The sequence below is a fragment of the Prinia subflava genome, chromosome 2, assembly GCF_021018805.1.
Source record: "Prinia subflava isolate CZ2003 ecotype Zambia chromosome 2, Cam_Psub_1.2, whole genome shotgun sequence".
Classification (NCBI taxonomy): domain Eukaryota; kingdom Metazoa; phylum Chordata; class Aves; order Passeriformes; family Cisticolidae; genus Prinia; species Prinia subflava.
In genome coordinates, this window is record NC_086248.1 from 2,718,106 (window position 1) to 2,927,235 (window position 209,130).

General features: G+C 48.9%; 1 protein-coding gene and 3 long non-coding RNA genes across 4 annotated transcripts in view; 1 reads left to right on the forward strand and 3 right to left on the reverse strand.

The window, feature by feature from the left end:
* Positions 1-1,045: 1,045 nt before the first annotated feature.
* On the reverse strand, positions 1,046-175,121 carry XKR6 (XK related 6). The gene is made up of 3 exons (XM_063423170.1): positions 174,300-175,121; positions 23,656-23,852; positions 1,046-4,788 (listed from the first exon to the last, which is right to left on the reverse strand). The coding sequence occupies exons 1-3, from the start codon at positions 175,019-175,021 to the stop codon at positions 3,824-3,826; spliced, it is 1,884 nt and encodes a 627-aa protein (XP_063279240.1). The 5' UTR covers positions 175,022-175,121; the 3' UTR covers positions 1,046-3,823.
* LOC134564367 (uncharacterized) lies at positions 55,731-57,561 on the forward strand. Its single transcript, XR_010083538.1, has 3 exons — positions 55,731-56,025; positions 56,329-56,457; positions 56,667-57,561. It is a non-coding gene; the product is annotated as an uncharacterized LOC134564367 (long non-coding RNA).
* Positions 175,122-199,253: 24,132 nt separating the features above from the next.
* On the reverse strand, positions 199,254-202,384 carry LOC134547652 (uncharacterized). Its single transcript, XR_010079533.1, has 3 exons — positions 200,675-202,384; positions 199,810-199,860; positions 199,254-199,617 (listed from the first exon to the last, which is right to left on the reverse strand). It is a non-coding gene; the product is annotated as an uncharacterized LOC134547652 (long non-coding RNA).
* Positions 202,385-207,312: 4,928 nt separating this feature from the next.
* Positions 207,313-209,130, reverse strand: part of LOC134564372 (uncharacterized) — a 3,626-nt gene continuing 1,808 nt past the window's right edge. The window contains exons 1-2 of the long non-coding RNA XR_010083540.1: positions 209,123-209,130; positions 207,313-207,582 (exon numbers count right to left, since the gene is read on the reverse strand). The exon at positions 209,123-209,130 is cut by the window's right edge and continues 1,808 nt beyond it. This is a non-coding gene — a long non-coding RNA (uncharacterized LOC134564372). The remainder of the gene's footprint in view (positions 207,583-209,122) is intronic.

Sequence of the window (209,130 nt, forward strand, 5' to 3'; positions counted from 1 at the left end):
AAACAGGAGGAGAGGATGAGACTCTTAGCACTGGGATTAGTACCAATAGAGAGCTGGGGTAGTTTTCCACCCTGAGCTTTTTGGCTTGGCAAAAGGCGCTGTTTGGCAACAAGATCACAGGTAATCCCAAAAGGAAATGGCCACCACCCCAAACTGTCCACCAGGAACACGTTGGGAGCAGTGGCAGAGCACGTGCTTTACGTTAAGGCTGTAATGAAGTCCTGGAAAAATAAATAGTTCTTCAGGGATGACACAGGCTCTCCCTGGAAATCCTTTGCTAAATAAAGATGCTGATGGATATCATCCAAAGAAAGGAGAAGCGGAGGCAGAAAGTTTATGCATGTAATGAAACAGTCTTAACTCGCAGTGGAGGCACCTGCCTTTGTTCTTATCCACACTACGAGCGGCAAAGGAGGAGGACTTTGGAACAGGGATGTGTCAAGCCCTTGGTTAAGCTGGTTTGGTTGTGAGAAGTTAGCACTGCATTGAGAAGTAAGGACACTTCCAGAGTGTTTTGCCCCTCCGCTCCTGGCACGGGGCGGAGGTGGCGGCTGTTGGTGTGGTGGGTGTGGAGTAAGATCCCGTTCCTGAGGGAAGGCAGGCTGGAGTTGCTCATGAGAGGCAACGCTGGAGGGTCTCCTCCTCCTGGCACTGGTGACTGTGCCTTGGCTCGTTGTCACTGTCCTGGTGGGAATGGTCAGGCTGTTCTGTGGGGTCAGTGATCAGCACCACGTTTCCAGATCTCAAGGTTGATGAGTTTGGGGAGCAGGACCTTCTTACGGTGGTTTTGAAAAGGAGAATGCCACCTCCTGGAAAAACGGTCCCCGAGGAACAGCAGGGCTGTTTGCATCCATCCCTTTCTCATGCTTTTGCCATGGGAATGCAGATGTGAGGAGGAGAGCTCTTCATGCAACGACCAAGGGGAGCCTTTGCACGGGGAATTAGATCAAGGTAAGTCTACACTAACATTAAAGGCAAGTCAAAAGAAAGTTCTGGAAGAAAAAATGCAGGCCTGTAGCTGGAGGATTAGCACCTCTGTGATTTTAGGACTCAGCAGGCAGGGACAGCGAGTTCACTTCACAAATTACCTACTTTTATGGAGACAGCACACTGATCAGGGGAGAAACAGGGTCAGATGTTAGTAGGACACTTGAGAAGGGACTGGCTGTGGGGCACAGACAATGGAGAAGGGAAATGAAAGCTTTTCACAAATATTTATCAGTTCATGTGTATGTATATACATATATATACATATATATGTATTTATGTGCACAGCAAACAAGGGACTGGGGAGTTAGATAGGGGATGACAAGACCAAATCCCTCCCTTTGCATGAAAATGTGACCATCACATTGGTTGTAATCAGAGCCCAGAAACATCTGCCTGAAATGGAGTTTGACTGGGAATTACAGTACCAGTGACAATTTGGCTTTGTATAAACTTTGCCGTGTGTCTATAGTTTGGCCTGAAGGAGTCCTGCCCTCCTTGAAAGGGACAGACACCAGTTAAAAGTTTCCTTTACAAAACAAAATGAAACAACTGAAGAAACCCCAACGTTTTCTCAGAACACTGCAAAGTATCACTGATTGAAAAAAATGTTTCTCTTCAGGTATATTCAGGCGAAGAAAGCATTCAGCTTCTTTAAACTGTTATATAAAATTGGTACTAGTTTCTTTAAATATTATAATAATTAAAAAACCCAACTGATTCCTGAAATTAAAAAAAAATCATAATCATAATTAAAAAATATCCCCCCATGCTGATCTTCTCTTCAGAATAGGTCAGCATGGGAGTTTTGCACCCTAGACAGTTACAGTATTTCTGGAATAAAAAATTGCAATTACACACAGAAAATACTACAGCATTCACTTAAAAATATCTCATTTTGTTGTTGTTGTTTTTTTTCCCCTCCCAAGTAGAGGGACGGTGGGATTGAAAAGATGCCCTGAAACGGGAATATTCCTTTAAAGGAGCAATACTCTCGAAACGGAAAAAAAAAAAAAGGTGTCGGATAGAAGCGAACCCGGTGATTTAACCCAAAAAAGAAAAAATAATAAAAAAACCACCAACCCGAGAGATTCCAGCACAGAAACAGAATCCGAGAGAGATGAGAATGTTCAGACACCGAGCGGGTTATTTGGAAATGTCAAGACAACCCCACAGCCCTCGGCGGGGCCGTCCGGGCTTTGCCAGCATCGGAGGTGGCAGCATCTCCTGGCGGTGGAAGGCTAAGCCAAACCACGGCGCTCTCGCACGCTCTTGGATTTCCTCTGGTTGTTGTTCCTCGCCATGTACTTACAGTAGAGGGTGACACGAGACAGTTTTTTTTTTATCAGCAGTTCCCCACACGTAACCGAGTCGAAGAATTTTTCTCAGCTAAATCACAACAACAACATCAACGAAAAATACAAAGCACCAAATCATCTCGAGACGTGAGTCAGTTTTACAGGTTATTACCGTTTGAAGAAGTTTTGTTGGTTGTTTTGTTGTTGTTTGTTTTTTGTGTTTTTGTGTTTGTTTTTTTTTTAATCCCGACTTTTCATGTTTTGTTTTCCTTAAAAACAAAACAGAAACAAAACAAAAAATCAAAACCCAAAAATCCCCAAAATGGAACGAAGGATGCTTTACAATCACTTTAAGGCTCGCACTGAATGAGACATGACAGGTCTTACACGAGATTACAAATAATACATGTATGCCTTTCACAGCCTTAAAATGATACAGTAGGTCAAATTATTTTGCCAGTCACTGATCAAGTATTGTGCCTTTAAATTGACTCGCTTTTTGCTACCATGCTGAGTTTTATTATTACTGAAATAATTATTAGATATGTGGAAATGTACTTTCGGATCACGTTTTTGGTTTCTAATTTTGATAATTTCTCGTTTTCCAGAAATCAAGGTGGCAGGCCTTGTTCTGGGCTCAGACTGTTGGTATTTGCTCCACTGGAGACAGTGGGGCTATAGCACGAGCAGTTGTTGGGAGCAAGATCAGATCCTGTATTTTCACACTGATCTGGTGCAATCCCACCTTTGTACAGGGTCCATTTCCACGAGGAAAACGGTTCCAGGGTGGGCTCATCTTTATAACACAACTCGGTCAAGGCTTGGCCCAATGGTGTTATAAACTCCTTGCCAAATTATCTTACAGACCTGATTTTGTCTTTCAGCTGTTGGAAAAATCAAACTCGATTGGGGTTGTCTTGGCTTTGCTTTCTTATCTTTGCTTTCTTATCTTTAGACATTTGGAGGGTTTTTTCTGCTAAATCCAATAAGAGCAACTGGATTAATTTTTTTCATACATTTCTCTCTTTTTGTCGTTGTTAATTTTTTTTTTTTTAATTTTAAGGTTGGCATTTCAGTTGGATGGTTGGTTTTTATTTGTTTTTTTTTTTTTTTCCTGGCATATAATCATCAAAGAGTTTTGCATGAGAAAGGTGACAGTACTTAATGAAACTCAGCACCTAAGGGCATAAGGCAGTTGTAGGTTTGTTTGTTTGTTTTTTTTTTTATTTTTCAATCAGCACCAATCCCATAAATAATGTTCTACACTTGGTGTACGGTATAAAACTGATGTGGAGATGCCTCCTTCTCCACCTGTGAATCCTAGGTGTGGAAGTTGAAATACTGTTTCTTGTGTGTAAAAAACAAAAGAAAAGTTTTTCTTTTTGTTTTTACTTACAAAACATAGAGAATATCTTTTTTTTTTTTATACATACAGCAACCAGAAAGAAAGCTTATCTGAAGGTTTGTGTTTGTTTCATGATCTGTGTTTACCGTAAACAAAAATAAGGTCCCCTCTTTTACTTTTGCTTTAAGGAGCTTTAAAGTGAAGATTCATATTGTAGCAACTCATATAAGAGAGGTCCATCTCTATACCTAATACCTACAGCTGTGGGGGTGACATATTGGAGGATGTTGATAGTTCTTCTTAACCTCCTGTCTACAAAATGAGCATCCCAGGCAGGATATCTTTTTCTTGGGATGTCAATCTTAATGAGAGGCCCCTCGGGGGGGTAGGGTCGCCCAGATGGAGTAGATGGTACCATTGCTCTCACCTGGAAAACGGGCAAGCAAGTGTCAGCTGTGAGTTCCTCCTGTTGCTCCGTGACCGCTCTGGTGGGCGTAGCCTGGGCCCCCCGGTACCCAGGGGTCTGAGGCGCCATGGGCTCAACATCGGGGGGCAGAGGAATGCCCCAGAGCAGCTCGGCGCAACAGGAGCTGGCAAAGATCTTAGCTCTCGGCCCCATGGGATGCAGCAGACCATAATATAACAGCATCAAAGCTATCCCAGCAGCAAAGCTAAGAAAGACACAACACAGTGCTGGCACGGCATAGGAGTCAGTGGTGTCGGGATCTCTGTAAAAATACCAAAGGAGCGTCAAGGCAGCGTTCTCCGTCAGGACCACCGTGTAATACGCAAACATTCGATATCGAGTCCGCCCTTCCTTGACATTAAACCAGCAGAAAATGTACACAATCCCTACCACCATGTTGAAGAGGATCTCCTCCCACTTAGACATGCAGAAATCTGTCCCACCATGGATGATCCAGAAAGCCATGGCACACCAATGGACCACTACAAAGATCCCAAAGTAGAGCTGGAAGATGGAAGCAAAGAGAGCAAAAGAAATAACTCGGGATGAGATGGTGAAGAGGCGCCAGAAGAGATGGATGAGGGCCCCTCTGTAGCTCATACTCTTCTTGTCGTCCCTAGAGTCCCGAAGAAGCTTGTGATAGGAGGCTAGCACCCAAGCCAGGGACATCAGGGAGGCCACAGAGGACACACCTGCCGGAAGACACACAGATCCACTGAGTTAGACAGGAGCTTTGGTGGAAAACATCATCTGCTCACTAAATTATTGCATCTGGGGCAGGCTCGGGAGCCTGAAGGTTCAACTCACGTCAGGTTGTCCTTACAGTCTGGAGGAGAGAAATACAGAGATATCAGTGTGGGAATTGGAAATGGTGCCAATATTCAGGAGTTCTCTGACTCCTTGTCCTTATCTTTCTGGATTGGCCACCCCACCCCAGCTGTTCCAGTAGGGAACAGCCTCTGTGCTCATCCTGACTGGATCCACATTTGAGAGTTTGAAATCCAGATCCCATCTAAATGCTGAAGCCCAAGGGTGACAGTGACTTTCTTGGAGAGCAGAATCTCTCTTGGAATGACCATGGCAAGAGCAAGATCCTTGTATTCCCTGCAACCGCATGGATTCTTTTTTATCCTAAAATACTTTCATTTAAGCAACATTCCCATTGATTCTGCCTTAGGCAGGAATCCCCATTTGCATTTGGCTTTTGGAAAAACAAGGTTTTTGTCCCATGCATACAAACATAAATCCAAGGAGCATCAAGACTCATCAATACCCCAAAAGAGTCCCAAAACAAAGGACCTGATCTCTCCAGCAAATCCCCTGCCTTGTTTCCAGGGTGGACCCAAGACCTGTACTGGAGGTAGCTCTTCCCCAGCCTTGTCTCCTGGCTGGAGCACAAATCCAAGTCACAGACACATCAGGGATGGCACAGCCTGCACTGGGGCCACCTTCAGCTCCCAACACAGCTCCCCCTGCACCCTGACATGGGGCAGAACACCTCAAGATATTCCAAAGGGACCTGGTCTTATTCTCCACCCCAACCAACACTTAAACAACTTATTTCCTCCAGAAGATAAAATAGTGGCCCCACCACCCTTGAGAGGCTTTTAAAAATATAATTCTATTGAGTATCACAAGGGTAGATTGAACGACTCATTGAGCAAAGCATCACCATAAAAATTAAGTGAGAGATTCCTGAAAAGAAAGAGCTGCTGGCATCTTATTGCTTTGCCACCACTCACTGGACAACTGTTCTGCAGGTGAAGAAACAGATGATGGACCAAAATCCGTATTTGGGAAGCTCAGTAATTCGGTGGCTATGGTTGGATTGGGCCTTAGCCAAAGATTAATCTAGGAATATCAAATAAAAGTCCAAAGAAAGACTGCTAATGATTTCAAGCAAAACAATGAGAAATGCCCCTCCATCTCTGATGTGTAACTGGGTGATAGGTCCAGATCTTATTTGGCTTTTACTTCTTTAAGAAAATCCAAGGAACATCTTGCTGCAGCTGCTTGGAGTTAAAAGGTAAAATGCCTGAAAAACCTAAATTTCTTCTTCTCTTGTTCTCTTTTCTCTCTGCCCAGAGGGGCCTGGCTTCCGTGGGAATGCAAATAAGGTCCACTGACTCCTCAGTCCTCACTCTATAGAATTTATCTTGGTTTTGAGGAGCCCACCCACAGTGTGGCAGGGCTAGATTTCCCTCCTTCCAACCTATCCGTGTCTGGAGGAGAGATGATGGAGAAGAAGGCCAGGAGGGATGGCAGACTCCAACTCTGCCCTCATTGGAATTCTCACAGCCTGAAATGTCCACCAAAACCACACCTTTTCATCAGCTCTCGAGTTTCCCTCTGAACCCCTTGTCTTTGGGCTCAGATGTGCATTAGAATTTCAGACTGAATTTTAAAGAACGACCAACAGCAAAGCAGTGAGAGCAGTGGCCTTATCCAAGAGGGAAGTTTTAAGCCACCAGCTTTAAGAAAATCACGATTTCCCCCAAGTTCTAAGTCCTCACTAAGAAACATGTGCACATAGGGCTTGGGGATTCCAACCACAGACTCACAGAATGGTTGGAGTTGGAAGGAAGCCCTGGAAATCATCCAACCACTCTGCCAAGGCAGGATCACCTGGAGCAGGTGGCACAGGAACACATCCAGGTGGGTTTGGAATGTCTCCAGAGAGGGAACTCCATGTTCCCCCTGGGCAGCTGTTCCAGGGCTCTGCCACCCTCAGTGCAAAGAAGTTCTTTCTCATGCAGAGCTGGAACTTCTTGTGGTTTATTTTATGGCCACTGCTCCTCATCCTGTCACTGGACACCTCTGCAAGGAGTCTGACACCATCCTCTGACACCCCTTGGGGGTATTTATATGGATTATTGAGATCCCCTCTCAGTCTTCTCCAGACTGAACAGGCCCAGCTCCCTCAGCCTCTCCCCATAAGGGATGGAAACTTCTAAATATGAGCAGCCTCATACTCAAGCAGATGTAGATTAGATTAATTTTTAACCTACTAGATGAGTTACATTTTTGGTAGACTTTATTAACAGTTTTGGAAGGATGAGTCATGCCACAAAGTTTTGTTATAAGTACTGTTTGTTGCACTATCTCTTGGTTATTCAGTTTAAAAACTTTCCATGATTAGCAGGGAAAAAAACATGTCATTTATTGCCTTATTTGAGTTCTGTTTTACTAGAAACTTGTACAGCATTAGCTGTACCTGTACAGGGAAACTCAAGCAGCACCAGCCCACAGGAGACAGATGTGTCACCCTGGATTAAAAATGTTTCTGTTGGGCTCATTTATTCCAGAAAAGAGAGGGGAATAAAGTGCACCCGAAACAATCCCCCAGTTTGCACATAAAGGCTTTACCTAATGTTTTCAGGGCAGAACCCTCCACTAATCACAGCCTTTGCAGTAAATTGCACAGAGCTGGCTCAGAGCGTTGAGTCACTCGCACGGCACCCGGGCTGCTGACAGTCATCTGAACGTCTCCTCCAGCCAGCAGAGAGAGGCAGACACCCCCAGAAAGTGATTCAGCCTGTCCTGACACCCGTGTGTGGGACAGGGAGGGGTTGACTCATGCTCCCAAGGTGTTTGACTCCATCCCTTGCCAGGGGACGTGCGAGCACCAGCAGTCAGGCGGGATGAGTCCCCCCTGTACAGAACAGCTCATTGTCTCTTCATCTGCACCAAGATCTGAGGGAGGCAATGAAGGATCTCTGGGCACTTTGACGTGTTTTTGCTGTTGTTTAAAAGTTCACAAGTCTTGTGTTGAATGTGAATTTTGGTGATGAGCAGGATCCGGACCTGGGTGTAAGGAGGGAGATCTGTAGGTGGATATCAGCAGGAGCCGTGGAGTAATGTAAAGACTTTTACATCACTCTTACTTCTTGCTGTGTTGCCACAGAAATTATTCCCTGACTCTCTCATAATGACACAGCACTTTTGTCATCTTGACCACAAGTTTCCTATTCCCAACTTTCCCTGTGACTTCTAGCCCGTGACATCTTCAAACAATTTACAACTGTCACAGACTGTGGGATGAACTGTCCCTGTTTTTCCTCCCACCTTCTCCAGACCTTATTTCTGAGCAACTGTAGAGAACTCTTCAATTATAACTAAAACAAAAAGTCCTGAAAAGTTGGATCACATGAGCAGCAATTTTTAATTTTGATTCTGACTCCTGCACGTGGTAAGTGATGAACCTTTGTGGAGCACGAGTAGGTTTCAACTCCTTTCCAAGGGTTTGTTTATCAAAGGGATGAGGTTGGGTAAACACTGAAGTCACTTCAAAAAATGCCCACTCCCACTCTTCCCACTCTGTTCTCAGTCTTGGGAGTGGAACATCCCAACTGCACACAAACAAATCTCTGTAGGCACTCTTGAGCCAGGAGCAAATCAGCTCCTATGGAACAAATCAGCTCCTATGGGGCTGGAAGCTTTGTGGCTGCAGCTCTATAGCCCACCTTCCCACAATGAGTGGGATAGATTGGGATTCTCTTCAAATCTTCTGCCCTAGGAAGCCACGAGTGATGCACAGGCCGAAGTCAGCACCACCAAGGAGTCAAGTCTCCGTGTCTTGAATGACACAGCACAAGAAATAATCCCCCAGATTCCTTTGGTAATGAACTCTGAAGCCCTTGCAGTGAGACATCTGCTCACCTACATTCAGCACAGGGAGGTAGAGCTCTACAATGTCCCATCTGACAGATGAAGCACCAAGATTTGAAGGATTTACCCAAGATCTCATATAAAATCCAAGCTAAAGCAGGGAATGGTTCTCCACATCACAGTGTGCTTGACAAGACATTTCAGACAGGATTCAGCTCCTGGTGTAGAGACTCACCCCAGGGTGTCTGTGGTTAAATGATGTCTCTTTGCTCAAAGGAGGATCAAAGCTTAGTGCAGCCATCACAGGTGGGAACCCAGCAACATTTGAGACACTTTAGGATATTCCAGACCCCCACGTGGAGCTGGCAGATGAGAGAAACTTGCATAGAGAGGACAAGAACATTTCTGAACTGAGATCTGGAGTGAAGGAAAGCACTCAGAGCATTTCAAATGACACCACCTGAGACTCAAAACAATTCTGCCTTTCTCAGGGGAGCTGATGGTCCCTCTTCAATGATAAACACGTGTGGCACAGAGGCTGTGCAACAGGAAATGGCACAGAGAGGTGAAAAAGCAGGGGGAAATAAGGCAGGTGTGTAAAAGTTAAATTTCTCAGAATGTCAGACTAAGGAATAGATTCTCTGAGAAAGGGAAACAAGAGCTGTTGCTTTGGATCATGAAAACATGAGTGGACTTAAATACAATCCAGACGCTGATCTGATACCAGAGAAGAGAAGCCCAAACAACTCTGAGTTCAAGGGAAACTGCTGAAGCTCACAGGAACACCCTGAATTTCATCGTGGTTTGGTTTTCCTCCTCTGGTTCCTACCCATGGTCCAGAAAAAGACAAGGTCATCTCAGATTTGTAAAAAGGCTCTTTGGAAAGAAACCCATCCACATGAAAGAATCAAAGCAATGACTTTAAATTGCCATTGCTGCTTTTAAAGCCTAGGAACAAAAACAGTGCAGGGAAAGCCATCCCTGTCTGTCTGGCCTATTCCTGCTATGCAGTGATGCAGGGGTTTACAACAACTCTAATAGGAAAAATCACACACACAAAGGAATACTTGAAATGAACAATGTACCCATTTTGGCCTGACTCAGTGTTGTCCAGCTGAGGAGAGAGGATTTTCACTAGGGGCAGGTACAGTTTTCATCACAAATCCAGCTGCAGGTTGTTGGTTCCCCATAATTTGGATGCAGCTGCTGTAGCTGTAGTTCCCTGAGCATTTCCTGTGGTGCCTGTCCCTTTAACGTTGAAAGCGATGCCTAAACAGTGCTCTGTTTCTTTTTTGACATTAATTCTCCTTAAGACTCTACTAAAACAAAATGGGAAGATACCAACATTTCTCCCGGGTGAGCGGGATGGCAAATATTGAGCGTGACACGAAACCTTCCCTCAGCCCCTGTGCAGAGGCAGCTCTTGCTTAATGCCAAGTGCCACATTTCAGCTCATCCCCATCCCTCACTGGCTGCTCAGGCCCCTGTGCTGTGAACCCTGTTATCCTGTTTTCCTCTTTGGGTGGCATGTTCCTCCCTGAAGCTCTGTAGGAGACGAGGAACAGGCTTTCATTTTGATGCACACAGAGTGAAAATGCATTTATACACAAAAGAGATCAAGCCAGATCCTGCTTTCGTAACAACAGGGCCTGAAAGTCACCCTCCCTTATTTTTTAATCTGATTTAGTTTGTTTGTGTCAGAGTAAAAGGGGTGAGAATCAGACCCCAGGTCTGATTTTGATCATTTCCTGATGGATTTTGATGCTTGATTTTTCTTTATTCTTCCTTATCAGAGGAGGGAATGATTTGTGCCTTTTCTCCTTTATTTTCCCTCTTTATTTGTCTCTCTGAACATGGAAAATTATGGGGCATTGCCAGTATATAAATAGTAAAGGGCTGCACAGACCATTTTGCCATTCATTTTCCTCACTGGGTTTCAAGACACTTAAACAGTTTCTCCAGTGTGCCACCAGTCCAGTATGGCAGATGAGAACTATTCCATTTATTGTGAACATGATGCAAAAGTCTGACCCAGGAATGGCCTCCCCACATTTATGTGACACCTCTGTGCTCTACTAAGAGCTGGAATTACCAGGGATGAAAATCCAGATCGTGACCCTGGGGAGAGACATCACACCAGTGTCCTGTTCTTTGCTCTTTTCTAAAGGACAATATTTTGGTTTCATCAGGCAATGGGTGAACTTCACATCCTCAGAACCCTCGTTAGGGAGATCCTCTGGGACCTTCTCTGAGGGGTATCACGTCCCCATTCTCCTGGATCCAGCTCACCTGGACACAGCATCACCATTCTATCGGAAATAGGAAACTGCTGATGACTGGGAAAGGCAGGAAACAAAGGTAACTCCCTTCAGGGACAGATTTCCAAATGTGTCTGGATAACAAGGAAGTCTTCCACCACCAAACCCCACTGGAATCCCACACAAGGCTTGTGTAGAGTTTCTGTACAGGATAGTCCATATCTAGGCTGGCACGAGGAGAGCTCTTCCACATTAGACCAGAGGAACATCCCAAACATTCCCAAACCTTTCACTGTGAGAAAATCCATGCCAACAGAACTCCACAAAAGCTCGCTGGCATGGAGAGCTGCCCTCCCGCCCCTCGACAGTTAAAGGCTGGCTCATGTCCTGAAATGCTGCTTCCTAAACCCTTTTCCTTTTGCTAAATTAAGATGTCCTTGGTGACCCCAGGAAAGCTGACTCCCCCCTCAGTTCCTCCCCCAGCCCAGGCCTCAGCGCTGCCTTGAGGAAGCGTCCACGGGGTCACCAGGGATGGCGTTTCCAAGGGCTCTGCTTTCCTCCTCTTTCATCCTGCTGCCTTTCAGCTGTCCCCAGTGCCCCCTTCTCCCTGCTGCAGGAGGAGGTGCCTGGCCACACTCATCTGATCTGTGCTCTCATTATCTCGGCTGCCTCTGTCGTGTCTCCTCCTATTCTTGTCCTCCGTGAACTCGGGCACTCCAAACCAGCTCCAGCCCTGCAGCCATCGAGCCTTGTATCTCCTTCTGGATGCAAGCCAGAGACTGATCCTGCTGTGGGAGGCACGAGCACCCCGGGCCAGGCAGAGATGGGGTAATCCACCCTCTGTTTGGGATTGTCCTCGAATAACCTCGGTGAAGTGTCAGTCCCCTGTTCAAAATGTTGGCCAGGGCCTGCCACATCAGGACTGGCAAAGCTTCCCCACTGTTCTAAACCCCTCTGTAGGAAGATGCCCTGTCAATCACGTGCCTCAGTGTTTATTTCACCCCAGGAATGCTGTCTGAGGCCTGGGATGAGTTGTCTGGAAATGCCTCTGTCTCTCTATTTACCTTTCCTGGAGAATCGTGGAATGGTTTGAGAGGGAAGGGTCCTTAAAATTCATCTCGTTCCAATGTCCTGCCATGGGTAGAGACATCTCCCACTCTCCCAGGTTGCTCAGATCCCATCCAACCCAGCCCTGAACACTTCCAGGGATGGGGTTCAAAGTGAAATAACCAAAGAAGAACATGGCGAGATGAACAGTAGGTAGCAGTGGTGTGGCATCCACCAAATCCTCACAAGAGCTCAGAGGGGAGCACTGAGTCTCAGCAAGGTGAAGAGGGGAGAAAGGAGGATTGCTGAAACCTGTTCCTGGCTCCAAGAGGAGCAGAAGAGCCCACAGTGGCTCCTGCAGAGTGGGAGCTGACAGACCCAACAGGATGTGGGCATATTAAAGTGAATATGCCCACATCACAATGAATTTATACCACGGAAAGCCAAGAGGTAAAACAAGTCCCCAACACCCCCTCTGATGTGAGAAGGGTGCCACGGTCAGTCAGAGGACATCTTAGAACAGACAGACAGAGTTACCAGCATCCTCAAGTGGTTCGACAAAGACAGCATCCCTCTGTTACATCACTGAGAAGAAGGCTGGTCTCAACAGGCCTGTGTGTGCACAGCCCTCATCAGCACAAAATCCACTTTTTGATTTCCATGACAGCCTTGCCCCTTTCCCAGCATGCTGACTGCAGGTATCTCAGGTTTTACCTATTTCTGTAGGGAAAGAAGCTGCTGACACCTGTTCCAAAGCCAGAATATTTCTGGCAGCACTTAGGGGAAATCTCAGTCCCTGTATAAGCAGAGGTCCACAAACAAGCCTCAACTCACTTGGCTAACTGGGATCTTTGATCCTGTGTGGTGAATTGTCTCCACAGACTGGCTCATAAAAACCACCCGAGAGGAGAAGAACACATGGGAAAAGAACCTGGCGGTGATATCTGAACCCCAAATGAGAAACAGGATTATTTGTTGACCCTGATCCCAGCTGGCAGAATCTGCCATCCCCATCCTGTTAAAATCCCTCAGGAGCTGTATCCAATCTGCCCAATGGGAATGGTTCCTGGACTACTTGAATTTGTTTTCTCATGCTTGGGAAAGCTTTGGGAAAGGGCTGGCAGGCAAAACTCTACCAAAGACCAATTTAACACAATCACCAGAGTGCCAGTGCTTGGGCTCCAACATTGTTTGTGTTACAGGTACATAAAAAAATCTGATCACAGTCCTCTGTTTATCACAACCACGGTCGTATAATCCCTTTCATCATGTTAAAAATAATGTGGAAGACCTTTGGCTCAACTCTTCAGTGCCTGGAGATGAAGCTTCTCATATTATCAGATTTTCCAGGCTGGGCAGAGTAAATTAGTCCAGGTGGCTGCTGCGTCTGGACAGCTCTGGGGAGCCCAGGCATGGCAGGTAGAGCTTAGGTACAGTGAAATCCAGATGTGGGGACAACTTTCTGCCAGAAAAATGTTATTTTAGCAGGATAGGGTAATGCTTCCAGGAACTTGGTGTCAGCCATGCTCCCAAAATTACACCAGAGGAAAATGTCAGTGTGAGTTCATTGCTAGAACTGGAGACAAATTCTGCCTTCTGCAGAGCAGCTTCTTCTGAAACAACTCCACCAGGCCACCAGAGCCTCTGGTGGGACTCTAATGATAGAGTTCAAGGAAATGACAACACATAAACTCACTTTTCATGAGGAACAAGGCATGACAGATGTCTAAGAATTCCATTCAGGAATTTGGAGTGAGTTTGGTGATTTGACTCAGTCCTAAAGAAGCTGCAGGCAATCAGGGAACAGAAAGACACACACAATCTTACTTTTGGAGTTCCTGTTGGTGTTGCATAAATGATATAAAAGTATTTATAACACAACACTACTTAGTTGAAATGGCTCTTCCGTTTTGGAGCTTCTCTTAAATGTTAAGAAAATGGAATGGAAAGAATTCACTGCTTTCCTTTCAGCAAAAGCACTTTTTTTTTTTTCCCTCTCACTGAAAGAACCCCCACTTCAGCAGATGCTGAAGGATGTTCCTGCAGAACAGTTCTTTCCTTTGTGATTTTTGGAACCAGAATTCTTATTAATCCTACTGATGGTGTTTTCAGTGTCAGTGTGGGGCTGCAGGGATGGTGCTTCCAACTAGAAGAGTTGCTGTTACCACTTAAATTTGGGTTCATGTGGACCAGTAAACACAGGGCAGCAGCCAGGGCTCAAGTGCCAAAATCTCTCTAGGATCTTCCCACCATGCCCAAGTTCACCTTTTCCCAGTGCATCCTGCAGAGATCATGAATCCCACAACTCCCAGACTCTCAGGTGGGCAGGGATGGCACTGGAGCTGATAGAACCAACAGCCGTGTGCCTCTCTGTCTTCTCATGACCCACAGACATGAAGGAGAGATGGTTTGCTCTGAGCTTGGTCTAAATCCCTCCAGGCACCCATCACCTGGGTTAATTCTGCATTAGAAATGTGCTGGGAAAGCAGCAGCCAGGATTTCCCGGACACAGATTAGCTTGTTTGGAAATAGAGCATGAGAACTGCTCTTGGTGTCTATTTTTGTCAAAAGCTGCATGGATTGCCACTCTTTTCAGGCCGAGGTGCCCTCTGCACAGTCATCACTGTAATTATAAAGACTTTTGAGTTAAATCCCCGTTAATCTGAAGCCTTTAAGTGCTGTCTCAGAATGACACTGGAAAAGAACCCCACCTGAGCCCCTAGAAGTGAACAGCCACAGATGAGAGGATGGGAAGCTCCTCAAGAGACCCCAAGAGGTTTCACTGGAAATGCTCCACCAGGGTGTTCTGACAACACCTCCAGCAAGGACAGGATTTACCTCTGTGCAAGCAGAGCAAAATCCCTTTTTGTCGGCAGTGTTAGAGGGCAGGGGAGTCACACAAACCTGGCTCAACCTGACAGGAACACAACCATCTCTAGAAACTTCCATTGCTAATTCCTGCTGAGAACTTAGTTTTTGTCCCTTTGTTAATTAAAATAGTCTTTCTAGAACAACAGGCACAAAAATCCCACCTCAAACATGGTTACTTCAACTGGTAAGAATAAAATGGCAAAATTCAAGAGGGGTTATTCTTGGAGGAAAAGTCATATTTCACATTCAACAGCCGGCTCTTTGTGAAGGGCACTTTCGTTACAACTTCTAGTGGCCAATTCTTTGCTAAGATTTTTGAGAGTATCAAATCCAGCAGAGCTGCTTCCAGTTTGAATCCTGAAAATATCAGAAGGAGCCTCCTATGCTGAGATTGTTCAGACCTAATGATATTTCAGCTCTACTGTTAGGAACCCTTAGAAGAGAAACACACCTTAAGGAGCTCCTGGAATGCACTGAAATGTTGAGAAAGAACCCCAAACCCTTTTGCTAAGGAAAACAACACGTGGTTCCATTTAGCATAAAATCTTTTCCCACCCATTTCTATCTTCTAAGTAGCGATGGCTGGCATGAAACAACAGGACTCCACAAACATGTACAATATATGTGCATTTTAACACTGCAATCTGACATCTGTTACAGCACCTCTATCCTGTCACTTTGTTTTCTTTCTGTTTTAATTTGGAAGAGGACTGAAGCCATTGGGAAAGATGTAAACCTGCCTACCACAAATTGAAAGGATGTTGTAATCCTGCAAGTGGGGGCTAAAATTCTCTGACAAAGAGGGGAGCAGGACCTCAGTGCTGGAAAGGAAAGCCCAAGGAGTTCCACCGTCTGCTTTGAAGAGCAACCACGAGAATCCCTTTTTCCTTAGCACAGATCTGGGGCAGCTTTGGACCCTATGCCCAGAAATCAGCAACTAACCCAAGCCTAATTCTGCTGGCTGCTGTGTTATGTCCCAGCCTCCAAAACAGGGTGGCTCAGAGTGCTTGGTGGGAATTGTTCTTGCCATCACCTGAGCCAAGCATGGGAATTGTTTGGGTTGGTGCTGCCTGCCAGGAGCTAAAAACGTGCCAAGGACTGTGCTGATAAGTGAAGCAGAGGATGAACAAGATCTGGTGGCTGTGCTCATGTTCTGATGTGTTCTGGTTTATCAGCAGGGATGAAACCCAGCAGATTTGTACTCAGACTGGGAAAGCAGCATCTGCCAGGGCTTTGTGAGGGAACTTCCTGCTAAAAACACAGCTCCCACCGTGGGCTGCTCCTTGGAGATGAGACAATGTCAAGGCAACGCTTCAAAGGGTCTGTGACAGCACTAAACAGGGATCCTGCTAACCTCCCCTGGTAGATGGCTTGATCTGGACACAGAAAGCCTGCAGGAAATCAGGGAAATAACTTCATCCCAGTCCTGGGAATGCTTTTGACCTCATGAGAAAGAGGAAGGGACCCGGTTCGGATCACACTCACTGGCCAAAGAAAGAGATCTCCATCCAGAGACGTGTCAGCAGTGCACACTTTGTAACCTTATGGTTAATAAAATGTTTGATGTTGTGTAGTGGGCCTTTGGTGGAAATGCCTCAGCATAATCCCAGTGGAGGGGGCTGGTCCCCGGAAAAGAAGGAGCGTCTCAACATTCCTGGAGAGTACACAGGGCTGGCATCAATGAGGCGAGTCTGGCAGAGTGCTCCTGCGAGGGGGAGTGACAAAGTGACAAAAACGGATGTGGTGCAGCTGGTGCTGTCTCGCAGTGGGGTAGCTGAAGGCACCAGGGACACTGATTTCCAAGGATAACAGCAGGAAACTCTGTCTTCCTTCCCACGCTTTGTACACTCTGCAAAGACCTACGTGATAGGTAGCAGGTCAGAACTCGGTGTCCACACATTAAGTTGTGCCCATCCTGGCTTATCTCCTGGGTCTTTTTGCCTTTTGCAAGTATTTTTGGGACCTTGGTGTACATCAGACAGGGGCTCCTGTGCCTAGTGGCTGTCCCCCCTCAGTGACCCTCTGTGTGAAGACAGGGATGTTCTGAGGGCACTGAGAGCATGAGGTTGGTCAAATGCCACTTAGGACAAAAGCCATTTCAGGAGATTTCTACTCACTCAGTAATTTTGCTGTGTGCCCAAACTGTCAGAACTGTCACCCCAAGCTAATCATTAAAAAACAATTAATGGTTTCTGAAGTGAGAGAATTCTTTCCTTCAGAGTCCATCGATTCTGAGTTGCATCAACCTGAACTGCTCCACCTCCATCAGGGGCAGAAGCACAGGGTGGTCCCTGCCCAGCAGGACATCTTTTCCATGGTTTTTTGCACACCCCAGAGCCTATGTGCTCCCTGTTAATCCGTGCTCTCCTAGCTGCCTGACAATAATCCTGCACTAGAGCAACCTGAAGCTAAAAAGAATTGAATTCCCACGTGTTTCACTAACCAACAGCACCTTTTCCTATGCTCTAATCCCAAACTTCCCATGAGAGGTGTATGTCCAAAAAGTCTGCAGCATGGAATTACCAAAAAAAAGTCTGAATTTCCTGCCTGGGATCTGCTTGACAAGAACCCAAACCTCTCTCCACGTCTCAGTTTCCTGGCTGGCCCCCAGCTCCCGGGAGCAGCATGAGCTAATGCTGTTGTAGTGCTCTGATGATGTAACCCCTTCCCAGCGATTACCACAGTCTGACAAAGCCTAAAATTGGCAGCCCTGGCCCCCTGCCAGCGCTGTCCCGTGAATGGTGACTCATCTTTCCTGGCTGTGCCGTGTCCTGTGTGTGACGCTGACACGTGGTACCGAACAGACGGGGCTCTGATCAGCGCTCCAAAAATAAGAGCCAGGGACATGGCAAGGTGGTGGACAGGGAAGCTGCAGGTGGGGATGGGCGAAGGGGTGACGTCTCTCTTTGGGCTGGCTCCAATTGGAAAAAGGGAAAATAAAAAAAGATGTCCCTGGCTCTGAGGACTCCTGGATCCCACGGCGCCGGGACAATACGGCTGATGATGGGACAAGCTGTCCCACGCCAGCGTGCCTCAGGCTTGGCCTGCTCTCAGCATGCCAGAGCAAGGCGTCCTCGATGCCACTGCCAACTGTGGAGATGGCTTTTTGACGCTGCTGGGAGCTGGCCGGGGACCAGCAGCTCCTTTCCAGCAGGGCACCAAATTGCTCCCTGTCATCCGGCTTTGGTGGGGAGGCAGGAACAGAGCCATATGCCCCAGTCTGGCAGAGCACTGGAGTCATATGAGTGGCCTCCCAGGAGAGCTGCTTGTGAGTTCAGAGCTATCTGGGCCTCCTCGGGCTGCTGGTGAATGTTTAAAAGGGAAACTGTGGTGGAGTCAGGACAAATTTTCAGGGTGGATCATCCCAGATCCTCCCTGTCCAGCGAGCACACGAGTGGTGGGGTCCCTTTCCCACATGGCAACAAGCAGCTGCTTTTCTGCCTTTTCTGTCCCAGGAAACCAGGCCTGGGTGATGGATGTCTCCCACTTCTTTTAATCCCCAAGGAATGACATGAGAAAAAAAGGAAAAAACAGAATATCTGCCTCTGAGCAAAGTTTTAGCACCTCTTTTTCCTCATGATCTGTCTCAGAACCTGAGCCAAAGCCCGGAGTGTGGCTCTGGTAGATCTTGTTCCCAGCCCATCTCCTGTTACTGAGGAGTTTATAAGGCAATGACATCTTTAGTAATACAGTGAAATTCTCTTGGTGGATCTTAGGAAAAACGCACCAGTCAGGAAGAGGATTTCTGCTTTGCAGGAATAGGACTTTCCCACACAGAATCTGCAGATGTCGCATTGAATTTTGCACTGATCCCCGTGGGATCTGGTGCCTGTGTAGAATGAACCCTGGTTTTTTAATGAGGTTTTGAGACTCTGCATAAATGGGGACAATTTTGTGTTGTGAGGTCATAGGGATTGGGTTTGAGGGTTTTGATTCCTGTTTGAACATTGTTGGACACACCTGTTTGGCCCAGACCAACATGAAGGGTCTTGCACTAACTTTTAGTGCTCCTTTAAGTAGAGAGAAGGATGAAATTTCAAATTTTTCCACTTTTACTGAAGACCTGGGGATTTTAGTGTCCTCAGTAATGTTCAGGCCAGTGTTGATGTCACTCAAAATCACATTTTTGAACACCTGCAAGCTGAAGGTCCCTTTCTAACTCAGCTGACCAACTGAGTCTTCTAAACAAAGTGACAGAGAAAATCATCTTTAGTTTGCCCCTGCAAAAAGAGATCAGAAATTATAATAAATGCTCCCCAGACACGGTACAGACAAGGGAGAACATGATAAAAAAATAGGGCTTTGCTTTGGGAGGGACAAGATGATTTGCAAACTCCACCAGGATAACTCTGCAGCCAGCACACCTCCGTAACTGAGATGTCTGAAATCCATTTAATGGACTCTGGTTTAAAAAAGTGACCCCCCCAAACCCTGTAAGTTAATGTTGTTTTTCCTTAAATACGTGAGCATCTTCAGCCTACTTTTGAGGGCTGTGAAGGGTGCAGACACCTCCCAAAATCCCAGAGATTCCAGCAGAACTTTGCAAAAAGAAGGCTTATGCTGCAAATCTTTTTCAGATTGACTGTAGGGTTATCAAGGAGGTGGACACAGCATCTGTGGAGAGATGTGGCCTTTTTTTGGAGGGAGAGACCCTGTGCTGAAAACTGCAGCCTCATGCAGGCAGAAATCTTTGTGTAAAGAACTCACGACATGAGTGGAAGGACATTGGGGCTTCTCCTAAATCTCATTAAGCTTTAAAGAAGCCACGTGAAATTAAAAAAAAAGTGGAAGCAAACCTCTTTAAGAGGAGATTTATGCCAGAAAAACTGGAATCCCTCTCACCTCTCTGCCTGCCTAGAGGTTGGGTGTGTGCTTTAAGCTGGTTTGAGCTGCTCCTTCCCACTTGGCGCAGAGGAAGCGGCACCTCTGTGGGGTGAAGGGGGTTAAGGATGGTTTGTTCTGCAAGGAGTGAGGTGGATTATCTGCTGGGAGTGGTTATGGAATGAGGATCTGGGTTGCTGAGCTTCTTCTGTTGTTAATGTTAAGTTTTCCCCTGAAAATACATGATTTAAATCAGGGGAAGTCCTCTGGCCATTGTTGCCTGGGAGTCTGAGAGATGGACACCCTTTTATGCTCTCCTAAGCCTCAGACACAGTGACTGAAGGACAATGCTGCAGCATCCTGTCCCCACCTTCAGCCTGACCCTAAGGATAGGTCTAAATGCATCAGATTCCCTGCAGAAAGGTGCTGCTGGAGGTTGAGCATCTCTTCCCACCTCCTTCAGCTGTTTTGGACATGAGCTGTTCTGTCACCATGAGACTTCCTAGTTTTCTGAGCATTCATATTGAAGCAGAAGTTCTCACTTTCTCACGCTCTGCTCATGTAAACAGGAGATTGCTTTATGTAAATCCTGCCATTGTTTTGCCTTCTTCTCCAAGAGAAGAGAAAGTTAATGTCAGCCCTTCTGGCCAGTGTCAGTGGGGGTTAGGGATTTCACGTATCCATGGTCACCTTTCTGAAAGTAAGATGTATAATATATAATATAAGATGTATATATAATGTATAATATATAATATAAGATGTAATAAACAAGGGCCAAGACCTTTCTGCCCTGCTGTCTTTCTCTCATTTATCCAAGTGTCTGTGTGGTCTTTTCAGCGTGGCAAACAGTGACACTCTTCCATGTGTTGGATCCATCCTTTTTCCCTCAGCTTCTCCTGACTCTGTTTTGAGCCCACCCAGCTGTGGTTGTAGCAGGTGAATCCTTCACAGAGGGCTTGCCTACCAACACCAGCTCCTTCCTCAGGGATATTCAGGAGCTGATGTTGTTCCATTTGCTCCACCAGGCAAAGAATTCCAGCTCAGGCTCTCAACATTCACCTTTCACTGCCCACCTGATGGAGTACACGGAGCTCTCCCCTCTTTTCTCTCAGTGCTCCTTTCTGTTGTTCCTCAGACAAGGGCAGCTAAGCTGGGATCTGCTCTGCCTTGTGCTGGGGATATGATGAAGGAATCAATCCTGACCTTCATGAGATCCCAGGGATCCTGTCCCAAGCTTTACTGAGGATGGGTCTTTGACCTCAAATTCCAGCTCCAGCACTTCTGCTGCTGGACATTCTCACTTTTGAGTGAAACTGCTCCGTTCTTTGAGTGCTGAAGGAACAACAGACACAGGACCCACCCAACCCTCTCACACAGGTTCCTCTCATGGGCAAATAGTTCTTGCAAGGCATGATGAGGTTTTTCTTTCTTCCCCCCACCCAATAGATTGAAACACAGGAAACTAAGCATTATCCTGATTGTATTCCTTTCTACTCATCCTTCCAAGACCAGCCCTTTCTACCACCATGCTGCATGGCAGAAATGCTTTGGAGGAGATGCTCTGGGTCTGAGTAAAGATCTCCAGTGTGTTCACTCTTCTTTCCTCAACAGCTCTCTTAACACAGGAATTAGGAGGCAAAAGCAAAACCTCCTGATAGCCATCCCAATAACTCCCTTTCTAAAGCTCCTTAAATAGAAGTTGACCTATTTGGGGAAAAGTGGAGCCTGGGCTTGGCATTACAATCTAAAGAGCAGGGAGGGCTGGGGCTTGGAGGAGGGATGTATGCCACAGGAAACAGTGAACTGGCCTTATCTGGCACTAAATGAATCCATAAAAGTCTGTGGGGGATGTATGGAAGCAGCTGGAGTCTGGACACATCAGCAGGGGCTGTACCTGGTCTTTTCAGCCCTTCCCTGGGCTTTTTCCAGCGTGCATCCCTCGGGGATGCAGATGATGCTGTCCCTGTTTAAGGCAGGAGTGGCCCCTTCCTGTGAGGAGCCATGCTCCCCCAGACCCGATGAGCCAGGAGAGATTTGATTTGATTTTTAAACACACTGCCTTCCTAGCAGTATCCATCCCCCTTTGCTTTCCGCCTGCTTTAAGGGAAAAATCTTTGATGCTCCTTTTCCTCTCAGCACTTAATTTGCTTTTGTATAATTATGCACCGGCCGGGAGGAGGAGGAGGAGGAAGAGGAAGAAGAGAAAAGCATTGAACGGGCACGGAGGAGCTCTAGGAAAGCCGAGGAGCGCCGAGCAAGCTCCGGTGCTCTCATTCATCAGCGCCCGCATCCCTGGCACAGGCGGGGAGGGATGCAGGGAGACGATGCACTGGGGACCCGGCGAGCTCGGCTGCTGGAGCGTGGCGAGCAAAGAGCCCTCCAGGGCTCGGGGAGGCAGGCGGGGACGTGCGCTGCCTTGGAAGAGAGCGCAGCCGGCTCGGCGCGCTGGAGGAGCGGAGGAACCGCAAAGCCGAGGAAGGGAGGGGAGGGGGAGGCTGGAAAAATGATGCAGCTCCTTCAGTGGATTAGGCAGCCGTGCCTGGAAGTGGCAAAGTGGAGGAGCCACGGATTTGAAAGCCTGGAGGGATTATTCTCCCGCGTTGTCTGACTCGCAGCACAACAGAGGCCAACAAACTTCACCCGGCGCTCGCTGCGGCCAGCCCAACAATCTGCACAGCGCCCTGGCAAACCTCCCGGGCTGTGATTTCTGCATTTTCAGTCGGGTTAATAACGTTAGGAGCAGCAGGAAAAGGGGGCTGGCAAATGTGAGCCGTTCTAGCAGCAGTTGTAGAAAGGCATATTCATCATGTCAGCACTTTGGAGGCCTGGAGAGCTCGTGATGAGAGGTTTCGAGAAAAGACTGCATAAATAGGAGGAGGGAGGCCTCTATAAACAACTGTGATGGACATGCTGGAAATACAGAGCAAAGGCAGAGTGGTCGGCCTTCCTTGATGCTGTAGACAGTGGTGACCTTGGCAAAACCAGCAGAATTTAACCCCAAAGCAAATTCCAATCTCAGTTCCCACCCCGGCTCCAAGAACTCCTCGGAAATGACACGCCCCAACCAGGCTGAGTGTCACCCGTGGTGCATCAATTGAGCAGGGAGCATTGAGCCTGTGTTTGTCCTGGGAGAGGATGATTGTCCCTCAGGCTGGTCACCCTCAGGCTGCCAGCATGGCCATGGGCTGGGAGAGCTGCTCATGCCAGGGCTGGGACAGAGCCATGTCCCTCTCAGCTGGGACAGATGCCCCATGCTCAGCACATCACAGCAGTGGTGGGCACAAGAATTGGCAAAATATTCCCTGTGGTGGCTTCCAAGCCTCGTCTCATCTGTCTGCCCTTGCAGTGAAACCTCCACTACATCCCTGCCCCTACACAGTCCCCTCCACTGCCTTCCCCTTCTCTGTTCCTGGGCTTGGTGAGAACCATGGTACCAATGACAAGACCTTAATTCCTGGACACTTATCAGAAAAGGACCTACAGCATTTAGCTGTTAAAACCCCCCCTTTTTTTACACTTAACACCATCAGAGCATTGCACAGGCATTGAACCATTTGTCCTCACAACACAAACTCAAATCTGGCCAGTTTCATCACCCCACTTATGTCAGGAGGGAAACTGAGGCAGGGAATGGTCATGTTTGTCCAGTGTCAAGCGACAAACGAGCGGTGCCACAGCAGCAGAGCCTGCCTGCCTACTCCTGACAACACCATCCTTCCTTTATCCCGGACTGGGCATGGAAGAGCTGGATCCCATCTTTTCCTTGACACTGACTTTTCTTTTCCCCCTCAGAGGAACGAGCAGAAATTTTACCCAGCCAACGCAGCAGAGATTTGTCCCAAAGCGGCAGCCCCCAGCCAGGGGTGGGGGGAAGTGAGCAACACATCCATCATCTGCTGAGCACTGGGATCAGAGGGGAGAGGCTGGAAAGGTGGGGAGGAGGGGGCCACTTACATGGTAATGTTTCTGCACGGTTCTTTTGGATCATTATGCAGAGCTGTAGCACCAGTTGAGGGGCGCTCTCCAGGAAGGTCTCCAGGAGGCGCAGCATGTTTACGTCTGCATATTCGTACATCATAGCCCAGTAGAAGCGCCGCTGGTGTTCCTTCCGCCTCTGGCTCTGGATCCCCAGGTACATGGTTCGGATATACCTGCAGGAAACGGGAGGGAAAAGCTGGCTGTGAGACGCTGGAGGGCAGCAAAACCTGTTGGTGGGGGGAAATGGGGGTTCTGGGGGGACATCAGGGTGTGCAGGGTTCTTCCGCTCCCTGCTGTCAGATCTGAGGGGGACTTGTGAATCTGACTCATCATTAGTGCTGGAAAAGACCTCCAAGATCATCAAGCCCAGCCTTAAACTGGAAGCCACTCTGAGAACAAATCCATATAATTAAAATGCGTTTGGTGTTGCAAGGGTGGAAAAACTTTAACTGGCACCACCCAAAAGTGAAGCCTGGGAGCAGGAAATGCTTTTGAAGCACAAAAACCCCGTTCTCTCACCTAATTTTCATCACAAGAAGAGAACCCACATGAAAAATACTGATCCTAACACTGAAGTGGTTTGACAGACCATCTAAACCCCTTCAGCACTCTGGTAAGGAGCTTCTCTCACAGACCCCTCTGCTCAGAGAAGTGTTTGGACCAAGCTCTCAAGCTCATTGTGGGATTCTTGAAGTTCTCCAGGAACTGGAATTGCTAATCCTTGTGTGTTTCTTCCAGCTTGGAATATTCTGTGATTCTGTGATTTGACCCCATTTCATCATAAATAGACACCACCTTCCCATGCAGCACGTGTGTGACCCGCAGATGTGGAAGGCCACAGCTTGTCACTGTCAGCTTTGAGACTTTGGGCAGTGTTGGAGTGGAAGGAGGTGTCTTGTGCATGGACAGGCACAGCTCTGCCACTGCCTCTGTCTCAGGATCGTGGCATTTAAGAAAAGACCCCTAACAGGGTCCTTCCTAATGCCTGTTGATATCACAGAATCCCAGAATGGGCTGGGTTGGAAGGATTCTGAGAACTCATCTTGTTCCAAGCCCCTGCCATGGGCAGGGACACCTTCCACTATCCCAGGTTGCTCCAAGACCCATCCAACCGAGCCTTGGACACTTTTAGGGACTGACAATCTGATATTGGCTCTTCTTGCTTCTCATCCTGAGCGGTGGCTGTAACCTCGCTTGGGATGGGAACAGTTTCACCTAATGCCGACCCCAAAGCTGCTCATCCGAGCCACTCAATGGTTGGAAATGTCCCCTCCCGGGACTGTTCATGTGTCCCAGCTCTGCTGCCAGCTCGGCAGTGGGCGAGGCGCCTTCTGGAGGCTCTGAGAGCAGCTCACAGCACAGGCTGGGGCTCGGCCAAAACGATTAGATCATCCCCTGCCACTCGGGCGAGACCGCACAGCCGGCGAGGGCAGGAGGGGAGGACGCCAGCCTGGACAGCCTCTGGATGTCCCAGTCACACCCAGGGATGCGGGGCTGGGAGAGCAGCAGCTCTGCCAGCCCTGCCCTTCATCCAGCGCCTTGTCCTTCCCGCCCGCCCGCAGCTGGCAGGCGAAAAATCCCGAAAGAGGACTGCAAGGACACCCGAAAAGTGACGCAGGGAAGCCACCAGGTGGGGCTCGACACTCGAGAAAATGCCACGCCGGTCACATACGACACTGGTGACACTGGTGTGACACCCACAGCGGGATGGGAATGGCCGTGGAGCACCTGCTCTCCCAAAATTCCCAAATCCAGCTGCACCTGGCGTTTCCACGGAACAGCCCAACCCCAGGAGCTGCAGCACCGCACAGGCATCCTGCCTTCCCTTCACCCAGGAATTAAATAAACGCAGTTTGGCTGGAAAGGCGATGTCTGGGAGGGTGTTGTGGCTCGAGGAGGAGGCAGAGAAAAGGAGAATGCAGTGGTTTTTGCGATGTCAGTGACACAGAGCCAGCAAAAGCCAAGTGGTGGTGCCCACAAGGTGCTGCCCGTGGGCAAAGGCACCATCACCCCTGCCAGATTCCACCAAACCTGTGCTGTAGTCCTGGATGGTCTTCCTCCTCCCAAAAGCTCCCATTCCTGCTGGTATACAAAACCTAAACTCCTCCTCAGAAGGTTAAACTCATTTCTCATCACCTCAAAAGAATTCATTGTTTTTCACCCTGCAGCAGTCTTTCACCTGTTTGCACATAGTTGCCGTGTAAACCCTTCATTTCTCCAGATTAAAAAATCACAGTTCCATAGAATCATAGAATTATTTAGGTTTGAAGATACCTCTAAGATCCTCGAGTGCAACCATGCCCCCAGCACTGCCAAGGCCACCGCTGCCCCATGTCCCCAAGTGCCACATCCACATGGCTTTTAAGTCCCTCCAGAGATGAGGACTCTACCACCTCCCTGACCAGCTGCTTGCAGTGCCTGATAACCCTTTCCCTGAAGGAATTCTTCCTGATGTCCAACCTGAACCTTCCCTGGTGTGACTTGAGGCTGTTCCCTCTCATTCTGTCCCTGTTCCCTGGGAGCAGAGCCCGACCCTCCCCAGCTGGCCCCTCCTGTCAAGAGGGCAAGAAGGTCAAACCTCCTTTTCTCCAAAAAATTTTCTTTTAGTGCAGAACTTTTAGAACTTCTCACAGTTCACATTTCCTACACCTCTGCTCTTTCCCACTGCTGGTCTCAACAGCTGTCTCCAGTTTTGGGTTATTTTTAAGACCATCTTTACTTTTCCCAGCCCTCCAGGTTGGCTGAACCAAGCTGCAACAATGACATTGGGCCCCTTGAAAGGATTAAGAGGAGTTATCAGAAGGTAGAAAATGTCCTGCAATGATTTCTCCTGGATCTCTGGGGTTAGGGTGAATCTAGGGATTCACCACCATCCACAGTTTGAGCATAAAATTTTCTTACTGGCCACAGAAAGGGGACATGACACCAATCCATGGGGACAGAATGCATGAGAAAATATTCAAATACACGGGACTGACACAGTGTCCTGATCCTTTCTCCATCAGGGCAATGGCACAAACACCAAGTTCTCCCTGACTGCTGAGCCCACGGCCTTTGACAAAGGTCACCTGCGTTGTGCAGGTGAAAATGAGTCAGAGAGCAGCAAAAAGATCCTCTCAAAGCTTTTTGGCACCAACCCCCAGATCTTTTAGAGCTGTCCCTGCCTCTAAACACCACATGAGTGGAGCACAGCCCTACCTGCTGATGCTCCTCCATCCAGGGTGGACACAATTCCTTCACAGCAAAAATCCCAGCCCTGCCCAATCTGGTGGGAATCTAAAAAGCAGAAGATCCCAGAAGGTGCAAAAAGGCTCCAGAAAGTAGACAAAAAGCTGAAGAAAGGCTGGGAACCTCAATACATTCTCATGGGAAGCAAAGAATTTAGCAACTAAGTGAATACATTTATATCTATCATAAGGAACAACAACAAGGACTAATTGCTGGTTCAGGATGCAAAAGGTCTTAGATATGTGCTTTGCAAAGATAGAAAAAGTTTCAGTCCTAATTAATGAATTATTATGTATTGTTTTTTAGGTTTACAAAAGTCTTTCTGTTAATATTAAACCCACATGGGCCTTTCTCTGATTTGCTAGAATAATACTCTAAACTTCTTGTAAACTATTAGTTGAGAAAATATCTAGAAAAAAGCTTTACATCAGCTGTGCTTTTGTCTCTGATATAGCTTTGCACAGATTTTGTTGTTTTCCTGTGTCTCTTGGTTATTGCTTGTATGATACAGACAAATAATAAATCCTAAGTCTGCAACTAGACAGAGTCCCATCCTGCTTGTGATACTCCGACTGATCCAGCATGATCTGACCCCAAAGGACAAATCTGTCCCTACCCTATGGGAGTGTGACCTCAGGAACCCTTGGCAAATGTTGAGCAAAGCAGCTCCAAGGACCATTTGCAGCTGAAAGTAAATTAACTTCCTTTTTTTTTTTTAATCTCTTCAGTCCATGAAAAAATATGGTGTTCTGTCTTCAGCATCCCTCAGACCCAAATCTGGCAAAGAGAGGAAAGGAATGACTAAGGTCCCATTCCTTCTTGATGCCAGTGGATTGTGAGAACAACTGGGAAAAGTAATATTTCTACCTTGTGGGCTTTCAGCAAGTAATAAATACCTACTTAATTGTGGTGGTGGGCCCCCTGACATCACTTAATTAATCAACATAAAACTTCACCCAGCTCCAACACTGATAATTCTTAACCCTATTTCCAAATAGCAATGTACAGAACTGGTGTAAACAGTTTATTCCAGTTCATCTGTTTCCTTGTGGTATTTTATTTACTTCTTTGAGGGTCTTGCAAACCTTTCCTAACACTGGTAAAGTGTAGACAACTTAAGAAGAATGAAGAAAACAAACCCCAATGTCATTTCACCTAAAATTTGTTGTTCCCGGTCAATCTGGTGGCAAACAGGCTTCTATAATTAGACTTTTAAATCCATATTCAGGCCTGATCTTCAGTCTTTAGCAACACGATGCCTCCTCTTATGTGAGTGAAAACCATTCACTGCTCTGTGCTTTTGAAAATCAGGCTAATTTATTTATTTAAGAGCTTAATTTTGGATACAGGATCCTGACTTTGGGCCTTTTTTTTTTTTTTTTTTTTGAATGCTGGCTATTTTTATATACGAGTGTGTGTATTTGTGTGTATTTTTAGTTCTAAGCCACATCACGTCTTCGAGAGACAGAGCTAATTTGGGGTTGGGAGGGGGATTGGGGTGATTTTTTTTTTTTTTTTCTTTTTTTTCTTTTTTAGTGCACAAAGGATTGGCTGTCCCCTCCCTCCTGGCAGGGCTCCCAGAATTCCTGTTGGTATAATTACCCTCACGCTTATTTACTACGTGTGTCACAGCAACACACGAACTGCTCGGGTCAAAGTCACTGCTGTCCCAAAGCGCCTTTTCGAGGAGCCAAATCCACCAAATGTGGTCAAATAACCCTTGGGGAGAGCTGCAGGAGCCTGCCAGGAGGAAGAAGGGGAGGTGTCCCTGCTGTAAAAACACAGCCCACCCTGAGCTCTGTGGAAAAAGCTGCCCCACGTGGATGGCGGGGATGGATTCTGGAGGCTGAGGCTCTGGTTTTGTGTCATGAAATGAAGCAGCCCTTGGCCAGCTGGCAAGGCTCAGCTCCGCGTGGCTGCGTCCCTCTCGTTGGCCCTGGCCAAAATTTCCAGGGATTGTGGTGACAATTTCACAGGGTGAGCTATTGTTGGGTCGTGCCTGGGCCTTGGCACAGCTGGATTTACAGAGGGGGCTCCCGGTGTCACCAGGAAATGCAGGGGGATGTGGATGTGTGAAGGGGTCATGGGAGCCCAGAAAAGCACCTCAGGACAGGCCCTGGGCTGTGCTTTGGGGGCAGAAGGATACTGGTGGCCTGTCCCACACAGCCACAGGGTGACCAAGGGTGGGAATCTCAGGCTCTGACAGTCTGATCACCTCTCCTGAGGCCAACAGGCCGAGACACACTCATCTCTCAACTCTCTCATCCTCCAAAACCAGGGAACTTCTTCCTTATCCATATCCAGCACAGGGAATGATTCCTTGTAGATTACTGAAACCTGCACAGGTTGTGATGGCCTGGGGGACTACGACTATGCCTGGACCATTCTAACGATTATACTCAGATTTTGGCTTGGAATCAGAATATCCTGAGTTGGGAGGGACCCACAAGGATCATTGAGCCCAACCCCTGGCCCTGTACAGGGCGTGGTGAAGTTGCAGTGCCCGTGAACAGGTCTTGAAATTACCTGGTTTGTGAGCACAGGTATATGGAAAATGGATTTTGCTCGTGCTCAGCCTTCTGTTAGGGTGGAATGCTGGAGAGACAGCTCTGATGCTGTGGTAGCCAAAACATTGGGGTGTTACCAACACCTTCCCAGCTCCAAATGCAAAGCACAGCAGTGTGGGGGCTGTTGTGGGGAAAACAAACTCCGTCTCAGCCAGACCCAACCACAGAATCACAGAATCTCTGAGGCTGGAAACCATCTCTAAGATCAAGTCCAACCAGCAACCCAGCACCACCACGTTCAACACTAAACCATGTCCACAAATGCCACATCCATGATTCTGGAACACTTCCAGGGATGGTGCTTCCACAAGGTGATGGTGATGCCACAATGTGGCACAGCCTGAGGCCGTTCCCTCTCATCCTGTCCCTGTTCCCTGGGAGCAGAGCCCGACCCTCCCGGCTGTCCCCTCCTGTCAGGGAGTTTTGCAGAGCCACAAGGTCCCTCCTGAGCCTCCTTTTCTCCAGGCTGAGCCCCTTTCCCAGCTCCCTCAGTCCCTTCCCCAGCTCTTTTCCTTTCCCTGGACACGCTCCAACCCCTCAATGTTTTGTCTTGTCATGAGGGGTCCAGAGCTGTCTCCAGCACTGGAGGAGCCCCAGCAGTGCCAGCACAGTGGGCATTTACTGTCCTGGCCCTGCTGGCCACACTGTGGCTGGATATTTCATCCAGGAAGCCCTTGACCTTCTTGGCCACCTGTCACTCTGCTGGCTTATGTTGAGAAATGTCCTGGTTGTGACCTGGGTGACACGGCAGCAGCACACACCACGTGGATGGGCACCAACCTTCTCCCTGGTGCTCCCTCCTGGAGGAAGAGGATGGGAATGGGGGGTGTCATCCAGCTGAGGGCTCACCCTCCTGCCACCTCGTCCTCTTGCAAGGGGCCTCGTGCTCTGGAGGGCATTCCCAGGTTAAAATCCCTCTCCTGGGAGGGAAGGAAACGAGGCCATGTGTGACTGCTGGGCTGGAAGGCTCAGAGCAGAGGCTGCCTGAGCATCCCCTCACCACGAGGTTACGTGAGGCCAGATCTCAGCTGGAGCGAGCTGGCATCCACAGGGCTCTGGCAATTTACACCAGCTGCGGCTTTGGCCCGCTTTTTTAATTTTAATGAATTATTTTCATTCTGATATAAAAGGAATGGGGAGCAGGAAAGTGAAACGCTGGCTTTAAAAAAATCAACCCCAAACTTAGAGTTGCCATCACCGTCAACGTGCTCGATATTAACATTTGTTAGTTGTTTTCTTTGTTATAAAGTCACAGGTCAGTGATAAGGATTCACAAATGGAGTATTATTAGTCCTAGTTTGAGTATCAAAATAGGAATTACAGGGTCCCATCCAGGTGCTGATTTTCCACAGCTTTTTCTGGCTGCTCCCACGGCACCAAACTCCTCCAGAACAAGGGGCTGCATCCAAACCATCTTTAGGGAGATGTTCCTGGTCTGGCCTGAGCCTCGAAGGGTGTGCAGGATTTATTTTCACTGCTGCTGATTGTGTTGGGTCAAAACCATGCTGAACTGGGAAAGATCACTTTCCACCTCAAAATCAAGAAAGAAACCCTTATTTCTGATCAAACTCTAATCTGGCCTCCTCACAGGTCATCCCAACCACACACACCTAAATAATCATTTTGATGACCTTCTTCAGGGCCCTGATGTTCAGAACTGGGGTTCTCGGAGCTTTCTGAGAACTTTGGGGGACTTCCTTATATGGTTTATACCTAAAAAATGAATAAAATTCAACTAAAACTGTGTTCATCAAGAGGTTTAGCCCTTCTGCCTTGCAGTTTCTGATCTAAGTCTTATCTACTTGTTTCTATCAGCTCCTATTAAAGAATTAATAATTTGTATTACAAGCTCTCTCTTTTTGCCAAATGTGCAACTGAAATTTATATTTGAAGGAATGATTGTCGCAGACTTCTGCTACACAGGAGAAACTGTTAGAATTTCATATTCCAAGCCAGTCTGAAGCTGTTTTAAAGCACAGATGGCTTTGCTCTACACCAACCTCAAAAGATGCAACTGGTTTATAAAACTTATGTTGGGAAGGATCATATTGTGGAATCACAGAAGAATTTAGGTTGGAAGAAGATTTTAGAGGTCTGGGGATCGAGGCTCACATCCAAGTGGGGATAACTTTGAAGCTAGAGGAGGTTGGTCACGGTCTGGTGTAGCTGAGTTTTGAAAATCTCCAAGGATGGAGATTCCACAGCCCATCTTGGCCAACCTGTTCCAGTCTTTAACTCCAATCCCTGCAGAATCATGGAATAATTCCTCTTGGAAAAGACCTCTTATGTTCAACCATCAGCCCAGCATTATGGGCATGACCAAAGCATGTCCTCAAGTGCCACATCCACAGGTTTTTTGAACATTCCCCAGGATGGTGAAATGATTTTCAGCCCAAGATCACTTCCACTACTTGAAGAAAGTTTACAAATCTGCCCCTCCTTGGAAAAAGTCAGTAGTTGGTGAGGGATAGTAAAATCATGACACTGCAGTAGTTTTAGGATCTAGTTCCAGTAGCTTTGGTATTTGCAGGCTGATTTAACTCATGGCTGATAATCTGGGGCTTTTGATACACAAAACAGGGCTCTGTGCTTGATGATTCCTGACCAATGTCCCCAGCTCCCCTGAAATTATGGCTTTGGTGGCAGTGCCAGGCAAAGGTGACATAAACCCAGACCCCCTCCTCTGGGGCAGCACTCCTGGTCTTGGTTCAAATCCCCTTTTAGTGATGGTTTAAGCGGATTTTTGGGACTGTGAGGGCACAGGCAGGGCTGCAGGTGTGATTTCATCCTGCTGACAGACACTGGGGTCACAACCTCCAGCAGCTGCACAGGGCAGGAAAGTGGGGCAAGGGCATCACTGCAGATAAAACTCCAAAGGCCAAAGGTGCAGGAGCTGCTCGTGTTGCTCCATCTGGGGGATGTTTCTGGGATTTGTCTCTGTGACTGCTCTCCTTCCCCAGCTGCAGAGTAATTTTCTCTGACTCACAGGCTGAAAGATCACCACCAGAAGAAGAGAAACAAATCATAAGGAAGTGCTGGCCCTAAACAGCCCCTTTTTGGCAATGATTTGTCAATCCTTCCCCAGTCTGGCTGTTACTGAACTATCTTTGCTTAGCCAGAGCCTGTCTAGTGTTTCTTTATTTGCAAAAAGGGCCATGAATGTGTTATTGACATATTCACTACAACCCCAATTCTGGAAGCAGCCAGGCAGCCTCTCCTTGCTGCATCCCCATGGCTGAGGGGTTCCCCTGGATATCCAGGTTTCAGAATCCCCATTTCCAGGTCTCTGCTCAGTAAATCAACACAAAATCAGAGCAGAGCTTTGTAGCAGCAGCTACCACTGTTTCGACCCAGGCTCCTAGAAATCGTGGTTGTGCTTTCATTTGTTAATTATTCTGCCAGATGTAGAGCTCTAAAACAGGAAACAAACACCAAGACCTCTCCAGTGCCACGGCATGGATGCCCTTTTTTTTTTTTTATTTCAATGTGGGAACCATCTCCATGCTGCATGAAGGAGGAGGCAGAGCAGCGGGGGCTGCTGGCGAGGGTATCCAAGTGATGGGTGCTGCAGAGACATGTCACAGCATCTATCACACGTGGGATGGTCCTAGCACTGAGCCAAATGCTCTCTTTTACCACGGATTCCCCCTCTAAGTCAGTTATGAATACTCAAACCCCAGTCCCTTCCCTATTTTGCACATGCTTATTTGCTTTAAGGATACTCTGACACTCGGTGCTGTCGCCTCCGGCAAAGCCTTCTGTTTTAAATCAAAGCTGTTAAACAGCTTTACACAGGGACCACGAAGTTGGACTCAGACTGAGTTTTTGCTTCAAGTGTGTTTTTAGTGTCAGGGCTCTCCTCGTGGAAATAAAGCTGGTCCCAGTCCAGTCAGTCCTGCAGGAAGAGCTGAAAGCCTTGAAAGTCAGCAGAGGCCTTCTGATTGACTTGTCTTGGCTCCAAGCAAGGGAAGTTTCAGGGGAATTCCCTGAAATGCCAAAGAAAATCCCAGGCAAATGCCTGAGGACTCCCAAAATGTGAGTGTTCGAGCACATGACTCTCAGAGGCACATGGGACCAGTCACCTCACCCTTTGAACAGGGTGGGTCACGTCACAGTGGTTTAACCCAGAAGGTCTTGAGAAGGGATTTGAGATCTTGAGAAGGGATTTGGCATGGTGTGGGTTCACCAGAGCTGCAGGATATCTCAGGGGGGAGAAGCTGGCATTGCTCTGGGATGCCAGTCAATGATAGGGACACGTCTTCATCTCCTCACGGAGATCCCTTGGTGGAGGACGCAGAGCAGGAGAGGGAAAAGACATGATTTTTGTTATCAGTGAGTCCCTTGGAGATGGAGACACTCGTGGTTTTCTTGTCTAAGGGTTTCTCACTTCCTGAGGGGTTTCACAGTTTAGGGTGGTGGGCCCAGAGAGCTGAACAAACACTGCAGATTGCCTTTTTGAACCCTCAAAAGCCAATGTGGACACCATGATCACAGTAACAAACCCAGGATTTTGTTCCTTCACCAAGAGGGAGACATTTCCATGCCCACATTTTTCCAGCCAGCTTCTGGAAAAGACAAGGGAGTCACCTCTGTGGCTGGGAGATTTGGGAACAGACACAGATTCTAGCAGAGCACTCCCTCAATTTCCAGTATTTACTCTCTCCCCAGCCATCAGGGTGACTGATGCATCAGCAGGACCTGAAATCACCAGACAAGACCTTTCCATGCTGCAAAGCCTCTCCTAACCCCCACGGAGAGCGGCTTTGTAGAGCTGAGGAGGTGGACTCTCCAGGATTTTCAAACAGCATGCCAGAAAAACAGCAGCCAGGAAGGGTTTAGGGAGAAAAGATTCTGCCTAGGAAAAGGGGAGCTGGTTCTCGAGGAGCTGGTGCAGCTGCAAAGAAGCTGCTGCCTGCTGCAGAGCTGCCAGGGTCAGAGCTGCGGCTCGCTGCCAGCTGCAGCGCGCTCTGCCCGCTGTGCACATCCAGAGCAGAGCACCAGAAAATCCTCGGGATGCTGCTCAGCAGCTACCAGGATCGCCTGAGCCCACCCCAGCCTCGCCGGGGACGGTCACAGAGAGCTCAGCAGCTCATCCCTGGCTCCCCTGTGCCGTGGGGGTCGGAGGCATCCCTGGAGCGAAGCTCCCGACGCGGCGGCTTCGCACCGAGCGCTGCGACTGTCGCCTTCGCTTTGCCATCCCTTTGAGGAGAAGGAGCTAAAAATTGGGTGAGCGCCTGCGAAATCCTGGAAGAACAGCCTCAGATCATGGCTATTTTTAGTTCCACAGAAGCTGCGCATACATTAGTGAGGGCCTGCCTTCCTCTCCAGGCTCGGAGAAATCACACGGTGTCCTCCCAGGCTGCCAGGAAAGAGTTTAACCCTTGTTGTCCCACCACAGCCAGCTGCACCTCAGCGTGAATGCTGATGGGGACCAGAACAAGGGGGAGAAAGGTTTTCGTGGGCATTTTGGTTCTTGCAAAGCAAAGGAAGAGTGTCCTTGGCCCATGGACCTTATACATTACATGTGGTGGGAGGAGCAGGGACTGGAAGAAAAGTCCAGCACAGAAATGGCATCTGGCTGTCCCCACCATCAGCTCTGTCTGAGGAACAGCCATGCCACGGGCTGGAAGGGGCAGGGAGCAGCTCAGAGTTTGCAGAACCTGAGAGCTGATCCCTCAGCTTCGGTGTCCTCTCACAACAGCCAGGACAGGACAGATGCCATTTGTGAACTGCCACGTGCTGCCTGCAGCTCACCCACCACAGCATTACAGAATCACAGGGTGATTTGGGTTGGAAGGGAATTTAAGCCTCATCTTGCTCCAACCTCTGCCACTGTCAGGGTCACCTGCCACAATCCCAGGCTGCTCCATGCCCTGTCCAGCCTGGCCTTGGGCGCTTCCAGGGATGGGGAAATGCAGCACCATGAGCTACTTAACCCAAATCTGCAATCTTATAGCCACACAACCTCCTGGAAAACAAAACCTCATCACCACACGGCCCCTCAGGTGCTTGGTGTCGCATCTCCTTCCTCCCACTGGCTGTGTCTCCGCTGCTCCAGACACATCATTCCAGGAAAACCATGGGACATGTAAAGGGAATGAGGCCGGGGTGAGCTCACCAGCCCGCTCCAACACGTGACGCCTTTCAGCGCACAATTAACAAAAAATAATTGCAACGTTTATTCCTACACTTTTTTCTCGGGGGGGTGAGGAGCAAAGCCTGATCCCTGCGCTTCACACCCACGGCGCCTGTCAGCTCCGCTGCCCGTGCACTTTCACATTTTCCAGCTCTTTAATATTTATTACCTCTGCTGCTTTGTATTACTCATCAGCTATTCCTGGCCAGAGGAAATGCACTGGCGGGTTCTGGAGCTTGCACGTTCCCTGCTCTTTGAGGTGGCCACGAGTACAACAGCACCTCTCAAACACTCACTCGCTGCTGGGCCAGCGCAGCCTCCCGTGGCTTTGGAGGGAGGAGACTCAGACAAACCACACCATCCCCTCACCGTGGCTTTCCAAAGGCCACCAGGATGTCTTGGGCCATCAGGAGAGGAGACACAGCCTCTTTGGAAGGTGAAGGAACCCTTCCATGGGTGTATCCTGCTGATCCCTGCAGAAACATCCCTCAGGAAGTTCGCCTGAGCATCCTTCTCTGCTTCACTCGACGTTGTTTTCTAAATCTCCTCCCAGCCCTGTGATTAACCATGGCCCTGCCAGCCCCTTTACCTGCTGGCAGGATTTCTCCCAGCTGCTGGGGGCTCTAAGTAGGGGTATATATAATAAAACTCATCAAGCCAAGCCGTGCAGGAGCCTGTGGGTGTCAGCACTTGCAGTTGTTCCATTTAACTCTGAGTTAAGACCGATTCTAAACAATATTGCAAAGAGGACCAGCTTCTAGTGGTCATGTTCAGAAGAAGAACCAGCCCAGGCATGGCACTCCCCAGTATCACAGCATTTTTATCTTTTCCCTCTTCTCCTACCAATTTAAAAGGAGATTTTCTGCTTGAAGCTTAACAAAAGTGAAGCCACCTGACCACATCCTTGCTCCACCACCCTCGGGGTGCAGCTGAGGCTTCTCGTGCCAGCAGCCAGTTTATCCAAGTGACACAAATGAGGTCACAGGAGCTTTCTACCAGCCAGCAGCATCTGGGAGGCGAGGTATGGAATCCTGCAGCTCAGCCCCAGGGAGGGATGTTCATGCACAGTTAGGTGCAGAAACGGAGGCAGAGAGGTTAAGTGACTCCCCCGGGCAGGTGGTGGTTGGTGGGGTTTAATTTGGGATGGGATGGGATGGGAAATAGAATAGAATAGAATAGAATAGAATAGAATAGAATAGAATAGAATAGAATAGAACAGAACAGAACAGAACAGAACAGAATAGAATAGAATAGAATAGAATAGAATAGAATAGAATAGAATAGAATAGAATAGAATAGAATAGAATAGAATAGAATAGAATAGAATAGAATAGAATAGAATGGGACGGAATGGAATAAAATGGAATGGAATGGAATGGAATGGAATGGAATAGAATAGAATAGAATAGAATAGAATAGAATAGAATAGAATAGAATAGAATAGAATAGAATAGAATAGAATAGAATAGAATAGAATAGAATAGAATAGAATAGAATAGAATAGAATAGAATGGGACGGAATGGAATAGAATGGAATGGAATGGAATGGAATGGAATGGAATGGAATGGAATAGAATAGAATAGAATAGAATAGAATAGAATAGAATAGAATAGAATAGAATAGAATAGAATAGAATAGAATAGAATAGAATAGAATAGAATAGAATAGAATAGAATAGAATAGAATAGAATAGAATAGAATAGAATAGAATAGAATAGAATAGAATAGAATAGAATAGAATAGAATAGAATAGAATAATTTCAGCTGTAAGGAACCTGCAATGACCATCAAGTCCAGCTTCCAGTTGGGGGGGTCCTTTTCTCCCTCTGCCTGCTGGATGGGCTCCTTTTGGAAGTGCTTAATCCAAAGGAAAGAAAGCCTTTCATTTTCACACATGTCCTTTCGACCTCCTGCTGCTCCAAACGCTTCCCCAGCCCATTTGGATTCCTCTCACATGCCTGCTCCAGCCCAGGCAGCTGTCCTGCCCTGCGTGGAGGATGTTTGCATTAACATTGACTGTCGTAGCTGCTTGGACGAGATCTATCCCAGAAGCACCAATAAAGTGCTGAATGCATTGATCCAGACGTGACTCAGGAGCCACCACTGAATAATCTCCCTCGGCACCTCTCCCTGGCTGAGCCTGGGCAGAGTTTTCTGCTCCCCTCAGCAAAGCAGTGGAGAACTCTTCCATCTTGCATTTCTCCAGGGCCAGGCCTGCTTCACTGCCACGTGGGGGTTATTGATTTCTGTAATGAATGGATGGATTTCCCCCCCTGCACTCACACCTCCTCCCTCTCCTGTGGAATAATTCAGCGCCTCTGTCATTTACTGCCCAAATGCCTCTCCGAAGTGCAAACACGCAGCCTTTCCCTGCTGGAATTGTTTGCTGCCTCCAAAGCCCTGACCTTGGTTTCCACTCTTTTCTCCTGACCTCCTCTGCTCCTGCCTCCAGGAGGGATGATTTAAAGCAGTGCAGTGAGGCAAGGATCCCAGGCAAGGAGAATGGGGAAGTTTTCCTCTCCAGAAGGAAGCTGTGTGGCCAGAGTGGTTGGGAAAGCTCAGGCTGTGTGTTGGAGGTTGCAGAATTTTCTGGGAAAGGTGGTGGAGATGCCTTTTGGGATGGGCTTGGAGGAGATTCCCACCCTCCAGAGTTCTGCTCTTAAATAGAAGTAGAATAGATGTTTTGGTTGTTGGGGAGATGAGGGAATTGCAGTTGGGGAGGTTGCAGCTGTGGATTGAAGAAAAACTCCAGTGTCACTAGAGCCAGATGAGAAATTGCCCAGAAAAGTTGTGACTGCCCATCCCTGGAAGTGTTCAGGACCAGGGTGGATGGAGTTTGGAGCAATCTGGGCTAGTAGAGGGTGTCCCTGCCCATGGCAGGGGTTGGCCTGGGTAATCTTTTAGGTCCCTTCCACCCCAAACCGCTCTGGCATTCAATGAGGGTCTCACTCCCAAAACGCCCATTCCCTGCTTTCCCCAGCTCCTCCCTGGATAACCCCCTCCCACCACCCACTTCTCCCCAGCCAGGTCCCTGTAGCTTGCCCGAAGTGCCACAGCCCATCTCCTGCTTTTGGGACCCTTCTCTTCCTGTCACCCAACCTTCAGTGACCTGTCCTGCACCCTGGTGGCTCCTGGCCCTGGCTCAGGGGACAGCTCTGCAGGGGAGGGACGTGCCAGCTCCCTGTACATGTTCCAAGGAGCCTGGCACTGCCTGCCAGCCCTCCTGTCCCCAAAAGTCCTGCCTGGCACCCCACAGGAGTCAGGACCTCAAACATCACGGGATATGGTGTTTGTCACCTCCTACGTTTGCTGAGATTTGGAAAGACCTGCCCACAGACCCAGCTGGAATGAGGTCCAAGAGATGTCCTGCCCATAAACCTGGGATTGCAGAGCATCCACAGGGAGCTGGGATTTGACATAACTTCTGCATTACAAACTCCCAGTCTGGCTCAGGTTGCCCTTTGCCTCCACAGCCAGGGCCTCACCAGTTGAAAATTTGCAGCTGGCTCTGAGCCTGTCAGCCCAGGACACAAGTCCTTCAAATCCTAGTCTAAAACTTCAGGTATTTGAGCCCTAAAACTGCAAGTTTCTGAGCTCCTTTAGCAGGTAAGCCATGGCAGGCAGGCACAGGAAGGCCTGGCCAACACCAGTGACTGTCCCAGACCACCAAAAGATTCATCATTTCATCTTCCATCCTTCCCTGCCTCCAACAGACCATCCACCATGGTGGCCCAGGCCTCAGCACCAACTAGAAACTGTCTGTGTGCTCTCTCCTGCCACTCAGGAGTGTGTCTAGATGAGTTCAGGGACCTTTTGTTTAGGTTCAAACTCCTTCCTGTGGGTTCAAACTTCTTCCTATGGGTTCAAACTTCTTGCGGGTTCAAACCCTTTCTTGTAGGTTAAAACACTTTGCTGTGGGTTTAGATCCCTCCTTGTGTGTCCAAATCCCTTTTTTATTGCTTCAGATCCCTTCCTGTGGGTTCAACCCCCTTCCTGTATGTTCAAATCCCTTTTTGTGGGTTCAAATCTGCTCCCTCTGTGTTCAAATCCCTTCTTGCGATTTCAAATCTGCTTTCTGGAGATTCAAATCCTTTATTGTAGATTAAAGCCCTTTCTTGTGGGTTCAAATCTGGTTTTGTGGGTTCAAAACCCTTCTTGCAGGTTCAAATCTCTCCTTGTGTGTTCAAATCTCTTCCTGAGGGTTCTAATCCCTTCTTGTAGTTTCAAACTCCTTCCTGTAGGTTCAAGTATTTTCTTGTGGGTTCAAATCTTTCCTGTAGGTACAAATCCCTCCTTGTGTGTTCAAATCCCTTTTTATTGGTACAAATCCCCTCCTGTGCGTTCAAATTCCTTTTTGTGGGTTCAGACCCCTTCCTGTAGGCTCAAATCCCTTCTTGTGTGTTCAAATCCCTTCCTGTAGTTTCAAACCCCTTCCTGTGGGTTCAAATCCTTTCTTGTAGATTAAAACTCTTTCTTGTGGGTTCAAATCCCTTTTTGTGGGTTCAATTCCCTTTTTGTGTGTTCAAACCCCTTCTTGTAGGTTCAAATCCCTCCTTGCGTGTTCAAATCCATTTTTATTGGTACAAATCCCTTCCTGTGGGTTCAAATTCCTTCTTTTGGGTTCAAACCCCTTCCTATAGGCTCAAACCCCTTCTTGAGGGTTCAAATCCCTTCCTGTAGTTTCAAACCCCTTCCTGTAGGTTCAAATCCTTTCTTGTGGGTATGAATCCCTTTTTTATGGGTTCAAACCCCTTCTTGTAGGTTCGAGTCCCTCCTTGCATGTTCAAATACCTTTTTATTGGTACAAATCCCTTCCCTGTGGGTTCAAACCCCTCCACATGGGTTCAAACCCTTTCCTGTGAGTTCCAAGCCCTTCTTTGCTCCACTTGAGGGCAGGGTTTGACCTTGGCCGTGTCAAACCTCCCAGACAAACCCATCAACCTCCCCGAGGCGGCCGAGGAGACAAAGCTCTCAGGTTCCCGTGTTGGGGCTGCTGGGCAGGATATCCAACACTGGAACACCTCCTGGGACACGGCAGCGTGTCAGGAAGGCTCCTGCCTGCTGGCTCCAAGGGTGGCCCGGGCAGGATTTTGCCTGGGCTGGATTCCCTGCCGTCGGTAACGCTCCCTCGGCCGCGCGGGGTGGCCGCCTGCCAGCGGGCCGGGTTTCCACCGTGGTCTCATGAGGACACTCTGCTGGAAAGAGGATGCTGTAGGCTTGAGTCATCTCCAGGCTCTGGAGGGAATTAAAGCCTCCACCTCCACCCCCCTGCCTGCGTGTCCTGCCGCTTGAGGTGAGAGCCAAAAGCGGGACACCGAGCCTGCGCGTTTTAAAGCAGCTTCGGGATCGAATCCCTTTCCCCCGTGCTTTCCTTGTGCAGCCTTTCTCCCTGGAGTGTATGGAATATTTTGTGTCATATGTTTCCCCCTCTCTGATACCCCAAGCCCCTGGGGAGGCCCAGTTGGTCACAGCTTTTTTGTGAAGCTCAAGCTCGTGTGACTGGAAATCTTTCTGGAGCCACCGTAGTCGACCCAAATCTCTTCAGACGAGATTTCCATTCTTCAGCTGTTTGAAAATGGGAAATCTGATCCAAACTCATCATCCCCGTTCCCTCTTTTATCAACTGAGAGAAGGAGAGAGATTTCCAGAAAGCCACTCATCCCATCTCCAGATAAGTGTCTGCAACACCTCCCACGGATTTCCTGTCTCCTTCCCTTGACTACAGAAGGGTCCAGACGACCGACTGAGAGCTGATGGCTGATACCAGCTGTCTCCCATCTCCTTGGCATCCCTTCCCTGTCAGATGCCTCTCACCTCCTTGCTGTCATTTTGAGAAGTGATTTTGAGGAATCACTTTGTACTTCCCCCATGGAAAAGACTTGGGGGACATGGAGGCTGTGGTAGTGCCATGCCAACAGGTAGGAAAGGAATTTTCCTGTGGGGAGCAAAGTTCATGCTAAAATGGAGTGCATTCCCATCTGACAGCTGGAATGGGAGCTCCCAGAGCTGGCTGGGATTTTTTTTTTTGTTTCCATCATCTCTTAATTTGGCCTTTTTTTTCCCCCTTGAGGAGCAAATGCACAGCTTTGGGAAGGTGACACATGCCATGAATAGTTCTTGTCTAGAACAGACCTTATCCCATAGTTTTTATGTCCTTCCCTACCCAGAGGACTGGTCCTGCCTTTCAATGGAATCCCTGTGGAGATTAACCCCGTGCATTACCATCAAATCATGGAATCACTGAGCTTGGAAAAGTTCTCAGAGATGATCAGGTCCAGCCGTTGACCCAGCAACAGTCTGCTCCATGTCCCCAAGTGCCACATGCACACATCTTCTAAACCCAGCCAGGGGTGGTGAATCCACCACTGCCCTGGGCAGCTTTGTCAGGGCTGGACAGCCCTTCCAGTGAACAAACTGTTCCAAATATCCAACCTAATCCTTCCATGGCTCAAATTGAAGCCATTTCCCCTTGTCCTGTTCCTGCTCCCTGGGAGCAGAGCCCAATCCCCCTGGCTGTCCCCTCCTGTCAGGAGTTGTGCAGAGCCACAAGGTCCCCCCTGAGCCTCCTTTTCTCCAGGCTGAGCCCCTTTCCAGCTCCCTCAGCCACTCTCATCAGACTTCAGCGCTCCAGACCCTTCCCCAGCTCTGTTTCCATCCTTTGGAAATGCTCCAGCATCTCCTGCTGGCTTCTCCAAGCCAACCCTGAAGAAGCTGGAGACCAGAGGCAAGACTCACAGGCACTTGGCACTGTTTCAGAGGATATCTAACATATCCGTGGACTGCTGGCTGGTGGGCTACAGGGCATGAAAAACACCTCTGCCCTTCTAGACCCACGTCTGAGGGTGCACTGAGCTGCCCAGAGCTTCTTGAATGGTTTGGACAAGGGAATGGAGCTCCTGGGCCTCAGTCCAGGAGGGGAATCTCTACAGCAACAGGCCATGGAACCAGGCAGGACAACACCACCATTCCTCCTCTCCCTCACTCTGTTCATTGCTCCATCCCTGTGTTTCTCACGGGAATCTTGCCCCTGCTGCCCAAACCAGCTGGAAGGATCCCTTGCTGTGAGAGTGACAGCACAGTCTGCATATCCCTGCAAGCCACAGCTACCAGGACCTTCTGTCCTTGCAGCCTCCAGGGCTGCTGGTCCCCCTGTCACCAGCTCAAAGATGTCACTGCTCAGTGCTTAGAGAAGGGGACAGCACCCAAAGGGGGTTTGGGAGCTCCCTTGGTGGGTCTGTAGCAGCAAAGGGCAGAACATGAACAGATTAAATCTCCCTGGACAGCCTTGCTTGTTATGGGAGCAAATGGAGAAGGTTGGGAAGTGTGGAGGGGCAGGATAACAGTCACAGACACTTCCCATAAATCCTTTGCTCTGGTGTTGGAGCAGTTCTATGAGTAAGTGCAACCCCTTCTGTTTTTTCCTTTAGGACCTTTTATCAGGAAACCAAGTCTAATTCATATTATTAATTCCCAACTGGGTTTCAACTCCTGCACCCCATCAACCCCACACTGAAGTTATTCATAAACAGATCCTGTACTCCTCAACCTTCCGATCAATATTTCAGGCAGTCCTTCTTTTAGAAACGGGTAAAATAAACTCATCCCTGGCTGCAGTGCAGGATTGAGAGACACAGGCACAGAACCCAGAAGCCCTGGCTCCCAGGTATCAGTGATATTTATATGATGGCAATGTTAAAAGGCTTCTGCTGAGATCAGAGTTGGATTGCGCCGAGTCCGGGGCGCACACAGAGTAAGAGACAGCTCTTGCCTTAAAGGATTTACAATCTAAACTGACAAGGACAGAACCACAGCAAAGGGAAGGATGTGTTATTAACAGCAGGGGACCGAGGCACTGAGAGATGCAATAAATTGCCTGCAGTCACATGGGCAGCTCGTGGAGGAACCAAAACCTGACCCTTGGTTTCCCTCCGACGCTGCCTTGTCTCAGCCATCAGGGAAGGAGCACTCTGGGAATCTGGGTGAGTTGGGGAATTTGCTGATGGGTCAGCTGAGGTCAGGAACCCTGCCAAAAAAACCCCAGACCCTCACAAAGGCATTCTTGCCCCTGCCCCAGCTTTATTTATGTATGGCTGGGAGGGAGGAGAAAAGCCCCTTCTGACACCAGAACTCCCAGTGTCACCATCGTCCCAACCACTCAGACAGGTCCCCTCCAAACCCCGTTAGAGGGCTCAGGGCTGAGGCTGATAAACCACTCCAGGTACTTTAATGGACTGGCAGGAATCACAGAATCATGGAATCATTTAGGTTGGAAAAGACCTTTAAGGGTGTCAAGTCTAACTGTTAGCCCAGCCCCACCGCCACACTCACCACTAAACCGTGTCCTCAAGTGCCACATCCACACAATTATTGAACTTTTCCAGGGATGGTGACTCTACCACTTCCCTACGCCTGTTCCAATGCTTTACAGCAATTTCTTTCACGAAACTTTCTTAAAATCTAGTCTAGGAAGGGAAACTAAAATCACTTTTCCTTAGAGTGAAAGAGTGGGCTTCAGGGGACACCTGTGTGAAAGAGTGACCCACAGCAAGTTTGCTCTGTTGGGCATAAAACTGGGCTGGGAGTTGATGGTAATTTCTGAGTCTTGTCAGGGCATCTCACAGCACAATGAGATTGTCCCTCCTGTCTGTACACACCTGCCCTGCAACATTCCATGCCCACACACCTGAGAGAAAGCACACGAGGAAAAATAAATTACCTCTGTCCACTTATACAGAGGCTCCTGCTACATTTGTCATGGCCCCAGGCTGTGCCAGGGGAGGTTCAGATTGAACACCAGGAGAAATTTCCTCATGGAAAGGATTGTCAGACACTGGAACTGCCATGGGAGGTTTGGAGTCCCCATCCCTGGAGGTGCTCATGTCTGGCTGTGGCACTCAGTGCACTGGCCTGGGTGACAAGGTGGGGATTTGTCACAGGTTGGACTCGATGGTCTTGGAGGTCTTTTCCTTCCTGAGTAATCCTGTGATTCCATGATTTTTGAGATTTTGTTCTGATGTCATTTCCTGTACCATTACCTAGCCTACCAAATCTCCTTAACTCTTGGGGATGGATTTGAACCGTATCAGTGACACAAAAGGGACTTTTACCATTCAGTGGAACCCTCAGATCTGAAGAGTTTAGGATTAGGTATGGCAGGGTTTGATTTCGGTTGAAAACAATGAGTAAATTTAGGTTCTTGACTCACCACATCCAGAAGGTCCCTCCTGAGCCTCCTTTTCTCCAGGCTGAGCCCCTTTCCCAGCTCCCTCAGTTGCTCCTGGTGCTCCAGCCCCTTCCCCAGCTCTGTTCCCTTCCCTGGACATGTCATGACACTGCTCTCTGTTCTGAAGACGTATCCACCAGGACTCCACTCCTCAGACAAACATTGCACTGATTTAGGAAATCAGGGTAAATTGCCCACAGTTTTTCACAGCAAAACCCATATTTCTGAGATCACCCTGCTTCCATTTGATCATGGATCCATCTTTCTGTGTAAATGCCTGCCTTTCTCCCTTTCCCTGGAATCCAAGCTGGACTAGGAATGGTTTTGATATCAATAAACACTTTACTGCTGTGGGTGCTCTCAACATCTGCGTGCGAACCCTCGGATGCAGCCACGGCAACGGGGAATTCAAACCATCTGTCTGATCTCATCCTTCTCCTTGCAGGAGCAAACATTCCCATGAATTATTCCTGCCAAATCCTGGAGCCCCTGTGTGCTCCTGAGTGCAAACAGGCCCTTTCCTTACACGGTATTTGTGGAGCAGAAGCATCAGGTGAGGAATGAGCAGTTTCAGGGCTTGTGTCATTGACTGGGACAGGAAAAGGAATTGTTTGTAGCATCGAGCTTTGTTCCAGGCTCTGGGACCTCATATAAAGTAATTAACTGAGAATTTCAGGGTCAGTGTCTGGCCCTGAGGCCACTGGGCAGAATCTGGAGTGTTCCATGCTCTGGAACACTCCAAGCCCTCAAAACCGGGTGGGCACACCCAGAGCCTGCAGGGAATGGGATGAGCAGGGTGGGTATGGACAGCAGGGCAGCCCCTCCACAACTCTGCTCTCACCAAACAGGAAGGACAGGATGTAATAACGCCTTGTGTCGATTTATTGTAACCATTTCACATTTCCAGAGTTCCACAGGAAAGCATTTAGGCAGGCTGAGAGAGCTGCTGCCTCTACAAAGCCTCAGTCCTGCACAGGATCCTGTCCCAGGGCACTGAGAGCCTGCACATCCCTGGCCAGTCCCTGGAGAAGGGTAAAGCCTCCAGGATGTGACCCCACAAACCATTACTGAGGCTTTAAGAGGTCCTTGGGTCTAGTTTTCATCAGAATTAGGCTGATTGTTTTGCATTTTGCTTCTGATCCATCCCAGCACAAAAAACCATCGCCTTGGCTCGAGCAGATTTTTGTGTTTGGGCTTTGCAATCTGCCCCCCTCGCTCTCCCCTGGCCTCCCTCGGTGAAAGTTAATTTAGGACAGCAGCCTCTGAGTGAAAAATGGTGTTTTTCGGGAAGCACCAGCTGAGGGCAGCTGTCCATGCAGGAAGGGGTGATCCTTGCTTTTAGGAATATCAAGGACAAGTCCCCAGGAGACAAAGTTGTGCCTGAAATTCCTGCTGTTACCCTGATCCAAGTCAGGGAGCTTCCTGGTGATTGCCACAGCACCATCCTCACTGGAATAAATTCAAGAAAAAACAATAAATAGCCAAGAGTAACACAGCTTTTCTTCATGGATCATGTTGTTCTCAACCAAGAAAACATTCCCTAATAACAGGATTCCACATGATGGTGTCACCAAAGCCTGGCAACGCCACTCAAGAGCCCCTGATCTTAAATAAGGTATTTTCCTTCCCAGCAGTGAAAACTGCAGTGCCTTCACCCACTCCTCTGAATAATGGGAGTGTTTCTGCAAGCTTGCCATGGTAATTTAAAATCAATTTTACTTTGGTTTCCCATTATAACTTTTGCTATAGGAAATTAACACTTTAGTAAATCACCTATCGCCTGCAAAAACAACAGAGTGCAATAAATGGTGATGTCTGTGAGGTTTGGTTGGTTTGCAATGAAAAGAAAATCCCAATGGACTTCATAATGTAATGGTGTGATAATTGAAATACGTATTTTGGTAGAATCAGAGAATAGTTTGGGTTGGAAGGAGCCTTTAAAGGCCATCCAGTGCTACACCTCTGCTGTGGGCAGTGACAGCTTCCACCAGGCTGCTCAGGGCTCTGCCCAGCTTGGCCTTGGACAGCTGCAGGATGGGATGGACCCTTTGGATGCAGCCCTTGGATGCAGCATGGTGAAAGCATCACCCCTGTGTGTGCAGGATGCTCACCAGCCCCATAACCAGTGCTGGGGGGATGAGATATGAAGGTGATAAATAAAGCTCACTCCAGCCTGTGGCCCTGCAAAGCATTTTGGAGAAGATCTGATCCCAGGGCTTGTGCTGTCTCAGTTGGCTTCCCCAACTCATCACAAGGTACAGCAGAGGATCCTGTTCACCCTCCTGTTTTTGGGAAATGATGCTCAAACCCCCCCCACCGGTGATGCTGTTGTGAAATCCAGAGATGTATCTCCCATGGCAAATAAACTGCTCCATTGCTCCTGGAGTTATGGGGCTTATTTTCTGATGGTTTCCTGCCAGTGTTCCCAGCAGTGAGAAGGAATTACAGAGGATACCAGTTAACTCCAGCTCTTCCCATGACTACCACTTCAATAAAAGCCATGCAAAAGATACAATGAAGAAAAAAAACCCCTACGACTGTCTCTGAATTCCCACATTTAAATTATTACAGCCATTCAAAAGCCAGGTGTTTCCAAACCTCCAGATTATCCAGCCCAGCTCTTTAAATGCACAGGACAAGAGAAAAAAAAAGGTGTTAGGCTGGGCCTTCATCTCCTCTCCTGATGATTCCTGCTTTCAGCCCTAGCTGTCAGCAGTCCCCTCCCGGCACCAGCAGAATCAAAGGTGGAACCGGCTCCGACACGAGGAATAACAAAAGCGCCGGCACCGCTGGCGAGTCATTAGGAAGTTCCTGCCTCTCTCCCGTTAATGAGCACAGGGAGAGCTGGGGATGGCTTGTCTCTGTGTTTGAGAGCTGGCTCGGGAACTGGAGCCCGCCATTCTGCTGCTTTCACAGGAAAAACGCTCCCCTCCCAGGCTCCAAAAAATCCTCCTCAAAGCTGGCGCGCACGGGCGGATCCGGAGGATGGACATGGGGATGGATGGGGATGGATGATGGATGGGGATGGATGATGGATGGATCCAGCAGAGCCCGGCTGCAGAAAGCCCCTCTGATCTCGCCTTGTATCTCCCCTCATTTCCTCTGATGCACTTTGGGGTGGATGTGTGAATTTTAAGTGTAAAACAGCTGTGGGATTGACACCAAGGGTGAAGGGCGCAAACAACAAATGGACAAGCCAGGGTGGCTTAACAAGAATCTTCTAAAAGCTCTGGAGATCCTGGGTGGGATAAAAAGGGTGTGGTTTGCCTTTCTCAGCTTGGGACTCCTTATAAAACAAGGGCCAGAAGGTAAAATTGGGACAGAAAGGCTACACCTGCAAATCTGCCTTCCAGCTCTCAGTCTCCCTCTTCTCTGGACATGCCATGGTATGGGAGACACAGCTCATCCCCAATGGACATCCCCAGGCTTTGACTTCAGAAGATGCAGTATGGAGACAGAAGACCATCTTGGTCCCAAAATAACACACTTCCCATGAATCCCAGAATCCCAGGATGGGTCAGGTTGGAAGGGACCACAGAGAGTCGAGTGCTCCAACCTTCCTGCTCCAGCAGGGTCATCCCAGAGCACAAGCCACAGGATTGTGTCCAGACAGTTCTGGAATATCCCCAGTGAGAGGGGCTCCACAGCCTCTCTGGACAATCTGTTCAGGCTCGGTCACTGCACAGAAAGAAGTTCTTCCTCATGTCCAGGTGGAACTTGCTGGGATCAGTCCCTGCCCGTTCCTCTGGTGCCATTGCTGAGCCCCCAGAGCAGAGCCTGGGCCCTGCTCTGAGCCTCCCTGCACACAGGGACACTCAGGGATGAGAGCCCCTCTCAGCTGGGGATCCTCTCAGGGCTGAACAGCCCCAGCTCCCTCAGCCTTTCCAGACCCTCCATCATCCTTGTTGCTGGGCCTGCTCCAGGAGCTCCGTGTCCCTCCTGTCCTGAGGAGCCCAGAGCACCCCAGATGTGCCTCACAGGGCTGAGCAGAGGGGCAGGATCACTCCCTGACCTGCTGGAAATGCTCTTCCTGGAGCAACCCTGGATGCCTTTGGCTTTCTTGGCCCCCAGGGCACTGCTGGCTCCAGTTGTCCACCCAGGTCCTTCCCCACAGAGCTGCTCCAGCAGGTCACCCCCAGCCTGTGCTGGTGCCTGGGGCTGTTCCTCCCCAGGTGCAGGACCCGCGTTTCGCTTTTCTGAATTTCAGACACTTCTCTGCACATTTCTCTTACACATCAAGGTCCCTCTGAAGGGCTGCACAGCCCTTGGGGTGACCAGCCACTCCTCCCAGCTTGGTGTCCTCACCCAGCTTCCTGAGCAGGCACTTGTCCCTTCATCCAAGTCATTAATGAGCAAGCTAAACAATTCTGAGCCCAGTTTTGAACCCTGAGGGACACCACAAGTGACAGGTCTCCAACCAGACCCTGTGCCACTGATTGTGACCCTCTGGGCTCTGTTCAGCCAGCTCATGGAATCACAGAATCATCAAGGCTGGAAAAGACCTTCAAGATCTAAGCCCAACTAGTTAGGTGAAGACAGCCAGGCCCAGCACTAAACCATGTCCCTAAGGACCACATCTGTGGTACAGTTCTCAATCCAGCTCACCCACTCCTCCAGTCCACATTTCCTGAGTTTATCCAACAGATATGATGGGAAACAGTGTCACAAGCCTTGCTGAAGTCCAGGTACACAAAATCCACTGTTCTCCCCTCATCCATCCTAGATGAGGTGGTTGTCTCATCGTAGGAGGCAATTGGGTTGGTCAAACACGATTTCCCCTCAGTGAATCCATGCTGACAACTCCTGATTGCCTTTCCTGACACTGGTGTTTTCCCACTTAAAGCATTTCCTTTTGACAAATGGGCATCTCCCTTCGGGGGACAGCAAACAGAATCACTGGAAAATGCCTCCCTCGTGTTAATGACCATTTTGCAGATGTGCAGGGACGCCCCCACCCCGTGGGTGAGAGCACAGTGATGCACTGAGAGCTCTGCAGAGCCTCCTGGGAGCTGGCAGGGTGTCTCCAGCCTTCCTGGTGCACAGCCAGTCCTGTGGGACTGCTCGTGCCATTCCACACCGCTGCGGAGCTGGACGGACGGGCAGGTGGAGAAGGAAAAGCAGCAACAAATTAAACCTTCCTCACTCCATCCTCTCTCATCCCAAATCAGAGGCTGCCCGTGCCTGGGGTCCCACATCCAAGACAATCACAGCTGACAGTGCCTTCAAGGGATGCTGTCAAAGACTTTTAGGCTCATCATTCTGTGAGGGGAAGATTTCCTGACCGGCTCTGTGGGAAGGAGCCCCTCTGCAGACGTGCTGGCAGTGCCACCTGCAGCCAGTGTGGCTTCACCCCTGGTTCCCATAGCCTGGCACAGCTCCAGGGCGCTGCCACCACCCCTGAAGGTGTGGGTTGGGTCACAGAGGCAGGAGGAGAGGCTGGGCGAGGAGCCAGGGATGAGGAGGCCTGTGTGGAACACTTTTGATGGGTGGATGGTGGCAGTGCTGTGGTGGGATGGGGAGATGCCCTTGGCTTTTCCTCCTGGTCCATGTTTTTGCCATGGTTTGAGGACTGCAGGTCTCCCTGAGATACTGGCAGTGCCTTGGGGTTTCTGGGGAGTTGATGCTCAGGGCTCCAGGCTATTCCTGACTCCAACACCAGATGTCTGAGGTCAGCTGGGAATCCTCTGCAGCCCAGGGAGAGCAAGGGGGAAGTGCAGAGGGTGACTCGTGTCACACAGCCAGCCTCCCACAATGTCATCCTGTGGAGGAATTGATCTCTGGGATGGGGGGAAGGAGGATGAGGTTGGATATTTTCCACTATCCCAGGGTGCTCCAAGCCCTGTCCAACCTGGCCTTGGACACTTCCAGGGATCCAGGGACAGTCACAGCTTCCCTGGGCACCCTGTGCCAGAGCCTCCCCACCCACACAGGAAGGAAAGAATTCTTTCCCAATATCCCATCTATCCCAGCCCTCTGGCAGTGGGAAGCCATTCCCTGTGTCCTGACCCTCCAGGCCCTTGTAAATGGTCTCTCCCCATCTTTCCTGTAGGCTCCTTCAGGAACTGGAAGAGCACAATTAGCTCATCCCAAAACCTTCTCCTGGCTGAACAACCCCAATTCCCTGAGCCTTTCCAGCAGCAGAGCTGCTCCGTCCCTCACATCATCCTGGTACCTTCTCTGGACTCTCTCCAGCAGCTCCAGGCCCTTCCTGTGCTGGGCCCCAGGGCTGGAGGCAGCTCTGCAGGTGGGGTCTCACCTGAGCGGGGCAGAGGGGACAGAATTCCCCCCTCTCCCGCTGCCCACGCTGGGGGATCAGCCCAGGGCAGAGGGAGTTTGGGATGGGACATGTCCAGCTCTCAGACCCCTACCTCAAGGTGAAATAAATTATGAATTAATTTATATTAAATACCTCATTGGCAAATCTCTCCATTGCCAAAGTACCAAGTGGGGTGAACCCCACACTTCTGGTCCAGCAATTCTCCTGTTTAGAAATTGCCTCCATATTCATCCAAATCCTATTTCCCACACCAGACCCTTGCACCACTTCCATCTTTCCCAGGATTTTGCCCGCAAATCTTTTTATCTAATGATACTGGAATTCATTTTTAACCAGTTTTGATTTTTTTTTCTACATTAATGAGCGCCACACAGGACAATGCATTCCAAGGAAAAATGTATAGTGAACAAGCACACCATGTATATAAATTCATACCTTAAACGTAGATATAGGTTCATATGTATGTGCAGGCCTATATGAATCTATGGCTTATTTATTAATTTGTGGTGCATATACTGTATCTAGAGAGGCATATGGCATATATAAATAAAAGAATGAATCTGATTTATGAGCTATATATTTATATAAGTAAACCATGTATGTTTATATATATAATATATATGATCATGTACATGGTTTATTTATTTATTTCAGCATCTATACAAACAATCTCCTGCTGGCAGAGGGGTGAAACCAGGAACTGCTTTGTGATGTAAAGATGGGAATTCAGTTCTGAGGTCACACCGGAGTAAATAAGTGAGTATTTTGATGGTTTCATGTAAAAGACCTTTGGAATCATTTGGAAAAGCCCTTTTTAGAAATTTAGGGAATGTCACTTCTTGGCAAAACTGTTCTTCCTGGTTGTATTTAATTTTTAGACTTCCTATTCAGTGCCGCCATTCGTAGTAGTGACCCATTGCCGTGTGACATTACCACGGCACAATAAATCATAAAATAGCACAAAATAAAATAAAGTAATATAAAATAAAATAAAATGAAATAATAAAGGTTGCTGTGGTTTCAAGCAGATGGAATTGTTGTCATTGGAAAGGCAAAGGGTTTGATCACAGATGATGCAAAAGCAGCTGAAGATAAGGAGGAAAGTTGCTCTATCAGGTTGCTGCTCCACATGGAGGCATCAGGAGACCATGGCCAAGCTCTGGCTGTCCTTTCCCCGTCCCGACATTCCCAGGAGACGTTACAGGAGCTGCACTTCACTCAGATTCTGGCATCTCCCTCCGTGCTCCCGTTCCCCCCGCCTTCCTCTGGTTTCCCTCCCGAGCTGCAGACGGCGGGTCTGGGCAGAGCCTCCCCGGAGCCAGGGCAGCAGAGATCACATCTCTGCTCCTGGACGCTGCCAGGGAGGGATGGAGGAGCCTCTCCTGCCGTGCATGTGGGATGGGATCGGTGCTCAGTGCTCAACCACCCCATCCCGCATCCCATCCCCGCATCCCATCCCCGCATTCCATCCCACATCCCATCCCGCATCCCCTGCTCAGCCACTCCCGTCCCCCGGCCTCTGCTCTGGGAGGAGGTGTAGCTTTAAATTTGACCTGAAAAGAGCATGGAAGTGACTCACTGGATTATAGACAGACCCACACGTGGATCCCGGGCTGAGGGAAAGGAATCCCGTTCACATCAGCTCGTGAGTCCAAGCTCAGACGCGGATTGGACAAACTGTGGTTGAGGAGAAGTTTCCCCTCCTGCCACCTCAGCCCTGGGATTTAGTTCAGATTTTGGTAATCTCAAGACTAACAGGCCGTGGGGGTGGTTTGTTAATGCCTTGGTGTGTGGAGAAGGGGGAAAGCAGCCCGAAATCACCTCCCTGGACCAAGTGGAAACCAGGACAAAAAGGGAATGTTCTCCACAAGGGAGACGTAGCTGTGCCACCCAGGAGAGCTGGGGGATGATGCCAAGGAAGTGGTGAGTATCTCGCTGTGGAGGAAAGGGAAAGAGCCAGGATCCAGCCCTTTGCCTCTCCTAGAAAATCACTAAAGCAAGCAATAGTAATTGGAGAGCTCCTTGTAAGCCGGGCATTTTCTCCCCTGCTAAAAGCTTTGCCTGTAGCGCTGAAGGAGCGGCTTGTGATAAATATATATATATTAAAAATATCTGCTCTGACAAGCGTGAAGCTGGAGAGGCAGAGAGGCAGGGGAGGAGGTAAGGCGGGTAGGAAGCATAAATCAAAATGTTTTGCTGCTCCTAATTAAATCCACCAACCTGTTTGTGACAAAACCCACTGTTGGTCAACGGGAGGAGAGGACGACAAGGAGCTGACGTTGCTCGGTGGCCACGGTGGCCACGAGCCACACACAGGAACAGGGGGGTCTGGGAGCCCTCACTCTGGGATTTGAACTTGAGGAAAACCTCCAGCCATCTGTGCCAGAGGAGGCAGAGCAGTCTCAGCCAGGCAGGCAGGAGAGGGGGGAAAAGCAGTGCAGGGAGGGCTGGGAACCTCTCAGTGCTCCACAGACGGCTGCAATGTGCTGCTGCCAGCCCTGCAGCCACCGCCGCGTCCGCAGCTGGGGATGGGTCAGAAGGAGCAAAATGGGATAAAAGGGAGGGCTGGGGAGGGAAGGGGGTGAACAGGGGATCACTCTGCTGCTGCTGCACTGTCCAGGATGCTGCCTGCAGTGTGCCTGTGGCCCTCACTCATCCCCCAAAGGAGATGCAGAGCAAGAAAATACTCAGAGAAGGATGGTGAAGGGGATCGGGGGTGGTACAGTTTCTGTACATTCAGAGATTGGTTTGGGTTGGAAGGGACCTTTAAGATAATCTCATTCCACCTCCAGCCATGGGCAGGGAGCCCTTCCACTATCCCAGGTTGATCCAAGCCCCATCCAGCTTGGCCTTGGAAACTTCCAGGGATCCAGGGGCAGCCACAGCTTCTCTGGGAAACCTGTGCCAGGGCCTGACCACCCTCACAATCAGGAATTCCTTCCCAATATCCCATTTATCCCTGCCCTCTGGCAGTTTGAAGCCATTCCTCCTTGTCCTGTCCCTGCAACCCTCATCCCCAGTCCCTCTCCTGCTCTCCTGGAGCCCCTTTAGGCTCTGGAAGGGGCTCTGAGCTCTCCCTGGATCCTTCTCTTCTCCAGGTGAACATCCCCAGCTCTCCCAGCCTGGCTCTAGAGCTGCTAGAGGGGGCTCCAGCCCTCAGAGCATCCCCGTGACATCCTCTGGATTCGTTCCAGCAGCTCCACATCCTCCAGGCATGTCACAGAGACCAAGATTCTTCAGTCCAGAAAAGGGAGAGCTGATGTCACGTAAGATAAAGAGCTGTAAAATCCAGAGTGCCCTGCAAAGAGCCAGGAGCTCCCTATGGGATGGTTGGGTGACAGTTCGAACCCAGCTCCTTTCTTTCTGTAAAGCACAGCTAAACTGGGAAACTCCTTCCCGTAGTGCCAGGGATTTAGGAAAAAAGAATAACAGAGAAACTCAACCACCAAGAAACATTCTGTTATTAAATCAACAGCACCACATCCATCTCAGGGGCATCCTGGGATACATCCCTGCATGCTTGCCTTGTTCTTGCACCCTCCTGCTGTTACTCAACCTCCTCCTGCTGGACTTTAAACCTGGCCCAGCATTACTGTTGGTTTTTTCAGTCCCAAACATGGCTCATTTCAAGTTTCTCAGCAAATTCCACCCAAAAATTGAGTCAACATCTGCAGGGCAGCCTGTGCTGAGCCTGATGCTTGTGACTGCAGGAAATTATCCAGTGCCCTGAAATCCTGAGCAGAGATGGCTTTGCCCTGGCTTTCCCTGGGCAATGCCCAAAATCTGCCCCAGCTGAAGCAGTTTTAGCCATTGATTGGGTTTGCCACAGCTTTTCTTCAATTGATGCCAAACCAGCACATTTGGGTTGCAATGCAAGATGTAACCAAAAGTGTGTATTCTATTGCCAGCTGTTGAAACTGTTTGGGGAGGTGTTTTCTTTATCTCTTGTATAACCCATTCCTCATAACTCCAGGGGGAGGGGGTGGGTGTGTTCTGTTGAGGGGCCAGCTGATAAAACCAGGTGGGGCAGTGTTCCTCATCTCTTCCACACCCATCCTCCCTACAGGGGATATCTACTGTTAATTGGCCATTAAGGCTCACTGCATGGCTGATAAAATTCCATCGTCCATTGGGAGATGCTCCACCCAGGGGGAGGAGCCCAGCATTCCTATCTGGATAAAAGCTGAGATTCAGAACAGCAGGGCAGCCTGTTTCCATTGGATTCCCAGGGAAAAGCCAGGCCTACCACCACTGGACCATCAAAGAACTAGAGAACTACACCCTTCTGCAGGATCATTGCTTTTAACAGAACCACATCTGTCAGTCCAGGAGGACTTAACTGGACTGCTACCAACACCCTGACCAACAGGGTATCAGGTTGTATTCTGACTCTGTCAGTATTTTGTTTTGTACTACTGCATTTTTAGTTGAATTTTCCTAAAGAAAAGTAGTAAAGAACTAGAACCTATTAATTTCAAAATTATAATTTGGAGGGGACCAAGAATTAGTCAGAGTGAAACTGTGAGGGATGATTTGTCCCCATCCTACATCCTGCTTGCAAAGGGCATCACAGGCCTGCTGAGTTTTGGGGCCACCTGATGGTGGCCAGGGATGTCAAAGCCACCTGCTGCCATTTCCTCATCAAGGAGTGGTGCAGCTGGGCCAAAATCTTACAAACAACCTACAGCTCTTCCCCCTGTCCTGACCTTGCTCCCTGCCTTGCAGTGCTGGCTTCCAAAAGGATTTGGGAATCTTTATGGGAAGTGAATGCTTTTCTCGTGCTCATTTGAGCTGTGAGTGGAAATCTGCTGAGCTGTTGGGAAGAGAAGGGATAAAGGAGCAAACTCTGGAGAAACACTGAGGCTGCTGCTGCTCTTCAACCCAGCCAAAATAAAAACTGTGAAATTCCCACAGGTTGGTGGAAGTGCTAAACATCGCTGTGAAGTGGGCAAAGTGAGAGTGACAATTAGATACTTAATAATTGACAGTTTAAGGGTTTATTTGTTTCTTCCAGGATGCACAGAGTGTGGGAGGTGGTGTAACAGGTCAGGAATAAGCTTTGGAGTGATTTCCCTTAGCTCCTGGGATGGGGAATTTCACTTGAGAATGCCATCACATCCTGGATTTGGCTTCCAGAGCTATCCAGGTTTGATTTATCCACACAAATAATGGAGGAAAAAATACCCACGGTCCCTGCTGGTGGTTTGTTCCCGTTAGTGCCTTCCCACGCTGTTCGAAGACGTGGAGCTTGTTCCAAGCCGGAATTTGACTGACATCCCTCTCCAAACACTGGAGCTCACTGGGTGATTTTATCTCCTCCACAGAGCAGAGATTGCCTCGCTGAGGGTGAGTAACCAGTGGTGCCCATGGCAGGAGTGACTGTGCTTTCAGAAATCAAAAGTTCACCTGCTGGGCCTGTTCTGACTCGGGAGACAGGAGCCATGGGAACCATTGTTAGCATTTCACAGGAGAGTGGGTTGATATTTTTTAATCAACATTTGCATGCTTAAACTTCGCTTCTATTTTATTTTTATCCCCCTCCTTTCTCCTTGTAGGTTTTCCAGCACACAAAAAGAAAGAAAGGAAGAGAACTTTTTAATTAAACTTTTGAAGGGAACTACAGTACAAAGCTGTTCTTTATATTGCAGGAGATAAATCACTGCAAACATTGGGAAGAGCCCAGACTTTGGTGTGTTGTGCCAGTGAAATCACGTGTCAGGAACAATCTGGGGTCCAAGTTTGGCTCCTGGTTGAAGGGGCCACCAAATGAACTTGTTTGTCACTGCTTATCAGGCTAAAGGACCAAGCCCATGTGATGCAGGACATGTTTTGGTGAGGCTGGATGGGGCCTGAAACAACTTGGCCTGTGTCTTGGGTTATGTAATCAAAAAAAGTGTGTTCTATTTCATCTGTTGAAACCGATTGGGGAGATGTTTTTTTCTTTATCTCTTGTAACTCCAGAGGGGAGGAGGGTGGATGCCTTCTGATAACAGACCAGCTGTTAAAACCAGGTGGGGCAGTGTTTCTGATCTCTTTCATCAACTTTGTCTACCCTCTGGGGGATATCTTCTGTTAATGGGCCATTGAGGCTCACCAGTGACTGACACATTACACCATCCCATTGGGAGATGCTCCACCCAGTGAGGAGGAGCCAACCGTTCCTACCAAGATAAAAACTGAGCTGTAGGAACCCCAAGCAGCCTCTTTTCCACTGGATTCCTGGAGGAAGACAGGACCCATCTCACCATCACTGAACCCTTTTTCTACACGATCATCTCTACTCCACAGAACAACATCTGTCACTCCAGGAGGATTTATTTGGACTGCTTCAAACACCCTGACCAACAGAGTGTCAGGTCATATCTTTGACTCTATCAGGGTTTTCTAGGATGTTTGTTTGTTTGTTGTACTCCTGCACTTGTATTTTTAATATTCCTAGTAAAGAACTGTTATTCCTATTCCCATATTTTAGCCTGAAAGCCCCTAATTTCAAAATTATAATAATTTGGAGGGAGGGGTTTTACACTCTCCATTCCAAGGAGAGCTCCAACTTTCCCTGACAGATCCCTGTCTTTCCAAACCAAGACAGCCTGGTGGAAGGTGTCCCTGCCTGTGGCAGGGGGTGGAACAGGAAGAGATTTAAGGTCCCTTTATTGCACGGTACCTTTCAATAAGCAAAATGCTGAAGCTGAAAAAGCAGCACGAAATGAATAATGCAATGAGCTGAGCCTTAGGTGAGTAAAATATGTGCCTGGTTCCTGAGGTGCTTGCCCCAAGTCCTTCCTGTGATCAGCTGGGATAAATCCATTTGTGCTCCTTTAGGCACAGGTGTTCTTCCATTAACGGTGAAGGAGGTCAGGGAAATGCTCAGAAATGCCTCTCCTTTTTGGAGATTTTCTCCTGCTCAGGTGATTCTTGTTTTTCTGTGAGTCCAACCATTAACCCAGCACTGCTGTGTTCACCACCACGCCATGGCCCCATGTGACACCTTCTGGACACTTCCAGGGATGGGGATTCCATTGCTTCCCTGGGCAGCCTGATCCAAAGCCTGAGCCCTCCCACTACTGTGTCACAGTGGAGCTTCTGTCTCTGCTCTGCTGTCTACCAACTGTGTGTGGGCTCAATCCACACAAATCAATGGGATGGAGGGTTACAACAACCTTAAAGAAGGATTATTTCAGGAGAAAATGAACAGGGGGAAAAAAAGCCCTCCACTCTAGACAAGGTTTCCTGAGCCCCTCCTCAGCTGACTCACTAAACACAATGAACTAACTCCTAAGGTATCCATGCCCTGGTTCCATTGAAGCTCTAGTCCTGCTCCCATGGACTTTGGAGCAGCATCTTGGTGTCCAGACCCAATTCCCTGAGCAGTTTGGCAGCAGTCAGTCCAGCTCATGGGCAAGGCAGGGAGGGATGCTCCCCTTCCACACTGGCCAGGAATATCCCTGGATCTAAGGGCTCCTATCCTGCCTTGTCCCCCTTGTGCAGGAGCACATGGCTGTCAGATGGATCACTGCAGTTTGTCACCAGGTGTAAGGTGAGCTGTGATAAGACTGGCACCCCACAAAAGCTGTCCTCAACACTGACAGCCAGGGTGATTTTTCCACCCTGTCAGCAGCAAAGGAAAAGGAAGGAATGTAATGGGGCTTTTCCAAAGTATTCCTTGGGCTGATCCTGCTGGCAGAGGGGGGAAGCAGGCAGGGGAAGGGTAGGGTCAGTAACAGGGTGCAGAGTGTGATGGGAACCTGAAATCCCCACAGCTGGATCCTCACACCTTCCTCTGCTCAGACAGCAGCTTTGGCCACTCAGGGGACTGCAGAGGTGTTCTGTCACACACATGGCTTCGTGTAGTGCAGGATTCAGGTGGAAAAGCAGCCCAGCAGATATCCTGTCTGATTGGGGTGGCAGAGAATCAGAGCAGTAGTGAGAAATCCGGAGGTCTCTCTCTGACCAGCTGTGTCCACCCCCTGACCAGGTCAGGCAGGGCTTGGCTACATCCATGATTCCAGAGCCTCCACAGAGGATTCCCCCACTTCCCTGACTGCCTCTTCCAGTACTGACAGTCTCCTGTGGAAAAGTCTTTCCTGCTGTTCCATCTGAATTCCCCAGCATCTTGGAGAAGCAGTCATGGAATCCCAGAATGGTTTGGGAGTTGGGTCTGGGTTGGAAAGGACCTTAAAGATCATCCAGTTCCACCTCTGCCATGGGCAGGGACACCTTCCACTATCCCAGGGTGCTCCAAGACCCATCCAACCTGGCCTTGGACACTTCCAGGGACCCAGGGGCAGCCACAGCTTCTCTGGGAAACCTGTGCCAGGGCCTCACCACCCTCACAGCCAGGAATTCCTTCCCAATATCTCATCTAAATCTCTCTCCTCTTTTACTATCCAACAATTCTTGACGGAAAAAAAATGGCTCAACTGAAAAAGGGAAGCAAAGTGTGAATTTTGGTATCAGTTTTGCAATTAAAGTGGCATCAAAAAAAAAAAAAAAAGGAGCAGAAAAGTGCAAGAATTTTAGACTGACACTTCACAAATCAAGTGTTTCGATCTCCCATGTCAGCAGTTAGCTCAAAAGAAAATGGAAAAATCACCCTGAAACAAAGGATTTTTTTTTTTTTTTTTTTTTTTTTTTTTTAATATCCACAAGCAGAGGATGAGCTGCACTGGGAAGGGGAGGGTCTGCCTGCTGAACATGGAGAGAGCAGAAGGACTTAAAATCACGGAGTGAAATCAGGGATATATCCCTCTTCCTCCAGGTTTACTCCTGGATTTCCATCCGTGCTTGAATTCAGCCTTTAGCAAGATGTGGGTTTGCCTCTCCACGCTGCAGCCCAGCAGCAAACCAGGAGTTCAGAGACCACAGCAGGCATTATGTCATCCTGCGAGGAGGAGCTGGGCAATCCTGCAACGACTTCTTCCCAAACCCTTTCATCCAATCCCTCCTCTAGCAGCAGTGCTGAAGAACTGAGGGAAAAAAGGAGCCTGGCCCCAGGGGATGGGTGTTACAAGAGGAGATCCCACCCCAGGATGTCCCGATCAGCATCCCAGAAGGGGAAGAGCTGCCGTGCCGGGTTGAGAGGGGTGGAAGTGCCTCCCTGGCTGCTGTTCACCTGCCAGATCCCTCCTGCTTGCAAGAAAACCTGTGTGCAGCAAAAGGTGATGTCATCCCTTCCCTGCTCCTGAAATCCAGCTCGCTGCTGAATGTGGCTCAGGGCTGGTGTTATTAACACATCCTGTGCTCTGATGATTTCTTTCTTTCTTTGTATTTTATTATTTTATTTTATTTTATTTTATTTTATTTTATTTTATTATTTTATTTTATTTTATTTTATTTTATTTTATTTTATTTTATTTTATTTTATTTTATTTTATTTTATTTTATTTTATTTTATTTTATTTTATTTTTCGTTTCCCACCCCTCTTTTCCTCCTTTTGCTGCACAGTGACCAGGCTCCTGAGACTCAGGTTGATTAAATTTCCATGCCTCGCAGCTTCCCTGGAGTCCACATAATTTATGTAAATACGAGAGATAAGAAACGAGGGGGGAATCACGAGAAAAATGGAGCGTTAAGCCACCGATATCCATTAAATTCTCCATCACCCTTTTCAGAATCTCAGTGTTCAGCTGCACCGCCCCCGTGTTTTCCCCCTGCCACAGCAGCGTGGATCAAATTAACACTCGTCGGGCTGAGGAAATCCAGGGGATCAGTCCCAGCCCCTGCCTGGCACCGGGATTTAGCCCTGCCTGCAGGGAATGAGCCCTGTTGGAGGGGCAGGAGGTGCTTGCAGCCTCCCTGCCCAGCTGTGTCCCCGAGCAGCTGGAGCTCCCTCCGGGCAGGGATGACACCGGGCACATCCCCAGGGACAGAGGTATCCGAGGGTAAAGCAAGGTGAGCAGGGCTTCTCCAAGTTTAGGATCCTCTGTGCTCCCTCAGGATGTTTCTGTGGCATGACCTGAACGTCGCCCCAAACCGGCCTTTCAACCCCAGTTCCTGGAAGGTTGTGTTGGGAAGGAGCAGGAGTTTTGCCAGCAGCCTCTTGTCCTCCTTTGTGCAGTCTCTGCCTCGCCTGAATCCTTCCTGTCCATCCTGAGAGGTGTAACCCCCTTCTCCAGCCTGTCTGACACTCAGCTGGGTAGGTCGGGCTCCAGAGCCAGTGAAGATCTCCCTGGGGCAGTGCCAAGAAAATTGGCACTGCAGTTTGGTGATCTGGTTTGTTAAAATGCCTGTGGAATCATGGAATGGTTTGGATCGGAAGGGATATTAAAGATCACCCCATTCCAACCCCTGCCATGGGCAGGGACACCTTCCACTATCCCAGGGTGCTCCAAGACCCATCCAACCTGGCCTTGGAAACTTCCAGGGATCCAGGGGCAGCCACAGCTCCTCTGGGAAACCTGTGCCAGGGCCTGACCTTCCTCCCAGCTAGGAATTCCTTCCCAATATCCCATCTGTCCCTGCACTCTGGCAGTTTGAAGCCATTCCCTGTGTCCTGTCCCTGCAACCCTCATCCCAAGTCCCTCTCCAGCTGTCCTGGAGCCCCTTTAGGCTCTGGAAGGGGCTCTGAGGTCTCCCTGGATCCTTCTCTTCTCCAGATGAGCACCCCCAGCTCTCCCAGCCTGGCTCTGGAGCTGCTAGAGGGGGCTCCAGCCCTCAGAGCATCCCCGTGACATCCTCTGGGTTTGTTCCAGCAGCTCCATGTCCTCCAGACATGTCACAGAGACCAAGATTCTTCAGTCCAGAAAAGGGAGAGCTGATGTCATATTAGATAAAGAGCTGTAAAATCCAGAGTGCCCTGCAAAGAGCCAGGAGCTCGCTATGAACAACCTGTTCCTAGCAGTGTTTTGGCCCCCAACAAGAAGCAAAACCCAAAAATTATTCCTGAGGCTGGTTTGGGAGGTGGCCTGGCCATTTCCCAGTCGGCAGAGTGGATGGAAATGCTGTTTTGGGAAGGATGAAAGGACATCAGGGATGGGAAACACAGCAGTAAGGGCACGGCCAGACTGCACCAGCTGGCCTCAGAGCCAGGAAACACATCTGGAGATCTGTCCCTAAGGTGCACAGAGCTTGGCAAACCCCATCCCAGGCCTGGAGCAGGCACCTACACATGGACACACACACAGGGACTGCCCTGCCCACCCCTGAGCCAGGCCCAGCTCAGCCACAACACCCCTGGTCAGCAGCGGGGCTGGAGGGGCTCCTGCTCCCACAGAGACCTTTGTGACAGCACAAGAGCCTCGGGGCTGTGCTGCCTGCCACTCACTCACACCCAGAAACCTCCTCTGGGACTTCCAGTCCTGCACAGAAAGTGCAGCTAGCCCCAGCTCCTGGGAAACCCTTCCCTCTGCAAATGGATGGCATTAGGAATAATGCCATGGATTTTTTATTTAAGTTCTGAGCTCACTACTGGCATTGCTTTTCTTAACAAGTGTGACAGACAGAAACACCTCTTTAATGGAAGCAAAGACTCTCCAGTAACAATATGGTTTCAGGATGCTGGAGCTTGAGGAAAAGACGCAAATCCTGAGTGGTGATGCCATCCCAGGAGCAGAAGCCACTGGCTGTCACTCAGCCCTGTCCCTAACCCGGGTGCTGTGGCAGTACCGTGGGTGTTTCTGCCTTCTTTGCTTTGCAGTCAATCCTTGGTGCCTGTGCCCAGGGCACAGTTAACAATTCCAATAATCTAATATCAACTTATAGATCTTTCAATCGTCATCCAGGATCAAGGTCTAATTAAGACTGCAAATGAGTTAATCATGTGTGATGAAGTCTTCTCAGAAAATTACACCCAAGACTTCCATTCTGTCGGAGTGGCAGATACTTCTGACAGAGCCCCAAAGCAGACACTAAAAGAGTGGTGATTAAATGGAGTGATGGGCATGAAAAAAACAAAGCTTGTAGGTTTCAGAGAAGGAGGCTACCTATAATCTGCAGCTTGGAGTGCTGAATTATTTGGGACAAATTTGATTTGACAGACTCTCTGGAAATATCTGATAATTTTACAAACCACTCAGTGACCAGCAGTTGAAAGAGACCTATTGAGTCTCTCCCACAGGAGCAAAATATCTGATTTTGAGCAGTGGGGCAGTGAAACACACACCAAGACCACCTGTGATCACAGCCAAAAAGGGCCAGGGAGAAGTGAAAACCTTTTTGAACCTGCAAACCAGCAACAGGGACCACCCAGCCCTGTAAATAACGCGTGCCTGACATTCCACGGGGTTTGAAAGGTCTGTTCCTCGCCTCCATCCCGTGCCATGGATGCATCATTTGCTGTGCTCTCACGCTAAAAATGACTGCAGTCATTAGGAACAATTTATGCTCAGGGAAATAATTAGGGTCATTAATGGGGAAAAGCCAGTGGAATCCCAAGGAAAGCCACAGCGGTGCCTGGGAGAGTTGGCTGCACACAGAGCAGGGGTGAGTCCCCAGAAGTCACCACTGACCACAGCTGGCAGTTTTTAGTCTGCTGATGGTAATTAGTGGCTATCAACGAGGTCATGTCTGGCTTTTGGACCATCACTTTGCAGAAGTGCAGTCCAATATGGAATTGGAAATGTTTGCAAGTGGCTGCAAAGAGATCCTGAGCTGGATTCCCAAGCCTTTGAGGCAGCTGATGGTGCAGGCAGGGCTCAGCTGTGTGGAGGAGATGGATCATCCTCTGGGTAGCTCTCCCAGGGGAAAATAAAGGTGGAAGGAAATCTGGAAGCATCCAATGGGAATGACATTTTCAGGGCAGGTCACACTGATCTGAGGAAATCAATGAGAACAGGAAGAGCTGGACTTGATGATCCTTGTGGGTCCCTTCCAACTTGGGCTATTCTGTGATTCTGTGTGTGATTTCCAGGAAAGACCTGCCTGGATTTCCCATTTCAGTGAAAAGCACAGGATTATTGGCAGTTAGCTAATAAAGCTCATTTGGGTTGTCTGGACAGTCTCCTGAAGAATTAATACATTACTTAAAAGAGTGGATATGGAAAGGACACTGATCAGTGAAATTGGCCAATGGTTGATTGATAACACAAATCTGTTGATTGATAACACAGATATGTCCTATTTTCACTGAGACCAACTAGGAAAGGAAGTTTAACCCAGCCCATGGCAGTTCCTATTTAAGGCAAATCTCTTCTTTCCCATAAAAAGGAGTCTGGAGTCAGCCTTGCTGGACACTCTGGCCACAGGTATGAATTTCAGACCATCTACACCCCTTGGTGACCAAGTTATACCCTTGGGTACCAAATTCCCAGCTGCCTTTAGAGGCAGACTGAAAAATATCTTGTTCCTTCAGCAGAGAAATGACTGATCCTGTTTGTGTCCCTGTGTTGCTTGCAACTCCCTGGTCCTGCATTGACTTCCAGGCTGAATTTTGCCAATTCAGCAGCTGGGATCTTGTTGTGATTGAACTTGATAAATTAAGCAGCCTTTTAGGGCAGGGGATGTCCCTGGTGTTTATTTAGCGAGCCAGACTAAATCAATCCACGGTGTTGTACACAAATGTGGAATTCCACTGCCCCTGCTTGCCTTGGGATTCCCCATGGTGACAGGAAAGGTATGACCAGAGGGAGAAGCACACAAGCAGGGTTGGTGGGGAAAGAAGGGGCTGAACCATCACAAAAGATTATGTCCTGCCAAACTTCCCATGTGGCTGAATTAAGGAAAATTAATCAACTGGCTTGAGAATGATGGTGCAGTGGCCATTTGTCTCCAAGAGCTCCTTGGGTGGCAATGAAGGACCAGCAACATTGTCCCACCTTCAGTAAGACCCTGAGTCCCAGGAGGATGAATATATTAATATATGTAATAATATTAATATACATAATATAATAATATATGAATATCATTGTGTTAAGTACGCAAAGTGCTCAGATGTTACCAAAATACACGTGGTGGTGCTTTCAGCTGCAGGAGGACCAGAGAGAAGGGGAATTACCACACTGTAGTAAAACAGAACACAGAGGTTACGTGGCTTCTCAAGCCTTAGTGCTGCTTTCCAGGCTTCAGTGTTTCTCTAAATAGTTCATTTATTAAATAGGCCTCTTGGTTCTGGAGCCCCTCCCTGCTGCATTCCAGCAGGTATGACATGGAACAAGGTGGCAGGAGGCAGCATGGCCAGGCTGGCAGCATGGAAAGGCCTAATTAACAGGGAAAGAACCAGCAGCCAGGAGGGGCATCTGAAGAGGAAGCATGGAGAGATTAAGGCAGGCAGGAGACTGCCAGGGAATCAATCCATACAGGCATGGGAAGAAGAACTGAGGCCAACTGCAGAGAAGAACATGGATGATAATGATCACAGAGTCACAGAGTGGCTGCAGTTGGAAGGGATCTTAAAGATCATCTCATTCCAACCCCCCTGCCCTGGGCACAGAACCTTCCACAAGGCCATAAGCAAGCAAAACACACAAAGTTTCATCCCTGTGCTGTTGGGGACAAATTCACACAGGACCTGAGTAGGAGTGGTGCCAATGGCAATTACCAAACCACACCTATTTGGTGATTTTGAGCCTGAAATCAAAAATGGGGGAGTTGACTGAACAATCTCCTGAGGGCCTTTCCAAACTGAGATCCTCTGTGACTCTGGGAAATGCCTGGAGTGGGGAAGGTTGTGTCCAGTCAAAGCCATGCAGTCCAAATCCAGATGGGAATGTGGGCTCCAGGAATCCCTCGCAAAGCAAAGGACAGGCAGCCCTGCTTGGAAAGAAGGTCAAAAGTTTGATAGTGAAGACAAATTCCACAACCTTTCTTTCCACAGGGAATTGGGCAACAGCTCGGGAGGAAGGCAGAGAAACAAGACTTTCCCCTGGGGCTTGGTCCCTTGCAGTGTGGCCACAGAGCATGGACAGTCCCCAGGAGCAGGCAAGAGAAAGCCAAACCAGCCAGGCTGGCATTAACAACTTTGGCCCCTCCAAGCCAGGAAAAACGTCCAAATGGGAAGATAAAAATACAGAGAGACATGAAAAGGAGAGGTGTAATATCCCACATGGAGCAGAGGGAGCCAAGCTGCAGACGGACAAAGTATCCTAAGGCTGTTTTCCTGCCCGAGGCGGCGGAGCTGTGCTCACCCCGGCTGCCCTGCAGAGGATGAGTTTAGGGCTGAAACTGTTCCATTTTAGAAGCATTAAAGGCTTTTGCTGTGTTGGTGCTCAGGGCAGAGCAGGCACCGGGTCTGTGGATGCTCACAGGACCAGGTGGAAGCGGCGTCTCCACAATCCCTGCGGGCAGGAGAAAGTGGATGAGGCTCCTTCCCTCTCCGCTCTGCTCCTGCCACGATGCAAGCAGTGGGAGGCAGGATGACCTACTTGTGTCATGCCCTGGATGCCTCTTTTTACTCCAGCCAAGGCATCTCCACGCTCCGAGGCTCCTTCTCTGCCTGTTGGAACTGTCGGAAAGGATTTTGTTACTCCCCTCTTCCGTCCCCTCCTGTCCCTCACCCGTCCCCTTGGCTCACCTGGGGCTGGGGGGGCTGCAAAAGCCTCTTGAGAGATCCAGCAGGAACAGAAAGCAGAAGCTGGATTGTTTTCATCCCATGGTTTTGCTCTGGGAGGGGGAGATGTGATGGAGAAGCATTCCCTGACATTACATTCCTGAGACACAGGGATCCAGACGCTCTCCTTGATGAGAGATGTAAATCCATTGGTATCACCAGTGTCCCTCCAGCAGGCTGAGGGCAGGATTATGGAAATCATTCTCTCCTCTCTCCCCACAAGGAAGGAAGGGGGAACTGGGCTTTTGGGGATATGGTCTTTTATTTGTTTGTTTGTTTGTTTGTTTGTTTGTTTGTTTATTTATTTGCCTGCTTAGCCAAAAATATTTGTGAGGATGAGCATTTCCAAAGCTCTCAGAATCAGCAACTCTCTGCACCTTCACTGACTTCCTGACTTCAGTAGCCCAGCTCTGCAAAATCCAGCCCTGAAAGTGTAAGTTCTATTAATCCTTTTTTTTTTTAAGATTTTTATGAAAACCATCACCACACATATTATCACAGGTCTTTGGCACAGCCCTCACAAAACCAAAGACATTTTCACTGCAGCTTGTGAGACACTCATAAAGAACCCACTGCCTGTGTTACTGAGCTCTCAAAGATATTTCTTGGTCCTGTACCTGTGGCCTCAGAGCTGGGATGGATTTCATTTAAGGCTCTTTATTTCCAGCTATGATGTGCTCTCATTTAATCAGCCCTGCCCACCCCCCTTCCCACATTCCATGGGACTCTGGGCTGCTGCTGCTGGAGCTGGGGGACACAAGGAGCAAACCCCACAATTAGACAGGGAATGACATTTTCCCTCTCCCGTGGGTGAAGAGTGGTTGTCATAATGACTCCCCTGAGGAAGAGGCTGAGGGAGCTGGGGGTGTCCAGCCTGGAGAAGAGGAGGCTCCAGGGAGAGCTCAGGGCCAATTCCAGTACCTAAAGGGCACTTCCAAAAAGAGGGAGAGGGACTTTTACATGGGAAAGATAGTGATAGGATAAGGGGCAATGATTTTAAAGTAAAAGAGGAGAGATTTTAGTTAGATGTGAGGAAGAAACTGTTCCCTGTGAGGGTGGAGAGACCCCGGCATAGGATGCCCAGAGAAGCTGTGGCTGCCTCTGGATCCCTGGAAGTGTCCAAAGCCAGGCTGGATGGGGCTTGGAGCAACCTGGGATAGTGGAAGGTGTTATGTTGTGGTTGGAAAGAGATGTCCTTCAAGTTCCCTTCCAACCCCAACCACGCTGTGATCCAGTGGTTCCCAGCTGCTGAGTTTTCCCTGGGCAGAAGCAGAACACACTGCACACCTGCCCCTTCCTCTGGAAGCTGCTCTGCCTTAGGATGGGTCAAAACTGAGATTCCATTCAAGTTTTGTCCACTCATTGCCCACTAAGACAAGGCCTTGTGTGCTGCCCTTCAGAAGAAACGCTGGGAGAGGGGCCACGCTGCTCAGGATGGTGTCTAGGTGGATTTTAATAATCTCCAGGGAAAGAGACTCCACTGAAAAACATAAGGGAAAGCCAGTGTGTGGCACTGTGGACAGGATCACAATTGGACCATCCCTCCTGTCCACGAGGAGTGGACAAGGCTGAAGTGCCCAGAGACCCTCCAGGAAGAGCATCCCTGAGAGGTGAGCTCCCAGCATCTCACGGTTGCTGTTCCCTGAGGTGTGTGGGGTTTTCGAGCTTTTCTTGCCTGAAAGATCCAGAGCCAGAGAAGACAAGCTGAGTCTGCCAGTCCGTGTTTCCAAGGTTGTTTATTCTTTCATGATCTCTCAGTTCTTTCTCAGCTCTGCAGGGCGTCCCCAGCAGAGCAGGACACGCGGCAGGACTGGGCGGGTCAGAGGGTCCCGGACCCTTTGTACAATTTCTCTGACCCAACCACCGTCCACAATGAACTTTTTATTTACAGAATCTTACCAATACTTACTGCCTATGTTAACATGTCATTTCTACTCTAAACCAATCCTTGTGATACAACTCAGCAGAAAATGGGGGAAAAGAACAAGAACAAGGAGGACAGGACCACTCCCCAATTCCTCCATCTTGTCTCTTCAAACCCCTATACTAAAAATCCTAGATTCTACATTCACACTCTGTGATAAACTAGCTACTGCTTATTTTGAATTCTCTCAGCTTGTGATTGTTCACACACTGTGGGCATTCACTCCCATGGCCAGGGATCAGAGGCAGTGTCCTCCTGGGCTCTGTGTGAGGCTGCCTGAGCCCCTTGGACAGATCCCAGACCCCCCTGTCCAGTCTCCAAACCCTCCAGGGTGACCAGAGGGATGTCCTGGACTCCAACACCAGCGCAGCCAGGTAAGCTTGCATTTCCTTGGGGAAGAGCCTTGCCACCACCTTGGGGTGCTCCATCCACCCCAAAAAGAGCAGGGCCCCTCTCCGGGCTGCAGAGCAGCCTGAGAGAGCCTGGCCAGCGTCTGCACATTAACATCATCACCATAATCATTCCCCCCGGGAGCACATCAAGAGGAAGTTAATGTGAAGGGAAGGGCGTCACCATCATCTGTTCCAGAAGTGACAATGATCCCTGGTCAGCCTGCTCCGGGGGGGATCCAGACCCACAGCCCAAGGGCAGCTGTGCACAAGGTCTGACCCTGCTGCACTCCAGGAGCTCACCCCAGGCCTCGTGGTGCCAGCCTCCCTGGGGACCCGAGCTGTCTCGCTTGGTCACATCACAGGGGCAGCAGACAGATGATTTACAGAGAGCTCCCCTCCCTAACTTCATCTGTTTTGTATTTCACTACTCCTGGTGCTTTTCCACTGCTCCAGAGCTCCCCTGGGTAGTGCAGCTCCTGCCATTTCTTAGAGCAAAACCTAAGCTGGGCTTCAAACCACGAGGAAATATTTTCCTCTTGCATGTCTCACCGTTAAGGCACCACCCCATCATTATCCCTGCCCTTTGCTAATTCCAAAAGTGCTCCTGGGAACCACCTGAGCCAATGCCACTGGCCCAAAATCACACCCTGGCACTGCCTAATCCATCCATCCAGCTGGAGTGTGCAGGTGGCTCATGGAAATGGTGGAACAGTTGATATCTCAAGCCACTTTCAAGCACTTTTAAGACTTTCCTCTTTTTTTGTTTGTTTGTTTGTGTGTTTGCTTGTTTGTTTTGTGGGTTTTTTGGGTTTTTTTCTTTTTTTCCTTACTTTTTGTCCTAAAAGCAGAGTGATTTTCTTTATGCTGCTCCAGAGCTGGAAACATCTGGGGTAGAGCAGGGGGTTCTGTGCTCCAGCACTCCAGATGAGTCACTGATGGGACCTCTCCTTTCTCCATGAATAAATCAGGACTCTGCTTTCCATCTCCTCTGGGAATGTTCAAAAAGCCCCTTCCTGCTCTCAGGCAGGAATTCTGTTTAATTCATGCAGGTGGAGACTTTTCCAACAAACAATATCACAATCCCACCAAGATGAAGAAAGCAACAAGAAGGGGAAGACCCCCTCCCCACACGGATTTTGGAGGCTCCAGATGATGCAGAGCACGAGGTCTCTCTGCCCAGGTCTAAGCTGTCACCTCCCTCACCAGCACAGCTGAAGCAGCAACAGAGAAAAGAGGGGTTCAGCACTGACATTTTGGGTTCTGTAGGTTAAATATTCCACAGAAAATACCCAGTTATCCCTCGGATACCCAACCTGTGTGCTTTGATCTCTGGAATGATTCCCACACACAAGGGGTGAATTATCACTGACCCAAACAAATCCCCAAATATGCACCACCCCCATCAGAGCTCAGATGCCCCGGGGTCCTAAGGCAGCTTCCACGAAGAAAATGCATGGAACTGTTGGAATGAATCCAGACAGAGATGCTCCAAGGGCTGGAGCCCCTCTGCTCTGGAGCCAGGCTGGGAGAGCTGGGGGTGTTCACCTGGAGAAGAGAAGGATCCAGGGAGAGCTCAGAGCCCCTTCCAGGGCCTAAAGAGGCTCCAGGAGAGCTGGAGAGGGACTGGGGACAAGGGATGGAGGGACAGGACACAGGGAATGGCTTCCCACTGCCAGAGGGCAGGGATGGATGGGATATTGGGAAGGAATTCTTGGCTGTGAGGGTGGGGAGGCCCTGGCACAGATTCCCAGAGAAGCTGTGGCTGCCTCTGGATCCCTGGAAGTGTCCAAGGTCAGGTTTGGGCTTGGATCAACCTGGGACAGTGGAAGGTGTCCCTGGCCATGTCAGGGCATGGAACATGATGATCTGTAAGGTCCCTTCCAACCCAAACCCCTCTGAATCTCTGATTGTACCAATCATGTAACATCATTACTAAAGTGGCTCCTTTATTTTGTGTGTGTTTTGGTTTTTGTTTGGTTTTGTTGTTTGAGGGGTGGGTTTTGCTTCTTTGGTTTTGCATTTTTCAGTTTTGTTGGTTCTTAGTGTTCATGGTACGTCAGATGAAGTTTCTTGTTTGCTTCAAATTTAAAAGTTCTTCAGCTTTAGGAAAAAAAAGACCAAACCAACAAAAAACAGTGAAAATAAAGGGACACTAAATGAGTGATTAGTCAAAATCATGCACTGAGTGGTAAAAAATTGGATAAACTATCAGCACTGTGCCCAGAATGAAGCTCTCCCAACTCCTTGTCCCACTTAGGCTACTCATCTATGAAATCTCCTGTACAGATTTATTTTCAGGGGAAAAAAGAATCACTCTGGTTACAGCAGGAAGAGAGTTTAGAGTAGAACTGCTATTTCCCAGTGGTGCTGGGGGCTCTTACACTAAATCACATTACTGCAATTTAAAATACAACCGCACATCTGCTGAGGCTTGGGTATTGCTCACATGTGTGTTTTTTAGTCTGAGGCAGGTGTTGTGTGAATTTTTCCTCCTCTCTGAGATGTAAAATGAAGCTGAGTTCTTTTGCATTTTCCATGGATTCTCCTGCTTATCCAGTGGGTTGCCAAAGCTCAGCTGCTTTGTGCTAATTTCTTAACCTGGTTTTGTGGCGGGGTCCCGGGTGGATTGAACTAATTTGGAATAAGGCGTGTCTGATTCTGGAATAGGAGCATCAACACAGGGAATTAATTATGAACCACTAATGTCAAGTGCACAGTCCAGAATAAGTCCTTGGGTAGATGAAGCTTAAGGCCATCATCTCTAATTTTTCTCAAAAGCAAATTATTTTTTTCCTTGTCTGCCTCTTGATCTGCCTTTCAGGAAATAGGTTCCCTGCCCATGCCAGGGGGGTTGGGACTGGAGAATCTTTAAGGTCCCTTCCAACCCGAACCATCCTGTGATTTTATGCTATGAAATGGTCCCACAGAGGTTTTGTCCTCACCCCATTCCAGCCCCTGATCAGCTCTGTGAATGGGATCAGCTCAATGTGTAAAGTCCTTCCCACACTTAGGGCTTGACCTTGGCCTGGAAGTCACCAGGATTATTTGTCTGAAAACTTACTCAGATCACAGCCCCCACCTCATCAGGGTTCAGCCAAATACAGATCACAGAATTCCAGAAAGGTTTGGGTTGGAAGGGACCCTAAACATCACCTCGTTCCAACACCAACTCTTCCCACTATCCCAGGTTGATCCAAGCCCTGTCCAACCTGGCCTTGGACACTTCCAGGGATCCAGGGACAGCCACAGCTTCTTTGGGAAACCTGTGCCAGGGCCTCACCACCCTCACAGGGAACAATTCCTTCCAATATTCCATCTATCTGTGCTCTCTGGCAGTGGGAAGTCATTCCCCTCTTGTCCCATTTAAAGCCTTGTTGACCTCTGGGTGCAAATTACAGCCCCCCCTGTGCAGCAGCTTAAGGATGTCAAATTTAAATACAAAAAGCTTTCTTGTCATGAAAACCTTGGATTGTGGGTGGCTGGCTGACCCCCTTAACAAACTACCCTTTTATCCTGGGACCCCCATGAGCTGGATTTCCAGCAGATTTCCAGATGTCTTCTTCAACCCCTTCAATCCCTTCTCAGAGCAGCCCTAGTCCTGCAACCTGACAGGAATTTTCCACTCAGGTACTCCAAAATCCTCCTTGTTCTCCTTGAGGAACTTCACACCTGCAGGTGGCTGCCATGAATGCACAAACTTGCTTTTCTCAACCTCCTCTCACCATCCCACCTCAGCCCCCAGTGGCTGAAGGACAACGACCCAGGACACGGCTGTGGCCTTAATCAACCCCACCGGGCACTTCTGCAAGGCTGAGGACAGCCAAAATTCATCAGTCTGAGCTGAAAATTCCTGGAAACAGAGAAATCCTGAACCTGGCTGTGAATTCTCCCACCCTAAGACCCCGCAAATTTTGGATTTTCCTCCTTTGGGTTAGCCTCATCATTTTTTGGGAATGGAAAAATTGATGGAGCTTAAAAAGACAAATTACCTGATCTGCATATTCAATGAGGCTCAAACGCTCCATAAACGCAACACGAGTTTTAACAGTATTTAATGGTTTGCATTAATTAATAAGTCTTTAAAGATGTCAGACACTTGTAGATTTAAAAACTTTATAACTTTCAATAAATTCAGTGGGGCTTAATGAATTCCTGCAGATTTACACAGCTTTGGAAACACACTCCCTCTCAAACAACTTCACTGATGTTTGTGATTTTAAGAGAAAGGAAGAAAGAAAAGAAGGACAAAAGAAAAGGAGTGGGGAGGAAAAGGAGGCAATTTATGAAGTTGTGATTTACTATGATACGGATTTAGTTTTCATTTCATTTCAATATTTTGTTACTTGATTGATTTTTTTGAGCAGTTCTCTGAAGAACTGCTGCTGCAATGAGGGCTGGGGAGTTCTGCAAACCTCCACGTCTCTGTGCACAGACTCAAAGGATCATTTAGGCTGGAAAAGAGCTCTGAGGCCATCAAGTCCAACCTGTGACCAATCCCCACCTTGTCACCAGCCCAGAGCACTGAGTGCCACAGCCAGACATGAGCAACTCCAGGGATGGGGACTCCAAACCTCCCTGGGCAGCTCCTTCTAATGTTTTGCAACCCTCACCAGGGAGAAATTCCTCCTGATGCCCAACCTGAATCTCCCTTGGTACAGTTTGAGGTTCTATCCTTTCCTCCTGTCCCTGGCTGTCCCCTCCTGTCAGGGAGTTGTGCAGAGCCACAAGGTCCCCCCTGAGCCTCCTTTTCTCCAGGCTGAGCCCCTTTCCAGCTCCCTCAGCCTCTCCTGGTGCTCCAGCCCCTTCCCCAGCCCCGTTCCCTTCCCTGGACACGCTCCAGCCCCTCAATGTCCCTCTTGTCAGGACGGTCCCAGAGCTGTCCCCAGCACTGGAGGTGTCCCAGCAGTGCCAGCACAAGGGACAGGCACTGCCCTGGTCCTGCTGCCACCCCAGAGCTGGCATAGCCCAGGTGGCTTTGGCCTCTTGCCCACCTGGGCTCACATTCAGGCACTGGTGACCAGCACCACCAAGTCCTTCCCTGCTGGGCCGTTTTCCAGTCCAACACATCCATTTCAGTATCTGGATTTGTATCCATACCCATACAGCTGTGCACACACTCCCACAAATATATATTTAATATCTAAATTTTGCTGGCGTTATTTCTGAAGGAAACTGCTTCAGAAATCCAATTCCACACACGTATCCTAAAGGTCAACTTCTTCCATCCATTTGGGATGAACACAAAGAGTGGATATTCCAATTCCTCCCCACACCTTTGGTAATTACAGATTTCGGAGAAGCTCTTTGCCCAGGGGGAAGCAAAGTGAGAGGCAGGGGCAGGGCTGAAAGCAGAGCAGGGGGAGGAAAGAGAACTTAACTCATCCTCTTGGGTGGCATGAATGGGCTGGGATTTATACTGAAACAACTTCCTGTGCTCCTGACGGAAGAAAGGCAAGAGGAATCATAAAAACAATGAGTGCAGAGAGGGGAGTGAGCCTTGGCTCTGGCTTGTACAGGGAATTGTTCTCCCAGGCATCTCACCAGCCTTCCAGTTGGGATCACTCATCCCCCTCCTACACACTGGATATACAAATACCAGGAAATGGTCACTGGAATGCTGTCCCTGCCTCTGGAAAGGCCACGCCATCAGGGATGAGTAGGGGATGCCACGGGACCTGTTGGCAGCTCTGCGGTGATGGGGCTGGAGAACAAATCACCGAGGGGAATCACAGCAGGTTCCAGAGGGCTGGCACTGCCTTTTCTTAGTCATCAGCACCACACAAAAATCAGAGCAGAGGCCCCACAAAGAAATGGGATGGTGCCAATGCACGTCAGGATCTTCCCACAGATTCACCAGCACAAACAGGCTGCCCAGAAAAGCTGTGGCTGTCCCTGGACCCCTGGAAGTGTCCAAGGCCAGGTTGGACAAGGCTTGGAGCAACCTGGGATAGTGGAAGGTGTCCCTGCCATGGCAGGGGGTGGAACTGGCTGAGCTTTCAGGTTCCTTCCCACCCAAACCATTCTAGGCCTCCATGATTCTTCACCAAAGATTTCTCATTTTTAGTGATTTATCCGAATTCTCCGCCCAGCTATGCCCTGCATCACACAATTTCACCCAAAAATGGGCCACACTGGTCCTGCTCATTTCCAGCACAGAGTGCCCTCCTGTATTCTGAAACTTCCCCCCTTCACTCATCTCATTTTATCCCCTCTGTTCATCGCTGCCAACAACGAGCGAGGAGCCAAGGGGGCTCCAGAGCCTTCATCCCACCCTCCTTCCTCCCCCGGGCCTGTCGGGTGCAGCGGGGATGCTCCTCCCACCTCCCGGGCTGTTATAAACATAGATGGTTAATTCATGTTCTTATGATAAATTAGAAATTTATAAAATGGTATAAAGTGACATCAGGTAAAAGTTATGTTTTAAGAGATTCTGCAGCAGACGGCGAAACTGATTATGCTGAGACAACCGGTGCCCCAGTCAGAAAAGGAACAAAGGAGTTTTCCAGGAAAGCCCGCAGTTGCCCAAGCACCAGGGAGGGGACCCTGGAGATAAGCTGGCACCAGCAACTCAAACCTTGGGTGCCACCTCCATGGACCATCAAGCCACATCCTCGATATCTCGACCACTCATCAACTATAAGGACCTATTGAAATTGGACTTTAACATTTGAACTAAGAAAAGAACTCTTTTCTGCTTGGTCGAGGAGACTCCCGAATTTGTTTAGTTAGTGGGGAAACAAGGGGGAATCTGGGGAAATATTGCCACGGGCTAAATAAAGTGTATAAAATCCAAGCCCCAAACAGGGTGAATTTGTGAACAGTTGGGGGAGATAGCTGCTGCCAGGCCCTGGATCTCACAGTTCACCCTTGACATTTCCCGGGAAAACGCTGTCAAGTTTTTCCGCTGTTGGTGGGTTATCGAAATTCTGTGATTTGATTTGTTATTAATAAACCAAATTATTATTAAAAATTGGAATATCTGATTGGCATTTATAACACGGGCTTTGGCAGGACCCTCTGTCCGCCAGGACCCTCTGTCCGGATCCCGGGGGATGCTGCCGGTCCATATGGAGATTTGGGGACAAGCTGCTGCCTCCGCTTGCCCGGCGGCCCCCGGCAGAGCCTCCGGCCCCGTCCCGCCGCTCGTTTGGGCGGCTCCGGCTCTCAGCATCCCGGGAGCTTCCTGGCCATGGGCTCGGCTGGGCACGCTGAGCTGGGAGACCGAGAGAGGAAGAGCGAGTAATTGCAACAGAGGGGAAAGCAGCGGGGGATTTGTCTCGGGATGACGAGCGGGAGCTGGAAAGGCTGAGGGGAATGGGGTGAGCAGTCACAAGAGTGGCCTGACCTGCTCCAAGGCACGGCCACAGCCAGGAGAAGGGGATGCAGATCCCTCTGCTCGTCCCCGAGCTGATACAGCAGTGCCAAACCTGCTGCTGTGACCGCCAGCTCACCACACCTGGCCGAGCATTGCAGAGCTGCACTTGGACTCGGTGTTAAAAAAGGTCTTGCCAAGGCCAGAGCAGCCTGATGGACTCTGGTGGCTTGATAAGTAATCACTAATTAATGTCCAGTCTGTGTGTCTGTATCAGAGCTGGGCACTCATGGGCTGTCACCTGCTGGGTCTGTGAGTGCTGGGAAACTGAGGCATGGAGCAGTGACCAATTTGCTGCTCTGGATCACAGAATCACAGCATGATTGTGACCATGCAGGTCCTCTGGACTGACACCCCTGCTCAAGTAGGGTTCCCTGGAGCAGGTTGTTTAGGGTTGTGTCCAGACAGTTCTGGAATATCCCCGGTGAGGAAGACTCCACTCCCTCTCTGGACAATCTGTTCAGGGCTCAGTCACTGCCCAGGAAAGAAGTTCTGCCTTCTGTCTGATTGGAGCCTCCTGGGCATCATTTCCTGCCCGTTCCTCTGGTGCCATTGCTGAGCCCCCAGAGCAGAGCCTGGGCCCTGCTCTGAGCCTCCCTGCACACAGGGACACTCAGGGAGGAGGGCAGCTCTCAGCTCGGGCTCCTCTCTCCTTCAGCCTTTCCTCATCACCCTCATCATCCTGGAAGATGCTCCAGCCCCTTCACCACCTCTGCTGTCCTCCACCGGACCCTCTCCAGGAGCTCCATACCCCCCTCTGTTGATTTCCTGAAGGGAATCAGCCTTCCAGGGACGTGTGGGAAAGCACAGCTCTCTCCCAATGGAAACACAGAAGTCACAGAGACACCACAAACTTCATCTGCCAACCTCAGCTGGGCACAGCTGGACACCACCAGGCTGGTTTGGCATCGCTCATCTTGCCTAAATCCAAAGGGAATATCCCAAGGCAACACAAGTGGTTGGAAGCACCAAAAAAATAAAAAAAGGAAAATTTGAAGAGCTTTTAGGAAAGAGATTAAAATTTTCTTTCAGCACCGCCTTCTGCCCTGTGTCCCCAGTCCTCCTTGAAGGTTTGGGAACTCGCTGTTCTGAAGCTGGGGTGATAAAAAAAAAAAAAAAAGTCTGTGCCCTTTTTGGATAATATAATAAAGACTTAGATGCTTTTCGGACGTCAGCTGCTGCCAGTAATCAGCGCTTCGCAGCTGCTGAGTCACAAATAGCTTGAAAAATATTTCCAGTCCTTGCTCTCTTGAGAGCTAATCCCAGAACGGGCAGTCATAAAAAACCATAAATCCCCAAATTACCAGAATGGCCCCAGAAATCTCTTCTAAGGCGATTAGTTCGATGTCAGTTCTGGATTGTCTTTACCTCGTTGTTTCTCCTCCATGTTCCTCGCTCCTCTCTTTTCCCTGGACATCCCCACACGGCTGGAAAAGGTCATTCCTCTGTCCCTCATTCTCCAAACTCTCCTGAACTCCACCTTGGGATCTGCCCTCCTCCTGGCATGGGCTCTGTGCCTCTTCCCCACACCTCTCCTGCCCCTCTGTGTGTGTGTGTGTCCCTGCCAGAAGATGAGATAAAGCACTAAGCACAGAGACATTGTTTTTCTGGGGGTTTTGGGGAGTTGCTTTTATCATTTATGGTGAGAACAGAGATGTTCCCTTGTGGGCTTGCCTGCAAATTTTTCACCCTCCAAACCAAACGCAAACCTTTGCCACGGCTCTCTGCAGGACACCTCACCCTGGAGTCCAAAGGGCTCCTCCAAGCTGGTATTGAGCTGGGGCAAAATTGCTTTAGCCACTATCATTAAGAAAAAGAAGAAATAACCATCTCCTTCGTGGAGCTCTTTTGTAAGGGAATGCCAAGCACGCTGCAAGAGGCATCACCATTAATTAAGCAGAAGAAAGGCCAGCTGAAGCCCACGTGAGCATGTCCATGCAGCTGTTGACATCATTTTAAATAAATAAACATATAAATATAAAACCTGCACCAGTTCTGTAGAAATTACTATGTATTTATTTAAGTTTTTAATATATGTGTTTAAGTGGGTTGCTGAGGAGGCCATGGAGATGCTCCAAGGGCTGGAGCTCCTCTGCTCTGGAGCCTGGGAGAGCTGGGGGTGCTCACCTGGAGAAGAGAAGGATCCAGGGAGAGCTCAGAGCCCCTTCCAGAGCCTAAAGGAGCTTATGAAAAAGAGGGAAAGGGACTTTTTACACAGGCAGTTAGTGATGGGACAAGGGAGAATGGCTTTAAACTAAATGAGAGGATGTTTAGATTAGACATTAGACATTAGCTATTAGCTATTAGCTATTAGCTATTAGCTATTAGCTATTAGCTATTAGCTATTAGCTATTAGCTATTAGCTATTAGCTATTAGCTATTAGCTATTAGCTATTAGCTATTAGCTATTAGCTATTAGCTATTAGCTATTAGCTATTAGCTATTAGCTATTAGCTATTAGATATTAGATATTAGATATTCTTGGCTGTGAGGGTGGAGAGGTCCTGGCACAGGTTCCCCAGAGAAGCTGTGGCTGCCCCTGGATCCCTGGAAGTGTCCAAGGCCAGGTTGGACGGGGCTTGGAGCAGCCTGGGACAGTGGAAGGTGTTCCTGCCCATGGCAGGGGGTGGGACTGAGATGATCTTCAAGGTCTCTTTCAACCCAAATCATTCTCAGAGAGGGCAGAGGATCAGGAGGCATCTGGTAATTCTTGTCAGAGAAGTTCTTTTGTGGGGAGGTGATGGGGTCAGATGTTGATTGGTGTCAGTTTGAAGCCATTTCCCCTTGTCCCTCCATCCCTTGTCCCCAGTCCCTCTCCAGCTCTCCTGGAGCCCCTTTAGGCTCTGGAAGGGGCTCTGAGGTTTCCCTGGATCCTTTTCTTCTCCAGGTGAGCACCCCCAGCTCTCCCAGCCTGGCTCCAGAGCAGAGGGGCTCCAACCCCTGGAGCATCCCCGTGGCCTCTCTGGACCCTGCTCTGAAGGGGGTGGCTGTATCCAGATGCTGTGGGAGCAGTCCCAGCCCCTGCCCCACGGGCATTGTGTGGGTCAGTGCTGGCTGCTCCTGGCCCATCAGTGCCAGCACAAGGAGCAATGCAGGCACTGAAATGAAGACCCCGTGTCAGGGTCCCAGCACTGCTGCCCTTGCTGGTACAGACTCGCTGGAGCTCTCCCTGCTTTACCCTGGATGCTCCACTGCTCTTCCCCTCTCTGCTTGTGACCCCAGTCTGGGACATCCTCAGTTCCATGAATCTCATTCCCTTCCCAAGGACTCAGTGCTTTATGTAAGAATGGGAAGACAGGAGGCACCAACACGGAGACAGCGTAAGAGGAGCAAAAGCCTCCATCCCTCAGCAGAGAATATTTTTAACGTTAACAATATCCGGGTGGCCTGGCCTACAAAATGCTGCTCCAGGGCATCCATCCCACCGTGGCAGCGTTCCCGGGTGGCTGCTGGGACTCTCTGAACTAAGTTTAGCCCTGAAATGAGCTCAGACCCCTCGCTGAGGTCTCTGACTTGTGGTCCCCTGGCTGGGGCTGTGGAAGGAGCTCTGCTGCTCCCCCTCCCACCCCTTGGCACTGACGGCTCCTCTGCCACGGGGGGCCCTGCCTGTGCCAGCGAGGGAGACGTAAATGTCCCCGTGGGATGTGGCAGGGACACGTCACCTCCACGGTGACAGCACGGCGCTCTTCCTGTGCTGAAGGCTCTCCAGGATCAGCAGTGCCTGCCCTGGGTTGCTCCCTGCTCTGCTTTTGGCTTTGTTCTCCTCCTTGCTGCTCCCCACGTGGAATAAACTCCCCGTGGCTGGAGGCAGGGACAGCTGGGACAGCCTGGGACACAGGGACAGCGTGGGAGCATTCCTGCCACCCCACCCTGCAGCATGGCCTGGCAGGACCCAGCCCCAGGGCCACAGCAGCACCCAGGCAGGGGGAGATACCCAGAAAAGGGCTCTGATATGCCCCAGAGACGCTCCTGGGTGACATCCTGGGTGTGGGGTCACCCACATTGTGTTTGTCACTCCATGGCTGCCCTGACTGATTTTCCCCAGGGAGCTCACCCCAGATCCTTCCTCTGCTACAAACGCCGTGGTCAGAGCTGATCCTGGCCCCCCTGTGAGCTTTGCACGGACCAAGAGGCCTTCAAGGACATTTTTACCAAGCATGATGTGACATGGATAACAAGGAAATAAATTTGGAATAAACTGAGGGGGGAAAGCACCCCAGGAATCTCACAGCCACCACTAGGACTGTGCACAGGCACAGGGGAAGGAGGGGCAGCCAGGAGCCAGCTTGCTATTTTAAGGACAAGCTCCAATAGTAAAGTAATCATCTCCCGAGCAATGCTATTTTCTGGATCTGTGCCCTCAAGTCAGCACGAAGCCACCGCGCTTTCTATTCCGGTCACACCGAACGCTTCCCACCAATCTATCCATCTTAATCCCGGCCCCGGCAGCCGCACAGCCCCACCGGGGCCGAGGGGTGCCCGCAGACGGGGGGCTTGGAGCCGCCTCCGTGCCAGCCCATCCCCGGGCACAGCGGAGCATCCTCGCCACCGCCTTTTCTCCGCGGCGGGATGATCCTTTCATCTGCATCCTCGCTGCCGCTGCCGCTGGACAAAATGCCTCCCACGTAATCGGTTCCCAGCCTCCCTCTCCTCCTCCTCCTCCTCCTCCTCCTTCTCCCCCTCCTCGCTGCATCCCCTCCTCTGGCGCACCGCGGCTACGGATAAAGGGATCGGTCCTGCGGCGCCGGGGTCATTCCAGGAGCTGTCGGGGCTTGGCTTGGCTTTGCTTTGCACGCACAGAATTCCCGTCCTCGCTGCAGCAGCGGCCGGGCACGGGCAGCCCGCGAAAGGCCGGGATGCTTCACCCGAGCTGTGCACCCGCATCCCCGCTCGGGGACGCCCCGACCTGAGCTCCCACCCAATAGGGATGTCCAGGGCATGGAGACACCGCACAAAACCTCCTCCACCCCCTCCAGGACCACCGCATCCCCGCATCCCATCCCCTCATCCATCCCCTCATCCCATCCCCGCATCCATCCCCGCATCCATCCCCTCATCCCATCCCCGCATCCATCCCCGCATCCCATCCCCGCATCCATCCCCTCATCCCATCCCCGCATCCATCCCCGCATCCATCCCCTCATCCCTCCCCGCATCCATCCCCTCATCCCATCCCCGCATCCATCCCCGCATCCCATCCCCTCATCCCTCCCCGCATCCATCCCCTCATCCCATCCCCACATCCATCCCCGCATCCATCCCCTCATCCCATCCCCGCATCCATCCCCGCATCCCATCCCCTCATCCCTCCCCGCACCCAGGGCATCCAGACCACAAGATCATCAAAAGCTCTTCCTCTCTCTCTTTTCTTTTCCCCCCTCCTCTTTTATTTATTTTATCGGTGTGATGAGGCAGGAGCTGCGGTTCCTGCTCCAAGGATTTCCCTGCGATTTCACCTTCAAAAGCTCCGAGTCCCCGGAGCCCCCGAGGCACAAGGTTTCCCTCTGCCGAGCGCTAACAAGTGGTCAGGAGCTCGGGGTTTTGGTGCTGTTCCCTAAATAGAACATCTCTTCAGAAGCCCAAAAGATTAAAAGCTCAGCTGACTTCCAAAAAAAAAAAAGATGTTTATACAGAGCACAACGGGATCTGGAGTTTAAATATATATATTTACACAAACACTTACATAAGGACCCTCCTAGACACAAATTAACCTCCAGTTATGCTTTGGGAGGAAGCTTTCCTGGGATTTTGTGTTTTCCCCCTATCCACACAATTCCCAGTCACTGCAATAAAAATACACTGCATAGTAAAGCCTGAAAATTGCCTGATTTTGGTGCTTTTTGCTCGCAGACTGGGATTTGAATCCCTTTTTTTCCATCAGAGTGCTCAAAAGCCCTGAGCTCCAAGAGGTGCCTCCCTCTGTGCCTCGATTTCCCTGATTTAGAAACAGTCCCCACCCTGCCCAGGTGACACTGAAGTTTATGGCACGTCCAAGACTTGTTTCAAATAAAAAAAATCTACTTGAAATCAAAACTCAAAGCTGAGAAAATGCTATGGGCAGGATGGCTGGAGTTTTTGGAGGAAGGAGAACATTTTTTGAGGTTTGGATTTTTTGGGGAACTTTCTGAAAAACAATATAATCTAAAAAAAACACCAACCAGGAACAGTCACAAGAGACCTGAAGTTTAAAAATGTGACCTCATAATTCTTCCCTAAACCACAGACCAGCGCAAATAGGGGCATTAATCAAGTTCCATGACCAAGAGATTTGCAGTCCACAGATGACTCAGATTTTGTCTTTACATTGATTTCCTCATTCCCATTTCCCCAGTTTGCATTTTTTAACCCTTCCCACCCCTTTTGTCTCCAGCTCAGCACAGCTTTTAGCAGGGAAATGCTCTTTAAATACACTGATAAATAAATTATTATTTCTTTATGTGTTCAGTGGGTGAAGCTGAGGAGGAGGCGAAGATGATGGGATGGGATGGGATGGGATGGGATGGGATGGGATGGGATGGGATGGGATGGGATGGGATGGGATGGGATGGGATGGGATGGGATGGGATGGGATGGGATGGGATGGGATGGGATGGGATGGGATGGGATGGGATGGGATGGGATGGGATGGGATGGGATGGGATGGGATGGGATGGGATGGGATGGGATGGGATGGGATGGGATGGGATGGGATGGGATGGGATGGGATGATAAAGGATGGCTGCACCAGTGTGGGAGATGCATGGATATATAAAGTATATATATAAAACCCTATATATCCACAAACACCCAAACCCAGCATTTGTAAGGGTTTTTCTCTGCCTGTAAAAAGATAAGAGGAAAAATAGAAAAATTTAATAAAAATTTAAAAAGGGGGAAAAAAGTCTGAACAAGCCCAGTCTTCCAGCAAAAATAACAATGGGATCCTGCTAAGGAGTAATTCCAGGTCTGCTGGACTAAATTAAAGCAGGTTCCCAGGATTCAGCAGAGAAGAGGCAGAGTGCTGCAAGAGACAGTCAAACACCCTGCAGCTGGCAAAATAATAATAATAGTAATAATAATAATCAGCCATGTCCAATCAGCCCTAATATCCATCACCACCATCAGGTTCAGTGCAGGATTAAGAAGTGAATGTGAATAAATATGTCTGTGATTTCCACTGTGTTTAGAGACTGATTAGAAGTCCCAGTGGAGGGATGTTTTCAGCCACAGATGCATTTCCCTGCTGGGGCTGCTGTGGCTCCCTCTTGCCTGCACTCTTGGCTTCTGACACCCTGAAATTCCAGAATGGTTTGGGTGGGAAGGGACCTTAAAGATCAGCTGGTTCCACCCCCTGCCATGGGCAGGGACACCTCCCACTATCCCAGGGTGCTCCAGCCTGGCCTTGGGCACTTCCAGGGATCCAGGGACAGCCAAAGCTTCTCTGGGCACCCTGTGCCAGGGCCTCACCACCCTTGGTGTGGGAACACCCATCCCAAACCTGGATAGGGATTCATTCCTTGAGTTGGGCAAAATTTTGAGTTGAACCCACAAATAAGACTTTGTGCTGCTCTTTGTGCAGTAAATGTCCCCCTGCTCAGGCACATTCCTGTGAGGACTTTCAACCCCACAGTTAGGAATAAGACCACAGAGCTTCGTTTCCTCATGGTGGTCCCATCCACTCTGCTAGTAAATGAAATTCCCTCACTCTGCCTTCTGCTACCCACTTGCAGATTTCAGTGCCCTGCCCCCAAAACAGCGTGGAAAGTGATGGGAACATCCTCAGAAAGGCAGTGGAGGTGTGGGAAGCTCTGGAGAAGCTGGGCCATGAGGGGGATCTCTCTGAGGAGTCTCATCCTCCACCTCAGCCATGGCAAGAGCCAGTCTCGAGTCACTGCCAGGCCTGCAGGATCTGACCATCCCCACCCCAAACTGCTGGAACAGTCCTTGCACAGCTCAAGTCCTTGCCCTGTGTGACCCTGGGGGTGAGCAGAGCCCCGAGGATGCCCCAGAGCCCTCTTGCCAGGCTCACACCACGGCTGCAGTGTGGAGTTCCCTCTGCACACCCCAGTGTGCACACGTGAACCTCTGCTCCGTGCCACTGTCACCCCTGAACCACAGCCGGGCCTTTGGTGGCTTCCCCAGGGTCTCCTTGGGGGAAGCCAAACATCCCGATGGTCACAGAGTCACAGAGAAGGATGGAAAAGTGACAGAGGCCCCCACAGCCATACCAGGACAGTGCCTGCCCACCATGGCCACGGTCCTGTGTCATCTCTGTGCTGTCCCACCTCTCAGAGCTCCCTGGGGTGGGGCAAGGAGGGCACCAGGCTGGTTTTTGGGGAAGGCAGGGGGAGGAGTGGCTGTGTTTGCCTCAGAGCACTCAGGGGAGGATGGATGATGCTCCATTGGTGCCTTCCAGTGCCAGCCTGGAGGGATCACAGGGATGGGCACGGTGGGAATTCAGTGTTTACTCCTCTGCACACCTCTGGATCCTCTTTCTTTCTTCACTTCCCTGCTCTTTTTAATTATTTCTCTTTCTTCTCTCGCTTTCCTGCTCCTTTTAATTATTTTTTCTTCCTTCCCTCACTTTCCTGCTCCTTTTAAATCTTCTTTTTCTTTCTTCCCTCACTTTCCTGCTCCTTTTAAATCTTCTTTTTCTTTCTTCCCTCACTTTCCTGCTCCTTTTAATTCTTCTTTTTCTTTCTTCCCTCACTTTCCTGCTCCTTTTAATTCATCTTTTTCTTTCTTTCTTCCCTCACTTTCCTGCTCCTTTTCATTCTTCTTTTTCTTTCTTCCCTCACTTTCCTGCTCCTTTCAATTCTTCTTTTTATTTCTTCCCTCACTTTTCTGCTCCTTTTTATTCTTCCCCTCTTCTTTTTGGTGGCACAGCGAGGAAGGGTTTGACTCGGAGAAGGAACAGCGCCGACAAATCCATCAACTCCAGTGAGGAGGAGCCGAGCGGGCGAGCTCCCGAAGGCAGCAGGGATTCGCCTCTTCCTCGGGGGAATCTCTGCGTGCAGGGATGAGGGGAGAGCCCCCGGCCCCGCTGCCTGCCCGCATCCCCCGCACTCTCGGCATCCCCTCTCCGCATCCTCCGCGGTTTCCGTGACAACGCTCGGCTCCTCTCTCACCCAGCCCGGCACAGCCCCCGGTGCATCCCTCGGGGGGCTCGGAGGGTTCGCACCCAGCCAACAGCCCCGGGCTGGGCGCCTTTGGGGAGCTCCAGGCTGCAGCTGGATCCTGGAGCCGGGAGAAGGCTGCAGGGTCGGGGATTGTCCCTCTGATCCGGCTCCTGGGAATGGTTATTGCAGGAGGTGGGTGGTGGGAGAGGTTGGGAGGCAGGAAAGGAAGAGGGGAGAACCCTCACAGGGTTCAGGGCAGAGCTGATCGTAGAATCAAAGAAGTCAGGATGGTTTCTTTTGGAAGGGACCTTCAAGCTCAACTTGTTCCACCCCCGGCCACGGGCAGGGACACCTCCCACTGTCCCAGGTTGATCCAAGCCCTGTCCACCTCAGCCTTGGACACTTCCAGGGATCCAAGGGCAGCCACAGCTTCTCTGGGAAACCTCTGCCAGGGCCTCACCACCCTCACAGGGAACAATTCCTTCCCAAAATTTCATCTCACCCTCCCCTCTGGCAGTGGGAAGCCATTCCCTCTCTTCTGTCCCTCCATCCCTCATTCCAAGTTGCTCTCCAGCTCTCCTGGAGCCCCTTTAGGCCCTGGAAGGGGCTCTGAGGTGTCTCTGGATCCTTCTCTTCTCCAGGTGAGCTCTCCCAGCTCTCCCACCCAGCCCAATGCTGAGGTTACTCCTCCACAGTAAATCCATGCTGGAGCCTGATCTCCATCCCTGAGACCTGGCCGTGTTCACACCATTGACCTTTCCCCCCTCCTAAAGACAGCGGCTGCACCCCAACCCCCTGTTGGGGGTGACCCCTGGCTCATGCCAACTCCTGAGCTGACACAGGCATGGTTTGGCTAAATCTGAGTTGGCCAGGGCTGAAAAGGCTCTGGGGACGATGACAAAAACAGAAATGTGAAGGTTCAGCCCCAGCCCTTGTGCTCTCTGTTCCATTTACCACTCAAAATTACCACTCTGATCCATTTACCACCCACAATAATCAATCACTCAGCCCTGGCAGGGCCTGGGCAAACCTGAGTTCATCTGCTGGCAGTGCCCTCAGTTCATCTGTGCCCCTGTGATGCCACAGCAGGCGCCCAGAGCAGCAGCAGTGCCTCCCATCAAGGACTGAACCCAGAGGGTGACTCAGAACCCTCTCAGCTGCTTGTCCCCTGCCCCAGGGGACAGACCCAAACCCAGGTTATTTTGGCTGAGCAGCCACCAAGGACATGAGGCCACCTTGTAGAGATGCAGACACTGCCGGGAGTGATTGCAGAGGGCAAGGGCTGTGCCCAGGAAAGCGGCCACAGGGTGGGAATGAAGGGCAGGAACCACTCAGAATCATAAAATCACAAAATGTCCTGAGCTGGAAGGGACCCACCAGCATCATCCAGTCCAACCCCTGGCCCTGCACAGACACCCCAAAATCCCACCCTGTGCATCCCTGAGAGTGTTGTCCAAACACTCCTGGAGCTCTGGCAGCCTTGGGAATGTCACCATTCCCTGAGAAGCCTTTTCAGTGCCCCACCACTCCCTGGGGGAAGAACCTTTCTCTGGTATCCAACCCAATCCCCGAAATAAGCACAACTGGTTTAGTTGTGTTGATGATGGTTGGTATTTTTGTTATCTCTGTAACCTGGAGCACAGGAAAACAATCAAACAAAACATCCAAACTCCTGCAGGTTTTCTCCACATCCCAGTGCATGGCAGGGTGTGGGGAGGACTTTGCTCTCAGGAAAACCTTGACACAGACTAACGAATGGTGCTCCAAATTGTCCCACCATATAAACCCCAAAAAGGACCCAGGACCAGCTGCTCCACAGAGCTGACACTGATCACAGAATCACACAACAGTCTGGGTTGGGAGGGACCTCTAAAGGTCATCTAGTCCAAGCCCCTGGAATGAGCAGGGACATCTCCAACCAGGGCAGGTTGTCCAGCTGATGGGCTGTCCCTTAACCTTACACCCTCACAAATATCACCATGGGTAGAAAAGAGAAGGGTATGATGAGTTATTTTTCTCATTCCCAAGAGTCTGGGCAAACCTGATCTGAGGGCAAGATCCCTCTGCTTTCCAGGACTGGCCATGAGCAAGGCCATGACTTTTAGGGCTGGCCATGAGCAAGGAGGGAGTTCCACATACTGCTGCCTGCCCTGGGAAATAAACCAGTGGAGGGGAAAACACAGCCCAGTGTGAACCTCAGACTGTGGGGAAGGGAGGTAATTACCCCTCCTGAAAAGAAAGGAAAAGGCGTTGCATGGTCACTGCTGGAATTTTTTCACCAGGCACTTTTATCAGTGACAAGAGAGAGGCAGCTCTGTTCACTGAAAGGCAGCTTTCTGTGGGGTGAGATCCTGAGATCCTCCTGCTTCCAGCTGAGGTTCTTCCTTAATGGGACCCAAAGGTGATGGAAATGTTATTTACAGGCAGCCAAATTCCCAGACAGGGACTGGCAGGGGCAACTCTTGGGTATCAGGTGGAGTCATGTTTTAAATCTTGGGAGCAGAGCCCACTCCAAGCTCTGGACTCTTGGTTTTGGTGGGAATTCTGGCACCAGCTGAACGTGGGGTTGTCCTCTTTGACATTGAGAAGCCAGCTGAGATTCCAGCTGCCAGAACAAAGGCTGAGGAGCTGTGTTTAACAGCACGAGGGCCCAGCTCTACATTACACACACACGCACACGCTGAGCTGTCCCCAGCATTAAAATTTCATTACAAGGAGTGCACCAGGAATAACCATTATCAATTATATATTACACGCTGCTCTAGTCTAAAAGAAATCTGATGGCTCGGGGGTCCTGCTGTGAGAAGGAGCCTCTCTTGCAGGGTTTGGAGCTGGTTGTGTGGTGGAGCTTTGTGATTCACCACACAATTCCCACTCTCCCAGCCCCGCGTCCTTACGGTGGGAATATCCACCCCAGAGGAGCCTGGCTGTTTGTCCCAGTTCCATGCAGGTCATGCTGGGTCACCACAGAATCACAGAATGGTTTGGGTTGGAAGGGTTCCAGTCACACTTTCCACTGTCCCAGGTTGCTCCCAGCCCTGTCCAACCCAGCTTTTAACATTTCCAGGGATGGGGCAGCCACAGCTGCTCTGGGCTCTGTGGGATGCTCAGGACAGGGATTGAGGATTGGATCTTTTGGCTTCTTGTAAAGAACTGGCTTTGCTGTCTGGATAATGCCACTGTGCCAGGAGCCCCTTAGGTAACTCACTGGGTCACCTGGAATGTCACCTACAGCAGGAGTCCCTCCAGAGGTGGCTGTTCTGTGTGTGTGGGACACCTCTCCTGGCTGGGACAGCTGGAGGTGTCCCCACTGCTGACAGAAGGTTCTTTGGTGGCCTCAGTGTCTTCTTGCACATACTTTGGTCTAAGCATCAGACCTCACCCCCATCCCAGAGCTGATGAGCTTGTCCTGTGGTGACAGCAGTCCCTTCAGTGTCTGCAGCACCCAAATCTCCTCTTTCCCCCAGTGCAGCCCCAGTGAGGGCTGAGCAGCTTTTAAAAACCAAACCCACAAACTCTTCCATTCTTAAGTTGCTCTTCATCCCCACCCTGAGCAGCCTTGGCCCTATGAAAAATCCACTCCCACTTCCTCATGCTGAGGAATAAATGTTGGCATTGTCTGAAGGCATTCCTGTAAAATGATCCCCCTCCAGAGATGGCAGACAATGAACAACCCCAGATCCTGGCAGATGATAATGACAGGGACACTAAAAAGCAATGGGGTGGAGGGAGGAGATGTTAGAGGGTGTTAAAGTCTTAACACTGATATTTCAATCCAATTAACGCCTCTGCGTGTGATGCCTTAGGATTTCAGCTCTTATATTTTTCATATATTTGTAATCCTGCAAATTCTTTAAAATCTAAAGCTCCATAACCTGTCAGCTACTGTTGTCCCATTTTATTCAGACAAAACAGCTCCTCTCTAGGCCTGGGACTCAGGGACACCTTACTGTCTCAGGCCCCAAAAAGTACAAACAAAAGTGAATTGGGGGGAGAAGCAAACTGGGAGTAAACGACTTCATTACCTGAAGCTGTAATTGGATTAATCCCTGATACGTAAATGGACCAAGCTTGTAGCTGTAGGAAAAACTTGTGACAATTACCCACCTTGGGTGCAGCTCCTGGGAGGCTTCTGAGTGCCCAAGGTGCATCTATTGAAGGCCTTCAATAAATTCCTGCTTTCCTTCTCTTAATTTTGTCTAGCCTCTCTTTTAGGTAGCCACCACAAGGCGCCACGAGCACCAAATACTGGATATTGTGGAAACATCAGCAGCTGTGAGGGGAACAGTCAGGAGAGGGGGGTCTGCAGGACTTTGTCCACACCCTCCAAGTTTTTGGGAGGAGATCCTCAGGCAGATAGGGAAAGGACATGGGGGAATGGTTTTTAAACTAAAAGAGGAGAGATTTAGGTTAGATCTTAGGAAGGAATTCTTCCCTGTGAGGGTGGTGAGGCCCTGGCACAGGTTTCCCAGAGAAGCTGTGGCTGCCCCTGGATCCCTGGAAGTGTCTAAGGCCGGGTTGGATGGAGCTTGGATCAACCTGGGATAGTGGAAGGTGTCCCTGCACATGGCAGAGGGGGCAATGGGATGATTTTTAAGGTCCCTTCCCACCCAAACCATTCTGTGAAAAAACTACAGCGGATCCCACATTTCTCTGCTGCCAACAAGCCCATGGCTGCACTTTGAAATCCTTATTTCCCTTTCCCATCCAGTGCATCGTGCCTGAGAAAGCGATTTCTCAGGATGCAGATTAAAGCAGAACAGCAGCGAGCCTCCAGTGCAATTATGAAAAGGAAGTCATAAAAAATAGTAATTAAAAGTCCTATTTCTGCTGGGTAAATGCCTGGGCAGGGCTGGGAGCTGCTGGAGAGAAAGATGCCTGAAATATAGAGGATGCAGCAAAGGTAAGGATGGGACAGGAAGGCTTTGTCTGTGTCAGTGAGGGAAGCAGGGACAGGGATTGCACCATTCCTGCTGTCACCTGCTGGGACAGTCCCTTGCACAGTTTTAATCCAGCAGAACTGGCCTGCTGGGTGCTGTCACCTGCCTGTGACTCAGTTTCCTGTTGGATGAGGCAGGAATGATGAGTCCTTTGGTCGTGCTGTCTGTGTGGATGGTGGGACACAAAGCATTCCAGTGCAGCTGCTGAAAGGGACGTGGGGAAGAGCAAAGAAATTTGGGTTGGGTGGAAAATGAAATGAAAACATGGGCAGAGTTTTATCTGGTTCAGCCCTGAGCTGAACACCTTTGTCCTCCTGGAGTGGCTCAGCCTGAAGGCATCTCAGGTGGCATTTGGCACCTGGGGAAAAACATGGAAAAAGCAACATCTGTGTATGTGAACTATCCAGAGCCTCTTCTCCAAGGGCCTGAGGTCTTGTCCTTGGGCTGCCCAAGCTGCAAACATTCCTCCAGCCTCTGATCCAGCAAAGATTTACACCTCAAACATCCTGTACCTCCTGCACCCCTGGGGGACATGGGGTCCTCCTGCCCCTTCCCAACCCCCCCAGGCCTGGCCAGGATGAGACCTCTGGGCTGAATTCTTGGCAGGTGATGGAAGCCTCAACACTTGGAGAATTCAATCATGCTCCTGCCATGGATGCTCACCCAGGAGAAGATGCCAGAGGGACAACTGGGGTGAGACCTTCCCAGGAAAGTCTTCCTGCACCACCCATCAGACCATTCCTGCTGTGAGGTCATAGATCCGGCCCCACAGGCAAAAAATGAGACCCCAGCTAGGGGGAACATTTCAGGAAGTGCTAAAAAAACCCCTCCAAAGGCAAAACCCTAGAGCCCAGAGGGACTCTTTGCCTTCCTGCTGCTGAATCACCAGTGGGGAGCAGGAGTTAAACAGAAGAAAGTAAGGATGGGGCAGCAGTAAGTGGAGATTGTAAACACAAGCCAGATTAAAAACGTAATGGGTCTAAGCAGGCACCGGGGGTGGGAGGGAGAGGGGCTGGCAGGGAGGAGAGCCTGGTGCTCCCTCTGTCTGAAAGGGCTGGGGAAGCTCCAGCAATCCCACTGCACCCAGGGGAAGGGAAACAGCTCTGGAGTGGCAGCTGGAAGTGCAATCACTGGGCTGGGTCATTCCCAAGAGCTGGGGGACATTGGAGGGACAAGGTGGAAGCTCAGGACTGCCACCATCCCACCCCTTGCTGTGGTCCCATGTGGGGTTTGGGGCAGGGAGGGGGTGCAGAGCGATGGAGGCTGTTTGAGGGGTGATGGGAATCCATGGATTTAAAGAAAGAAAAGGTTTTTCAGCCCTGCCTTAATGTGCCTGGGGCAAAGGGGAGATGGGCTCATGGAAATCAGTGTCCTCAGATATTCAATTAGGAGGAAGCTCAGGCCAGCCCAGGATGAGCCTAGTGGCTGAAGATGTGGAAATCCCAGTTCTTGCAGCATCCCTGAGTTCAAAAAAACTCTGCTTTTCCCATTTCCTCCCAAAGTTTCCCTTTACGTGCTCCAACATCAAATCACATCCGGATCTCTCCCCACACTACAGCTAAGAAAACAAATTGCTCTGTGGGTAGGTTGGTTTCCAAGGGATGGTGGAATCTCCAGCACCCAGTAAAGCACAGACTCCAATGAAAGATTTACCCAAGTCTGTGACATTTAGCAGCTTTCTCTGATGGGTGGTTTGGCTGGAGTTTAGGAGGGAATATAGTCCAGGGGTGCTTTTTCCTTCACTGAGGTTCCTATTCTCTTTCCATATGCCTGGTTGTGTGAAAGTTGAAGGATTTATCCTCTGAAAAATCAGTATTAAAAGTTTTGAGGGGTCCACTCTCCGTCCCTAGGTAGGTCTGGTTTCCTTAGGAAATAAATATAAAGCTGTGGTGAAAGACTGCCCAAAACCAAACAGGAAAACTTTGGAAGCAGAATTTTGCATCTCTCAGGCAACGAGAAGCGTTTAAAGTGTCTCTGAGGTGAGGTTTGATTTCAACATTTTCCTCCAGGCTCTAACACCTGAGGGAAAAAAAATGATGAAGAAATGGAATGCTGATGACTTCTCCTCTGCTTGCCTGGATTTAAAACCATGGAATGATAGAATCATTCAGGTTGGAAAAGACCTTTCAGATCATCATTTTTGTTACTTTCTGAGGGCTTGGTGTGCATCTTGGAGAGCCTGAGACTGGCAATGCCTTAGTTGGAGCCAGTGAATTTCAGGACATGGGGAAAAGAGCTGTTGGATTACACCAGTGATCTGAGCTACAGATGGGACAGGAACCACATCCTGGTGCTGGTGGCCGTGTCCCCTCCCTGCTGTGCCCATCACCCCAGCCAGCCTCCGAGACAACTGTGGAAAAGCTGTGGCACCACACAGAGCTCAGCTGAGTCCCCTTCCCTGTGTGAGTCACCTCTTCACATCCTCCTCCCAGAAGGGACCGTGCTCCCACATGGCTGTCCCTGGGAAGAGGTGCAGGATGTCACCTTGTCCCAGCAGGCACATCTGTCACCATGGAACCACAGGGTGGTTTGGGTGGGAAGGGAAAGAAAAACTCATCTCAGTCCAACCCCCTGCCATGGGCAGGGACACCTTCCACTGTCCCAGGTTGCTCCAAGCCTTGTCCAACCTGGCCTTGGACACTTCCAGGCACCCAGGGGCAGCCACAGCTTCTCTGGACACCCCGTTTGTGCTGGTGAATCTGTGGGAAGATCCTGACGTGCATTGGCACCATCCCATTTCTTTGTGGGGCCTCTGCTCTGATTTTTGTGTGGTGCTGATGACTAAGAAAAGGCAGTGCCAGCCCTCTGGAACCTGCTGTGATTCCCCTCGGTGATTTGTTCTCCAGCCCCATCACTGCAGAGCTGCCAACAGGTCCCGTGGCATCCCCTGCTCATCCCTGATGAAGTGGCCTTTCCAGAGGCAGGGACAGCATTCCAGTGACCATTTCCTGGTATTTGTATATCCAGGAGGGGGATGAGTGATCCCGACTGGAAGGCTGGTGAGATGCCTGGGAGAACAATTCCCTGTACAAGCCAGAGCCAAGGCTCATTCCCCTCTCCAGCCTGGCCTTGGACACTTCCAGGGATCCAGGGGCAGCCCCAGCTTCTCTGGGAAACCTGTGCCAGGGCCTCCCCACCCTCACAGGGAACAATTCCTTCCCAGTATCCCATCTAACCCTACTCTCTGTCAGTCTGAAGCCATTCCCTGTGTCCTGTCACTCCACGTGTGAGTGCATCCACGGAAGTGTTCCAGAGGCTCCAAACAAACCCATTCCAGGCAGATCCCTGCCTTGCAGGCTGACCTGCACCACGAGAGGCATTAACCAGCAGTAATGGGATCCCGCCGTGACTCATCCTCACGGATCTGACAAACCCCTGATCCCATTGATAAAAGCCCGGAGGGTTCTGGCTCCCGGCCAAATCCCTCCACTCCATTCATAGAAATGAGGGACAGGGAGGGAAAGGGGCTGGGCTCGGGTCCAGGGAACAGAAGCACAGGATCTGGCCATTGCACAGAGTCCTCCTATAGCCATGGACGGGGGCCAGGGCCACGGGAAGGAGCCGCAGCCAGCCCTGCACAAGGAGGCTCCGGCCAGGAAACAGCAAGGCAGCGAGTCCTGGGCCAGAAACTCACCCTGGGGGAGGGCAGAGGAGCAGACCCTTCAGGAGAGCCCTGTTCCTGGGAAAGGTCACGTCCTTCTGGACAGATCCCCCCAGTGGCACCACTAACCCGAGCAGTGCTGTTTTCCTGTGTCACTGTAGGACATGAAATGAAATCATGCTGAATTAATGAGAAATCAGAAGGCTAGAGAGATTTATTCAAAATATGATTTCTGTAGATACTATTTACAGAGACCAATATGATTGGATGGCAAGGTTAACTCCTCTTCAACCACACTGGACAAGCCAGAGGGCCATCAAGAAGTCCCTCCTCTAAAAGGAATGAATAAAATAGATATGATTAACAAAACATCTCTTCTTGTTTGCAGCAAATTGCCTGGGAAAGAAATCAGGGCTACATTCCTGGTTGGATCTAGAGCCAAGCTCCAGTCTTAAACACCAGCACGACCTCATCAGCAGGACAGGTGAGGACAAGGAAGGGGCAGTCCCTGGGTGTTGTGGGATGCAAATATTCCCCGTGCTATCCCTCGTGCATCCACATCTTTTTGTGTGCCCAGGGATGCTTCCAAGGTTGGAAATTAGTTATGTTTATCACAGCTTTTTGCTGATTGCTGTTGGAGATGGAAAGGCATCCAGGGGGTTGAAACTAGGTGGTCCTTAAGGTCCCAACCCATCCAATGATTTGATGGGATACCAGAGCGTATCACGCCCATGGGGACACCAATAACAGGGGAGAAACCTGTAAATAGTAACCCCTAAACAATTCCCTGATCACCAGAGTTTTAGTTCAGAGGGATCATTCCCACTGGAGGCATTACTGGAATAAGCACCTTCCTAGAAAAGGATTTTTGGTGGGGTTTTTTTGGCTGAACAGGTATTTTCCAACAAGGAAATGAAAGTTTGCCTCGAGAAATTTCCAGACAGGAGATTCGTAGACTCATCAAGTCATTAAGGCTGGAAAATCCCTTTAAGTCCCCATCAAGTCCAACATTTCCCCCAGCACTGCCAAGCCCAGCACTGAGCCATGTCCCCAAGTGCCACGTCCACAGGGCCTTTAAATCCCTGCAGGGATGGGGACTCCAGCACTGCCTTGGGCAGGGAATGACTTGTGCTTTCCAATCTGCTTGGAAAAGGCTGCTGAAGAGGCAGGAAACCTTCAATGGGTTTCAAGTGTCAGGCCAGAGACCTGACAGCCAAGCCCAGAATATTTTAAGCCGTGGGGGTAAAAACTGAGCCCCAGTCCTCTCTCAGAAGGCACACGGAGGAGCCAGGCTGGGACAGGCTGGACACTTCCCTCGTGTCCATGATTGCATCTCCAGGTTTTAGGGATGGCCTGCAGGGAGTGACAGCCTGTCAAAGACAAAAAGACTTTTCAATGTGACCCCACCTGGACTCTGATCCCCAGCCAAGCCTGTTGTAAGAGAGAGGTGATGGCTGGTTTGCTCTCAAAGCTGCAGCAGTGGCTTAAGGCAGTGCAGCCCCCAGACTAGTGCTGGATTAGTCTCACTCCAGTGCTTTAATGTGTCTGTAAAGGTTAAGAGCTGATTCCTGGAGGTGTCAACCACGCAATGGGGCCGTGCTGGGAGGGGAAGCAGAAATGACAGCTTGAAAGCAAGCAAAGGGAAAATTTAGAGAGTTTAAGAAGAGCCTTCTGAAGGGAGAGATGTTGGTCTGAGGGGCAGTGCCTGGGAGGGAAGGGGCTCAGTCCTGATGCTTTGAGTTTTAGCTTTAATACTTTACAGATTCTGTAAAGTATTAAAGATACGGATACAGATTCTGCCCAGGGGTGCAGTTCTGAGCCTCGTGTTAAGTGTCAGTGAGCTCTCTCCACAGAGCAGGCAGACAAAACAAATCCTTCTCCTGCTGCAGACCAAGGACAATGGTTACAAGTTTTCAGGCCCAAAAGCAAAAACAACGCTGGGCTGAAGAGAGAAAAGAAGAAGGACGGGACTTCATAACCTGAAGCTGTACTTGGATAATTAACCCAAATATGCAAATGGACCAAAACTTATAAAAATGTGAGACCCCATGACTGGGGGTCCATTTTGTGATCATTTTGGGTCCATCTTGGGTGTAGCCCTGGCCAGGCCCTTGTACTGCCCAAGGTGAATCCTTTAAAGGCCTTTCAATAAATATCTACTTTATTCCATCAGCTCTGTCCAGTCTCTGTTCCAGGTCAGCCTTCTCAAAGCATCAATCCCACCCCTACTTGGGGCCGATCATTGATCCCCCAGAAGGTGAATTTGTACAACACGAGTCCAACACAAGGCAGGAGTGCAGCAGCAAGGCCAAAACATCCACAGAGACCCCGACCCTGCTCCTGCAGACCCCTGGAGAGGGATCCACGCCGTCCCCCACGCCTCCTGCAGCAGCAGAGCCTGGCTCCACGGAGCAGGGAGGAAAATGAGCCCTTCAGCTGGAGCATTAGTCACGGGCTCCTGTGCGTGAGGGGAGCGGGTCCCAGCGCTCTGCTCTTCCCACACGAGCAGTCCCATTGAGATCCAGAGCTACTCAAGCAGGGAAAAGTCAGGCGAAGTGAGGATGTGTGGGTAGCTCTCACAGTGCTTTTAAGGTTACGTTTGAGGTTGCCATCCATTTTTTTTTTCCTCTTGAAATTCACTGAGCAATTTTCTCCCTCTTGTAATCTCTTTTTTTTTTTTTAAATTTTTTTTTTAAACCGAATCCACATTACAGAGAAAAATGGCAAGAAAGTGTAATTGTAGAGGAGGGGAGGGAATGCAGAGCAGGGAGAGGAGGCAGCTGTATTGACCATCTGCTATACCACTAAAAACACCCACTTAAGTGTCTGTTTACAAATCAAGTTGCCCGTGTGAGGAGAAACAGAGGCACTTCTTCAGCAGGATCAGAGGATTGGCTGCCAGCACGCCGGGTTTATTAGGGAGCAGCCTGGGTCTGGGTGAAAATGTGTGGTAGGAGAGGAATGAACCCAAAAGCTGTTCCCAACAGGGAAGTGCTGAGAGGCACGAGGCAGGAAAAAACCAGAGTCTGCAAGGAGCTGTACAGTGGGTTCACCCCTGAGCCAGCTGCCATTCCTAGAGGGATCCCAAGCTTTCCTTGTGTGAGGTTTATCTCAAAAAAAAGCCCCATAAACATTCAGCTCCAGCTTTGGCTTCATTGTTTGCCAAGGATGATGTCATAGAATCATAAAATCACAGAATGTTTTGGGTTGGAAGGGATTGAAAGGCCATCTCATTCCACCCCCTGTCAACAACTTCCACTGTCCCAGGCTGCTCCAAGCCCCGTCCAGCCTGGCCTTGGACACTTCCAGGGATCCAGGGGCAGCCACAGCTCTGGGAAACCTCTGCCAGGGCCTCTCCATTCTCACAGGGAAGAATTTCTTCCTAAGATCTTCTCTAAATCTGTTCTCTTTTAGTTTAAAACAGATCCCTGTTGTGCTGTCACAATCTGCCTGTGTAAAAAGTCCCTCTTCATCTTTTTTCTAAGCCACCCTTTAAGGGGAAGTGAATTCCAGGTGAGACCAACTCCCTTTCCCTTCTTTCCACTTTGGACAGTGCTGTATCCTTCCTCCAGAAAAGCCTGAATGCCCATCAGACAGCCTTGCTTGGCATTTCACATCCATCTCACACAGAGGTGTTGAACAAAAAGCCACCAAACACTTTTCCAGAGGTGTATTTAATCCCAGCAGGGATAATGAAGCATCCTGACCCCACAGATGTCAGGTCATTGCTCGTAAGTGCCTAATGATGCAAACAGAGCTTTAAAGATGTGTTACTAACTGATTCCTGCTTCAATTTCCACCATCCTTGGGAAGGCAGGTGCAGGAGGATCCAGCTGCATTTTGGGAATCTGCACACACAGCTGAGGCTGTTCCAGGAACCAGGGGCCCTGAGCTTCTGACACAGCCACCTCTCAGGTGCTGCCCTTCAGAGAACCTGAGCTGGGCCTCCAGGGCCACCTCACCATCCCATTCCACCCTGAAAAGGATTTGTGGGCAACAGCAATTTTGGGATAACCCAACGATGTCCTGAAGTCAACTGGGAGAAACAGCTTCCTCTGATTATGGAATTCACGAGACAGGACTTCAGAAACAGGGAACCCTGCAGGTAGAGTTGCCCTAAGACTTAACTGCACTCCACTCTCCCAAATCCACTTTCTGGGATTCTATAAAATCAGAAGTCAGGTGTTTGCTGTGTTGGAAACTCATCCAGCTCATCAAAGAGTCCCAGGAGGAGGAAGTTTTAGATGCCAGACATCAGTCAAGGAACCTTTTAAGGGATTCTCCTGACTGCTTCCAACCTGGCCACTGCTGGGCACACGAGGCAAGGTGTGGGAATGAGATCATGGAATCACAGGATTGGTAAAGCTGGAAAAAATCTCTGAGAACACCGAGTCCAACCACCCCCAGCAATGCCAAATCCACCACTGCCCCATGTCCCCAAGTGCCACATCCACACAGCTTTTAAATCCCTCCAGAGATGGGGACTCCACCTCTGCCCTGAGCAGCCCATGCCAGTGCCTGAGCACCCTTTAAGTGAAGACTTTTTTTCCCAGTATCCCATCTAAACCTCCCCTGGCACAAATTGAGGTCGTTTCCTCTTCAATCCGAGCATTTCCACAATTGTGGATCAACGAGTGTCCCTGCCCAAGGCAACCACAACTGTTGTAAATCAAAGCTGCCCCACCAAGGCCACTCAGTTTGCATTTCTTTACATCCATGGAAAGTCTGGCTTGTATTCCAGCTCAGGCACCAGCAGGAGTCCAAGTGGGACTATAAAAATAGTGGTGGGGACACTTAGGAATGTTAAGGCAGATGGCACAGCTCCATCCCAGCTCCTGCCTGCAGAAAGCCCTGGCAAACCCCTCAGGAGTCCTGGCTGACCTGTCTGCAGCCCCTGGCCATTCCAGGCCATATGCCAGGCATCTTCTCCCTGACAAACAGCCCCACCAGAAGCCTCTTGAGGAAAGCCCTGCCAGCCTTTCCTCCCTCATGCTGCCCTGTCCAGCAGTTTTCTCTCACTGAGGAGCCCAAGGAAGAAATCCCCCGTGCAGGCACAGCAATTTTTAAGATCCAGCAATGCCAGAGAGGGAGCCAGGCCTCTCCTGCAGCCTGTGGTCAGCTGGCAAGGCTGCAGGAGAGCCAGATCCAGGCAGCTGCCAGCCCTTCACCTCCTCAGGAGCTGGTATTCCCTGTCCTTTTGAACAACTGCACGTCACCAGTGAGTCAGGAGAGCAGATGCTGCTGATCAGCTGTTAATGCTCACTCCAAAGATGAAAACATTTAACACAGATCTTAGAGGACAGAATTTTTATTATCATTTTTTTTTATTCTCTCTCTCTTTTTTTTTTTTTTCTTTTTTTACTCTCATTCCTTTTAATTTGCTCCTTTATCTTCCAGGCCTTGATAGTGTCAGGAACTGACTGATGACTACGGTGTTAAGTTGCCTCTGGTTAAATCAAACACTGCTTCAAGCAGAGAGTTTCTGGCTGGGAGCAGTTCCGGAGTGACGTGGAGCAAGGGAATAAAAATGCTTCTTTGATGGGTGGAGGGAGCCACGCTCCTGGATTGATGGAGGGAGGAAGAAAATACCCCTGTGCTGGTTTATCCCTGTCATGTGGCACACACAGGGAGGGTTCAGATAATTTGGGCAGCTCTGAGACCGGTGCAGGGCAGGGGAGCAGGACTGTAGGAACAAAAGCTCACAAAAGTGACAGCAGCTTCCACTCAGAGGGGAGAGAGGATCCTGAGCTTTGTCTTCTCACAGAGATCAGCACAAAAAAAAGCCCGATGCCTCCTGCTGGAGTGAAGCTCCACAGCCTCTCTCCCTGCAGGGAGAAATCAGTGGAAATGGTAGTCCAGGGACTCATTTTGCTCAGCAGCAGCTGCCTCTCAGAGGGTTGTTCAGCCACTGAACCAGCCCCATCCAGTTGTGCTTCCAGGTGCAAACCCTGCTGCAACCCATTCCCATTATGCCAAGCAGCCTTTCCAGCGCCTCACAGATGTCCCAAATCTGAGCTGAGTTTCCTTCAAGGTCAGTTCCTGCCTCTGCTCCCACCAGGTGAAGCTTTTCTGGAAAGCTGGTGAACTCCTCCTGCTCCACTTTGTGCCATTTTGCATTAAAATCAACGTCACTTGGAGCAGCAGAGCTCTGCTCTTTATTCATTCAGCAGGGCTGCTCATCCCCCTCATGCAGATGAGCACCAAATACGTCCTGGGAGCATCCAGGGAATCCATCCCCCACTTAAAAGAGTCGTTCTGGTTAACACAGAAAGCTGGAAAGTCTGGAGAAAGGGGTAATTTTAATTTTTTTTTATTTTTTATGCAGCATGTTAGGTATGAGCCAGGCTCGCTGTGGTGAAGGTTGCATCTCTGTGTGTGTATCCTGGGGGATGGAACACATCACCTTGGTGGCCAGGTGGAGTTTCTAGCACGGCTCTGAAGCCACACAGCAGCTGAGATGTTTTCTCTGGGATATTTAAGTGCCTTGGAGCCCAAACACTTCTCCTCCCAAGGCCCTGCCCAGCCTTTTGTGTGCTGTGCTCTAGAAGTCGCTGAGCTGTCCCGTAATTCCAACATCCATGAGATGTCACAAACCCAAACTCCCTTGAATCAAAGCTGGATCACATCCTGTAAGATCTCACAAACTGCTCTGCTGGGTCAGACTCATCCATTCTCTGCTCTAAGAGAAAATGATCAACAGCAGATTCCCAGCGAAAGGATGAGAATTGGGTAAAATGAGAATTCCCCTCAACTCTCCCAATATCCAGCAGTCTCCATATTTGGTGCTACCAGAGAAGGGAACGGAGCTGGGGAAGGGGCTGGAGCACCAGGAGAGGCTGAGGGAGCTGGAAAGGGGCTCAGCCTGGAGAAAAGGAGGCTCAGGGGGATCTCCTGGCTCTGCACAACTCCTGACAGGAGGGGACAGCCAGGGGGGTCGGGCTCCACTCCAAGGAACAGAGACAAGAAGAGAGGGAATGGCCTCAAGCTGCACCAGGGGAGGTTTAGATTGCATATTAGGGAAAATTCCTTAATGGAAAGGGTTGTCAAACCCTTGAACAGCTGCCCAGGGCAGTGGTGGACTCTCCATTCCTGGAGGGATTTAAAATCTCTGTGGATGTGGCACTTGGGGACATGGGTTGGTGGTGGCCTTGGCAGTGCAGGGGGATGGTTGGACTGGATGATCTTAAGGGTTGTTTCTAACCTAAATAATTCATGATTCCACCTCCAGAGATGGATAGTTGGGCTTTTTTTTTTTCCCCATATTTCCCTTATTCTAATGAGTTTTCCAGTTACATAAACCTCCAGAGTCTACTTCCCTCTTTCAGCAATGAGTTCCGTGAAGAACTGGCAGGATGACAGAACCATAGAATATCCTGAGTTTGGAGGGGACCCACGAGGATCATCGTGCCCAACTCCTGACCCTGCACAGGGCACCCCAACACTCCCATTTCCTGCTTGAGACTGAGATGATTTGGGATCAGACAAGCCCTTCTGAGCCCAGACACGTTTTTGCAGCACCCTGGTTCCTGATGGTGCTTTTGCCTTTGATTTGCACTACCCAAACCAGTAACCCACATCCAGACAGCACCTCTCTGGTGATGATTTCCAGTGTGGCTCCAGCATCTGGATCCTGTGGGGTCCTAGTAGGTCAAACAAGCCCTGTGCCTCAGTTTCTCCTGTGTTTTGACTGCAGGTGCTCTGGATCTGGGTCTATTTCTGCTTGGGTGCACAGAAAACACTGGATGTTGGATTACATCACAGGTTTCCCAGGAAGGAGGGGCAGGCAGTGGGGTTTAATTCTCCCATTAACAGCCCCTAAAACTTCCAGACACCTGGCAAAGGGCAGCTCTGCTTGCAGAGCCCGATAAACCCGGCGCCTCCAGGCCACGTGTCCCACATCCCTGCTAGGAAATAAAATGGGTCAGGGCCAGTTCTCCCAGGGCAAAGCAGCATGGCACAGCTCACATCCATATGGACAAACTCTCCAAAGCAGGCTGGCATGGAGCCTGCTGGAAAACATCCCTGCTCAAGCCTCAGGCACGCCCAGATATTGTCTGGGAAAGGGGTGTTTGGGATCACGGTGTGGATTTAGCAGCAGGGATGAGACCAGAGGTGGATTCAGCCTCCTGGCCTTGCCCTGGTTGGTTTGTTTGATGTGGCCCTGGGGAGCTCTGGACTTTCACTCACAGATTGTACCTGCCAGGACCCATCACCTGGGCAGCATGGCCAGGCCAAACAGTGCAGGAACCTAAAATGTAGCACTGTGGATAGCTCTGCTCCTGAGTCCAAGTCTGGGGTTAAATCTGCTGGTACAGACAGACCCTTCCCACCTGCACATCCTCCCTCTGCCCTCCTCCCTGCCCACAGTTTCCCAGGAAAGATCAGCTGAACATCTTCAGCTGCAAGGTGCTGAAGCTGGAAGTAGCCACGTGTGGGCAGGGTTTGCTCCCACTTTGAGTCATCCCAGTCCCCAAAGAAATGACAGACATGAGTATTGCAAAATAGGGGGAATCAGAAGATCCTACAATGGTTTGGGTTGGAAGGGACATTAAAGATCATTTCATTCCACCCTTATGACAAGGGCAGGCACACCTTCCACTATCCCTGGTTGCTCCAAGCCCCATCCAACATAGCCTTGAATATTTCCAGGAACATCCACAGATTCTCTGGGCAACCTGTGCCAGTGTTTTATCACCCTCATGATAAAAAAAAAAAAATCCTTCTTTATATTTATTATAAATTAACCCTGTATTAGTTTAAACCCACCACCCCTTGTCCTATGACTGCAGACCCTGATGAAAAGTTTGTCCCCATCCTGCAGGGGCGTGGATGTGTGGCAGAGCTGGAGGCTCCCCTGGCTCTGTGGGGCTGCTCCTGGAGCAGGATGCTGGTGCAGGAGGAGCCCAAATCTCTGCCTCTCCATTGCAAACATTATCTCAGAGGCACGGAACAGGAAGAGGGCAGAGATCTGAAATGTGGCTTTCCATTTGAGCCAACCATGGAATCATTAAAGCTGCAAAACACCTCTGAGGTCATTGTGTCCAGCCATCAACCAGCACCACCACTGAACCCTGTCCCAGGTGCCACATCCACACACTGTGAACGCTTCCAGAGCTGGTGACTCCAGCACTGCCTTGGGCTCTCTGTTCCAATGCCTGGCTGCCCTTTTGGTGAAGAAATTGTTCCTAATATCCAGCTTAAATCTCTCATAGCATGACTTGAGGCCATTTCCTCTTGCTCTGTCACTTGTTACCTGGAACATTTCTCTTTCTCCTGTTGCCAAGCCCAGTTAAAACCAGGCTTGAGTCTCAGCCTTGACCACCCAGCTATTTATCATCTACAATGCTGAAAAATAGATTTTTCCTTCAACCGTTTTAACAGGGTTTTTTTTACACTTAACCAGGCTTCACCCAAGTTCAACTTGCACCACAAACACCTTCCTGCAGGAATTAAATTATTCAATCCCATAGAAATGTGATGGAGAAAAAAAGTTAATTTATCTGCAGAATGACTCACTCCGCTTGGGGTCTTTCCAAAATGATGATATTAATGTCCTTAATGCCAAGAGATTTAGAGGTTTAGTGAGGATTTGGCTTTATGGAATAAATTCATACAATGCTCAAGGATCATCAGGTCCCACTCCTGGCCCTTCACAGGACAACCCCAAGGATCACATCATGTTTTCCTGGAAGTTTGAATCCATGCCAGCCTGCCTGGAAGAGGAGGGTGAGCAGAGGGCTCTGAGTGCACCCAGGGGGAACAACGACCACTGCCCAAAAATCAAAAACTTCCTGAATTCATAAAAAATTGAAGGATGCATGTTTCCCACACAGAGAAGAATTAGCCACTGCCACAATTTACGCAGGAACATGGAAAAAGCCTTGCTTCCTGCTGTGTTTAAATGAAGGTGGATGTCCTTCTGAAACCCCCTCCTTGGGCTTGGCTGAGGGGACCTAAAGTGGCTATTTTTGATTCAAAACCTCAGAGCCAGCTGATCCCAGATAAGAGAGAATTGTTTAGGTTGAAAAAGACCTCCAAGATCATGGAGTCCAACCACTTCTTCAGCACCACCATATTCACCACTAAACCTGGTTCCCAAGTGCCACATGCACGTGTTTTTGAACATTTCCAAGAGAAGGTGACTCCATCACTTCCCTGGGCAGCCTGCTCCAATGCCTGAGCACCCTTTCAGTGGAGATTTGTTCTCCTTAACATCCAATCTCTAGACCTTAGGCTCCTCCTAATCCCCTGAGGGTGGCTGGGAACTCTTCAAGCTGGCCTGGTTCAGCTTTATGTGCTTTGAGTTAGTTGTGTTCCTTCCCACTAAATAACGCTGTGCACGGATGATCCACTGCTTGTTCTACAAGGCTCCAAGCAGAATCCATAGCAGGGGTGGAATGAGATGAGCTTTAAGGTCCCTTCCAACCCAAACCATCATAATTCCCTGATTTCTCTGTGTCCTTCATCACACAACTTCTCTTTCCCATCCTCCGTGGCTCTGCAATGAGATCTTCCCCTGTGTGAGTGCTCCAGCTCTGCTCCTGTGCCCTGGCTCCTCAACACAGCCGAAAGGCTCCGAGTCAATCCTGAGGGGACATTCATCATTACAGCTTTCACATTTGTATTTTTAACCTCCTTGAAGGCTTCCCAAGGATAGCCAGAGGAGGGATCCTATTTTAGGCGCACAGAGCAGATAAAAAAACCCATCAAATTAGCACTTAGTGCATTTAGCGGACTGGCAAGTGCTTGATCTGATCCTCAGCTTGGAAAGGGTTGGATTTCCCTGTGCAGAAGCCAGACAGCATCTCCTCCTCCCAAAACAAATTTCAGCCTCCACCACCCTCGCACAGGATGTGGTTTCAGGGGGTGTTTCCAAGAGCTGGGACCACGTGCCTGCCCTGTGGGCAGAGGGCAACATGGAAATTGCACAAACAAATTCCCTCAATTCTGAGTGGAGGGGCTAGAAAAGCTCCAGTGCATCCTGGCAAAATGTTAGGAATGCAAACTTGCAACAGCAGCCGCTGCAAGGAGCTCAGGGACAGGCAAACAGCCCGTGCAGGAAGGTGCTGGGTTGCTTTCTGCACGCGATCTTTTCCTGGCAGGGAAGTGCTCTCAACACTGAAGTGTTGGAAATGCAAAAGGACATGGGAAGTGTCCCCAGAGACAGCCAGGAAATCAGGCAGGGAGGTGTTTCTAAAGCAGAGGGCACTGCCCTGTGAGCACTGCAAACCCAGGGACTCATAATTGATGGGATGGATCACCCCCATCCCAGCTACCTCAAAACCTGCTGACAATTCCTGTGTTTTCCTCCATCCAGCTGTGACAGAGGGAGGGTTATAAGCCAAGGGACTGGAAGAGATAATTTTTTTGATATTTCATTTTGGGTGTTGGTCCTTTCACCCAACTTACAAGTGACAGAACAAGAGGAAACGGCCTCAGGTTGAGCCAGGGGAGGTGTATGTTGGATATTTGGGATAATTTCTTCACAGAAAAGGTTGTCAACACTGGAACAGCTGCCCAGGGCAGTGGTGGATTGAGCAGCCCTGGAGGGATTTAAAACAAGTGTGGATGTGGTGCCTGGGGACAGGGAATAGGGAATGGCTCTGTTGGCAGTGAGTGGGGGACCTGCCTTGGGAGGAGAACCCAGAAAGGAAATTATTGTATGGGTTAGTATAGAATTATAGAATTGTTTAGGCTGGGAAAATCCTCCAAGATGGAATCCAACTGCCAAAGGAGGTGGCAGCTGTCCTGATGAGGCTTTGGCCACCCAGGAGGTGATTTAAAAAAAGCCATTTGACCCCTGGGTTCACCAAGTTCAACCCTTGACACCAACCCATGCCAGGTTTCCTTGCCATGGTCCAACACTGGGACACCTCAGCCCCAGGGTCAAGGCACAGAAAACTCCCTGCTGGTGCCTCCAAGACACAGGATGCTTCCAGCTGCTGCTCCAAACTCCTTCTGTTATTGATCAGTCCCAGCTGATCGATTTGGGATGATCTGGACATAGATCACAGAGTCAAGGAAAAGGGGAGGGAACTTTAAAGGTCACCTAGCCCAAGCCCTCCTCTGGACTTGCCTCTGAGCTCTGCCCAGCCCAGCCTGGACTCACCCTGGCTGTGCCAGGAACTCCAGAAACAGAAGCCACGTTCCAGCAAGGGCTCCAAGGCTGGATGGGACCAAGCTGGTCTAGAGACACCCCTGATCCCCCCTCCTTGCTCCACGTCCAGGATACATTTTCCACACTGTGACCAGTCCACACTGGGTTTTTCTTTGTGGTTCCTGCTGTTTCCCTGCACCTTGGCACAGCGAGGCCACCAAGCCCATGTCCCCAACTCCACCTGCCCCACACCTCGCTCCTCAAAGCCAGCCAGGCTTAGCTGACATCTCTCTGTCCCCTCTCTACATGCAAGGCATGGCAGCCCCAAAGGTCTGGAGGCCAACCTAAGCCTTATGGAGGCAGCAGAAATAATCCCATTAACGTGAATTCCCAATAAATCAGGTCTTTGTGCAAGACTTCCCATCTCTAACCAGTAATTCCAGTTTATTTTGTAATACAAATGCTTTTTGCAGCACAGCATGTGCCATCTCCTGCAAGAAGAGCAAAAAGAGCAGCAGCAGCTTCTGGGAAAGCACCTGGCTTCTCCTGGGATGGGGCATGTGCTGGTGATTCCACTTTGGAGCAGGGCTGGAACCTCCTGCTCTTTGTTCTGAGTCAGAACTTGTGCAAATCTTCTGCATTTCTCCTTCTCTCTCCTGCTGAAGCTCTGCTCAGCCTGAGCTCCTGGAGCACTTGAGCTTTCTCAGAAAAAAATACATTTCCCAAGCAAAGATCCTTAGGAAAATGAAATACTTGATGAAAAGCTATCCCTTTGCCTTCCCTCACAATTATTTTTTAAGTACTGTAGGCATGAAATAAAATATTTTTTTTATTAAAATGTCAGCAGGCAAACAAAAAAAAAATCTGATGAGATATTCCACAGCAAAGCCAAAATCCACTCTGAAAAAATGACTCAAGCACAAGAGTTAACTCCCAGCCTGTAATTTCTTTCCCAGGGAGACAGCAAATCCTCTCGAGTTCTCTGTACAGGGGGACTCCTGCAAAGTCTGGCATTATTTGATTTTATTGTTTTCTGAGTAATAACAGCCCTTCTCTAAGGCTGGGGACTGGATTTGTCCTTATAAAATGACCTTTTTGTAACCTACAAGTAGTGAGAAAAGGACAAACTGGCAGAAAACGGATGAGACCTGTGGCTTTCTGCTGGTGGAAAATCAGCTTTTATCCACCCTCAGCTCTGAGCCGCTCCAGAGACAAGAGCGTGATGATCTCTGTTATCTCTTGGGATCTGCCATTTCCAGAGCTCCTGGAAACCACGTCCACAGCTTGTTTTTGTTTTTCCTGCAATGGTTGAGCAATCCCTCCTCACTCTTTGGAGCAGGTGGAGCCTTTTCCCACTGCCAGTTTTCCTGCTCTTCTTGTGACATCATTCCCTCTCCTGAAATCACATCCATCCTGCCCAAACCCAACGTTTTTTCTCCAAAAACAGAATTAATCATGATATGCTGGAACATCCAGGTGCTGCAGTTCAGGTTAATCTACCCAGAGTCTTTCGAATCCTGCAAAGTCCCTGCCAGAACACCAGCGAGAAGTTTTATTCCTCATTCCCCTGATGGGATTTTATCTCTTCTGCTCAACTGCTTCTTCATCTCCACTAAGAAAAGTCCTGGTAACAACTCTCTGTCTGTTTGAAAGGTGCAGAAGCAAAGGAAAATGGCCAAATACTGAAAAAGGAGGATAAACTGCTTCCTTGGGTAGATCAGAGCAGGCTGGTCTGCACAAAACCCACCAGTGCACACAGAGCTGAAGTGAGGAACTGCTGCCAATCCTCATTTTCAAACCCACATTTTCAAGGAGAGGGAAAGACAGAAACTGAGTGAGGAAGCATGAAGACCATCCCAGGCAAACCAACTGGGCTTGAAGTGCCAGGCAGATCCTTCCTGGAGGAATCAGTCAGAGCATTCCTTCTTCCAGCGTGCACACGAGTGAGCGAGTACCTCAATTACGGCTCTGTGTTCCACTGCACATTGACCTTAAGAGCTCAGTGCTTCACAGGAAGGAGATTAATTCAATTAACACACCCAGGGGCTTCCAGCCAGGCTCAAACTGACCTGCTGACAGGGGGCATTGGGAGGAGCACAGGGCACTGCAGTTCAAATGTCCCGTCTTGCCCTGCTTTTCATCTGCAGCCAAGGAAAAGAAACATCCGTGGCACCACAAAGGTGGGGTTTGTTTGAAAACCATCCCAATGGTTTGGGGGTTTATTGCAGTTTTAAAGGCACTGAGAAAAGCCTGGGCACCTTCACTTCTTGATAGGATCTGACCTTGTTCATGAAGTTTGGCCAAATTGTGACCAGCAACTTGATATCCTAAAATCCTGGAATGGTTTGGGTTGGAAGGGACATTAAAGAGCATCTCATTCCACCCCCTGCCATGGGCAGGGACACCTTCCACTGTCCCAGGCTGCTCCAAGCCCCATCCAGCCTGGCCTTGGACACTTCCAGGGATCCAGGGGCAGCCACAGCTTCTCTGGGCACCCTGTGCCAGGGCCTGCCCACCCTCACAGGGAAGGATTCCTTCCTAAAATCTCACTGAAATCTCCCCTCTGTCAGTTTAAAACCATTCCCCCTTGTCCTGTCACTCTCTGCCCATGTAAAAGGTCTCTAAAATGTAAAAATTCCCTGTTTTTTATAAGTCCCTTCTAAGGTTTCCCCAGAGCCTCCTCTTTCCAAGCTTCTCTGCCATCAGCTGTCCGATTTTCCTCCTGACTATGTGAATTCCAGCATTTTTTCTGGGAAGAGGGAGGGAGACCTTGCACTCCACAAAGTCACTTGAGCACCAGAGCATCTACACGTTTTCTCTCTCCCTCATCCTGTCAGAGGATGACTTGAAGGGGAGCAGCATTAATCCTAACCTGGAATACCAAATTCCACCCCATTCTAAATCAAGTTCATTAAAAATCCCCAGATCTGTGTGCAGGCGTGTTTTTCTTCTCAAGGTGAGAAAACAATCAGAGAGTAAGTTTGGAAAAGACCTTTAAGGTTAAGAAGTCCAACCATCAACCCCACACCACCACCAAGTCCTCAAGTGCCGCATCCACAAATTTACTGAACACTTCCAGGGATGGTGACTCCACCACTTCCCTAAGCAGCCTGTTCCACTGCTTGGCGACCTCCCCTGTGAAGAAATTTTTCCTAATATCCGAAATAAATCTTCCCTAATGGAGAAAGTCAAACTGGAAGATCCAAAACTTTTGAAACACCAGTGATGCCACCAACTCTGTCAAACCACTGTCCGTGTCCCATTTCTCCGGGCAAGACATGGATAAAGCTGCATCCTTGGACAGAATTTGGTGTCTTTTATGGTGTTCGTGGTCATCAACACTTTCCCCTTTGCACAGCATCCCCCTGGCTGTGCAGCAGTGCTGAAAGCAAGAGGAGGCAGCAGAGATCCCAGAAAACACCCAGGGAACTCGGGGAGAGTGGGAATTGCTGAGGTGCCCAACCCAGAGGGATGGGCAGAAGGGGTTAAAAACAGGAAATCCTTGAAGATTGGGGGCTGGTTCCCAGTGCTTTTGCTCCGAGGATAGCAGGGCAGCACGCCTGGAGAAGCAGGGGCACCGACAGCTCTGCTCCTTCTCCAGGGTATCTCAGAGCTGCAGGAGAAAAAAAAAAAAAAAAAAAACAAAAAACAAGGAGAAAACCATCCAGCGACCTCACTGAAATTAGAAACTTAACAATGAACACGCTCCACATACAACTTGCCCGTCTCTGTCGTCATGGAGACGGCTACAAATCTGTGTCAGCTGCAATCCGCTCTCCAGTCCCGAAAATTTAAACGAGAGAGGAGGGAGCGCGGGCTGGGAGGCGGGAAGAGGGAATTCCTCTGCTCCGCTTGGCTTTGATGTGCATCACGTTTAAAGGCACAGGGGATTATCCGAGCCCGGTGCCGGAATGAAGCGGCGGCCGTGGAGCAGCTGATGTGTGCTGGCCACGATTGCCTCCAGCAGAGCATCTCCCCAAAATCCGGCAAAACATCTCCCCAAAATCCAGCAGAGGATCTCCCCAGATTCCAGGACATCATCTCCCCAAAATCCAGCAGAGCATCTCCACAAAATCCAGCAGAGCATCTCCACAGCCTCCATGACATCATCTCCCCAGATTCCAAGATATCATCTCCCCAGCCTCCATCAAAACATCTCCCCAAAATCCAGCAGAACATCTCCCCAGATTCCAGGACATCATCTCCCCAAAATCCAGCAGAGCATCTCCCCAGCCTCCATGACATCATCTCCCCAGATTCCAGCAAAACATCTCCCCACAATCCAGCAGGGCATCTCCCCAGCTTCCAGGACATGATCTTCTCAGATTTCAGCAGAGCATCTCCCCAGATTCCAGCAAAACATCTCCTCAAACTCCAGCAGAGCATCTCAGCAGCCTCCAGGACATCATCTTCCCAGCCTCCAGTACAGAATCTTCCAAACCTCCAAGACATCATCTTCCAAGATTCCAGCAAAGCATCTTCCAAGATTCCAGCAGAGCATCTCCTCAGATTTCAGGACAGCATCTCCCAGCCTCCAGCAGAGCATCTCCCCAGCTTCCAGGACATGATCTTCTCAGATTTCAGCAGGGCATCTCCCCAGATTCCAGCAAAACATCTCCTCAAACTCCAGCAGAGCATCTCACCAGTTTCCAGCAGACTATCTCCACAGCCTCCAGGAGAGCATCTTCCTAACCTCCAGGACATCATCTTCCCAGATTCCAGCAAAGCATCTTCCCACCTTCCAGGACATAATCTTCCCAGATTCCAGCAAAACATCTCTCCAAACTCCAGCAGAGAATCTCCCCAGCCTCCAGGACATCATCTTTCAAGATTCCAGCACAGCATCTCCCCAGATTCCAGGACAGCATCTCCCCAGATTCCAGGGCATCATCTCCCCACATTCCAGCACAGCATCTCCCCAGATTCCAGGACAGCATCTCCTCAGATTCCAGGACAGCATCTCCCCACATTCCAGCAGAGCATTCCCCCCAGCCTCCACAGGGGCTGAGTGGAAATGTCCCGGAGCCCAGGATGAGCTCAACCCCACGGCATTCCTGGGAGGATACAGAGCATCAGCAGCACCCTGCAGGCAGCAAGATGAGGCAGCACCCCAGAGGGGATGGGAGGACTGGGATGAGAGCTGGGGAAGGAGCATCCCAGGGGTCAGGGAAGGTGTTCAGTGGGAAAATACCCAGCAAGGAGGTTGGTGGTGTCTTCAGGGCAAAAAAGGCAGAGTCAGACAGGAATTCCTGCTGCTGGCATGGCAGGAGGGAAGATGAAGCAGGAAGGAGAAGAATGGGACCAGAGATTTGTTTGTCCTGGGTTCACAGCTGGGATTTGGGGCATGAACACACTCCATAAAGAAAAATGACAGAAAATGGCCCTTTCAGCTAGGAAAGAGCAAAGCCAGGGGATACAGGATGGCAAAGGCTGGAAGGCAGCACAAGTAGGCTCATCTGGTCTCACCTCCCTGCTCCAGCAGGGTCATCCCAGAACACAGGGCATGGGATTGCATCCAGATGGTTCTGGAACATCTGGAGACTCTCTCTGGGCAGCCTGGTCCAGTGCTCAGCCACTGCATGAAGGTTCCTCCTGAAGGGAATGGAGAACAGACACTCCACAGACCTTCCTGGAGGAGTTCTCTTCCATCTTGGCAACTCAGTCTCCATCTCTGACAATTCCTAGGACTTGGGTCCATTTTTGTATGAGTGGAGGGAGTTATTGGACAGAAACTCATGAAAATGGAGCAAAAGCAACCTAATTTCCCCCTGCATTCATTTCCTGCTCCACCACGTTCCCACTATTGCTAAAGGGAGATTTAGGATGGAGAGGGTGGAGAAATGAGAAGCGACACAACAGGGGAAGACTCTTGGGAAACTGTCTCTTGAGCATGGATGCAAAACAGAAATACACCTCACAGTAACTGCAGTAACAGAGAGGCCAGAAATTCCAAATTCAATAATCTCTTCTAGGAAATAAGCCTTACTCTAACAGGGGTGGAATTACCTTGATCACTGTGATGCACTGTCCAATACATTACAAATGGATTATTATGATCTAAAATGTGCATGGAGGATTTGCTGAAATGTTCTCATTTGCTGCAAAGCAATTAATTAGAGATACATTCCCAGCCAGGTATGTTTTTAATGCTATCTAGACAATAAGGATAAAATTAAAAAAAAGACCCCAAAAATAAACAAACAAAACAAACCACCACAAACAAACAAACAAACCCCATTTAAAATTAGTTAAATCCATAAATTAAACACATTGGTGCAACTCCTCTTCCTAGAACACAGATGTTTTGCTTTTCCTTTTTGAGAAAAACCCTTCAGAAGGCATTTCTGCTGAATTTTGGATTTCCCCCATCAGTGAAATGCAATTGAAACCAGAACTCAGACTGGAAGGAGGGAATGAACAGGAGCACTTGCTGAACAGAGCTCCATCAACACCCCACCCTGACTAATTAGCAGGGCTCTCCTCGTTATGTGCACGGCAGTAACTCCCCAATTAATTCGTTCGTATTTGCAGAGCCATTGAAGGAGGCAAAGCATTAAATATGGATGCTAAATAAAAGGGAATAAATAGCAGGCACCACTTGGCTCTCCAGGTTTCCAGGCCCCATCAGTGGGGACGTTCGCTCCCTGCCCGGAGCAGGCTCCTTAACTAAGGCCTGTAAGTGCGTTATTAATTTTTCAGCAGCATCTACCAGACATAATGAAGACACAGTTACTCTGGGCATGAGGACTCCCCCCAGAAGAGCTTTAAAATCTCCAGCCTTGTGGCTGGAAGGGTCAGTGCTGCTCTGCAGCTGAGCCAGAGCATGGAGAAGTGGCCCCTTTGCAGCCAGGAGTGCTCCTGATGCTCATTTTTGTGTTCCCAGGACACCTTCCACTGTCCCAGGTTGCTCCAAGCCCTGTCCAGACTAGACTTGGACCCTTCCAGGGATCCAGGGGCAGCCACAGCTTCTCTGGGCAACCTGTGCCAGGGCCTCCCCACCCTCACAGGGAAGAGTTTCTTCTCAATATCCCATCTAAATCTCCTCTCAGTCTGAGGCCATTCCCCCTCGTCCTGTCACTCCGTCCAAGACACATCTCTGCACATCCTCAGTGGTACCCAAGGTGAAACCAGGCACTGGTGACCAGCAGGACCCTGCAGAGCTCCTCTTCCTCGATGAAGGCTCTTTGCAAACAGTTGTTTCTACATCACAACACCCTTGTTCTGATCCCACTGGCATTGATGGAAGAGAAAAAATAACCCTGTCTTCAGTAAAAGCTTGAACGAAGGATTTAAGTCCAACCCAACGGCTCTCAGAGGCAGAGAACGATACCCCTGCTATGAGGATATTGGTGGAGATGGCCTTTTTCACAGAACCCCAAATTATTTAGGTTGGAAAAGACCTCCCAGACCATCCTGTGACCCATCCCCACCTTGTCACCCGGCCCATAGCACTGAGTGCCATGTCCAGTCCTTCCCTGGACACCTCCAGGGATGGGGACTCCATGGCTTCCCTGAGCAGTGCCTGACCACCCTTTCCATGAAGAAATTCCTCCTGATGAGCAACCTGAACCTCCTCTGGTGCGGATTGAGGTATGAGGACACAGAAGAACGTGGAGATGCACCTGAGAGCTGGACACCTCTTGGAGAGGATGTGATCCCAGTCTCATTCAGTAACTCAGAGGGGATTTCAGCCTGAGCCTGCCTTGGCTATACTTCTAACAATAAAACAGCAGCAGGAGGTTTAAGACACGTTAAATTCAGACAGAGAAATCACCTCCATCACTCGTGGATGGTTATCTTCCACAGCAGCCCAGAGCTGTGGGCTGGCCTCCAGAGAAGGTATCAGCTTCCTGAAATCCATCCCTAAACATCCTCTGGGTTCCCAAATTGTTCCTTCCACCCCCTGCTCACATCACCCGCTGCTGTTTCCTCCCTTGTGAGGATAGGAGGGCAGCATTCAAAAAAAATTTATTCTTTCCATGTCCCCCCTGGCCTGCAGGAGCTGAGGGGACAGGTTTACAATTGTGCACTCAGCTGGTGTGTTCCCTTGGTTCAGGATTACATCAATTACCCCTACTTTTAGGCTTGAGGGCACAGTCCTGTAGACCACAACAGAGGCAAAATGACTCCCAAAGGAAAGGTATAAACATATCTTTATATTCCAGTCTTTGTTAAGCTCCATGAGGGATCCATCAAGAACCAGAAACCTACCAATTTCCAAAGCCTGGAGGATTTCCAGGAGTCAGTTCTGCTCCAACCCAGCTGGGTTTTTTTCCCCCCTTTCGTTTTCTTTCCTTATTCTCTGCTATCCGTGGGAGTTCATTTGCCTCAGAGAACCTTGTACTTGGTTGAGCTTGTGCCATTATTATCCTCCCTGCAGAAATCCTTGTATGGGGGGAGGTTAAAACACCATTTCTTCATTTGGGGCCTCATCCCCATTGCAATCAGCAGACAGAAAATTCAACACCTTACTGGTGTTGACCCTTTGATTGACCCAATCCTTGCCAACCTTACCTCGAGAATAGAATCACTGAAGGGTTTGGGTTGGAAGGGACCCTAAGGATCATCCAGTTCCACCTCCTGCCATTGGAAGAAACACCTTCCACTACCCCAAGTTGCTCCAAGCCCAATCCAACCTGTCTCTGAAGCTTTTTTGCCCCAAAACTCCTTGTGCACATCTTATTTTTCAAGACATTACAATTAATTTGCACAAGTGCTGTGGATTCTGGGCTGGAGGTCGCACGACAGAGGTGATGCACAAGCATCAAGCAGAGCTGGAAAACTCATGAAGGATGCTCTGGACTCTTCACAGCCAGGGTCAACAAATAGGAATTCTTCAGTGTTTCAAAGTGTCCACCGAAAATGTGGAATTGATGCTGAGATGGAACACTGGATTCATGTATTATATCCATTTAAAATAGACCTTCTGTTATAGAAAAGGCCAACATATCCCTGCAATGGGAAACAGTTTATTTAAGAATAATCATGGAATCTTAAAATGGTTTGGGTAGAAGGGACCTTGTAAATAATTTAGTTCCATCCCCTGCAATGGGCAGGGACACCTTCCACTATCCCAGGCTGATCCAAGTCCCATCCAGCCTGGCCTTGGACACTTCCAGGGATCCAGGGGTAGCCACAGCTTCTCTGGGAAACCTGAAACCTGTGCCAGGACCTCAGCACCTTCACAGGGAACAATTCCTTCCTAATATCCCATCCAACCCTGCCCTCTGAAAGTGGGAAGCCATTCTCCCTTGTTCTGTCCCTCCATCCCTTGTCCCCAGTCCCTCTCCAGCTCTCCTGGAGCCCCTTTAGGCTCTGGAAGGGGCTCTGAGCTCTCTCTGGATCCTTCTCTTCTCCAGGTGAGCACCCCCAGCTCTCCCAGAGCCCTGCCCAACACCAGACACAGGAGAGAGGCAGCTCTGGGGGTGGATGAGGCCACACATGAGCCTCTGTGAACATGTGAACATCTCCTGTGTCACGTGAGCCTGAACACGCATAAACCACCAAGCCACACTTCAAAGGGCCCTGACAGACCTTCCCCTCCTACCTCCAAAGCCCTGCAGACAGAGTTATTTAACACAGCTACAAAAATAGCACCCAGACTGCCCTGCTGTGCCAGACAGAGCACAAACAGCTGGCAGGCAACAGATCTTGTCCCCAAAAACTTAGCAGGAGGTCAGTGGGTAGCTCAGTTCTAGATCCATATGTCCCAGGAACCAGGGAAGTATTTTATCCTCTATTCAATCCTGATTGTGCCAGGAATGTGGGAAAAGCTATCCCTGCCCACAAACTAAGAGGGCGGGAATTTCCAGCTCAGGGAAGCACAATGCCCAGCCTGGCTTTTTGTACTCAGATGTGAAGAATCACAGGCTGCACCCGAGAATCACGAGTGACACTGTTAAAAGGGAAATTCATATTAAATAAAAATGCAAAGCAGCCCTTTGAGTGGAAACAATTCCCGGTGTGAAAGGAAAGTGGAGGCTGCGCCGTTGCTGTCTCTGCACTCACGGCTCCTTTTGAATTCAGTGTTGGTACAAAAACACACTCCCACCTGGGACTTGCCTCCCCCATGTCTCTCCCTTGCTGGGAGGCTCCCAAAACCCCGGAGAGCCTGCACAGGTAATGGGGTGTGTGAGGCTTTCATGGGATGTTCCTGGCTTTGCACTGAAAACCTCATTGCTCTATATATGGATCTATATCCATCATGGAATCATGGAATGGTTTGAGTTGGAAAGGACTTTATAAATAATTTAGTTCCATGGGCAGGGATACCTTCCACTATCCCAGGTTGCTCCAAGCCCTGTCCAGCCTGGCCTTGGACACTTCCAGGGATCCAGGGGCAGCCCCAGCTCCTCAGGGCATGGATGATGCTTCGTGGATGTCCCAGATGTAACTCCCAGCCCACCCAAACGCAGGTATCCTCCTCCAAAGCCTCCTCTCCTCTCCCACTGCAGCTCGTGGCCAACTCTTCAGGCAGCCAGCGGAGCCTGCCGTGGCTTTTCCCGGGAGCTGCCTCCCACGTGTGGGCTCAGGAGGAGCTGAGCGCCATCCCAGCCTGGCGGAGCCTCTTCCCTATCCTCACTCGACCCTCAATTCACACACAGCTCCCGCTCGGGGAGGTCTCCTCAGCTGCTCCTGGCCTGCCTGTGCCATGGAGATGCCTCGTGTGGGACTGCAGCACTTGCTGGGATCACGGGAGGACAGGGCGGTGGATGGCGTGCCGGTGCCGAGGGCAGCCGGGGGCTCTTCACGCCTGAGGGGATCTCCTCAGGGAAAACAAACACGGTGGTGCAGGGCACAGACGAGGACAAACACCTGAGCACAGCAGCTCTTCCTGCAGCAAAAGCAGCGGCATCAGCAAAGGTGGGAGCGAGTCTGTGCTGGGCTCCCACGGAGTTTCTCTGAGTGACGGCTCTCAAATTGCATTAGCGAGTGAGATTGTCCCCAGAGGCCTCAGAGCGAGGAAATGCTGGGAGTGAAGGCACCACAGGGACCAAAATCCACCTGGCAGCTCGCTGACAGCTGCACTTGCTCTGGCACTGGCTCTGGGGCACAGGCTGGGAACTCCTGAAAACTCAGCTGGAGGCTGCTAAATCCAAACATAATCCAGCACCTCACCCAGCACTGCTGGGGAAGGGGCTCAGCCTGGAGAAAAGGAGGCTCAGGAGGGACCTTGTGGCTGTGAACAACTCCCTGACAGGAGGGGACAGCCAGGGAGGGTCAGGCTCTGCTCCCAGGGAACAGGGAAAAAGGGAAACGGCCTCAAGCTGTGCCAGGGGAACTTTTGATTGGATATTAGGAAAAAAATTCTTCATGGAAAGGGTAGTAAGGCAGTGGAACAGGGTGCCCAAAGCAGTGGTGGAGTCCCCATCCCTGCAGGGATTAAAGAGCTGTGTGGATGTGGCCCTTGGGGACATGGGTCAGTGGTGGCCTTGGCGGTGCTGGGGGAGGTTGGACTGGATGATCTGGTAGGACTCCTCCAACCTCAGCCATTCTCTGGCTCTGTGCCCTAATGAAGGAATCTGAGGTGTTTCCAAGCTGTGAGGAGCACTTTGGAGCTCTCCTGCAAGAGGCCGAGCATCCCAGCTCTGCTCTCAGCAGTGAGAGCCCTCGCTGGTTTTTCTCACCAGTTCCAGGTCCCACACACCCTCCTGTCTTTGTCTGCTTGGCTGGAGCTGTGGAACTGGATTCAAAGTGGCTGCACAAGGTGACACCAGGAAATTTTCCCTCCAGCCACCCCGGCCAGTAGTGACAATTTTCTCAGAAGCCTGTGAGGATTTCACCCCAGGAATTGGTGTTTATTTATTTATTTGAAAAAGCCTGGCTTTTTTGGAGTGGGCAGAAATCTTCCTGCCCACACACAAAGAAATAGACCTGAAGGATGCTTTGAAAGCTGCTGGTCCTGGGCCTTTCTCCCCAGGGTTTGGGTTTTTCTTTTTGAAAATAAAAAGCACTTTTTTAGTGGCCACAGAACCACACAATGTGACTGTTCTGTATCGAATGAAGATTCATTTAATAATCACATTTGGAGTTTGCAAAACAACTTATTGGAACTATTAATTGGAAGGGACATTAAGGAGTATTGCATCCCACCCCTTACCATGGGCAGGGACACTTTTCACTATTCCAGGCTGATCTAAGCTCATCCAGCCTGGCCTTGGACACTTCCAGGGATCCAGGGGCAGCCACAGCTTCTCTGGGAATCCTGTGCCAGTGCCTCACCACCCTCACAGGGAAGAAATTATTCCTAATATCTAATTTGAATGGTTTCATGCAGAAGATCCAGCCCGACCCCGGTGTGTCCACGTGCTTCTGTAACTGCTGTGATTCCCACACCGAGCCCAGGACACGCTGGATTTCTGCAGCAATCAGACTGGGCAGCTCCAAATGTCACAGGTGCTTGCAGAGGGAACGACTGCACCTTGAAAGCATCTGAGTAACCATGAGAGTCATTCAGTTCAGAGAAGAGGCTGATATTTAAGCTACAGATGGAGAAAAATTATGTCAAGAGCATAGTTCAAACCACTACAGTTTAAATAACCTCCTCCAGGCAGCTTTGGTAAACACAATGCCATAAAGGAGCCCTTGTGCTGCCCACGGAGAGCTCTGAAGGCAGAAAATGACAGTGCTGGGTCACAGGGATTCCTCTGCTCCTCTTGGAAAGGGACGCTGCTCAGAGGGAGCACAGCATGGCTGCTGCTCCTGATCCAGGGAAATGCTGCTGTGAAGGAAGGATTCCTCCCTGGAGCAACCTGGGAGAGTGGAAGATGTCCCTGCCCGTGCTGGGGGTTGGACTGGATGGTCTTTAGGGTTCCTTCCCACCCAGACCACTCTGTGGTCCTGTGAATCGAGGCTGAGGTCTTACATAAAATGTGCAATACTTTTAAGTGATGGTTAATCCTCCCCTCCTATCTGTCCCTTTATTTCTCTTCTCCTGCAGACCAGAAGCTCTGCAAACAGAATCCCAGAATGGTTTGGATTGGAAGGGACCTGAAAGCTCATCCAGTTCCAACCCCTGCCATAGGCAGGGACACCTTCCACTGTCCCAGGTTGCTCCAAGCCCTGTCCAACCTGGCCTTGGACACTTCCAGGGGCAGCCACAGCTTCTCTGTGCCAGGGCAGACCTGGATGCACTCCCTGGCCCCCATAAAGCCTCACCTCAGCCTCGTTACCTCCAGCATATCATCATAATTTTAATTGCCCAAACTCGAGTGCTTGTAATACCTTTATTAGATTGCACTCATCCCCCAGTGCCAGGCACAGCCTGATTTAACAGGTCCAGTGCTGCATTTATGAGCAAGCCTGAGCACAGCCTCTTTCATTACTGTCTGAAGGTAATTCCTCTTGATCCAAAACTTCCCGTGGCCTGGAGTGATACCCGGGAAGGGAAAGGAGAGAAAACTGCCAGGCAGGTTAAAGCACCCGGCTGAGGAGCTTGGAGCACTCCTGCCCTGTCCTGGAGCTCCCCACATCCACTGGAAGCAGCCAGAGGGAATTTGGGAGACTCCCAGACACACACCCTGCAGCAAAAACTCTCACCTGCCCTGACCCTTGCAAACCAAATCCCAAACTGGGGTGGAATGAGCTGCCTGATGGTGTTGAACAGCCTCCCCGGCTCTCCTGTGCCCGACATGTGCAGTAAATATTTGGATCCTCAGGGCAGGGGAACTTTCCTGGTGCCTGAGGGGATTGGAGGGAGTTTGAGGGGGAGTTTTGACAGCCCACATAGGGAAAAACAAGATTTAAAGGCCAATATATTGGTCAACTTGTCATTTTGTATTTGTAAAACAGAAGAGGGAAAGGATTCTCCATGCTGGATACTCCACTTCTAATTAGGGCAGCTCTGATTTCTGCTCTCTGTGAGCAGGGACAGGACCCAGGAATGGCTGGAGCTGCACTAGGGGAGGGTTAGGCTGGTATTTATTTGGGGAAGGTTCTTCTCCAGAGGGTGTTTGGGCACTGAAGAGGTTCCCCAAGGAGCTTGGGGCAACCTGGGATGGTGGAAGGTGTCCCTGCCCATGGCAGGGGTTGGAATGAGAGGAGCTTTGAGGTCTCTCCCCACCCAAATCATTCTGGGATCCTGTAACAGCATCCCTGTTTTTCAAGGTGTTACAACCTCAGCATCTTCATGAAGCAAACACCGCAGGCAATGTCCATTTTAGACCACATTATTCAGTTCCAATACTTTTCAACAGTGGTTTTCTTTCTTTTTAATTGCAACTCCACCTTTGGGATTAGTGATTTTATTTTATGATGGGATATTAAGAGTAGGCAGCCAGCCCTTTTTAAATTTTTTTCTTTTCTAGTCCAAGCCAGTATTCAGAAGGAATAGATTAAATTATTAAATACACACAAGCACAGGAAACACAGGAAACTCTCAGCCATTATCCTATGAAGACAATGCCAATGCAAACACTGTAATAAAATATTCTTCACTGAAATCAACACTAATTTTCCCAGGCAATCAAATCCATCCCTATGATCCCTCCTCCCAGGGAAAACAGCCAGCACAGCTAAATTCAGATCTCTGTGGCTCCATGCTTAAATTTGGCTCAGACACGCTGCAAATCAATGACTCCAGAAAGGTTTTCTAAGGAAAAAATTCCCAGTGGGCAAAGTTTGCTCCAGCCCACGGCAGCTCTCCTGACACAGCAGCAAAGAGCCCGGGGCTGCATCGATCTGGGAATCCAGGAAGGCTGAAGCTTCCAGTGAGGAACTTGTTGAGGCCACTGCTGGTGGGACATGGGTGCTGTGTCCAAGGGGACAGTCCCCAAGGACAGCTCAGCCATGAGGACACCCCCAGAGGAAGGTGCTGCAGCAGCAGCCCTGAAACAGCACCGAGTCTCTCACAAGCTCCTTCCTCAAACGCCCACAGTGGGGAGAAGGATGGGATGGAAAAAGGGATGGAGCAGGTCTGGTCAGCACCTGCCAGCTCAGGAGGAGGAGGAGGAGAGGACATGTGACAGGGAGTATTTGGGGTTGGAAAAGGCTTTTAAAGGCCTTCCAATGCCTTGCATTTAGTGGTGACATCTTCAACCGGATGAGGCTGCTCAGAGATCCACCCAACCTGATTCTGAATGTTCTTAGGGATGGGGGAACCAGAACCTCCTTCCCCAGAAGTGGGAAGTCTGCTCATGCCTAGGGCTGTGCTTGTGTTTCACATGACAGCCAGAAAACACCATTTTCTTGGTGTTTTCTTGGTTCTTCTTGTCTTCTTGTCTCCAGAAAGTGTTGGTGCCTCTCTTTGATGTCCCTGAACTTCTGCTCAGTAAGAGGATAAATAAATGTTCCAAGGTATTGTAAGGTGGGTGCAAGCTCTCCATGATTTAAGGATCTTGCAGCACCTCGGCCTCAAGACCATGGCAAAATAACACAGTCATGGAAAATCAACCATTTCCCAGCACTGCTAGGACCACACATTGCCCCATGTCCCCAAGTGCCACATCCACAGGGATTTTAAATCCTTCTGGAGATGGGGACTCCACCACTGCCCTGGGCAGCTGTGCCAGGGCTCAGCAGTCCTTTTGGTGAAGAAATTATTCCCAGTATCTAACCTTAATCTCTTCTGGGGCTCTTGAGGCCATTTCCTCTCCTCCTGTCCCTGTTTCCTGGGAGCAGATCCTGACCCCCCCTGGCTGTCCCCCCCTGTCAGGAGTTGTGCAGAGCCACAAGGTCCCCCCTGAGCCTCCTTTTCTCCAGGCTCAGCCTCTTTCCAGCTCCCTCAGCTGCTCCTGGTGCTCCAGCCCCTTCCCCAGCTCTGTTCCCTTCCCTGGACACGCTCCAGCCCCTCAATGTTTTGTCTTGTCAGGAGGGTCCCAGAGCTGTCCCCAGCACTGGAGGTGCCCCAACAGTGCCAGCACAGGGTTCAGGCACTGCCCTGGTCCTGGTGGACACAAATTTCCTGGGACAGCCCTTGTGCCATTGGCCTTTTTGGCCGCCTAGGCACACCTGGCTCTTGTTCAGCTGCCTGTTGTCCATGGCACGGAAGTTCCAGCCTCATCAGACCAGAGCTGGAGGCCCTGTCCAGCTCTTAGAACACCCCCAGCCCTGTCCCAGGATGTCCCCACAGTCCTGCAGAGCAGTGACAGTGACAGTCCCTTGGCCAGGCAGCCAAAGCTGCGTCACCAGGCTCGGAAACAGCCCAGCACCAAACTGACAGAGGCTGAATCATTTCCCCTTCCCACATCCATGGCCCAGGATCAATTAACCTCTGCCATGGCTCCTCTTGTGAATCACTTAAGAGGGGTAAAACGGTGAAACCACTTCATAGGAAGCAGTTTTAAAAATGCCCTGCTCTGCATAAGACAAGTTTGCCACAGAGAAGGGGGGGAAAAATTTAAGCATGTTCAGCATCTTATAGATTAATCCTAGGCCTAGAGCCAGGATAATTACTGCCAGAAGGAATAAAAGTAACATAAATATAGGTTAACACACAAAAGGTCCCGTTTGCAAGGTTTTACACATCACCAGCTCACAGGCGGATTTGTAAATTTAATTATAGAAAGATTTATAAAAGCAGGTAATACCCAAAGGGTCGTAAAAATAATTTTACTACAGTGAAGAGAACAAAACAAAAATATAAAAATAAAAGAAACTCTAAGCGTTTTAAATTAAGTAGGGCATCTGATGGATCTCCTGAAGCCCTTCCGCAGGATTCAGCCCAGACTGCCAGAGCAGCATCCGCCACAGCCTTCCAGAAATGCCATTTCCAGAGGAGTGCAGATAAGTCACTCTGACAGCCTTGCGACCTTCCAGAGCTGATGTGCTTAAAAAAAAAAATCTTCTTTTTTTGTAGAGGGTGCTCCTGGTATGGTCAAAGCCTTGCTAGGATGGGGGAGGATAATTCCAGAACCCCTTTGCTGCAGGGGTGCTGTGAAATCCCTGCACTTGCTGGTTCCCATCAGGATTAATGTGCTTTTCTGCCAAGGACAGCTTTGGGGGAGGAGGAGGATGGTTCCCTGCCATGGCAGGGGGTTGGAATGAGATGATTTTTAAGGTCCCTTCTGACCCAAACCATTCTGTGACTCTGTGACTAAATATCACTGGAATGGATTTAGGTTCTGAATGAGCTGTTGCCAGTGAAGGAAAAAGCAGGAGCAGAGGCTATCCCAGCAACCCAGCATGGAAAAACAGGGATATTCCCTGCCAACCATGCTACAGGAGTGTTAAAACCCCTCTCCTTCTATGAATGCTACGTTCTTGAAGAAAAATAAAATACTGTTACAAGGTGTGTATGAAAGGAAGGCTCAGAGGGCAGGAACAGGGAGGAGAATTCCATTCTGGGATCTCCTGGGCTTCCCACTAAAATACAGCCACCCTTAGAAACTTGAAATTCTAACTCTTACCTATAAACCTTGTATTTGGTGTATGAACCAGGCTTCTGATGTATCCAGTGCTTGCTGCTCCAGGAGGCACTTCCTGAAAAATCCCTGGGAGTGATTCAGGTGCTAAACCGAGCTTTTGCCAGTCCAGCAAAACACGATGTCACTTTTAAATGCATCCTTTGGGGACTTCAAACAGCTCCTGGCTGGAATGCTCTGCTGCTTTGCTACCCCCATACCCAGTGTGTGTGAGGAGAAAATGTTCAGGATGCTGAATGCCTGTAAAGAGGCATTTCAAAGGATCACAGACAAGGATTTTTCCGGCCTGAAAATACACTTTTATTAGGAAGAAAACTTACGGGGTTACAAATATCGTAAATAAAATATAGTGTGATTAAAAAACCCTCAAGACTGAGCACTAAATCTCTGGAAAACGGGGACAGGACCCTCTCCTTTGCCATGATCAGTTCTGCACAGGTGGCTCTTGGAATCTCATTTCACACCAGTTGTTTCCCTCCACAAAGATCCAGGCTGGACATTCCGAACCCTTTTTGTATGTAAATCTGCTCCTACAGCCTGAAAACCCCCACACAGCACTACCAGAGCTGTTTGCAAGGGCGTTGTTTAAATACACATCGATGTACATTAATGTATTAATGTAGTGAGCACCCAAAACAGCACGGGGAGGGTGTAAGGATCCATCTGCCTTGGGAAGGCAGATCCCAGGAAGCAGCGGCGTTATGGGATGGCACAGGATGGAATGGGATGCAGTAATGGGAATGCAAATTGAATCTCAGCATCAAGGAAGTGCCACTAAATCAGAGGCTGCAGACGGAGCCGGGAGGAGCCCGGTCCCCCCGGGCCGTGTAAAACTGGATTAGGAGTGAACTTCAAACCCAGTGTGATGTGGAATAATCCTATGCTGGCAGAAAGGGATCAAAGCTAATTTCTCCAACTTGCTTAATCTTCTGCGGAGATGTCTGAACTCGGGAGACACAGCAGGCTGGGAGTTAACGCCCCGCTCTGGCAGAGGGTTCAGAAGTGGCTGAGAACAGAGCACATTAAAAATCCTGGGGAGGGGAGTTATTTCTGATGAGCTTTTAGAGAATCAGGATGGACTGGGTTGGAAGGGACCTTAAAAATCATCTCATTCATGCCTGGAAATGTCCAAGGCCACATTGGACGGGCTTGGAGCAATCTGGAATAGTGCAAGGTATCCCTGCCCATGGCAGAGGGGTGGAATAAGGTTTTAAGGTCCCCTCCAACCCAAACCATTCTGATTTCATGGTTCTGTCTCTCTACCTGGATCAGCTCTGCTGATGTAAAATTCCAGAAACTTAAAGTAACACAACCAAACAACAGAAAAAAAAAATCCATTCCTTCCCACATTAAACAAAACAGATTGATCCAAGTACTGGAACATCTCATCACCCATAAAAACCTTTCATACCTAAAAAACAAAAACAAAAAAAAGAGAAAAGAATAAAATTAAATAAATAGCAATGCTCAAATCTTAACTAAACCATTATCGATCAATTAAAATGGTGAAATAAAAAGAGGATGTTCAGGGATCCCTGATGGGGTGGCAGAGCTCATCCCACCAAAGGTTCAGTGTGTGAGGTGCAGATCCAGTCAAAGCAGGAGCCAAAGGGTCAGGATTTCTAGGAGAGGACACATGGCACTGTCAGTGACTGAGAGGGAGCCAGGACCAGCAGTTCTGACTGGGCACCTCACTTGGAATCACTGAATCATTAAGGTTGGAAAAATCTTTCAGGTCATGGAGCTCCCCCAGCACTGCCAGGACCACCACAGACCCATGTCCCCAAGTGCCACATCCACATGGCTTTGAAATCCCTGCAGGGATGGTGATTCCACCATGGGCAGCCTGTTCCACTGCCTGGGCACCCTGTCAGTGAAGGAACAGATAAATGAAGTCAGCTGGAATAAAAAATCTCAGCAGTGTAAATTAACCATTCCAAAGCATTTAAGAAAATAATTGTACAGGTGGGTGCCAATAGACTGGTAAGCACACCTTAAACTGGGACAAAAACTGGGATTTCTGATTTGGGATGAGATCTTTCCACACTCAGGGCTCCCTTTGTGCTGCTAAAAGGATGCTGGTAACTAATAAACCCAGAGCTCCAGGAGAAATAGTCTACTTTGAGGTGTAAATCAGCTCTACACTGCAGTCTACAAATGATTCTGCTGGATAAAAAGCACAAAAAATTAAGTACAAAGAGGCTCAATCACCTCAAATAACGATTAGCCATAAGTGGATACATAATACCACAGACATGTCTCTGCTCTGTTAAATATTAATTTAAATGGACACATTTTAAAAGACATATAATAGGGATAAGCACTTTTTGTTAAAGGAGAGCAACTCCTGTTAGTGAGTAAGAAAGGAACAGCTCAGAGGAGAGCAGAATGAAGGATCTCAAGCAAGAACAGTCCAAGGATAAGAAAAATATAGGTACAATAACCTGATACAATTATACGCATGTACACATGTGCATTCAGTGCCGCTTTTCTAATTAATTCCTTAAAATCTTGGATTGCAAGCTAGATAAGATAATATATTGCAGATCTCCAGATCTGTGAGATCATTCAGCTTTGCAGGATGACTCCAGTGTGGAGTAACACGGAGCTAAAACACACATGGAGCTGAAACCAGCCTGGCTCTGGCTGCTACTCGAGGCAGCGTCAGCGGCTGCCACTGCAAAATGTGCAGAGAGCTCTCTCCAAGCTTCATACACACCCCCTAAATAAATCCTGTGCCAAAACACAGCAAATACTCTCTGCCAGAGAACAAGCTGTAAAGCTGTTTGGCTTTTTTTTTTTTCCTTCTTTAAGTTCCAGCTTGAGGAGTTCTTGGAATTGCTCTGACATGGGAAGGGAAATACCAGCCTGAGCATGTGCCCACCTTATTTCCTCCACTGGTGGTATTATTATATTATTTTATATAAATTTTCTGGTGATAATTTACTGAGAAAATTGGTACATTTGCCAATTACCTGTCAACACAAAACTTTATTTCATTCTTAGCTATGGAATCATAGAATCACAAAATTATAGAATCAGGGAATGGTTTGGGTTGGAAGGGACATTAAAGATCATCCAGTTCCACCCCTGCCATGGGCAAGGACACCTTCCACCATCCCAGGCTGCTCCAAGCCCCATCCAACCTGGCCTTGGACACTTCCAGGGCAGCCACAACTGCTCATGAAAATTTTGGCTTTGTGCAGTGCTGTCTAAACTTCCCTCTGCTCCCAAACCACTTCTGGGGAGAATTACAGGACACCCAGGACTATTTGCAAGAGGAAACCCCAAGGAAAAGGAAAGAGAAGCTTTGCAAAGCAGCAGAAGTTGTGTCTGAAGACAAGAGCAGAGGAGTGACAGCACAAGAGAAGCCTTTCTTTGACTCATTACCATTTTGTTGGAAGTTTTCCAGAGCGCTGGTCTCCTACAGCTCCTTCTATGATGGAATCAGGTGATGTCAAAATAACCCCAATTCTGCCTTAATGCTTCGTTCTCTTTGGTTTAAGCTAAAAACAAAGACACACACGGATGATTATGGAATGGAAAACACAAGAAAATGAAACTAATGCTGTTTTGCAGGATTCTGAATTGTCAAGAATGGTGAAAACAAATAAATAAATACAAACAAAGGACAAAAATGCTGTATCTTAAACGATGGGTATAATGCACATACGTTAAAATCTATATACACCGGAATAGAGGGAATAAAATAACGGGTAAGAAATCACATTGTGTTTGCAAGAGATGATAGAAATGAACAGAAATCTGCTTATAGGAACTGAAAACATGCCACGGTGTAGTCCTGACTTCTTCCACCACTTACCCAGCTGCAATTACCATCAGCTCAGCCACATCTGGGGAGGGAGGGGGATTATTAGGGGCTCCTTTGTCATCCCGAATTACCTGCCCTGTGTGTGTACACAAGCACCAGCTTAAACATTCAAAGGAATTTGCCTCCAAGAAAAGTCATCTTTATTGTCATTGTCCCCAATTTCACGGCCAGACCAGCGACACAGCCGGGCTGTGTGTCAGCAGCCCCCAGTTTGAGGAATCCACACTGACACGACAAGAACTAATCCTATTATTTCCTTAACGGCATCTGAATAGGCATTTTCCAAGTCCTGCTTCTTATTGTAAGTTTAACCCATGTGTTAATTCTCTTACTGAGATCTCAAGCTGCTTTCTCTAGAAACGGGGATTTAGGGGAATCAAATCCCTTCTATTCAATTTGCTACTTAAGACACAAACCTTTCAAAATTAAACTTGCAGGCTGTTTGCCTGAAAAACATCGCTTCTCTTTCCAAGGAAAATATCTCTAAAACCCGTTTTAAGCACAGAGAGAAGAAGTTTTTAGCACATCTCAAGTTTAAACCTGACAGCAGCTGCCTTGAAGTAAGAACCAGGAGGGCAGAAATTCATCGGGGGAAAGATTTTCAGTTTATTTTAATAACAATTTGATGAGTGAGCAACCAAGCAGTGCTTTATTTGAGTAAATTATTTCCTACTATGGTGATTCTCCTCCAGTAAACCACAATCACAGAATGGGTTGGGTTGGAAGGGACCTTAAAGTTCATTTTGTTCCAACTCCCTGCCTTGGGCAGAGACACTTCCCATAATCTCAGGTTGTTCCAAATCCCATCCAATGTAGCCTTGAACATACCCAGGGATGGGGCAGCCACAGCTTCTCTGGGCAATATTCAAAGGTGATCAAGTGAGGACAGACTTGGGCAAAACCCAACTCCTTGCAGACACTTCCTGTGGCTGAAAAAATTTTTGAAAACATTGTGCTCGGGGGAGTTTTCCTTTCTGTAATCAAATATTAAGCTATGAAGCCCCATGAAAACAAACACCTCACTCTACACATACACACAGACACTTTCTGTGCTTTCCAGCGAAGCCACAACAACAGATTTGCTGTGGGTCTGCAGAAACTTAAAGGTAGTGTATTAAATATTGATTGAAAATAAATCCAAAAAATTTGGCTTAAATTTTAATACCCATGTATGTTTCTCTATAATTCATCACAAACAGCGTTTTCTGAGGTTCCAAGAGAGGCTCTGGGTTTAATTTTAATTATGCATTTATTACATAATTCACCAAATTCAGTAATGTGCAGTGAGTCTCCCAGTCATTGAAGTGAGTAACGAGATTTATCAGCCCAGTTTGTCACACAACAAACAGGATTCAGAGCCTTATAAAGGCGGGTGATGAAAGATACATGGAGGGAGGGAAGAACCAGCAGCAGCTTTATTTCCATGTAATAATGCTAATAATATGCAAATAATTCTCCATCTTAATGAATACTTCAGATGAATGCCACGTTCCAAGCGGGGATGGCACAGGGAGAGAGGGAACTCAGCTGCTGTGAGTGCTCAAAGCTCTTTGGAAAAAGCAGAGTTACAGCTGTGGGTACCACTGAGCTTCCCTTCTCCCTTCGGAGGCAGGGTGGACACTGGAATAGCTCCCCAGGGAATGGTGACATTCCCAAGGCTGCCAGAGCTCTGGGAGAGTTTGGACAACATTCTCAGGGATGTACAGAGTGGGATTGTTGTCTGTGCTGGATCAGTGATCCTGATGGATCCCTCTGAACTCAGGATATTCTGTGATTCCATGATCCTCACCAGGAATGACACTGTCACACGGCAGAAGGCACCAAAGCTCCTCAAGCTCCTTACATCCTGTTTTTAGACAGTGACAGTCACATAGAAAATGTGGATAATTTTCAAAACAGGCAGGGATGCACACACACCCCTGTAGAGATCTCCATCCAGAGTGTGGAGCACAAACATTTTATATGCCCAAACCTCCAGGGGTCTGTGACCTGCTCTCCTAAATACTTCTGGTGACTGCTCAAGGCTGCATTTGGAAGTTTCTCCTGAACCCCTGCAATTGTTAGAGGAGTGAGTCTTGCTGTCCTCCAACAAACATTTCATTGAATTTTTTGTACAGTTTCCATGGCTTTTGAAAACTTCCTCCCTTTCAGCCAGGAATCATCTCCCCTGGGACACTGGGCATGTGCTCAGAAGCCAGTGGAACCAGGTATTTACCATGCTGTTCTTTTCTCTTATTATTTTAGCCTCAAACATCTTCTGAGAACTCTAAATATTTAAGACTTACAACCTCCTCACAAAGCCAAGCCAGCATCCCTTCCCACGTTCTCACTTGAAACCCACTTTTTTCCAGTCCTCCTTAGACATCCCTTTCATTCAGCTTCCCACATCCACACATCCTCTGGGATTTCCAGCCTATCTCCTCCCTCAACAAAGTGTTAGGAGAAAGGAACCTTTGGGGGGTCTCCTTCATCTGCAAGAAGATCCCCTCAAGCCTCCTTTTCTCCAGGCTGAGCCCCCCAGCTCCTTCAGCTGCTCCTCACAGGACTTCCTCTCTAGACCCTGAATTCCCATGGAACAAAAAGGCCCCAAATCCCCCAAAAGTTCACTCTGATGCAGAATGGGGGTGGTGGATCCTCCTCTATGCTGATCCCTGGGGAAAAAAGGAAGTGTGAACCTCTCCCTTGTCAGGCACCAAAGGATCTGCACAGAAGAGAGCCCTTTAAATGGCACACAGACCTTCCACCAATTCTCTGAGATTCCCCCCTGGGTCCCAGAGCAGTGAGACAGAGGCCCCAGGGCACCAGGCTTTGTTAGGTCTGGCACCCACAGCACTGCTCCTGGGATATCCCAGCTGCAAGAAAACAAAACCTCCCCTACGGAATCTGCAGCTCTGAGGCTATCATTGACTCGACTGTGGAATCCCAGGCCCTTGAAATATTTTGCTTATTTTGACCTCAGACACAGAGGGAAATCTGCTGCTTCACAGTCAGGTGAGACCAGTGGAGAAAGAAGTTTTTCAACATCTGATCCAGCACCAGCAGAGCTCTTTGCTCATCAAGTGCAGAGACATTCTCGGAACTGAAAAATAAACTCAATCCTCATCTCTGCTTAAAGGATGCCCTCAGACAGCAGATGACACCTGGCTGTGACCAGGAATTTACTGTGAAATAGCAAAGCTGCTCCAGGAATGAGGAAACCCTGAGAAGACACAGAGAGTGTACTGCACCCACTGAAATGCAGCGCTCCCAAAAGAAAGGTTTTCCATTTGACACCAGGAGCACAGGATGGTCTGGGATGGAGGGGAACTTAGATATCATCTCCAAACCCCTGCCAGGGGAAGGGAAACCACTCGACAGACACTGCTGCTCCAAGCCCTGTCCAACCTGGCTCTGGACACTTCCAGGATCCAGGGGCAGCCACAGCTTCTCTGGGAAACCTCTGCCAGGGCCTCACCACCCTCAGAGCAAAGAATTCCTTCCCAATATCGCATCTAATTCTGACCTCTGGCAGTTTGAAGCCATTCCATGTGTCCTGCCCCTCCATCCCTTGTCCCCAGTCCCTTTCCAGCTCTCCTGGAGCCCCTTTAGGCTCTGGAAGGGGCTCTGAGCTCTCCCTGGATCCTTCTCTTCTCCAGCTGAGCACCCCCAGCTCTCCCAGCCTGGCTCTGGAGCAGAGGCTGCTCAGGGAAGCCCATCTGAGACCAAAACTGGACAAATCACACTTCACCGCTCCTTTTCCATGTATTTCATGGGCAACACAAGTGTGAAGAGGAAATACTCTTCCACCTCTGAAACACTCTGCTCTAATAAAAACCAACACTGCCAAGTAGGGCACCATGAAGTTATTCAGACTCCAAGTAATATCACAGATTTGCAATAACCCACAAAGCCCTTAATTCTTCCCCAAATAATTTCTGAGTAGATCCAAGCACACAAAGGAAAACAAGCAGGAAAGGAATGAGTGAGTGACTTTTTACATGGGCTGATAAGGGATGGGACAAAGGGGGGAAAGGAGGAGAGATTCAGATTGTACATTAGGAGGAAATTCTCCCCTGTGAGGGTGCTGAGGTCCTGGCACAGGGTGCCCAGAGCAGCTGTGGCTGCCCCTGGATCCCTGGAAGTGTCCAAGGCCAGGTTGGACAGGGCTTGGAGCAACCTGGGATAGTGGGAGGGGGTGAAAATCTTGCAGCAGAACTGTTTCAACCTGTTCATTGATTATAGAATCCAAATAAAATAAAGGAAGATGGACAAATAAACAACCAGAGCAGCACATCTAGGCTCCCAGGTGGGGAAACATCACTTAATAAGGGAATTTTGTGGGCAGCAGCACCAGAGCTGGAAACCTTTATTCCAGCCTCTACAATCAGCACTTGCAGCACTTTGTTGACACAACAGAACATGGCTCAATTTCAAGCACCGTTGAGGTTGAGTAATTTCAAACATCTTTTAATGTTTGTAGAGAGTCCAGAGGGAAGTTGGTTTGAAAAGATCTCCAAGGCAGCCACGTGGAAATAAGATACAAACCCCTTCAAACAACTGCAGTGCCAGGCAGGAGGCAGGAACAGAGACAGAGAAGGGAAAAGGGGAAAGGTGGGGATCCACATTTCCACCTAAACTGCTTAAGGCATTTATTTATGTCCAGGGGCCCCATTACAAGTTCACAGTGTGCCTTGGGGAGCAGTAACACACCAATTCCATGAACACAGATCGGTGCTTCAGAAGTAAAATTTTAAGTGTAAGCCGTACTCCTATTTCTTCTCATGGCATGAACACTCCTTTAGAGGGAGGTCATCCTCCTGTTCTCTTCTAGGTACCAAAATTGTGCATGAGAAATCAGATAAGACATTAATACAGCTGGATTTAACTTGAGTATTATACACTAGGGCATTGATGCTTTTAATGAAAATCTACGTAAGATTGCTGTTAAGCCTGAGTTGGGAACAATGACAGGGAAACAGGCTAACAATCATCTACAGAACTTCCCCTAAACTCGTGAGGTCAAGGGAGAGCCCTTTGAAAGCCTAAATTAAATTTACAAAGGACAAAATTAGCTCTCACTGTTGGTATTAGAGCATTTTTCAGAGCAGGATCCAGCAGCAGTATCCCAGCAAGGAATTCCTGGATAACAAGCAGTAAACACAAACCAGCACTTGGGGTTTGTGTTGTTTTTTGGTCACTGATATTATGAGGGTTCAGAATAAGGAAATCTGTCCTGAGAACACTGAGGGAAACACAGCTCTTCAGGATGCTCTGTTAGAACAGGAATGCCCTGCAAATGTGTCCCTGGAACGAGCCAGCAGTGGAGGATGTCAGGGAAAACAGGAACGGACTCCCAACAACAGGACAACACTCTGAGGTTGGAGGATCCATGGCTAAAACCTGCTCCAGCCCTGCTGGCAGCTCTGTTTTCCTCCTGACCTTGTAACTCCATGCACAGGCAGATTATCCACTGCTCCAGAGGCTGGAGTTGAAATCTGGCAGCTGGGGCAAACAGCCAGGGCCACAAATGGCCCAGAAACCCTGAGCCAGCGTGTAGAGATGACGAATGCAGAGTGCTGTGTCTTCCTCTGGCTGAGCACAAAATCTCTGCTTCTGCTTGCTGAGGCTTTCGGGGGGTGCTCAGCAGGGATACTGCTCTTGGAAGTTAAAACAGTGTGAATGTTAATGAAGTGGTGCCCACAGCACTCCTGTCACATCTGGAATCACAGAATCACAGGATGGTTTGGAGAGGAAGGGGGCTTAAAGACCATCCAGTTGCAAACCTCTGCCATGGGCAGGGACACCTTCCACTATCCCAGATTGCTCCAAGCCCTGTCCAGCCTGGCCTTGGACACTTCCAGGGAGCCAGGGATAGCCACAGCCTCTCTGAGCAACCTGTGCCAGGGCCTCACCACCCTCAACCAAGAATTCCTTCCTAAAATCTCTAATCTAAACTTACTCTTTTCAGTTTAAGCCATTGCCCCTTGTCTTGTCCCTCCATCCCTTCTCCCAAGTCCCTCTCCAGCTCTCTTGAAACCTCTTTAGGTACTGAAAGGGGCTCTGAGCTCTCTTTCTTTTTCTAGACTGAGCACCCTCAGTGTTCTCAGCCTGTCTTCATGGATGTTTTATGTTTTATGTTGGGAAAACAAACAGCAGCAGGATTGTCAGATTTGCTGTGTCCCCAGCAATGGGGACAACTGTGCAGCCTCACCCTGAGCCACGGGACAGCTGCTGTGCAGGTCTGCCTGCTTCCAACAAGCAGATCCTGCTGCCTCTGCCACTTCTGAGCACCTCTGGCAGCATCACTTTTACAGGAAAGCTGTGTTAAATCCCTCCTGTCCATTTGCTTTCTTCAGGACATGATTCAACCCCTTGCACAGATCCACACAGCTGCCCCAAACTGCATCAGGATGGTTTAAATTCTTCTTTAAGTTTTATTATTATTCCATGGGTGAAGAATGAAAAACAAACCATCTCTCACATCACCTCAGAGAGGAGAGAAAACCTCAGAGGCACCAGCAGCTGCTGAAATTGCTCCTTCAAAGCCTGTCCTGACACCTAAAAACCTGAAACCTTTTCCTGAAGGAAGATTTTCCTCAGTGCAGCACAAGCTACTGCACCAAGACCCGATTAATTTGCCATTTGCTCCTACCCAGTAGAGGTTAGGAGTAAACCAGCACCTCTGTGGCTCTGTCACAGATGCCACAGGATTTCCCAGACAGACAGACAGACAGACAGACTGTAAGTGATGCCCTGCTGGGACACTGTACTCTAGGTCACCGGCACATTTAGAGGACCATGATCCCAGCATTAGCTGTGGGAATACTCCCAATAAATAGCTATTTTTCCAGCCTGATTTCTCCAGCTTCCATCCCTTCACATTTTGATGCAGATTCTTCCTGTGAGCAGACCCATCACTGCCCAGCTAGCTCTGTCCATCTGGCCCAGACAACGCTTTTGTTCACACAAGGCTGTGGCATATGGATTTTTCCTTCAAAAAATGAGGAGTGTCAGCATTTTCCTATCATTCTTCTGGAGCAAAAGTGATCTTAACTATCCCCTCTTAAAAGCTGGAGCACATTTCATGAGAACTCCACTTTCTCAGGCCATGGTGAGGTCACAGATCAGGCTGGCAGGTGGAAAAGGAGGTTTAAATGTGTTTTTAGGGTCACCAGAGGAGGATCTCTCAGCCATTTGGGTTTTTCAGCACCTCTCTGCTGCCTGAATGCAAAGCAGTCTCAGCTGAATTTCACTAATTCCTTCAAAGGCTCTCTTACACTCATCTGCACAGATTATGCAGTAAATACGCTTTAAGAAAGCACTCTCTAACCCCAACAAGGCTATTCAAAAAATAAGGCTTAACCAGCTGACCTCTGATTATCTTCAGCAGTTCACCCATCTGTCTCCAATACACAAATTCCAGCCTCAAAGCAACGCTTCCTTTAGGTGTCTGAACTGGATGTTAATAATTACCATACTCTTCAATGAAATGGTGACATGAAAGTGTCCAAACTGTCCCCAAAAAAGCTCAGTGAGGGTTGTGAACACTTAAAACCCTCCTGAAAGTCACCATATTCCAGGTACAGGACATTGAAGCAGCATTTCTGCTCTCGTGTGACACATCAGCACCACACCATCAGGATCTGTCCTGTCTCACACACAAGATCAGCCCAAATGAAGTGAACCCAAGTCCTTAAATGTTAATTAACTCTCACAGTGACTTTAGGAAGAAACCTTTCCAGTAGCTTTGCCTTTTGTAGTGACAGTGTTCACAAAATTTTTGGAGCTGTTAAGAAAACTGGGATTGCTGAATGGCAGCTTTCACGAAGTGCAGCAGGCTGCAAAACAAGTGATATTTGAAGCTAAAAATTAGTGAATTATTTGCCTAGAGGAGGAGCAGCTCCAAGGTGGTGGCACCATGCTCCAGTTCCTTTATGGCCTTCTTCTCCCTGGACACCTCTGTTACCATTCCACAGGAGCTGCAGGAGACACAGCATCCATCAGGAAACTTAAGGGTTATCCCAAACCTCCTGTGGTATCAAAACCTTGAATTTTCCCCTTCTGCCTCATGTTATTTTGAAGTCTCAGCCACCTTTAACTGCAGCCAGGAGCTCACCTTGCCACCAGTCATGAAATGACAGAATGGCTTGGGTTGGAAGGGACCTTATAGATCATCCAGTGCCACCCCCTGCTGTGGGCAGGGACACCTTCCACTATCCCAGGGTGCTCCAAGCTCTGTCCAGCCTGGCCTTGGACACTTCCAGGGATCCAGGGGCAGCCACAGCTTCTCTGGGAATCCATGCCAGGCTCTCCAGATGCTGCCACCTTCCTGATGTCTGTGGACTAAGAGAGCAATTTCAGCTGCTCCAGCTCTCTAAAAGTGGTGTTTGACCCTTGCCAGCCTGGAATCCAGCCTCTTTAACATCCAATATGGACACTGGAAGCAGCTTTTGAATTTGAAGGGTTTCAACTGAATGCATTTTACACATTAGGTCTTTTCAGTTCCAAATCTTTCTCACAGTGCATTTGAAATCACTCAGAGAGATCCTGATCTTGGCAGGGCTTGGAGATTGTTTTGATTACAAAAGAGAAAAAAAAAAAAGCACAAATACATCTTAAAGAAAGGGGAAGATGGAATAGGAGCTTTCAAATGGATGCAGCAGGAAAAAAAATCACATGAAGTAGAAACCAGCACCAGTCTGGAAAACAAAAGACCTGCACGAGGCTGATTAGAGCCTTGATTAACAATCCCTGCTCAGGGCTGGGGCAACAGGAGCAGCAGTGGGCAAAGCCAGCCCTGGAGGAGGTGAAGGAAGGCAGGAGCTGCCTTCCAGGAGAACTGAGCTCCAGGGACTCTTCACACCCGCGTTTTCCATGAGGGAAGAGCGCAGGACACTTCCAATGGAAATGAATCTTGGCTCAGGAGTGAGACAGAGCTGTGAGAGTGGAGGAAGCACTCACACCCAATTCCCCTGCCTTAACGAGCCTCAGAATAGATCAGTATTTTATCACCTTTCACCCTGAATAGTAGGAGGGTTTCTCATTTCAGGAGAAAAGGAGGATGCAAACCCACAGCAATGCATGGTGGGGCACCCAGGTGGTTCAAAAAGATACGTGGACCTGGTTGTGCACCTCCAAATTCCAATGGTGCAGCCAGACTGTGGATGCAGCAAAACTCATGAGATGTCACCTCTCAGCCTGAGGCCACCAGAAGTGTAAGAGGTGCACTGGATGCACTGGTAACCTGGGTTTATGCAACAAAATTCTCTGCTCATACTCATCATGTCCTCCTGTAAAAAACACTGTGTAGAGTGTAGGTTTTGATGAGATATTAGGAAAAAATGTTCTCTTGTGAGGGTGCTGAGGCCCTGGTATGGGTTTCCCAGAGAAGCTGTGACTGCCCCATCCATGGAAGTGTCCAAGGCCAGGCTGAACAAGGCTTGGAGCAACCTGGGATAGCAGAAAATTCCCTGGTCATGGCAGGGGTTGGAATGAGATGAGCTTTAAGGCCCCTTCGAACCCAAACCATTCTGTGATTCTGTGATAGAGCAAATTCTCTCCCTTCATCTCGAATTAAATCTAAGCATGAAGCAAAAGCAGCTGCATTTGTGTAGTGATACATGAAAGTGTCTGCAAAGCATTTTAGGATCCTTCAGGAAAAATGCTAAATATCTGTTCTATAATTCAATGAATGGTAATATATTCATCACAGATTTTGACTCCTCAATTGCATGGGAGAAAAACAAGAAAATTGGTGCTTGTTGCAATGTTACTATGCCAAGGGATGGAAGTGGTCCAGGGTCTCGGAATATTCAAGTTTTGTGTGGGATGCAGGGAAATCCCCCATGAGAACACAAGCAGAGCCTGTGTGCTGACGGATGAGGAGTGAGGTCACACTCAGGCACGCTTGGCTTTAGACCTCCAAAACCACAAACCAGGTGTTGTTTTACCTTTTTGTGGTTGCTAAAATCATACCCAAACCTGCCTCTGTCCTCACACAGAAGGCCCTGCTCCTGCTTGCCAGACAGAGCCGGGTGAATCATTCATTCTCTTCGCTTGTTTTTCACTTTTTGCCCTTCTAAAAGGCTGTACCAGAGGTGCCTCCCTGAGCCAGCAGCTCTTGCCTGACACGACCTGGTGAGGACAGGGCTCCAGACCACAAAGGCAGAGCTCTTGCCCTCCTTTCCCCAGGCACGCCATTCACTGCTACTCCAAGGTATTTTAGTTCTCTGCTTGGAGCGACTCAGAGCACAAAACTGCCCTCCTTTGTTCAGGCTCTTCAACAAGAGAACCCACTGCTTCTGCAGTGTGCTCAAACATAAAGACTCTCAGCAATACCGTGCATTTAACTGGCTCGGGCTATTTTAGCATGTGCTAAATTAGGGGACTGTTTGTAATGTGCTCACCTAAATGATCGGTGCTCCAACACCTCCTGCTCTTACATCTGTGTGGGAAAAAATAAATCCCCGCTGTGGTGTGTCCACATGGGGATAGAATAAGCTCCTCTGTGGTCCCCCTGCAATTTTTCCAAAAAGTTCTGCCATTCATTTTCTCCCCCGGCATCCTGGGTGTTTACCTGGAGAAGGGAAGGCTCCAGGGAGACCTCAGAGCCTCTTCCAGTGCCTAAAGGGGTTCCAGGAGAGCTGGAGAGGGACTGGGAACAAGGGATGGAGGGACAGGAAAAAGGGGGAATGGTTTTAAGCTCAAAGAGGGCAGTGTTAGATGGGATACTGGGAAGGAATTGTTCCCTGTGAGAGTGGTGGGGCCCTGGCACAGGGTGCCCAGGGAAGCTGTGGCTGCCCCTGGATCCCTGGAAGTGTCCAAGGCCAGGCTGGACAGGGCTTGGAGCACCCTGGGATAGTGGAAGGTGTCCCTGCCAATCACCGAGGGCTGGAATGTGATGATCCCTAAGGTCCCTTCTAACCCAAACCATTCTCTGATTCCAGGACTTTTGCCCCAGCCCTGTTACAAAGCTCCTCCTGTTTTTCTCCCAATAATACCCCTCATCCTGACAGCTGGAGTGCTGCTGCCGTGGGCTGGAGTGCCTTTGCAGGAGGGGCAGGAGAAGCACCTCGAAGTGAGAATATTCTTCTCCAGCAGTGGAGCACCCTTTCCTCCAGCCTGGAGCCCCAGCAACCCTTCCATTCCCCTGGTTTCCACCAATATCCTTCCCCTGCTTTCTACCAATATCCTCCCCCTGCTGCGCTTACGAAAGGCCCGACCCGAAAATCAGCCCTTAAAACGTCAGCAGTTTTTAAACCCTGCTAAGCTGTGCACTGGAAGGAGGAGGGGAACAAACTGGCCTCGGAGGCAAACTCCAATTCAGCTCCATTCAGCCATAGAAACTAAAATGTTAATATAAACTACGGTGCACAGTGGTGAAGCCCTGAGCTGGCGGGTCACAGGATGGGCAAAGCACAGGGGCTTGGTACAACCTGGGATAGTGGAAGGTGTCCCTGCCCATGGCAGGAGATTGGAACAAAATAAGCTTTAAGGTCCCTTCCAACCCAAACCATTGTGTGATTCCAAGAAATACAGCAAGGTTACAACACTCTTAACACCTGGTTACTTTTTGTTGTTATTCTCAGAAAGTGTTTGCAAAATGGCCATCCAGCATCTCATCTTGATTATCTCAGTGCCATCAAATCCACACAGATTTTGCCTTGTAGTAAAGGCAGAGTATAATATTTAGGCATTTTCGAGTTTCAAGGCTGGAAAAGCCATTTCAATCTTAAGAGCCTCAAGAAGCAATAAATCATAACAACTCAGACAGGAGTTGTTTTTGACTCAGTATTACTGAGGTAAATTACTTGTAGCATTACAGAAGAGTAATTCTATGTGTGAGAAACGAGCAGCAGCACTTTGGTGATAAGGTTAGAGAGATATTTGTGCTAACGAGGAAATTTAAGCTCCATTTCAACACTGCAGCCGTAACTCCAGAGCCGTCAGCAGTGTCTCCTGCCTTTCTCCAGGGACCAACTCAGTATCACTCTCACATCCTTCTCTGGAGTGATGAAAGCACATTATAGGCTGATAAAAGGCAATCCGTGGTATTTCTTACAGGTCTCCAAAGATCAGCAATTTATTAAAAAGCGCTTTTCAGGAACCTGGCGAAACCAAAACGTTCTTCATCAACACCTCACACCGAATCCATCTCCCCTTAAATAAATTCCCAGCTCTGGCAATACAAACTCACTCTTCCCTAATTGCTGCTGTTCCACATTTGCAAATTCCAAGTGGTGATGCCTCTCTGCTTGTCAGCAGAGATTTATCAACCCTGCTCCGTGTCTAAAGGTCACACGAGTAAATCTGAGTGTGTTCTGAGCAGGAATCCCTCCCTCTCTTCCTCAGCTGTCCCATCCACAGCAGTGCACAAACTCAGGGTGACAACACAGAGTACAACAGCTTAAATAATTAAAACCAAACCTATAATTATCAAATAAAGAACAAAGCAGCTCTGAGACACAACGAGCTTTGCTTTGCTTTATCCTCCCATGACTTATCTGCAACAGGTCTGGCAGGCACTGCTGTAAAATAACAGCAACGAAGGGATGCTCTGGGGCTTGGTTAAAGGCTACTGCATCCAGCTGTTCATCTGTCATCCAAACACAAAGAAACCAGCAGAAAATTGAAGGTCTGAATCTCACTTCCCACTTAAAACCACCCTGGCAGTGCAAATATGAGAATAAATTATACTCCTCCAGCAGCAGCGTAAATGAGCTGTAGTGGAAAGGCCGATCCAGCTGAAGATTTCAAGTTAAAAACTACAGCAAATCCAAGCACAGATGTTTTGTAGTCTTGTGCCTTGTGCAAATGCTGCTTTCAGCGTGTGCTGGAGCTGCTCAGCTCTCCTCTGAACACTCCCTGGGAACTGCAGTGTCACGTCAGACACTAAAACCAGGCACGGAAATGCCCAATAAATGAACCATCCAAAAATTTCTTTTACTGTGTGTGCACCTTTGCTGGTATCAAAATCTCTCTCCAGCCCACCTGCTGCCATGGGGCTCTTTGATTCATCCTTGCAGCTGAGAAAAGCCTAAGCCAAGCCCCCGTGTGTGTGAAATCAGGGGGAATCGGTCAAATCAGCCAAGTCAAGTAGAATTAACCAGGCGAAGGGAACTGCTCCTTACAGGAGGATCCTTATCCATCCTGGGTCACACTGCTGGAATTCAGGCCTGTTTTTCCCTTGGCTTCCCAAGGCACTCTGCACACAGAGTGACACCTTCAGCTGTCTCCACTGACCACCCAAAAATTCACCCCTGGTACCTCAGCGTCACCCCCAGAAGCCCAGCAATGAGGGGCTGCTGGGGATGGAGGACACCAGAGCAGAAGTCCTGGTGTGTTCCCAAAGGTGTTTGTTCCACGACCTGGCTGACCCTGACTTCAGTGTTAATATAATTTTTCCATGCTGTCACTTTTTTCAACAAATAAGACTGAAATTGGAAGATGGACCTGCGTGGCTCAGACACAACCTGCCCTGACAGGGGGGCAAGGTCAAGTAACCCTGTGATTTATGGACTCTGGGATGTCTGAGTCACAGAATCATCACAGAGCCTGGCTGGAAAAGACCTCTGAGATTACCGTGTCCAACCACTGTCCAGCACCACCACCGTGTTCACCACTGAACCATGTCCTCAACTGACACATCCACACACTTCTAGAACACTTCTAGGGATAATGACATGGACATCCTACTCTGAAAATCAGAGTTATTCAACCTTACAGTCCATAAAACCTTATTCTCCTTTTTCTCCCAAAATTCGGAGGGGTTCTGCTTCACCACTGAGACCCCAGAATGTATCACCTGAGTGTTATAGTGCACTGAATGCAGAGAAAATGTCAAAATACACATCCCAAGATGATACCACCAAACTGCTTTGGGTGAGGTCAGAATATTTTGGTAGAGACTGATTTGAGCAGCTCATTTTTCTAAATTACACTGCGGTGCTGAAAGCGAGTGGCGCTCAGTGTTTCGCTCAAAGCCTAATTCAATTTTACTCCGTCTCAGAAAAAGAAAACAGCACATTAATCCCAAATCCCATAAACACAGAGTTGTAAACACTCCCCAGCACCCTCCCCACCCATGCTGAGGAGGGCTGGCCTGTTTTCCAAGCCTGTGTGAAAGCAGATGGCAGCCACCTAATTCGGATTCGGTGCAATCTGTTGCTGGTGGGGGGAAAAAAAAAAGATACTTGACTGCTTTTCCTTATAAATGTAAAACCTGGGAAGTTCAACCCACTCCGTAGTTTTGTGAGATGTTTGGTAACAGTTTTGCCAACAGAGCCAGCTCTGCTCCAGGAGAACACATGCTTCTTGTTCTCAGCCTGAACTCTGCAGTGAAAAATCCCCTCGTATCATTTTGGGAAGGGGGAGCTGTCTGTGGGCTCAGTTCTTACTCTGGCTTTGCACCCTGCAAGTGCACACTCATGACTTCATGATACACTGAGACACCTTATCTACCTCATTTTTTATCACTGCAATGAAGATCTTATTGAAAATAGAAATAAATTACAGCATATGTAAATGCTTTTTGTGTCCAAATACCCCACACTGTCAGCCTGATGGTGAATCCCCTCTGGTTCAGAGAAGTTCTTCTTGTGAGGCACAAAACTGGATGTGGGATTTTGTGTGTGACCAGCAAAGGGCGTGAGGTCACCTCTCTTGTGGTTGGGATCCTGTCTAAAGTGCCTGAGATGCTGGTGGCTTCCCTTTTCTGGGAAGGGAATGGAGCTGGGGAAGGGGCTGGAGCACCAGGAGCAGCTGAGGGAGCTGGAAAGGGGCTCAGCCTGGAGAAAAGGAGGCTCAGGAGGGACCTTGTGGCTCTGCACAATTCCCTGACAGGAGGGGACAGCTGGGGGCAGGGTGGGGCTCTGCTCCTGGGAAACTCTTGCTTTCCCTGCACACGCCTAGAAGTTTGTTCAAGAGGACTCACCCCACGACTCCTTCAGGGATCAAAATGGAGCTGACTGCCCTGTCTTTCCTTGGGTTGTCCTTGCAGCCTTAGGAAAATAGGGGCAATATTTACCATTTTCCCATCATCTCCATGAATTTTCAGAGCGGCCTTGCTTTGACACCAGCCACCTCTCAGCAGCCAGTGGAAGCAATCAGGTCTCATGGATCTGCAGGTAACCCCTGACCCTTATCCACTGCTGATGCTCCTGTGTCTCAAATCCCTTTGCTCTTTGCTCATTGCAGAGGCCAAGGCACATGAGTAGAGGATCATGGAGGAACATGAGTAGAGGATCATGGAATCATTTAGGCTGGAAAAGCCTTCCAAGATTATCAAGCCCAACCATGCCCTCAGCACTAAACCAAGCCCACCACTAAACCATGTCCCCAAGTGTCACATTGTCTTGGGTTGAAAAATGTAACCAAAAATGTGTATTCTATTTTCATCTGTTGAAGTCAGTTGGGAGATATTGTTCCTTATCTCTTGTAACTCTAGGGTTGGAAAGAGGGCGGATGCCTTCTGTTAATGGGACACCTGATAACAGCAGATAAGGCAGGGCCTTCTTATCTCTTCCTGCACCCATCCTCCTCCGAGGGACATCACCTGTGAATGGGCCATTGAAGGCTCTCCCATGACTGATAACATCACCTCATCCCATTGGGAGATGCTCCACCCAGCAGGAGGAGCCAAAGCCTTTCCACCGGGATAAAACCAGCAATCCCAAACACCAAGGGAGCCTGTTTGCACTGGATTCCCAGAGGAAGACTGGACCCTTTCTCAAGGATCATCTCTACTCCAACAGAGCCACATCTGTCACTCTGGGAGGACCTTCAGGCTGCTTCCAACACCCTGACCAACAGGGTGCCAGGTTTGCATTCTGACTCTGTCAGTGGTCCTTTGTACTACTGCATTTATCTTTTTATTTTATTTTTTACCTTTCTTGTTGTTTGTTCTTCTCGCTTATTAAATTGTATTTCTGACTTGGAGTCTCACTGGTTTTGCTTTCAAACCAGCACACACAAGCACAAAACCTTTAGAAACATCTTGTTCTTCTTGACATCCCCTCATCAGTGCTTGACATCCAAGCATCAACTGTAGGGGAGTTCTGGCTTTCCTAACACAAACCCAACACGCCTAGACGATGTTTAAACCTCCACCCTTGTAGCCAGACTCTGCTTGTCCTCCTGAATATTGGGGTTTTTTGCATATTCAATGCCAAATGAACTTACTGCCTTGTTGTGCCTCTAGCAGAGGTCATAGAATGATGCCTCAAAGTGAAAAACCTCTTCGACCCCACTCAGAACTCAGGGCTTTGATAGTTCTTCTCTCCAAGCATGAAAAACTGGATAATGCTGCCAGTGATTGGTTAAACCCCTTCACAGCAGCCTGTAAATAACCCTGGCTTGACACAAATGCCAGTGGTCACAAAGCTTCAAAATCCTTCTTCAAAACAGGCCGATTTTATGTGACTGGGTTTCTCCGCGCAGGAATGAATTTGAGAGGTTGATTCTATGTGATACAATCAGGATGTTTTAGTTCCTGGAGATAAGTTGACACTTCTCCTCCTACCCACAGCTATAGACTTGAGAAGCGTGACACAGATTTCCTACAAACTTACAAATGTTTGCTTTGCTGTTTCAGCAGCCTCAAAGTGCCTTAACTGCATTTTTTTAAAAAAAATAAAAATCGTTAAATGCTGAAGTTACAACATTTCTGTCATCCCTGATGTTTATAAACATTAAATGAAGCTTTCAATGAGCATGTTCGTGCTGTCACCAGCACAGAGCTGCCTTGCTTTGGTTTTTGTCTCCTGAGGAGAAATCCAGCTGTGAATCCCCCTATCCAAGAGTAACAGCAGAACCTGGACATCAGCTGGTGAGCTGGGTTGAGCTGGGAACTCTACTGGAATAATGGAAAACATACCACCACACAAGACTAGTAAGGTCTACTCATCGTTCTTTCTCTTCATGGAACTGTTTACTTAAATTCCTGCAAATTATTTCCCTGATCTCAGTACAAACAATGCTCTTCAACACTTTGGCTTAAAAATTCCTCCTGTTATTGCTACCATCAACTCTTCACCTAAATAATATCAGGGACGAGGTGATATGGGAACACTCTTCCATATCCTTGATGCATTTCCTTGGGGCACTAATCCATCAGATAAACAAACTGAAAGGGCGGGGTAGGCGGTTGGTTTAGATTAGATATTTTAGGAAAAAATTCTTCTGTGTGATGGTAGTGAGGCCTTGGTATGGGTTGTACAGAGAAGCTGTGGCTTCCCCATCCCTGGAACAGTCCAAGGCCGGGTTGGATGGGGCTTGGAGAAACCAGGGATACTGGAGGGTGTCCCTGCCTCTGATCCTACAATATTAGACCAGTTGCCCACCTTGGATGATGCATTGTCTTTTTAAGAGACAAAACCTCTTCAGGAGATGGCAAAAGGACCACTCTACTCCTTCCACTTCCCTCTGTGGAGAACAATTACCAGAAACTGCCCTGCAGCCTGGAAGAGGAGCTGGAGGAATTTGATCCTGACTTGTTCCTGTGCTAAGGCACAAAGCCTTTTTAACCCATTTGGAATCACGAAATCACACCAAAACTCCCCCTTTGCAACTTCAAAGAGCCCCAAGGCTGCCAGAGCTCAAGGGTGTTTGGACAATGCTCTCAGGCACCAGGAGGGATTGTTAAGGTGTCTGTGCAGGGCCAGGAGTTGGACTCCTGGTGAGTCCCTTTCAGCTCAGGACATTCTGTGGTTCCTCTTGATAAGCTCCTGGGTGAGCAGAGTGAGAACGACTCTCCTCAAGCAATGCAAGGTTTGGTATTTCCCACCTGCTCTGCCTTGGAACAGCTGCTGTGGCTGAATCTCACCCAAATCTGCTGTGCTGACAAAGCAGCACCGTTGTACCCTGGCCTTGTTCACTGCTGCTTGCCCCAGATCGGGAACTTTGGGGGCAGGACCCTGTGCAGCAGCTGGCACAGATGGGACACGCCAACACTGAATAAAGGAAGGCTGCTCTCGGGTGATCCCATGCCAAAACCACTCTGGAGGCTCTGCAGTGTGACCAGCACTGGAAGAGCTGAACCAGGGTCTGCCTTCTCCTCTGGAGATGGCCTGGCTGCTTCCCTTGGGTTCCTCAGGGCTGTCATGAGATGCTCGACCGAAGTCCACCCTCAGGGTCCATCAGAGCACATCAGTTCAGCCCCTGGCAGAACAATCCTGTACTAAACTCAGCTCAACTCTGTCACACCATGGGTTTGGAATTATGTGCTGGCTCTTGACCCACCAGGTTTTCTGTCTGATGATGGCAAGACCAGGGGCTGAGTTTTAGTGCCCTGGAGCCAAGAGAGAGACTCCCCTCTGTCTCTTAACAGTGTCATTTCACAGAATCCATCTCTCCAGAAGTACTCCTGCTCACTTTAAAGGTTACAGACGTGGTTTTACAAGATTTATTTTTATGAAATGAGACTTTTATACTCCTTTTTATAAATCATCCGATCTCCCAGTATACTTCAGCTGTGATATTAATTGTAAAACTCACACGTAGCCAGGCAGAAATGTTAAACAGGGAATGCTCAAGAACTAGAGAATTATATGAGGGATACAGAAAGATGTTCAGTGCCAGGGCAATCCAGCATCCTGCTGAGAACAGAAGATAGGCACACGCAACCACTTTTCACTAATCATGTGAAAAAACTTTGGGAAAGATGAATAAATCCAAGGGATAATTAAGAAGGGGCTGTTTCTGAAAAGTGAACTGCATGAATGTGGAGATGGATGTCAACACTTCGTTTCAACACCTCCTCCAACAAAGCCTTCCACTTTCAGCCTCTGCCACGCTGTGTAGATCAGTTCTCAAATCTTTTAAAGCAGAGTGGAGCTTTTCAGTCTTACACTACTTCCAGTATATTGATACCAAGCATGCAAAAATCAGCAGCCACAATTATAATGGGGTTTGGAAGCAGCTGCTTTGTTGTAACTTGGACAGAAATTACACGTCAGTGAGAAGTAGGTGAGATATTGCACCTACTTGGCCTAAATAGTAACAAGTCTGTGTGTCTATAGCAAAACAGGGAACACCACAGTTAGCTAATAAGAATGCAATTCACTGCCTCAGAATGGAAGTTTTGGCCAGATCTGAATGCTGTAAAAATTACATTTGTTTCAGCAATCAAATCTCTTTCTCATTACTTCACTGCTATCAGGCTTCCGATATAATTGACATGATCACTTTCAACAGGAAAGTTTGGATTTCAGAACAGCCAATCTTGTCTTCTTTTTCTGTAGCAGTTTACACTCATCCATTTATACAATTAGAATTTTTCCATATAAATACTCCCTCCTAGAAAAATACATTCAAAATAGCTCTATTGTCCAGCTAATTAAGAATATAAGCAGAGTGAAAGACACAAAAAGAATTTCTCAAGGGACAAAATCTCTTTGTTTTTCACTTAAGATGACCAGGATTCCTAATTATTTCTGTCTGTGTAAAAGCTTGTCCCCAACATCGTGACACAGAGCATTATGTGCCCCTCTGAAAGCTCTCACTCACACCTGGCTGTCCCCACCTGCCCACAGTTCTCCCCTCTCCAGCACAGGTCAGGGATGTGACAGCTCAGGCTGAGACCTGTCCTGCTGAATTCTGGCCTCCAGAAACCCTTCTGGGTGATAAAACTGATTTATAGAATAACTTCTCCCAGTGGTGAGAACAAGGCTGCCTGTTGTCAAGTCCCGTCCTGCCACCAAATAGTTTAATAAAAAAAATAGTTTAATAAATCATCCTCTGCAGCAACTGAGGCACGCAAAAACTCTCCACAGAATCATGGAATGGGTTGGGTTGGAAGGAAACTTTAAAGGTCTCTATGTCGACCCCCTCTGCCTGGGCAGGGATATAAACTTGCTCAGGGCTCCATCCAGTCTGTCCTTGAATTTTTGCAGGGATGAGGCATCCATGGTGTCGGTGTTTCACCATCCCCATCATAAAAAAAAGTCTCCTTTATGGACAGTCTCCTGTCCATAACTGTTGTGACTCCCAGGTCCTCTCTGCACAAACTCCTCTCCCCTGGGATTCTCTCACTCCTCTAGGAGTTATCCCTTCCTCTGTACTTGCACACCTACTCCTGCATTGTTCAAAACCCAGCTGGCTGAAAAGGCAGCCAAAAAAACCCTCCAAAAACAAAAGAACCTAAAGCTTAGACGCCTGGAATTTCCTCTTAACACCTCTTCAAGCATTCACTGTTCATTGAGCCTTTCATTTCCTTCTCAAATAACCTCCCACTGAGTTAAACCAACACAATCGAACAAAATCTCCGTAACCAGGCCAACACAGAGAGCTCCCATAGATCCAGGAACACGTGGAGATCTATCACACCCCCTCCCGTAGTCAGAGCTGGGATCGGCAGCTTGCAGCAGGAAAAACACAGCCCTGGGATCAGATTATGGCATCACTTCTCCCAAAGATGTTCTTGCAAAAGAGGAATGACCTTGGAGATGGACAGAGATAGGTGCAGAGGGGAGATGAACTCAATGAAGAATAATCACAGAATCATTTAGGTTGGAAAAGAACACTGAGATCACTGAGTCCAACCTGTGACCGATCCCCACCCTGTTAACTGGAATAATTGGTGTGTCCTGGTAAACTCACTGGTGGACTCTCACAAATGTGGCAGCTTTTACTCCACTGGATCTGTAAAAGGTTTTTCTCTTTCTTCTGTTTTCAGGACCCAGCAACCATTTGTGATCTGAAAAATCTGCTCTGAAAGCTCTGGTTGAAATGGGTTAAATTCAGAAGTTACCACAGGGGCAGGCTCTGTGTCCCATGCACACACAGAGAACACCACAATAAGGATCAAATAATTTCACAGAATCACAGGACGGTTTGGATTGGAAGGGATCTTAAAGCCCATCCCATTCCAACCCCTGCCATGGGTTCCACTATCCCAGCTTGCTCCAAGCCCTGCCCAACCAGGTCTTGGACACTTCGACAGATGGAGCAGCCACAGCTTCTCTGGGCAACCTTTGCCAGTGTTTCCCCACCCTGAAAGGGAAGAATTCCTTCTTAATATTCAATCTAAATCTAAAATTCAGAAGAGCCTAATTATCCAGTGCTTTATGCTATGCTTTTTCATGATTCAGATGCTCTGATTTCATAATTCAGGAACAGAAGCTAAAGATCACTATGGAAAACTCTAATCATGTTTTCTCTGAAGTTTTTTAGAAAGTAACATAAATGCAACCACTATTCCTTCTTAGCCACCCTGCTGTGCAAAATTTAAGGAAAACTAAATAAAAGTGGCACACTTTAGGTATCTTTTTATTTCACTTGACCACAAATACCCTCTTCTTCTGGCTTCTCTGCCGCAGTACAGACACTTTAAGGACTTTCCCATTCCAGCTCCCTCTCTGCCCCAAATCTTGGGCTCAGCCCTGTCACGTATCCTTCCCCACACTCCAACTTGTGATTCCTTCACCGTTTACCTCCTCAGGAACATGATACCTTCCAAGTGCTTATTTTAAGCTGCTCAGAAGCTGCTCAGATCCATGGAGAGCAGCAAATCAACTCCCTGCCACCCCCTGCTTCAGTTTTTCCACCAAACTGGGGCATCCTTGGGATCTGTGAAGGGAGCATGGAAGATCCCACCTCCTCCTCTTGGCCTCCATCCTCCTCCTGTACTTCTGGCTTTCTTTAAAGCCCACACTGCCAAAAAGGACACTTCTATCATGAGAGAAGATTCTTTTTTTCCTCTCCTGCAGTCTTCAGGGCGGCAAAAGGTAAACACAAACTTTTTTTTTTTTCTAGTGAGAATTCCCCAGCTTTACATGCAGAGCAGAAAAAACACAAAAATTGGAAAAAACTGGTTGTTCCTGAGGAACAGATAATCCCTCTGTGGGAAGGGATGTGCTGTGAGCCTGTTTCCTTCCCATAGGGATGTTTAGCACTTTCCTCAGTGATCACAGACATCCTGAGTCACCCTGTGTCAATCAACACCATCCCTTAAAATACAACCACCAGACTATTTTCTCCCAGCACATCAAAACCACACAGAAAATCAGGTACCAGAGAATAAACCATGGAATTATACAAGGGTTTGGATTGGAAAGGACCTTCACAGACCCTCTCATCCCACCTCCTGCCGTGGCCAGGGAACACCTTCCACTATCCCAGGCTGCTCCAAGCCCTGTCCAGCCTGGCCTTGGACACTTGCAGGGATCCAGAGGCAGCCACAGCTTCTCTGGACAACCTGTGCCAGGGCCTCAGCACCCTCACAGAGAAGATTTTTTTTCCTAATATCCATTCTAAACCTTTTATTATCTTTTATTTTTATTATCTTTTATTTTGAAACCATTCCCCCTTGTCCTGTCCCTCCAGGCCATGATAAATAGTCTGTCTCAATTTTTTTTGTGGGGTCCCCTTGAGGGGTCAATAAGCTCCCCCCCAAAGCCTTCTCTTATCCAGGATGAACAATCCCAATCCTTTTGGCCTTTCCTCATGGGAGCTTCTAGGATTTACCTCCAGGTACAACTCCTCTGCAGGTTTCTTGCTTTCCTCCCACCCTACAGATCCACTGTGGATTATAAGTGAAAAAAATACTAAATACAAGATAAACCAGTGATGACAAGCCCCAGCTCTACTGGAATAACAAATTCCTGTTCTGGCTGCAAGGTCAGCACATCTACAGGCTCTGGGCTCTGCCAAGACAACACATGGATATCACAGGGACCCTGACACAGGCTGACAGAGACGTTTTCCTCAGATCCTGTGCCAGGTCTCCTGTGTGCCAGAATATTCAACCACCTCCATCCCCATCCCTGAGCAAACACCCCCAGCTCTGCCTTACCCTAATCCATGGACCAGATCAATCTGCAGGACAGAAAGCAGCTCAGGTGACACCAACCAGTCAAAGTGCTTTTTATTTCCATTTTCCCATGCTCTGGAGCGGTACCTGATGGCTGCTGAGCCAAACCTGCAGAGCCTGGCATTAGGAGCTGCATTTGTGCTTCCTCAGAAAGCCAGCAGTTAATGGCATTCAGGCTGCCTCCAGAATCATGAAAATATCTTTATTAAGCATGTCAGGAAACGCAGCAAAATGCTGTGTCGAACAATTGGCCGTAGCAATGCTACTCAGCTCTGCAAAGCGAGTCTGGATCACATCTGATGTGCTACATAAAATATATGTCAGCATTTTCCTGGCAATAACAATAGAGCACTTGCTGAAGAAACCTTAACACGCTGCAAATAAAATATTTGGAAGTGTGGTCAGTGCAGAGCTTAACACGCTCAGCTGGAGACTCACATGTCTCAATCGCCTTAGAGGAGAGCTGAATAAGCCCAACTTTTTCAGGTATATTTAGACACAGTGTTGAGTCTAAGGGTTTCTTATATATTTCACGTATAAAAGACATTTTTGCTTAGCCCTATCTGTGCTTTCCTGCATATAGGCATATGACACGAGGGGGAAAAATAAAGAGATGAAAGCAAGAAAGTAAGGCCAGTGTGAGGAAGGAGGCACAGGCAGAAAAGTTTTTTATGAGGCTTGAAAACTGCTTGGCTTAGTCATGAAGGAAATCAGAAATATTAAATAAGAGGCAGAATAATAAAATATGCTGAGTTGGAAGGGATCCACCAGGATCATCAAGTCCAACTCCTGGTCCTGCACAGAGACCTCAACAATTCCACCCTGAGGCTGAGAGCGTTGTGCAAACACTTCTTGAGCCGTGACCATTCCCTGGGGAGCCTGTTCCATGCCTGATCACCCTCTGGGGGAGGAACCTGTTCCTAATATCCAACCTAAACCTCCCCTGGATGATCATGTAAGGACAGGAGGGAAAGCAGTACATCGAGGTAATGGGAAAATAAATAAAAATAAAAATTAAAAACAAAAAACACAAAAAAACCACCACTAAACAAACAAACAAACAAACAAACAAACAAACACAACAAAAACCAAAACAAAAGCGAAAAATCCAAACAAACAGAATCAAACAGAGAACTAACTTTTAAGGAGTTTAAGTATTGCCTGGGGAACCTTAAAAGAGTACCAGGAGTGAGGAATGCACCCTCAGAGATCATTAAACATGTGATTTCTGCCAGACACTCTGTCCATTTCATGATTTTATGATTTTAAGTAAAAATCCACCAGTCACAACAAAAATACAAGAACAAAATTCAACTTAACCTGAAAAGTTCCACATAGGCAGTAAGTGCACACCAGTTCAGATTAAATTCAGCATTTCTTATAGGTGAGGGAACTCCAAGATTTCCCAACTTTTCTCAATGTAATATCCCAGAATCATCAAGTATTCAGGGCTGGAGTATTTGGGAAAGGAAGGATCTCCCCAGCCCTGTGATGATGCTCTGAGAGGAGCAGGATTGGGCTGGTGGCTGTGCTGTACTTCAGATACCTTTGAAGAGACTGACACCAGCAGAAACAAAGCACTTGCCTTTCTGTGAGTGCAGTCATCCCAGGAGAGCACTTCTGAAAGGTTTAGGAAGCCTTTTGATTAGAGGGGAAATTGGAAATCCTAGCTACAGATCCTAGCACATAATAGGCCAAAACCTGCTGTCACCAAAACTACCCATTTAATTTTTTTTTTTCCACAGCTCTACCAGAAAATGAGTTACACAAAACAAGATTAAGGGGAAGGAAGAACAGAGAGGGCTGCGAGTTTGGTCTCCCCATCCCCTCCACGGATGATTCCTGCTTCAGGTAATTCCAGTTTTGTCCAAACCTACCACAGACAAACCCCTGTGATCACCTGTTTTATCTGTGTTTTCTCTTTAGAGATGACATGACTGGGTGCTAATTTTGATGTATCTTGACACCTAACAAGGCTCCTTATCTTACAGGTAGTTCAAGGTGCCTTTTCCCACCCTTTCTGGCCCTCATTCTTTTTTGAAAATCCACAGCAGACAAGGATTTAGCTCTAATCCCAGCAGTTTAAAAGTAGTCATTGTGCCACTGAAGGATGGTGCCCACCACGTATGGTAGTGGAGGGGTTAAACATCCCAACACTCCCTTGATATTGCTGTAAAAAAAAAGGAAAAAAACCAAAATAAGCAGAAACTGAGCCAGTCTTGAGCCAGAATTGAGTGGCTGATCATTCTCACAAGTCCTGTCTGCAAGGATTTGCAGCAGGGACACAGGAGCCCACTCCATCTCCCCAAGGATTTAGGGATGCCCTTGCTCAAAGGAGGGAGCAGATTCCAAACCTGGCTGTGGCATCCTGGGACCTGACAGGCCGGGTGAGTTCCACAGGCAAAGAGAAAAGGCTTGAGGAGGCAAAGCTTCACACGAGCAGCAGGGTGGGGAGATCTGCCAGGCCCACTGCAAATGTAAACTTGCTTTTCTTAGATTATTTAGGGTCTCCTCCTAAATCTTCCTTGGCCCTGCCTTGTCTAACACTGGCCCTGCCAGAGACACTAATTTTCCCTGCCCCATCTGTTTGGATTTGCTTACTTCCTAATTTATCCAACGCCTAGCTCCATGGTGGCTAAGCATTTTAATCACAGTGATTAACACACTGAGCAAGAACAAAACAAAAATGGTTAATCAAAGGCTATTAGCAGTGTTTGAATGTCTAGACGCAGTTTTACACATGAATGCTGGTTAACGATCATCTCCCCAGAACGTTCCCTGATTTATTCCTTCCCCTGCCAGCTCCACAGTTTGCCACCACCACGACAGAGATTTTGACCCATTTGGCACCAGGAGAACACAACACTCTCCTGCAGGAAACACTCAGGCTTTTCAGGCTGCCTGAAGTGCTTCACACCACCAGCAATCTCCAGCAAGAGGAAATCCTCAGCTCCATCCCTCATCCATCCTCTACAATGCTCTGAACTCCCCATGCCTCCAACACAGAGGATCCTTCCCAAATTGAGGAGGAAATGCCAAGAAATGTCATTATTAAATGCTCAACCAGTGTTTGTCACACTCAGGTGTTACTTATGAATGAACATAAGGAGTTGGGGATTAATAAAAGCCTGGGTTTGCTCCTACAAGCCTAGGTTTGAACTTTCCGTCCCCAAATTTCCATCCCAAAAAACAGAGCCCAGTGCCCAGCTGGGAATGAGAACTCCCTTGGATGAAGGAATGTCTGTCCACAAAAAGTCTCTGGCTCAAGGATTGCTCACAGGGAGACAAAAGGAAAGGAAGGGATGCCCTAATACCTGGACAAAGCATTAATTCAGGAAGCCCAGACCTCTCAGAATGAGCTACATGGGCAGGGAAAGTGTCTTATCTGTGTTTGTAAAGCCCTGTGTAAATTAACAGCCTTGCACAAACAGGATTTAAAACAAAAATACAAGTGCAGCAACAGGGTTTATGGCTTTAAATACATCTCCAGTGGTTTAGGCTGTGAGCACAGCGCTCAGTGGTTTATTTACGAGTCACGGCAGCTTCAAGTAAAGCAGAACTGTAGGTTTGTTGGGTTTTTTTTTTACAGTTAATACAAATAAAAGCAACCAAAAAAGTTTGGACACTCTCAATTCCGCTGTCTTCAACTGGTCCTTCTGTCACTGAGCTTTTTCTGAAGTCCCTTTGGCCACATAATTTTTATTTTTCTTATAAAATAAGGCTTGACAGGTGCAGTACTGAGCTCTGGGCAGGTTCTGGGCTCAAAAGGCTCCAGTAAAAGCTGAGTGCTGGGTGAACCACAGAACCATGATCTGTAAGATCACTGATTCCAACAGTTAACCACGATAGCCATGATAACCAATAAAGTTAAAAATGCCACAGTCCCATACACACAGTTACCTCTCTCAGGACAACAAGGGTTTATCTGGTGGTAAACTGGAAGGAAATGGAATGAGCAGCACAAGGAAATTACCCTTATTCTACCCAGGTTTTTAACTCCCTTTTCCAGCCAATCATCAATCCAGTGAGATATTATCATTTTAGCTCAATCTTTCCTTTCCTTGGAAGGGTATGTTTACAGCAAAACAGCAGTTTTGGGGGGTTTCTCTATGATGAAATCCTATGAAAACACCAATCCAAAGTCCCAGTGCTGTGCAAAAGAGCAGAGGCATCTCAAGATGGACCTCAATTAGCTCAGTCAAACCACATCTCCAGTGACTCAAGTCCCCTAAAACAGCATTACCAGCCACAGGAAGCAATAACCACGCTGAATGTGCACATTAGTGATTTAAAAAGCCTGGCTGGTAGATCCTTACATTGACCATCCCAGCTTTCCACCAGTTCTACTCCACTGTTGACTGTTTATTTATAATTTACTATCCAGGTGTCTCTGGGACAACTTAATACACTGTGATAGTCTCTCATCTCTTCCCTGCTAATGAAGGCAGTAAATAACTACAGTAAGCATTCCAATCAATATTCCACTCTGCTCACATCCTGGAGAACATGAGGCCTGTGGCCTGCGATCCTGCTGGAGATGAAAAGTCTCCCTGGGATCTGCTCAGTGCTCAGACAGAGCAGGTGGATCAGCAGCACAGGCCTGGGGTCTGTGAGCTCCAAAGGCTGTGAAGGCACCTGCAGCTCACAGCTTCACGTTTCACGTGAGATACAAGAATGGTTTTAAATGAAAAGAGGGGAGATTTAAGTGAGATGACAGGAAAAAAGTCTTCCCTGTGATGGTGGGGAGGCCCTGGCAAAGGCTGCCCAGAGAAGCTGAGGCTGCCTCTGGATCCCTGGAATTGTCCAAGGCCAGGCTGGAGCAACCTGGGATAGTGGAAGGTGTCCCTGCCCAGATCATCTTTGAGGTCCCTTGCAACCCAAACCATTCCATGATTGTATGAAGAGACACCCAAGTTTTATGCACTGAGTAACATCTGCGAACAATACTAAAGATCCATTTGTGATTTGAGAAAATAAATTAATTTAATGGGGAAATGCCATTAACTGCATGAAATGAAAAGGGTGCAGCTGCTTGGAATTTTCCTTCCTACAATGCAGAATCACAGAAAACTCTCGTGACCCTGAATTTAACTGCTTTTCCTTTTGCCTTACAAACTCAGAAGAACTTCAACAAGACTTACGCTGCCTCTTGGTGAAGCAATGATATTCCTCAATTTATCCACCCACTCTCCACCTTCTCCCTGAGCTGCTCCTGCACTGCCAGCTCCGAGGCATGAGCCAAACCATGTTATCAGAGCCTGAAATCAGACATGAGCTGTTCTTTTCAAACCCTCCCATCTTAGAGCATTCTTACACCCCTTGGTACCCTCCCAGGAAATATTTAGCCAACCTATCTCCTTGCAGTGCCCACTCTTCCTTCTCAGTGCTTGCTCCTTTCCAGGATTTTTCCTCAAATCCTGCTGTACATCTCAGGATCACAACCTGCTGCAGAGAAGTCTGTGGGGACCAATTCTCCCCAGAGCCTGCAGGGAGTTACTCCAAGTGGTAAAAGATAAGAAAAAGGAGAGAAACCACAACTAATGACTCATCTCAGAGAGGAGCTTTGCTGCTGAAGCTGTTCCTGGTGTAAAATCACCTCTGTTCATCAGCATGAGCATCCCATGTGGGAGACAGGATTTGATCTGAGGGGGGTCCTGTTTTCCTTGGGTCTCCCTCCTCTTCACAGCTCAGCTCTCTGTGCACTAGCTGTAGAGAGCTCAGGCATTTTTAAAATGCAATTTTACCTTTTAGAAAGGTGTCCCTGCCTACAGCAAGAGGCTGGAATTAGAGGAGCTTTAAGGTCCCTTCTAACACAAACCATTCCAGGATTCTATGATTCAATAAAATCCTTCTCACTAAAACACCCTTTGACTGCAGAGTAAATAACACAGTCACATTAAAAATTCTGACAGCACTAGAGTATTTTCTCTATACATATTCCCAAAGTCCAATACACACAAAACATAATTACCCAATAAAAATATCATTTAATTCAGCTGTCAACACTGACACCACACTGAAGCGGGAAAACTGACTTTGGAATATTCAGCACCTTGCTTCACTAAAAAATAAAGAGTGTCCACAATTAATAAATGGAAAGGTTTTTGTTGCACAGATATTTTCTTTCTCTGCAAGGGGCAAAAACTCACCCCGCTGGTTTCAGTTCTTCAGGATAACTTAGTATGTGCAGAGCTGAAGTAATCCCTGCTCCACAGAGGAATCTGCATGAAAACAAACCAACCTCCCCAAAAAAGCCCCAAATAAAACAACTGCAATTGTCTCATTTTCAATAATTGCAGGAGAACAGTCTCAAGCCCTCAGAATTCACAGAATTACTGAATGGGTTGGGTTGAAAGGGACCTAGAAAATCATCCAGATCCAACCCCCTGTCATTAGCAGGGAACCTCCCACTAGAAAATCCATATGTGGGACTGTTCCTAATGAAAAGGGCAAGGAGACACCAAGCAAAGCAAAATTAAATAAAAAAACCCTAAAGAAAATTTTGCCGAGCTCCAAAATGCCTCAAAGGACTAAAGCATCCATCATGGGCTATTAAACACACACCACCTCCTGCTCAGGAACTTTTAAAGCCACAGATGCCAGACGATGGCACGAGAAGCTGGAGGAAGATCAGGATGTACCTGCCCAGATCCAACCCTTTTTCCTGAGCCAGCTGTGCTCTTTTCTGCTCGCCATCAGAAAGAAGATAATGAGCAGCACGGTGCTTTGGCCTGAGATCTCTGAAGGTACTTTCCTATACTGCCAGAAAGGCTCTTTCAAGCATTGTGAACTGTTTTCAGTAACTGATAAAGTTAAAAAAAAAGAAAGAAAAAAAGGTATTTTACGCTTAAATCAGAACTACTTTAAAAACACCAAACATTGCTGCTGCTTTGTGGTTCGTTCCTTTCATTCCAGCAGTTATTACGGATCACAGGGAGCCGTGCACAAAAGCTGGTTATCCCTGTCACCCTGAGCCCTGAACCGTTCAGGACACGGAGTTACTTCTTTAATTCACCAAAGGCACGGTGGAACAAGTGCAGGACACCCCAGGAAGGGCCCCCATCAAAGGCAGAGCAGAGTCGGGTCGGGGAAGGACGGCGGAGCAAACAGCCTCATTTAGGTAATCCCACTGGTTTGACCCAAAGAGATACAACTTTATCAGGTAACAGAACTCCTGTGGGGGGGAAAAAAGAGTGTGAGATCATAAACTGACAAAAGCTGACTTTGCTGACTGAATCCAGAGGTTTCAGATGGATCTGACACTTCACTGCTGTGGCTGAATGGGAAAGTGCATAGAGGAAAATAACGGCTACAGCACAGAACTGGGTAAACAGCCTCATTTAAAGCAGGAGTTCCTTTTTCTAATTCTATTCCTATGATTAGGAGGAGTAATAGATACCCTTTAATGGGCAAATAATTTCTGTGTTATCATGAGAATCATGGGCAAAAGGATGTGGGAGCAAATTTTATGTCTGGGATGGTGAATTTTCATGGTCATTCCCTTCTCCTGTGAGGAAGCTTTTCTGAAACATTCTGAAGCTTTTCAGGTAACATCACTTTTAGTAAAACCAGCCTTGGTTTGTCAGGCTTTTAAGTTGCATTTCCATTATGAATCTTGTCTTTTATTAAAAAGCCAAAGGTACCCAAGCTCCAAAAACCTGAAACTTACTGAGGTACGCCCAGCAGATGATGCTTGAAGGGCAGGGAGAGTCAGCCTGGGACAGGTATCCCATTTCTTAGGTGATCCAGGAAAATTGACATGGATCAAAGGAAACTCTGAAGCCTGAACTACCTGACAGGAGGAAGGGGACAGGTGAGGGTCGGTCTCTTCTCCCACATAACAAGTGGCAGGATGAGAGGAAATGGCCTCAAGTTTTGCCAGGGGAGGTTCAGACTGGAAATTAGGAACTATTTCTTCACCAAAAGGGTGGTGGAGCTTTGGAAGGGGCTGCCCAGGACAGCAGAGTCACCATCCCTGGTGCTGCTCTTAAAGCTGTGTGGATGTGGCACGTGGGGACATGGGGCAGTGGTGGCCTTGGCAGTGCTGGAGGAACTGTTGGGGCTTTTCTTACAGGGCTTTTCCAAGCTTTGCCATTCTCTGATCCTGTGGTTAAAAAAAAGTTGCAGCTCCTGGGTTTCTGCCACTCAGTTCCATAAATGCAGTGAGTAGCCCAACCCTGGAGATGCTCAGTTTTAAAGCAAAAATGACCACAGCAACTCAAGGCACTGATTGCACAGAACCCCTGGGTTTGGGGACAAGAAAGAATCCAAATAAAACACTTCAACCAACTTCAACAATACTTAAGAAAACAGTGTATTCCAAACTGGGGAATGGTCTGGAGCAGTGGTCGGATGAGGAATGGCAGAGACAGTTGGGAAAGGGGCTCAGCCTGGAGAAAAGCAGCCTCAGGAGGGACCTTCTGGCTCTGCACAACTCCTGACAGGAGGGACAGCCAGAGGGATCAGGCTCTGCTCCCAGGGAACAGGGACAGGAGAAGAGGAAACGGCCTCAAATTATACCAGGAAAGTTCAGACTGGACATCAGGAAGAATTTCTCCCCTGAAGGGATGGTCAGGCATTAGAAGGATCTGCCCAGGGAGGTTTGGAGTCCCCATCCCTGGAGGTGCCCAAGGAAGGTCTGGCTGTGGCACTCAGTGCTCTGGGCTGGGGACAAGGTGGGGATTGGTCACAGTTTGGACTCGACGGCCTTACAGGTCTTTTCCAACCTAGTGATTCTATAATTCAAGAATTCTGTGAAAAGCTGAACTCACTTCCACAGAAGGAAAAGGGTAAAGAGCAGAAAAGAGATGAGGGACAGTGCTAAGGGACAAGGACATGACACACCTCATCTCAGAGCTCTTGACAGGTATCAGAGAGTCCCACCTGCCTCACAAACAAGAACACAAACCTGCCCTTAGAGTTAACACAGATTTAGTGTCCTCCTGAAAGGTCTGCTCTTGGAAAAAGGACTGGAAAAGAATTAAGTATATTTAAAGGAGTCAGAACGATAAAATTTTCCAGTTTTACAATGGTGAAATTGTTCCTAAGAATGCAGATTCCTATTTTGAGCGACCAGCAGTTGTTTTCATGGAGGATTTAGGACAGGAAGAATACAAATGCAACCAATAAAGGCAGCCTAATTAAGCTTAGTCCTCAGTTAATTCACACAACCACTGAATCCTATACCCAGTGGAAAGTGGGAGCAAGGCAAGGACCCTTTTGCAGGAGCAGAGGCAGAATATCCACTCTAAATATCATGGAATGGTTTGGGTTGGAAGAACCCAAAGAACTTAAAGATCACAAATATGTTCATTTTCATTCTTAGTTAGTGCTGTGGTCTTTTACAAGCCTCACAGCAGCACACCCAGCAGCAGATCCCAACCAAGCACAATTCCCCAATCCCAACCTGGCTCCTCCAGCAGTCAGGATCCTTAAACAGCTTTCTGCCCCAGTGAGACCCAGATTCCAAGTGGAAATCAGCTCTAAATATTGAATTTTTTTGGATAGTATATCCTCACTCATCAATTCTTACTTAAAATTCCTCCGCAGAATTATTCCAAAATAAATATTCCAAATTAAACGTGTAATTTCCTCACCATTTTCCCCAAAAACCAGATTCAGGGTAGCAAAGGCAATTAATTCAAAGTAAATGGAGGAGGTGTGAACCTCCCAGTGCCTCACACACCTTTGTTAGGAGTGCTGCTTCACAAATAAATGCCCTAATCCCCTGAAAAAAGGGGGAAATAATCCAGTCCCAGGTAAAGAATTTGGCAAAGCCACCAGAAATTCAACTTAACCCTGAATTCAAACTCCCTGCTGCTCCCTCCTAACAATTGCAGGAAATTGGAAAAATTGGCTTTTTTTTCCTCTCAGAACAAACTTAAACATCAACAAGAAAAATAAAAGAGTTAGAAATGATTTGCCCTCACTCATGAAAAATTGGTTACTTCCCAGGAATGTCAAAGAGACGGTTCCCAGTGAAAAGAGCAGCAGGAAATTACAGGGAGATCTGTGTGTTCAAACAGAAAATTCAGTGTTCGTTGTAGGCAGAGCTTGATCACAACCAAAAAAATAATGAGAGCCTTTAACAAAGCTCTAATTGTGCAACATGCCATACCAGGGAGGAACAGCAAAACCCCAAATGTTTTGATGAATGGGATTATGAAACTCCAGAGCAGTAAAACAAAGACTAAGAATACAAATGGTAATAAAGCATCATTAAAGGTGCTGTTTTGAAGCATTGCTGAAGCACAGGTGAATGCCAGGTTACTCAGGCAGAGTTATAGTACTCAAAAGCAATGTTTAATCAGATTTTTTGCTCTCCTGATTTTCTGGATGGAAGATATTCCCATTACTTAGGGATAATTTTTATTTTCCTGTGAGGATATGTGGGTTTTTTCCGCCCTTTCTGAGACATGGGGCTCTATGAGAAAGGACCAAGCACTAAGACCAACCCTACAGGGGTAAATTATGCCTTGTGTTCACCGCCTGACAAACAGATTTTAAACTGGGCTTTGCATCCCCCTCAGAAAAGCCACACCAATTTTAGAGCAAGCCGAGGAAATGCTGGAGAATATCAGAATTCAGGGATGCCATGATTTTCCCAGAATAAAACCAGGGCAGATCAACCATAATTTTTTGCAAAATTATAAATGACACCTGAAGTCCTGGCTGGCTTCACCTACTGAGGGATGATTAAGCTGCAAATCTACAATTACTTCTAATCTTAAATAACTGATAGGATTTGAACTCCCAACATACAGTAGCTCAGATGTGATATTACTGGGAGCTTTTTGAAGCCAATCAATAACTATTAAAGCTGGATCCCATCAGCTACCACCAGGTATTAGCCACTTTCTCAATATTTCAAGGATTCAGTTATTCTTAGCTACAGTTAAAGTAGTAAAATGAAGTGGTCTCATACTGACACTGCGATAAATACGAGATTAAATATAGAACAAATTTATTACTCCCCGAAGTCCTACTGAGTGTCCTGATTTTCTTTTTTTTTTCCCTGTATCCACAACAATCTGGTTTACTTTGATGTTTTATTATCCCAGATCTAAAGCTCACGATTGAAAAGCAAAGCCAGCGCTGGTTCAAAGAACCCAACCCCGGCCACGCCGGGGGAAGGGAACAAATTCCAAAGGGAAGGTGCGGATGGTGGAGCCGGCCCTGTGACAGCCGTCATGCCCCACTTAGAGCAAGTGGCACTCACAGGCGAGTGATTTGTGACACTGAGTGTGTGTGACACGGCACAGCACCCCTGGAGTGCCCTGGGCTGCCAGAGGATCGTGCCTGCAGGAGCCGACTTTTCCTAATACCCCGCGCTTTGAAGAAAGCGGAATAATCAACCCATTTTTAAAGCGCTGCTTCGAAGGGCTCCGAGGAGTTTTAAAGGCGAGCAGTTAATTACTTGGCTCGTTTTATAAATAAATTAACCCACAAATTAGAGTCGGGATGGGTGTGGGTGATGATGGGTGACCCCAGAAGTGCACATTTTTGGCTCGCTGCATGTCCTGAGCTCCCAAGGGTGATCCCAGTTTAACCCCAGTGGATCCTCCCTGAAGAGCAAAGCACTCAGGAAAACTGCAGGAGCAACAAACCACATCCTCCAGCAGCATCCGAGCAGGATGAGTCCACAAGGACACGAGTGTTTGGGTCTCAGCTAAACTCCCTGGAAGTGTTTGAGGCCAGGCTGGACAGGGCTTGGAGCAGCCTGGGACAGTGGAACTGGAACTGGATGAGCTTTAACGTCCCTTCCAACCCAAAACACTGTCATTCCATGATTTATGACATGTCTTGGCATTTCTCTGCTCTCCTCACCTGAGATTCACCTCTAAGCATCAATTCCGAAGTGGCCCACTGAATATAACTCTCCCCAAAGGTGACAATGACAGTCTAATCCAATGAAGGGATCTGGCCTCCACTGCTGGTGCACACACAGGAGCCATACAATAAATTTAGTCCCAAACAGGTAAATCTGATGGCCATGTCCAAAAGCTAGAAGTGGATTTTGCTGATTCTGACAGGCTGGATGCACCTTTGTTAACTTGGAAAAACAAACCCACACTCTCATAAGAAAATAAAAATTAACCTTAAGTAACAGGAACATTTTCCTTCAGATGTGTTGCATCCTTCTGGGCTTCTCCTTGTCTACTAGGCAGGAATGCTGTTGCCTTCAAGGCTCAACCAGCACAGGATCATCCCTGGGACCTACAGGCCTTCACCTCAAGGAGCACCACCAGAACCATTCCCAGCTGGCATCCTGGAGGCAGCTCCCAAAAGCCAAGAAAGCTGATTGTGACAGAACCAGCCACGCTGTGCCAGCCCACCTCAGGGCCAGAGGGCAAATCCTGCCACTGCCAAGCTCCCAAGAGGAGATGTGGCCACTGAGGATGAGCTGCTGGTGAGTGAGATGGAGCGGGCTCTATCTTTGATCAGTGCACATGGTTGGACTTTGAGATGGACCATGAACGAGGAAAGGTGTCCCTGCCCATGGCAAGGCGTTGGAATGAGAAGTTCTTTAAGGTCCCTTCCAACCCAAACTATTCTGAGACTCCCTGAAGGGCTCTGGTATCATCCCAGAGCGAGCTGCATCATGTTTGGGGCTGGAGCCTTTCCCGGCGTCAGTGGCACGATGCATTTACGTCAGCGTGTGACAACGGGCCCAGGGTGACAAGGACTAAGGTAAGATTAAGCATTCAGGAGCAAAGCATGTCCTTCACTAAAACAAGGGCGCCGAAGCCTTATCGCGCTGCCTTTCGGCACAGCCACGTGCCAGCCACAGCCTCAGCCCCCAGCTCCGGCCCCGGCTCGGATGCACATGACTTGGCAAGGCACTGCTGCAGCTTTTCCCAAGGAAATCGTTCCTTCCCAGCCCAGCCGTAACAAACGCTGGGAAATAAAGCCCTGAGACGACCTCCCGCTGCATCACCGACGTGTCGGCGTGACAGACGCCGTGTGGTGACTTCACACCCCAACGTGAGCGTGCCTTCCCTGCATTTGTGAGCTTTCCACGAGGGAAAAACTGATGGATTTCTGCAGCCCGTGGTGCTCGGAGAGTCGTCAGTGTGCACTGCTTCAAATTATTTCCATTTCTAATTAATATTCATAAATGAGCCACAATACTGCGCCTTCCATCAGCCGTCATGCACAACCCACGCTAGATGAAAGGACAACTACACGAGATAAGCAGTTTATTGGATCAAAAGTCCCCTTTAGACGAGGAGACAGCTACTGCAACAGCATCCAACTGATAGCATCCCATCACATGGAGGGAGTATCAGCAGATCTCCCTCTTTAAACCCGAGATTCAGCACACGGAATGCACAACGCAATTATTATGTTAATTTAGCTGCATTTTGCTGCCTGCTTGAGGCTTCAGCTGGAGGGAGGAACTTGGGTTTGAAGAGCTGCCACTGAAAATGGCTACTTCAAAAAATTCAATTGACACCCAATTATACCATCAGCTTCTGAGTTTAATCCCCTGTTGTCCCTGTTGTCAGCGCCCTGCCTCACCTGGCTGGTTTTGGGCTAAGACTCTGCCCTTCAGCCTTTGCCTTTACCAACCATCTACATCTTGCTCCACGAGGAGCCTGAAGGAGCTTTACCTGTCCTCCTCCCCAAATTCAGTTTAGGTGGCAGAAAACGAGGATCTCATCTGTTTGCACAGAACATGGCCTGGGAATAACTGCTGGTTTTGTCCACTACCCCTGCACAGACAAGAAATTAATGAATAGGACCCCTGACATTCACATCAAGCCCATGCAGGATGACAGAAAACACTGAGACTGTAACATCACATTCCCCTACTCCACTGATGGGAAACAAGTGTTTCCTAGCTTTAAACTGAAAGACAATAGGGTTAGATGGGATATTGGGAAAAAAGTCTTCCCTGTGAGAGTGGGGAGGCCCTGGCACAGGTTTCCCAGAGAAGCTGTGGCTGCCCCTGGGTCCCTGGAAGTGTCCAAGACCAGGCTGGACAGGGTTTGGAGCAACCTGGGATAGAGGAAGGTGTCCCTGCCCATGGAAAGGGGTTAGAACTGGATGATCTTTGGAGCCCCTTTGAACCCAAACCATCCCAGAATTCCACGATTAAAAGAAGCAGAGGAAGGTGCATTGCCCACCGCTCTCCAGAGCTGTTCTGCTCCTCATCCATGAGGGACCCAAACAGTCTGCCCCAGAAAAAGCCTATTTACACCCATTGCCAGAGAGGGAAAGTATAAATATTTCCAAAGCTTTATGAAGGCTGGTACTTACAGTCATGCTTTGAAAGGGAAAGAATAAAGCAAAATATTCAATTAGAAAAAATTACTATAATTGCAGGTTCTATTTTATCCCTCCATTAAAGCAATAAAGTGCCTCAAAATATTGCTGAGCTGGGATACAGAGCTTAGTGCTACTTAACATATTAATATACATCGAGGGGGGTTAATTTAATTTAGATCTGCATGAGGGTCTTCTCCCCTCCCTGGCCCCTATGGTCTCCCCCTACACTTCCAGCTGGATATCCATGCATGCTTCTCCCCCATTCCAAGGGATGGACACGCAGTGCTGAGGGTGGACATAAATTCTGACATGTGCCACACACCTCTGGAGCCAGAGGACATCAAGCACATCCATGCACAACTCCACACACACAGATTCCCAGCTTAAACCATGTTTGTCTGCCCCTCAAAGCTCTGATGTCTGAGTATTTGATTTTCTGTTGGACGAAAACGTCCAATTCCTGCTCTCTGAACATCAAACAAAATCCTCTTGGAAATGTAAAATCATCCCATTTTGCTCTAATAGCACATAAATCCCACGGGAAAGGATTTGCTGTTGAAAGTCACTGAGCAAGGAACTGCTGAGGCTGAAGAAGGGGCTCTTCCTCCCAGCTTTGGCTCTCTCCATGCTTTCTCCACACTATGGTGCCATGAGCTGCAGTTTTCCAAATATAACCCCGCTCTTCCCTGCGACATAAGATAAGTGGATCTTATTTTAGGGAGCCCTTCATCCTTTTAATTAAACAAATTAATATCACTTCTCCGTATCTCACAGCCTCCATTATCTTTTGTGAACTCCTACAATTCTGTTGTAAAGATATATTGAAAAAGTGCTAATTGAGATAATCTCTGGAATTCAAGAGTTGCTGTATTTTTAGCCATGTTTTAAAACTATTTTCCCTTTGTTTCTGGAATGCCTCCCATCCTTCCTCCCATGCCAGACTGTTTACATTATTTAAATGCCTTCTGCTTATACCACTCTTTACAATTTTTACTTCAACAACATCGGCCTCCGTTGCTCTTTTTTCCCTCGCTTAGACATAACTGGGATGAATTCCAATCCCAAACCCAAAACCACTCCTGGTGCTTTACTGCTGTCTTCTGTGTTTGGTAGATCAGGCAATGTATTTCTGCCATCCTGTCATCCAGGGCTGCCTGTGTGGGGGATCCAAGCATGAGGAGTTAAACTGATCTTTTTTTACAAGAGAAAATGGGAGAATGGTGATTTTTCCCAGAGACTGGAACTCCTTAAACTCACAGGGATCTGTGACATGTCCCTGCTTTAGGAGGTGATCCTGAGCCACCCCACTGAAAGGATGGGGAAGCTCATCTCTCATGCATTTTTTTAGAGTTGTGATGACCAGTGTCCATCACAGAAGCCAAATATGATCCTGCTCCCTGCCCCTACAGAAAACCCCACAGAACCCCACGAGCTGAGGGAGGTTCTGGCAGCTGGACATGATCCTCCCTCACTCAGGTTTGGGTTTTTCCCACAGGCTTAATTAGGAAACTGATAAAGGCAGCTCCAGCTGCCAGAGTCTTTTGCATCAGGGCTCCTGAGGAGTTTTTAATGAGAGTTCTGCCAAAATGGTGGCGGTTTTATAGGAAACTTTTCCCACATCAAGCAGACGTGTGAAGGTAGAAAAGGTGATGTAGCTCAGCAGCTGACAAATTTCCAGCAGGAGCTGAGACCTCTGCAGTGTCCATTTACAGCTGTTCACAACAGGCCTGGTTTTCCTAGTGCCCATTCACTGACCAGCACTGAGCAGCATTTAGGAGAGATTCCTTAGTCGTATTTCCCAAGGGATTTTGGGACAGGGAGATGATGCTTGTTCCCTCAGCTCATCCTGTACAAACGGGGGCGCTTAAAGAGGATGTATAAAAAAGAGAGAGAGTGACTTTGCACAAACAGATAGTGATTGGACAAGTGGGACTGGTTTTAAACAAAATGAGGAGAGATTTAAGTTAGATATGGGGAAGAAATTCTTTCCTGTGTGGGTGAGGAGGCCCTGGCACAGGGTGCCCAGAGAAGCTGTGGCTGCCCCTGGATCCCTGGAAGTGTCCAAGGCCAGGCTGGATGGGGCTTGGAGCAACCTGGGATAGTGGAAGGGGGTCTGGATGGGGGGAACTGAATGGTCCTTAAGGACCTTAATGGTCCTTCCAACCCAAACCGTTCTGTGACATGATTCTATTCCATGATAACACAGGGATATTTCTTTAGGATGCCAAAATCCTGCTGCAGGTAAACCAAATCAGAATGGAGCAGAGGAAGAGGAAGTCAGGATAAAGGCTCTGGGCTTGGATACAGAAGGTTTGGACAAAGCTGCCAATTCTGCAAAAGATCTTCTGTGCAGCTGAAGTCACTTAAGGACAGACTGTGAACATTTCAGAGGTGAACCTGAGCTCTCACAGATTTCCAAAAAAAGGAGACGCGAGGAGCAGAGCAGTCTTCAAGTCCCATTATAGTTTTGGGGACACATTTGAGATGGCCTTTTGCTCTACTTTTTTGTCTCTTGGCCAAGATTTGATTTTGTTCCTGGTTCAAGATATGGAAGTAAAGAATAAAACACTCATTTATACTGAAATAGCGAAAGTCCATCAGTGAAATTTGTTCAGGGATAGACAAATAGCAACTCCTGAGACTCCTCCTCAGCACTGTAAACGGGGTTCCTCTGCTACAGCATTTCCATATAACCAAACACAGGCTGAAACTGAATGCAAGGTGGTAGGAAATGTAAATCCCAAGTGGAGAGAGTGACAAAAAAAATACAAAAATAAAAATCCATCCATAGAGAGATGCAACGGGCTGCTCCTGGGACACAGCTAAATGCTCAGTCCCACAGTCCAGAAGATTTTGAGCATCCTTGACACTGAAGCCCAAAGGATAGGGGATGTACCTGCAAAGATCAAGCAATTCCATTCCACAGGGTTAAAAATACAAGGTGTTCCTCCCTCCATCAGACTGCTGCTAGGTTGGAGGATTTTCTTAAGATCCTCCTCCCCTGGAAAGCTCTTTCCCCATTTTTTTGGGATCCTGTCTGGAAAAACATCTCAGTGCCCTAAAGCATCACAGTCGGCTTGGCCATCATTCTGAATCCCAGCACATCAGAAGAAGGTGGGTCAATGAAGTGACAATATTTGGCACATGTTCTTTGCTTACGCCTTTAATTACAATTTAATTTTCTCTCAAGCAAAGCCTCACTCTGACTCACAATTCCTCCTGCCTAAAAGCTTCCAGGTGTTAAAACACTGCCTTGTACTACTGCTGATTTTCACTACAGTCAGGTGCTAAAAATCAAGTCAGGATTCAAGGGAAATAAAGCAAAATGAGTACAGAGTGAAGTTGTGTCAGGGATCCAGACTTCTCCACAGGCTCACCTTCGTTCCCCAAGGAGAATTACATGTTTGACGTCCCAATTCTGTTCCTTGCAGTCTCAAGGCAGAGCAAGCAGCTCTCCTCCAAAGAGATGCTTTATCACCATCAGTTCTTCCTCCATCCTTTTCATTAAAAGAAATGCTCCCTGAATAACCTACATTTGTTCGCAGAGGAGAACTACTGCAAGGAATAAAGCTGGCTCAGTGCAGCTGAAAGCAAAATGGAAGTGTCTGGAAAGGTGGAAAATACAGAGCCTGGAATTTTAACACACAAAAAATGGTGAGCCATCTTTCCTCCTTCCCTTGGCACCCTGCCTCCCCTCCACCAAGAAAGGCACTGTCAGGCTGCCACTGGAATTAGAGATAAAGCCATAGGGAGAGTGGGAAAAAACCAAACAGCTGTTTTGCCTAGATTTCAGCTTGAGCAGCTGAAAAGGGATGTTGTGGTCAAGGACCACATGGGTGGGAGCATTTAGGAAAGCAGCCTGCAATCCAGCTTCAAAGCAGTTGGGTTCCCTTCCAGATTTTGGACTCCTGGAGATGCTGTCCCCAAAACACCTTGATCGGTGTCTTCACCTTGAAAGCCATGGAAATTTTATGCTGGTTTCAGTAAGAACTGAGTCAGGTCACCCAAGCAGTTCTGCTTCCATTTCCCCCTCCCCAAAAAGCAGGGCAGGGGGGTGATGAGCTGCTGTCACTGCCCAGCCACAGGGCACCACGAAGCTCTTCCTCAACAGCATCCAAGAGCAACCCAAACTCCAGTTTCTCCTCTAAATCCCACTCCCCACCTGCCCAAGCCATGTTGTCTGCAGAAACACTGGGTTGCATGGGAAGGGGGGTTCCCAGCAGGTCAGGGCAGGATAGTATTCCTGCCAAGGAAAGGTCTGGAGAAATCTCTGCCCTCCCAAGGCTGGCCCAGCAGATCCGCTCCAACATCTGTGGTTGGACCCCCTCTAGTGGGAACCACTCAACAAGACACGGAGCATCACCACCACCTGCCACCCATGGAGACCCCTCTCAAGGGATAAAGCCCTTTTTCCATCGTTATTATGATTATTATTATTATTTCCACTCTCTCACAACCTACGTGCTCTGTGGATGTTGTTGGACCTCTACACCCACAGCCCAGCACTTCCTCATGGAGATCCTGTGGAAACAGGGGTGGAATGGGTAGGTTTTTTGGAAGGGAGGACAACCTCGCTGGAAAAAAATATAAAAAGTTATACCCCAGACCTGATTTTGTAGGGAGAACATATTTATCATCTATCCCAGAATGTCTTCCCTCTGCCAACTTGTCAAAAGCTGACAAAACTCCATACTATAAAAGCAAGCTGCTAAAACTTGGCTAAAAGGAAAAACTCAGCTGCCAGACAAGCTAACCAGGAAAAGCTGAAAAAAATATTCCAACGTGCCAGGGAAGGCAGTAAATTTACAGAAAGGCTCTACAGAGCTGAACATCCCAAACCAAAACAAGGAGGCAGCATCAGCTTCTGGTTCATTGGCTGTTTGAGAAGCAGGTGGCTCCCACTTTGAGGGATTTGGGCAGAGAACTTCAGAGTTGTAGCTGTCTGTATTTCTAAACTATCCAAAATCATGTGTCTCTAACTCACAAAGCTCATCCCAGACAAAGTGTTTTAGGAGAGTCTGAACCCACTCAACACAAAGGCATTAAATGCCACATATTCCATTTAAACCCATTGATTCATCCTTCCACCTCCGAAGACGAACAGCTCACAGATTTGGTCTTTTCACTAATAAAAAACATGCCAACTCTCTGCCTAAATGTTAGGAATTTCTCACCATGTACGTACACAAGACGATTTTTAATGTCACAACAGTGACAAGGGTTGTTGTGGTTTGCTGGGTTTCTTGTAGAGAATGTTTTTCCCCTAGATCTGTATTCAAATCTGTTCTAATAACAAACCCCATAAACAGCACATTCATCTCCCAAAACTCACCATCACTGAGAGTTTTACAGACACAGATTTCCAGCTGGTCAGCATTCATTTTAGCTCAGCTCCGCATCCCGTTAATCCAATGGAATCCAATAATGTTTGCTTTAATAGCACGGCACAACGCAAGGGATCGGACTTTCCACTCTAAACCCCCTACTCCAGGGCAGCATCCATGACCCAGTAACCCACTTCCAGCAGAGGTTAAGGGAAGGTACATCAGACAGGGAAGTTCACTCCTGTCATTCATATAACCTGTGCAACAACTCAAGATAGCCAAACTTCTCCTGAATTTACACGGCTGAACAGCTCCAGGAAAAGCAACAACCCTGTCTTCATCCTGTTTCCAGCAAAACCACAGCATCCTTCCTCAAGGAACAGCCCTTGGCAGCTTGCACTGCAGCACCTCTCTAATGAGCATAATATGCCTCAATTGGCATTCTTCACTTTTTGGATAGTCTGGATGAATTTTTCAAGTCCTCAAGACAATCTAAGATTTGAGAGGAAAGGTGAATATTGTAGGTTTATGAAGGTAAAAACCCCAGGAGCTGAGCTTTATTGGTGGGAATGGCATTGGAGATCAGACTGCTGGCATCCATTTGAGATCAGACTACTTCTAGCAAGAATTCAAAAAATATATATCTATACACACACATATGTTTTTACTATTTTTCCAACAGCCACTATAGACAGACAGTATTAACACATCCTTCAGATCCCAGCTGAACTAAAAAAAAATCCAAAACCCCAGGAATATCACTAAGCCCCCCCTCAGCACTCACACTGCCCCCTCAGCCCTCCTGCCTGGTCACGATCCACCCTCTGAATACGACACAAACAACAAAGGCTACATCCAGACTGCTCCAAAAGAAGCTCCTTCTCCCACAATCCTGACAAAATGAAGAGACAGCCTTGCTAAAATAAGATCCTGATGTATATTTATATTTGTGCCATAAAATGCTATTTATTCACCATCTTATTGGCGAGTCTTCCCAGTATTTACGAGAAGAAGCCGCCACAGGAATTGTGTCATCCCTCAAAATCCAAACACAGATTTACCTAACGTATTCACGATGAGAATCCCTGTACTACTCCAACCAACCCCCCACTTCCAATTCTCCACGATTTCGCTCCCAGCTGCTGAGCAACACCCACGACATCCCCTACGTAAGGTACGAGCCCGCTTACGCTCCATGCAGCGGCAGCGCGGATCCGTGATCCCACAGGAAACCAGGCTCGGAGCATTACGCACTGAACTTACGCTGTCCTAGGTTCTCCTCCTCTGTCCCCACGTCTGAACTTCTCCCCAGCACGCAGGCACAGGCAGCCAGACCAGTGCGTTCCAGTATTAGCCCCATCACCGCATCCAAGATTAATTTTAATGGTGTTGGCAACAGCTGTAGTGGGAATGCGAAAAGACACCCTCGTGGAGGCTGCTCCACAGATCCCAGGAAGTTAATTCTGGTTCTAGTCAGATATTGGGAGTTGGCCCCACGCTGTCCAGCGTGCCTTAAAGAGCAGGAGCTGGGCACTGGTGGCATTAGAGATCAACAGGAGAGAAAGCTCCCCGATTTCACCTAACGTGATCCGGGCTGCAGCATGCCTTGTCAGTCCCCTTCAGCATTCCCAGCTCTGCACAATCTCAGAAGCAAGTGTTTTTCCTCTGCATTAGTATAGCAGGGAAAAGTCTGGGCAGCTTGAGCATTGTTTCCTCCTATTAGCCAAAAATCAGTCCCCCACATGCACCCCCTCTGTCCCTGCCAGCATCACTTCAGCATCCCCCTCCGCAAGCGCTCACTCGAGCGTGCCACGACATGGGGTGTTTGTGCACAGCTAAAACACAATCATTTCTTCTGCCTGACTCCAAGAAAGGAAAAATCCAACTTGCCAGAGGAGCATCTGCATTGAGAACTGTTTTTGCTGATGGGATCAGCACTTGGGAGTACCAGGGGAAGCTGCAGAAAGGGTCGCGGACCAATTCATCATCCTCGCACGCACCACCTGCAGACATCCCCTTCCCGCCACCCCCCAGCCCAGATCTTGGCCGTAAAAACCCCATAAAAATAGAATAAACCCCCAAGCAGAAGTTGAGAACAAATGTGCTTTGAACGATGCACAAATGACATTGAAGATGCAGAAGAAATATGTATTTGCTGTTGCACTGCATGATTGCATGGGCTTATTTCCTACGTACACATCTCACGCACCCTTCCCACGCAGATCCCCTCCCTTCCACCCCGCGGCTTCTTCAAAAAAATTTGGGTAAATAAAAATCTTTGATCCCTAAGGATTATTTTGAAAGCTACAAATGCCAAGTGACCCCCATCTGGAGCCTCTTCCCTACAGCCTGACCATTCATGGGGTGGAGGGGGTGCAGCCACCCCCCCACGACAAAACCCAGAGTTGCCCCTCTGCCCCCACCCCAAATCTCACACCCCTTCCACGTTACCAACCCACGACCCAGCTCAGGGGATGCTGGGCCACGCCGGGTTTTTACAGCTGTCCTTACACCACCTCTTTCCGTAAGCCCGACATCTCTGTGGCAGTGTTTGCATCCACAGGCTTTCATCCTGGAGAATCCCTCCCAGCCTCCTCCCACCTCTCTTTTTGGGGAGGATAACGTAATTTCCAGCTTGCACTGGAAGATGCTTTTTTATTCCTGCCGAGCCCGAGGTCACTTCGCAGACCCGTCCTCCAGCCAGTGTCTCCTCCACCCCAGGACCTCTCCCTCCCGCAGGGAACAGTCCCTCATCGCTGACCTTCAGGCTCACACCGGCAGCCCCACCGCCGCCGTCCCCACCGAGGTTTCTCCTTTCTCCAAAGCCACAGCCGAGGCATCACGCTGCGTTTTTCCACTCCCACCACCCGCTCCTTCGGTTCAGGGCGAGTCAGCGAGCCAGCAGCTCCCGCTCCCGCTCCGCTGGCTGGGGAGAGGCTCTCGGGGATGGATGAGACCCTCATCCCTACAGGGTCTGTGCCAGGAGGACACCAATCCTCTGCAACCAGCACATCCCAGTGCATGGCAGCCACGGGTCCATCCCCCCGCACACCCTCTCTGGAGCAGCCCCTGCATTCCATGGAGTCTTTTCCCGGCTCCAGGAAGGGGCTGGTGGGGTGAGTCCCCCCCAGGGCCACAGCACCTCCCTCTGCAGCGCTGCCACTGCCAGGGTCACCCCAGCCCCAGGCCTGTCCTGAAGGGAAGAACAGCTGCATGATCTCCCTCCCCATCCTGCCCTATGTGTGTGGAGCACCATCTCATTCCCACGGAGCTAGAATCCTTTCCATCCCACACCATGGGGGGCACAGAACTGTGTCCCCTCCAAGCTGTGAGGTGACAGCAGCCCTATTCCCCTCTCCCCAGCCCCACACACTGACGTGAGGGGAGCATCTCTGCTCTCCTTGGGGCTCCTCTCACTAAAGAAGGGGTCACCCCAAATCTCCACGTGGGGAGCACCATCTCATGTCCTGCTTGTACCAACCAATCCCACTCCTCCCACCTCAGCCCCACAGACATATTTTGGGGGAACTTCTCTTACACTCAAATTCCCCCTCAGCACAAGGGGGACCTTGATACCTCCTCTACCATGGGGAGCATTGGCAAGGGTCCACCTCAGACCATGAGGTGACAATGATCCCCAGATCCCCCACCTCAGCCCCCCAGGCTCATTTTGAGGGAATCTCTCCTCCTTTAGGGTCTCTCCTCACTCAGAGTTGGAGTAACCCACAAATCTCCCCTTCTTCTCCACGTGGGGAGCACCGCACTGACCACCACCACCTCAGACCATGTCCATCTCAGACCACAAGCTGACAACAACCCCATCTGCCCCACCTCAGCCAGGGACAGTGACCCACGTCCACCTCTTGATGTGACACTGACCCCCATCGGTCCTGCCTCAGCCAGGGGACAGCAATCCACCTCAAGCCATGAGATGACAGTGCCCCACATCTGCCTCAGTCCATGAGGTTACAGCGATGGCCATTTCGTCCATCTCAGCTAGGGGACAGTGACCCACCTCTGCCCACTGAAGTGACACTGACCCCCATCTGCCCCACTTTGTCCAGGGGACACTGACCCACAACAAACCATGAGATGACACTGACCCATCGTAAACCAGGAGATGACACTGATCCACCTCAAAACAGGAGGATTTGACACTGACAGTGACCCACGTCCACTTTGAACCAGGAGGTGGACACTGACCCATGTCCACCTTGGACCACAAGGTGACACTGACCCACGTCCACCTTGGACCACGAGCTGAGAGCTCCCCACCTCATCCAAGGGACAGTGACCCATTTTAAACCAGCGGGTGACACTGACCCATGCCCATCTTGGACCACGAGCTGACAGTCACCCACATCCGCCTCAAACCAGGTGCTAACAACCACCTACACCAGCCCCTCCTGGGCCAGCGCGTGTGACCCACCTTGGACCACAGGGGACACTGACCCCCGTCCACCTTGGACCACGAGGTGACACTGTCCCCGTCCATCTCAAACCAGGAGGTGACGCTGCCCCTCGTCCATCCCAAACCAGGACGTGACAGTGCCCTACATCCCCCCTGGACCAGGGGCTGACGCCGCCCCATGTCCCCTTCGCACCGGGCGCTCGCAGCCGCCGCTCCCGCCCCTCCGCGGCCGCGGTCCCCGACCCAGCGCGCCGCCCGCCCCGCCGCGGGCACGGCGGAGTCCCCGGCCGCCCCTTACCTCCAGACCTGCCCCATCTGCAGCAGGTGGATGACGGACTGCCAGACCCAGACGGAGATCCTGCAGAGGCGCTGCGCCCCGGGGGTGGCGGTGCCGCCGGCTCCTCCTACCCCGCCGGCGGGTCCCCCACGCCGGCCCGCGGTCCCCCCCATCATGGGCGGCCCGCGGCTGCTGAGCCCCTGCACGGCGCCCAGCCCGCCGCCCGTGTAGTCCTGCACGAACCAGCGGAAGCTCAGGATCTGCACCAGCACCGAGGGCAGCAGCACGAAGGCCAGGGTGAGGCCGCACCACAAGTAGTCCCGCCGGCCGTAGTGGTGCAGCGCCAGCCACAGGTCCGTGCCCACATCCCCCAGCAGCACCAGCAGCGCCAGCACGATCCACAGGCAGTCCAGCCACGGCCGCTCGGCCGCCTCGCCGCCCTCCGGCGGCCCTTCGGCGGCGGCGGCGGGGGGGCGCGGGGCCAGCGGCTCGGCGGCGGCGGTGGCGGCGGCCCGCCCGAAGAGGTTCCGCAGGCAGGCGCTCCGGCAGCCCCAGTAGCAAGACGACGTGTTGCAGCAGTGGCAGATGTGCAAGGAGCTGCTTGCGCCCGGCTCCTCCGCCACCTCGGCCGCCGCTGCCCCGACGCCGCCGCCCGTGGCCGCCGCCGCCTCGTCCAGGTTGTGCAGCTGGGCGAAGCCGCCGCCGCCGCCGCCACCGCCGCCGCCATCCGACTTGGCCGCCATCTTGCTGCCGCCGCCGCCGCGTCCCCGGCCCGTTCGCCGGGCGCTCGCTCGCTCTGCCCCCCGGTGCCCGCTCCCCCCGCCCGCCGCTTCCGGGGGCGGCGCTTCCGCGGTGCGCGGGACGGGCCGGGGCCGCCTGGCGGCGACAGCGACCGGCGGCGGGGCCGGCGCGGGCGGCAGCAGCGGCGCCCTCCACACGCCGTGCCGCGGGTACCGAGGCTCCGTGCCCCGTCCGAGCGGGCGCGGGGAGCTGGCGGGGGTGAGGCCTGGAGGAGGGCAGGCTGAGGGGGGAACCTCACGGCGATCTGCAACTTCCTCGTGAGGGGAAGAGGAGGAGCAGGCGCTGGGCTCTGCTCCGGGCTGAGCCGGGACGGGAGCCCCGGGAATGGCCTGGGGTTGTGTTAGGGGAAGGTTGGGTTGGATACTGGGAAAAGGTTCTGATCCCAGAGGGTGACGGCACCGGAGGAGCTCCTCAGGGAATGGTCACAGCAGCAAAGCTGACAGAGCTCAAGCAGCACTTGGACAGCGCTCTCAGGCACGGGGTGGGATTGTTGGGAATGCTCCTGTGTAGGGCCAGGAGTTGGCCTGGGTGATCCTTGTGGGTTCCTTCAAATTCAGCTTATTCTGTGAATCTCTGGACAACCTCTGTCCTCACAGGTCTCAACACTTTCACAGGGAAGAATTTCTTCCTAAAATCCCACCTAGCCTTGCCCTCTTTCAACTTAAAACCATTTCCCTTGTCCTGTCACTCCATGCCCTTGTCCAACATTCCTCTCCAGCTTTCCTGCAGCTCCCTTACAGAATCACAGAATGAGGTTGGAAAAGACCTCTAGTATCACCGAGTCCAACTGTTAACCCATGGACATGATCACACCTAAATTGTATCCCCAGGTTCTACATCCAGACGTGTTTTGAAAACCTCCGGGGATGGGGGTTCCACCATCAGGTTGCCTTGGGCAACGTGTTCCATTGCCTGACCACTCTTTCCATTAAGTATTTTTCCCTGAATATCCAATCTAAACCTCCCCTGGTACAACCTGAGATCACAGAATCACAGAATCACAAAATCATTTAGGTTGGAAAACACGTCTGGAATCATTGAGTCCAACCTATGACCAAACACCACCTTGTCAACCACAGCAGAGAACTGAGTGCCATGTCCAGTCATACCTTGAACACCTCCAGGGATGGTGACTCCATGACTTGGCTGGGCAGCCTGTTCCAGTGTCCAATCACCCTTCTTGTGAAGAAATTCCTCCTCATGTCCAACCTGAACCTTCTCTCCAACCATGTAACACCTAGCCTCTAAGATCTCCCCAGGGTTCTGTTCTCCGGGCTGAACAACCCCAGTTCTCTCAGCCTTTCGTCCCAGGAGAGGTGTCCCATCTCTTTAGTCATCTCAAAATCACAAAATTTACCCTGAATTATAAAATGTTCTGGTTTGGAAAGGATGCACAAGTCCAACCCCTGACCTTGAACAGGACACCCTAACCATCCCATCCTGTGCCTGAGAGCATTGTCCAAATGCTCCTGGGGCTCTGGCAGCTTTGGGGCCATGCCCATTCCCTGGGGAGTCTATTCAGTGCCCAACTACCCCTGGGGCAGGAACCTTTCCCTGATACCCAACCTAAATCTTCCTGACATCTCCAGCCATTCCCTGGGTCCTGTCACTGGGAGCAGAAATCAGGGCTGCCCCTCGGGAGGAGCTGCAGCCCCCAGTGAGGTCTGACCTCCATCTCCTCCAGCTGAACAAACCCAGTGACATCATTTGCTCCTCGTATGGACCCTGAGACCCTTCACCCTCTTCCTGGCTCTCCTCTGGACACTCAAAAATTTCCATTGTGCTTCTTCTCCCAAGGCTCATGTGCTGACACAACAATCCCCCAGACCAGCCTCAGCTGGACCCCCTTGTGCTGACCCCATCCTGCTCCCAAATCAGTTCCCCAGTCCAGTGTCACCTGCCCTGTCCCTGTCACCTGCTCAACCTCAAATTCAGGATCACCATTCAGTTCATCCTCAGCCAGGCTGCTTTCCACCTTCCCACCTCCAGCAGCTCCCACGTCCCTGGCAGATCTGGTACCTCCTCTGGGTTTCTTTTTGCCTTTTCCCTTGCCATGGTTGTGCTGGAGAAGGGGGCTCCTGTCTCACCGCACCCCACAGGTCCCTCTCCTGTACTCAGAGCATGGTGGAGCTGTGGCTTCCCTATCCCTGGAAATGTTTGAAGCCAGGTTGGATGGGACTTGGAACAGCCTGGGATAGTGGAGGGTGCCCCTGTCCATGACAGTGGGTGGCACTGGATGAGTTTTAAGGTCTCTTCCAACCCAAACTTTTCTGGGATTCATTCTCTGTTGATAACAGCTCTCTCCAAGCACACCTTGGCACCCCGACCTCACACCACCTTGTTGCTTTCTCAAATCCCTCACCTTGGTGTCTGCCTGTCCTTCTCCTAACACAGGGATTCTTCATCCCCTCCTCTGCTCTTTGTTGTTCCCTTACCCACTTTGGGGGACACTGCTTTTCTCACCCCATACTTAGAGAGTCAGACAGACTCTCCAAGGGCTCAGCTCTGTGCTGGAGAAACCTCTGGCAGGCTGAGGAAGCAGCTCCCAGCTCTGTTTTTGGGATCTGCCTGGAGCTGAGCTGCACTCCAGGCAGCTGTTTCACCATAGGACCCGCTGGCAGTCTAGGAAAGCCAAATTCCAGGTCCTTTCCCCCCAGTTCCATGTTACACGTCTATTCATTCATCATATCCATCTTTTCTGAGCTGTCTTGTGCTGTCCTCTGTAGGTTATAATCTCTCCTCTTTTCCATGTGGGTTTTTTTCCCCACCATTCAATAAGAAGACTCCTTCCAGATGCTCCTTCTCCAGTGGCTGCTTCTGTCTTTTTCTGTGGGAGTTTGAATTCTACCCTTTTTCCCTTTTTCTTTTCCCTTAAACTGTGTCAAAATATCAGGGCTGAGAATGTCAGGGCTCCAGAACTGGATGAAAAAAGTTGCTGCTTTGCAGAGTCTAAATTTCAACATGAAGAAAAAAGAAACAGCTCCAAGAAGGCAGAAGAATGCAGATAAAGGGCAGATTAAAATGCTTTTGCAGGGAGGAAAAAATAATTTAATCTTGAAGAAAAAGTGGGAGGACTTTCATATATTAAGCAGGCTCTCTGGGAAGGGTATATTTGGTGTTTCTGAGTGATGTCAAAAGAACTGAAAAGTTTTGTGAAGTCTGAAAAAATGCTGCTGGTTTTGAAATGCTTGGATACTCCTGTAGCAGAGAAACAGAAGAAAGGGAGCAGAAAGCAAAACTTTGGGCATAATCCACGTGGATGCACCTGATGCACACCTGGATGTGGCCAAATTTCACTGGGAGTGAAACTCTGGCACAAAGTTCTCCAAAGGGAGAAAACTGGTATTATTTATAATATTGTGTAGTGGGATCAGACACAACAGGATCCCGCAGATCCCCATCATAACACATTCAAATGATGAAGATATTCCCTTATTTTCTGCCAACTTCAGCTATTACCAGGATATGGAAATAAATAAGAGCAAAACCAGCCCTCAACCAAAATTATTTCATGTGCATAAGACATGTATAAATATATATATATAATATATATGTATATATCATCAACTCCCTCTCCTGATGGATATTTTCAAACCTAAATATGGATGTTAATTCTCACAGCAGCAAGAAATAAGAACTCTGGGACCCATATTTTTGGGTGAGAAGCACCCAGATTAAGCTTCGACTTCTGATTTGCTGTACAAGGAGATATAAATGGAAGCATCCCTCATTCCTTCAAACTTTTCTGTGTAGCAGATTTGCTACATATGGTCAAAAAGTTATAAAAATCCCCCAAAAAAGCCAAAACAACAGAGAAGTAAACAAACTATTTGGTCTTATTACTTATATAGAAGTGTAGGTGTACCAATAAGGGGGCAGACGAGTCATCTGTTTTGATACAAAACCAACCCAAACTTGTTTGATGAGACATTTGGGTGGGAGAAGGCAGCAGTTGAGGATTTCAGCGTTGGCACGTGAAGTGACAGAGGCAGCTGCTCGGGCAAGGGATGACACAATGACAATACCCTGCTGGCACTGCCCCCAAACTCCTCGGTGCAGTTGTGGCCACCTGTGCTCAGGAAGGGTGAATTCCAGCTGCAGGGAAGAGCTGGGTGTTGATCAGAGCTCAGGACAATCTGTCTTTCCTCCTGTGGACTGAAAGAATTTGGCTTGTTTGGTTTAGCTAAAAAAATGAGGCTGGAGAAGGAATATGTTTTCCTGCCTATAAATACATCCTGGAAAATAAATGCGAGCGGAGGGAAAGGCGTTGGGACACTGAAGGGCAACGGTGGAAAAGTAAATGAGTGGGAACTGGCCATGAATATTTTTAGCCTGGAAATCAGAAGATCTTTCCAGTAGGAGTACGGGAGACTGAAATAAAAAAGTAACTCATTTAACACATAACTTCCTGATTTTATCAAGGAAAAGGCATGCCAGTGTGGAGGGATAAACAGCTGGGATGGAAGCCCTTTAAAGGTCTTCCACGCCAGATCATCTCTCCTTGGAAAGATCCTGTCCATTTTGATGCACGGTACGCTACGTTCCTTCCTGCACCAGGGGATGAGTCATGGCTACATGACTCTGTGGGTGGCCAGAAGTGATATCTCCACCACTTACATCTTAATTCCTGATTATCCCATGATGTTCTCCAGCTCCTGCTCCCTCACTTAGCACACAGCAGAGACGTGCCCATGTCCCAATCTCCCCACAACCCTCTGATTTCCCTGTTTCCCACAGCTGCTGCTGTGGGGTGGCTTTGGCCAAGGGCATGGGGGTGATGCTTTCCCCCTTCAGTCCACAAGAGCTCCCGTTCCCTTGTAGTCCTGGCCCTCACAGAGAGCCAGAAGTCATTACTCAGAGCCTGTTTCTTTTATTAGCCAACACTCTGTATTTTTAGGGATTTTTTGGAAGTTGTGAGTGTCAATCACACCCATGTTGAGATCTCTCAACTCATATTTTTGAGAGGAGAAAGCTTTTCTCGGCACTCAGCAGCATCCCACGCTTCCATCACACTGGAGGCGCTTGTGTCCGGAGGTCTGGGTGAACTCTGGGTGACCCCAAGATCTGCAAGTATTTATAAAACATGTTTAGCCAGGGTTTTTCCCTGGCAGGACTCAGAGCTGACCTGTCTGTGCCTTGCATTTCATGTTCCTGGTGTTCTCCAGAGCACCAGGGAGGCAGTGGGAAGGGGAGGCGTGTTTGCTGCTCCAGCAGCACCCCGGCATGGGATCACAGCCTCCTTGTGCTGCTTGGTTAAAGGCTTTTTTCATCCTGATCAATACCCTAATTGAGCTGTGTGGTCTTCCATCTTCCAGGCATTTATTCAGATCAGGGGAACAAACACTAAATATAGAGAGGTATGTAAGCCAGAATCAGAGTTGTGTAAATCTGGAACTATCTCATTTAAATAACTGAGGGATGGATCCAGCTGGGTGTTTGGTGTACGTGGAGTACAGATAATTACAATTAATGGGGATTTACTTTAAGCAAAGTAGGTCAGAAAAAAATGACATCTTATTGTGTCATTAGTTTCCATCAATTACTTCCATGTTGTTTGCTCAGTTCCCAAGTCAAACGAGTGTGGGCTGACAACCTCGCAAGCTCAACTTGGTATTGTCTCTAAAAATCAAACTGCATTATTTCTGCCTCATGCATCATCACTAACAATAAAGCATCCACTGCTGGAATATAGCAGGTGGCTTTGTTATTCATGCATGAGGCAGAAAAAGCTCCAGCTTCCGTTGCCACGACGTTCATGTCTCCGCAGGATCAAAAGTTGGATGTGTTGGTAAACTCAGTAGTTATTGTGTGAGCTTGACTTAGAAGACTCACTTAGGCCAGTCCTTCTGTTGATTAACTTTGTTAATTTCTATTAACCTCATTGAATGCTATGTGTATATAGCAGGGGAGGATCAACAGGATGCTGCTTTTGCTGCCACTTGTCTCCCTCTGGCAGCGCTGTCATAGAATTGTGGAATCGTGGAATGGTTTGAGTTGGAAGTGATTTCTTAAAGCTCATTCGGTTCCAGCACCCTGCCATGGGCAGGGACACCTTCCACTGTCCCAGGGTGCTCCAAGCCCCGTCCAGCCCGGCCTTGGACACTTCCAGGGATCCAGGGGCAGCCACAGTTTCTCTGGGCACCCTGTGCAAGGGCCTCACCACCCTCACTGTAAAACACCTCAATTCTTGTATCTAACCTAAACTGACTCTGGCAGTTTAAAACCATCAAGCCTTGTCCCTTTTGTCCCATCTGTCCTACAGGCCCCCTTCAAGTGCTGAAAGGCTGCAACAAGTTCTCCCTGGATCCTTCTCTTCTCCAGGTGAACACCCTCAGCTCTCCCAGCCAGGCTTCAGAGCAGAGGGGCTCCAGCTCTTGGAGCATCTCTGTGGCCTCCTCTGGACTCTCTGCAGCAGCTCCACATCCTCCTGCTGTTGGAGCCCAGGGCTGGAGGCAGCTCTGCAGGTGAGGTCTCACCTGAGCAGGGCAGAGGGGCAGAACCTCCCTGTCCTCTGCTGCCCACACTGGGCCATCAGCCCAGGGCATGGGGAGTTTCTGGGATGTAAGAGCACGTGGCCAGGGCATGTCCAGCTCTCACCCACCACTTTGTGACACTGGGCTCTCTAGGAAAGATGCAGAAGGTCCCAAATATTCTCTATTGAAGAGCCATTTCACAGCCATCATAAGAACTGCCTCCAAGACAGCGTGAGGAATGTTTTGTTAACCTTTCCAATTCCATTCCTTCTCTTTTATATGAGGGCTTAATTTTTGAGTTTTCATTTTAGCAATGCAGTTGACTAATAAGTGATATCAGCGACTGGCAATCACAGTGTTAGTCCTTACTGATCATAAAATCATGGAATCACTAAATGTTTTGAGTAGGAAGGGTCCTTGAAGACCATCTTGATCTATTCCCTGCCATGGGTTGGGAATCTCCCACTAGACCAGGTTGTTCAGAGCCTCATCCAGCCTGGACTTTAAACAACCCAACATGGTTTGTTCTCACAGCAGGACCAGGTGCTTCACTTCCAGTTCCTTACAAGTCCCTGAAACATGTTCAGGTCCCCAAGTGTCACATGATAAAACCTGGATACCAATTCCCCACTAAATATGAAATTATGCTAATCCCAAACTTGTGTCAGTTGGACAGAAATGTTACATTTAAATCACTTTACACCTCCTGACAAATTTGAGAATTAGTATGGTATTGAGACATGTACATTAGTGAACTCCATCGTTCCTGTTATCTAGATCTTACCTGCCGTGACAGGGTTTATTCAGCTCTCCTCAGGCTCCCTTTAATCTCCTGAGAGCTGCAGCTGTTTTCATTTATCACTGTGCACCAAAAGGAACCTGTCTGCTCTCTCTGCTTCCCCCAAAATGCCTTTGTGGGACACCACTTCAATGCCCTCAGCTGAACCACTGACATTGGATGCTTGGTCCTGGGACCACCTAGGGAGTGGGGCTGGTCAGGAGAGGGTGACTCCAGGATTTCCATCCTGCTGCCTTTTCTGGAAGTACTTGCAGCTTTCCCATTAAACCAAACACGGGATAATCCCCTCAGTCCTGCTCCTCGAGGAACTGGTGACCCAGTAGGAATGGGCAACGTGACTTCATCAGCCAAGGAAGGTGGTGAGCAGTGCAGTGAACTGTGTTTCTCCTCTTGGAAAGGCATTAACAGCTCAGGCCTCCAGTTTGATGGACTTGCTCGGTGCTTTTCCAAGCTGGGATTTAGGAAAAGCGACTACACAGCATTTCCTACTTCCCCCCATGGGATTCCAGTGATTTAATTGGCTCTGAAGGGCAGGGATGTATCTCATAGAGTAGCTGGCTGCTGTTGTCAGTGTGCCATGCTGCTCCTCATGAGCTCAGTGAAAAATAAACTTATCAGGCAATGCTTCCCTTTCCAAGCAGGGTGAAGGTTGGCCCCTGTGGCAATGGGAAGTGTGGGTAACATCGAGTTTTTCTGTTCTGGGTCACTAGAAAAGCCAGTGTGGAGCCATGGACTGTGGGAGGAAGTGGAACTGGATTTCACACCTTCACTAAGGTAAGGTACATTCCTTGTAAAATTATTCACTTCCCACAGTCCCTGATGTTTTGGGGTTTTTTATAGCTGATAATCATCAAATCACAGAATGGTTTGGGTTTGAAGGGACCTAAAACTTCATCCCCTTCAACATCCTTGCATGGGCAGTGACACCTTCCACTATCCCAGGTTGCTCCAAGCCCCAGCCAGCTTCTCTGGGAAACCTGTGCCGGGTCCTCACAGGAATGAATTCCTTCCCAATATCCCATCCATCCCTGCCCTCAGGCAGTGGGAAGCCATTCCCTGTGTCCTGTCCCTCCATCCCTTGTCCCCAGTCCCTCTCCAGCTCTCCTGGAGCCCCTTTAGGCACTGGAAGGGGCTCTGAGCTCTCCTTGGATCCTTCTCTTCTCCAGGTGAGCACCCCCAGCTGTCCCAGCCTGGCTTCCTTCTGCTCGAAGGAACCTTCAGAGCATCTCCATGGCATCCTCTGGACTCAGTCCAACAGGTCTGTGTCCTTCTTATATTGGAGGCCCCAGAGCTGGAAGCTGCACCTCAAGTGGGGTCTCATGATGCTGTAAACCTCCCCCAAACCTCTGAATGTAACAGAATATTTTCTTGTATTTAACACTGTCACTACAGAATTGTTAATTAAACATATGACCTTTTATGTCAAACCAAATTTAGACAAGATGGTGCACAAATCCGAACACACCTGGGTTTCCCCCTGGAAAAAAGTCAAGGAAAAGGTGACTGGTGACTGCAGCTTCTTCCATCTCCCTCTGCTTGAAATGCCAGCCCAGCACTGCCTCTTTCCAATGTGGGCTGCTGCGCTTTGGTGTCTACTTCTTTTCTTCTTGGTCCTTCCTGTAGACAAAGTACTGCAGAGAAATCACCTTCCCCTGATTCCCTGAGATCTTCTGACATCCTCTGTAGCACTGTGAAGATCTTCTGAGATCCCCTATGGCCCATTTTCCTAAACTTCTGTCCACACCAGGTCTCCTTGCTTTTCTCTCCTTTTCATCCTAAGGTAAGAATTTCCATTTCCATTTTATTCCTGTTGTTTATGGTGTGAACCTTGGAGTTTTCCTGTGCAGGGCCAGGTGTTGGATTTTGATGAACCTTGTGGGTCCCTTCCATCAATGGATGTTCTTCAATCCTGTGTTGGTGACATCTTTGCAGCCCTTCTCTTCTCCCCATGTGCCACATGGGATTCTGATTTTTATGTCCTTTTGCACTCAATAATTCTGCCTCTGCCTTGGCTCCACTTCAACCAACATTTGTCCCACTTTGGTCCTGAGTGGGAACGGACAGTTTCAGAATGGTTTGGGTTAGAAGGGACCTGAAAAATCATCTCATTCCAGTCCCCTGCCAGGGATTTTCCCATCCCATGACTTTGACCTCTCCTAGATCAGCTTCTCTTGGCAGGAACAGGCTCCAGTTTCAGTCAACAACATAGAATTTTTACCTGTTTTTGGGGAAATCTATTCACCTGCCTTTGCCACTTGGCATTATGTGTAAGGAGTTGGGGCATAAACACTATTTATTCCATAATGGAGCAAAACTCTTTTTTGTAGGATAACAAACACTCTTTCTTTCTTTCTTTTATTGTTCCACCGTATTAAAAACATCACCAATTCCCCTTCTCTGTTTTTGAATGCTTTTAATTAATTTGGCTTTGCACAGGTCATTTAATAACTCAGGGAAAGGATGAGATTCGCCCAGCTTGAAATGGATGCTGGAAGTCTCTCATCTCTATGGCAAAAATTATCACGTGGCTGTTTCAGACAACATCTCAGAATTAAGTCTGGCTATTCTGAAGTCCTGGTTCAGGCACACTCTGTGCTTTCTGATATGTGCAATAACCAGCATTTCCAGCTTTGCCAAGTGCTCTTATCATTTCTTCCATCTGCCAGCACACACAATATTTCTGAATCTGTTAATTAAGGAACTCAAATTTTGCCCTAAGACACCAGAATAACTGGTTCAGTTTCTTCGCAAGGAAAACTGATGCCTGCCTTGTCCATAATTACCTAAATTGTTGAGAAAAAAAAATGATTCTGCTTTCATGTTGATTCACTTTTGTAATTTCATTGCTGGGGCTAAGTGTGGCGCCCATTTAAATTATCTCCTGCTCTCATTTTACTCAAGACATGTTATTTGCTAACAAAGATTCAATATGGAAAAACTGGAAGGTGACAACTACCTCCTTCATCAATGCAAATGACAATAATCTCCTCTCCTCCACTGTGTAAATATAAACACTGAATCATCCCAGACAGAAATACCCTCCTGCATTTAGAAATATGAATGTGCAAAGGAGACACCTGCTCTCATTTATGGTGTCATCAAACTCAAGTTTATCCAGTGATTCCATGGCACATCATTCAGGAGATCAGCAGCAGCGTGGACACAGACTAAAAGTGTCCCCAGTGTTTATTGCAAGAATATGAACATCCTTCACTTTTTGGTTACACTTGCACTTGGAAAGAGAAGATTAATTTTCCTTCTTGTCAAATTATTGGAATTATTTATTTTAAAAACCAGCCCATACAATTCCACTATAATTTATTTTTTCTAGTAGCTCTTTGATATTATCAATAGCCTCTGTATAGCTTCTAAAGCAACATCAAACCTTGCACAAGTGATCATCTCATGGACTGAGTGCTGTTGGGTGTGCAGAGGCTTCTGCTAAGGGTGATCTCAGGGTGTTGCTCCTTTTTGTGAGAAACTCAACTAATAGAAGAGCACGTGGAAGCCTTTGCCATGAGACTTCTAGATGTTCAGTTCTGTAGTTGACAGCACTTGAGTTCAACCATAAAATCCCAGAATGGTTTGGGTTGGGGAGGAACATAAAGATCATCCCCTTGTACCCCCTGCCATGGGCAGAGACACCTTCCACTACCTCAGGTGGCACCAAGCTCTGTCCAACCTGGCCTTGGGCACTTCCAGGGATCCAGGGACAGCCACAGCTTCTCTGGAAAACCTGTGTCAGGGGCTCCCCACCCTCACAGGGAAGAATTCCTTCCCAATATCCCATCCAACTCTGTCCTCTGGCAGTCTAAAGCCATTCCCTCTTTACCAACTTTTGAAGAAGACTTCAAAAAAAGTTTGCGACTTCCAGAGGATCTGTTGACAGCAGCGACCTCTTTGCTTCGTGAATTTCCATGAATTCTCCCAGTGGCACTGGGCAAACTTCACCCAAATGTGTATTTAACAGGAGCATTGCAGACCTACAGCCCCCTGCCCCCTGTGACAGACCCTGCACAAGCGGAGCATCCCCTGGGCTCAAACTTTTCTCAGCCCCACTCAGGGCTGTTGGAAAAGCCTGCAAGCATGGATACTTATGTGGGATCTGAGTCTGAAAGGTATCTTGGTAGATGTGAGGATCCAGCTGTGGTGTAAAACATCTCTGAGGAGCTGAGAATGCAAAAACTTGGTCAAAATTCTCAAACAAGAGGAGAAAACCCTGTCAGAAAATCTCATTGGGATGGGTTTGGCTTCATTGCGCCATAACCCAGCAAAGCAGAACACAGGGGCAGCTCCTGCTGAGTTACTTTTTGCATAATATTAAACCTAAATGCATAAAATAATACCTTCCTTCTTCTCAGAGACTGTGTCGTAGAATCACAGAATGGTTTGGTTGGAAAGGACCTTGAAGATCATCTCATTCCAAACCCCTGCTCTGGGCAGGGACACCTTCCAGAGGCCAGGCTGCTCCAAGCCACTGTTTCCTAAACAAAGTCAATAAACCTGCACATGGCTCCATGAATCTTGTAGAGAAGACAAAAGTTAGCAACTCCAAAGGCAATCCTTCTCTCACCCTGCTGAAAATCCAAATTCTCCAGGCTCTGCTGGCTTCTCTTTCCATTCCTCCTCATGCTTTGAGCCATTCTTTTCTCCATGAGGATGGGTGTTTAGATGCTTGCCTTCTAATCAGCCACAATTACAGCCTTTTCCAGGATCTTCTACTGCCAAATTGGAGGAGGGGAGGAAGAGAGAAAAGGTTTTAAAAAATAAGAGAGAGAGTCTAATGCTTGCAAAGACATATGTGTTTAGTGTTGTTGGCAGATTTGTAAACTTATTAGTGCCTCCACACACCATGTAATTAAGATCTACTGGTAATTAGTCAATAGTTAAAAATAGGGGTTGGTATTGTGCTGCTGAAAACGCCTACAAAATAATGTGTTCTCTGCTCTCAAGATGCAGTTAATGTCTCTAAAAAATGTTAATTTAAAAAATATGTATTCGTTTCAGAAGCTGATTTTTTAGCAAAGGAGATTTCAGCAAGTTTGTCTGTGTGTGCATGTGTGCATCCAAGCTATTCATCTTTCAACATTTGTGTGTGTTTGTGTGATGTCCAAGAGCCTGACTGCATGTTTTGTCTTGGATAAAAATGTTAAGCTACAAAACTGCAGACTCGGCACAGCCGTGGAGAGGGAGCAGGAGCTGTTCTCATTTGTCGATTTCCATTGGAATAAACCTGCTCATCAAAGGAAATTGTTCAGAAATCCATGGGAATGGCAGATGTGCAGCACCATGGGGCAGATGTCTGGTGTTTGGAGAGCCGTGTGTGTATTTTCTAAATATTCAGGGATTACCACAGTCTATGGATATAATCCTTTAGTAACCTGGAATGTCAAAGACAACACAAAAGCTCTCATGCCTTGTTAGCAAACAATTTGGCCAAAGTGCCCTGAAAGAGCAAGTTAGAAGTCACTTGTCTTTATCCCATGGAAGCAGACCCAACAAGGTGATGTGATTTTTTTTTAGGATTTCTTAACTCCTGCTGTATAATGTGCTCCAGAGCTGTGAGAGTTGCTGGTGATGTTCTGAAAGGACGTCTCATTTGGCTGTCATAAGCAATCTGCGGTGATTTGTTGTGCAGACAGGCATTTGTCTCAAGTAATCCAAAGGGCTTATTGTGATTGCTTGCTAGATCCAAGGAACGTAGAGTCGACTCGATGGGGGATTCATTTATTATGCTCCCAAACCTCTCCTAAATCTTTCCTTATGTCATGTCAATGGATTTGTCAGGCCACCCTCAGATAGCAGAGATGCACTGGTTGGGGAGATTCACCTTTACCAAGCAGAGCTGGTTGCTGTGTTGATAGAGCTGCTCCTGAAGTGCTTGTGGAGGGGAGAATTCTGCTCCAGGAAAGAAACTGGACTTTGGTTTGTGCTCTGGAGAGAAGCACCTGTTGTTGACCTTAAGAGAAAAAAACCCTACTCCAAATCCAGTGTAAATCAGAAAAGACCAAGCCCGGACCATCCTACCAAGGACAACAAAGGTGTTTCATGGTTTGTTCATGATACCACAGGAGTTCATGGAGTCATAGAGTAATGGAATGGAACGGGTTGGAAGGGACCTAAAAAATCCCCTAATTGCAACACCCTGCCATGGGCAGGGACACCTTCCACTGTCCCAGGCTGCTCCAAGCCCATCCAGCCTGGCCTTGGACACTTCCAGGGATCCAGGGACAGCCACAGCTTCTCTGGGCAACCTGTGCCAGGGCCTCCCCACCCTCACAGGGAAGAATTTCTTCCCAACATCCCATCTAACCCTACTCTCTGTCAGTGTGAAACCTTGTCCTGTCTCTCCAGGCCCTTGTAAATGGTGTTTCTCCAACTTTCCTGTTGGCTCCTTCTAGCCACTGGAAGGCCACAATTACATCACCCCAAAGTCTTCTCTCTTCCAGGCTGCACAATCCCTACTCCCTCAACCTTTCCTCTCAGAAGAGGTGCCCCATCCTCTGGTCATTTTGGTGCCTCTTCTGGACTCACTCCAACCCATGTCCTTCCTGTGCTGGGAACTCCAGGTGGGGTCTCACCTGAGTGGGGCAGAGGGGCAGAATCCTGTGGGATCACCCAGCATATGTGGGTTTCAGGGCCAGGGCATCTTCAGCCTCTCACCAGCATCCCCAAGTCCTTCTCCCAGGGCTGCTCTTGATAGGTGACATCTGGAAAGCCCTCTGAGCATCCCTGTTACCCAGACTCCTGGCACTGTACCTTTGAGTTCACAGCAGGATTTATAGAAATGTTTCTTTGACACTGAAAATTAATTGCATTTTCATTGTGTTCAACTGTGGCATTTACAGAGTGAGTTTGCTGCTCAAAAACCTGAATAGCCATTGAAACTTTTTTTCAAAGAACTTTTTCAGGTATGAATGTGTCCATTGTCTCACACTCTCTCAAGTCCTCCTTCCCTGGTTAGGAGTGGCATTTAACCAGCACATGGCAAATATTTTGGGAATGTCACAGAACCCATGAGCAGAGCGATGATATATGATGATAAGTAAAATGTATAGGTGTACATTGGGGATGCAGTTTGTTTTTAATCAAACAAAATCACTCAGGATAAAAAAAGGAGTCCAAGCAAATTATAGAATCACAGAATGATTGGGTTGGAAAGGACCTTAAAGATCATTTCATTCCATAAGCAGGGACACCTTCCTCTAGAGGAGTTTGCTCAAAGCCTCGTCCTCAAAGCCCATTCCCAAATAAAGTGAAACCAACAATCTTTGAACAGAGTTGCTTTAAGAATTCCCTTCTTTGGAGCTGTGCCGCAGCTTTATCTGGGAGAAGACATTGATAGGACATCTTTTGTCTCCTTGGGGTCCAATAGAAGCTGTTGGAGGGATGAAGTTGTTGGAGCAGATAGCAATGATAAAGACACAAAAAAACCCAGAGATGGGCACTCTGAGGGTGTGATCTCCCCAACGTTGTTTCCTCAAGAAACCAGAAAAACATAAAAAATACCTTTATTCCCTCAGCTCTTTTCTGCTTCACTTCTTCCAGCTCTTTTATAAATCACTATTCTCAAATCTCACTGTCCAGCCTGGGCTCACTTGGCACTCAAACACATCCTGCAGCATCACCCTGGGGTAGGTGCACGTTTCTCCTGGAGCAAATCTCCATTTACCAGCTGAGCAGCCACCACTGGGGAGCACCAGTTGATCCCCACTCATGCCAGGGATGGGAAGAAGTCACTTCATGAGAACTGCTGGGGCGTGAGGACCTGAGGGACACGTGGCTGCCAAGGCTGGACAGTGACAAACCTCTCCAGAGGGACTCGGGACATCTGCACAGCCTGCAAAATCCTGGAGGACTCAAGGACTGGGAACAGGAAACAACTGCTGCTCTGTTCCAGGATGTGAACTAAGAAGAAAAGCCTGTCTGAGGCAAATGGCAACGAGGTCAAGGAGTCCTCTGGGGTGAAAATGTGTGGGAGGAATTATTAAAGACAAATAAGTGTTTCCTTGATCTTACTTTTCTTATAGGACTTTGCTGAGGGCCAACAGTGGGGAGAAAATGTGAGGTGAATCCTTGATTTCACAGGGTCCTACAGGTTGGAAAAGTCTTCAAAGGGCATCAAGTCCAAACTTGGACCACTTTGTCAACTAAACCAGAGCATGCAGTGTCACTTCCAGCTGTTCCTTGAACACCTCCAGGGATGGTGATTCTACCGTCTCGCTGGGCAGCCAGTCCCAATTTTTAACAACCTATTTTGTAAAGAAAGTCCTCCTGAAATGCAAATATTTGAAGAAATCCAGCTGCTGTAATGTTCCTGGGACACCCTGCTCCCCTGGAGGATGCACAGAACCGGGATGGCCGAGGGTGAGGAGAGGCTGGAGCAGCCCCCGTGCTCCTGTCCCTGCAATACACAAACCCCCTGCTGGGGTTTCCTTCCCAGCAATGTCTCTTCTTCTCAGTTTGGAGTTTTGCTTTGAAAGGCAGTTCTGGTGATTCTGATTTGTGGTGACAGCAACTTCAATGGCATTTAAAGAGACTGGAAGGAAGAGATAAATAAGCTTGAAGATTGCTTAATAAAGCAGTGGAAGAATTGTTCTTCCCTGTGAGGTTCCTAAACATGAAGCCAGGCGTGGGAATTCGTCTCGCCTCGTTTTAGCCGTCTAGAAGTTGGACATCTTCCTTGTCCAAGCTGATCCTTCTGAGTTTCTCTGGAGGGGATGCCAGCTGGAAGGCAATTCCCCTCCCTGTTTTAGAAATGTATTTTGGGACAGGAGGAAACATGTTCTGGAGATGCCTGTCCTTTTTCTGCTGATTGCACAGAAATTTAGCTTTTAATAACTTAATAACTTTTAAAGGGGTGAAATTAGGCAAGGGCAACCCAGACCACAGTAAAAATCACCTTGTTCAGAGATAGATCCTTTGATTAGGTGACACTTTTAGTCTTGCTTCTCAGGTTGCCAGAGTGGCAGGAATGGTGAATTTGGTCTTTGGGAAGTGTCACAAACTGCTCCTTGTGGTATCTCCCATGGGAAACCCAGCCAGAATCAGAGAAACCCACCCCCTGCTCTGCTCAGGGGATGGGAAGTGCAGGACAGAGGGAATCCCATGGAGGTCAAGCAAAGCTGGAGGACAGCAAGGACTCCTCAAAGAGAAGTGTGAGGGACTCAGTTGTCTGCTGGTTAGGCTGATCAGAAGGGGCACGAGGGAGTCTGTGGCACAAATGCTCAGGTTGAGTCTCGGAGAGGATAACAAGCTCTGGCATTTTTAGGGCAGAATGGAAAGAAGATTAAAAAAAAAAAAAGAAGCTGAAACAGCAGCAAACAATAACTCTTGATCTAAATCTTACAGATCACTGTACTTGCAGTGGGGCAACTGTCCAGGTAAAGACTGCAAAACTGGGCCTGTTGAATGAGACCTACCTTGACCCAAAGAGTTCTTAATTGTCCTTCCACCACCAGCAGAGATTGTGCAGGCTTGACTAATCACTCTGCAGCACCTGTAATATTTCACCTTAATAGAGGAAAGAATTCCCATTCCTCTTGAGACATTCCCATCCCTTTCTGTTGCTGTGGACTCCCTATCCCTGGAGATGTTCAGTCCCAGGCTGGGCAAGGATCTGAGTGACCTGATTTAGTGAAAGGTGTCCTGGCAAGGGGTTGGAACTGGATGTTCTTTAAGGTCACCGCCAACAGAAAACATTCCACGATTCTATGATTCAATAGAGAAGTAATTCATAGACCTTAACGTGATAAGCAGTCCTGGGAATGGCAGAGGGAATGGTTTTAAATTAGGAGAGGTTTAGTTTAGCGATCAGGAAGGAATTGTTCCTGTGAGGGTGGTGAGGCCCTGGCACAGGGTGCCCAGAGAAGCTGTGGCTGTCCCTGGATCCCTGGAAGTGTCCAAGGCCAGGCTGGACAGGTCTTGGAGCAGCTTGAGCTAGTGCAAGGTGTCCCTGCCCATGGCAGGGGTCAGACTGGATAAGCTTTTAAGTCCCTTCCAAGCCAAGCCGTTCTGTGATTCTATGATCCTGCTGATCCTGCTTAGGACAGGTCAGAAATCCCCCCAAGAAATCTCCAGATGAGAATGGCACTCATTGCTCTTTCAAGTCACCGCTGCACAAGGTGCTGTGAGGATGCAGCATGCCTGGAGTGTGGCTGTTCATTAATTAACATTCCAGGGAGAAGCCGCCGGTTCCACTCCCGTGAGCAAGTTTCCCTCCTCGGTGTGGCTGCAGCTCCCAGCTGCCAGGAGGATTTGGTGCAAGGTGGTCAGGCCTGCAGGGTGAGAGGCAGCAAACTCCTGTTTTCAGGAGCTGGGGTAGTGTTGTGACACTCCAGGGACGAGCACACACCCCATTCCTTGCTCCAAGTTTCTCACAGGGAGTCTAACAACCTTGGATTGCTCATATGTGCTTTCAGGATATCATGTACACCACTGCTTCCACCTCCTTGTCAGCAGCTCTTTTATCACTTCTTGATTAAACAAAACATTTAAAGCCTTATCTCTTATCATGTCTCGATCCTGAGACGTGTCTGTGTGGCAGAATATTCAAACCAGCTCCCAGTGCCACTTGTTTCAAGGAGCACAGATGGGCTTCAGGTTAATTTTGGGTGTAATATTTTGCTGAATCAGGATCTTCCCCTGCAAAGGATAACTTCCTAGGTACGGAGAGGGCAGTGCAAGGAGACATCCCTGTCGCTGCAGGAGACATGAGCTAACATTGTTTTTGCAGGAGAAAATGTGCATGGATGGATCTCACAGCTTTGTCCTGAGCCTGTAAGTCTACTTTGAATTGTTTAATAGGGTTGTTGATAGAGGGTGACTTGGGAGTTGAAACTCACCTGAGGGTCAAAGCCGTGACAGCCATCCAGCCTTAGGAAGGTTCTCAATGTTTTAAATATATTTTCTATTCCTGTTGTTCATTCATCCATCCAGGCTGTGCGTGGGCCTCGGTCAATCCAGTCCTTGGATTTTTCCATCCGCATGGGGATGTATTCACCTCTGAATTTCCCATCCAAAGCTCTTGAACCACAGCTTGTGTCTCAACAGGTGAGTTGTGCCACAAGCTCCTTTTGGAGGCATCACTGCTGGGAAACAGGATCATGGAATCATGGAATGGTTTAGGACAGAAAGGATCTTAGAGATCATCTTGTTGCAACACCCTGCCATGGACAGGGACTTTCCACTTCCCACTATCTCAGGTTGCTCCAAGCCCCATCCAGCCTGGCCTTGGACACTTCCAGAGATCCAGGAGCAGCCACAGCTTGTCTGGGCAACCTGTGCCAGGGCCTCACCACCCTCTGAGAAAATAATTTCTTCCTAACTCTTCCTTCTGTCAGCTTGAAGCCTTTCCACTTGTCCTATCGCTCCATATCCTTGCCAAAAGTCCCTCTCCCTCTTTTTTACAAACTCCCATTAATTACTGGAAGGTCACAATGAGGTCTCCCTTTCCAGACTGAACAACCCCTGCTTTTTCATCCTGTTTTCTAGCAGAGGTGGTCCAACCCTCAGATTATTTTTGGGCCAATTTCCCAGGACCTCTCATTTTTTCTTCAGAAGAGGCTGGATGTGGCCCCAAAAATCTCTCTCCAGGGCTGTGTGGGTTTTGTGGACAGAGATGAATGATGGCTGTCACAGCACTGCAGCAAAGCCTGTTTTCCGTGGTTCCCCCTGTACTTTCCCCCGGAGCTCAGGGAATTGTGGATCCAGGTGCTTTTGACAGTGTGAAGGCAGAGTAACAGTCTGGCAGCTGCTGGGAAATCCTGTGCCTGCCTGGTGCTGGCTCCTGGCATCAGGGAGCTGCAGTCATGACCAGAGGTGATGCCTTCATTTCCAGGTGCCTCTGCTCTTTCAGCTCTTTGCCTCCCCAAATCACTCTTTATTGCTACGTGTGAAAACCTCCACCACCGTGGGAAATTGCTGTGGATCAGATGGGAGCGGATCCCTGGCTCTGGCTTTCCATGGGATACTTCAGCAGGATATTTCACTGCTCTCTGCTTGCTGGGAAACATCCATTTCTGCTCCAGCCTGTGCTGACCTGCACAAATCACAGCTTTCACGGCCTCCTGACGCAGAGTTTGGGCCCTGTAATCGAAGGTGCAGCCCCTTGCATGTTTGGGTTTGAAGGGCACTAATTTGGGGTCCCCTGTACCCCCACAGTGGGCATCTTTGTCTGAGCAGTTTTCACATTATAGCTGGATTCACTTTTCTCCAAGATGCTGCTTGTCTGTGCCCTCTTCTTCCCTCCAAATATTCCAAAAAAGAAATTGTTCCCTGTGAGGGTGGGGAGGCCCTGGCACAGGCTGTGTCTGCCCCTGGATCCCTGGAAGTGTCCAAGGCCAGGCTGGATGGGACTTGGAGCAACCTGGGATAGTGGAAGGTGTCCCTGCCATGTCAGTGTGTTGAAACAAGATGACCTTTAAGGTCCCTTCTAACCCAACCCATTCTAGGATTTTAAGAACTCTGCAGTGCCTGTTTTTTTTTCCTCTTGCATATTTTGGAAATCTTGTTTAGGGTGGGATTACACAGGTTCTGATTTCCATGATTTATCCACATGTAGATCCCAATCCTCGACCCCCATCAATCACCCATCAGGGGTTATGCTTCCTCTCTGGTTTGCAGTAGAACTGTAGAATATCCTGAGCTGGAAGGGATCCAGTGGGACCATTAAATCCAACTCCTGTCCCTGCACAGGACACTCCAAGCAGGGATAGAACCATGGCTGGGCTTTTCATTGACATGGAAACCAATGGTTTGTCATGGGAGGGAGATCAGTGTTTCAGATTTTGCTGAGGGTGGAATTACAGAATCACAGAACAGTTTGGGTTGGAAAGACCTGAAAAACCACCTCATTCCACCCCCTGCCATGGGAAGGGACACCTTTGTAGCAAAGTATCTAACGACTTCGGCCATTCTGTGTACCAGCCAAAATCATTGTAGATAACAAGACACCTGCAGTCTTGTTTACCAGAGCTCTCAGGAATTCATCAAGGTCACTGGGAAGACAACAGGATGAAAATAAGAACAGAGAGCCTGAGAAACTGTCCACAAAGAATGTAAACCCTAGATAGAGAAGGCGTGACATGATGATGGACATTTGACCAATTAGATGTCCTGAAGGACATATACCTGCCTCCTGAGCAAGTGAGATGTGTGCCCACGTGAGCTGTAGATTTAGAATCTATAATTGGAATTGTATTGTAAACAATCAACGGCTTCTGGTGAAATCATATTGGTTCATCTATTGCCCTTATACCCCTGCACACCTTCCACAGACCAAGTTGCTCCAAGCCCTGTCCAGCCTGGCCCGGAACACCTCCAGGGACAGGGAGTCCACACCATCTCCAGGCATCAGTGAGGGCTCCTTCATCACTCCTCACTCCTGAGCTGGGCAAAGTGTCATCTGCAGTCTCCCAGGATATTTCAGACTCCACTGCATCAGTGCCCTGTGGTGCTTTGCCGACGTTCCAGGCCAGGCTTTGCTGCTGGGGCGATCTCCTGAGCCACGGATTTCCCCGTGCACAGGGACTCGCTGTAGCACGCTCATCACCCCGGCCCCTTCCGTGGTGTCCCCAGCTCCTGCACAGGCATTGCCATTCCCACTTAGACCACCAGCTCATCAAACCCTCCCTCCTGCCTCCGGCCATGGCCAAACCAGGGGTTGCTTCCATCACGCTCCGGAGTGACTGCACAGCTCTGGGTGTGCGGGTGGAAAAGCTCTCCCCCGGCTGCTGCTGAAGATCCACTTATGCGCTGGAGCATGAGATTTGATTACCTTTATTACAGGATCTTCGCATGCAGAGCTGCAAATGTTCATGGTCATGCAATTATCCAGTCACAGCAGTTGACTCAGTGACCTTCTTTAGCAGAGGAGTCCATAAATTTGCTTTGCACTGTGGAGGGACCTCTGAGTTTCTGCTCCTCCGTTGAACTTGGTCTTCACCCAGTGACATCCAGTAACTTGTATGATACAGTGCAGGGAAAAAATGGAAAGAGAATTTTGGGCCTGTAGTTTCCTTCTCTTTTTTCATTTGAATGTCCTCAAACTCTTCTGTTGTCTTTACAAAACATTTTTGGATTTTTGACTGTTTTCTTTCCTGAACTTGTGCAGCTTCTCAGGATGTTCTTGCACCCTGGAGCACAGGTGAAGATCATCCATGAAATGTCCACCACATCCTTTGAGGGCAAAGATATCAGATATGTTTAGGAAAATACACAATTACGGAACCCCACAATGGTTTGGACTGGAAGGGACATTAAAAATCATCCAGTTTTACCCCCTGCCATGGGCAGAGACACCTTCCACTACCACAGGTTGCTCCAAGCCCCAGCCAGCCTGGTCTTGGACACTTCTAGGGGCAGCCACAGCTTCTCTGGGAAACCTGTGCCACGGCTCCACCACCCTCACAGGAAAGGAATTCCTTCCCAATATCCCATCCATCCCTGCCCTCTGGCAGTGGGAAGCCATTCCCTGTGTCCTGTCCCTCCATCCCTTGTCCCCAGTCCCTCTCCAGCTCTCCTGGAGCCCCTTTAGGCTCGGGAAGGGGCTCTGAGCTCTCCCTGGATCCTTCTCTTCTCCAGCTGAACACCCCCAGCTCTCCCAGCCTGGCTCCAGAGCAGAGGGGCTCCAGCCCCTGGAACACCTCTGGTGCCTCCTCTGAACCCTCTCCAGCAGCTCCACATCCTCCTGCTGCTGGCCCCAGGGCTGGAGGCAGCTCTGCAGGTGGGGTCTCACCTGAGAGGGGCAGAATCCTCCCCTCCTCAGCTGCCCACACTGGGGGATCAGCCCAGGACATGACCATGGCTGTGCCATCCACCAGCACCTCCAAATCCTTCTCCCCAGGAGAAGCCCCATTCTCCCCCAGCCTCTTCTTGTGCCTGGGACTGCCCAGACTGAAGTGTAGGACCTTGCATTTGGCCTTGTTGAACTTGAGATTCACATGGACCCACCTCTCCAGCCTGTCCTGGTCCCTCTGGATAGCAAAAGGCAAAGAAGGTCATTTCAGGGGCTTGGGCCATCTGAGACCCAGCAGAAGAGGGCAGATGATGAGCTCACCCCTTTAAATTTCAGGGGAAATTGAAAGACAAGAAGAAACTCAGGGATTCCAAGTCCAATCTGCCCAGAGCTCACATTTCTCAGTGAAAATACACCCAGTATCACAAGAAACAGGGGAAACAGCTATTCAGGGAGAAGAAAAAAAAATGTTACTTTTAGGAAGAACAATGCCCCAAAATAACATTTAGCATCTCTTCCAGCACATGCTGCTGCAGCCTTGAGTGCAAGGAGCCGTAAAAGTGACTAAAGCAAGAGTCTCCGGAGCGGATTGCTCAAGTGAAAGGAAGCTGGGATGAAATGCCAGCCAGCCCCGTCGGTCCCTCACCCAGCACTGCTCAGAAATGCCTGATGCTTTCTGACTGGATAGCCAGGCCTGGAGTAATTACTCAGTTCCAGCATTTTCACTTTTAAAGTGAAAAAGAGGCTTCTTATCTTTGCATGAGTTACAATTTTGCCTAGTATTTTGTGAGCTGACACTGCTGGTGAAGGTCTTTGCTTCTGGTTTGCTCTGCTCCTGGTCCTTGTGGCCACTGTCCTGCTCCTCCCAACTGGAATTAAAATCCCTGGGGCTGTGGCTGCAACTGGGAATGAAGCTATTTGGGGCACAGATAGTCACCCCTTCAGCTCAGGTGGAACATGGGCTGGAATAACCTGGGAAGTTCAGGAGTTAACATGGACAAGGAACCATTCCCAGGGGACCATCTGGAGGGATCATCCTGTTTTGAGAAAGTTCAGCCCAAATGGACACTCTGTCTTGGCTTTGGGGCATGCAGGAGACCATGTTTAAGCTGTAAATCTCTTAAGGGATGTATAAATCTCTGGAGAGAATCTGGGTGCTCTGAGGTGCTCTGGTCCTATATAGTAATTATGACTGGTGTCATTAATCACATTTAGGGACTGAAGGTCTGAATCCACTCTCCAGGGGAGTAGCAGGAGCTGGGGGTCTGACTGCTGGGTGATCCAAGCCCAGCTAAAAGGCAAAAATGCCAAAGGAGCCTTTCCCAGGGTCCTGGAAGGGGCATTTGGTCACAGGCTGGGCTGGCAGTTGCCCCAAGACCTGTGGGGTGTGACTCTTCCCTTCCAGTGACACCCAGACCTGGCCAGATGATGTCCCTGGAATATCTCTAAATCCTCTTGGTCATACAGGCACTGCCTGTATTGCCTTTATTCCCTGACATCATTCCTCCATCCATTTTCCCCCTCTTCAAGCCACAGCTCCAGCACCTCACCAGCCCTTTCCTGTGTCAAATCCTGGGATCCCAGTGAAGCCACCACATGACCTTGGTCAATGTAACCATGCCCTTCCTGGTCTCTGCTCATGTTCTGCTCCTGGAATTCCCTGTGCCCACATCCCTCCTGCCCTTCTGGCCATCCCCCTTCCCTTCCCTTCCCTTCCCTTCCCTTCCCTTCCCTTCCCTTCCCTTCCCTTCCCTTCCCTTCCCTTCCCTTCCCTTCCCTTCCCTTCCCTTCCCTTCCCTTCCCTTCCCTTCCCTTCCCTTCCCTTCCCTTCCCTTCCCTTCCCTTCCCTTCCCTTCCCTTCCCTTCCCTTCCCTTCCCTTCCCTTCCCTTCCCTTCCCTTCCCTTCCCTTCCCTTCCCTTCCCTTCCCTTCCCTTCCCTTCCCTTCCCTTCCCTTCCCTTCCCTTCCCTTCCCTTCCCTTCCCTTCCCTTCCCTTCCCTTCCCTTCCCTTCCCTTCCCTTCCCTTCCCTTCCCTTCCCTTCCCTTCCCTTCCCTTCCCTTCCCTTCCCTTCCCTTCCCAGCCCTCGCAGCACCATGGATGCTGGGAGCTGAAGGACTGGTCTCCAAAACCTTGGCATTCCCAGCACCAGGGGGACACCCCACATTCCAGCTGAAAAGCAGAACAGTTTTGAGGGCAATAACATCACTTTGCCTCTTTTTCAGCTCTCCGTGAAGCCCACGAGTCCTTCCCTCCTACCAGACCACTCTTTCCCCAGGGGAATCACAGTCACCAGCCTCCATGACACTCTAAAAGCTGGCATTGCTAAGCCATTCCCTATTTCTCCATCCCAGCCACCTCCCCCACGCTCTTTCCTTCTCTAATATCCAAGGAGTGATGGCTTAGGAGCCCCAGCTTAGCTTCACCTCCTCTAAGAGCATAAGCCCTGCATGAATCCTGTTGATTTTAGGGCACAGGGCGTTACTGGAATTCCTTGCCTTGTTCCAAGTGCTTGGGTCTTTTCTGTTATTTCTGTAGTGGGTATTCAGAGCAAGGGAAGGTGGGTTATTATTGGGATTTTAGAGTCAGCATTTGTTTTCAGAAAAAGAAAATGGGTGCAGCAGAAGGGTCTATGTCATACATCCTCAAGAGGCAAAAACTGAGTGACAAGTTAAATTCGTCATGATAAAAAGTTCCCTTTAAAAATAAAATCACAATTCTTACTGTTTGGAGCAAATATTCCCGGTGTTTGTGGGCTTGATCATCCTCCCATGCCTGCCAAAATAAAAACAGCTTTAGGACAGTCACTTATTTGTATTTGATGCTTTTTGGGTCTAGGTTAAAGATCCCAGCTTGGTCAGAGGTGGCAGGGAGGACAAAAAAATGGAGATGTATGGAATGGAATGTAGAACTTACAGGCATGTGGGGGTGGAAAATCCTGGAAGCGCTGGATATGTTGGCTCTGATATTATTTGGGTTTTGTCAGGCTAATTAGAAAGTGCTGCACACTCATGCATTGGCAGATCCTAAACATTGTGGTGTTGGCTGGCTGGGTAAACACGTATAGGATTGGTTGGCTTTGGAATATCCTGGGGGATGGAGCAGTGGGGGAAAGGGAGGCAGGATTGGGATTTTCTTTGGCTGTGCAACACGGGCCATTTCCCTTTGTCCACCATGGGGTAAATCCCTCACTCCTAGAAAGGAGATGAGCAGACTGGAGGCACAAAAGGGAAGGAGAGCAAATGAGGCATGCATAAGAAACGCTTTGGAGTGGGGGCATAGCAGTGGTCCCAGCAGGAAGCCATTTATTCCCGGGATACTCACAAAGGGGCTTTGCCCAAGACATGTTTAAGCAGCTTATGGCCATTAGACAAATGTTTAATCTGCAGGAAAGTGGGCCACCAAGCAGGCAGGTGCTGGGATGCTTTTTGAGCCAGCTGGGTCTGGGAGAGAGGGCACTGGAGGGGACCCTGGGGACAGGGAACCGGGGCAGTGCAGGGTTTGCACCTCAGGGCATGGCAGGGCAGGTGTGGCCACTGCAAACTGCAAAAGGTTCCCGTGGAAAGGTGAAAGGAGCGCCTGAAATCACCTGAGCACAGCTGGGATGGGCAGGGAGACCCAAAAAAGGCTGTCCCAAGTCGAGTGGCACCTCTCCCAGCCGTGTGTGACCTGCAGGACCGAGGGTGGAAGGTGGTTCAAGTAAAACTCCAGATGTGCACAGAGGCAGCCACTGCCGAAAGGCACGGTGAGACAGACGGAAAATCAGCTCATTCCCAGCTCTGATCCCAGTTTGCCCTAAATAAAGACGCGGCTCGGCCTGCGGGGGGCACGAGCAGAGCGGGAATAACTTCAGCCTGCGCTTCTCCGAGAGCAAGGCTGGAGCTGGCATCCCTCGGGGGCGTGAGCAGCATTTCCCAGGCCGGTGCCGCTGTTTTGCAGTTATCCAAGAGATGGCAGCCTTCCCCAAATCTTCTCCCGGCCTCCGACCACGAGGCACGCGTTTCACCTTGAGCCTCAAGCTCTCAAGCCGCAGAGAGCTGCTACAAGCCGCCTTTCCAGCCGTGCTGCCGGGATTTTCCTGGTTCCTGCCTGGAGCAGTGATCGTAGGGAAGGGATCTGAGTCTTCTCTTGGTTTGACATCACCCAAAGTTGCCTTCTTGCTGGCCGCCCCAGCATCCCGGGCTGTTCCTGTGGCATTCCTCACCATCCATGGTGCCTGGAGCAGCTTCTGTGGGAGGAGATGTTTGGTTGGGAACTCCAGGAGGACATGTAGGAGCCAGTAATACACTGGCCTGGGCTCTCAGCTCCTGTGATCTCTATTCCCATGTTGTTGTTCCCTGCAGAAGGACACAAGGAGATGGTGGGATGAGCTCTAGCTCCTGGTGCCTTTGCTGTGTGGCTTTGTGCTCACCCACCCAAAAATTCCTGTGTGTCCTCCTCAAGAAGTCACAGAGTCACAGAGTGGTTGGGTTGGAAAAGACCTTAAAAACCTTTTCACAGAAAAAAGAAACCAAAACCAAAACCAAAAACAAACAAACAAAACAAACAAACAAAAAACAAACAAAAACCCCACCACCCACAACCAAAGCAACAAAAAAAAACCCCAAAAAAAACCCCAACACAACAACAACACCCCCCAAAAAAAACCCAAAAACCACAAACAAACAAACAAAAACCACCACAAAAAACCCCAAAACAACCAACAAAAAACCACAACCAAAACAAAACAAAAACAACCCTGCCATGGACAGGGACACCTTCCACTATCCCAGTTTGCTCCAAGCCCATCCAACCTGACCTTGGACACTTCCAGGGATCCAGGGACAGCCACAGCTTCTCTGGGCACCCTGTGCCAGGGCCTCCCCACCCTCACAAGATTCCCACCTTCCTCCCCAGAGATTTTACTCTGCCTCAGTGTTCATTGCAGGAGCTCGTCAGGATTGGAAATTATGTCCCCTTTATGCACCCATCTCATGCATCTCTGTTCTTCAGACCTTGGAAGAAGGGAACACAAATATAAACCCCATTATTTTCAAAGCATCCCTTTTTATCAGTTTGCCCTTCTCTCCACATTATATTTGCAGCCTGTGGAAAACTACAGATATCAAACTACAAACACAAACCAACACCCTGAGCTCTGTTCCCCCACCACTGTTTCCCTGAGCCCACCAGTCCTAGAGAAAGAAGTCACACAGCCTATTCCTGGCTCTGTTCCCGTGGCCTTGGACACCCTGGAGGTGTCTATTCCAGTCCATTAAGCAGTGCCAGGGCCTGTTTGCTGGGCCTGAGGCCAGCTGGCATTACCTGGCCATGTCCAGACTATCACTGGTGTGTGAGCAACCCCCATCCCTCCACCATCCCTGTTCCTCACTGGTGAACACCTTTGCTGTTGTCCACACCTGGTGCTTGGACTGGCACCTGCACCAAGTTGGACCTTCAGTAGGTTCTGTTCATCCCTGTTGATTCCAGCCTCCCCAAAAGATGAAATTGTTGCTATCCACAGTGTATTTTCTGTTTTTCTCAGATGAAAGTGTGGTGGATCATTTTTTGAGTTTTTAAATCCTTTCCCTTTGCCGTGCATTAAAACGGAGCAAGGCAGGATTTCCTTCCTCTCAAAGGGAGACAGGGGAGCCCTTTCCTCTGGGCTTAGGATAACTTGTGGGTGCCATTGGGGGTGACACTGGAGTCCACAGCTGAGGACATTGATGGGAATGGAAGGAAAAACCATCCTTAAAAATCTGCAGAAGGCAGATTCCCTGAGCCCTGGTGGGCTCTTCTCCAGGAAACCCACCCAGTCCCCCAGGAGCAAGGGGTAGTGGCAGCACAGTCCCTGCAGCAGGGACTTCCAACTGCTCCTCCTGGAGACATCAGCAGGAAAGTCACAGTGGCAAATGGGAACAGGGATCAGCAAGGCATGGAGCTGATTTGGGTTTTTCTATGCTTTGTTTTCCAAGGAAATGGAGAGCAAAGAAGAGCCCTGGATTATAGAATCACAGAAATTTTGGGTTGGGAGGGACCTTAAGGATTATCTGGTTCTAATTCCCTGCCACGGACACCTTCCACTGTCCCAGGTTGCTCCAAGCCCCATCTAGCCTGACATTGGACACTTCCAGGGATCCAGGGGCAGCCACAGCTTCTCTGGGAAACCTGTGCCAGCTGCAGCTCTGCTCCCACCAGTGGGTCAGGGATCATTTCCACATCCATCAGATTTTTCTCCTTCATGTGTCCTCAATGATGCCCAGAGATGCTGCCTCAGCTGAGGAGCAGCTGCAGGGCACATTCCCCATGCTGTGTCCTTGGGAAGAATCTCCAGCAGGAAGGCCTGGGCTGTTTACCCCATCAGGCCAACTCCAAAACAGGGCTCAATGACACACAAAGGGACAAAACTAAAATCTTTCTGGGGACAAAACTTAATTATTGGTGGCAATTTTCTGATTCAGAAGCTACATGCAGTTTTAGCCTTCACTAGCCCTGGCTGGATTCAGTCTGTTACCTGAGATTGTTCCTCTCCCCTCCTGCTTCACCCTCCAGCAGCTCAGTCCCAGGGATCCTGTGCCTCCCAAGAGTTCCTGCACCACCACACGGAGCTGCTCACACAGCCATGGTCATTTCCAAATTATTGGCAGTTCAGGGGGTGAGGATTGGAGCCCCTCTGCTCTGGAGGGGAGAGCTGGGGGTGCTCACCTGGAGAAGAGAAGGATCCAGGGAGAGCTCAGAGCCCCTTCCAGAGCCTAAAGGGGCTCCAGGAGAGCTGGACAGGGACTGGGGACAAAGGATGGAGGGACAGGACAGGACAGGACACAGGGAATGGCTTCAGTATTTGCATTTGACCACAGCATCTCCATGAACAAGAGCCTCTCTGGCAAGACTGACCAGATTTTTCCTGGTCCTCTGCACCCAAATTTCAGAAGACAGTGAACCACACAGCACATTTCAGGGTATTTTTTATTGAAAGGAGCAAAATCTATTTTCATCAAGCAGGAAAAAAAAAAAAAAAAAAAGAAAGAAGAAAACAAAGAAGAAACAAATTTCTTCTAAACAAGAAACCACTGCAAACATCACTTTCGGTCCTCCTCTCTACTTCCTTTTCCTGTGTGTCAGGCAGCAGTGCATCCTCCCGCAGTCCTCAGCGTGATCCTCCCTCTCTCCTTTGCCACAGACCCTGGAGCAATGCCCTCTGCAGCTCCTTTTTGGCTGGCTCTTGGCTGTGGAAAGAAGGAAAAATCTGCATCTACATTGACTAATTCCTCATGGTCACCAGCACAGTCCAGTGACCACGATGGGACCCAGTTCCCATGGAGACCCACAGATGCTGGATAGCTAAATTTAGGATGGGGTGATTCTGGAGCTGGACTCCACTCCAAAACTCTTTTGACCCGAACCCAACACAATTCTCCATGCAAGACCCACCCACACCCAGTTTCCTGGAAAAGTTTTTTTTCCTACAGTCCTAGAGTGATCCAGTTCCAACCCCCTGCCATGGGCAGGGACACCTCCCACCATCCCAGGCTGCTCCAAGCCCCATCCAGCCTGGCCCTGGACACTCCCTGGAACAGTTTCACCCTGATTCCTTTATGGTTCAGTCTTATCTCTCCTTCTGCTCCACACAATTTTCCACCTTACCTGGGGTGGCCATCAAGGCCATCAGGAAAACAGCAAAGACAACGTAGATGACCCTCATGGCTGGGTATCCACCAGGATCACAGCAGCTCTGGGATGCAGCCTTGCAGGGAGGTCTTGCTAAGAAAAAGGCTGGAGACCCTGATATTTATAGATATTTCCTGACAGAGAGGACAGCCTAAGAGGAGCGTGACTTTGCTGGTGTCCAAGGACACGTTGTTCCCAGCTGAATGGGACCTTGTGTCACTCCAACCCAGTGGCCATCTGACAATGAGACATCCACTCTGTGCCCGTTTGGCTCCTTGAAGGGCTCTCGTGTGCCCTGTGCTGGTGTCCCTCCTGTGAGAACTGGGCTCCTCTCGGCCTGGCTGCCAAAACTTTTAGCACAGAGAGTTGTGACTGTCCCCCTGTTGAGAGGACTTGGTGCTGGCTTGTAGAATTGGTTGGGGTGGTCAGTGTGAAAGCAATGAGTTTGAGAGCCCTTTTTCTCCCTTTCCAAAGCAGTGGCCTGAGAGGAGTGGTACTACCCTGGCCAATCCCACCCTGGGCATTCCCAGGTGCCTGTCAAGATCCAGACCCTCTGCCAGAGTCCTGAATCCTGTGGCGATGGACACTCAAGTTGTTATCAAGTTGAAATGTCTTTTCTATCAAAAGAACCCTCTGGCTGCCTGAAGGTAGATTTTACACTTAAATTAACAGAACATAGCAAAATGCCCAGGCCAGAGATGGCCAGAGTGGCTCAGGCCTCTGCCGCCCTCCCAAAGTGTCCTTCACCACAAACTGGGAAGAGTCACAGAATCACAGAATGATTTGGATTGGAAGAGGCCTTAAAACTCATTTATTTGCAAGCCCCTGTCATGGGCAGGGACAGGACAGGGCTGGACACATTTCACTAGAGCAAGTTACTGGCAGGAGAAACAGAAGTCCTGGCATTTACATTTGTGTCAGATTGTGACTGATGTGTTCCTTCCCACATTTCCCTCTCCCTTGCGGAGAAACAAAAAAAATTCCTTCAGCACCTCCAGTCCAAGAAGAGGCTGAACCCAAGCAGAGACCCTGCAGGTTGTGTTCCTGGCAGAGAATGGATGTTTGAACCTGAACAATGCTGGCACTGCAGGATGCTGTTCCCTCTGGAATGGCCTGACAGCAGGCTGGGGCTGCCTGCCCTGGGGAGCACAAACTGGAAAAGCTCCTGCTCCGAGTGTGTCCACGTGAAGGGACTGGGAACAAGGGGTTCCCTTCCACGTCCAGCTGGATATCACAGCCCTGAGGTGCTGAACAGATCCCAAGCCCTGTGGATTTGCAGTTGTTCTCTCTCTGCACTGAATGTATCCATTCCATTGCAAGGTAAAAGCAGAAGTAGAGAAGATAAACAGAGGGTTAAATTGTCCCAAATTTTCCCAATGCACCCCTTGAGCTTTCTCTAGGTGGGAAATGATCCCTCAGTCCCTATGGATCTTCCAGTCCCTGACTCCTCTACAGATTCCAATTTGCTTCAGGATGGATGTGCCACTGGATAAGGCTGAGCCCATCAGCGACAGTGGCAGCACCTCTGGGATAACAGAGGTAAGAAAAAAGAGGGGAAAACAGAAAACAGCACCTGGAGAGGGAGAGAGAAAATGTGAGAAGAGCCCTGCTCCAAGGCCAGTGCAGAAGGAGGAGCAGGAGCTGCTCCAGGCACCAGAGCTGGGATTCCCAGCCAGGGAGGGGCAGCTGTGTCCCTGCAGCCCATGGGGGCCCGGGGAGGTGCAGAAATCCCCCCTGCAGCCCCTGGAGACCCCACACTGCAGCAGGGGGATGCCTGAAGGAGGATGTGAAGCTGTGTAAAACCCAGGGTGGAGCAGGGTCCTGGCAGGACTTGTGAGTCCATGAGGGACCCACGTGGAGCAGCCTGTTCCTGAAGGACTGACAGACACCATGGCAAGGACCCACTCCGGAACAGGGGGAGTGTGTGAGGTGTCCAACTCCTGAGGATGAAGGAGCAGCACAGACAGCTGGCCACAGCCCCCCTTCCCCTGCTGAGGGGAGGAGGGAGAGAATTTGGGGGCGACACCCAGAATGGGAAGAAGCAGCAGGCAGGGAGGGCAGAATTATAAGGTTTTTTTCCTTCCTTATTCCCTCCCCTGACTTTGCTTTTCAATAAATTGTATTCATTTTCCTAAGTGGAGTCTGTTTTGCCCACGGAATTGCTGAGGGATCCCCCCCTGTCCAGACATGGGATCTGTGAGGGCCTGGTTGCTTCTCTGTTTCCCACTGACTGAAATTTTCATGGAAAGTGAGCTGTCTTATGCTTGGGAGGAGACATTGCTGAGCCACAGACATTTTTAAAGACATCTGCAGATAACCTGTGACCTGAAAAGCAGCAAGGAGCTAAAAGAGTCTCTCCTGTCTCCAGAGGGCTGTGTTAAGGGCCATGAGAAGTCAAGAGGAAAAATAGCACCTCATTCCCAAATCCAGACCCTGCCAGACCACTGGAAGTCCTGCAGCTCATTGTCAGTGGATGTTCAGGCTTTCTTTGCTGCTCTTGATCCTTTGGGCTGGGCTTGGGGAACCTGTTTTAATGCAGGGACCGTGGGGACACCAGTAACCACACCACACACACCAGAGTTACATCTCCTTTTTTTCCTTTGTTTTATTTATTTTTTCAGAGGAGGGGATGACAATGGGGTCAGACAGCTGGGAATCTGCTCCCAAATCCACAGTGGTGCCTCCTCTTCCCCAGGTGCTCCCTTCTCAGCTCCTATTTCCCCTTCCAGCGGGGGTGGGATGCAGCAGGTGTACCTTGCAGTCACCAGCGCTGGATTGGAAATCCACCACGCGACACTTTTGGGAGCAGTACCCCAAAGGGAGCACAGGTCTTCCTGAACTTGCCATAGCCTGGAAGAGAGGAGGGAGAGTGGTTGTTCCTTCATCTCTGTTTCCCCATTTCCCCATTTCCCCATTTCCCCATTTCCACATTTCCCCATCTCTGTTCCCCATTTACCCCTCTGTGTTCCCCATTTCCCATTTCCCCATTTCCCCGTTTCCCCATTTCCTCACCCCTGTTCCCCATTTCCCCATCTCTGTTCCCCATTTCCCCATTCCCCATTTCCCCATTTCCCCATTTCCCCATTTCCCCATTTCCCCATTTCCCCATTTTCCCATTTCTCCATTTCCCCATCTCTGTTTCCCCATTTCCCCATTTCTCCATTTCCCCATTTTCCCATTTCCCATTTCTCCATTTCCCCATTTCCCCATTTCCATGCCCTCCCATCCCCTCCCAGTCCCAGTGGGCAGCAGGATCAGTCCCCATCCATAGGGATGTCCTGCCCCATTCCCTCACATGTCCAACATTGCTGTCCAAGCCCAGCCTCAAAACTGGAAAAGTCACAAGTCTGAAGAGCTCCTTGTGCACCTCCCTCCCCTCATCTTTGGAAAAGATGCTCCCAAGGGAAGCAGATCCATTTCCTCCTGAGAGATGCCCCAAAATCAAAGCTCCTAAAGATGTTCCTCAGTGCCCAAAGGTGTTTCCTTCCCTTGTAGCTCTCCTGAAAGGATCAGTGTTCTCAGAGCAAAGCAGCAAAAGCCACATCAAGGATACTGCAAAGGTCTTAAAATTGGTCCCACAGCAGCCTGGCACCAAATATTCATCAATAAAAGGTTAAAAGTGGGCCAAGGGAAAGACCTGCAGTGTGAGAATTGATATCTCAGGGGGGCTTCTAATACTCCTTTGGGAGATCTCAGCCCAAAATCCCCTCTTGATTCCTGGAGAGGGACCAGAGAGCTTTAGAGTTTGAGGAACAGGGAATAACAGCACAATTGAGTCACATCAATAAACCAAACATAGAATCATGGAATTGGGTGGAAAGAGACCTTAAAGATCATCTTGTTCCACCCCCTGCCATGGCCAGGATACCTTCCACTACCCCAGGTTGATCCAAGCCCTGTCCAACCTGGCCTTGGACACTTCCAGGGATCCAGGGGCAGCCACAGCTTCTCTGGGCACCCTGTGCCAGGGCCTCCCCACCCTCCCAGGAAAGAATTTCTTCCTCATATCCAAACTAAATCTACCCTTTTCCAGCTTAAGCCATTAAACACCCAGGACTGAGCTTTGACAGAAACCCTGAGCTGCCTGAAAAAGCCTCCCCAAGCACTATGAAAATCTCCAAATCCTTGGGAAAAAGTGGCCACATCCAAACTCCCGTTTGGAATTTTCTATCCTGGGCTCACTCCTAATCTGGACACTGACGTTTTGACCCCCATTTATCCCGGTACAAATCTCCCCGAGGTAGTTCTCATTTTATTGTCCCTTGAAAGAAGTCATTGAAGTACCTGCCCAGGCTATAGCAGCCACCTCAGAGGGTAGGAGATGAGCCAAAGTTATTTTAAAAGAATCCCAGTGAGTATAAAGCTCATCCCACCCCATTTCCCATCTTACCTGGAGTG

What these genes read in the sequence shown, in the direction of transcription:
- XKR6 (XM_063423170.1), bottom strand. Translation starts at nt 175,021, where the DNA reads ATGGCGGCCAAGTCGGATGGCGGCGGCGGTGGCGGCGGCGGCGGCGGC. An exon ending in CAGATGGGGCAGGTCTGGAG is followed by an intron (nt 23,853 to 174,299) that starts GTAAGGGGCGGC and finishes CGTTTCCTGCAG; the next exon opens with GTATATCCGAACCATGTACC. An exon ending in CCGTGCAGAAACATTACCAT is followed by an intron (nt 4,789 to 23,655) that starts GTAAGTGGCCCC and finishes GTCTTCCGGCAG; the next exon opens with GTGTGTCCTCTGTGGCCTCC.